The sequence below is a fragment of the Perognathus longimembris genome, chromosome 3 (genome assembly GCF_023159225.1).
Source record: "Perognathus longimembris pacificus isolate PPM17 chromosome 3, ASM2315922v1, whole genome shotgun sequence".
In the NCBI taxonomy this organism is placed as follows: Eukaryota; Metazoa; Chordata; class Mammalia; order Rodentia; family Heteromyidae; genus Perognathus; species Perognathus longimembris.
The window spans coordinates 96777994-97020915 of record NC_063163.1 but is presented as its reverse complement, the minus strand read 5'-3'; the positions used below and the strand labels follow the sequence as shown (position 1 = coordinate 97020915).

General features: G+C 43.7%; 3 protein-coding genes across 5 annotated transcripts; 1 reads left to right on the top strand and 2 right to left on the bottom strand.

The window, feature by feature from the left end:
• Positions 1–26247: 26247 nt before the first annotated feature.
• Positions 26248–26590, top strand: LOC125348005 (small ubiquitin-related modifier 1-like). Its single transcript, XM_048340944.1, has one exon. It carries the CDS (start codon positions 26285–26287, stop codon positions 26588–26590), a length of 306 nt encoding a protein of 101 aa, XP_048196901.1. The 5' UTR covers positions 26248–26284.
• A 44810-nt stretch (positions 26591–71400) lies between these two features.
• Positions 71401–89202, bottom strand: Adora2a (adenosine A2a receptor). 3 transcript variants are annotated; one of them, XM_048343529.1, is made up of 3 exons: positions 89169–89202; positions 80479–81057; positions 71401–73047 (listed from the first exon to the last, which is right to left on the bottom strand). In XM_048343529.1, the coding sequence occupies exons 2-3, from the start codon at positions 80799–80801 to the stop codon at positions 72147–72149; spliced, it is 1224 nt and encodes a 407-aa protein (XP_048199486.1). In that variant the 5' UTR covers positions 80802–81057; positions 89169–89202; the 3' UTR covers positions 71401–72146. The 3 variants fall into 3 exon arrangements, with proteins under 3 accessions (XP_048199486.1, XP_048199485.1, XP_048199487.1); XM_048343528.1 differs by lacking the exon at positions 89169–89202 and adding an exon at positions 88852–88961; XM_048343530.1 differs by lacking the exon at positions 89169–89202 and adding an exon at positions 86108–86192.
• A 5315-nt stretch (positions 89203–94517) lies between these two features.
• On the bottom strand, positions 94518–237817 carry Specc1l (sperm antigen with calponin homology and coiled-coil domains 1 like). The gene is made up of 16 exons (XM_048343526.1): positions 237670–237817; positions 198461–198650; positions 189692–189845; positions 183345–184978; positions 180180–180387; positions 162269–162342; positions 160340–160515; positions 152510–152673; positions 148763–148854; positions 142618–142708; positions 138251–138334; positions 134214–134370; positions 131772–131874; positions 98870–98986; positions 97865–97924; positions 94518–96884 (listed from the first exon to the last, which is right to left on the bottom strand). Exons 2-16 carry the CDS (start codon positions 198611–198613, stop codon positions 96795–96797), a joined length of 3357 nt encoding a protein of 1118 aa, XP_048199483.1. The 5' UTR covers positions 198614–198650; positions 237670–237817; the 3' UTR covers positions 94518–96794.
• Positions 237818–242922: the final 5105 nt, after the last annotated feature.

The following is a 242922-nucleotide window of genomic DNA, read 5'->3' as shown; positions in this document are numbered from 1 at the left end:
GCGCAGCGCTCAGTTAAATAGTCCCACAGTGGAGGCGGCCTGGGGCGCCCTTGGTCCAAAGGGCAGCAAGCCAAGTGGGTCCGCCCCACCTACCAGGACCTCTGAGGGAGGCACGGAGTTGAGTTTCTGTATCTCTTGGGCAGGAAGAAGCACCTGCCTTCGGGAAGCGCTATATGTCTGAGATTTTCTAACCCCCTGAATCCAAGAAGCCTGGAGTCCCAGGTCCCTCTGGCCAGAGCCTGGGCATGGAGACTTCCGGCCGGAGGTCAGAGCTGCAGTGCCATGCTCCTTGGAATGGAGGAGCACCGGGGCAGAGGTGCCGGCTGCGCTCCATACCCTCCTCAGCCCTGCTTTTAATAGTGAGTGCGCCCACAGGGGCACTTCGGTATCGGGCAGGCCTGCTTTATAGACTTCACAGACAGCAGCGGTGAGAGCATCCAAGGGGGTGTCACTCGCTGGGAAGCCAGTAAGGGGATGTCTTTTCAACCCTGACAATCAGAATCGCAAGACCAGCCCCTCTCAAGCAAGCATAGGAGGACTGAACCGTTGTCCAAACAAACCCTTGTTTGGCCTCTTGCAAACTTGCCACCTCCAGCGCTCTACTTGTTTTTGTTTTAGCAGTGCTGGGGTGTTAACTCAGGACAGTACATTTCCCAGACAGGCACTCTACCACTTGAGCCATGTCCCAGTTCTTTTGGCTTTAGTGATTTTTTTTTTTTTTTGGCAGTCCTGGGCCTTGGACTCAGGGCCTGAGCACTGTCCCTGGCTTCTTTTTGCTCAAGGCTAGAACTCTGCCACTTGAGCCACAGCACCACTTCTGGCCTTTTCTATATATGTGGTGCTGAGGAATTGAACCCAGGACTTCATGTATACAAGGCAAGCACTCTACCACTAGGCCATATTCCCAGCCCACAGTGATTTTTTAAAATAGGGTTTCATGTTTATGTTCAGGCCAGCCTGGATCATAATTCTCCTATTTATGCTTTCTGTGTAGCTGGGTAACAGCTTTTTTATTGGCTGAGATAGGGTCTTGTAAACATTTGTCCAAGCTGGCCTCAACAACAGTCTTCCCCATCTCTGCTCCCAAGTAGCTAGGATCACAGGTATGAGCCACCACTCTTGCCTCTGAAAGCACTTTTTGTTTTGTTTTGTTCTTTGCCAGTCCTGGGGCTTGAACTCAGGGCCTGAGCACTGTCCCTGGCTTCTTTTTGCTAAAGGCTAGCACTCTACCACTTGAGCCACAGCACTACTTCTGGCCTTTTCTATATATGTGGTGCTGAGGAATCAAACCCAGAGCTTCGTGTATACTAGGAGAGCACTTTACCACTAGGCCATATTCCCAGCCTGAAAGCACTTTTTTTTTTTTGGTTGGTCATGGGACTTGAACTCTGGGCTTGAGTTCATTGAACTCTTCAGCTCAATGCCAGCACTCTACCACTTGATCCATAGCGCCACTTCTGGATTTTTCTGTTTATGTGGTACTGAGGAATGGAGCCCAGGGCTTCATACATGCTAGGCAAGCACTCTACCACTAAGCCACATCCCCAGCCCCAAACAACTTTTGTGCAGTGGTCGATGTAACTGGTTATTATGCTGTGGATTGTGACTGGTTTTGCATCTGGTTAACATTCTACTGTTTCTCTTGCTAATGCGTTTTATGGTTATGTAATGACAGGTTCTTTAAGCACATTCTAAGTGGCTGGATGTACTGGCCTGAATTCCAGTGCTCAGCTCAGAAGGTGGAGGCAGGAAGATTACAACCTGGGCTACATAACAGCGAGAGAGAGAGAGAGAGAGAGAGAGAGAGAGAGAGAGAGAGAGAGAGAGAGGAGGGGAGGGAGGAGATGGGACAGGGAAGAGGAAGAAGAGAAAGGAGAGAGAGAGAGAGAGAGCTCTGAAACAAAAATGACATTGGAAAGCTCAAGAAGTCTTTTTTAGGTTGGATGAACATAGAAAGTTTTGCTTTTCTTACTCATTGAAGGGCTGCACCTGGTCAGAAAACAAGTTAGAAGGATTTAGCAAGTAGATAAATTTTATTTGCAAGTCATTTTGCTGATTAGTCCTTTTGACTTTTCACTTTTTTGCTTCCACTGAGCCCTACAATGGTGGTTAGGTTAACTTCTGGGTCCTTGACATAATAAAAATCTACTTTATTTCAACCTTTGGAAGTGCAAAAGATTAAGGGTTATTTTGGGCTATGAAAGAAACTATCAGCCAGGCACCGGTGGTGGTTCATGCCTGTAATCCTAGCTTCTCAGGAGGCTGAGATCTGAGGATCATGGTTCAAAGCCAACCAGGGCAGGAAAGGCTGGGAGACTCTTCTCTCCACTGAACCACCAGAAAACCAAAATTGGCCCTGTGGCTCAAGTGGTAGAGCACTAACCTTAAGCTGAAGAACTCAAGGACAGTGCCCAGGTCCAGAGTTCAAGCCCCTTGACCACCAAAATGATTATAATCTAAAGAAAGAAAACTTGGGAAATGATGCAATCTATAGCATATTTGAATTCTGTGTAGGTGTGCATTATATGTTATCTCTCTATTGGTGTGCATATGTTTGCTTGTTGTTTACATGGTATCAAAATAAATTTAGAAATAAATGAGCACTGATGAGCTAAAAGCTATTTTTTTTTTTTTTTGGTTTTGAGACAGGTATCACTAGCGCAATCTGCCGCCAAAGTGGTCTTCCTGCCTCTGGAGTGCTGGGATATAGGTAAGCACCACCATGCCCAGTCCCAGGTGCTTTTCAAGATTTACTTGACTTGGGGAAATCTTCCGTAGATAAGATTTGCTTAATATTAGTTTCATAAAAAGAAGCCACATCTTCTCAACAACAAAATAGTTATGCTCTTCATTTAAAGAACTCTTGCTTAAACACTGCCTGACATACACATGGTTGTAAAATATGATTATCTGAAAAATATCTTTCATCAATGCCTCCAAATCTATATTGCAGCTTAGAAAAGTGGGTAAATTGTCTAAATAAAATGAGACAGATATTTGTAGTAAGGGTTTACAACTTAAAATACTGAAATAGCAGTTGATAAACACACATTCTGAGTAGGTAGGATTATAGGCATGAGACATCAGCTCCTAACAAGTATTGCCATTTGAGTCTTTAATTTCATTTTCTGCATGAGGTTCAGGAAATCTTTCTCCCTACTTTAGTCCAGTTAAACTAAAATAAATCTTTGCTATGCTAAAACTTTCCCCAAGAACCCAAAAGTAGTGTTGAGAACATAAAGTAGATGACTGGCTCATTCTGTTTTACCCTGAAACACACCTAAAGTTTGTCTAACTCTAGGTTATTGTCTTTTTTTTTTCTAGGTTATCTTGAATGCTTACCAAAGCAAGAGAGATGATGTTGGAGAGCAAAATGATTTGGAAGACTGAGAACATTTGTTAAGATAAAGTAAACTTGGAAACGAGAAAGTGACATATAAAAGGTTTCTATTTATTTCATATGTCCATAAGGAAAGTTGGAATTAAAAAAGGAGGTGTCAGGGTAAAAAAAGACAAACAACTACAAAAGCAATACTTGCAAAACTGTTTGGTGTAAGTGAACTGAACACCTCCGTGGAGGGGGGGGGGAGGGAAAGGGGGAGGAGGGTGGGGGGTATGAAGGACAAGGTAACAAACTGTACAAGAAATGTATCCAGTGCCTAACATATGAAACTGTAACCTTTCTGTACATCAGTTTGATAATAAAAATTTGAAAAAACAAAAGGAGGTGTCTACCAGCCCAACAGTTATTCCCAACTGTTGATGTCAAAGATAAGCTAGAAAGACTACAGTAGATGAGTTCTCATCACTCAGGGCATTCAAATATAGTCCAAGATGACCACTTGGTGGGAGTATTGTAGAAGAAAAATCAATCATCTGCTAAGTCATTGAACTGTGGAAACTGATTTGTACAGTAACATGAAGTACAGTACATGAAGCCAAAACAAACAAAGGACAAAAAGAAAATACCGAAGATCAAGTCCAAATGACCATCAACAAGCCATAGAAAAAAAAAAAGACAGTTGGAATCTGAAGATGTGAAAGTCACAATGTCTTACTGAAGGACATATAATGGGAAGATGTTTTTATTAAAATCTTTATTTTTCAGTTCTGGGAATTGAACTCAGGCCTCAAGCTTGTTAGGCAAGCAGTCTTCCACTTGAGTCATACCTTCGATTCCTTTTTGCTTTGGTTATTTTTAAGATGGGGAGGAGCTCTTGCCTGGGCTGCAGTCCTACTTGTGCTTCCAGAGATTGCTGGTGATAAGACACACACCACCATGGCCAGCCATTGTGCTTCTCCTGCAGCTGTGCTAACAGGTGTATAGTCTTGTGAACTTTTTGCACAACTTGGTTTTGCACCATGATCCCCAGAAATCCACCTCCGGAGTAGCTAGGATTACAAGCTTGAGCCATTGCACCCATCTTATTTTTTTAATTAAACTTTTGGTGTGTTTGGTTGGTTTCAGTTTAAAAGGAAAGATTACCTTATTACTAAAGCCTATAAACTTTGTTAGATTCTGGAACCTATTGGAGAAAGGTCTATTCCCAGAGTCAGAGCGTGAAACAGTTTCATCATTGTAAAGAACAATTTTGAGGTGAAAGTGGCCGTATCAGGAGCTCAATTAGGAGAAAGAAAAAAAACCAACAGCTGTATGGGGGTTAGAGAGCAAGTAGATACCTAGACTTAAGAGTAAAATAAGTATTTAGAAATAATTAGATATTTGTTAAGTCAGATCAGACAGACTTACACTGAGTACCAGTGCTTTACCATCTGTAGGTAACTGGAATTCTTAAACCATAGAGGCTGTATTGTATACGAATGACATTGTAGAAGACTTGCAGTATCAATAATTTACCAGATTCTATGCTCCACCAACAGTCTTACCACTAATAAGGTCAGCCCCAACTTAAACACTGTATCAGTCCTTCCCTTAGTTCCAGAATCTGAGTACTATTTCAGATCCTCAACCTTGATGCTATCTCTGCCTGATTTCATAGCCCAAATCTAGTAACTAGTCTCCCACATTTAGAACACCAAACCACGTTGTACACCAGTTAAGTATTTGGTTCTGTTGTGTTTCCTTAAATGTAAGTCTCACTCTTGTTTCACAGTTCATAGCCTCCTTTTAAACTTAGTTTTGCCTTTTAAATTTGGCTTTGCTAAGATGACTCTAAATTTGTGTGGTAAGTTGTATATCAGTTCTATAAACTTGGCTTTGCCAAATACTACAGGATCTGGATTTTGAGTCTCATCCTAGTCATTGAGTCCCCTATTTTTTGGTTAGGTTCCTTTTCCCCTTCCCTTTTCTCTCCCCCTTCCCCTATCCTCCCCCGCCCCCTCTCTTTCTCTCTTCCTCTCTTTATATGTGAGTATGAGGGCTTGAACTCCAGGTCTTCCACTCTCGCTTGGCTTTCTTATTTAAGGCTGTCATTGTACCACTTTAGCCATACTGTCAGCCCTGCCTTCTGCTGGTTATTTTAGAGCTAGATTCCCAAAGACTATTTGCGCCCAGGCTGGCTTTGAACCATGATTTTCCAGTTTCAATCTCTTAAATTAACTAGGAATATAGGCATGAGCCATAGGCATCTGGATCTTGTACTTTCTAACAAACTGTTATTGCTAAATCCCGGGGCCTCAAAGCCTCCGTTTTGGGATCATGTGACTGCTAGAGTAGCAGGCTTTAATCCTAAGAATCAGGATCCCTATGTCCTCAGTAGTCTCTTTTAAAATGATTTCTCTCTGATCTAGGCCAAGTTGGCCTTGTTTATCTCACCTAAGGAACCAAACTGATTTTGACCAGAGTCCAGAGCAATCCATCAAAATTCCTCTTCAAACTAGGCCTCTACAATCTCCAGAGAAAAAGCGCTTCCCCAGCCTCCTGTGTATCCTGCTGGGCTTCTTGGCTATGCTTCTGGGCAACACAGCTCCAACTCTGTTAACTATGTGCTTTTCTTATCCAGAGTCTATGGAATTAGCTTTGTCACTCCACAACAAGCTTCACAGTTTGCTCACAAGGGTCTTTTAGCAATCAATGTTTGTTAATTACTGGCTAGTTACATACACATACATCAAATGAAATAGATGGGATTTTATTCAGGGACTAGAGTCAACCATGAATGTAATAATTATTCTCATAACATAATAGTTTTATTTCTTGAGCAATTGCTATGTGCCAGGCGCTGTGCTAGACAGTGTGAAAGGAACAGGTGACAGACATTATAGGAGAGGGAAGTGAGAGACACAGACCATAGCTAGTGCTTAATAAACAATAGCAATGTTTATAGTTAGACAATAACATTACCAAAAGTGCCATGCAAGCCAGAGGTAGGAAAACAAACATCTGAGCCACAAGGATGTGTGGAAAACACAGGAAGGTCAATCCAAAAAGGAGGAAAAGCAAGCCTGTAAGCAGAAAAAGAAGAAAAAAAAGAAGCCAATCCTTACAGAGTAGCCAGTGGGTCTGGAGCAGGAGTAGAGGAAAGGTCACACTGGAACAATGTATGGGAAACGGATCTAGACAGGCTTAGAGACAGGGAGAAGGAAGGACTCTTGCTGTGAAACCCTTTACTGCATTCACAGGAGAAAATGAATGGATTTGTAAGACCCAGAAGGATGAGACACAAGCCTGAGAAGTATCCAGTGAAAGGAAGGAAGATGGCAGACTGCTTAGTCACCTGCAGGGAGAGAAGAGCTTACAAAATGAGAGGATTGCATCACGAAGGGAGCATTGATCAGTGCACTTGGCAGCCAAGTGGAATATTTTTCTTTTAAATAATTGAAGCCTGTGGGCTTCCAACTCAGTTTAAGATCATCAGAGTCTGCTGTATATAAACATATATTGTGTTCCAGTGGTGAATGAGTGAAAATTAGAGAAGGAAGATGTAAAATGTACTTTGTCCAATTAACACTGAATGAATAAAGGGCAAAGCAGCCTTCATTTTACCACATTATATAAGAGGAAGGAAACACTATTGCTTGACAACCTGTATTATAACATAAATTCTGTTGTGCTGTTACAATCACAGGGGGTCAAGCCTACTGAACCAAAGGCATTTTTATTTCAGATGTTCTATATTTATCAGATAGGCTTAACTCAAAATCTATAACACATTTTTATGACTGATTGCTTATATTTCTCTTATTTTCCTGAGTTAATCGATACACAAAGTGGTAGGCCAACAAATGAAATTAGGAGTATTAAATTTAAAGGCATAAAATTACACAGTAATCATGCTGTTTAACTAATAGCTTTTCCATCCATGTTGGAAAGTAGTGTTTTTATTTCATTAGAAGCAGCATGGTACAGTAGCAAAATTGCAAGTATATTTTTGTTTCATTTGTTTTGCAGTATTAGGATTTGAACTCAGGACCCTGCACCTGCCAGATGAATACTTTATTATTTACTTGATCCACATCTCCAGACATTTTTGTGCTCCCTCCCTCCCTCCCTCTCTCTCTCTCTCTCTCTCTCTCTCTCTCTCTCTCTCTCTCTCTCTCTCTCTATCTCTCTCTCTCTCGGCCAGAAATGGCGGCACCGTGGCTAAAGTGGCAGAGTGCTAGCCTTGAGCAAAAAGAAGCCAGGGACAGTGCTCAGGCCCTGAGTTCAAGCCCCAGGACTGGCAAAAAAAAAAAAAGTCAAAGAAAATTCTAAGAAGAAGCATAATTTCATAAAGATACTTAATTCTAGCTCAAAGTGCTGTGTTATTCTTGAGTTGTTATTCTCCTGCTTCTATTTACAAACCTTGTGTTAAAGAAAAATAAAAATATTAAAAAAGAAATTACATTATGATCTTTGTGTAATATATATATATATATATATATATATATATATATTCCTGGCTTTGACTGGGCCAGACTAAATTATGATCCTCCTATTATATTTCCTATGTAGTTGAAATGACAGATGCATGTCACCACACCCAGTTTTTTGTTAATTGAGGGAGGGGGCTTGTAAACTTTTGTCCAGTCTGTTGCCTAAAACCACAATCCTCCCATCTCAGCTTCCTAACTAGCTAGGAATATAGACTTGAAACACTGCATCTGGTAATATTTTTTGCTTGTTTGGTTTGGGTTTGGGATTTATTTATTTGAAACAGGGTCTTGCTATATAGCTCAGGTTAACCTAGTACTTGATATATAGCCCATGATCTTCTCAAACTCACAATCAGGCATCTACCACCTCCCAGCTCAAAATCTTAAGCTTATTTGTTTTCCTCTTTGGTTATGTTTTGTGTTTTGAAAAAGTATTTTTCTATGTAACCCAGATTGACCTAGAACTCTAGATTTTCCTGCCCCAGCCTCCCAAAGCTACAATTAAAGACATGGCCTCTTATTGTTTTTGAGATGGTGTCTTATTAAGTTGCCTAAGCCGGCCCTGAATTCCTGGGGTTTTAATGATGTTTCTGCCTCAGGTTCCCCAGGAGCAGAGAGTATGGGCACACACCATGGTGCCTGGCTCCTTCATTCTTCTTTAGCATAAGATGATGTTTCTTGTATGGTTGCTTCAAATATTAAATGAAAAGCAAATCTGAGATAATTAGGAGTAAGATAGTCAGTTCTCAGCAGGAGTTAATCTGTGTTGATTCCACTTTCTTCCCTACCACTCAGAATGTTTGGACAACCACTCTTGAAGTTGCCTGAGTCTGGTTCTCTCTGTGTCTTTTCAGACAGTAATTAATTTTGGCATACTGGAGAAGGAAGCTAAGGCCTAGAGCTTGCTAGGCAAGTGCTCTACCACTTAAGATACACACCTTAGCCCTTTGGTTGGATTTTGCCTCTGGGATAGGGTCTTTTGCTCAGTTTACCTGAGCTGATCTCAAACTCTCTTCTCCTTAGTAGTTGGGATTATAGGCATGTATCACCATGCTCAGCTTCTCTTGTTACTTGGTGTGTGTGTGTGTGTGTGTGTGTGTGTGTGTGTGTGTGTGTGTGTGTGTGTGTGTGTGTGTGTGTGTGAACTCGGGGCTTCATGTTCTTTAGCTTTTTCCAATCAAGGCTGGCACTCTACCTCTTGAGCCACAGCTCTTCTTCTGGCTTTTTGCTGGTTAATTGGAGATAAGAATCTCATGAAATTTTCTGCCTCAGTTGGCTTTGAGCCAAGATCCTCAGTTCTCAACTTCCTGAGTAGCTAGATGTGAGCCACCAGCGCCCAGCTTTAAATTTTGAAGGGGAAATGGAGTGGGAATGTAGTCAAGAATTCATTGCATATATCATGATACTAAGAAAAGTAAGAGAGGGTAGGTCGTGGGTGGGGGGGGTAAGACTATTAATGGGAATGACACTGATGAAGAGGCATTGTAAACTGCTTTGTTAAAAGACACCTTTGTGTAACTAAAGATAATTTTAAAAATTAAACAAAATTAACTCAGAATTAAGTGAATAGATGAGCAGGTTGACTTATTTACCACATAAATTAGTCTGTAAAGTACTATTATTTTGCTAAGCTGTGGTATTTTGACATAATGACTTATAGCTGCAATGGGTTTATCTGTTGTAGTCTCTAGGCAAATCATATAACATTTCTAATTGAACTATTGATCAACTCTGAAAGCAACTCCAACACAGCTCCAGAATAGTGATAGCCAAAAAACAGCATTTTCGGAAACCTTTCTAGATACTTTCTTTTTAATTAAGTATTTTTTATTAAGTAATTAAAGAGGTTTCAGTTCCAGAAGTCAGATTATCAGTACAGTGCATCTTAATCAATGTCATACCTTCCAGATAAATTCTGGTGTGTTTAAGTTTGACATGGTTACTTTATGATATCCCATTTCCATGGAAAGGATGATGCCAATCAAAATTGATAATAGAGACTAGTGGGTAAGGAGGAGAAAAGAAAAGTATAAAAATAGATAGTGCTAGAGATATGGCAGGATATTGAGGTATTGGGTAAACGACTGTGACTTGAAAGGAGTTTACTTCTGTGCAGAAGGGCACACAAGGGCATAGAGCTAACACATAGATGTTCTGTGGGTACTGCACCTCTCCCTTTTATCCTACACAATGAGCCTTGCCCCCTTACCTACATTGGTCAGGCTCCATTTCATAATTGTCTAACACCCAACATTTTACCAAAGGGTAAGGAGTCTTATTAGTGAGCTTTAAATGAGCAAAGGGTGAGGCAGAAAGAGTCTGGGCAAGTCTAAAGGGCTTTATATCTTGGGGGACAATTTAACAAACAAAGGGAGGAGAGACTTAGCATAACAATAATCCAGAAAAAGAATCCTGAACAGGACAAATCAAAATGGAGTCTTACAAAATAATATACTTTGACCAACCACTGGTGGCTCACACCTGTAATCCTAGCTACTCAGGAGGCTGAGATCTGAGGATCACAGCTCAAAGTCAGCCTGAGCAGGAAAGTCCATGAGACTTATCTCCACTGAAAAAACCACCCAAAAAAGCCAGAAGTGAAGCTGTGGCTCTAGTGATAGAGCACTAGCCTTGAGCAAAATAAGCTCAAGGACGGTGTCCAGGCCCTGAGTTTAAGCCCAAGGACTGACACAAAAACCTAAAAATATTTTGGTAGAAAAGACTATCTCTTACAAAAGAGACCATCCAACTGCCATAGAGACTTATTTAAGCACTTAAGTTTTAATTGGCTTATATTAATTACACCAGAGGAGGATTCATTGTTACATCTTCATATAATGTTTATACTGTATTTCAGTCATTCTCACCTTGTGTATCACACTTTGTCCCCCTACCTCCAAAATAAACAAGTAATTTTTTTCTTTGTGCTGAAACTGAGGCTTAAACTCAGGACCTGGACATTGTCACTGAGCTTTCATGCTCAAGGCTAGCACTCTACCACTTGGGCCATAGCTTTACTTAAGCTTTTTGGTGGTTAATTGGAGAGGAGGGTCTTAATGGTGTTTCCTGCCCAGGCTGGCTTTGAACCATGATCCTCAGGGCTCAGCCTCCTGAGAGTAGCTAGGATTACAGGCATGAGCCACCAATGCTCAGCTAAACTTTTTTTTTTTTTTTTTTTTTTTTTTTGGCCAGTCCTGGGGCTTAGACTCAGGGCCTGAGCACTGTCCCTGGCTTCTTTTTGCTCAAGGCTAGCACTCTGCCACTTGAGCCACAGCGCCATTTCTGGCCGTTTTCTGTATATGTGGTGCTGGGGAATTGAACCCAGGGCCTCATGTATACAAGGCAAGCACTCTTGCCACTAGGCCATATCCCCAGCCCCTAAACTTTTTTTAATATACAACTCAACCCTGATTGCTAACAATCCTAGAAGCATTATTTTTGAATCTTACTATATGAAGGACTGTTGTATTCTCCCAAAATAAAATTGTTTGTCTTTGACTTGGTATGCTTTAAGGTGAATTAATCTTCCTATAATATTATTCTTTGCATCAGACTTAAGAACAAAATTTATTTTTCCTTACATTAAACTGAGTAATATCACTCCTGCTTGTGAAATGTCTTGTAACCTGCTTCTCTTTTCAGGACGCACCTTTCCCAGCTGGATCCTGTCTATATCAGGAGGCTGTATCAGCTAACACTACTGGGTTGTATTTATTTTTCAATAGAGCCTTTTCAAATTACTTTTCCTTCTGCAACACTCTCATCTTCTGCATCTTTTTCCAATACTGGACACATTAGTTAATAGATTATTTATAAGATATCAATCTGTATTCCTGACTCTTTGGTTAAATGTGAACAGTTTGAAAGCAGGATCTTTAAATTTGAAAATGGGAGCTTCTAGATTTCCTGTCTATTTCAGTAGTGCTTACTGTAGGGCTTTTTTTGTAGCTGTTGTGACTTGGCTCTGTGCAAAATGTCCTCATCTGTAAAATGGGGGAAATAGTACAGGCTGCATATCCCTACTTTAAAAATTGACAACCCAAAATGCTTCAAAATGATGTAGCAATGATGCTCAAAAGTTGTTTACGAGGGAAGATGGCACTGTCACAATAGGGAGGCACTCCAACTCACTCCAACTGAATAGTGAGCTGGGAACTCCAGCACCCAACACCCCATCAAGAATCCAGCAAACCCAACAACCAGAAGCAATAGAGAAACACAGGAAATGAAAAAGAACAAAAAAAGAAGAGCCTATAACCTGCATGGAGCCAGAAGATTTCTGGGGTACCCCCCCCTCCCACCCGCCGACCCTGGCCCAAACAGGGCCAGGCTGGGAAAGGGGACACGGCACTGGCAAACCAACAGCCGAAAAGTCACGCCAGGAGCACAGAGTCCAGACTGAATGCAGACTGACAGAGACAGATGGTGGCGGCGAGGGACCGGAGGTGCGGGACCAAGCGGCTGGGATCAGATGTAAGCAGCAGGGGAACCTGGCAATGCAGATGGGGAGAGCCAGGACCACCACCACCAAACGACCAATCGCCACACCCCAGCACCACAGCTCCAAAAAGCCCACAGCAGCGCGGGACGCTCACACACAATCCAGGACCAGTAAGTTCCCCATTACCCCCCCCCCATGGGAGACCAGCTCTAACAGAGACCCAAAACCTACAAAGAAGCTAGAGCACCCTCCCTACCCCTCCCTACCCCGAGGGAACAAAGGAGCCCCATATCTGGCGGCTCTAGGACCCTACAGCCTCTGGGAGGACACGGGAACTAGCAGAGGCGGAGCAGCGCCCAACAAGGGGACCAGGAAACACCCTAGTCAGGCATCCCCCCCAAAGCCCCAGCAGAAGAGCCTGAACCTGGCCGCACCAGCCCCGCCCCCTCCCCAGCAGGGGCCCAGGGAGTGGTAGGCATTGGAAGCCCCACCTGAGGCGCCTGGTCCTCGTGGACTTTTTGAACAACAGTCACAGGCTCGCTAGTGTGCAATACCAGCACAACAGGGACACATGGGCCCGAACACACGCCCCTCTCACAGCGGAGGCGCAGAGTCTGTGGGCACCAACTCGCACCTGGACACTTGATCCTGCTGGGGCCCACGCATACCGCTCCCCCACAGCAAACTCATGAGAAGGCACAACACCCTCCAACAATTTGGGGCAGCACGTACCCAAAGGAAGCACTAGAGTGCATATGCATGCGCCCCCCCAGAGGGCCAGCGTCCTAGCCCTCCAGCAGGAGGATCTCTTGCCCCAAACCCCACGGGAGTGCACAAGCAGGCAAGCTGCCCCTCAGCAACACCCGCTCTGATAGGCGCACTCCATACAGGTGGGCAGGGCACCCCAGCAGCAGCACCCACTCTGATAGGCGCACCCAGCACAGGTGGGCAGAGCCCCCCCCAGTGACAGCACCCGCTCTGATAGGCACACTCCACAGAGGTGGGCAGGGCCCCCCCCAGCAGCAGCACCCGCTCTGATAGGTGCACTCCACACAGGTGGGCAGGGCCCCCCTCAGCAGCAGCACCCGTTCTGATAGGTGCACTCCACACAGATGGGCAGGGCCCCCCAGCGGCAGTGCCCGCTCTGATAGACGCACCCAGCACAGGTGGGCAGAGCCCCCCAGCGACAGCACCCGCTCTGACAGGCGCATTCCGCACAGGTGGGCAGGCCACCCCTCAACAGCAACACCTGCTCTGACAGGAGCAAGCCACAGAGGTGGGTGAGCCGCCTCTCAGAGGCAAATCTCAATCTGAGAGGTGAGCTCCTCTAACCATGGTACCAAGTGGAAAAAAGAACCAAAGAAAAGAAAAGCCTCCATGCCACGCTGAATCACCGACCCGCAAACCCCCACCAGGGGCACACTAGGGTCAGCACAACACAGCAGCAGGACACTATCCTGCAGAGAAAGACACAGAACCTACCCACCCCCAAGTGCAGTGAGGGTGACCACCCCGGCAACAACCAGGACGGTCATGCTCACCCATTGGGCAGTAAAGTTCAAGAGCCAAACTCAAACCCAGAGGCAGGACACAAACAAGTCTCCAAGATGGACCAGCAGGAACCAGCACAAAGCCAAGCCAAGGAAGCCACCTACAGATCTCCAGATGCGCAAATCACAAAGAAATATTACAAACTTCATGAAAGGGCAAGCCAACTCGCCAGCTCCAAAAAGCAGTACGACCTTCAGGAAGTCAAGAAAGAAATGGGGGCTGGGAATATGGCCTAGTGGCAAGAGTGCTTGCCTCCTACACATGAAGCTCTCGGTTCGATTCCCGAGCACCACATATATGGAAAACGGCCAGAAGGGGCACTGTGGCTCAGGTGGCAGAGTGCCAGCCTTGAGCGGGAAGAAGCCAGGGAAGGTGCTCAGGCCCTGAGTCCAAGGCCCAGGACTGGCCAAAAAAAAAAAAAAAAGAAAGAAAGAAATGGAAGCAAAAATGGATACAGTGCAAACCTTCGTTAAAGAAGACCTTAACATCCTGAGAAGCGGAGTGCATAAAAAAATAGATTTAAAATACAACTCTTTAAAGGAAGAAATTTCCACGATTAGAGCTTATCTGGCAACCATAAATAGCTCCCTGACATCCATAAACTCCACACTTGAATCCACAGCACAAAGAATTGACCATATTGAATCCTGAATCTCTCTCTTGGATGATGATGCAGCCAATAAGGACCAGAAAATTACCACACTCCAAGAAACAGTAAAGCTCCAAGGCAGACTAATCCAGGAGCTAGTGGACAAAGACAAGAGATATAATCTGTGCATAATTGGAATAGAAGAAGGAGCCGAATAACAGAGCAGAGGGCTTCAACATATTTTCAATAAAGTGATTGCAGAAAACTTCCCCAATCTCACAAGGGACCTCACCCAGGTAACCGAAGCCTATAGGACGCCTGGCAGACCAGACCCTAGAAAATCCTCACCCAGGCACATAATAATCAAGACTTCAGATCTCAAGAGTAAATAGCAAATTTTGAATGCAGCCAAAGTGAAGAAAGAGATTTATTACAATGGGAAAGGGATCCGAATAACAGCAGACCTCTCCACACAAACCTACCACACACGAAGAGAGTGGAAGAACACCATCCAAGTCCTACAGGGCAACAATTATCAACCCAGAATTAGATATCCAGCGAAACTAGAATTAATATTCGAGGGAAAAAACAGATCATTCCATAGCAAAGAGGATCTAAAGGAGTATGTGAATAAAAAACCAGCCCTACAGCGAATTCTAAGAGGGGAACCCCACCCAACAGAAACTGTACAGGACACACAGACAGAAACAGAAAGAAACTACAATAGCTAGAGCCCAACAGAAAGAGCAGCTCACTAAACACAAGGAAAAAAAAGAGAGGAAAAACAGCCTAGCCTAACAGGAAAATGGAAGGGGAAAAAACACTCTTATCCTTGATCTCTTTGAATATAAACAATATAAACAGTATAAAGGAGCAGACTGGCAGAGTGGATCTGCAAACAAAAAATTGCCATCTGTTTTCTACAAGAGACTCATCTTACAGCAAGGTATAAAAACAGGCTCTGAATGAAAGGATGGAGCAAGATCTACCAAGCAAACGCACCTACCAAAACAGCAGGAGTAGCCATCCTGATCTCAGACAAGCTGGACTTCTCATTAAAATCAACTCAAAAAGACAAAGAAGGACACTACATTTTAATACAAGGAAAAATCCAGAATCAAGACATCACGGTGATAAATGTATACTCACCAAACAAAAGAGGCCCTACATATGTCAAGCAAATTCTCACAGAACTACAGAACAAGATAGACCCAAATACAATCATAGTGGGTGACTTTAATACCCCACTCTCTCCAAGAGATAGATCCAACACCCAGAGGATTAGCAAGGGAGCTGAGGATCTAAGTAACACCATATCCCAAATGGATCTGACAGATCTATACAGAATCTTTCACCCTACAGAGACCCAATACACCTTCTTCTCAGCAGCCCATGGATCATACTCCAAAATAGACCATGTCATAGCCCACACAAAGAACCTCAGCAAATACAAAAGTATTGACGTCATCCCATGTATTATATCTGACCACAGTGGATTAAAGGTAACCCTCAATAACAACGGTTACCACAGAGGCTATACACATTCTTGGAGGCTAAACCCCTCATTGTTATCTAACACTTGGGCCACAGACCAAATTAAGGATGAAATTAACAAATTCATAAGCCACAATGACAATGAAAATACATCACAAAGAAACCTATGGGACACAGCTAAGGCAGTACTGAGGGGCAAGATCATTGCCCTCAGCACTCACATTAAAAGAATGGAAGCAGAGCAGGTGAATAACCTCACAATGAAACTAAAACAACTGGAGAAACAAGAAATGACCGAATCTAAAATGACTAGGAGGAGAGAGATCACAAAGATTAAAGAAGAGATAAATCTGATTGAAAATAGAAAGACCATTCAACAAATAAATAAGACTAAAAGCTGGATTGTTGGGGATTCATTTGGCCTTAAGGGGGGGAAGGGCGAGGAGAGCGCTCCCAAGACGCTGCCCTTCCCCCAGCCCTGGGGCAGTGTGGAAGTGAGCCACACCTATCTCCTTCTGGGTCTGGATCCAGAAGGGGTAGCTTTGAGACCATCCACCACCTTGCGCCAGCGAGCACACAGGGCGGTACTATGGGAAGTGACGCTAGCCCATGAGGGAGGTCCTTAGGAGCTGCTCTTGGATGGACAAGCTCGCCAGCCTATCGCAGCTCATGCTCAATCCTCGTCATCACTACTATATTACTGTGAGCCCCTCCCAAATAAACCAGATTGCTATCCGAAGCGTTTCCGAGATCTGTCTGTGCCTGGCTTCCTTGGTGGGTAAGGAGGGAGAAAAAGGGGATCTCGTTCGGCCGCATGCACTTTAGGCTAGCCCGTGTCCCTCGCTCCACCTTGGCCACCTGTTGGTCGGGTGCCCAGGGGAGAGGGTGGAAAGGGGAGCACTGATAAGGGAGTAAGCTTAGCATCCCCATACCAGGGGAGGTAAATCTAGCCCAGCAATTGGCGGCCCAAGCGTGGGGCTCGAGCCCGCGGGAGGGAGTCCGGCAGCTACCGGCAAGCCCTAAGGGAATTGGAGCAGAGTCTCCGGGACACGTGGTTCTCCCATCAGGTCAGCAAAGATGATGGGGCAGGTTCAGATTAGGTGGAATAATTCTCCTCTTAAAATCCTGAGGTTCACCCTCCAAAATGCGGGGATGAGTATTTCAGAACCCTGTGCTATACGAATTTGGGAGGAGTTGACCCATAGGGTCCCGTGGTTCGCTGGGGCCAACCCACTCTCGTGGGAAACTTGGGATTGAGTAGGGTGAGAGTTGGAAGGCAAGGAAGCAGAGTTGGGAGAGGAACTCCCCCTTGTGACCTTCCAAGCTATCAAGACCCTTAAGGCCTGCTTTTCCTCTGACCCAGGGGAGAGTCCCTGGACTCAGGAGAGGGCAGCAGGGGGGAATTTTGATCTGGAGAGGGCGATGCCCTGCTCTGAGGGGCCCAGGGACGAGTGGGAGCCTGATCTCCAGGACCCTGGACTAGCTGCCATGGCCCCGAGGCACGTGGCGGGAGAACAATGTGCTCAGGAGCCACTGCCAGCTCGCTACCCCTCCCCTACCAGAGGCAGGGCTCGGCTCCATACATATGCAGATTTAAGGAGCCCAGCTAAGCGGCAGCAACAGCCCAGTGGCTGCAGTAGCACGCATTCACCGAGCTCAGGCGACTCAGCAAATCTCAACCTGATAGCCATCTCAGCCTCGTGGCAGCCCCAGGAGATACAAGATTTCAGAAAATTCAGGAAAATAGTCCTCGAGGGAGGGGGACCAAACACCCGCTGGGGGGGGAGAGCCTACTTGAGGGCGTGGCCCACCGGTGTTCTACCGCTCAGGAGTGGAGAAGCCTGGCCCAGTCACTGCTTAATAGAACAATGTATGAGGAGTGGTGTTACCTTTTCAGATATGAGTGCTATGCTCAGGCAGAGAAAAATCAGGCCACCGATCCGCCAATCCCCATAACCTTGTTATAACCCATAACCAACCCCATAACCATGCTGTTTGGATCCACCCGCCCCCAACGGGATGCCTTCCCTGCCCCCTACTCAGAGCAGATACAGGCTGTGGGACTGGCCACATGGCGTTGCTTGGGAGAGGGATCCCTAGAGACTCCAGCAGTAAAAGCTACCCAAGGGACCAATGAGAGTCTTGCTGCCTTTGTTGGCCGAGTGAGGGACAATCTCCACCGACAGTTTCCTGGGTCCCAGGTAAATCAATTTCTAAGGACCCTGGTGTGGGAAGGGATGACATCAGAATGCAGATTGGCTTGTACAGGAGTAAAGGAGAGATCTGCGGACAGCTGGATTTACGCTTGTCAGGGCATCAGTGCACGAGCCCGCCAGGTGCAGCCGCTGACCACTCTGCTTACTAAGGAGCCTGCCCCTGCCCCCACCGGTGAGGTGAACAGGGAGCGCTGTTTCCAATGTGGTGGCCGGGGCCACTTCAAGAGGGAGTGTCTTTCTGGTCTTGTGAATCTGGTGCTTCGAGAGGACAGCCCTCTGGATGGGCCAAGGAGCTACCCACAAAACCTTGCCCCCACTGCAAAAAGGGATTTCATTGGCGAAAAGATTGTAAGTCCAGATTTGATGCTAAGGAAAGGCCTTTAAACTATTAATGGGGTGCCCTCCAGCCCCGTCACCCAAAGGAGGTAATCAATCCCGGGACAGGCCCAATAAACAGCCTGAGGCCAAGGCCCTCTGGGCAGTCCCAATAGTCCCAGAGATGAGGCCAAAGACAGAAATTATCATAGCTGGAAAGAAGTTCCGAGTCTTAGTTGATACCGGAGCAGATTGGACCATATTAAAGAAGGAACTAGTGCCTCCATGGTGGGACCTAATCCCCGGACCCCAGACATTGGGGGTGGGAGGCACAGCTGAGAGTAAAACAACCAGGGACTGGCTTCCCTGGGATGACATAAATGGTGGCAAGGGGGTAGTGCGCCCCTTAATAATGACAGACTCACCAGATAACCTGCTAGGACGGGATATCTTGGGAAAGATTAAGGCTGCGGTCATCACAGGCCAGGACCTGTCAGGCGGCCCTAGTGGCTGCCAAAAAGCGCCTCCCTCTGAGGCCTCGGGGCAGAAGACTCCTGTTTCTTCTACAGGGCCTCACCCCCAATTCTAAGGCCCACTGTTCCTACCGTCCCTGCCATTTGATGGCTTCCGGGTCCCCCGGTGTGGGTGGAACAGTGGCCACTTCCCTCAAACAAGCTAGAAAGATTAAAGGAAATAATATCAGAACAACTGTCCCTCGGGCATATTCGACCTTCACTGAGCCCTTGGAACAGCCCTGTATTTGTTGTACAAAAGGCCTCAGGTAAATGGAGGATGGTACAGGACCTAAGAAAGATTAATGAGCGGATAATCCCCGCTGGCACTCCTTTACAGGGGCTGCCATGGACCCCTCTATTCCTCGGGATCTTAATTTCATTATAATTGACATCAAGGACTGTTTCTTTTCCATTCCCCTTGACCCCCAGGACTGTAAAAAGTTTGCTTTCTCTGTGCCCTCAGTTAACTACCAGGGGTCAGACCAGAGGTATGAGTGGGTAGTCTTACCTCAGGGCATGGTTAATAGTCCTGCCTTCTGCCAACATTATGTGTCACAAGTTCTTCAACCTCTTAGGAGCCAGTCAGATATTATTATTATATGGATGACATAATTATTGGAGCAGCAGATATCCAAGTGCTGGACTCTGCCTATCGCAAGCTACAAACACTCCTACAAAGAGGAGGACTGCTTATAGCCAGTGACAAGGTTCAAAAAATATACCCCTTTAAGATCTTGGGGGCAAAACTTAAACTAGACTCTGTGTGCCCCCTTAAGCCCCAGTTATCCTTCCAGTCATCTTATACTCTGGTGGAGATACAAATACTGTTGGGGGAGATTAACTGGTTAAGACCCTGGCTTCACCTGCCTACAGAGGAGCTGCTTCCGCTCCATGACTCTTTAAAGGGAAAAGCACCCACTGATGTTATTACAATAACTCCATCACTTCAAACAGCCTTCCAAAAAATCCAAATGGCCCTAAATATGGCACGGTTGGCCCGCTACAAGCCTGAGTGCCCACTTTGCCTTTGGATCCTCCCTGGGTCTGAGCTTTCCTCAGCCGCTATTACTCAGTCAGGCAAGCCTCTTCAATGGGTGCACACATCAGTGGGAGGAGCTCCCAGAGTTTATTCCCAGCTAGACCAGCTAGCTGACTTGGTAATTAAGGACAGGGATACTTCCCTGAGACATTATGGGAGAGCTCCTGATGTGCTAACTATTCCCTACCAGTTGTCAGATTTTAAATGGGTCAAAAGGAATAACGCACGGGTGTCCAGTGCCCTGGAGGGTTTTATGAAAAAGGTAGATTGCCATTATGGCACCTCGAGGTGGGTGACCTCATTTTCCGGGCTACAATGGACCCCTCCTGTACTTTTCTCTACCAAGCCTCTTGTCAAGGCTGCCAATGTGTTTACAGATGGGGGAAGAGCAGGGGCTGCCGTAGTGGTACACTCTGCCTCCCCTCCTGCCGGTGGGAAAAAAAACACCCATTACTTTAAAACAGTTACTGGATCTGCACAATTTAAGGAATTGTACGCAGTCGCCCTGGCACTGACCCATGTCAAGCAGCCGATAAACCTGTTTTCTGACAGTTTGTATGTGGTTAATTTGCTACCCAACCTGATATTTTCATACATTAAATTAGATAAAAACCCAATCACCCCTCTGATAATCCAAGTCAGGTCTCTGTTAAAAGAGCGGGGTAAGCCTATATTCTTACAGCACCTTCGTGGACACCAAGGATTGCCTGGGGACCTGGCACAAGGTAATTGTATGGCAGACCAGATAATGGACCTTGTTTCATCAGCAAGCCTTTACAGGCCTTTTTCCAAATGTAAAATATTAAACATACCACTGAAATACCATACAACCAAAGGGTCAGGCCATAATTGAGAGGCATAATAAGACCCTAAAGGATCAATTATTAAAACAAAAAGGGGGGGAAGCCCCCATGACCAGCTGAAGACAGCAATGTTTACATTGAATATTTTAAACTTCTCTAAGGACCAACTTCTGTCGGCTTTCCAGAGACACTGGTCAAGCCAAACACCCTACTTAAAGGTGGAAGTCCGTTGAAAGGACCCCCTTACAGGGGCATGGCGAGGCCTGGACCCACTTATCAGTGCGGGAAGGGGCTTCGCATGCATTTTCCCAACTTGGGAACCAAATGCAATCTGGATACCAGCTAGAGACTTAAAGTATTGTTCATCAGAATGACCGCCCAAGGGCACTCACCCTTGAGGGATGTCTCCCCTTGCTTTCTCTTCAGGAAAACAAAGACCGTGGTGGATTTTTCCATGGAGAAACGGGAAAGCCTGCCTGTACCAGCGATGGACCCAGTGTCGGCCCTGTTTCTTCCCCGGACCTTGCCTGGTGCCTTTTGGTGCAATGTTTGCTGTGGCAGCGTGGCCCACAGCGTTGCACAAGAACTAAAGGAAAATTTTGCACACTGTTGTTCCTTTCTTTGCTCCCCCCTTTGCTGCTTATCTTAGGGGCCCCCATTGGGGGGAAATAGGAGCCAAAGGATTTGGACACCTTAATGTTTTATGACAAATGTTTACAATAAGCAAGGGATTGGAACCTTGCTACAATGTTTTCTATAAAGTGTTTACTAACCTCAATTGTTAAGTTACCAGCACCCTGGCTGCCAAATCGCCAGGACCTGAACCCGCCTCTACCTCACCATCGAGGGAAGGGAGAGCCATCTGCACTACCTTGAGTGACACCGAAATGGACCAGGACTCCTCTATCTCCTATGGACTGAGCCAGATAAGAGACCCTCCATTGCATTGTGCCTGTGTTGTAATTGCTCATGTGTTACAGTTGCTCATGTTGCATTTGCCTTGTGTTATGATTGCTTATGCTCATGTCTGCTTGATGCTTCCATTTGCATTATGTTTGCATTACTCTGTACTAGACAAATTGGTCTCTTATATTGTGAGCAAAAAGCCAGAGCTTTCCAGACAACAAGTGGCCTTTGGCCTTTAGCCATTTAGGAACCCCATGAGGTTGGTCACATGCCCATTAGGACCCGCTGCTCACCGAGGTCTGCTGGCATAAAAAAAATTAACAGGGCTTTCTTTCAAGTGCCAATCTCACTCTCCACAAGTCTCCTCATCGGGCTGGCCGGCCCGGCAGGCAGGTTGGCCTGAAGTGCTAGTGTGTTAGCCAAAGACGGGTACGATCCCCCATGGGGGGGGGGGGCAACCTAAGACATGGCACACCCTCAAGTAAGGCGCCTCCTGCTGTTCAAAAGAAAAAAAAATAAAAGGGGCAGATGTTGGGGATTCATCTTGGCCTTAAGGGGGGAAGGGCAAGGAGAGCGCTCCCAAGACGCCGCCCTTCCCTCAGCCCTGGGGCAGTGTGGAAGTGAGCCACACCTATCTCCTTCTGGGTCCGGAACCAGAAGGGGTAGCTTTGAGACCATCCACCACCTTGCGCCAGCGAGCACACAGGGCGGTACTATGGGAAGTGACGTTAGCCCATGAGGGAGGTCCTTAGGAGCTGCTCTTGGACGGACAAGCTCGCCAGCCTATCACAGCTCATGCTCAATCCTCGTCATCACTACTATATTACTGTGAGCCCCTCCTGAATAAACTGGATTGCTCTCCGAAGCGTTTCCAAGATCCGTCTGCACCTGGTTTCCTTGGTGGGTAAGGAGGGAGAAAAAGGGGATCTCGTTTGGCCACGTGCACCTTAGGCTAGCCCGTGTCCCTTGCTCCACCTTGGCCACCTGCTGGTCGGGTGCCCAGGGGAGAGGGTGGAAAGGGGAGCACTGATAAGGGAGTAAGCTTAGCATCCCCGCACCAGGGGAGGTAAATCTAGCCCGGCACTGGTTCTTTGAGAAAATAAATAAAATTGACAGACCCCTCACAAGACTTACAAAAAAAAAGAAGAGACTCATATACGTAAAATCAGGGACTCCACCAGAAAAATTACAAGTACACACGATATTCAAACAATCATAAGGAACTACTTCCAGAACCTCTACTCACTAAAAAACAATAATTTTACAGAAATGGATCAATTCTTAGAGAAGTATAAACTGCCCAAACTGAACCAAGAAGAAATAAATTAACTAAATAAACCAAAACTTACAGCGAGATACAGGGGGTAATCAAGAACCTCCCAACAAAGAAAAGCCCAGGCCCAGATGGATTCACCAACGAATTCTGTAAAACCTTTAGTGCGGAGCTAATACCAATACTCCTCAAGCTCTTCCATGAAATAGAAACAGAGGGAGAAATCCCAAACTCATTCTATGAAGCTAATATTATACTCATCCCCAAACCAGGCAAAGACCCAACAAAAAAAGAGAACTACAGACCAATATCACTAATGAACACAGATGCAAAGCTCCTCAATAAAATATTAGCTAACAGGATCCAGAAACTAATCAAGAAAATTATACATCATGACCAAGTAGGCTTCATCCCACAGTCACAAGGATGGTTCAACATCCGTAAATCAATCAATGTAATTCACCACATCAGCAGAACTAAAATCAAGAATCACATTGTGATCTCAGTTGATGCCCAAAAAGCCTTTGACAAAATACAACATCCATACTTATTAAAAGCTCTGGAGAGAACAGGAATAGATGGAACATTCCTCAAAACAATAAAAGCCATATACAACAGACCAACTGCTAACATCGTATTAAATGGAGAGAAACTAAAATCATTCCCCCTAAACTCAGGAACAAGACAAGGATGCCCACTCTCCCCACTTCTGTTCAACATAGTGTTTGAATTCCTAGCCATAGCAATAAGACAAGAGGAGGACATCAAAGGGATCCACATCGGCAAGGAAGAAATCAAGCTATCCCTATTCGCAGATGACATGATCTTATATCTGAAGGACCCAAAAAACTCAGTCCCCAAACTCCTACCCCTAATAAACCATTTTGGCAAAGTAGCAAGATACAAAATCAATCCACAAAAGTCAGCAGCTTTTCTGTACACCAGCAATATACAAACAGAAAAGGAAATTATGGAAATAATTCCATTTACAGTAGCCAAAAAAAGAATAAAGTACCTACGGATCAACCTAACCAAAGACGTGACGGACCTATTTAATGAGAACTATAAAAATCTAATAAGGGAAATCAAAGAAGACACAAGGAGATGGAAAGACCTCCCATGCTCATGGGTAGGCAGAATCAATATAGTGAAAATGGCCATATTGCCCAAATTGTTATACAAATTCAATGCAATCCCCATCAAAATCCCAACTACATTCTTCACTGAAATAGAGAAAGCAACCCATAAATTCATATGGAACAGCAAAAGACCTAGAATAGCCAAAGCAATTCTAGGCAAAAAAAGCAGTGCAGGAGGTATCACAATACCAGACTTCAAGCTCTACTATAGAGCCATCATAACAAAAACAGCCTGGTATTGGTATAAAAACAGACCTGAAGACCAATGGATTAGAATTGAAGATCCAGAAATAAAGCCACACTCTTACAGTCGGCTGATATTCGACAAAGGAGCTAAAGACATACAATGGAATAAACAGAGCCTCTTCAACTACTGGTGCCGGGAGAACTGGGCAGCTTTATGCAGAAAACTCAAAGTAGACCCAAGCCGATCACCATGCACCAAGCTCAACTCAGAATGGATCAAGGACCTCAACATCAGACCTGAATCCTTGAAACTACTGAAGGACAGAGTAGGAAAGACGCTAGAACTTATAGGCACAGGAAGGAACTTCCTGAATAGAGTTCCAGGGGCACAACAGTTAGGGGAGAGACTCAACAAATGGGACTACTACAAAATAAAGTTTCTTTTTTTTTTTTTGGCCAGTCCTGGGGCTTGGACTCAGGGCCTGAGCACTGTCCCTGGCTTCTTTTTGCTCAAAGCTAGCACTCTGCCACTTAAGCCACAGTGCCACTTCTGGCCGTTTTCTGTATATGTGGTGCTGGGGAATCGAACCCAAGGCCTTGTGTAGACTAGGCAAGCACTCTTGCCACTAGGCCATATCCCCAGCTCCCAAAATAAAAAGTTTCTGCACAGCTAAGGACATAGCCACCAAACTAGAAAGACAGCCAACCATATGGGAAAGGATCTTTACCAGCACAGCAACAGACAAAGGCCTAATATCTGTCATCTACAGAGAACTAAAAAAACTAAGTCCTTCCAAACCCAGTAAACCAATTAGGAAATGGGCAAAGGAGCTAAAGAGAGCCTTCACAAGAGAAGAGATAAAAATGGCAAAGAAACATATGAGGAAATGTTCAACATCCCTGGTAGTAAAGGAAATGCAAATACAAACAACCCTGAGATACTACCTCACTCCAGTTAGAATGGCCTATACTCTGAATTCAGGAAACAACAAATGCTGGAGGGGGTGCAGGGAAAGAGGAACCCTTCTCCATTGTTGGTGGGAGTGCAAATTAGTACAACCACTTTGGAGAACAGTATGGAGGTTTCTCAAAAAGCTCAACATAGACCTATCCTATGACCCAGCCATACCACTCCTAGGCATCTATCCTGAACAGCAGGTCCCAAGATATCAAAAAGACATTTGCACTTCCATGTTTATCGCGGCACAATTCACAATAGCCAAAATATGGAAACAACCCAGATGCCCCTCCACAGATGAATGGATCCAAAAAATATGGTACCTATACACAATGGAATACTACATGGTAATTAGGAATGGTGAAATATTGTTATTCACAGGGAAATGGTCAGAACTTGAACAAATAATGTTGAGCGAGACAAGCCTAGAACACAGAAAACGAAGGGGCATGATCTCCCTGATATATGACTGTTAAGGAGGGGGGAGGGGGAGACAGTAGAGACCAGGTCTACAAAACCAAAAACTTCTTGTCAAATGGTATATTCCACAGGATTGGGTCAGTGACCCTACATTATGTAACTAAAACCAAACAACTACTCAATATATAAAGGTCAAAAATAGACCTCTCAGTGGATCACAATAGCTCAAAAGCTATGTATGTACGTTCATATAAGACTATTGTCGACATACTGTCTAATGTCGACATTACATTTAAAGCCCTAGGCAAGTTTTCTTTGGCGTAGGCCACGTGGCTACCGTATAAGTTCTTGCTACACTGTGTATTGTATATATGTCTACCTGACCTAGGGAATGGAAAGAAAAACAGGGTGTAAGGTATCATAAGAAATGTACACCCTACCCTTCTATGTAACTGTACCCCTTGTGCACAACACCTTGTCAAAAAATTTTTGTTTAATTAATAAATACATTATTTAAAAAAAGTTGTTGGTGGGGAAAAGAGATGGATTTGTAAACCCTGGAGCAAGATCTGTCCGCCCAATGCCGCCACTGTGCAGAGACCTCCGGGTGAAGCCACAGTCACCATGTCTGACCAGGAGGCAAAACCTTCAACCGAGGACTTAGAGGATAAGAAGGAGGGAGAATACATTAAACTCAAAGTCATTGGACAGGATAGCAGTGAGATTCACTTCAAAGTGAAAATGACAACACATCTCAAGAAACTCAAAGAATCATACTGTCAAAGACAGGGAGTTCCAATGAATTCACTCAGGTTTCTCTTTGAAGGTCAGAGAATTGCTGATAATTATACTCCAAAAGAACTGGGAATGGAGGAAGAAGATGTGATTGAAGTTCATCAGAAACAAACGGGGGGTCATTCAATGGTTTAGATATTCTTTTTTTTTTTTTTTTTTTGCCAGTCCTGGGCCTTGGACTCAGGGCCTGAGCACTGTCCCTGACTTCTTTTTGCTCAAGGCTAGCACTCTGCCACTTGAGCCACAGTGCCACTTCTAGCCGTTTTCTGTGCTGGGGAATCGAACCCAGGGCTTCAGGTATACAAAGCAAGCACTGTTGCCACTAGGCCATATTCCCAGCCCCGGTTTAGATATTCTTTTTATTTTCTTTTTCTTTTGCCTCAATCCTTTTTTATTTTTAAAAATAGTTCTTTTGTAATGTGGTGTTCAAAATGGAACTAAATACTGGCACTCCATCTCTTTAAAACATCTGTTAAATGGCTGGGAATATGGCCTAGTGGCAACAGTGCTTGCCTCCTACATATGAAGCTCTCCGTTCGATTCCCCAGCACCATGTATATGGAAAACAGCCAGAAGGGGCGCTGTGGCTCAGGTGCCAGAGTGCCTAGCCTTGAGCAGGAAGAAGCTAGGGATGGTGCTCAGGCCCTGAGTCCAAGACCCAGGACTGGCAAAAAAAAAAAAAAAAAAAAAAAAAAAAAAAAAAAAAAAATCTGTTAATTTGAATTCTAGTGCTCATTATTCATTATCATTTGTTTTCATTGTGCTGAATTTTGGTGATCAAACCTCAGCCCCCTTCACATTGCCCTCTCATTTAAAAAAATGACGCATGTGCACAGAGAGGCGACTTTTCAGGACTGCAATTTTAGGTAAGATCAACCAATGCGAGTGTTCACAAAGACTTTCCAATTGGCCCTCAAGTTCTAGCATGTGATTGCCTCACTCCTGGACTATGACTTTCAGTGGTAGATGGAAGTTTTTCATAGAACTGAACTGTAGGAAAATGACCTTTCCTTAACTTGAAGCTACTTTTTAAAGTCTGAGGGTTTGGACCAAAAGAAGAGGAATATATCAGGATTAGAATCAAGCTGGCAGACATGGTAAGAGTGATGCTTAACTCCAAAGATGGCTTCACTGAAGAGAAAGTGTTTTAAGATTAAAAAAAAAATCTTGTCAGAAGAACCCAGAAAAGTTCTAATTTTCACTAGAAGTTAATAAAGTTGTGGGTGAAGAAGTGTATACAACAGAACACTGCTCCTTTTGATTTTATTTGTACTTTTTGGTCTGGGACATGGGTTTTAAATGGACACTGTCTGTACCAGCTTCATTAAAATAAACAATATTTGTAAAAAAATTGTTTACATCTTGAAGCATTTTTCTCATTTGTTTGCCCTTAGGTATGCTCCAAAAGTAGTCTATAACAAAGATTCAAAAACATTTCTAGTATTTGAAATCTGAAATACTTCTAGCATTTTGGATAAGACATACTCAACCTGTATCCATATTAAACAGCTACTGTAGTAATATGTGTGTGTGTGTTTGTACATTCCTAAGGTCTTGAATTATTAAAATTTGTATATTAGAGTTTTGTAATTATAGTGCATATGAATTAGATTTTGTATTATAATACAGAAAAAGTTTCTGCTTCTTTTAATTGAGGCAACCACCTTATCTCCTGATGTGTGTGTGTGTATGTGTGCGTGCATGTGTGTGTGTGTGTGTATGCCAGTCCTGGAACTTGAACCCGGGGCCTGCTTGCTATCCTTGAGCTTTTTTTGCTTAAGGCTAGCACTCTAGCACTTGAGCCACAGCTCCACTTTCAATGTGTGTGTGTGTGTGTGTGTGTGTGTGTGTGTGTGTGTGTGTGTGTGTGTGTGTGTGAATTATTGGAGATAAGAGTCTCACAGACTTTCCTGCCCACACTGGCTTTGATTCGTGATCTCGGATCTCAGCCTCCTGAATATCTTAGATTACAGATGTGAGTCACTGGCACCAGGCTCCTGTGCTATTTTTATTCTGGTGCATCTTGCCTCTTACGTCCTGCTCTCTCAAATCCTCTCCATGCTGTTGGAGCTGGATGGAATCTTTTTTCCCCTGCGATATCTTCTTCAATAGTTCCATCTTATACTCACCTCTGTCTTTTCTGAGCTCCCCCAGCGTTTTAGAGGTATGTCTCAGTGTAGGCCTATAAAAATTTTGATGTGTCTATTTTATCTCTCCATCAAAGAATCTGAGCTCCCAGAGGACAAGGCCCATGTTGTATTTCATTCATAGTTTTATTTCTTTCATATTTCCTATTATACATGGCATAGTTCTGGGTTTTTATTCATTTATTAAGCACTTACTAGTGTGTATTTAATATGATAGTAATAATATTTAATAGTAAGCAGTGAGACAATTAATGAGACAATGTCACCTAATTTTGAGATACTTTCATTCTAATGAGAAGCCAGAAATTTCAATATTCAGAATTCAGCTCTGTGGAAGACTTTCTAGCAGATATTTAATACATATATATATATATGCATACATATATCCATTAGATAAATCTTGGTTCTGAGCAGAAAATGAGCAGGGTAAGAGACTACATGTAAAGGTCTGCAGCAATAGCTAAGATAAGATGTGACGGAAACCTGAACTAATACACCAGAAACAGAAGGGGTGGACTCAAGAGCCACTATGGAAATCAAATTTTAAAGATCAAAGAGATTGTAATCACAGAATATGGAGTATACAAAACAGAAACCTTCCAGATGACTCCAGCTTCTTGCTTGTGGCAAGCTTAATGATAAATGACAATTAGAAAACAAAGCAAATCAGAAGATGCAAATGTCCACAGGACTTCTGAAGGAAGAATGCTGTGAGCACCAGAAAAATCTGGTCTGGGCCAAAGAATTAGAATTTGGAGTAGAAAAATTTAGAAATTTAACCAGTAACCCTTGAGGCCATGGGGATAGAAATGATCACCCAGAACAGAGATGCTGAAAAACAAGAGGTGAAAAGAGCCAGGGACAGAAATGCTCAGGTAAGTGAGAGCAGATAAGAGGATAACAAGGTCAGAGTGCCGGTCCCTAACAAATGCCAAGCTAAGACTGATCTGCTGCAATTATGTATTGAATACAGCATTTGGGAGAGTATTGAAATGATCTAAAGGGGTCTCTGGTAGGAGTGCAATAAATGGTAGTCATAGTTAATTAAATAGGAATGAGGAAGGAAAAAGTGGTAATAAGCTTGGAAAGACAGGAAGGAGAAGGACCAGATCATTGTTTGAGGATTTGATTGAGCTTTTAAAAAATGGACACCCATGGCTCACAACTCTAGTCCAACTCACAACTGTAATCCTAGCTACTCAGGAGGCAGATCTGTGGATCGAGGTTTGTAGCCAGCCTGCTTGGTACAGAAGCCTGTAGGACTCTCATCTCCAATTAACCAGCAAAAAGCCAGAAGTGGAGCTGTGGCTCAAGTGGTAGAATGACCAGGCTTGAGCAAAAAAGCCCAGAGCCTTGAGCATCCAGGCGCTGAGTTCATGCCCTAGTACCAGCACAGAAAGGGAACTGGAGGAAAAATGGTAGAACAGAGCAGTGTCTATTGTGTAACAGATGATGGAGTGATTCCTAGGCACGTTTTATACTTAATTTTTTTTAAATTTCTTTCCTAATTGTTCTCGGGTTTTGCTGTGATCCTTTTGCTTTTTGTTCTTCTTTCTTTTTTTTTCTTGGCCAGTCCTGGGCCTTAGACTCAGGGCCTGAGCACTGTCCCTGGCTTCTTTTTGCTCAAAGCTAGCACTCTGCCACTTGAGCCACAGCACCACTTCTGGCCATTTTCTATATATGTGGTGCTGGGGAATCGAACCCAGGGCTTCATGTATATGAGGCAAGCACTCTCGCCACTAGGCCATATTCTCAGCCCCTATACTTAATTTTTATAGTTATCAGGGGTCTCTTTTCTACTTGACACGAACCTGGTAAGGTTAACTTCCCCAAGAACTCAAGATTTGTGGATTGTAAAGACCAAACTCTTCACCACTTGTGACTTTCCAGCATAAGGAAAGTGGTGAAACAGGCTTTTGAGACTCTGGGAGCCCCATGCCAGGTCTAGCCAATCACCCCCATATGCCAAATGAAGAGACATGGTAAAGGGCAGTAAAAGGAGATTTATTACATGGCAGCCATGGCAAGACAGCACTTCAGTATATGTTCAGCTATCTTCAGGAGTGCAGACATTGGCTTCAGCTTAAATAGAGATAAGTAGGGGCAGGAGGCAGGAAAAGTATGCATAGTTAAAAACAATCTCAAGTCACTGGTATGACCCAGGTGACCATTTCCTCAGTCTTTGACTCTGACAGAGTTCTGGAGGAGATTTGTTGTTGTTGTTGTTTTAAAATCACTTTACTACTGAAACAGAATAGGAACAAGTTATCTGGTCGGTGGTCTGAGCTTTTGACTGTTTAAAATGATAAGGTGGCACTGCCTGTTGGAGAAGCAGCTTGCCTTCTACCACAAGATATTTGTCACAGATACTAATAATTGAAACCTATTCTTCCTGGAGCCCCGGATGATTATAAAGTGACTACAGTTGAAAACATCTCAGATCAAAGGCACAGATGCAAAGTGGAGGGCCTGATGCAGTGTCCAGCTTTCAGTTAATTCACAAGGGCAAGCAAAAGTATCTTTTAAGTTGCCTCTTACAGAGACAGTGGTTCATGCCTGTAATCCTAGCTACTCAGGAGGCTAAAACCTGAGGATGAAGGTTGAATGACAACCAGGGAAGAAAAGTCCACAAGACACTATCTCCCAATAACCAGCAAAAAACTGTACTGTACTAGAAATAAGATAGCTCTCCTTTTTTTGTTTTTTAAATTTTTTGATTATCCCGTTTTCTTTATGTATGCTGTATTCAAGTGTATATCTTTGGGAGGGTTGGGGGAGGGCAAAGGACTTGAGGGGAAAATGGTGAAAAGTGCAGCAGTGGAGCTCACTGGACACTGATGAATGTGAGCTATCCAGCTCAGGGGTGGAGATGGGAAGGAGGGACTGGGAGAGAGGGAGGGAACATAAGACACTGTATGAAAAGAAATGTACTCATCACCTGACTCGTGTAATTGCAATCCCTCTGTAGATCACCTTTGTAATAAAAAGTAAATTCGTTTAAGAAAACTGGACTAGGGATATGGCTCAAGTGGTAAAGCACCAGCCTTGAGTGGAAAAAAACTAAGGGATAGTGCCTAGTGCCCTGAGTTCAAGCTTCAATACAGGTATGTACAATTTTTTTTTTTGTAAAGGCTATAGTAAGGAGCCAGAAGGAACCAATGTCGCCTCAGGGAGACTATCTGAGAATAATAGGGACATTGCTTCAGTGGTTTTACCAGTAAACCTGTACTTGAGCACAAAACCCAAGACATCTTGAAAATCTCTGTTTTCTATTCTCTATCTTCTGTGGTTCCAATCCCCTTGATTTTTAAAAAATTTCCACAGTGACCCTTGCTTCCAAGCCCTATATTTCTAGTACTTTAATTCTTGTCCATGACAGCAAGCAAAAGGAAGAGCCCTCACAGAGTAGGGCTTAAAAACGAAAGCACAAGGGCTCAAGGGGTACAAAAGTGCTTTAGCCAGGGCTGGGAATGTGGCTTAGTGGTAGAGCGCTTGCCTAGCATGCATGAAGCCCTGGGTTCGATTCCTCAGTACCACATAAACAGAAAAAGCCGGAAGTGGCACTGTGGCTCAAGTGGTCACAAAGAGGCTCAGGGACAGTGCCCAGGCCCTGAGTTCAAGCCCCAGGACTGGCCAAAAAAAATTTAAATTAAGAGATTTCTTATCCTACTTGAAGTGACTTTGTCTTCCTGAGGATTAAAAAAACAACAACAAGGGTTGGGGATATGGCCTAGTGGCAAGAGCGCTTGCCTCGTATACTTGAAGCCCTGGGTTCGATTCCCCAGCACCACATATACAAAAAATGGCCAGAAGTGGCGCTGTGACTCAAGTGGTAGAGTGGTAGCCTTGAGCAAAAAGAAGCCAGTTACAGTGCTCAGGCCCTGAGTCCAAGGCCCAGGACTGGCAAAAAAAAAAAAAACAAAGGTAGTGGTAAGGATGGGCCAAGTATTTATTAAAACCTCTACACAGGGGTTGAGAACAATAATGAAAAAAGCCAGGTGATGGCTACCTATAGTCCCCGCTATTCTGGAGGCTGAAGCAGAAGATTATAGGAGTTCAAAACTAACCTGATACCAGGTACCAACAGTGCATGACTATAATCTTAGCTACTCAGGAGGCTGAGATCTGAGGATTGTGGTTCAAAGCCAGCTCAGGCAGGAAATTCCATTAGACTCTTTTTTTTATTTAGAGAATACTTTATTAGTTTCTGTAATCAAACCCACGTAGATAAGGCCTTACATATTTAATACAGTGCATTTACCCCTGTACAAATGGAAAAAAATTAAGTTTAACGTTTCTAGACCAATATGGCTATTAATTTCTGTACAATGCCAACTCAACACGCTAAACTGGGATACTTTTTCTAAAGTTGACAGCACAGCTAAAGTTTCCAAAAATTCAAATTATATATATGTATATATATATTTATATTTATATAAAAAGACCAATAATAGCAGTATGTTATGCATCAATATCCATTAGACTCTTATCTCCAATTAACCACCAAAAAGCTAGAAGTAGAGCTGTGTCACCAAGTGATAGAGTGCTAGCCTTGAGCAAAAGAGCTCATGGACAGTACCCAGGCCCTGAGTTCCAGCCCCAGCATGGACACAAAAAAGGAAGGAAAGGAAAAGAAAGGGAAGGGAAAAGAGAAGAGAGAGAGAGAGAAAGGCAACATAGTGTGTAACTCCTACTGTATGTTTCTGGAAAACACAAAACTATGAACTATGGAGACAGTAAAAAGTCAGTGGTTGACACAGGCTTTGGGGGGAGGGAGGGAATGGGGTCACTAGGTGGAATAGTCAGGATTTCGGGGGGGGGGGTAGTGAAACTATTCCATATGACACTACAATGACAGAAACACATCATTATGTTTGTCAAACTTCATATAATGCATGGCACCAAGAAACCCTAAGGTGGATTGTGGATATTGAGTGGTAATGATGTGTCCACGTTGGTTTATGGACTGTAACAAATGCTCCTCTCTGTCGCTGGATGTTGGTATCTGGGGAGTGCATGCATGCATGTGTGGAGGGAGGGAATTTATGGAAGAACCTCTGTGCGCTCTATATTCAATTTCACTGTATACCCTAAGTGCTCTGAACAATATAAAGAAAGGAGAATCAGGAAATCAGTATGTTCTGTGAAAACTATGGAAACATTTTTTTTGCATAGATGGAAATTCTATTCCAAAAAGAATATGGGACAAAGTAGGTGTCAAAGAACTCATAATTTTCAAGCTAACACAGAAAGCTGGGGCATGAACTTGAAGAGAAAGAAGTGCTTCAAATCCTGCCTCTGTTACTAGGCAATTCTCATCTCCTCACTGAGTCTGTTTTCTCAGCTGCAAAAACTAGGAGTGATCTGAAATATCGATGTACCTTTGGGTCTGGAATAGCTGTGTCTGTATTTACATATAGTAAAGAGAGTGGCTAGAGAACAGACTCTGAAGTTCAAATGCTCAGATTAAATCTCAGCACCTCATACCCAAGTTCTGCGATCTTTAGCCCATGATTAGTCTCTCTGGGCCTTGCTTTCCTTATCTGCAAACTCAGGATAGTAATAGTAAATACCCCCAGTGTGTAGTTGTGAAGATTCAATAAGAAGAATTTATTGAAAGTGACTGGCAAGTAAGTAAACACTAGATAAATACTATTATAACTACAGATTGTTGGTCCTGCTGTTCTGGTTCCCTTTTACCACCACTCTGCACCTAAATGTACATGTGAGACACAGAGGTAAATGGAATTAACCAGCTAGATTTTGCCAGGTTCCCCCTTTGGGACAAGAATGAGAGGAATCTTGAGAGATCTCAGTGGTCAGGACCTCTGGGCAATGATTCAGCCACAGTCAGCTGTCAAATTTTCCCACAGCTCAATGGAAAGTCACAGTGCTGCTCGCTAGACCCGCTGCTGACTAAGAGGTCTGTCCCCCTGGGGTACCCGCAAGGACAGGAATGCAAGCAGGTTAAGTAGGCTTTTCAACTAAAGCACTAAGCATCTGCAGTTTTTGCTATATTAATGCTGCTGAAAGACTCAAGCCCATGAGAGTTCCTCATCAACCCAACTGCAAGGCATCAAGTTTAGAGTTCAGACTGTTTTTCAGGCAAGACCAATAATGCAGTAATGATCACAGGGTATTTCGGAATCCAATGTTTCAAGTTCTCATCCCTTACCTTACTGTCTATCAGTGTCTGTGGGTCAAGTTAAAAAATTAAAAAAAAAAAAAGATACTCTATTCCAGAGGATAGGATCAAGGTTTGAGGTCACCGTGGGAAAAAAATGTTAGAGAGACCTCATCTCAGTGAACAAGCTGGGCAATGGTGATGTGCTTCCATAAACACAGCTATGGGAAACAGATGTAGGAGAATTGCAATATAAGCCAGCTCAGCTGAGAAAGAGCAAAAAGAAAAGAAAATAAAGAAGGAAGGAAGGAAGGAAGGAAGGAAGGAAGGAAGGAAGGAAGGAAGGAAGGAAGGAAGGAAGGAAAAGAGAAAGAGAGCAAGAGAGGGAGAGAGGGAAGGAGAAAGGGAAGGAGGGGAGAGAGAATGGAAGGAAAGAAGAAAGGAAGGAAGGAGAGAGAGAAAGAGAAAGAAGGAAAGGAAGAAAAGGAGAAAGAATGAGACAGAGAGGGAGAAAGAGAGAGAAGAAAGAAAGAGGACATGAAACTCTATTAAAAAAATAACTACTTTACAAAAGTGCTAAGGGCACTTGAGTGTGGCTCAAGTAGTAGGGCACTTGCCTAGCAAATGGAGGTCCTGAGTCAAACTCCAGTAGCACTACCACCACCACCACCCTTCCCTCCCCCCCAAAAAAAATATCATAAAAGATTTCAGGTTCAGGACAATCTGAGCTATATATCAAATTCTTGTTTCCAAGTAAAGGATCTGGATACCAGGCTGAGGCATAGCTCAGTTGAAGAGCACTTGCCTCGTATGCTCAAAGCATTGACTTCCATTCCCAACATTAGAAAAAATAGGGCTGGGAATATGGCCTAGTGGCAAGAGTGCTTGCCTCATATACATGAAGCCCTGGGTTTGATTCCCCAGCACCATATATATAGAAAATGGCCAGAAGTGACGCTGTGGCTCAAGTAGCAGAGTGCTAGCCTTGAGCAAAAAGAAGCCAGGGACAGTGCTCAGGCCCTGAGTCCAAGCCCCAGGACTGGCCAAAAAAACAAACAAACAAACAAACAAAAAATAATAATAACATGGATGCCACCTTGAAAGACACCCATATGCATTAGCACTGAGATTTTTAGGTTTTTCTCAAGTTTACCCAACAGAAGTTTCATTTGTTAGGTAATTGTCCACAGAAACAGTTTAAACAGAAGCAGAAATATCCACATATAGCTCAAACTTCTTCTACTTCCCCAAATCTGAAATCAAGATCCCTTCTTATCAATCTGAATGTTTCTGGGCTTTCTTCCTCCTAGTCATAGAAAGGAAAATGGGAGTTTGCCTGTGATGTTCAGTAAGTGAGTGGTTTGTGATCTAAACCGAAAACTCTTTACTTCTATGTTTCTTTTTCACAAATAGAGATGGCATACTCCAAAGATGGCCTGGAATTTCCGCAGTACCAACATCTGCTCAAGAGACTTCAAAACCTAAGCCTCCACCAGATAGGTCATAACACACATCTTTTTCCTTTCTAAAAATCGCATGTGTGTATGTATAAGTCTGTATGTATTGTGTGTATTTTTATTTATTTTGTGCCAGTCCTGGGATTTGAATTCAGACTGAGCATTGTCCCTTTTCTGAGCATTTTTGCTCAAGGATAGTGCTTTACCACTTGAGCTACATCTCTACTTGCTGCTTTTTTTTTTTTTTTTTTTGGTGATTAATTGAAGATAAGAGTATCATAGGGGCTGGGGATATGGCCTAGTGGCAAGAGTGCTTGCCTCGTATAAATGAGGCCCAGGGTTCGATTCCCCAGCACCACATATACAGAAAATGGCCAGAAGTGGCGCCGTGGCTCAAGTGGCAGAGTGCTAGCCTTGAGCAAGAAGAAGCCAGGGACAGTGCTCAGGCCCTGAGTCCAAGCCCCAGGACTGGCCAAAAAAAAAAAAAGAGTATCATAGACGTTCCTATTATTGTTGTTGTTATTGTTATTTTGCTGGTTGTGGGGCTTGAACTCAGGGCCTGGGCACTGTCCTTGAGCCTCTTTATGCTCAAGGATAGCTCTACCACTTGAGCCACAGCACTTGAGACACTTCCTGGTTTTGTTTTGTTTTGTTTTTTTCATTTTTTTTTATTGTCAGGATGATGTACAAAGGGGTTACAGTTACATGCTTAAGGTAAGTGAATACATATGCATTTCTTGTCATACCTGTTTTCCCCTTCCTCATTTTTCTCCCTCTTTCCCTCCCCCCACCCAGCCCCTCACCCCACCCCCTTTGCTTTCTTAATTATTTTTTCAAAAGTCAAAATTTTAAATAAAATAAATAGAGAGCTTATCTTCAATGTCAATTGTCGCTCTAGTCTACAATGCTTATATCCTCTATGATTAGCAACTGTAAAACAATTCCTTCCAGCTCAGGTGATATATACATATACATCTATTCTTTTGCTTCGTGTAATCTGTTCCTTCTTTTTCTCTAATTTTCCCCCCCTCCCTGCTGCCCTTGAGTTGCTTAGTTTGTTCTCCTCAGTGCCTGTTGCAGCTGTTGGGCCCTTTCTACTGCACTTCCCCCTAGTTTCCATTCATTCTGTGTCTGTCTTCCAGCTTCTTTCAGGTGTGTACCTGTGTACATCTTATGTGAAGTAAAGGGTATAGGGTCCTCTAGTTTCGCTAAGATTGATTACGAAAAAGTCTTTTGCTTCTTTATCTTTGGTGTTCTTTACAGCCTGGATATTAAATTATGTACATATGAATTTATGTACATATAATTTAGAGTTTGTGTTTCACTTTTGGGCACCTTTCTCCCAAGGCACCCCTCCCCGCCTTTTTTTGGTCTCCCTGTGAATTGGTACGTTGGGTCCTGCCACTTCTTGTTTTTGAGTGGTTAATTGGAGGTAAGAGTCTCACCAGAACTTTTCTGCCCAAACTGGCTTTGAACCACGATCTTCAGATCTCAGCCTCCTGAATAGCTAGGATTACAGGCATGAACCACTGGTGCCTAGCTATTTTTATTATTTTTTTTAATGATAGTAAAGTTGTTACCAGACCCCAATGACAACTGTAATCCTAGCTACTCAGGAAGCTGAGATCTAAAGATCTTGGTTCAAAGCCAGCCTAGGCAGGAAAAGTCTGTGAAACTCAATCTCCAATTAGCCTGCAAAAAAAAAAAAATACTAGAAGTAAAACTATGGCTCAAGTGATAGAGCACCAGCCTTGAGCAAAAAAGTTAACTTAGCACCCAGGCCCTGAGTTAAGCCCTGGTATTGACATGTATACACACAAAAAATTGTACATATTACATAACTGTACATTATATATAGTTTATGATGTTTTGATACATGTATATGTCATATAATCTTGGTAATGATACCTATCTCCTCAAATATTTATCACTTTTTGCAGCAAGATTTTCCTAATTCTTCTAGCTTCTTTAAAATAGATAATACATTAGTATTATCTGTAGTCATCCTATTGTGCAACAGAATACCAGGAATTATTTCATCTATCTAGCTACAACTTACAACTTAGTATCCATTGCCCAATCTTGGCCCATTCTAATCTCCCCTGTTATTTCCCTAGCCTCTGATAACCACTATTTTCACTTTCAATTTTTATATTTCTTTTCTTTTCTTTTTCCCTTCCTTTTTTGCTTTGTGGTGGTACTAGGGGTTGAAATCACCCTCATGATTACTGCTTCAGTTTCACTTAAACCACACCCTCAGTCTGGGAATGTGGCTTAGTGGTAGTGCTTGCTTGCCTAGCATGAATGAAGCCCTAGGTTTGATTCCTCAGCACCACATAAACAGAAAAATACAGAAGTGGTGCTGTGGCTCAAGTGGCAGAGTGTTGGGGTCCATCTTCCCCCTGGATGGAAGGGGCTTGATGCACCTCCCCCAGCCCTGGGGAATGCGGCCCTTCTACCCCCTCTGGATTGGAATCCAGAGGAACCAGTTGGGCAAACAGCCCCCCAACCTCCTAGCCAGCCCGGCGCCTACCAACCCGCCCTGGTTTGGCGCGCTCGAGTGACGTAAGCCCTTGGGGGTCAGGTGATACCTTTCAGCCTATCGACATCCTGGCCAAACCCCTCCCTTGGAATCATCTCCCCTTGTCCTTCTCTTAATAAAGTCAGTTCGCTCTAAGGAGCCGCCCCGTTTCATATGTTCGCCAGACTTCTAGCGTAAGGAGGCAATCACATATCTGCGGCAGATCCCGTGCACGTCAGGTCGGAGCTGACCCCCGTTCCACTCTAACTTACCTGCAGGTCAGGTGATTATGGGAGAGGGCGAGAAAGGAGGGTGGAAAGAAAGAAGGAAGAGTCCAAGCTGGGAGGGGCAAAAAAAAAAACCAACATTGTGGCGCCCAACCGTCTTGGGCTAATGCCCTAGCGCAGAGTGCTAGCCTTGAGCAAAAAGAAGCTCAGGGACAGTGCCCTGAGTTCAAGCCCCAGGGCTGGAAGAAGGAAGGAAGGGAGAAAGGAAGGAAGGAAAGAAGGAAGGAAGGAAGGAAGGAAGGAAGGAAGGAAGGAAGGAAGGAAGGAAGGAAGGAAAGAAAGAAGGGAGGGAGGGAGGGAGGGAGGGAGGGAGGGAGGGAGGGAGGGAGGGAGGGAGGAGGGAGGGAAACCACACCCTTATCTTTTTTGCCTTAGTTATTTTGTGTATAAATTCTTCCATTTTTGTCCAGGCCAGCTTGGACTCTATCTTCCTGTTCATGCTTCCAGCATAGCTAAGAATACAGGATGAACCACCACACCCAATTATTAGTTGAGTTGGGAAATGTCTTGTGAACTTTCTTAGGGTTGGCCTTAAACTTGATCCTGCCAATTTTTACCTCTAGAATAGCTGGAATTAAAGGCATGAACAATCATATTTAGCCTTGATTTCACATTTGCTCATGTGATAATTGCCTATCCATACCTGGTTCTTTCTTTCTTTTTTTCCTTCCTTTCTTCCTTCTATTGATCAAAACTAGCACTCTACCATTTGAGTCACAGCACCACTTCTGGCTTTTTCTGTTTTTGTGGTACTGAGGAATCAAACCCAAGCACTCTATCACCAAGTCACACTAGTACCATGGTTTGAACTCAGGGCCTGGTACTTGCTAGGCCAGTGTTTTACCACTGAGACAGGCCCCCAGCTCTTTTTTGCACTGGTTATTTTGTGATAGAGTATTACTTTTTGCCCTGTGCCTGGATCCTGACCCATCTATATACATACTTCTTCCTGTTGTAGCTAGGGTAACAGGCATGTATCACACAGCTATTGGTTGGGAAGCTGTTGTTTTGTTTTTTTTTTTTGGCCAGTCCTGGGGCTTGGACTCAGGGCCTGAGCACTGCCCCTGGCTTCTTTTTGCTCAAGGCTAGCACTCTGACACTTGAGCCACAGCGCCACTTCTGGCCATTTTCTGTATATGTGGTGCTGGGGAATTGAACCCAGGGCCTCATGTATACCAGGCAAGCACTCTTGCCACTAGGCCATATCCCCAGCTCCAAGTTGTTGTTTTTTAATGTATGCTCCTATGTACCTTCTCCTAATTTCAGCCTCCTAAGTAGCTAAGATTATAGGTGTGAGTTACTAGCACCCAACTTGGGTCTGGTGCTTTGGGGTCCAATTAGCCTTAGAACTGAGATCTTCCTACCTGCTCCTCTGGGATTACAGATGTGAGCCAATATATCTGATTTTTCTACAAGATAATCTTGCTAATCTTATTTTTAGGATTGTGGAGGCTGACCTGAAATCACAATCCTCCTATCTCCTGCCTCCCAAGCAGCTGTGATTGTAGACATGAATTACTATGCTCAGCCCGAATTCATCCTTCTCATAATAGTCATTCTGACTAGAGTGAAGTGATCATCTCATTCTAGCTTTGATTTGAATTTTGCTCATAACTAGTAATATTGAGCATTTGGGTATTTGGGGTGGCACTTGTAAGGTCCACCCCTGGGAGGGCTCCATGCAGATGCCCCCCCACACCTGTGCCCCCCCACACCTGTTTAAGTCTGCACCCAGGACCTGTGTTAACTAGGTAACTGGCACACCTGGAGGCAGTTACTTCCCCCTTCTCTGAGGTCACATCCAATCCACCTGGCCATACCTCCCGCCCCTGCCCTAGATAGAGCATGGTCCTTTAGTGGTTCAGCCTTTCTCTCCAGCCAAGCATCATCTCTGCCAGCATTTCAAGAACAAACTTTTCTCTCCTGCCTGGATACTAAATGGTGTTCTTTATCGGCTACCTACTTTAATAAACCTTACACTACTGAGACTTTAACTCCAGACCTTACACTTTCTATACCTACTGTCCCTTATGTTTTCACCTGGTGGTTTGACTTTCAAGGCTTAGATTTTAGTCTTTAAATCCTTTTTGAGTTGGTTTCGATGTGGTGAGAAATAGGGGTTTAGTTTCACTGATTTGTATGTGGATACCCAATTTTCCAGGTCCATTTATTAAAGAATCTGTCCTTTCCCCAGTGCTTGTTCTTAGCACCTTTATGGAAGATAAGTTGGCAATAGATGTGCATATCACATCTATTAATTATAGTTTTATTGGTCCTGGTGCCTATACTCTGAAAATTTCTACTCTCAGTTCACTGACTTCTTTGTATACATTTTTTTTAGTTTAGTTTTGTTTTCTTTTGCCAGTTCTGGGGCTTGAACTCAGAGCCTGAGCACTGTCCCTGCCTTTTTGCTCAAGGTGAGCACTCTAGCACTTGAGCCACAGTGCCCTTTCTGGCTTTTTCTATATATGTGGTGCTGAGGAATTGAACCCAGGGTTTCATGTATATGAGGCAAGCACTCTACCACTAGGCCATATTCCCAACCCCTTTGTATACATTTTTTGTCTTAAGGTTCCATCTCCTTTTTGCAGAACTATGTGGTACTTGAAATACCATATAACATACATTACTTTTATATAAAAAAAATTGAGACCCAGAAAGTGTCATTGACTTCCTCCAATTCATAAAACCAGAATCCTTCCATGAATTATATTGGAAACTGACCTTGTTAAACCAATAAAGATCTTTTTAAAAAAAATTAAATCTGTTTCCAAAGAAGGAGTTAGGTGAAATGAGGGAAATTGGATTCTCATTGAAGGGAGGTTAGAACTCGTGGAAAGGGCTCTGGATAGGCAGAAGGCCCAGAAAACCCGTAGGTATCTCATAGACAGGAACACAAGGTTCTATGAGGTGAGAAAAAGAAATAGAGTTGAAAGACCACCATCACCACCACCACCACACACTTGCCCTATTTGAAAATCTACTCCGCCAAACAGATACACGCAAATGTCCCTCTAGATCCTATTATTTCTACAGCTGTGACTTAAGTGCTGCTTATCTTTCCTCCAGGAGATTCCTTGGAATGAAACCAATGGGAGTCCAGGCTTTGGGAGAGTCTCATCAGAGCAGATGGGCCGGCAGCAGCCAGAAAGCTTGTTGCCTTTGGCTGAGAGCAGCATCCTGGAAGTGAACATCTTGTGAGCAAACTCCAGCAGGCTCAGCCACAGGCTGAGTACTGTGGCCTGTGTCTCCTTGAGGAAGGACCTCGTGTACTCCCCATCTTCCCCATCTTCCCTCCCTTCTCGTGCATGTCACAACTCACATTCCCAGAGCGCTCCTCAACTGAAGGCTGTGCGCATGAGCACCCCTGGGAAGATGGCTTCTTACACTCTTGGGCCCTTGGTAGATTTGGAACTGCACGGCATGGAGGGTCAGGAGGCCTGATTGCTACAGGGCCACAGGTTTTCCCTGAGACCCTATTTCCTTGGGGCCAAAGTGTTCCTCCTTGGCTCCAATTTCTTCCTCAGCAAGGTGGTTTAGTATAAGAATAGCTTCCATTTGTGGCATGTTTACTATTTCTTATCTCATTGAATTCTTTCAAACAATCCTATGAGATGCATACAGTTATTGTCCTGTACAGATAAGGAAACTACATCTTGGAACTTTCATACACTAACCACTTTATTTAAGTTGATACACGGGGATCAATGTAGAGTGGTACACATTTGCATTCCCAGCTACTCAGCAACTGAAGCAGAGGATCACTTGAGTCTAGGACAATATAGCCAGACTATGTCTCATAAATAATGATCCCTTATCCCCTGATTAACATTCCTTTGCCTGCTTTATCTTAGCCATCGCATTTAGGACCGCCTGAAGTGCTACATATTTTACTTCTTTGTTTGCCCTCAACCCTACAAGACTGTTAGCTCCATTAGGAAATGGGTTTGTCTGTTATTGCTATTGTTATTGTTCATTTGCTGTCCCAGGGGCCTATAATTATGCCTAGTACAGGGTGAGTACTTAAATAGTAGTTGGATGGGAAAGAAATGAGTGAATGAATTCTTGATAGGAATATAAATTAATATATACTGGAGGAAAATCAGTTTAGCAGTGGTAACACTTAATACACAATAACCTTTTAATCCTGCAACAGCAGAGGAATTTATCCTTTCTATGGTATATTCATGCCTGTGCCAAAAATCTTAAATGCCAAATAAATACTAAAATACTATTTTTCTAGAGAAAGATAGCAATCAATGTATGTATCAGTTAGAGGAACTCATTAAATAAATTATGAGCTAATTACCTGGATTCTATGTAGAAGTGGGAATAAATGAAATTAACCTGCATGCTCTGGTACATGATACCTAAGAGATTTTTTTAGTTCCTGTACTGGGACTTGAACTCAGGGCCTGGCACTATCCATTAGCTTTTTCTCTCAAGTCTGCCATTCTACCATTTTTTTTTTTTTTTGCCAGTCCTGGGCCTTGGACTCAGGGCCTGAGCACTGTCCCTGGCTTCTTCCCGCTCAAGGCTAGCACTCTGTCACCTGAGCCACAGCGCCCCTTCTGGCCGTTTTCCGTATACGTGGTGCTGGGGAATCGAACCTAGGGCTTCATGTATGGGAGGCAAGCTCTCTTGCCACTAGGCCATATCCCCAGCCCCTCATTCTACCATTTGAACCATACTCCACTTCTGACTTTTTGCCAGTTAATTGAAGATAAGAGTTTCACATACTTTCCTGCCTGGGCTGGCTTCAAAATGCAATCCTCAAATCTCACCTTTCCAAGTAGCCAGGGTCACAGGTGTGAGCTAGTAGTGTGTGGTTCAAGAGATAAATTTTAATTAAATAAAAGTACAACAACATATCATTATATTCTTATATGGATCCTGAGTAAAGGTAGAAGAGCGTGTGTATGTATGTGCTGATACATGGAACCTTAGATGGGTTAGTTACTAAGTAACAAAAAGGCAAAATAATTTGTTACTTCCTTCCATTCAAATTAAAGTAAAAATATATCAGAGATTTAAAGTCATGTTTGTTTATGCCTGGACTATTTTAGAAGACAAGAAATAAATAGTGTCTCTGAAGGGGAAGCCATAGTGGTAGGTTGAAAGAAAATATGCTCTTATTAAGATGTATCCAATTCACAGCTAGGAGGAAAGGCCCACATATGTCAGAACAGCACTTGGAAGGTGACAGAAGTAAAGGAGAAGAAAGTGAGTTCAAGGATAGCCTGAGATTTATAATAAGATTTTGTTTCAAAAAGAAAAAAAGATACAATTTACAAACTATGTAACTGACCCACATAAAGTATGTAAGTCAATATGTCTTTGTATGTTACATTAATTCATTAACATTGTAGTAAGAAGCCAGGCTCCCTTGGCTCACTCCTCTAATCCTAGCTACTCAGAAGGCTGAGATTTGAGGGTTGCAATTCAAAATCAACTGGGGAAGGAAAGTCCTTGAGGCTCTTATCTCCAATTAATCACCAAGAACCTGGAAGTAGAGCTGTGGCTCAAGTGGTAGAGTGCTAGCCTTGAGTGTCAGTAACAGTGTCCAGATTTTGAGTTCAAGCCCCAAGACTAACACAAAAAATGTGTGTATGTATTTACCATTATATCTATATCCGTATCTATATATGCTTTACCATTATATATACTATAGAAATGTTAAATTAATGTATTATGTATTGATATATTCCTTGTATTTATATTGTTTTTTATTATATGTATGTGTAAATATACATTTTACCATAATTATATATTTGTTTATATAAAGCAAAAATTTTCACTGTAACCTTTTTAAAATGTATAGGGCTGGAACGGTAACTTAGTGGTAGAGTGCTTGCCTAGCATGTGTAAAGCCCTGGGTTCAATTCCTCAGTACCACAGAAAGAGCCAGAAATGGCACTGTGGCTCAAGTGGTAGAGTGCTAGCCTTGAGAAAAAGAAGCTCAGGGACAGTGCCCATGCCCTGAGTTCAAGTCCCAGGACTGGCAAAAAAATGTATAACTGAGTATCATTATATAGTCACAATATTGTACAACAATGACCACAATTTTCAAAATGTTTTTATCACCTCAAACATCAACTCTTAGTAATTGCAGAATAACCTTCAGTAGTATTTGTTTCTTTAAAAAAATAAAAATAAAAATTTTTGTGTGTTCTTTTATTTTAAAATTTTGACTTTAAATAGAAAAGTATATCAGATTTAGAAAACTTAGCAACTTGCCTAAGATCTAATGGCTCATGTTCCATAGTAACAACCAACAGTTTTATCCTAAAGTACTAAAACTGTTCCAGCCAGGTGCCCTGTTGTTCACATCTATAATCCTTGCTACTTAGGAGGCTGAGATCTGAGGATTGTGGTTCAAAGCCAGCACGGGAAGGAAAGTCCTTGAGACTCATATGTCCAATTAACCACCAGAAAACCAGAAGTGACACTGTGGCTCAAGTGGTAGAGTGCTAGCCTTGTGCTAAAGAACTCAGGGAGAGTGCCTGGGCCCAGAGTTCAAGCCATATGAACCCCCCCAACCCAAACAACAACAACAAAAACTGTCACAGAGAATCCAGTTTGGACCCTCGTGGGTACTATGTGGGACTTTGTGTAGGATCTCACCCCTTCCTTTTGCCAGTGAGACGCGGGCTCACAAATGTGAGGGGACTGTTCCAGGTCATCTGTGGCAGGCCTCCCAATCCAAACCCCAGTATTCAGAATCAGTCACACAAGAGATGTTCTGCTTGACAAGAGTGTGGCTTAAATCTCCTCCTGTCCCTGAGGAGATTTAGGAGCCTCCCTTTTGGACATTTCTTGTATATCCCATGTGTCTGTGCTGTCTAGTAGTAGGGAATGGGGCCATTACACCCTGATGGCCTTATTTGTGTTTATCTCAGACTATGCAGTACCTTTCAAGGCCTGTATCAATTTCTATTTCTTAGAAAATTTCTCTGCTTGCCCTACCACATTGAAAACCTCACTTAATTCTCAAATGAACTCTTGCACGTTGTTTGGAACACAGTCACAGAATGGTGTGAGACATTTTATAGCTATGTCAATACCTGAGTCCATTCTGCCCACTAGTGTCGGCTCCAGGAAGATAGGAGTTGGGTGGTTGATTCCCTGCAGTATGTCTCCAATAGATGGTTGAGCTGTGATTGTGTTGACTATGCCATTCTGGGGGAGAAAAAAAGAAAAAAAGATTATTTTTATATGTGAGTTCTTTGAAGGGTTTCTCTGCGCCTCCCAGTAGCACTGTCAATTGATTGGATCATAGAACACAAGAACCAGTCCCGATTATGGCCATCCCTTCTGAGCTGAGTATGATCTTTGCTCATAGAACTTCTCTTGACAACATTCACACCTTCACGGATGATTGTTGCATTAGGGTTCATCTTTCCAGCCTCCTTTCCACCCTGATAAACTGGAAAGTCCATGAAAACATGGAGCACACCAAGCTTGATTCATTGTTGTTCCTCTAACACCAAGCCTGGCCTATGGTAGGTACTCCGGATCCATGTGTTAAAGGGCTGGGTGAGGGAGACAGCTTCTCATCCCTGGCCAGCCAGCATTCTGTCTGCTTCTCAGGGTCTTCTCAGGGTAGCAGATGGAACATCTCAGAGGATATTACGTGTGTGTGTGTGTGTGTGTGTGTGTGTGTGTGTGTGTGTGTGTGTCCCAGTTCTGAAACTTGAATTCAGGGCCTTGTGCAAGGCTGGCCCTCTACAACTTGAGCTACACCTCCACTTGCAACTTTTTCACTGGTTCATTGGAGATAAGATTTGTCTGTCTCAGCCTGTTCCTGCCTGAAACCTGGCTCCTCAGACCTGTCCTGAGTAGCTAGGGTAATGGGCATGAGCTACTGGAGCCCCATGTTTGCCTTTTAAAATAGGAATGTGAAGCCCTGACAAAATGACTTGCCCAAGAATGCAGACAGAGCCACTGCCAGAGCCATGCCAGGGACAGAGCTCTTCAGACTCCCAAGCCAGTGCTCTTTCTAAAAGCCTAGACAAACACAAGGCTCCATTGGGCTTCTTGCCAAGCCCCTGCAGGAGGTCACATAGCCCAGCTGCTCTCAGAGCTCCTCGGCTATTCTTAGCCTGAACTTTGAGTGACTTTGGTCTTCAGAAGCCTTTTCTTCCCCTTTGCATTTGGTTTGTTATGTATATGTGGTATGTGTTTTAAATAAATGGTGCTACGTGTAGGAAACCGGCCTCAGCGCAGTCATTCTACCGAGGCCCTTGCAAAGAATAAACGTGAGGGAGACGGGCCCTGAGAAAACAATTGGCTTCCCTTCCTCTGATGTGACTGACCCCAGTGTCCCGGAGCTGCCCTCTTTGCTGCCTGTCACAACTGCCAACACAAGACTGAACCCCTCACACAGTTGGGAGGAAATCTCCAGAAGGAATTTGCAGGGTTGATTGACTGTTAGCCTCAGTTTGATGCAGATCAAAACATCCCTCCCTGAGCTGTAGCTTCTCCTTAGCATCACCACAACCTCTCACTTCTACCTCATGCACGAATCAGCCACCAACCTCAAATGCAAAGACCTTTCTGTCACTATACTAGCCTCTCTAAGCCTACCCATGTCTCCGCTTGGCCAAACACCTGTCCTAAATGAGGGTGCAAGATTCTCATGCTGCTACAAACCTCCAGGTCCTGAGTAAGGAAACACAATAGCTAGCAGGTGACTTATGTTCTACATCCAGTTCAAATGAGGCTCTGGGTCAGGAACAGTCAAAGAAATTCCCAGAAGCAATGTGACCCATTTGAGTTAGGGCTTGTGTGTTACTTATTGTTGTGTCACATATGACCACCACCCTGGGCATTAGGTATCTAGTTCTGTGTCCCAACTTACATTAATATTTAATGGCTTAAAACAACGAACATCCTTTATCAGATAGTTTCTCAGGTCAAGGATCCAGGTGCAGCTTATCTGGGTACCTCAGGCTTAAAGTCCCCCAAGAGGTTGCACTCAAACTCACAGTTGGGTGGAAGGGATTGTGATTTCAAGCTCAGAAATGATCCTTGACAAGCAAGCCTTGGTCCCTCCTGACAGAGGCCTCTCTACAAGGGTGACTAAGACTTGTGGGAAAGCTGGCTTTCCCAGGATGAGATTTAAGAAAGACAAGAGTGACCAAGATAACAGGGTTCCAGGCCCATGTCTAATTCTAACTACACAGGAGACTCAGATCTGGAGCTTCACCATTCAAGGACAGACAGACAGAAAAATTATTGAGACTCCAGCTCCAAAAAAACTAGCAAAAAGTAGGGCTGTAGTTGTAGCTCTTGAGCGCCTCAAGGGAGGAGCCCAATGGAGTAACTCCTCTGAACAGTGAACATACTGTTTAACAAAATGAATACCAGGGCGGCTGGGGATATAGCCTAGTGGCAAGAGTGCCTGCCTCGGATACACGAGGCCCTAGGTTCGATTCCCCAGCACCACATATACAGAAAAAACGGCCAGAAGCGGCGCTGTGGCTCACGTGGCAGAGTGCTAGCCTTGAGCAAGAAGAAGCCAGGGACAGTGCTCAGGCCCTGAGTCCAAGGCCCAGGACTGGCCAAAAAAAAAAAAAAAAAAAATGAATACCAGGAAGCTGAAACATGTTTTGTCCAGAGAGGAGGGTAAGGAGAGGGAGGGAACATGAACAGAGGGAGGAAAAGGTAAAAAAAAAAAATGCAGTCAGTATAGGCAGTGTACATTATGTTAAAGTTGAACTACATAACTGGAGGGTATGGATGGGGGCAGGGAAAGACTGGGGAGAATGATGGAAGGGTTAACTTTGATCAAGATCTATTGTAGTGGGGTGCTGGTGGCTCATGCCTGTAATCCTAGCTACTTAGAAGGCTGAGATCTGAGGATCGCAGTTCAAAGCCAGCACGGGCAAGAAAGTCTGTGAGACTCTTATCTCCAATTAACCACCAGAAAACCAGAAGTGGTACTGTGGCTCAAGTGGTAGAGTACTAGCCTTGAGTTGAAAAGCTCAGGGACAGCACCCAGGCCCAGAGTTCAAGCCCCAGGATATAAAAAGAAAAACCTATTGTACTCATAATCTGACATGTAGTATTGAAACCCCTTTTTTTCAACTATTTAAAATATATCTTTCTTTAAAAAAAAAATAGAGCTCAAGACAAACACAATCAGCAAACTCAAGAACCTGAGTTCAGACCCCTGTCTGTTCCAGTGAGGGGGAAAAAAAGGGTGACTCAACATAGGAGCTATACTCCTCTTACAATGTCTTCTCAGAAGTGACATCCTATCACTTCTCAGTACAGACACTCTCCAACTTGCAGTTTTTAGAATTGTCAGCTTTATGATGTTGTGAAAGCATACCAATAAGAGCATTCTGTCTTTCCCCTTCAGTACAGTACTCAATAAATTGCATGAAATATTCAGTGCTTTCTTTTAAAACAGGCCTTGCACTAGGTGATCTTTACCCTGCTGTAGGCTACTGTTAAGTAGTATGAACATGCTAAAATAGACTAAGCTAAGTTATGGTGTTTGGGAGTTAGGTGTTTTAAGTGCATATTAACTTCATTATGTTTTCAACTTACAGTAAATTTTGGGAGACATAGCTGATTGTAAGCCTCATCTGTATGCTTTTCATCAGCTGCAAGTCACTAGGTTCACTCCACATACAAGGATAAGAAAACCAAGATTCATGAATACTCATTGTGGGGCAAACATAAGATTGCTGAATGCTGGTAGGACTGGAATTAAATACAGCACAGGAAGCATTGTAGGTAGGGAATAAATGGTGAAAAGACTTGGCTGCTGTTGATTTGGTTGCAGTCAGGCTTCTAAGCAGGAGGGTGAAGATAACTGTTTTTTTTTTTTCATTTTATTATTTATTTATTTTTTTGCCAATCCTGTGCCTTGGACTCAGGGCCTGAGCACTGTCCCTGGCTCCTTTTTGCTCAAGGCTAGCACTCTGCCACTTTGAGCCACAGCACCACTTCTGGCCATTTTCTATACATGTGGTGCTGGGGAATCGAACACAGGGTTTCATGTATACGAGGCAAGCACTCTTGCCACTAGGCCATATTCTCAGCCCTTTTTTTAGGTTTTTAATGCCTGACTGAACAATTCACTTCTTGTTCTCAAGTTCTTTTCTATATTCTCTCACTCACATGTAAGCTCTAGATGGACAGGAGTTATGTCTATTTTATCCTCCTATTCCTGTGGTTTCTCATAGAGGATAGCATGTAACAGGTAATAGAGAAAAGCTGCTGAGCAGAACATAATCTTAGCACTTAGGAGAGTGCTGCAGAAGGTTTATGATCCAGAGGACAGCCTGGGATTCACAGTAAGATCCCATCAGCCAAATGAAAAAGTAAAAGAAGAAAAAGAAAAAGAACATAAAATGTATGGATATCATAAACTCATGGAGTTATTTTGTAAGAAATAGCACAATTACCAGTTAAATTTTTTTTAACTAGAATTTACCCTCAAGAAGTCCACATAATCAATTTTGGAGCTTCTGACCAATATAGAAATGTTCTTTATGGAATATAATTCGAAGTTAATATCATATAACAATGTAAAAAAAAAAAACACCCATCATTCTGTTGAGCCTCAGGATCTTGGCACACAGGTAAAGGAAGACAAACTCCATGTCTAAAAGCAGACAGAGCTGACTTCCACTCACCCAGCAGCCCAGGAGCAGAGCCTGCCTCTGGACTGGGCAAGCTCCCACCCTGTGGCCTTTACCAGCAGCCACGCTGCTGGCTGGCCAGGATGCCTCCGGAAGTCCTGTGTGTAGCACCTCTCATTAGGAAGACAGGACCTGTCCTGGGGAAGAGAGTAAAGGAAGGAAAACTGTGAGGGGAGTGTTACTGTGTCAGGACCACCAGAGTGAAATACCACAATGATGTGGTTGAAACAATGGAAATTTATTTCTACAGTTCTAAAGGTTAGATTCCAAGACCAAGATGGTGGCTGGTTTGTTTGCTCCTGAGTTCTCTTTTGAACTAATAATGGCTGTTGTTTCACAGTGTCCTCACGTGGCCTTTTCTCTGCCCCTGTACATCCCTGGTGTCGCGTCCCCTTCTTCTTAGAACCCAAGCCCTGTTAGATCTGGACCACACCTTATGCCCTCATTCACTTTAGTTGCTGCCTTGAAAGCTCTCTCTCTACATAGTCACATAGGCCTCTAGGTCTTCCACATGAGCTTTTGAAGGCAGACACAATTCAATTCATAACAATAAATGTGGTTTATTGTAAGTGTACTTCGTATCTTCCCATCCATACTTTTTTTTTTTTGCCAGTCCTGGGGCTTGAACTCAGGGCCTGAGTACTGGCCCTGAGCTTCCTGGGTAGCTAGGATTACAGGTGTGAGACACCAGTGCCCAGGCCATTCATACTTTTACTAAGGAATGACAATCCCCTATTTGTGGAGATGGTGATTTGTGATTCCTAAAATTCATGAGATGAAAAAAAAAATGTGGGGCTGGGGATATGGCCTAGTGGCAAGAGTGCTTGCCTCGTATACATGAAGCCCTGGGTTCGATTCCCCAGCACCACATATATAGAAAATGGCCAGAAGTGGTGCTGTGGCTCAAGTGGCAGAGTGCTAGCCTTGAGGAAAGGGAAGCCAGGGACAGTGCTCAGGCCCTGAGTCCAAGGCCCAGGACTGGCCAAAAAAAAAAAAAAAAAAAAAAAAAAAAGTAATCTGTTCTCTACAGATGAGGAATGAGGTCAGGACAGCTCCCAGGTCCCAGGTCTGTCCAGACAGAGTGTGGAATGTGGCTTCTGGCCACATGCTCAGTCTTGGTGTCACCTGCTCTTGGCCACTGGGATTATTCCCAGCAGTGTGTCCAGTTAGGTTCTACCTGTCTACGTCTTCCATCCAAACTTATCCTTCAAGTTCCTTCCACTTCATGTTCAAAGTGACAACTAGCTGGCTAGCCCAACTATTATCAACAAGCTATGTGAGTTTCTTAGTGAGTGGTATTACTCAAGAGGGATTTTGGTTAAAATGCTTAACAATCTATGATGTTTTTTAGCTTAAAATTTATTTTCTTCATCTGCTGTATCTAATTTATTTTAATTCTAGCATATATATATATATATATATATATATATATATATATAATTGTTATCTCTGTACCTACAAAAGTCTCCCAGCAAGAAGACCTCATTCTCCTTTACCTCTGCCTGGGGGCAGGGTCAGTGTATGTGTTCCTGTGCCTTACTCTGTGTTTCTACCCCTCACTCTCCTCCAAATTAGAACCCGAAGCAGTCCCGCTTATGTTTTCTACTGACACTTCACTGGACCTTGAACCTGGTTGCTGGAGGTCAGATAACTAAGACAAAGTGACTTCCTGAAGCAGCAGTCAGCACAGTGTGGAGTCAGCCCCATGCTGCCCCCCATTTAGAAAGCCTTCATGCACGTGCAGAGCCCTTCAAACCAGGCAGTAGAAGGCTCCTATGGTGGGCACCTCTTCAGACCACTGGCATTCCGTGTATTCATTCACTCCACCACTCCACCACACCCGTGCTTTTCATTTTACATTTAATCAAATTTATATAGCCACCTAATTTTAAAAAGTGAACTGGTTCTAGAAGGTTTGTTAAGACAAAGATTGGCCTCCACTGCAACCAAGTTTCCCTTTCCCTAGAAGAGCCACTTCCAACTTGTTTAATTCTTTTGGAATTTCCTTATCTCTGAATGACATGTTTATAATGCTACTTCCTGGTGGACTTTTTTTTTTTTAGCGCAGCATTATCTGTTGATTTCCCATTGTGAGAGATGAGGATTTTGCTCTTTTTGTTTTCCCTCTATGTACACATCCCCTCCCCACATCCCCTCACCCCCAATATAGTTGGAGTTTACTTTCTGGTAGATCACTGGTTAGCATGTTTGTTATTATGACAACATAAACACCAGTTACAGCTGAGTTGCTAGTCAGCTGTGATTTCTATTCCTTTCAAGTGTATTTCTATTTTTAAAGTTTTATCACCAATCTCTCTTATGGCCTAAACTCTTCCAGCTCTCTAGATCTCTCCGGGTGTTGTTCTTGAGGAGGTCTATGGGGGAGGGGAGCTGCTGAATTGCTGTCCTCCCAGAACCAGTCACCACGGTCAGGGGAATTCCCTTGCCTTTTTCCTGTGTCCCATTGTCTGTCTCCTGAAATCCGCGTGGTTTCCTCATTTTGCACTTTCTCCTCTACCTTCTTCTTGCTGACATACATCTCTAGGAGTTGTCTAGGTGGGACTAGGTGGGAGGTCAATTTTTTTTCAAAATAATCTGTTTCTGAAACTTCGTAATACTTGATGGAGAATAGAATTCTAGGTAAGAAGTCATCTTGCCTCAAAACTTGGACAGCACAACTCATTGTTTTCTGGTCCACAGGACTCCTGTGGAGGAAGCCACGGCTGCTCTCATTTCTAACTCTGCAGCCTGCCAGGATTTCTTTGTCCCCAGCATTAGGAAACTTCACTATGTAATACCTATTGTACTGGCCTCCTATGGTCCTTTCATTGTAAAAAAAAAAAAGAAAAAAAGAAAAGAAAAGAAGGAGGGAAAGAGAGAAGGAGAGAGAGGAAGGAAGGAAGGAAGGAAGAGAAAAAAAAGACATAGGAAAAATATGCCATGTGGTTCTGGGATGCTTTTATGAATTATTTCATCTCCTTTGTTGTGTTTCTAAAATTCCTTTTATTCAGACAGTGACGTGAATCTTGCTCTGTTTCCCCCCTAGTTTTATTTATGTCTTTTTACTTTACTTTCTGGGAAATTTCCTCAATCTGACTTCTAGTCAGTCCATTAAGTATTTCATTTCTGATGTCATATTTCTTCTTTCTAAGAGCTTCTCCATTATAGAAATATACAATTTATATATAATCTGAGAAAAATCCTTTTTAGTGGGCTCTTAAAGCTTGTGAAACTAGATGCATGAGTTTAGTTCACGATGTTTCCTCTTGTCTCTCTATGCACGAGTTACTTAATAATTCTGTCAGCTGTAGTTTGGGTTTGGAATATCCATGGTGTTATAAGAAAGTGGTGAACCTTAGAGGTGAGGATCAAGGTTCAAAACCAGCCTACACTAACAAATTCTCATGATTCTTATCTCCATTTAACGAGCAATAAACCTGAAGTGAAGGTGTTGCTCAAGTGATTGAGCACTAGCCATGCGCAAGAAAGTGCACCAAGAATGCAAAGCCCTGAGTTCAAGCCCCAGTACCGGCGCACGCGCACGCACGCGCACACACACACGATTAAAAGAAAGAAAACAGATAACACTCTAATAATGGATTTTTTTCTTTATTTATTTACTTCATTGTTATTATAGAGATGAGGTACAAAGGGATTGCAATTACATGAGTCAGGTAATGAGTACATTTCCCTTTGTACATTGTCTTCGGTTCCCTCATTCTCTCCCAGTAAGGATGGATCTTAAAGCACAGCAGATGTGCTTGGAAGGGTGTTTTAGGCAAGGGCCTTCCTGAATCTTTCCAATCAGAACTCTAGAATTACACCTCATGGAAGGACTAGCCCTGTCTCTAGAAAGTTAGAATAAATTGAAATCCCCTCTGGTTATTCAGAATTTTGATTTCCTGAAATGCCCACCACTTCAGAGCTAAGAAAAGAATTTGCTGGCCTTCCTTCCTTTTGGTCTATTTGGCAGAAAAACAATCCTGTGTAGATCAAAGGTCACTCAGGAGCGGAGGGCCTCCTGTGCTTAGTCCTTACATCGTTGGTTTGGGTTACATGAAGGCCCTTAAAGGTACCTGTAGGGTGCTGAACTGAAGCCCAAGCTGGTAGGAAGCCAAGGACTACAGGCAGCGAAGCCAGAAGACCATGAAGGGTCAGGAGGTATTTTATCACCCTTCTCTTCCTACTTGTTTTTATATTTAATCTCTTTTGGCAGGACTAGGATTTTAACTCAGGGCCTCATGCTTGCTAAGTAGGTTCTATACCACTCAGTCTTCAGTCCTTTGACTATTTTTGAGATATTCTTACCCAATTGTGCATTTAGATCTTGATCCACCTATTTTAGGCTTCCCTCTGTTGAAATGGAGTCTTGCAAATTTTTCTTCCTGGGCTGGCCTATAATCCTTCCTATCACAACCTCCTATTCAGTTAGGATGACTCTTTCTCAACCAATGAATAGTCATAGTGGCTTGTTCATTGGTTGAGAAGGAGTCATATGTATGCTTGGGCTGGCTTAAAACTGTGATTCTCTTGATTTACGCTTCCCAGCTATGTAGGATTACAGGCATGAGCCACTGGCACCTAACTACATTTAATCATTTGTGTTCTCTCTCTCTCTCTCTCTCTCTCTCTGTGTGTGTGTGTGTGTGTGTGTGTGTGTGTGTGTGTGTGTATCTGTCCCTCTGTGTATGTAGATGCTCATACACACATACTTGCCCACCCTGAGGCTTGCACTCTGGGTCTTGTGTTCTCAAGCAGCTTTTTTTACTTATGGCTGATGATCTATCCCACACCTCCAGTCTGGCATTTTACCGGTTAATTGGAAATAATCTCCAGGATTCTTCTGTCTGCACTGGCTTTGAACTCAGATATCAACTTTATTAGCAGCTAAGATTTATGGGTGTGACCCATGGCAGCTGGCTGCATTTGAATCTTCTTTATAGTGTGAAGCAGAACAGGAGCTAGTTATCACCCTCATAAATGAAAGGAGAGAAGTCAAAGGTGTGGCTCAAATGGTAGAATACTTCTCTAGTAAAGGAGAGGCCATGAATTCAAACCTCAGTACTACAAACAAACAAACACCTACCAACAAAAGAACAAAAATCGGGCTGGGAATGTGGCTTCCTGGTAGAGTGCTCGAGGAGCATGCATGAAGCCCTGGGTTCAATTCCTCGGTACCACATAAACAGTAAAAGCTGGAAGTGACACTGTAGCTCAAGGTAGAGCGCTACCTTTGAGCACCAAGAGGCATTTCTACATCCTGAAAAGAATTTTAAGAAGTCATCATTGCTCATGTATTTGACACATTGCTAGTTTATTATTATTCTTTACGTCATCTAATTCATTAGTGATGTCATGCACTAGCAAGGCATTTCATAAATAAGGCAACTGAGACACTAAAAGAAAGGTTGGCTTACTCAGAATCACCCAGAGACTGAGTGGTAAAGCTGGATCGAAGCGTGTCACAAGCTAAAAGGGGATGTTGAAACTGAGATCAGAGCTGTCTAACAGTGTTTGAGGGAGAACGTCCCAGGCTGGGAGTTGGGAGCCATTCGCTTTGCCATACTCTGGGATTGTCTGTGGCCTTGCATGCTACCAAGTGACCCAGAGATGTTTTAGGATGAAGAAGCATTTAAACTATATGATTAAAATTTTGGAGGCTACGGGGCTGGGGATATGGCCTAGTGGCAAGAGTGCCTGCCTCATATACATGAGGCCCTGGGTTCGATTCCCCAGCACCACATATGCAGAAAATGGCCAGAAGTGGCGCTGTGGCTCAAGTGGCAGAGTGCTAGCCTTGAGCAAAAAGAAGCCAGGGACAGTGCTCAGGCCCTGAGTCCAAGCCCCAGGACTGGCCAAAAAAAAAAAAAAAAAAAAATTTTTGGAGGCTAAGGATGATAAGCATAAACACTAACACACAAGATAGAAATTCAAGACATAAGTGGGGTACTGGTGGCTCATACCTGTAATCCTAGCTACCCAGGAGGCTGAGATCTGAGAAGAGCGGTTCAAAGCCAGCTTCTGCAGAAAAGTCCATGAGATTCTTATCTTCAATCAACCACCAGAACACTGGAAGTGGCACCATGGCTCAAAGTAGTAGAGCCACTAGCCTTGGGCAAAAGAGCTCAGGGACAGCACCTAGCTTTAAGCTCATCAAGACATAATCTGAAATAGATACATTTAAATTGGACTATACAACAGATGTTGATATATCAAGTTTATGTTGTTTCTGTATGATAGATGACTCTACAATTTATTTATGTCCATCCTGCCTCTAAAAATGCTAAATACAAAAAAAAATTCTCCCATTCTTTTTTTCCCATTACAGTAACATGATAAACTTTCATGTGCCTACTTTTTAAATATGTGTGTGACTTGACTGAAGATTGAAACCTAGAGATTTACTAGGTACTGTATGTTCCTGTTTCCCTATAAACCACCTATACACTTAAAAATTTTTTATTGTTATTATAAAGGTGATGGGGTTAGAGGTAAAGAGTAAATTTCTTTTTGGACAATGTCACCCTTCCTCTTGCTCTCTTCGTGTTTCCTTCCTGTCCCCATCTACAAGTTGTATAGTTCATTTTCAACATAGTGTCTAGTGAGTGCCACTGCTACATTTGTTCACCCTTTGTCCCTCCATTTCTGTGCCTCTCTTACCCTCCCAAAGACAGATACATGAACAAATAAGACAAAAACAAAACAACAACAACAAAAGTACGAAAACAAAACCTCATTTCCTTTTCCTGGAGTTCATTTTGATAAATATTATTTTATATGATCAGAGGCACATATGCATTGTGTCTTTGTGTTTCTCCTCTAAGACTGCCTGTTATGCCAAGTCGCGAAACGACCACCAAGAAGGCCACCAAGACTCAGACATTCCGAAATGCAAAAGCAAGGCAAGGCCTTATTCAGGTGAGTTGCAACTCAGGCCTCGTCCTATCCACCGACACAGCGGAGGTTAGGAGGAAGCCCCGAGCTGCAATTGCACAGGGCTTATAAAGGCAAAAACAAAGTTACAGCAATCAGGTGTTCAAGCAAGCAAGATTAGGACACAGGTACAAATCTGATTGGCTCAGGGCTCGAGGCATTCTGGGTGCGGTTAGAGTTAAGCATTCCCAGGTGGTTAGAGTTCTTGACCAGCTGGGCCCTAATTAGCTTGCCCTGGGTTTGCTCATAGTTTAAACAGACAACAAAATGGGGGCTGCCTGAAAATGGGGTTCACCCTAACTCTTCCTTCCCCCCTTCACTGCCCTCTTTGGGTCTCACTGTGTGTGAATGTCTACAGTCCTGTATAATTTATCATGTCCCGGTGTAGGTGTATTTTAGATCTGGTTTCTGTGTTCCTCAACTATATACGCTTGGTCTCACTGTGTGTCTTACCAACACTTTCTAAATTGTTGCCAATTAACTAGTTGTGAATATTTTGATTTGCATTTCCTTAGTTACTAGTGACATCGTATTTACTTTCCTATGTTTTATTCATCATTTAAGTTTTCTTCTAATACATGTGGCCATATCTTCATGTATGTATTAAATGTTTATTTTTTTTCATGGAAGTCCATATACTCTATGGACATTCATCCTGTTTTGGTTACAGGCCTTACCTACCTTATCCTTGCTTACCACGCTCATTCTGAGTCTGATCTTTGCATATCCTCTCTATTGCTTTTTGTTCCAAAAAGTTTAAAAGTCATATTGTTGTGCCAAGACGCAAGACCACCCCCAAGAAGACCACCGAGATTCAGACACTCCGAAATGCAAAAGCAAGGCAAGGCTTTATTTAACGAGCTGCCAACTCGGGCCTCGTCCTACCCACCGACACAGCGGAGGTTAGGAGGGAGCCCCGAGCTGTGATTACACAGGGCTTATAAAGGCAAAGAACAAGGTTACAACAATCAGCTGTGCAAGCAAGATTAGCACACAGGTACAAATCTGATTGGCTCAGGGTTCGATTCTAAAATGGGGTTCACGTGGTGGGGCCTGACTTCAAAGTCTGGCACCTCATTTCCCCCTTTTTCTTTTTGGTACCTTGGGAGCCAATCATGGCTCCATTCTGTCCATTTCAATGGCTTGCATGTCTAGGGGATGATATAGAGGTAAGGCATGGGCCAGTAGGACCCAATGTAGTAACCAAAGGGCCTGTCACCATTTCTTACAAGAATATTCTCTGTACCTCTGTTCTGCATGTCTCTAGTTTATCCTGCCTCATCTTCCCAAAAACAACTCTGGTCCCTTGATTTTAAAGGGGGGCTGATGGGTGAAGATCATCCATCTTCTGTAATTTCTTCAGGCTGACTCAGGGGCGTTGACCTTACCTAGCCAGGAACCTATAACCTTAGTCTACTTTTCCAAGGGACTGCAGGATTGCTGCAAACTGAAAATTAACTTTCAGCTATACAGACTTACCATTAGCTCTATAGTGTTTAGTATCCAAATGTAAGCAACAAAATAATACATAAACTTCTCAACTGTGCTCTAAGGGTCGGGTGGCTATACCCGTATTCCTGAGCAAGCTCAAAACTACCTAAAATAAGGGGGTCACCTCACTTTGGAGTGAGCTGCCAAAATAACATTAACACCAGCCAGGGTAGTAAGGAAAGAAGGCAAAAAGAAAATTATAACAATATTCAGTCTAACTTTCTTTTCTTGAGGCGAAGGCAAAGCGGCCCAGCTGGGTGCTTGGAGACCTCCCATGTTCCATCACGGTAGTTGTCATCCAGGGCAAAGGGGTCAGCTGGCCTGGCGTGGAAGCAATGAACCCAAGTGGCGATGCCGTCCAGGGTCCCCTCCACCGTGGTTAATCTGTTGATTGGGGGCATTGGCAAGCTGACAGGCCTTTAACAGATCTCAATAAGGACACAACACAATCTCAGGTCTACAAGCTTTCTTTCCTAAACAGATGTATCAACTTAAAATTCTTACTGCCAGTCAGGGCTTTGAGTAAATGCGGGGGGTGAGATTTTAATCTATCCTCTCATTTGACAAACTTACCCTTACCAACCACTATCACATATGACTGGCAAATTCCTGCCCAGTAGACAGACATGGGCATTGGAAAGGCATGCTTATGAACTATTCTTCTAGGACTTCCCGGCTTTAACTTTTGAAAGGCCAACAGTAGTGACTCTAGGATCTGACACCATCTCTGCCATCCAAGCAGTGGCTTACTGCCTCTGGATGCTCCATCACTTTTGTCCCAGGAGGAGTGACTTTCGACTTGGACTCAGGGCCTGAGTGCTGTCCCTCAGCTCTCCAGCTCAAGACTAGCACCGTACCACTTTTGAGCTCCACACTACTCCATTCCCAGCACTCTGCTGGCTGATTAGAGACAAGCCTCTCACAGGGACCTTTCTTTGCCCGGGCTGGCTTCGAACCGCAGATTCAGATCAATGAGTCTTATAAGGGGCCACTTTACTCCAATTATAAGCAACAAGGTGGTCCACACAGAAGTAGTTTTTAAGCATGCTCTCTTACCTGGAACTTATTAAGGGTCAGTATTAGATCTTGACAAACTTGTAGGAATCACCTGTGCTTCTCTGTGGGCCTGCTGGAAACTGTTACAAAAAAACCTACAAAGAAGCTGGAATGGCAATTAAACATTTTGGTAGCCATAATTCTCCTTTTCTCACTTTGCAATAATTATTTAGGACAATTTTACTTCCAAATTTCTTCCAAAAGGCTACAAAAACAAAACAATTAATATAAAAGGAGGAAAACACACAGGCCTAAGAAAAGCTATGAGTTGGAGATCTCCCAAGCTGGCCCACAACCTCCTACAAGGGTGCAGAAGGAATGGACCCGAGTTGGCCCACAACCTCCTGCAAGAAGGAGTGGACCCGAGTTGGCCCACAACCTCCTGCAAGGGTGCAGAAGGAGTGGACCCGAGTTGGCCCACAGCCTCCTACAAGGGTTCAGAAGGAATGGACCCGAGTTGGCCCACAACCTCCTACAAGGGTGCAGAAGGAATGGACCCGAGTTGGCCCACAACCTCCTGCAAGAAGGAGTGGACCCGAGTTGGCCCACAACCTCCTGCCAGATAAGCAGAAGGAGCAGACCCAAGTACAAGGTGGGCGGGTTGAGTCTCGTTTAGGAGGCCCTCCTGGTCAGTTCCGGCCAAAAACCAAACTGACTCGCGCCCTACAAGTATAAGCAAAAGCAAAACAGACAGACAAATTACAGGACAAGACAAATGAACAGCGCTGTTTTCTTACCTTCGGAGTCTGGGATCTCGGGGTCTCTGGGGCTATCCCGGACGAAACCCCAAATGTTGTGCCAAGACGCAAGACCACCCCCAAGAAGACCACCGAGATTCAGACACTCCGAAATGCAAAAGCAAGGCAAGGCTTTATTTAACGAGCTGCCAACTCGGGCCTCGTCCTACCCACCGACACAGCGGAGGTTAGGAGGGAGCCCCGAGCTGTGATTACACAGGGCTTATAAAGGCAAAGAACAAGGTTACAACAATCAGCTGTGCAAGCAAGATTAGCACACAGGTACAAATCTGATTGGCTCAGGGTTCGATTCTAAAATGGGGTTCACGTGGTGGGGCCTGACTTCAAAGTCTGGCACCTCAATATTTTTGTTTCATAGTATTGGAAATTGAACCAAGTGCCTCATGCTTGCTAGGCAAGAACTCTGCCACTTGAGCTACATCTCTAGTACTAACATGCCTATCTTTCCGTTTCTTTTCCTTCTTTTTTTTTTTTAAATTGATCAACCATAGAGCTTGAACTCGGCCTGGTTGCTGTCCCTGAGCTTTTTCCCACTCTACCACTTTGAACCACAGAGCCATTTTGGTTTTCTAGTAGTTAATCGGAGATAAGAATCTCATGAAGTTTCCTGCCTGGGCTGTCTTTGAACCTCAATCCTCAAATCTCAGCCTTCCCAGTAGGTAGGCTTACAGGAATGAGCCAACAACTCCTAGCTCTTTTTTAAAATGTCGGTTTGCCTATTCCTAAACCATACTGTTGTAATGACTTTGACTTTATACTTTAGATATCCATTAAGTTCTAACTTGATTTTCTCTTCAAATGATTTATTTTCTTAAGTTTTAGCAAGGATTTGTTTCAGTGTAACAGGGTTAAAGTACAGATAAATGGAGAAGAAAGATTTTCTGCTTTCCATGTAAGAATTGGGAGTTGGAAACTTACTTGTCAAGGTTCAGAAAAAAAACTCCATTACTTATAGTTTGAAGAGATTGTACTTCATTTCCAGGTTGATTTAATGATCGTCAGCTTTGTAATTTACCCCCTTCCATCTATGAATATGGTATATCTCTCCATTTATTTGAGGTGTGTGTGTGTGTGTGTGTGTGTGTGTGTACTCAAAGTCTTGTAAACAGTAAGCACACTCTCTACCACAAAGCCATACAACCTGTCCCAAGTCATTTTTGTGTGCATTTGTTTGATTGAGACTTAAGATACCTTCTAGTTTTTATTGTTCTTATAAATTATAAAGTTTTTGATGTAGGGACAGCTTTTTAAAAATGTTGCTCTTATACATATATCTAATGACTGTGAACTTTCATTAGTTTTAATAATACTCCAGATTGGGGGGGGGGCAGTGTGGGGGCTTGAACTCAGGGCCTGGGCACTGTCCCTGAGCTTCTTTTGCTCAAGGCTAGCACTTTACCATTTGAGCCACAGCGACACTTCTGGCTTTTTCTGTTTACATGGTACTGAGGAATCAAACCCAGGGCTCCATTCATGCTAGGCAAGCATCACTAAGCTACATTCCCAGCCCTCCAGAAATTTTTTGAGGGCTTTTTCTGCAGACTGTTAATTCAACTGCAGAGAATGGCACTTTGTTTCCATTCCCAGCCTTGCATCTTTGGGTTTTTCTGACTTTTCTGCCATCATGAGGATCTTTAGTATTCTATTGAACAGAATAGTAGGCTTGACTAGAAAAAGAAGACTTCTGATTTCAACAATGAACATAATACTTGTTTGTGGAGTTTGAGGTGGTATTGTTGGGTTTGATCTCAGGGCTTCACTCTACCACTGAACCAAGCCTCCAGCCCTGCTTGTGGGCTTTTGAAAACTATCCTTTATTAGATTAGGAAAATGTGTGAAGCCAGGAGCCTGTAGCTTATGCCTGTAATCCTAGCTACTCAGGATGCTGATATCTGAGGATTGTGGTTCAAAGCCAGCCCAGGCAGGGAAATCCATGAGACTCTTATCTCCAATAAACTACTCAAAAAAGCCAGAAGTGGCACTGTGGCTCAAGTGGTAGAGTGCTAGCCTTGAGCAAAAGAAGCTCAGGGACAGCACCCAGGCCCCAGGACAGGCAAAAAGAAAAGAAAGAGAGAGAGAGAGAGAGAGAGAGAGAGAGAGAGAGCCATTCCTGGGGCTTGGCTTACACTAAGGGCCTGGGTGCTATTGCACTATCACTGATTCTTTCTGCTCAAGACTGATTGATGCTCTACCACTTGAGCCACAGCTCCACTTTGTCTTTTTGCTAGTTAATTGGATATAAGAGTCTCACAGCCTTTCCTGCCCTAGGTGGCTTTGAACTGCAATTTTCAGATCTCAGCCTCCTAAGTAGCTAGGGTTTACAGGCATGAGCATCTGTTTCCTATCTGCTAAAAGTTATTTTTTTATGTTGGTCCTGGGGCTTGAACTGAGGGCCTAAGGTGCTGTCACTGAGCTTTTTGAGCCACAGCTCCACTTCAGGCCTTTTTGATTATTAATTGGAGATAGGAATCTCATAGAGACTTTTCTACCTGGGCTGACTTCAAATTGTGATTCTCAGATCTCAGCATCCTGAGGCTAGGGTTATAGATGTGAGCCACTAGCACTTGGCTTGGTTGAAAAATTTTTTTTCCAATTGGATTTTTCTACATCTAGAGATATTTCTTCAGTGTTGTTTATTACCATGGATGACATTAATTATCTAATGTTAACTCATCCTTACATTCTTGGAATAAACATAATGTATCATAGTTTATATTCAGTTTTTATTTTTTGTTTTTTGCCAGTCTTGGGGCTTGAACTCAGGGACTGAGCACTGTTCCTGGCTTCTTTTTGCTCAAGGCTAGCACTCTGCCACTTGAGCCACAGAGCCTCTTTTGGCTTTTTCTATACATGTGGTGCTGAGGAATCGAACCCAGGGCTTCATGTATATGAGGTGAGTACTTTACCACTAGGCCATATTCCAGTTTTTTTTTTAAGCACTGGAATTGAACTCAGGACTTCACACTTACTAAGCAAGTACTCTATTACTTTGAGCTATGACTTTAGCTGTGTCCCTTTGAACCAAGATCCTCTGACCTCCATCTCACAAGTAGCTGGGATCACTGATGTGTTCTGCTTCTCTGGTTGTACTAATTTGTCTCCATTGTTAGTTGTGACTGGTTAATATCTAGTATTTTATATCTATGCTCGTGGATAAAATTATCTTCTGATTTTCTTTTCTCCTTTCCTTTATAGAAATATAAGCATGTTTTGATAGGAGAGTCATTACAGTTTGAAGGGAAATTAAAGAGCATCCAAGCCAGGTATAGTTGCTCTTGCCCATAGTCCCAACAATTGAGAGGGTAAGGAAGTAAGATCAGGAGTATGAAGCCAGTTTGGGACTACCTAGCATGACAATAGATAGATAGATGATAGATAGATAGATGATAGATAGATAGATAGATGATAGATAGATAGATAGATAGATAGATAGATAGATAGATAGATAGATAGATGATAGGAAGAAAGGACACGCCGACAGCCAGGCACAGCTCCTGTCTGATCTCATTGGAAGAAACCAGGGCCCCGTGCTGTTTCTCATTCCTGTAATCCTATCTACTCCAGAAAGATCAAGGCTAGAGGCCAGCTTGGGCCCAAAGTGCATAACATCCCATCTCATTTAATTAAAAGCTGGTGCAGTAGCATGAACTAGGAGAGAAGTGTAAATAGGATGACCAAGGCTAGCCCAGGAAAAAGCAAGACCGTACTAAAAAAATAACATAAGTAACAAGGGCATACATGATAGAGTGCCTACTTAACAATTGCTAGACACTGAATTCAAACTTCAATATGTCAGGAAGGGGAAAAGAAACTCATTTTTATAAAAATGTATGAAGTTAAGACACAGAGTTGGGACTCAAGCACTTGGCAGAACATTTTTAAATTTCAAAGGAAGGGTAATGATAATTGCCTCCCTTTATGGATAGAATAATTGAGGCTCAGGGAGATCCCATCATGAATTATGGAACCCAGCACAGCTGAGACTAAAAACCAAGCTTTGACTCCTAGACTAGGCCTCCACCAAAGTTTATTTTCTTTTCGTCCAATCCCACCAACTGTTCCACCTATTAGTATGAAATAATAGGAACCCGCTCTGCCATGTCAAAATTATTGTACGAGTCTATTCATATTTTCAAAGGTATGTCAAACAGATGCCCCATCTACAGTCACCCCCAGTGGGAAGGCATGAGTACTTCACGGTCCCTAAGTTCTCAATGGTGATGACACTCCTGAGCCAGGGTAAGTCCATGGTCTCTGGTACAAAAGTGGGCCTGGGGTCCCTAACTGTAATTTTAGTAGAACAGAGGTCCCTCAGGAATCTAGTCTCAACATCCTCATGGAAAAGGACTTCAGGTTAAGTCGCCCCTCCCCGACCTCTGTCACCTCCCAGGCCTCCCCCATCTCTCTCAGCAAGCTGCTTCCTGCACCAGCGGCCCTTATTTTGCTTGTGCTATTTGTGTCTGCTTCTAACAGCTGGCCCCAGCCTGGCAGCCCCTAGCTCTGAGGATTATCCAATTATCCCATTAGCCCAGCATGTCCTTCCTTCCTCCCAAGCCATTAGCTCCCCCATCTCCCTCTCCCTCTCTCAGGGCTGGTCCATAGCCTCGCTTGTATCTTCCCTAGCCAGCCCTAAAGCCGAGTCAGTCCACTCATAGACATTGAGAACAGTTGTACTGGAAAGGACAGACATGTCCATCCACTTCCTCACTTAGCAAGGAAGGAAACTCATCGCCCCCTACCCCCCCATCCCTATAATCCTAGCTACTCAGGAGGCTGAGATCTGAGGATGGCAGTTTGAAGCCAGCCCAGGTAGGAAAGTCCATGAGACTCTCATCTCCTGTTAACCACCAGAAAAAACAAACAAACAACAACAAAAACAAACAGAAGTGGAGCTGTGGCTCAAGTGGTACAGTGCTAGCCTTGAGCAAAACAGCTTAGACAGCACCCAGGCCCTGAGCTCAGCCACATGACCAACAAAATATTTTAAAAGAAAGAAAGAAAGAAAGAAAGAAAGAAAGAAAGAAAGAAAGAAAGAAAGAAAGAAAGAAAGAAAGAAAGAAAGAAAGAAAGAAAGAGGGAGGGAGGGAGGGAGGGAAGGAGGAAGGAAGGAAGGAAGGAAGGAAGGAAGGAAGGAAGGAAGGAAGGAAGGAAGGAAGGAAGGAAGGAAGGAAGGAAGGAAACGAAAAGGAAAGAGAATGGCAGGCACTTAAGTTTGGCTCAACCAGACATGGGATAGGGAAAAAGTAGGTGGTCAGAGACAAGGCAGAAAGCAAAGCTTAAACGCTGTATTCGTTTCTTTTCTGGTTGCTGCTACAAAATATCCTACATACAACAGCTCTAGGGAGGAAATTTTTATTTTGGCTCATGGTTTCAAGGAATTTAGTCCACATATGATTGGGCAGAAGCTCCTTATGTGGGGGAGGGGTGGCCAAGGCAGTTCATCACCTCATAGAGCACAAGAAGCAGAGGAAAAGGTAGGGGCTGCCAGCCAGGTATGGACCTCAAAGCCTCCAACGTCCTACTTCCTCCAGCGAGGCTCCCCCTCTCAAAGTTTATACAATCTCTCCAATCACTGCCACCAGCTGGTGATATTTCATATTCAAACCATAAAAAACGGCCATGGCAAAAACATGATGCTCAAGCTTACAGTCACAGCTATTTGACAGGTGGATGGAAGAGAAAGGAACAAAGTGGAAGGAATAAAGTTTGAGGCCAGCCTGCACAAAAGCTCTAGAGACTCAGCCAGTGGCTGATACCATGGCATGTGCCTGTTATCCCAGTGGTGGGAGGCATGATGGCTGGGCATAGTGGTGAGTGCCTGTCATCTCTAGGATGTGGGGAAATGTAAGGTGGAAAATGGTAGCTGAGGCTAGTCCCAGCAAGACCCTATCTCAAAAATAACCACCCAACCAGGCAAAAAGGAGCTGAAACCATGGTGCAAATGAAAGAGCATCTGACCAGCAAGCATGAGGCCCTGAGTTCAATCGCTAGTACTGACATAAGACTTGATCAGATATACATTCAGGGTCTACTCCATGTTCTAGTGCAAGGGAGGAACACTACAGAAGCTCTGCTTTGGGAAGAGTCATCTATCATCTGGTAAGATGGTAAAAACTAAGCACAGAGAAAGATTGGTTTGGATCTTATCCACATGAGTAGAGGTGATGAGACTTCAGCTAGGTGGGGGTTGCCCAAGGTTACAGTAGATGGAACAGATTCCAGAGAGATTTGGAGAAAAGAATTAGCAGAATACAGTAGACTGGATTAGGGATAATAAAGGGGAAGAGACCAAACCAGTGGGCCTGGGAAAATGAGGAGTGACCACAGGGTAGGACAGAGGAGGTACTGAGGACCTTCTGCTAGTCACTGGTGACAGCACTTTGTCACATTGGCAAAGGCTGCTTAATGCTGCGCTGAGGTGACCTTCTCCATCCTGTGTCCCAGGCCCTCTGCTTCTTTGCCAGATGTTCACATGCTGATGCCACACATCTCCGTGCTATCACACCAGACAGCAGATACGTGTCACTTGAAGTGACACTGATGTCTCCAAGAGTGAATCTCAAGCCCTCGAGTGAATTCTATTGATACAAGTCTCATGGTCTTTTTTATTCCTTTCTATTCACACCAGGTAATGCTACATTTTCTCTTTAGTTTACATATATATGTATGTATATGTACATATATAGACAGAGTGTGTGTGTGTGTGTGCGCATGTGTACCAGGATTGAACTCAAGGACTCTTACTGGGTATTTTTGGTCATAGTTAGTAATCTAGCACTTGAGCCATGTCTCTAGTTGCGGGTTTTTTGCTAGTTAGTTGGAGACAAGAGAAGCTCAGATGTATCTGCCCAGGCTGGCTTCGAACCAGACCTCAGACTCAGGAGTGCAGAGGATAATGGGTATGAGCCACTCCTCCACTGCTCACTTTTACATTTTAACACTTTGTCGTTCTCTCCTCTTAATTTTCTGTCTATTCCATGTCTGTTTGGGGCTTCTAGGAAATGAAAACTGATATACATACATACATACATACATACATACATACATATTATTTATTTTTTTTACCAATTGGGGATTGAACTCAGGGCTTTGTGCTTGTTAGGAAACTGCTCTGCTACTTGCACCTTGCCCCCAGAACTTTTGCTTTTAGTTTCTGTTTAAGACATGGTCTCTTGCCTGGTGCTGGTGGACCACACTTGTAATCCTAGCCACTCAGGAGGCTGAGATCTAAGGATCATGGCTTGAAGCCAGCCCAGATAGGAAAGTCCCCGAGAGACACTTATCTCTGATTAACCACTCCTAAACCAGGAGTGGAGCTGTGGCTCAAGTGATAGAGTGCTAACCTTGGGCAAAATAGCTCAGGGACAGCACCCATGCCCTGAGTTCAAGCTCCGTAACTGACAAAAACAAACACAAACCAACAACAATATTAATCTCCTTTATGGAGTTATGACCTTTTTGTATAACTATTTAATAATAAAAACTTACAGAAAGATATGACCTCCTGTTTTCTCCCAACATGGCCTCAGATTGCTATCCTCCTACATATACCTCCCTTGGATTACTGAGGGGCACCACCCACTTGACCTTGGAAAATGGACATTTCTGGCCCAAAATTTGATCCATCTTTACTGATTGTGTGCCAACTGCCTTTGTGCCCAGGTACATAGGGGGTTCAAGTTCCCACCAAGGAATCAAGTACCTCTTCTAGTGCAGCAAGCACCTGAATCTCCTTGGAACACACTAAGGACTCAGCCTGGATCTCAAATGACTGCATCCTGGTGGCCTACCAACAGGAACTGTTGTTCCACTGGAGCTTCTGGGAGCCCTGGAACTCTGGCCCATCAGCCATCACCTAGCCAAGTTGTGCCTTTGGGCCAGCTCATGGCAAGCTGGGTCTTCCTGCTGGTCTGTTCACCTGCTGTCATAGATCTCCCTGAGTCTTCACTTACCTCACACTTTCTGACTTTCCAGACTCTCCCTGTCCTGATCCCCTCCTTTAGCCACTTGCTGATTCTGTTGGGCGTGAGAGCATCATCTCGCCCGGCAGGCTTGTCCTCTGCCTTAGTCCACTTTGTGTTACATTTTATATTTTGTGTATTAAAATACCGGAATCCAAGTATGTTATGTGTAAATATGTATATTTGACCCATAATTCTGATACCTGGAAGAACCAGATAGCATGGCATTGGTGTTCCAGAAAGACCTGTCCTTGCTGTGTTACAAAATGGCAGAGGCAGGCGAGCCAAGCGTGGGGAGTAGCCTTGCTCTATGAGTCCCTCACAAGAGTTCATCCAGGGGGCTGGGGATATGGCCTAGTGGCAAGAGTTCATCCAGTTCCATGACAGATGCACGCATCTCTCCCAAAGGTGACCTGACCATCTCTCTCTAGTCTTCCCACACTGGGGAACCAACTTCCAGCACACAGACTTTTGGGGGACACACACAAACTGGTGATGGGCCTGCTCTCTCTCCTCCACTTCTCCCTCCACATTTGCCTTTCAAAGTTGTGCAGGTTTGGTTCTTGCTGTCCAGCCCGCTGAGGGTGAGCACCTTATTTTGCTGAGTCTGGAGGTGGAACATGCAGAAGAAGCCAACAATTAACATAAGAGAATAAGCCAGATCCAATTTGGTGGGAATCAGGAATGGGATGTACCTCGGAGATGGAAAGGGGCCAGAAGAGAAAAGGTCACATCCCCTGGGCACTCCAAGGTTGGCCTTTCCAAGGCTGGCGGTGGTCACTTGGCTTATCAATGTGTTGGTTAGAAAATAAAAACAAGAAAGATCCGGCTCATTCTGTGCCTGATTTACATCTGCCTACGCAGAATTATGCCATCAATTTGGAGGCAATTTTCAAGTTAAGTTGTTGTCAGAGGGTTGTCAGAGTTTTGATCTATCTTTTCTGTTCTTTTTCAACCCACCCACATTTTCTAGTTGGGTTGCGAAGGGGAGTGAGGTGACTAGAGAACCTAGTTGAGATTCAGAGATTTTTGGAATTGTTAAAGGTAGGTTAGATGTTTAGAAACCAAGTCTTCCCTTGGGAAAATTTAACTGTAGAACCCAATGTCCCAGCTCTTCTGTTGTTTTTAGAATTGAATTCAGAGACAGGAAAGACCAGGCTAACTGATGGGGTTCCGGCTTCCTTCTCCCTACTGCCTAGTCCAGAAATGCCACAAATCTTACAGATTACTCCTTCCAACTACCACCTTGCTTTGTGGGAATCTAAATGGAGAGTCAAAATGCCAGGTTCAAAACCTCACCTTAGCTGGGTCCTGGTTGGTCACATCTGAAATACTAGCTTCTCAGGAGGCTTAGACCTGGAAGATCAACATTCAATACCACACCAGGCAGAACAATCTGCAAGATTCTACCTCGCCAACATCCTGGACTGGAGGTGTGACTCAGGTGATTGCATACCAATCATAAGCAAGCAACCTGGGTGAGAATAGAAGGCCATGAGTTCAAGCCCTACCACACACACACACACACACACACACACACACACACACACACACACACACACACACAATCAAAACTCTGCCCTTGGCATGACTTCTTGACTGTGGGCAAGTCCCTTTCTTAGCTGCATGCCTACTTTAGATAAAACCTGATAAAGATGCAAGAGTGCTTTTTGAAAGGCAATGTGTAATATAAATGCCCACAATGTTATTATTATTAAATTATTATTATTGCAATAACCAATGATGTGCAATAGAGAGCTAAAGATGTGGCTTAGTGCTGGCCTAGTATACACAAGGCCCTGAGATCGACCCCCAACATGACGAAACAAAACCAGATGTGCAATAGCATGAAAGGACATTCAGTGAAGTAGGATTTCCCCCCAGATGCAGGCAGTGGAGAATTAATATGAGGAAGGGTCAGATGTATTTCCTGGAGTTGTAATGCTTCGTTTCTTGGGTGTTGGGACACAACATACCTCACAGGGTTAGGCGTTGGGATGAAGGGAAGAAGACTTCAGAGAAGGCAGTTTAGCCCCAGCCCAGAGCTGTCTCCAGATACTCTGTGGCTTCTTAGCTATGGGTGGAGGAGGGGCAGGGGCAGTGGACAGATTTCAGAGAAGATCGCCTACAGAAAGCATCCTCTCCGCAGGCCAGGAAAGTGCTGAGGGGAGAGGGAGGCCAGGTTCTCTTCACTATGAACACCCAGGGCTGAAGGGCCAGGTTCCCGAGAAGGGAAGCCAGGTACAGAACCTCTCCTCCGTGGTGCTTCTATGGCTGGGATTTCTCAAAGGAGGGCAGGTGTGGGGCTCTCTGCCCTTGAGCTCTGGTGTCATGGAGAACCCTGACTCCAAAAAAGTTGCTGGGGAGGCCTCCAGGGCAGGCAATGTGTTTCTGTCTATCTGTCTGTCTGTCTGCACATCTGCATATGCCCATACACAGTCCACCCCACCCCCCACCCCCCCCCCACCCCCGTGCACACTACCTCTGGCTCTGGAGCAGGGAAAGGAACTCAGACACACTATTCTCATTGGACAGCTTAAAACACAGTGTGGCTCATTTTTATTTTATCTCAGAAAACAAAACAAAACAAAAAACATTCCCTTTAGGAGGAAAGGCCAGTTCGTTGGGGCCTCTGCGGAGGCCGTTCTGAGCAGCCCAGGCTTTGCTCCCGGGACCTGAGCCCCTGCGCTGGCACTGTCCTTGTTACAACATGTCCTCCATCCTGGCTTCGTCACCTCCAGAGAGCTGGCCCTGGGAGCCCAGTGCACAGCCATGGTTGACAACAGGAGAGGGCTGCCCGAGACTCCCTGGCAGACTCCCAATGCCAAGATAGCAGCAGGACAGGCAACAGATCCAGAAGCCAGGGGAAGGAAGATAATAAAATAGAAAGGATTTCCTCACACTTATATCTTCGTAGTCAAGTGCCACCTCCAGGCCAGCAGCTTCTCGAGCCCTAGAAAGTCCGGGAGGGGAGGCGAGCGTGTGACAGGAGGCTTCCTGAGGCCAGTCTGCTAAGCCATGGCCACTCTGCAGAGACAGGGGTCCTCCAGGGGCATTGGGAGTGGGAGACTGGGCCCTGACCACTGAAGATGCCTAGTGCAGGGCCTCATTGCATGAAACATTGACTTTCTCAGGCCTCAGGCCCTACTTGCTGGGCCGCATGCTGCACCAGCTTGGGGCTCCTTCCTCTCCATCCGCGGTGATTACCAGGCCCTCACTCACCTCCTAACATGACTGGTCCAGCCAACCAGAAAGACGGTGACTTCCTTCCTTCAGGAAGGGACCAATGCCATGGACCATCAGGACACTCCTGCCCGGCCCTGGGCTCGGGGGTCCTCTTTGCCAGACGACTCTGGGCAAGGTCTTTGGTGTTCATGGCTAAGGAGCTCCACGCCCGCGAGGCTCACGTCCTGGTGGGATTCCTGGACACTCGCTCCACTCACCAGCCCTAGAGCATAGCCATTGGGCCGTCGTTCGGGATGGGGGCCGCTGCCATTGGCCCACACCCCAGGGGGATGGCCATTGAGACGGAGGCTGGCCTGCTCACCTTCGGCGCTGTGAGCTGCCAAAGCCCGGGCACTGGTGCCCCCCGCCTTGAAGGGTTCCTGCCTCCTCAGGACATGACTTCGAATGATCTTGCGAAAGGTGTGGCGAAACTCACGGATCCGGTAGGCGTAGATGAAGGGATTGACCACAGAATTGCTGTGCGAGAGGACAATGGCCAGGTACATGAGCCAGAGAGGGGCGTGGCTGCACGTGGGGCAGAAGAAGGTGAAGCAGTTTATGATGTGCAGGGGCAGCCAGCAGAGGGCGAAGAGTCCCACAATGATGGCCAGCGACTTGGCTGCGTGGACCTCCTTCTGCAGTGTGGACCGAGTCCGCTCCCCTGGCAGGGGCTGGCTCTCCATCTGTTTCAGCTGTCGCCGGGCTGCCAGAAAGATCCTCAAGTAGATGCCCAGCATGAGCAGCAGGGGCACTAAGACGAAAGCGAAGAAGTTGTAGTACACCATGTAGTTCATGGGCACCACATCCTCAAAGAGACACGTCACCTGGCCCTCGCCGCAAGAGTCGTTCCTGCCCTCCTTCAGCAGGCTGCAGTTGTTCCAGCCCAGCATGGGTGTCAGGCCGATGGCAAAGGAGAGCACCCAGCAGATGGCGATGATGCCCTTGGCCCTTGTGCAGGTCACCAGGCTGTTGTACCTAGAAAGAGACCAGCATGAGAAGCCTGAGAATCCAGGACTGGGCAGAGCCAACAGTCAAGAAACCCAGAAAAGAGCGAGGGGCTAGCGGCTCACATCTATAATCCTAGCTACTCAGGAGGCGGAGACACAGCCACAATTGTGGCTGAAAGCCTGCCCGGGCAGGAAAGCCCATGAGACTCTTATCTCCAATAACCACCAGAAAACTCAAAGTGGCCCAAAGTGGTAGAATACTAGCCTTGACCGGAAAAAGCTCAGGGATAGTGCCTAGGCCCCGAGTTCAAGCCCCACAACCACCACCACCAACAAAACCAAACCAAACCCAAAACCAAAACACCAAAAGAAAGAAATCCAGAGAAGACGCCAGGTGGGTTCTTCATTTATTGGCTAAAAGGTTTTCCTTGCAGCACCTAGACTAGGAACTTCCTGAGGACGCCTCAGTATCCTCTTCTAAGTAAAGTAGTGGTTCTTGCCTTTGTTCACAGGCTGATGGGGTCCAGTAGTAGATAACAAGAGAGCAGGCACCCTGGAAATGGAAACCACTGTACAGATGTTCAGATGATCCAATAGTCCTGAGACTTAATTTGAGTTTGATTTGAGGGAAATAAGTGATTTGGGGGAAGGAGAAGTATTGCACCCATTCCTGCTTCCCTTACAAAGGTATATATATATATATATATATACATATATATATATATATATGTATATATATATATATCCCTTTTCTATAAAGGGACATTTGGATATTTATATCATTTACAGTCCATACAAAAATTATAACGCAGGCAGACTGGCCTCTGGCAACTGACAAAAAGCATACATGTCTGTCTTGTCAGGTGCCAATTACTCCAAGTGCCTTATAAGGGCCAGACCCCTTCATGTTGGGTCTGACGGAGGGCTCATTGCCTGGGGCGTGACCAGCCACAGGAGACTTGGAGCTAATCTGAGCTTCTTGCAGGCCATGCTCTTTCTTCCTCATTTGACTTGGGTGTCCTGAGGGGAGAGGGGGAATGGTAGCTCCAAGTTGAATGAGATACCATCTCTCCAGCAGATCTCTCACAGACCTGGGTAGAGAAGTAGGATAATTATGTCTTGACATTTATCTGGCAATCTTAATAGTCTTAGAGAAAATAATTGGATGAGAGCTTAAGGTCCAGACAATGACAATAATCTTCTTGAAATCACTCCATTTTCCTAAGAGCCAGATGAAAATCCAAGCCTGCTAATTCAAAATCCCAGACTCACAGAATGGGGTGATCTAACCAATATGCAGCCTCAGCCCTTGTAAAGGCAGCAGGAGGTTTTCCTTTTTTTCCATTTTGTTTTTGTTTTGTTGTTGTTTTTCTTTGTTGGTCATGGGGTTTGAACTCAGGGCCTGGGTGCTGTTCCTGAGCTTTGTCGCTCAAGGCTAGTGTTCTGCCACTGTAAGCCACTGCTCCACTTCGGTTTTCTGGTGGTTAATTGGAGGTAAGAGTCTCACAGGTTCTCCTTCAGGGACTGGCTTTGAACTCAGCCTCCTGAGTCGCTAGGATTACAGGTGTGAGCCACAGTTTATAAGAGTGGGTGCCCTAAAAATTCTCCCTGATGGAAAAAGGCACCCTCAGTGTTTTCTGAGGAATGACTTGCTGCCTATAATTTTCACTCTGGAAAAACAAGAGTAGCCTCCCCCCTACCTGGTGAAAACCTCGCCCAGCCTTCAAGCTCAGGCTGGATATCTCCTCAGAGAAGTTTTCTGCCTCTTCTAGGCCCAAGATGGGGAGCTCCTTGGAAGTGGGCTCTCTTGCTTCCATCTGCATTGCCAGGTTTTAGACAGGACCATGCAGGGGGTGTCAAGAAAAAAATGCATCCTATTTAATCCAGAGTTCAAAGTCCTATAGAAAGGATCGAGTGAGTCTATTGGTGGCAAATACAGGTGCCTACAGGTAATAAGTGTGAGGTGGTATGGTGTGCATTTACCCTTTGTTGCCATGTAAAATGCGTGCCAATGGTACCACATTTGCTTAGCTCGCATGAGGTCCTGGGTTCCATTCTTAGGACACAAGGGGGGAAAAAGCTGAGCATGTTGGCTCACATTTATAATCCTAGCTACCCAGGAGGCTGATATCTAGAGGACTGCTGTTCAAGACCAACCTGTAGGACTTGATAATCTAAAATAACCAGCACAAAGCAGGGCTGGAGGTGTGTCACAAGTGGTAGAATGCCAGCCTACCAAGTGCAAGGCCCTGAATTCAAACCTCAGCATTGGAAAAAAAAAAAAAGTGCCTCCATTTTGTCAGATCCCAAGAGCATCTGAGCAGCTTATTTATTTTTTATTTTTTTTGCCAGTCCTGGGCCTTGGACTCAGGGCCTGAGCACTGTCCCTGGCTTCTTCCCGCTCAAGGCCAGCACTCTGCCACCTGAGCCACAGCGCCCCTTCTGGCCGTTTTCCATATATGTGGTGCTGGGGAATCGAACCGAGAGCTTCATGTGTAGAAGGCAAGCACTCTTGCCACTAGGCCATATTCCCAGCCCCCTGAGCAGCTTATTTTCTGGGCAAAAATCTCCCAAATGTTGTTTGGTAATTGGAAGATAAAATGAAAAATTTAAAAACAACCTAGTAACATCTGATATCTAGTCTACAGTCCACCCCTTATTTTACAGGTGGGGAAACAAAGGCACAAAGTGAAGAATAGGCTTGTTGTGAACATTTAGGCACCCAGTTGCATGAGTTGTGTGAGGCAACCTAGGCCAAGGTAAACTCATTAGTTCTGAGTCTTATATGTCAGTTCTGTTGTTCTTTTTTTTTTTTTTTCCTGCCATTCCTGGGGCTTGAACTCAGGGCCTGGGCACTGCCCCTGAGCTTCTTTTGTTCAAGGCTAGTACTCTACCACTTGAGCCACAGCACCCCTTCTGGATTTTTTGTTTATATGGTACTGAGGAATAGAACCCAGGGCTTCGTGTATGATAGGCAAGCACTCTACCACTAAGCCACATTCCCAGGACTGTTCTCATTTTTCTTTTTCTTTCTTTATTTTTTTTTGCCAGTCCTGGGGCTTGGACTCAGTAACTCAGCACTGTCCTGGCTTCTTTTTGCTCAAGGCTAGCACTCTGCCACTTGAGCCACAGTGCCACTTCTGGCCTTTTTGTATACATGTGGTACTGAGGATTCGAACCCAGAGCTTCATGTATATGGAGGTAAGCACTCTTGCCACTAGGCCATATTCCTAGCCCCTGTTCTCATTTTTCTTGAGGTGCTACTACAGCTTAAACCCAGCGTCTTGTGCAAGGTAGGCAAGCACTCTAGCACTGAGCTGTAACTCCAGCCCTGTCAATTCAAAACAGTTACTAGGCAGATTTATTCTACAAGCTCCCCAGGCCCACAAAGCAAAGGCTTAGCCACCAGCAGCAAGGCCTTGACACGGGGAGGGCTATGGACCTGACCTTTCCTGCCAAGCAACATAGACCCTGCAATGTTGTCTCCTGTTCTGGAGACGTAAACATGAGCCTCACACTTACACAGCACACATCCCTGTGTCAGCACTTGGCACTGTTCTCAATACTCTACAACAGTACTTAGTCCTCAATGAAGAGGAAGTTATGCTAATGTTAACATCTTTCCTGAGAAACGCATAGCCCTCCCTGGATTCTGGTCCTTGTCTATCCCTATACATGAGGAACATCATGTCATTTCAACCTCTCTGGGCCTCCGTTTCCCTGTGTGTAATGTGCAACTCAGAATCCGGGACCCATCAGCACTGCCCGTAAGGGTAGGCAAAAACTTTTCATCTGAGCTGCTCACAGGGAAATGGGGGTACCACGGGCAGTGTGACCTTTTTGCCATCTGAGGCTGTCAAGCGGAAGCGAGCATTGGCCCTGATGGCGAAGGACCACCTGCTGGAGAGAGGGAGGTGAGGACGGTGGATGGGTTGCGAGTCGGTGGGGAAGCCAGGGCTGGCCACAGATGGGCATCCCTGCATCCATTTGTCTGCTTTTTCAGAGGGGAGACTCCACCAGAGACAGTCTCCCACGGCACGACGGAAGTCTCTCGATGGCATACTAACAAAACATGAATAGTGTTTGCCTGTACCTGCAAAAACCTGGGGGTAGGAGAGATTGGGGATAGAGAGGCAACTTTTCACTATATACTTTTTCCTTGATAATGTTTGTATACATGTTATTTACTTTGCCTTGCACATGCTAGGCAGTCTCCACATACATATTTGTACATGTGTACACACGTACAGGTGTGTGGGGGAAATGGATGCATTTTGTTTTTGCCAAAAGAAAGCCCCTTCGTGGCTCAAGTGATAGGACATCAACCCTGAGCCAGAAAGCTGAGTGAGAGTGTGGAGCCCTGAGCTTAAGCCCCAATATTAGCAAAAAAAAAAAAAAAAAAGTTACTTAAGAAAAACGACAAGAAGAAAAAGCCCCTTCAGCTGAGAGTTTAGACCCAAATGGGTACCTGGAACAGCATCAGGGCCCAAATGGGACCATGGCCAAACCATGCATGGCCCAGTAGCATCTCCCAGGCTGGGGCTGACATGGACCTCACACACAGACTGCCCAGCTAGAAGAGATATCAAGACTATCTCACACTCTGGGGGACTAGGAGGCATCACAGGGTGTGGCTGCCAGCCCCGTTACCAGTTCCCATTTTCAGGTGTTGTCCAGCTGGACCCCAACTGCCCTTCCTGGGGATCCCGGTTACCCACCCCAGGGGCTCACCCTATCATCCAGAAACATACCCCACAACTTAAAGTTTCACATGCATCTGCACCACGTTGAGATGGTGGAATTTCCCTAAGTGACCCTGAGGGGCCAGTGATCCAAGAACTGAAGAACTTCTGACCCACAGGGGGAAACTTTTGATTTCTTCCCTGGGCAAAGACAAGCCTAAGTCAGCCCTCCACCTCTCTGCCCACTCATCTCCTGTCACTCATTAGCCAGGCCACCTCTCCCTGGCCCTGCCTACATACTCATTCTTTCCTCGGGAGGCTTTGCCATCCTTCTGACACTCCAGCCCCACACATCTGAATGCCACACAGCTGACACGTCTTCCTCTGTGGTTACACAAAGGTCGCCTGAGAAAGAAAACCCTTGTCTCTCGCCCAGGGCTTTTCATCAAGAGATGCATCTCTGTCTCTAGCCCTGATCTTCTTACCCTGCCCTAGCTCAACAGTGTCTTTACATTTGGCAGAGAGGTAACAGATTGTTCTAAAACTGAGTTCTTAAAAAGAAGTTACCATGGTGTAGGTCCCTGGCCAGTGCCCAGAGGGAACTGGCTTCCTAGCTGTGAAGGGGATGGAGGAGGAAGGGGGAGCCTGAGCCAGACTATAACCAGCCTAGAGCTACTGGTTCTCACGGGCCTCCCTCCAGTTCTTCCTTATGCCCAACTTGCTCTCTCTCAGGGGCCCCCACATGGATACCTCCTCATGTTCAGCAACCAGGGGCTTCAAGGCTAAGAAAGTGAGTGACCCCAAGGCCAGTAACAGTACGAGGGACTCTAGAATCCATCTACGTTAGGAGCTACGTGTATGTCCTTTCCTGGTTCTAGCCATGAAAGTCCTAACATCTGCTCTGGCTAAAGTACTGAGCTGAGAGGATCTAAGAAGATGCTGTGCCGATACCCTTCTGCAGCTCTATTACTCTCTGCCCGGGGAAGGAGGCCCACCTTCATCCCTGCCGGCTCCCTGCAAAGACCAGCTTGAACTTTCCAAATCCTCCCTCAGCAGAACTTCAGTGGCTGACAAGTCCAGGTGGAGCTCAGGTCCAGCTCTGGAAGATTCTAGGGTAAGGAAGGCAGATCGGAGCCCAGAAGGCGAGGGCTCCAGATTTCTAGCAGCTCAAGAGTTGAGCCTCCCCCTGCCTGTCCTACCAGCCATGCCACTCACTCTAGACCCTCACAACTTCTGTGAGCTTAGGAGGACAGATAGAAGCACTCCCATTATAGAGGAGAAAACCGGCTTAGAGTAGGGCAGCTGATTTCTCATAGCCACACAGCAGGCCCCATCTTACTAGTTCAAGGATTCATTCTCTTGACTCTCAGAGAACACAAAGGGACAAGCTGAGGTCTTTCAATTGAGAACAGCTGTCCCCACCTCTCCCTAGAAGGCTGCTGCCCTTTAAATCAAAGAAAGTGAAAGCCAGGCTGCCGCTTCCCCTGCGAGCTCAGCTGTGTGGGCTCAGCCCCGCTCCTCTGTTCAGAGCAGTCACTGGATAAACCTGGACTTCGCTCAGCCTCTTCGCTCAGAATTACAGTTACATGCTACCAAAAAAAAAAAAAAAAAAAAAAAAAAAAACACTCACGGTTTTACTTAACAAGGTTCAGCTACTGAGCAGTATTGGAGTTTCAGCTCAGGACCTGCTCCTTTTCGGCAACTTAATACAGGTGCCTGCTCTTTTCTTGGGGACAGGTGGCAGCAATGACTGTAGGATGCAGCTTCTGAGAGACTCCCCCAAAGAGAGAGGTTATAGGGGTGGCAGCCCCTGTTTCTTCCTAGGCCTAGTCCCCACTCAACTACCAACTCCTATGGCCCAGACAGGGTAGGCTCCCTCCACAGAACCTCATTTTTCCGTCTAGAAAATGAGAGGAAGGAAATGGCTTCTAAGGGCCTTGTTGGGTTTGACATTCTGAGTTTCCATTTGCTCACTGAGCCTGGTCTTTAGCCTGCAGTGGGTTGTAGGGCTTCCTCTGCCGGAGGAGACTCCACCTGTTTGGGGAGTTCACTGGGGGGCAGTGTACTCCAATCTGGAATCGTGGAGACCTTCCTCAGCACCTGCAGCACCCCCTGGCTGTGAGACCCAGGTGGTGGCGGGGTAGAGGGAGCAAGGAGATAAAGCACTCCTGGCACCCTAAGGGAAGGTTGTACTTCCTAGTTTATCTATGGCCTGGGTAGGTGGAGGCTACACCCAGGAAATGCAGCCACTGGGAAGGTCTTTATTTACACAATATTAGGCTGAGGTCACTTTCACAAAAGATTCACCATAAAAAACCCCAGTCCTCCCTCCTCCGTGACCTGAGGAGCAACATAATTTGCATACGAAGTCCAAGTGACTCACTGCGGCCTTCAGCCAAGTCACTTCCCCTCTCTGGGTTTCTCTCCTAACATGCACAAGACAAGGCCTACCCACTGAAGCTAGGGAAAGGCAGAGGGCAAGAGGGTTCCTCACCGGGGGTGTTGTGGTTGTTGGTGGCTCCTCGCCCACTCCGGGTTCCCTGAAGGAGTTTTGCTCTGCCGTATGAACGATAACCTAGACACAGAGTGTCAGCACTATGTCTGATGTGGCCTAGGGCAGCCCAGGTTGCTCAGTGCCATAAGGACCAGCCAGATCGGCATAAGAGCCACCCACCTGCCAGCCCTGTGTAGCCCTGGACGGAGCACTGGGGCCGTGTCCTCAGAGGCACACAGACCAGGCACAGCTGGCCCTGTCCCCAAGTGAGCCCCTCACTCACCGGAGTGGGATGCGGATGGCGATGTAGCGGTCGATGGCAATGGCCAAGAGACTGAAGATGGAGCTCTGAGTGAGGACCAGGACAAAGCAGGCGAAGAAGAGGCAGCCGTGGCAGGCGGCGCAGAAGCCGGTGCTGATGGTGATGGCGAACGGGATGGCGAGCACGCCCACCGCAATGTCGGCTGCCGCCAGTGACACCACAAAGTAGTTGGTGACGTTCTGCAGGTTGCTGTTGATCCACACTGCCCAGCACACCAACACGTTGCCCAGGATGGCCAGCACGGCGATGGCCAGCTCCACCGCGATGTACGCCAAGGAGCCCATGGCGGCAGAGGCCACAGACAGGCAGGTTCGGCAAGGACGCGGGCCTGGGCCAGCTCACGGTCCATAGCTGCAGCCCCGCCGTCCACCTGCCCAGGCCCCAGAGCCCTTTCCTCACAGGAGCCAAGAAGGTGCCCACACAGGGCGCTCCAGGGGCTTTGTCACAGGCACCGCCACGTCTCCTGACATCAGGCCCTCTCCTGGGGGACCTCTGGTGATGGCCTCATGGCTAGGCTCAGCTTCAGGGTTCCCAAGGCACCTGCAAAGAGAGAAAGAACCTGGTGAGCTACTGAACCACCTGAGCCTCGAAGGTTCTACGGCGTTCCATTCTCCTCCCCCTGCAGCCTGGGTGTCCGCTTGGAGATGCTCCCAGGCCCAGAAGTGGGATTCTGGCCCCCAGGGCTAAAGTCACCAAGTGAAGTTGCTACCTCCCAGTCCTCCTAGAATTCCTACTAAGACCACCCAAACCCTTCCTGTAGGCTCTGCACAGCACACGAGAGGGACTGCAGGTAGAGCCAGGCTGTACCTCTGTCTGGACTCTGTCTGCCCCCCACCCCTGGTCTTGAGGTCATCCCCTCTTAGCATAGCCAGAGATCCACCAGTCTTACTCCTCCTCACCCGAGGCCAAGAATCTGTCAGAGTTACTTCTGTCATGTTGGCGCCCCAAACTCAGCATCCCAAACTTTCAGTGGCAGCCTGACTACTCAGTTGCCTGGGTCTTTCCACTTGCTGCCAGGTCCATGACTCCATTCCTTTCCGAAAGACAGACAGACACAGACACACAGACACAGACACACACACACACACACACACACACACACACACACACACACGGGCTTGTCCAATCCTACCCACCTGTCTCACTGCCCCAGCCTCTCAGCCTACTTGTGCCACTCTGTCCCCACTAAGCTCTCCAGGAACTACCAGTGTCCAACTAAGGAACAAGCCAGCAACTCCTGGAGCTTAGTTCTAGAGGGATCTGGGGATCCATTTAGTCTGGCTAGCGGCAATGGATAAGCTTTCTTACCCTCATGGGCAGCAGAGCAGGCACAAGCCTGAACCAGCTGACTCCCATTGTCCCCAGCAACCAGCAGGCTGCACATCTGGTGGGGCAGGAGCTTGGGTGCTTCTCCTCTCTGACAGAGCCTCCTCCCCTTCCTCCTCCCCTTCCTCCTCCCACGCCCTCTCTCCCACCTGTTCCTCTGCCTGGAGAATGTGGGAATGATTGACTTAAGTCAGAGAAGCAGGTGCTCTGAATTCACTTGCTGGGGAATTGTGGCCAAGCATCTTTCTTTTCTGGGTCTCCGTTTCCCTATTCATACAGTGAGGAAGTTGGGTCCTGGCTGTCCTCTAGGGGCCATTTCAACTCTCCTTGTTGTTTTGTCCATGAAAAGGAACTAAACAACATATTGGAAAGGGAACCCCAGAGTCAAAGTATCATAGAAACATAGGAATGACTGACACCCTAAGAAGCATAAGCTCCCCTCCAGGCCAGAGCTCAGCCTGAACTCCAGCTGTCCCCCTGTGCTCATGAAACCACCTCAGTCCAAGCAGACCTCTCTCACCAAGTGCCTCCCTCAGAAGCAAGAGGCCCCCAAATCCACCTTTCATTCCTCAAGGAGCCCCAGAGGTTCAGAGCAGCAGTCGCTGCCTGTCTGGGGACAAGAGGCTAGAGGCCTCCTGGCTACCTGCATGTGTCCGTGTCTTCCCCCATCTCCTCTACTTCATGAGGATGGGAGTCCTGAGAGAAGGCCATTCCTCAGTCCTAGTTAAAGGCCCAGGCTCTGTCTCCTCCATCCCACTCGAAACGGGCTGGAGCTGGGGCAGGCACATGCTACAGCCACATGGGTTGGGGGTTCCTGCACCCACTTAGGAAGTTCAGAATACACTGCTTGACACAAAAGGGCCAGGGAACAGGGAGGGAAAGCCAAAGCCCCCGCAGAAACTGAGGAGTTAGCAGCCTGCAGCAGGTGGAGCGGCCTAAGCCCTACTGAATCTGGCTTTGCGTGGGACACTGGGCAACTACCTGCTCACCAAGCATGTCCCTGGCAGGCAGAAAAGACCATAACTCCAGATGCTATCCCTGACTACGGTCCGTGTTCTCCTGTGTCCTGGTCTGCAGTCCAGATGTGCACTCAGGAGCTGAGGCTAGCCTTGGACCTGCTTCCATGCCGTGGCCTCCCAGGCCTGGTACCACCAACAGCAGGCTACTGTCCAATCAGACGCTGACAGGCCTAATGAGCCACGGCCATCCAGGGATCCTGCCTCCCCATCAGGGCCTGCTGGGAGACGAGCTCAACTGCTGGACCTCTGTCAGCCCCCAAAGAATCTACATTAAGGAACACCACAGCCTTTTGCCACCCTAACTAGGCAGGTTAGGATGCTCATGTGGCCCCTACCATCCCACAGATCCAGGACAGGATTTCTCCTCAGCCCCATCAGAGCCACCACCATCAGCCCCAGGGACCACACTGGCTCCCAGCAGCTAGGATGTCTGGCTTGGAAGGGGCCTGACCCAGCCGCTCAGCAGTCTTAGGTACCTGCCCTCCCTGAGTACCACTGGTTCTCAGTGTCTCCTCACCACACTGAACGGCACTGGGTACCCACAGGCTTCCTGACCATACTGAGGCCACAATTTTTCATCTCATTGAATGTACCTGTGTCGCCTCCCCAGCCAGCCTTGCATGGGCTGCGCACACACACACACACACACACACACACACACACACACACACACGCTCCTTTCAGCAAGCATGTCCATCTCCACCCATTCCTTCCGACATTCCCATAGGGTGCCTCCGTTGCTGCCAGCACATCACAGGTAAAGCTCTGATCCCACAGGCCACCTGGACATCTGCCAAACCCGAATCCACTCTTGGCTGTGCCTTGCCCAGCTGAGCCCAGGAGCTCAGCAGAGGCAGCCTTGGGCCAGGAGTCCAGTGCTACTCGGGGTAGCGCTGCAGAAGGGAAAAGGCTGGGGCTGCCCGGATCTGCGGGTACCCTGACCCTGGGGGCCAATTTCAACATGTCACTGACTAGAGCTGGGGAGCAGTACACACAGCTGGCCACCAGGTGCCACGCCACCCTGAGCCACCAACCCTTAGGCTCTACAGGGGGCCACCTGCCTAAATGCCTGGACCCTTTGTGGTAGGCCCTCTAAAAGAGCTTGCTCCATTTCCTCGGAAGCTGGGGAAATGATGGACAGCAATTCTCATGGGTTCCATGAGCCCCACCTTGCAGAGGAGGAAGCTAAGGCCTAGAGGTGACCTCTCAGCCTTACCTGGAACACAACACTAACGTGTGCCCCAGCACTGGGAGAGAACGCCACAGGATTCCATAGAAGACTTCTGGAACCTCCTACCCACTCTGAGCTTCCCAGAGACACAGAAAAGCTGAGGCCCAGGGGGCCAGGGTGGGGTCAGGATCTGGCAATTTCCCTCTCCTGTTGGCGCTATTTAATTAATCCTTAAGTCATCTGTTGCTAAGAGGGGAAATTAAATACTAATAATGTCCTGTTTCCTCATAATTGCCCTTTGTTAGGGATGGGGCAGAGGGCAGCTAGTGTCCCATGTAAACTATAGATATGTTGCAGAACACCCACAATATGCCTTGAAAGAATAACCCCAGAGGATCCCCAGCAGTTAAGACTCAAATCTGCACCTTTCTAGCCTTCCTCCACTACCCCCCAACCTTGCTACCACACTGACTTAACCACTTTCATTAAATCATCATTTAACCCAAACCCGTCTGGCTCCTCATACATCAGATCAGTAAGTCTCTCTGTACACATGCCCAGATGGCAGCTGCACCCCTTTAGAGCCTGCACCCACTAGCTTCCAGGCAGGCCCTGCACACCTATGCTTCCCTGCGGCAAGCAATGGAGTAGTATAGAGACTCCACCCATTGCAGCCATGCTGGGCTCTGAAATCCCAGCCTTAGAATCCTCCTGCCTCTTCCTTGTAGTCAGTGTTCCCTACTCCACTGTGCCACAGAACAGCGCAACCTTTGAGCCACAGGGAGCTCTGTGCTGTCTGCTACTGACCTGCAGGCCCTAAGCCTGCACCGAGGGCCTGGAAGCAGGAGGAAGCCCAGGAAAGTCTGAGTGGCAGCTGCTACTCTGGGGATTCACGTACCCACAGGCCATATCCTGTTACCAGGACCTCAGCTCCCACTTTAGATGGACTGAAAACCCCAATTTCAAAACAAAATTAAGGCCAGGAAAGACAAGCAATAGCATCAAAACCATGGAGATTAGTATCTTCAAAGAGGAAGGTCACGCAGTAGTACCATAATGTGTGTGTGTGTGTGTGTGTGTTTGTGTGTGTGTGTATTTGTTTGTGCCAGTCCTGGAGCTTGAACTCAGGGCCCAGGCATGGTCTGTGATCTGCTTTTGCTCAAGGTTAGCGCTCTACCACTTGAGCTAAAGCACCACATCTGGGTAAGACTCACAGACTTTCCTGCCACAGGTTGGCTTTGAACTGTGATTCTCAGCTCTCAGCCTCTTGAGAGTTAGGATTATAGGCATGAGCCACCAGCATCAAGCGCCATGATGATTTTTAAAAGACATTTCAGATCCTCAAAGAAAGCAGCCATAAACAAGGAGAACTTAACAACCCATGGCAGAAACAGGCGTAGGTAAATATGAACAAGAAAGATGAACAAGAAATTGTGGGCATGAAAAACAGGGACTGAAATAAAGAACACATCAGATGTGATGAATTCCAGGCTCACAGGCAGCTGAGGAGGACAATTGGGGATCCAGAGACAGCACAGGGGGATTCTCACACACACCTTGCCAAGTCTGTGTGAGGAAGCAACAGGCATGCAGGGAAGGAAATACAGAAGCACCGGCACTGGTGTCTCAGGAGCTCAGCAGGCACACACAGAATAATTCCTAGGTAGTCTGGTGGTCCTTGCACCGGCCCTGCAGTGGCACTACCATGACCAGGCTGGAGCTTCTGGAAAATCCTGGAATCCACAGAGCCCCTCCCAAACACATCAGCTAGCAGGACAGGTGCTTTCCTCAGTTGCCTGGAACCACAAAACCCCAGAGTTCCCTTCTCTCCCCCCTTCCAGTGCGTGAAGCAGGCTGGCCCCAGGTATGGGCAGGCAGCTGGGTGTGTCTCCTCCCCCACCGCCTGTGGCTGCACTGCTACTGTTCTGCTCCTGGGGGCAGGATGTGGGCAGGATCGGAGAAGCAGCTGCAGGTGGGGGATAGGACACCACACTGTCTCTGCTTCTGCTTCACTCCCTGGGCCACCAGGCCTGCCAGCAGTCCCTGGACATCCTCTCCTGAGGTGGCCACTCACCTATCACATGCTACTCTTCCAGACAAACCGCCTTGAGGTGCTGAGAGATCAATCCGTGGTGGGAGTAAAGCAAGGTCCGCCCCAGCTCCATCGCCAGGCTTCCCCTCTGCACGTGGCTCCTTGCGAGTGCCAGCACCACGTGAGAGGCTTGGCACCTGTACCTCCCACAAACAGCCGATCACAGGTACTGCGGGGACTGTGCTGCCTTGAATAGGGGCCAGCGAGGGAGGTCCTTGGCACCCAGGCCCCAGCCGACACTACGTGCACTAAGGATGGAGGGACAAGGACTCATGGCCGGGGTCCCCTGGACATGGGTGTGATCAAGAAACCCTGGGGGCTGAAGGGAAAGGGCAAGGGAGTTGCACCAACTTGAGCATAATCTACCTGATCCCTGTGCCACCCCTACTGCCCATCGGTGCCTCCCTAGCTTGGCTCATGGCCATGAGGAGGCCAGAGGTGAAATCTGTGGAGCCTCTGGGCGGCCTATGCACTAGAGGAGACACCCTAGCACCATGGCCGGCCTCTCCTCGCCCCACTCCCCACTTCCCTAGGCAGCCTCTCATCCAGACCACAGCTGCTGCCAAAACATCAGCACCACAGAACCACGAAAGGGTCCAGCCTCTGCCCAGCAGCCTCCAAACAGGCCTGTCACTCAGGACTCTAGGAAGGCATGGAGGCTCGGAGGGAGTCTGCAGGGCTTCTCAGAGGAGGGGGTCTTTGGGTTGGACTTAGGAGAAAAAGAGGACAGAGTCCAGCAAAGAAATCAGACTGCACCGCTCAGTGCTGCATCAGGGAAGGCACAACAACCCTGGAATGCTACAGCCCTGCCTTCCCGGACATGCAGGGGTGAGGGGCAGACACTCTTCCTCTCCATCTGGACCCTCCTTACACCCCTAGCAGGTTCTCATGACTTCCAGGATGTAGAAACTAGGGCCACCACACGGCTTCTTCCCACACCCAGGACCTGAACCCTGCCCGGAAGGTGAGCAGTCTCGAAGGGGCTCCTCTGAATCGCTGCTCATCTGGACCCAGCAAGGAGCAGAGACCCAGCTTCCTACATTGTGCCCTTTCCATCAGTGTCAGTCTGTGGAGCCGTCCTTCCCATGCACACACAATCCTGGGGGCCAGGTTTGAGTTAGATGAAACAGGACAGATCTCATAATGATGCTGAGGTGACAGCTCTAGTGCCTCCGGATGAAGTAGCTTAGGACCAGGCAGGTTAGAGGGTAGCAAGAGCCACTGTGGGATTTTGGGTCACACCAGAGGTCTCGCAGATCCTGATGCTCTGAAGTTTCATGCTTGTTCTGGAGCCAACACCTCCCTCTGCCACAGCAATCTTTGTGGCTCCCTCTGACCCATCCTCCAGGGCTCCCCAATTGGAATACAGAACCCCCTCGACCCCAAATCCTCCAGTCAGTGCTATCTCATTTCTTCTCCACTACAGCCCTAATGCGCTTTGGGCATTGCTAGGCACACTACCACCCTTGCTTGGCAGATGAGAAAATGGGTTCCCAGGATAGTGACCCGTGTTGCAGCACTGAAATCTCTGATCAGGGGGTCCCCTGATGGATCTGGCCCCAAATCTGACACCTTCTGGATGCATGGGCTTCCCTCAGGACATGAACTGGGAGGCAGCCCAGACCTGAGCAGACACACATGGCCTGAGGTTTGCCTAAAGGACACTAGAACTGGCAGAGTGTGCAAGCCTCCTAAAGGCAATGGTTGAGCTATGAAGGTGTAACCACCATAAGTAGGGGGACAACTCTGTAAGGACCCCTTGCCACAAATGTGCTAGGACTCAGGATGGAGGGGAGACAATCCACCAGGCTCAGCCTTCCCAGCCCCACCAAAGCCGCTTGGGCTAAGGAAGCAGACCCTGATTCCACCACATCATTAAAGACGGAAGTACTCGCAAGAGCTCTTCGCCATGATCACCAGGGCTGGGAGGCCAGGAGCAGCCTGGGGTGGACGTGGAGGTGGTACGAAGAATCTTCTAGAAGGGGCAGTCTGGGAGTTCGGTGAGAACTGTGTTGCAAGGCTACAGGGCAGCAGACGCCAGAAGAGCCTGTGCAGCTTGGGGTGGGGTGGGGGAAGAGCAGGCAGGCAAAGGGGGATGTACCCCCCGTCCACGGGTTAGGACAATGCCTGAGGGGGGGGGGGAGCTGATGGACACTTGGCCACTGTGTGCTTCGGTTGTTCTGGCACACTTGGGTTTCCTCCATCCTCCCACGGAGGGAAATTAAAGTGCAAATGGCGGGACGGAGACGGGCCCCACCGAGGCCCCTCCGTCCCATGCCCTGGACCACCATTCCCGCCATTCCTACCTCCACTGGGGCAGCCTGGCAGGCGGCCAGGGCCAGTCCGAGGCTCCCCGCCCTCCAGCCCCGCAGCCCCGGCCTCTCCGGGGGTCCCCGGCACTGCCGTCCGCAGGATGCGCGCGCGCGCCCCGCCGCGCGGCCCCGACTGCCGGTTCCCGCCGCGCCCAGGTGTCCGCGATGCGCTCTCCGCGCCCGGCCCTCGGGGCACCTGTGCCCCTCGGCTCCACCTGTGCCGGCCTCTCGTCCCGGAGGGTCGGCCTCGCAGGGCCCCCAGCCTGTTCCTGGACGGGACACCCCGAAAAGACCAAGGCGAGCACGCGCGGCAGACGGACCCCGGCCGACGGCCATTCCCCGCTCATTGCCGACGGCGCGCGCCCCGCCGCCCCGCTCCCGGGCCGCTTCCCCTCCCCGCCGGTCCCTGCCCACCTTCCGGTCGTCTGGGGGCAGCCCGGAGGATCCGCACACCGTCTCCCGACCCCGGCTTACGACGTGACCCGGCCAGGCTCGGTCCCCGGCGCGGGCCGTTCCCGTGACCGCCGCGGGGCCGGGCTCGGACCCGGGCGCCCCAGAACTCGCTCTCCGGGGTGCGGAGGGAGCGGCCGGTACCCCGAGGGGCGGGGCCCGATGCCCAGCTCTCCCGGCCCGGCACCCCTCCAAAGGCCTCGCGCCTCCAGGCGGCCCCCCACCCGGCCCTCCTCATCCCCACCCCACCCCCCGACCCAGGACCCGGTACCCCGGCTGACCTGCGGCTCGCGCGCCGGCTCCCGCTGTCTCCGCGGCCGCCCGGGCTCGGGCTGCAGCCGCGCCGCTCACGGGCGCCCCCTGCAGGCGGTATCGAGACCCGCGCTGCCCCCGCCCCGCCCCGCCGCCCCGGGAAACCGAGGCCCGCGGGGCGGCTGGGAACCCAAAGAGGCGCCTCTGAGCCAGGCGGTCCCGCGGTGGATCCGGGCAGCGCCATATCCCCGCCCGTCGGTCCCCAGTGCGGCCTTGGAGATCCCATGGCCCCGGCCTCCTCTTCCGGCGCTGCACCCCTCCCCTCCCCACCCGGGGGACTCCTCCAGCCCTGCGGAGCCCGGGCGCAACCTCACACCCTACTCCAAGAAGGCCACCGGCAGCCTCACCTGCCCTGGCCCTCTCTGGCTCTGCTACCCTTGTCCTGCGCAAGTGCACCGGGGGCGCCCCCTCTTTCTCTCTGCAACCTGCTTTGGGCTAGCGTCGCTCTCCTGTTCTCACGGCCCGGCGTCCATAGGAGCCTTGACTAACCGCCCCCCCCCCCCCGCCACACCTCTTCTCTGAAACACAGAGGGGGGTGAGGGTGGCCTCTGGGAACCTCAGACCCTTGGGCTAGTAGTAGTCCTTGCTCCGCTCCTCGTCCTTGTTCTGGAAGTTTCCAACTGGTAACACCCTCATGTACAGCCCCAACCCGGCTCTGCGGAGGGGTCGGTCTTGGACTGCCTTGGACTGCCTTGGACTGGCTTCAATCTGCTCACAGAAGGCCAAGCCTCGCAGAGGGTCAGGGCATGGTGATCAAGGGCTTCCAAACCCTTGGCTAGTAGAATCTCCAGGAACCAGAGGGGCTCCAGGTAGAGTCAGATTGCAAAATTCGCTCAGGGCCAGTCTAGCCTCTAGGGCTAAGGGCTGCACGAAGGAAGGGCTTCTAAGCAGTCCTCAGCCCCCAGGGCAGGAAGGGGAGAGAAGGTGGAAGGCCTGTGTGCAGGTGCCTGGCTCCTAATCAAAGGGAGCCAAGAACCTGAGACAGACTGTCACTAGAAGGGACGCAGTCTTGATCACCTGACAGCTTGCCTGGCTCATCCTTGGGGCCAAAGCCTGGTCTCTTGTTCCAGCCCAGCCATCGAGTTAACCTGAGGACCCAACATGGGTGTCACATGAAACCCTGGGGATACTACCACTCCCCCAGCCTCCTTCCCCAGATGCCTTTCCAGCCTCTCTCTCTCTCTCTCTCTCTCTCTTTCTCTCTGTCTGTCTGTCTGTCTCTCTCTCTCCCCTCAGCCCAGGCCCCTTCTGTGCCTGCCCCCTCCCTCAGGGCCCTAGCTTTCCTTAGTGGAAAGGAAACCTGGCCATCAAAGAGGGATGCTGCCCCTGGGACCAGAGGCTGGAATGGCTCTGGCATTCCCAAAAGCCTTCTAGGAACCCATTTGTTTCTGCTCTGCCATCTCCTGGAACTTGGGGAGCTGCCTGGCTAGGGACCCCTTTCCCCAGGCCTTTGACTCCCAATTTTCATTCTGACCTTCTCCTGAGGAAGATCACTTTGGGAGGGGGTCCATCCTTAACTACTTCTGTTGGATCCACGCTCATTCAAAGTCCTCAACTACCCTGTTGTCTTGAAGGGGGCTTGGGCACTCATGAGGAAGAAAATACTTAGCCCATTCCATGGGACCCTCTTGCTCCCTAGCCCGTGGTGTGGGGCTGGGTGATTCTTTTCTTTGTCACTTCCATCCTGGGGCCCAACACCCTTCCACCAGATTCCCCACATGCATCCTGGACTCATGTACCTCATCCAGAGAATGAAAATTCATTCTGACACAGGCCCCAGGGTCTGGGCAGAGCCCCATCTCTCAGTGTGGGGAAAAGCTGTGTCCTGAGGCCAGACTGGTCAGGCAGGGGTTCATGTAATTCTAGCTCTACTGGCCCCAGAATGGCCATAGGAGCCAGTGCTAAGGAGCTGGTGAGGAACCTGCCCCACACAGCCCCAGCCCCAGCCTGTTACTGGGAGGTACAGCCCTGACTCTGTTGGTCCTGTGTCATCAGTCAGGCACTCTGGCTCCGACCTCCAGTGGAAGTTGTTGTCCACAGATGGGGCACACTGGTTTTTACACTTGAGTATGGAAGGGAATGGCCTCAGGAGGCCTATTCCCACTCTGCCTGCGGGTGGGTGCCTGTGCTTGTCCCTGGACAGGCCACACCCCTTAGGCAAAGCCTCTGTGTTTGCCTGGATGACCCCCTTACCCGCCACAGGAGCCATTCATGTGCCTGGGCTGCCCCATGAAAACGTCAAGAGTGAAGGGCATGGGCCACACAGAGCGTGGCCGCTTAACCCTTCATGGACATGGGATCCCTGGCAGCGTCTAGCTTCTAGGTCTGGGCCTTGGATTCCCTGTCTCAGCCCCCGTCAGGCTTTGAAGGCTGCAGGGGTCCGCCCTTCCTTCCGTCCAGGCCCTGGCTCCTCAGGACACACAGTGGGGCCAGCTGGGCCTTCTCCTGCTCCACAATTCCGTTCTCAGATGACCCACCCCCACCCCACCTCTCAGCCCTTTGTTCCTGCCCAGGATGCACCTGGGCGGCCTCTGGCCCTCATTGTTTGCTCTGGGGCCAGCTGAGCCTCATCAGGGAGCAAGACCTGCCAGGACCAAGACCATGCACCAGCTGGCCCCTGAGAACGGACCAAATCTCAGGTGCTCACCATGTCATCCTGTGATCCAGGGACTTCACAAAGCTCCAGTTTATCCTCAGTTTACATGAAGCCCCAAAAAGGCCAGAATCACGTCAGAGGAAGCAACAACTCCACAGTGAACCAAGGAGTGACCCTCACCATACCGCAGGCCCCAACTCAGCCCTGTGGGAAGATGCTCTGTTCCACAACTGCTTCTGGCCACGTAGGGACCAACAGCGACCCCAGCCAGCAAGGGTGCTGATCTGAGGTCTCCCTGTAGGTGGGAGACAAGGCCTGGGGGCAGTGGGGCTGTGGCTTGATCTCATGGTGGGCAAAGGCAGCCCTCTGCTGCCCTTCAGGCCAGAGGTCATCCTTCCTCCCCAGAGAGGACCATCCCAGCAGCCTCCCCACTCCCCCACATCAGGGTGCTTGAGGGTCCCCACTTCACAGATGTGGGGTCAGTTCCAGCAAATTCAAGTGTTGGTGGTCCTCCAGGGGAAGACTCTGGGGTCATGACTCCTGCTCAGCTCAGTGCCTCCTGCAGAAGCCCTGTGGGACATGGGCTCCAGCTCCCAAGGTGGCATAGTCCCTTCGGGCCCTCTTCCCACACTGGGCCCTGCAGATACTTTTCAGGAACAAGGATGGGCCCTTCCACACCTTGATCTGGACAGGGTAGTTGGGGCTGTCAGCTAGCTCTCCTCAGGCCCCACCCTGTGCGCCCAGAAAGCAGGGCCTCCTCCTCTCCCTGACCTGTTGCTGTTTGAGCTCCGGCCAGCAATCAGACAAGCCCTTGCCCACCTGACCCAAATCATGCATGACCCATCACACCTATCAGCCCCGTTAGAGGAACAATCTGAAACATCCCGGGGCCAGATGTCATCAGGATGGGGTCAGAGTTGGCCATTGGATGCTGTCAGGGCCTCTGGCACAGCTGCTCAGAGCTCAATCCTTGAGGTGGTCCTCTCTGGCTTGCTCTTGTCCTAGGAACATGTTTATTCTTTTCATTCATCAAACTCTCTGTGAGGTTCTGGAACCTTCCATAAGTAAAGTTTGAATGGATTCCTCCTCAGAAGTGCTGCTCCAGGGTAGGCAGTGTTAGCTCTAAGCTGAGGGCCACAAAGCCCTTGGGCCAATCCCATTGAGCCCTGCAATCACCAGGCAGGTGAACTGGGCTACTACAGGGCTCCTCAGAGATTGTCCTCTGACAGTGCAGGGGGCAGCACCGCAGGGAGCTGCAGCTGTAGAGACCCAGGTCCACTGGTAGGATGGGACCAGCTCTACCCCTGCCATGCTAACCATCTTAGCACAGACACATGGCTGTTGATGAATCCAACTCAGGCCAGGTGGAGTATCAGCCTTCCCGTGACTCTGGGGACTCTCAGACCCAAGCAGGGTGCTCGTCAGTGTGAAGGCAGTGCCCCCACAGACCTCCCCTGCATGTGGCACATATAAGGCAACAAGATGGTGGTGTTGGAACTCAGGGACAGAGTGCCCAGGCCCTGAGTTCAAGCCCCACGACTGGCGCAGAAAGCCAAAAAAAGAAATAAAATGTACTAGGAATGCAGAGTGGGCTGGAGCTTTTGTTCAGGAGGGAACAGAAGCTTACCAGTACAGGGCTTGGGTTCTACCCCCAGCAATAAAGGGAAAAAGTTGAGAATCAAAAGCTTACTGGTTGGGGCTGGGGATATAGCCTAGTGGCAAGAGTGCCTGCCTCGGATACACGAGGCCCTAGGTTCGATTCCCCAGCACCACATATACAGAAAACGGCCAGAAGCGGCGCTGTGGCTCAAGTGGCAGAGTGCTAGCCTTGAGCGGGAAGAAGCCAGGGACAGTGCTCAGGCCCTGAGTCCAAGGCCCAGGACTGTCCAAAAAAAAAAAAAAAAAAAAAAAAAAAAAAAAAAGCTTACTGGTTGCCTCTGGGTGGCGGTGGCAGGGGTAGTGGTAGTAGTAGTAACAGTAGTAGTAGTCTAGCACTCAAGCCACAGCTCCACTTCTGGTTTTTTGCTGGTTGTTTTTTTTTTTTTTTTTTTTTTTTTTTTTTTTGGCCAGTCCTGGGCCTTGGACTCAGGGCCTGAGCACTGTCCCTGGCTTCTTCCCGCTCAAGGCTAGCACTCTGCCACTTGAGCCATAGCGCCGCTTCTGGCCGTTTTCTGTATATGTGGTGCTGGGGAATCGAACCTAGGGCCTCATGTATCCGAGGCAGGCACTCTTGCCACTAGGCTATATCCCCAGCCCCTTTTGCTGGTTAATTGGAGAAGAGAGTCTCATCTGCAAATCATGATCCTCAGATCTCAGCCTCCTGAGTAGCATGAGCCAATGGCACACAGCTTGGGGAGTGTATGTGTGTATGTATGCTTTCCCCCTCTGTAATTTCATAAGTCCTGAAAACTATTTAAGATTTCTAGAAGCTCTTGGACATCCCAATGGCATATGTCTGGGCTCTGTTGGTTTCTGGGTCACAGGACCTGCACAGAATCCGGAACCTCTGGTGTACCTGCCACTCCCAGACCCAAGTCCTGCCTGGCCCGCAGGGCAGCGCAGCATGGCAGTCCACGCGTATATCACACCTCGGCTACATCTTCCTTGAGAGGACTTGGCTGGCTGGCTGCCTGGATTGCCAGTGCCTTCTCAGGAGCCAGTTTTGGGGGCCCTGAATTGTCAGGGGGCTGAAGGGCACAAGGACAAACTAGGAAGTCCAGACTTGATGTGTTTCAACAGTTTTAATACATTCAAGAGTAGTTACTGAACAAAATAACAAATTATCAGTCAGCAGAAATCTGTGATAGAAATAGAAATATAACTGGCCCTTTTTCATTAAAGCTTGTGCTTGAAGGGAAAAGAGGCAAAAATGACTCCTAGAGGCTTCATTAGCAGGTGTCCCTTAATGGGGGACACCTCCAAACATCACTTTTATGACCCCTGGTAGCCAGGTCCACAGAGCAGATAGTGTTGGAAGGGCCCATGAGAAAAGGCCAGAAGCAACGCTCTGGAATCTTTGCCTCTGTGGACTCATTGCAAGGGTGGGCAGCGGATCCATACCGCAGAGGGTCCTCCAGACACAGGGGTCAGGGCAGTCCTCGCAAGCCCACTCTCTGCCCTTCCGGAAATGCCATCTACATGGACATAGCCTGTTGTAGTGCCTTCCTCAAAAACCTCCCAGAAGACACTGCACAACCCACACGCCTGCTCACTACCTCACCCAGATGTGAACGCATGCCCAGAAAAAAGACGTCTTCCTACTCATAGGACAAACATCCCACTCATGACACAATAAATAAACAAAAACATGACCTGGGGCAGGCAGCGGACCGGCTTCCTTGACGGTAAATAAGAACAGAGGCAAAACAGCCTAAGATCGAGGGGAGCAACGTTCAGAGATGATGGCGCTCCCACAAATGGTCACTCGTGCCGACTGCCAACCGCCAGCAGAGCAAGAGGACAGAAAAGAACTTGACCAGCAAGGGCTGGCCCTCCACCAGGGGTCTTCCGGAATTATCTATGGCTTGAGGCTGCCTACCTGGTCATTCCCTTAGGTGAAAATGGGCATTCACAAAGGAGCCCCTGCCCGCGGGGGCTGCAGCCTCAGCAGACGCATGAGGGCATTTAGGCAGGGTACATGGCAGCTACCACTCACCTTGTGGTGAAGTCCCACAGGTCTCACACACAGATACACAGCCCACCCCCTAATAACCACACACGTGTCAAAATCCTAGTCTAAAACATTATGCTTGAGTGGCTTAGCCCTGGCCTGCATTTGGATTGGGTGGGTGTCCTGGGCGCCCCCTCCTTGTGTCCACCTAGCTAACAGAGCTGTGACAGGTCCGCAGGAGGTCCGTCTTCCTCGTGGTGCTTTACAGGTGCCAAATACAGTTGTGTTCTAGAAGTTAGAGATGTCAAACAACAGCCACTGTGTCAGGAGCATGCGTGACATGGGCTCGGCTTCCAAGACAGCTGCTGAGTCACAGCCTGAAAGTCACCAACAGATCACCCGTGAGTAAGGCTTGTGCTCGCGTGGTGCAGGCGGGCACAGGGCTCGGCCATCCTGACAAGGAACTAAGGCACTGTCTTCACGTCTGCCCAGGAGGAGTGAGTCTCGATGCGCCAGCACGGGCCGATCCGCTGGCTTCCTAGAACATGTCCTTGCCTCCTGCTACTACTTATTCCACAAAACCTCGCTGGCCACGCCGACATCCAAACTGGGTTTTATTCCTATGCTTATTAAAAAACAATTTAACTTTGGTACTAACAGAATAAGGAGCTATTTTCCCCAATATTGCTTATAGGAAAACAAACAAACTTTTGAACTAAGGGAGCGCCTTGCGACTCATCCTCTCTGGGACTGAGACAGGGGCTGAGGAGGCGAGGCCCTGCCTGCTTCCGGAAGACCAAAGCTGCCAGCAGTATGGACTCGTCCCGCTGTGGGTGTGGGAGCCAGGAACTGGATATTCTCTTCACTCAGGCTGAGAACCCTGAAGCCACAGCAACCCAGAAAGAGCAGTGACAGTGCCACTTCTGGTGAAGGGTGGAGGCTGGAACACAGATGCCTGTCGTCAGGCCTTCATTTTCCTCCTGGTTCCCATTCACCTCTGAGGGGACCCACTTGATGTCAGGTGAGAAGCTGTGGCTTAAAAGCTTTCGCTGGTCCTCGCCTCCCCCAATTTAATCCCACTCCCCAAGTTTAGCTGGGTACCAGCCTTGCTGTTTACTCCCCAGGGCGCCAATGCAGTCAGTACTCTCTTCAGAAGGAAGCAGCTGGGTGCTGCACCCGCACCCCGGGTGAGCCAGCCTCATGGGGGAGCACGCGCTGTGCTGAGGGCCACACAGCCCAAGTTCTCCCGACTCAGAGGCCTTGGGCTGAGGCACCCGCACGGCAGAGCAGCCCAGAGTTGCGGAAAGCTTTAGGGGTGCATAGCTAATGGCATTGGTGTCGCCTGGTAACCGCAGAGGTCCCAGCTGGTAGCGGATCTTCCTGGGGTGCTCAGGTTTCAAAGTACTTGTAGATGGCAGTCACATACAGCATCACATTTTGCCAATCTGGCCGCTCGGTCCGTACCATCTCATTAATGTCCTGGCAGACAGAAGAGCTCAGTTAGGACTGCAGGTTACCGCCTGGCCCATCCCAACAATAATGGATTTTTAGTCTAAGCCTGAGTGTCCCTTTCACACAGTGGCCCTAGGCAGTGCCTCCGGCCCTTACCAACCTACGTGAGGCAGCAGAGAAAGACTCATGGGCTGTTTTCAGTGCAATAATCTTGACTATAAGGTTTCTTAGTGGGGAGACTGCCCACTGAACTCATGGTGTGGGCACTGTCTCTGAGTTTCTATGCTCAAAGCTAGCACTCTGCCACTTGAACCACAGCTCTCTCCTAGCTTTTTGTGGTAAGCTGGAGATTAAGAGTCTCGTGAACTTTTCTTCCTGAGGTAGCTTTGAACCACAATTCTCAGATCTCAGCCTCCAGAGTAGCTAGGATTACAGGCATGAGCCACCAGTGCCCAAAGACTGCCCACTTTTTATGTGAGAACTTTCCACATGTGCCGTGAAATGTCCAGCCAGTAAGGGGACACCCTACAGTAATGATGGCTTCTCTCTAGATAGCCCAAAAGGGGGCACCTGAGCAAGCATACCTCCAGGAATTGAGAACACTCTTGTCGCGTGAGATGAACACTCTTAGAGCATAATTATGACTGCAAACACTGCCTCAGGCCCACCCAGATGTTCCAAGTTGGGTGAGTGGCACCCAGGGATGTGGAGGTAGCCCTAGATGGTAGGGGGACCCTGGGAACAGTCCGTGGCTTAACCTGATCACACGGGGGTCCTTTTCTGAGCTGAGCTCTGGGCCGCAGCACTGAAGATGGCCCTGCCCTCTCCCTCCAGGTGCCTTTGATACTGACTAAATGAATGACTTTGTTTTTTCTGAGGGTGCATGGGGACAGCTGCTGAGCTCCCTGGGAGCACCCCACACAACAGGATACTCCCCACCCCCTGGTGCTAGTCCACAAAGAACATCCAATGACCACCCTCCTAACCAGGGAGCCCCACAGACTCACCAGGGTAGATTTGATCCCGACACTTTCAGCCGCCTGGAAGGCTAGGGTGAAGTTCCTTTTCTGTAAAACAAATCACACTGTTGCAATATATGGCCAATGTAAGGAAGGTTACATAAAACACAGACCTCCCTGAGCCTTGGGACCAAAATAAACCTATGTCAGGGCTTAGCACTTGTCAAGTACCCCAGGAACAGCCTCTGCTCCAGCCAGCTGTGGGACCATCCCTGCGTTCTTACTCCACTCAGAAAGACTCAGTTCTGGGGCTGGGGATATGGCCTAGTGGCGAGAGAGCTTGCCTCGTATACATGAGGCCCTGGGTTCGATTCCCCAGCACCACATATACAGAAAACGGCCAGAAGTCGCGCTGTGGCTCAAGTGGCAGAGTGCTGGCCTTGAGCAAAAAGGAAGCCAAGGACAGTGCTCAGGCCCTGAGTCCAAGGCCCAGGACTGGCAAAAAAAAAAAAAAAAAAAGAAAGACTCAGTTCTGACATGCCATGCCTGAGCTGCCTGGATCCATATGGAAAAAGCTAGAAACATACATCTCCCAAGTCTCTAGTCCCAATGGTTATCTTCTAGGGCTATACGCAGGGCTGAAGCTGTGATGGGAAACTCGGGGATACTCGGTCAGGGGGTCTGGTTCTGTGGCCTGACCAGCACCATAAATAGCATGTCCCAGTGCCATATGGGCCATCAACAACGGTCCTGGTCTTGAGGCCACAGGAGACTGCCTGGCATCTCACCCCATCAACTCCCGTAGCCATTTCTCGAAGCTCTGGACACCCAGGAAGGACTAAGATCCACTGAAGAATTGTGAACCTGCCACATATTCCACAGGGAGAGTTAGGGTTTGGCTGGCTGAGAACACAGGACCAATCCCAGAATGAGATAAATTTAAGATAGGGCTATCATGAGACAGGGCCATGGCTCCTGGACTGATGGAGGGCATCACTTCTTGTGCGGCCTCCCCCCAGCCCCAGTGAGCCGGCCCTCTGGGGGCTGCCTTACCTTATCCTGGCTGTTCAGTTCTTGATATGGAATGTGGGCAGGAAGATAGGTGTGCAAGAGTGCGCAGAAGGCCAGCCCATCGTTCCAGCTGCTGCTGAAGTTTGTGATGTCGATATTCTGAGGGAAAAGAAAATGACATAAGCTATACACTCTGTGATTCTCAAGCATGTACAAAAGGGTCAGACCAGCCTGCAAATGGCATGGCCTCCAAAACACATAAACCAAACCCCAGAGAGAGTGAGAGATGGAGGAGAAACCTCAACATGTTGTAGCCATGTCTCAAGACCTACTTGGTGTCTATGATTGGGCCTTTTATGGATTCCTCATCCCACCCACCAGCTGCTGCCCCTGCGTGGTCACGTCTGTGCTCCATACCCTGAGAGGCTTCTGCTAGGTCTGGCTGTAGTGACAGTAGATTGCTAGAGGTGGGTAACAATTAATGAGGTTTATAAACACTGTTTATTGAAATGCAATCCATTCCTCACTGTTTGTCAAAGCATTTGCAAAAGATCCTCAAGCTGGGCATAGTGACACACCCTTGTAATCCCAGCAGGTAGGAGGCCAGAGTAGGAAGATCATCAGTTCCAGGCCAGCCTGGACTACATGCAAGTGAAGTCCTGTCTCAAACAACAACAACATTGCCTTAGACGGTGTGCATCTCAGTATGTCCAGAATGCCTTCTGTCCACCGACAGAATGCTGACACAGGAGCCCAGTCAAGACCCAATGCCACGTATTGGCAGTTAAAAAATAATTTCAGTGCTGGGCTGCGTAACCCCCATGCTACACCAAGAAACACTGTGACAGACTCAGCATGCTCTTATTCCACTGAAACTCAGCTGGTGTGCAGTCTTTACTCTTATTTGCGAAAGTCTGTTTGGAGATGAAACTACACATATTCATTTTGGGAACTCACACACTTTATGTAAATGATACAAGTGGAAAAAGCACAGTGTCCGCCCCCAATACCTCACTGTTTATTTCACACTACTGTCAACTGCACTGGGAGTCAGCTGCTGGCTGACTGAGAAAGCCCAGATCTCATTTCTTAAGTCTGAGCTGTGCTTACTCCTCCCAGAAATGAGTAATCTGACAAATAAAACCATCATTATTCACAGTCCCACGGAGTTTTACAAAGTTTACAAAGCACTTCGCCAATCTCAGCCTTTCTTTACAAGTTGATCGCACCTAATGCCTAGTAGGGGAGCAAGCCCAGCGGTGAGGGTCAGGCAGGGATGGAGGGATGGAAAGGGGGAGGCAAGCCGGCCAGTCAGCCCTCGGGGCTTCGCCTAGCATCGTGGCTCTGGGAACTCCCTTCAGAGAGCGGCACAGGCTGACTCCTCACCAGTATCATCTCCCAATCAATGTGTCGCTGCAGCTGCTGCATGCACAGCTCTCCCCTCTGGAAGCAGCTCTTCTGGGCATGAGCCTACCAAAGCGCAGCGGCTCCAGCAGCAATGATTACTTAGGTCATTTCCTCTTGTGAACCAGCTTCTCCAATCTGGCTATGGAGGAAAGCGGCCACATGAAAGTACAGTGAATGGACGCCTACCAGGAGGTATAGGAAAAGGGGGTGTAAGCTGGCAGTGGGCAGGGTACTGCACCTCTGTTGGGAATGATGGGTCTACCTGCACGAGGTGCATCAGTCCCCCCCCCCCCCCAAACTATTCCCCTGCTATCTCAGGGGCTCAAGATGTCACCAAGGCACCTTGAAATAAATGGTATTTGACAGCTGCTGCCCACTGAAGCACCCCAAGAACTGCCATGCAGGGACACAATCTATGTGGGCATGGCTGCCCCTCTTAGCTTGTCTGATTCTCAGGACTTAGCCAACTAGGGCAGCAGGCTGCATCTGGGAGAAGCCAGGCCCTGGGAGATGGGGTGAGGCAGCAGGGAAGGCAGGGTCGGGGGCCCTGTGAGCCACGTCTGTAATGTTTGCCATCACCAGTTTTTCCCATCATTATCCACAGTCCTTGGGGCGAAACCAAGGGCTCTAGATGGAAGGCCAGGCCCCGGCCATGGCAGGGCAGTCTTACAGGAGGCATCAGGTTGCTCCTCATGCCCTATGCAAAGCACTGCATTTCTCAAATAGCCTACACATGGGTAGAGAGGAGGCAGGAAGAAAGTATGTGAGGGAAATGAAGAACAGGCCAGGCCTGACTAGCTATGCGGTCTCTAGGGCTCAGGGTAAAATTAAAACACAGGGCCCTGCGTTCAGAATGCAGAGGAAAATAATTAATGGTATTACTACTTAAGAAAGGATCCCCCCTCCCAAAAAGCCCACTCTGAAGTCCAACACCAGCCCCAGCCTCTGGCAAGTCCTCCTGATAAGAGCAGCTGACGAAGGAGCCACAGCAGTGGTCTTGGAGGGGCAGGGCGCTTTCCATGAGGCCTGTGGCAGCACCTCACTTGAGGTCACACTGGCTTCTGGAGCAAGACAAAGCTCCTCTTCCTGCCACGGGGCCCCTCTGCTCTCTGGACCGGAGGCAGCTCCCCCAGGGTCGCGGACGTGCCTGGCCTCACTGCCTCGCAGCAGAGGCAGAGGCTCCGGTGCCCCAGCTGAGGCCCCACTTCCTCCACACAAGCCGGGCCCTCGCCGAGTAGCTGCCTTCTCAACCTCCAGGAAGAGACTCCACCAGGTCACGGGCCATGGCCCTAGCCCCCGGAACCCAGAGGACATTCACATGGCACTCAATGACAACATCATTTCAGATCAAAACAAAGCCCGATGTCAGGCTGGCTGCATCACTTCCTCCCTTCCCCGCAGGCTGGGAGGAGCAGGGCAGACCCACAGGTAACATGGGGACCAGGCTCTCCAAGGCCATTTAGCATCAAAGCCTAGTGCTCACTTGTGCATAGGCCTCCTACCCCTACCTAAAGGCTCTGAAGAGGCCCGAAGAGCTGGGAGGGGGGAAAGGGAGGCTGTTCTTCAGGAAGAGGACGACACCTGAAGCCTGAGGGAGCAGCCCCCTGCTCCCAACCCAATGGTCACCTCACCTCTCCCATTTAAGTCTAGCTACTAATGAGATGATACCCACTAGATCACAAAGGTCAGTGGTCTGAGGTGAGAAGCCCAGACTCAGCGGTAGAAAAGGCAGCAAGGAAGCCAGGCACCCCTCCCCTCTCAGAGTAGAAATCCACGAAGGCATAGACCCACCCTGAGCTACCAGGGAGGCAGCTTCATTTGCCCCACCCTCTCGAGGCCACCCCTGCCCCATCTGCCACCAGCTCTTCAACCTGGACTAGGCGTGGACTCCTGGCCCCCAGGTGGAGGGCCCTAGACCTCACCCTGCCATTGCAGGTGGCCACCACAAGTGGCCTCTTGGCATTTTCTCACTGCTTGGACCGTACAGGTTAGCCTGGTGTCCTGTCCCTGCTGCCCTTGAGATCAAAGCCAAATGTTGTCATTGTATAAGCAAGGGGCAAAAGTACAAGTAGATGGGCCTTCCTGGGGATAGATAAAGTGTTCATATCCGGTCTTCTGGGCAACTGAGGAAAAGGAAACTTTTTGTTCCACGGGGGGAAAAAAAACCTAACTATATATCACCAACATAACACTTGTGGGCAGGGTGTGGGGCAGACCTGATGCTTCCTGGGCATGTGGCCCTGGCTTGGTCTCGGGCTTCTTCTGTGAAGTGATCATATAGACACCACCTATACATGGTGAGGCATGAAGCTATGACTTTCCAGGGTCCCCTGCTGCAGACAGCGCCTACCACATCCAATACAAGCTGCACATGCCCTAGACGCCCCCACCTGCCCTCAGATGAAAGAGGGGACACAGCCACTTGCCACTGCATGGGCCTCCCTTCTTCCTCTCTTCCCTTAAAATCCCCAAGTGTTCCACAGGGGCCTGCAGCAGGACCAGCAGGACCTCCTTGTGTGGACCTAGTTTCTGCAGGTCTGAAGAGGCTCTACAGAATCCATGTAAGCACAGCCCACAGCTGAATCCCTGCACGATGGCATGCCTTCGCTCAGACTGACCCGCTCAGACCTGCGGCCTAAGCATAGGCTCTGGCTGAATGTGGCCCCAGCCATGCATTGAAGCCTGCTGGGTGAGGGCTGGGACCAACCGCTTGTTCTGAAAATGCACTGGCCCGTTCTGTGGATCCCCACCAAGGGCCACCAGGCCTTCAATTGGGGCCAGGCTCAAGGGGTGCTGCTTTGTAGTACTTGTGGACCTGACATAGTCGGGGCTTCAAAGAGAAATGTCATTGGCTTGGGATCAGAAAAGGGGCTGGAGGTGGCTGGGGGTGGGAATGGGGACTCACGGGCAATGGCAGAGGTCTGAGGCAGTATGTGCTGAAGGGCAGGCTGGGGTACAATGAAGATACTTGGGAGCTGAAGTACACCCATCTGGTGACAGACTGGACATATGAGAGGCTCTGCTTCTGGAAGCAGAGCTCACTGGAGGGGTTCAAACAGACAGGGGGTGCATTTTAGGCAGTTTGAGGTACTCTTGAGACACCCTGCAGGGATCCAGTGGCACTGACACGTGAGTACAGAGCTTGTGAGACAAGATGGAGAGGAAGAAAAGCTGATGCCCCAGTCCCACTGAGGGTGGGATAGCAGGTAGTGAAATGGAAGTTCACAGCCACACTCGGGAGAAAAGCCTTTACCATGGCAATGGGGTGGCGGGGTGGCAGGCTGAGAGGAGGGACGAGAACTAGAAGGCAAAGCAAGAATGTGCTTATAAGAGATGGGCTGGATGTGGCCCAGTAGTAGAGCACTTGCCTAGCATGTGGGATGATAACCAGAACTGGGGTGGGTGGGGTGGAAATAAGAAAAGAAAAAGCAGAGAAAAGAGAAGACCAGTAGATGCAGTAGTGCTGCTGAGAGTGCAATGGGACTTCAAAAAATTCTCCTGAAATTAATAACAGTTGGGTCGCATTAACCACAGCCAAATAACGGCCAGTGAAAGGGAGAACAGCCACAAATCAGGCTTAAGAAACACAAAGCAGATGACTTCCTAACAGTGTTAGGCCGGCTGAAGTGTGGCACAGGAGCCTATCTAGCATGTACAGAACAATCCCCAGTACAATCAATACATACACAGACCAGCCAGCCCACCTGCCTGTCTGACTGCTGAAAACCTAGCTTCCTAGGTAGAGGTAGGCAAACAACCTAGGCCAAATGTTCATAAGATCCGCGCCCCCCCCCAACACACACACACACCACTCAAACCAATAAAATCTCAGTATATCTGTCATCCCTGCCACACAAGATAATGTTAAATAGGAGGATCACAATCCAAGCTGGCCTGGGCACAAATGAGACTCTATCCAAAAAGCAACTAAAGCAAGCCAGGGGCTTGCTGACATGAAATGTGTCTAGCAAGCATGAGGCCCTGAGTTTGTAGAACCCTAGTACTATGATAATAATATTATTATTCTACACTTTTCACATTTTTATACCATTTATTTACTTCATGAAGGTCTAGTGCACAGGCAAATCCTTAGCTTCTGGGGTTTCTTCCCAGAAAGGTGGCTCCCCAGTTGCAGGCAGGGGCTGCAGGTCTGGCTGCCACATGGACAGCACAGCAGCTGGGGAAGCCAGCATACCCCAGAAACACAAGCTCTTTTTCCAGCCAAAGTTGAACTGTGCTTACCACTTGAGCCACATCTCTAGTTCTTTTAGCATCTGTTAGGTTGTGCATAGTGCCTCCTGTTTGTGACCAGGCTGGCCTAGATTGTGATCCTCCTATTTGTGCCTGCCACACAACTTGTAGAAGAGACACATACTATCATGTCCAGATTTGGTTGCCATGGGTCTTGTTAATATTTTGGTTTGGGTAGCCTTGAACTGTGGTCCTTCCAATCTCCATTTTCAAAGTAATGCAGATTATACATGTGAGACATCACACCAGGCTCCAAACTTGGATTACAGGCATGAGCCACCAGCACCTGGCTGACAGGACTTCCATTGTTCAATATTCATAGACAACAGTGCCTATCTAAGAAGGAAAACAATTTTGTTTTTAGAGTAGACCATGCTATTCTAAACTATGCCAGTAATTGTAATTCAAGATCCTAACTGATGAATCCACATTGTACAAGAAGTTTTCAGGCCCACTGAGGGCTTTTTCTCTTCTATAAGCTAATTCTCTATCTGATTCAGGGTAGACAAAAACAAAAGCCCAAGAAGCTCCTGCTCCATTGTGTCCTGCCATCTGGGCAACAGCTACTACGGAGTACGAGGACAGAGCAGTAAGGTCACCAGAGCCCCTGTGAGGAGATGCCCACTGCTCCTCTGCCCTATGAGGGTGTGACCTGCCTGTGGCTGTCAGGTGGGCCTCTCTGGATGTTCCCTTGTATGCACAAAATATCTAGAAATGTTCAAATTTGTCTGAAGCTTAATTAAGGGCCATAAAACACACCCCTAAATACCACATGCTCTTTAAATAGCTATTAAGGCTCTGATCTATTTAAGGAAATGCCATTTTTATGAGCATAGGGCAAGAAGCCAAAGGGCATGACTCATCTCTCATCACCCACTTCCTCATACCCATGGGGCTGTGCAGAGTGTAGTCCACAGGACCACACGCAGCAGCACTGTCCGCTGTCTGACTGAGAACCAGCTTTGAGACAGAATTCACAAAGGAAACCTGCGGGGCAGTCACAGCCTGGCTTTTGGGAGCAGGGGTGAGTTACCCACCCTGCCCAGGCACCCACCCCACACTGTGAGGCAGGGTGGAGGGGATCTGAGAGCCTGGGTGAGGCAGGAAGGGGCACCTTTTGTGTGTGTGGTAGGTTCACAGGATGTAATGTCTGCAAGAGAGGAAATCATGGCCAAGATGTGATTCTGACCCCATCACAGCTATTCAACACAGATGGCCCAGAGGCCCTAGAGGTGTGCATGGAACATGTTCTGTATGGCCCGGGGCACTGCCCTCTCCTTCCTGAAGCTCAGCCAATCTCTGCTCTATGTTGGGGAGAGAACCATGGTGCTAATCTCACAGTGTAGGAGGAATAAGCCAGGGGAGGTAGCCAAGGAAGTTTCGTGCCCCTGCCCCTGGCAGGAGGTTCTCTAACAAGGACCCCAGTCTTCACTCTGCACCACAATTTTGAGTCAAGTTTCTCAAGTTTTCCTATACTTGGCTTGACCCCAAGGCTGCAGCCAATTCAACCAGCTGGCATAAGTTTATGTATCATCTTCCTTTTTTTTTTTTCCCCCTTTTGGTTGGTCGTGGGTCTTTGAACTCAGGGCCTGGGCGCTGTTCCTGAGCATTTTTGCTTCAGGCTAGTGCTGTACCATTTTAAGCCCCAGCACCTCTGGTGTTCTGGTGGTTAATTGGAGTTAAAAAGTCTCACAGACTTTCCTGTCAGGGCTGGCTTTGAACCGTGATCCTCAGATCTCAGCCTCCTGAGTAGCTAGGATTATGAGCCACCACCAGAGTGCCTGGTATAGGTATTATTTTCTTTAAAGATATCTCTCCAGCTGACCTTCAAGTACAGGCCTTGAGGGAGGAGCACCTATCCAAACTGAGACTGAGTGCCATGCTCGGTGGGTGGTGAGAGCATGTGAAATGTGAACGTCATGCAGTCCAGCCTGGACGCCGCATGCTCCGACGTCAAGGGAGAGCACCAAGCAGGAACCAAAGATCCGTCAAGGAGTTTCTTTGTAAAGAGTGACTGACAGAGGAGCACCCACCACTGGTGGAAATAGCTGGCAGCCACTCTGAGCAAACCGTGATGAGAATCAGTGCTAGTGCACACAACTCCATAGGGTAGGGGCTTCTGCCAAAATATGACCTGGAATCACAATCAGCCTTGGCTCTACTTACCAGTTTTACAACAGGGACAACGCTGTGGGAATATAGTCCACAGAATCCAAAATGGGTGATGTTCTCCTACAGGACATTCAATCCAGGTCCTTCAAAAAGAAACTGTAAAAGCCAAGAACCAGTGGCTCACATCTGTAATCCTTATTACTTAGGAAGTTGAGATTTGAGGATGGCAGTTTGAAGTCAGTCTGTGAGACTCTTATCTGCAATTAACCAATTAAAAAGAAAAAGCTGGAAGTGAAGCTGTGGCTCAAGTGGTGGTAGAGTGCTTGAGCACAAAAGCTCAGGGACAGTGGCCAGGCTCTGAGTTTAAGTCCCAGGGGAGAAAGGGGGGGGGTAGACAGAGGGGGGGAGGGAGAAAGAGCAAGAGAGGGAGGGAGGGAGGGGGGAAGGGAGAGGGGAAAGGGAAAGAAAGAGAAACCATAAGGAAAATGAAAAAGTAGGGAAATTATGGGCTGAGAGAGACCTACAAAGGACACATTAGCTAGGTGCAGTGGCTTATGCCTCAGAATCCAAGGCCAGTCTGGGCAAAGAGTAAGACCTTATCTCAAAAAATCAGCTGAGAATGGTGTTCCACAAATGTCGTCCCAGCTACAAAGAAGGCATGGATAGGAGGATTACCATCTCAGGCTAGCCTAGGCAAAAAGCAGCCTTATTTAAAAGAATAACCTAAAGCAGTAAGGGCTGAAAGTATGGCTCAACACGGGCAGACTGTTTGTCCGGCAAGTACAAGACACTGAGTTCAAACAAAAAGCCACATTACTCAAACACAATGTGGGAACCTTATTTGAATCTCAGTTCAAGCAAACCAACAGTAACTGGGAAGTGTCAGCTCTGATGAGGCCCCAGGTAGTGGGGGTGGGAGGACATTGTGCTGGGGAGTGCTAGCTTGGGATTATACATGAGGGTTATTTTACTATGCCCATGACAAACAAGCTTACAAACTCAACAACAGTAAGATGAATGACCTTGCCCAAATGTTAAATGCAGAAAGACTTGAACAGATATTTCCAAAGGTGATCTCTACAAATGGCCAATGCGCACATAGAAAGATGCTGAACACCATTTATCACCAGAAAAATGTAAGTTGAAAAAAACAAAATGCCACTTCACATTCACTAGGATGGTTATTAATTAAAAATTTAAAAAAAGAAGAAAAGAAAAGGAAGAAAGAAAGAAAGAAAGAAAGAAAGAAAGAAAGAAAGAAAGAAAGAAAGAAAGAAAGAAAGAAAGAAGCTGGGGCTATAGTTCTCAAATGCAGAAAGCATGCACGAGTCCCTGAGTTCAATCCCCAACACCAAAAAGAAAGGAAAATACGAGAGTGGCTGAGGATGCAGAGGAAACTAAAATCCTCATCCACAGCTGGTTAAACAATCTCCATGACCTGTTACACTCCTAGGAAGGGACCTACAATGACTGAACACAGATGTTCAGACAGCTGGACAGTAATGTTCACACGGCAGCATCACATGAGCCACAAGAGGGAAAACAACCCAAATGTCCACCAACAGATAAATGAAATGTGGTATATATCTATACAGTGGAATATCTGGTAGCCATAGAAAGGAATGGAACACTGGCGTGTGCTACAGGATGAATAAATCCTAAAAGTAAATGGAAGTTAGACACTAAAGGCCACAGAGTATGTGAATCCATTTATATGAGATATCTAGAAAGGTCAGGGACAAATAGTAGATTACTGGTTGTCAGGGGCTGGAGGAGGGGAACAGGAATGGCGGCTTGCTGTATAGATGGTTCCCTTGGGAGGGTTGATGGAAAGTTCTAGAATTAGATGGTAGTAATGGATGCAACACATTTTGACTGTCCTTAAAACCACTGAATTGTACATTTAAAGATGGATAAATGGTAAATTTTGGTCAAACTCAGTTTGCTTACGTGCGCGCGCACACACATACACAAACACACTAGCCTATACCAGTAACTAGCTACAAAGTAGAGTTCATAAACAACTAAGTTATTCTGGAGGATTTACCAAGAAGTATACTGCTTAAATTCAGAAGGGAGCCAGCTCCTGTGGCTCATGCCTGTAATCCCAACTACTCAGAAGGCTGAGATCTAAGGACAGTGATTTCAAGCCAGCCCAGGCAGAAAAGTCTGTGAGATTCTTATCTCCAATTAACCATTAGCAAACTGGGCACTGTGGCTCAAAGTAGTAGAGTGATAGCCTTGAATGAAAAAGCTCAGTGTAGTGCCCAGACCGAGTTCAAGCCCCACAACTGACCAAAAAAAAAAATTCAAAAGGGGTTTATTATGGCCCAGCGGTCAAAAATATGTTTCAGTGAGGTTGGAGGTATGGTTCAGTTGGTATAGCACCAGCCAATGAAGAGCAGCATCAGGTACTGAGTTTAAGCTCTGGTCCCAGACAAAAGAGAAAAAGAAAAAATGTTTCATAAAAGCAAGCAAAGACTACTCTTAGGAGAGGAACACAAAAGCACAATGCCTATGTGCATCAGAACATATAAAATAATATTTATCAAAATGAACTCCAGGAAATGGAAACAAGGGAAAAAAAGCACAAAGAAACAAACAGGTGAGAGCAGGAGGCAAGGTGTCCCACAGCTTCCCCCACCAGGAGTAACTCTGACACCTTCAAAGGAACCTGAAAATTATCCCCTTGACTGGCTGCTCCAAAAGCCCAAGAAAGCCAGGTTGTCCCTGCTTGAGAAGCAGCTGTGTTCAAGCCCAATGCTCAGAGCTGCAAGAAAGCTCCAGGAAGGCAACTTCAAATGCACACAAAATAAAATCACAAAAATAAAATCTAGGGTACAGCTTATGTTTGGGGTGTAACATGTTACAACTGTTTTTTAAAGTCAAATTTACCTACTTATAAAGAGACAGCTCAGGATAGATCACAAATATCTACAGTGCTCTCCCCAAATTGAAATGGAGACTGCGCTCTCAGAGAAGAGCAGACATGATCCCTGAGATATGCTTTCTGGAAACTCAGGAAACCCCCAGGAAGAGAGAAGTGTTGGCCTAGTCAACGTCTTGCCATAGCTAATGTATGAACTCAAGGCACGTCATAAGGGTTCTTACTAGCAGTTTAAGAATTGGTTCTGTGGGCTTGTGGATCAGCAGGAGGGTGCCTGGCTAGCAAGTGCAAGGCCCTGAGTTCAAACCTCTCCCCTCCCCAATCTTTTTGATTCTTTTTGCTTATCAGCAATCTCTATCACCTAGGACACTCACAATGCCCCTGAAATAACACTTACCTTGGGTATACACTGAGGAAGAGCTTGGCAGTGGGAAAGGAAGGCTGAGCATGTGAAAGTTGTAGCCCATTTTTCCCCCAACAACTTTCCCAGTCTTTTTAAGAGAACAGTCATGTTTAACGGGAATTCCAAAGCATCTTTGGAGGCCTTCAGTTTATCCTCGGGGGAAAGGTCACCCATTTTGTGTTCAGGCTGACTGAACTGGATATGAAATCTTGTAATGAAGGCTCTGCAGATCATTTGAGGTGACCAGGTACTACTCCACACAAGAAAACCTTGTTCAGGAGCTGGGAATATGGCCTAGTGGCAAGAGTGCTTGCCTCATATACATGAAGCCCTGGGTTCGATTCCCAAGCACCACATACATAGAAAATGGCCAGAAGTGGCGCTGTGGCTCAAGTGGCAGAGTGCTAGCCTTGAGCAAAAAGAAGCCAGTGACAGTGCTCAGGCCCTGAGTCCAAGGCCCAGGACTGGCAAAAAAAAAAAAAAGAAAACTTTGTTCAGACCCCTTCTCTGAGAAGGTCTTCAGTTCATGGAGGACCTTCTGGTTCAAAGAAGCAGCTTCACCTCAAAGGCTTATTGCTCTCCATCTCCACAAGTCTTAGGGAACAGTTGATAATTCATTGATCTGAAGGCAACCACTCTGCAGATGATCACTGAGAAGCGAGGATGAGACAGGAGCCCATGGGCTCCGGTCCATGGACTACACCATGAATGCTAAGGTCACTTCTGGCCAGCTAGAGGACCTCGGGCGCACTTTCCCACACACAGATGGAAAAAGCAACCAATTCCAAGAGTCTATTAGGGAATGGCACACAGAGACCTCTTACCAGAGGTGGATATTTCCTGCCCTCTTCTCATGTCTTCCCACCTTCCCCCCAAGATAGTGTTCACTCCACAAAGCACAAGACTGCTCCCTACACACCAGGAAAGGCCCATGAGTACCTAAAAAAGTTGTGCTGGATCTCCAAACATATGGAGACCCTGCCACTGGCCAGAAATGAAGACTGAGTGGCTTTAGAAACAGCCACAAAAGCCTTTGCCATGTGGTATCCTCAGGGCTCACTGAGATGCACCCCATTTGCACGACTCTGCTTCCCTTCCACACTCACCAAGGCCTGGGCAGAAAGCCTGGCACTGTCTTCAGGCACTCAGCAAGAGTTTGCTGGGTAACATATTGGGCTAAGAAAAATATGAGGGAGCTGGGAATATGGCTTAGTGGCAGAGTACTTGCTTATTAGCATGCATAAAAGCCTGGGTTCGATTCCTCAGTACCTTATAAGCAGAGTAAAAGAAAAAGAAAAATCTGAGGGAACAAGAAAGACATCCAGGAGCAAAGTTCAGAGAATCTGAATGTTTTAGAGTAGAGAGAGGCCAAATACACTCCAAAGACAAGAACATTAACAGATGACAGCAAGCAGACTGAGGCTACTGCATTGACAGGGAAATGTCACACACGTTTTGGAGGCACCACTGCTCCCTTGGTACTCACATTTCAGGAGGCTACCTGCTCACCTCACCATTCTAAGCACCAGATGCATATTGAGACAGTATAGGAGACTGGAATGACCACTGGTCTTTCCTCTCATGCAACTTTTTTATTTCAAAAATCATACGCAGGGGCTGGGAATATGGCCTAGTGGCAAGAGTGCTTGCCTTGTATACATGAAGCCCTGGGCTCAATTCCTCAGCACCACATATACAGAAAAGGACAGAAGTGGCACTGTGGCTCAAGCGGCAGAGTGCTAGCTTTGAGCAAAAACAAGCCAGGAACAGTGCTCGGGCCCTGAGTTCAAGCCCAGGACTGGAAAAAAAAATCATATGCAATGCATTTAAAATGATCCAGGCCATCCAAGTGCAGGCAGCCTGGATGTGAAATGCTCATGGGACTTGCAGAAGCACAGGAGGAAATAATCTCAGAAAGGGATACTCAATACAGCATGCTCACCTCATAATGAACCTATGGATTGCTGCAGGGACTGAATCTGTCAGTGGACTGGTTTCTATACCTAGCAGGTACACTTTTGGCAGAAAGAAAACAGCAAAGACTCTAAAAAGATAATATGCCCGCACCTGAGAGCCACCTTCTCATCTTCTCTCCAGAGCCCCAAACCCCAGAGTCTGCCTTTCCTTTCATGTAAGAGACTATCACAAGAAACTGAAACACTTTGCTTTGGATCAATGTTCTTGAGGAGTATGACCAATGAAGCTGTCACCAGTGACGGGAGGGGCCAGTGCTCAGTCGCAGTGCCCCTGTGGGTGGCACTTTACTCCAGACTCCGTAATACTGTTTCTGCTTTTACGTCCTGGCTGGCTACCAGGTTTCCTTGGTATAAATCACAGGATACAAGGGCTGAGGACTGTAATGCAGAAATGAATGGAAGTCTAAAGACCACACAAAACTAGATGTGTATGTGAGACAGAAAATGAGCAGTTGTAATGATAAATGTGAATCAGGAAAAGGTTAAATTATGCCCAGTAAAAAACATAATTTCAAAAGGCCTGGAAATATGATGCTTCAGAAATAACGTGAAAGTTCCTGAGGACAAAGGTCATACTCTGGATTGCATGCTATTCTTCCTTGCAACTAATTATCTCTATGGAAATTAAAAACAGTAAGTGTTAAGGATATATACTTTATGAATGACTTAGAACAACAACAACAAAACTGTTCACAAGCTGAGCTGCTCAGAGGAGAGGCAGGATTAAAAGCAATGTACCCACCAAGAGCCTGCTCTGCCCCAGCACCAAGGCCAAAAGCAGCATTTGTCCTCCTTAGCAGCTGAACTCTTAACAACACAACAAGACCATAGCCTTTGTTTCCTCTACACTCCATTTTCTGAAGAGAGATAGACAAGCATGGTAATAATAAAAAAATCATTTGCTAGCTGGGCACCAGTGCTCTCACCTGTAATCCTAGTTACTCAGGAGGCTGAGGTCTGAAGATTTCGGTTCAAAGCTGGCCCACGCCAGAAAGTCCATGAAACTCTTATCTCTAATAAACTACTCAGATAAAGCCAGAAGTGGTGCTATGGCTCAAGTGGTAGAGCACTAGCCTCGAGCACAAAGAAACTCAGGGATAACACGGGGACCCTGAGTTCAAGCCCCAGGACCAGGAAAAAGAAATCATTTGCTAGGTGCCAGTGACTCATGCCTATAATCCTCGTCATTCAGGAGGCTAAAATCTGAGGATCTCGATTCAAAGACATCCATGTAGGAAAATCTGTGAAACTTTTATACCCAATTAACTACCAAAACAAAAGCCAAAATGGAGCTGTGGCTCAAGTGGTAGAGCACTAACTTGGAGCAAAAAAAGCTCAGGGACAGTGCCTAGACCCTGAGTTACATATAAACTCCAGGACTGGCACAATTTTTAAAAAAGGAAGAAGAAAGGGAAAAGATAAACTTTTGTTTGCCAGCCACCTATTCTATGATGCTTTGTCATGGCTCAAGCATCACATATACACACAAAGGTACATAGCTGTGTTTTACTTACAGTAAGCAATAACAGAAACTGCTCAGAAGCTGAACAGATAACTAATTGTGCTCTATCTACACCATTGTCTGGGTCTTTATCCAGAAGAAAAAAGAAAGTACACTATGATACGCACAACAGGACTGAATTTCCAAGTGAAAGAAACTAGTATTTTCCCAAATTTTACATGATTTCCACTTAAAATTATAAACAACACAAATAATATACAATGACAATAGATCTATGATTATCTGAAGAGGGAAGAGGGAGAAGCAAAGGAGTAACTTCCATGATGATATATTCATCATCTGTGGTGATAGTCTCACATGCATATACGTATCAGAAGTTGTTAAATTATAAAATTTAAATAAATACAGTCTGCTAAATGCTGATGACTCACAACTGTAATACTAGCTACTTGAATTAATTAGCAAAAACCTGGAACTGGAGGTGTGGCTCGAACGGTAGAGCTCCAGCCCTGAGCAAAAAAATCCCATTAAGAGCACACAGCCCAAGTTTAAGTCCCAGTACCAGAATACACAAAAAAGGTCAATTATATTTTAATACATCTACGTTTAAAGGTATTTAACAACTAAAAACACATTTTTGCCATGACATAACTCTAAGTTTTCAAGCTTTTTACTTAATTCCAGAGTTTATGCTATGCATGGTATAAGGTTTATTAAAGGAGGTAGCCGATAAAGGAGAACCTCAGGTGGTATTCAGGAAGGAGAGAAAAGTTTATTCTGGAACTGCTGGCCTGTGCCAAGAGATGATACATGGCCGGAGAGAAGGGCTGAACCACCAAAGGACCATGCCTTGTCTAGGGCAGGGGAGGGAGGTATGGCCAGGTGACCTCAGAGAAGGGGGGAGGTAACTGCCTCCAGGTGTGCCAGTTACCTAGGTAACGCGGGTACAGGGTGAAGACTTAAAAGGGGGGGGGGGGTAATCTGCATGGAGCCCTCCCAAGGGGATGGATTTTACACATGGTAATCTCCTATAATCTCACCACTAAAGAGACTGAAGTTGGAAGGTTGTTTGAGACTTTGTCTCAAAAAGGAAAATAGAGGGGCTGGGAATATGGCCTAGTGGTAAAGTGCTCGCCTCATATACATGAAGCCCTGGGTTCAATTCCTCAGCACCACATATTTAGAAAAAAGCCAGAAGTAGCGCTGTGGCTCAAGTGGTAGAGTACTAGCCTTGAGCAAAAAGAAGCCAGGGGCAGTGCTCAGGCCCTGAGTTCAAGCTCCAGGAGTGGGGGAAAAAAAAGGAAAATAGGGGCCTAAATACCTTTGCTGAAAACTTATTTTAAAAAGGGGGGGGGGGGGCTGGGAATATGGCCTAGTGGCAAGAATGCGTGCCTTGTATACATGAAGCCCTGGGGTTCGATTCCTCAGCACCACGTATATAGAAAAGGCCAGAGGTGGCACTGTGGTTCAAGTGGTAGAATGCTAGCCTTGAGCAAAAAGAAGCCAGCAACAGTGCTCAGACTCTAAGTCCAAGCCCCCAGCACTGGCCAAAAAAAAAGGGGGGGGGAGAGGCAGGGGGAGACAACAATTGTGTCTGCTGGAAGACACCATGGGTGGAATGAATTTCAAATCCATACACTTTGAACAATGTAGAATGCTTCCCCATTCTCACCTTCAGACTACTAAATTTCTCCAAATTCCCTCCTTGGGACAAAAAAGTATAACATTAGCTTCTGTAACACTATATAAAAGACAAAAGGTCAGCCAGCTGCTGGTGGCTCATGCCTATAATCCTAACTACTAGGTAGTATATAGTAGTGGAGGTATGGCTCAAGACCGGTAGAATACCAGTCTTGAGCGAAAGGTTTAAGGACAGTGCCCAGGCCCTGAGTTCAAGTCCTGGTACTGGCAAAAAAAAAAAGGAAAGGAAAAGGAAAAATTCGCTGAACTTTCTAAAAATTCTGCAGCAATCATCTGCAGAACCCTGCTCCCCCCCACCTCCATCAAGAGATGGTGTCTATTTTCCTTCCCCTTGTAGGCAGACAGGCCTTGGTGACAGCATGAAAAAGTGATGCAGAAAAGCCAGAAGTCGTCCAACTTTGCCTATATATTCCAGGACACATTAGGATTAATTTGGGTCAAATAATCTCTTATATATTATCATAAATGTCTGTTAGGACCCTTAATCATATGTAAAGCTACATATGAGAGAAAGGGGGTTAGAGGAGGCAAGGGCTGGAGAGAGGCAGGAGAGGGAAAGGGGGGAGAGAGTGCTGGAAAGCGAAAGGGAGAAGCAAGCAGGCTACGTGTAAGTGTTCCAGTCATAGTCTCAGAGAGAGTCAAGTCAGTAACCACCAGATGTGACAGGAGCCAGCAGATGATCCGGGCCCTCGGGCAGCACAGAGCCACCTCTGAGCAAGCTAAGTGGAGATGAGATATCCCACTATACCTGGACCAAACCTATAGCTTCTCCAGCTAAATAGATGAGGTCACTATTTGAAGCCATTAAGTTCTGGGTGGTGCTTGCAGATAAGTAGACCAGAATCCTTTCTCTTGGCCTTAAAGAGCCCATTCAGAAAGGAAACTAGCTTCTCTTTGCCCCTCCTGACACTGTCTGATGGCTAATTGGCTTTTCCATAATTATTTATCAGGCGGTAGCAATAGAGCAGCTTTATAAATAACCTGCTTCTACAAATGGAGAGGTCACCCTAAATTGCCAGTATGACCTCAGGCTAAACTCCTTTCCAAATCAGAGCAATCATATATATATAATGAAATCAACTTGCCAAACTTCACCTTCTTTACAGCTGCTGCCTGGTTACGTTGGCATCCTATCCAAAGAGGATGAAGCCCCATAAGAAAACAACACTTTCCCATGATATAAGCAAGAAAGAGACTGCACAATGCGCTTTCCCCCCAGCCCCCCCACCCCAACATCTATCTTAGTGATGGGGTTTGAACTTAGGGCCTGTTGCTTACTAGGCAAGCACGCTACCATTTGAGTTACTCTCTCATCCCCAATCCAGACAATTTAATGATTCTTCTTTTAGCAAAATAAATAAGTTGCTCTTCAAAATGTTACTTATCTGATTTGTCTTCTATTTTGAAGCATTACTCATAATAAATACCTTCTCCTGGAAACTTACTGAAGAGCTGGAACACTGCTGGTAGGCAAGCTAGCTGAATACAAGAGCATGGAGCTAGGCAAGCCAGTTGTATGGTCTTGGACACCTCCACCCTGGCCGTTGTACCTGCTAGCAGATGCCTCAAGTCTGACCTCCTCCAACTTGAGAATCGAATTTGGGGTGTTCATCAATCCTTCACATTTTATCAAAGGAAATATGTCCCCAAAACAATTATTTTAAAGCCAACCAAGAGAACTGGCAACCAAACCATTCTATGACACTCAGCAGGTGTTTCTCTGTCACAGGTGGCAGAGACAGAATGCAGGGAATAGAAACAAAGTCTCATGCCCAGGGGGAAAAAAGCAAGCATTCGGAATGCCATTCCAGCTCCAGTCCTGCTGTCCCTGGTTCCCAGCAACTTCCTGCAGCCATCCTATTGGTTTGGGTAACACTATGTCTAGGTAACAACCCTTGCCATGTGCCAGAAGTACGCTATTATTAAACAGCTTTCCAAATTTATGAGCTCTGAATGGAGCTCTGAAAGATGCTCACAATAAGGAAAGTGCAAGTCAGCATTTAAGAGTTGATATGTTTAATTCCCCTGCTCCACCTGTGAAGAAAACTCTAACCTGTGTTAGCAAGGGAGGAGGAGGAGGGGAGACTTGACCCAGCAGTCTTATCCCTTGCATGCTACACACACACACACACACACACACACACACACACACACACACACACACACACACACACTCCACTGATCAACAAATGGTAATGGTACTATGCAATTAATTTAAAAAATTACAGCTCTGACATTTCTGGAAATAGACATTAACAGTTGCTGTCAAAATCATGTTTAAAAAGAATGCAGTAAGTACACTTGCTTCTGGGAAAACTTTGTTTCCCAGCTGCTATGTTTGGCATTAAAAGGAATCCCCTGAAAACAGGAAACAGCTCTTTCACTCCACTGTGACCGAGAAGCCATCATCTAACCTCTGCTGTCTAAAGAACACAGGCTGGGAAGAACACTGACACTGAATCTCTTTCTATTCCCTGGTGGCATCTGGCAGAAATGGGAAGCTCTTGCCTGGCCATTGTGGGCTTTCTGGCTGAGGACCACTGTTATCAAGGACAGAGGATTACACTCCTGTAGTTATTATCACTTCATTGTGCAAACCATTTGAGCATTCAACAAGCCACAGAAAGAATGGGTGGAGCTACAAAGTAGGCCATTCTTTCCTCCCCTTGTTCAAGTATTTTTAACCCCTGGAACATGGTGGTAATTACAAACAATAAGACCTTTCTGTATATTCAGTTTCCACGCAAAGAGACAATGTCAAATGAAAAGACCTAAGACTTCCAACCTAGATTTGTTTCAGATCAAAACCCTTATCTACTGCCTGTACCTTTTAATTTCTCAATTCTGGAAATAAGTAATTCCTGTGACCAAATATTCCAGTTATAGAAGATGAAACTAAACCAAATAAGCCTTGCTACGACTATCAGGAATTCCTAATGCATTATTTTAATGGCATTCTGTCTACTGGCTGAATTCCCAGCCCTCCCTAATCTTTCTCATTCTACCCTCCCCGACCCAAGTCCAAACTCTAATCACGAAGAGAAGATGGTGGAGAGGTGGAAAGGAGACAAGAGAGAAGAATGAGGAGTGGCATGCTGCTTTGTTCCTGAGAGCCAATGAAAGCCTCTTGCAAAGAGCTGGGAGTGGGTAGAAATAACAACACTGGGCATGTCAGGGAAGAGGGATCCCACATGAAAAGAAGCTTTCTTCAGTCCCTGTCTCTTCCAGCACACAGCAACCAGGAGGGATCACAAGACTGAGCTTTGAGGACAGTATCTGCATTAGGAGAACCCTGTATACATGGAGCTCCCAAGCTTCTGAATGCTGGGAGTAAGCAGTGATCTGAGGGAGCGTGGCTAACACCACGCTTGCTGGGATGAGGCAGGTGAAGTAACACGCAAAACACATACAGTTTATGAGGAGTACTTCCTCTTCTAATTGTCTACAGTCCATTATCACAAAGGAAGCTGTGAAGAACTGTGCTATTTTTATCTGTCTACTCTTCAAACTATGGGGTCACTCACTTCTGGGAGAGTAAGAAGCATCTGTCTGTCTTTGTTTTTGCTTAATCAAGGGGAGGGGTATCAAACTGAAGCATGCCAGGAAACTGTGCCTAAAAAGTAACTATGAAACTAGATACAACTGCCAAAAATACTATAACCATTGTATAAATGGACCAAAGGCAAACAACAAGTTAACAAGTATTATTCATAAAAACTGGCAATTTTTCAGGCAAGACCAGTAGAAGTGTATGGTCCTCTTGTCTGAAACTATTCTTTTTCTTTTTTAAACTGTAGCATTGTATACAGCATAATTATGATACAACACTCAGGTTTGTAACAAAGATACATATAGATACAATATACATGATGTTAATAACCAAAAGATGAAGGAAGAAATGAAGGTATACTAGGACAAAATTGCTATATTTCACCAAAAAAGTCAGAAAACCTTTAAGTGAATTGCAATGAGATTCACATTGTAGTCTTCAGAGTAATCACTAATAACTTGAAATCAGTAATAATCAACTTTCTGCTTCTTAAAAGAAACAAGAGAAATTTTTATCATGCTAAATGCAAAAGAAAGCTAAGACCGTTATATTATCAAAGTAGATTTCTGAGCAAAAATAGTCAAGTATAAAGAAAGTCATTTCATAATGACAGAGTTAAATTTCTCAAGAAAGATAATCCTAAACATTTTGTAACAGTTTTAAAATATACAAAGCAAAAACTGTTAGAACTTCAAGTAGAAACCAAAATGATAGTCAAAAGAACTTAATATCCCTAGCTCAATAAATGACAGAATAAGTGGACAAAAATAGTTAAATATATGATGTGAAGATCACTCTCAAACAATGGAATCCATACTTATAGAACATTTCTCCATCAACAGCAGAATAGCATTGTATCAAATTGCACACTGAACATAATGAGATTAAATTAGAAATCACTGTGAAAAATCTTTAGGTATTTGAAAACTAACATTCTTCTAAATTACCCAGGAGTAGAAGAAAAGGGGGAAGAAGAAAAGAGAGAGACAGAGACAGAAACTGAGGAAAAATGAAAAAAGATAGAAAAGAAGAGAAAAAAGAGATGAGAAATGAATATAAACAGCTTCTTGGGGGATGAGGCAAGATTGGTTGAGCCCAGAAGTTCGAGGCCTGCCAGGGCAACATTAACAAGACTGGCTTAAAAGAAAAGGGGGTGGGGGAGTAATTAAAATAAAATACCACACATCAAAACTTAGGGAATGTCAATAAGGCTTTATGTAGGGGGATTTATAGCAATACAGGCCAACAGCAAAAGAAGAAAAAAGCTTTAAATCAAGGCAACTTTAATCTTAAGAAACTAAAAGATGAGCAAATGAAATTTAAAGCAAGCAGAAGGAGATAAGGAGCATAGAAGAAAGCAATGAGATAGAAAGCAAAATAACGAACATGAAAAGTTAAAACTGATTACTAGAGAATTAATTGGGTTTACATATTTGATAAACCTCCAGACACATGAATCTGTAGGAAAGAGAACACAAAAATTCTAATTTGAAAAACACCAACACTACAGATCCTACAGATATTATGAAAAACTTTATTCCATACATTCAACAACTCAGATGAAATGACTGATTCCCTGTCAATTACAACCAAAGATCACTCATGAAAAAGACTACCAAAGATCCCTACATCTATTAAAGAAATTAAACACATACTTAAAAAACTTGCCCTCAAAAAGAACTCCACACTAGAGGCTTCTATGGGAAATTCTATCTAACATTTAAGGAAGAAATTGTGCTGACTCTATATAAACTTCCAGAAAATAAAGAGGAAATTCCCAACAATTCATTCTAAGAGCTCAGCATTACCTTGATAGCAAATACTGATATACTACAAAGAAACAAAGCTGCAGACCATTATTCTCCAGAGAGGAACAAATTAAAAAACAAAATTTTCAGAGGATCTTTATTAAGTATATCAGAAACAATTCGCAAGCATTGATTTAGCATTAAAAATGAGGTAATGTAATTTATCACATTAACAAACAAAAAAAGAAAAACCATAAGATTGATTCAATAGAAGCAGAAAAACATCTGACAAAATACAAGACCCATTCCTGATTTTAAAAAACTCCTGCAAAGCAGAAATACAAGTGAACTTTCTCTACTGATCAAAACAACATCAATTAGTTAACATTGTTCTTGGGACTCAAAGAATGAATTTTTTCCTCTTAAGCGAAGGGTCAGAAAATTAGACTACTTTAAATGAAACAAAGCTGGGCCTACTTACGCATTATCTCTAGATAATTCTGAGGAATTGAATAGGTTTAACAGAGACCACATGATCCACAAGTTATCAAATAGCTCTTAGAATAAGTTTGTTGACCTTTGAGTAAGGTAAGATTATCTGTTCTCATTTCTACTGAACACTATAGTGGAGTTTCTAATCAGAAGGTACTAAATTGTAATGGAAGTCTTAAACCATGTAGAAAATGTGATGATAATGGCATTAAAAATACCACTTAGTACTTAGATTAGATTAAAAAGGTCATATAATTTGAGCTCAACACAAAAAAACCCAACTAACAAGTTAATTCAAAAATCAAAGAAACTGGTATAAATGAACTGAACAACTCATGGGGGGGGGGGGAGGAAAAGAGGGAGGGGAGAGGGGGGAATGAGGGAGGAGGTAACAAACAGTACAAGAAATGTATCCAATGCCTAACGTATGAAAGTGTAACCTCTCTGTACCTCAGTTTGACAATAAAAATTTAACAAAAAAAAGAGAAAGCAATCCTACTTAAAGTAGCATCGAAAAGAATAAAATACTTAACAAATTTAAAGAATGAGGTACAAAACATGTACACTAAAGAAATTTAAAAACACTGCTGAGAAAGCATTTTGATGAGAACAGTTTTTTAGAGATTTATTTATTGCTAAATTCTCATTACTTAAGACAAACTCCAACACACAGAGAGCACTTAATAAATATGTGCTAAAAGAACAAATCACAACTGCAGTTTCTACTAAAGCAGCTGTTCTTAGGCTAGGACCCAGAAATTTCTCCAAGGGCCCAGACCCCAATATGAACAATAAACCACTTTTCTAATGAGTCAAATTTTAAAGATGTATTTTGTACATGAGACATTATTTATGTTTATGCATTAATGTATCACCAAAAACAAAATTAAACAAAAGCAGCCAGGTAGGTGTAGTAGCTTATGGCCACGAGCCTAGCTACACAGAAGCCAGAGATTGGGAGGATTTCAGTTTGAGACCAGTCCCAGCAAAAAATATGGGAGACCCCATCTCAACCAAGTCAAAAAAAAAAAAAAGTGGGCTGAGTGCCAGTGGCTCACGCATGTAATCCTAACTACTCAGGAGGCTGATATCTGAAGACCGTGGTTTGAATCCAGCCCAGGCAGTAAAGTCCATGAGACTCTTATCTCCAAGTAACCACAAGTAAACTGGAAGTGGCTCAAAGTGGTAGCCACTAGCCTTGAGCACATAGAGCTCAAGTACAGTGCCCAACCCCTGAGTCCAAGCCCCACAACTGACCCCCCCCCCCCCGACAAAAAAAGCTGTGCATGTTGGCACATATTAGCGATGTGTAGCAAGTATAAGTCTAGGCTGGCTATTGCATAACTGTATCTATTTTTTTTTTAAAAAAAGAAGCTGAAAGCAAAAAGAGCTAGCAACATGGCTCAATCAGACCACAATCCTCTTACCTGTGGCATCTTGGGTAATAGGAGCCATTGCACTCAGCTTTATGGTCAATTGATTTTTGACAAATGTGCTGAGATAATTCAAGGAGAAAGAACAGTTTCTTTCAACAAATGATGCCAGGAAAACTGGATAGTCATATGCAAAAAAATTAAAATGAAGTCACATACCATATGCAAAAGCGAACTCAAAACAGATCCTAAGTCTAAATGGTTTTTTTTTAACTTTTTAACTCCCATAAAAGCTATAAAACTCAGAGAAAAGCATAGGAGAAAATTTCTGTGGCTTCAGGCAAAGCAAAGCCTTCTCATACATTAAATCAAAAGAAAACAAAAAACTGGACTTTACCAAAATTAAATTTTCTGTCATACAAAGTAGTTCACATCTGTCATCCAAAATACTTGGAAAGTAGAGCCGAAGAGGATCAAAATGTGAGGCAAGCCTGAGCACAACTTATTGAGATTCTGAAACAGGGTAGAGAGATGAGAAGATAAGAAGACAGTAAGAATAATGTTTAAAGATATTATATTATTTGTACCCATACTTGGGCTTGAACTTGGGTCCCTGAGCTCGCTCTCAGCTTTTTCATTCATGTCTGGCCTCAGCAGACCCACACCTTCACTACCAGCTTTTAATTGGAGCTAAGAGTCTCATAGATTTATCTGCCTGAGCTGATTTCAAATTTCCATTCTTGGATCTCAGACTCCTTAGCAGCTAAGATTACATGTGTGAACCACCAGCACCTACACAGATTAGATAAAGAGAGACAGAGACAGAGAGAGAGAGATGACGAGATTCCTAGAGAACACACACAGTGGTAAATAAGCACAGGAAAAGATGGTCAACATTATTAGTCAGAGGAAAATGCAAGTCAAAACCAGTAAGTTACAAGAGCTAGGGGAGCTGGAATCAAAGACAGAGAGTGATGCTGAAGACCAGAACAGTTAGAACCATTATGCACTGTTGGCATGAACATATATTGGTTCAGCTAAACAGCTAACCACAATTATAAGACCCAAAAATTCTACTTCTAGGAATATACCCAAGGCAAAGGAAAACATATCCACATACAAACACAATGTTCATAGTAACCTTTACTCTTAGTATCTCAAAGTAGACAGTCCCAATGTTTGTCAACTGACCAAAAACTGTGGCAAAACATTCATCTAGTGAACTATTCAGTGGTAAGATATACAAACAGTGAATTATTTGGCCATAAAAGGAATGAAGTAAAGTACCTGGAGGATACTTGAAATATTCTAAGTGAGGGCTGGGAATATGGCCTAGTGGTAGAGTGCTTGCCTCGTATACATGAAGCCCAGGGTTCGATTCCTCAGCACCACATATATAGGAAAAAGCCAGAAGTGGCGCTGTGGCTTAAGTGGTAGAGTGCTAGCCTTGAGCAAAAGAAGCCAGGGACAGTGCTCAGGCCCTGAGCCCAAGCCCCAGCACTGACAGAAAAAAAAAAAAGAAAAAAGAAAGAAAGAAATATAAAGTGAAAGAAGACAGTCACCAACTATCACAAAACTTTCATTGGATGAAAGTTTTCATCCAATGCTTCAGCTTCAGCAGCTGCCAAGGGTAGGGAGTGCCATGGGAAATGGAGTGTGTCACAATGGGTCATAGGGCTTGTGAGGTAATGAAAACAATATAAAATGGATTGTGATGAGTACACCATTCTACGCATATAGTAAAAAAAAAAACAAACACCCACTGAAATGTCCAATTTAATTTGCTAAACTATAATAGGTGAATTATACCTCAATCGAGTTGTTAAAAACAAAAATAACAAGTAGGCTGAAGATGTAGTTCAGTGATAGGTAGAGTGCTTGCCTAGCATGTGTAAAGCCCTGGGGTGGATGCCCAGCACCACCAAATGAAACAGAACAAACCTCTTCCATCCCACCTCTATCTCCTCCACAAAACTAAGTCCTAGCAATGCAAGTCTCAGAAGATTATACTTATCTTTATATAGGTATCTGGCAGGCCCACAAAGATGTCAATTTCTTAATACTGGAGCCTGGGAATATATTTATCTCACAGCAAGAGAATTGAAAGTCCTATTCTGATAAATATTCTGCAGCGGATGGGAAATGTGCAATTTCCAACTGTCTGCTGCAGTTGTAACTGTTGGCCGTACCAACTATTAGACAGCATTATTTAACTCTTCCATAGCTTGACTAAATTTCTCTTTGCTTCTAAATAGTGACTGAGCGAGGTGTGTTCAAATTTCCCAACATTTGTATTTCTGTCAGCTTTGCTTTTTTTTTTTTTTGCCAGTCCTGGGCCTTGAACTCAGGGCCTGAGCACTGTCCCTGGCTTCTTTTTGCTCAAGGCTAGCACTCTGCCACTTGAGCCACAGCGCCACTTCTGGCCGTTTTCTGTATATGTGGTGCTGGGGAATTGAACCTAGGGCCTCATGTATACAAGGCAAGCACTCTTGCCACTAGGCCATATCCCCAGCCCCTCAGCTTTGCTTTTTGTCCTTTAGATGCATATCAATTTATGACACAAATTCACCTATAAAGTCTTCATATTGGGTAGGTTAAGTCTTCTAACTTTGTTTGTTTACAAGACTGCTCTTTACTCTTTCAGGAAATTTGTTTTCCTGCAAGACTGTTTTCTTTCTGCTAAACTTCCTTTAATTTTCTTTCAGAATGGGCCTGCTTGTAACAAATGTTTTTGTTGAGAAATCAATGGCCAATCTTATCACTATTCTTCTGAAACTGTATCTGTTTTTGTTCGTTTTCTTTTTAATTTTTTTTTTCTTTTGCCAGTCCTGGAGCTTGGACTCAGGGCCAGAGCACTGTCCCTGGCTTCTTTTTGCTCAAGGCTAGCTAGCACTCTATCTCTTGAGCCACAGCACCACTTCCAGCTTTTTCTGTTTATGTGGTGCTGAGGAACTGAACCCAGGGCTTCATGCATACTAGGCAAGCAGTCTACCTCTAAGCCACATTCCCAGCCCCCAACATCTTTTTTTCTCTAGCACTTTTAAGATTTTCTCATTGTTCATCATTTTCAGCACTTTTACTAGGACACTCCTCTCCCTCTCTCTTCTCTCCATCAAGTACTTCAGTTACACACATTCAGCCTTACATCATTCCTCATACACCCACTGTACTCTCTGGTGCATGTTATTGATCAGTCCTCTAAATCACAAATTTTCTGAGTTTGGTATGCTACTAAAGACATGTATTAGAGTTTCTAATTTGAGCTACTGAATTCTTTAATGTTCAATTTTGTAGAGTTTCTAATTCTGGTAAATTCCCTACCTTCTTCATTCACTTCCTTCAACACAGTTTAAGACTGTGTCTTACTAGGGCTTGAACTCAGGGCCTGGGCACTGTCCCTTATCTTTTTTTCTCAAGGCTGGCACGCTATACTTGAGACACAGCTCCACTTCCAGCTTTTGGCTGGTTAAAGGTAGAAGTCTCTCAAATTTGTCCAGGCTGGCATTTGCTCTTCTGCCAATAATGATGGAATCTGAGACTATGTATCAAAGGATGTCTGGATTGGGCTGAATGATGTCATTCCTCTACAGAGAGATTTTAAGCTTCTTCTAGCATGTAATTAAGAGCTGATCATCTTCATTCAACTGGTGGAGTTCTGAACCTGTATTCCAAACTGAGTACTTCCAGTCAACCCTTATTTGTAGAGCATAACTCATTCAAGATCTCAGGTGAAAATCTAGTGTTTGCCAGTCACTCCTCTTTGACCATTCTTGAACTCTACTGGCTCTTCAGCACTGTGAGAACAGCTGTAATTAAGCTTTCAGCCTTTTGGCAACAGTTTTCTACTGAATGTCTCTTTTTGTTCTGTATACCTCAGGACTTGAACATTTGACAGCAAAAGCCAAGTCAAATGTTGAGGTTTCTTTTTCCTAGGGTTACATCTTGGCTGCTCTGAGATCAAGTTTTAGTCTTCCTACCTAAAAATTCTAACATGAGTACTGAACCACTGCTTTCTGAGTGGCCACTACGTGAGGCCAGATGCTGGAGAGTGCCTCCGGGGAGATAACATGGGTAAAAAGGAGGTTCAATGCAATGGTTTTCCTTTTCTCTGCAATTCTGGTTCCTGCCAAACTTTTCCTGGAAGCTAATTCCCAATGCCTTTGAAGATATTTATTTGAAATTTAAATAGTTCTTTAACTGTAGTCTCAGCAGAGGTCTGGTCTCATAATTGTATCATAACTGTAAACAGAAGTCCATATTGACTTTTAATTATTGGTGAATATTTTAATGCCTAGACCATAAGCTTCCTGACAATGGGATTATTTTTATTCCCTGATTTCTATTTCTACACCCAGCACACTGTCTGGCACAGAGCTTAAAAACTGACAAACCAATTTTTATGTTAGGGAGAATATGCTAGAATTTGAGTCAAGCATAGCACACTGAAAACACGGCTTCTGAGCCATTCAAGCCCATCAATTCATCTAATTGCACTAATCTCCACTAAGAAATGTCTAATTTTCTTTGGCCCAAGGACTAATGGAGCACATCCCTCAGCGAAATTGCATTCTCAATGCTTATCTGAGACTAAATTGCCTCAGGAAGTATATAATCCATTGTTTATTTATTAAAACTGTTTTACACTAGATTAAGTGATTTCATCAATATCTTTTAGATTTAACTAATCCATTTATAAGTCTGGCATTTTATCAGAAAATAAGGAGATTTTTCATCCAAACTGAAGCTCTGTCAAATTAACCTTTCGAGGTTTGGGTGACTGTATTTAGTTAGGCTTTTCCACAACAAGGAAACAATGGTAGAACAAAAGCTCTTACATCTGAAATTGAAAAGTAAAGTTTATTGAGTGTATGAATTATTTTCTCTCTATTCCCTCAGTGGACAGTCTTATACTTCCTCAATCTTGTACCACCATTCCCTAAAGGAATAGGTAAGAGTTAGCAATGGTTGCCTCTAGAGAAAAGAAATTTCAGAGGTAAGGAGGACAGTGGATTACCATTTCTCACTATTAGCACTTAAGAATTATTAGAGGGCTGGGAATATGGCCTAGTGGCAAGAGTGCTTGCCTCGTATACATGAAGCCCTCGGTTCAATTCCCCAGCACCACATATATAGAAAATGGCCAGAGGTGGCGCTGTGGCTCAAATGACAGAGTGCTAGCTTTGGCCCTGAGTCCAAGGTGCAGGACTGGCCAAAAAAAAAGAATTATTAGAGTATAATTGGGGGCTGGGAGTGCAGCTTAGTGACAGCTGAGTGCTCGTCTAGTATGTATGAGGCTCTTGTTTCCACTCCAGTAACACAGGAAGAAAAAAAATCATAATATATGAACTGATTTTTTTAAGGACACTTAGCCTTTAAAGCAGTAGTTCTAGAAATTGTTTACATAATGCCATATGTCTTTATTTTTTCTTAGACCTGTGGGGGATCTGATTTCAGTCCATATCTGTAAAACCTTACAATAATCAAAATATCAAGGCCTTTTCAACACTAATATTCTAGTATTCTGAAACTTCAGTGCTTAATAAATGGCAGGGTACAATTTAAAAGAGAAAAATGTATTTGTTAGATAAAAGGCAAACTCACAAGGGCTTATCTTATAATGGATGGTTAATGAAATTACAGTGATCAGCACAGTAATTTGAGGATGACTCTTAAAAGAGTTAGTGAAAGAAGATATGGGTATTAGGGAATCTATCTCCGTTGATTAGACAGCTTCTTCGACATAAAGCATTCATGGTCCAAACATTAATGATACATTTGGAGCTTGTAAGAGCAGAGCATGCTAAGTGTCACGTAACAGTTCCTGCTCCACTGAGCAATAAGTGTCACAGCCTACTCTTTCCCGCAGACTTGTGAGTGGACAGAGACCAAAGGCCTGAACCCAAACTGCTGGTGCCAAGGGATGGATCTACTGGTCCACATCTATAGCTAGATAGGACAAGGGCTCTGACATTGCTTACATGGCTCTTGACAGATTAGGAACTCCAGCATATCTGTCAGCTTAAAACAACTATGCCTTCAGACTAATTTACCGACCCTGAAATTTAAAATTAAAACAAAACTACAGCAACAGCAAAACTCAGGATTAAATCTTTTAAAGAACAAAGCCAGGAGTCACAAGAAACAAGTCATCTCTTTCTCAAAAGAAGCTATACATATATGCAATTTTAGAAATGTCCCTAAGAGTTGGACAAGTGAGCCAGGCACAGAAGCTCACTCACATAATCCTAGCTACTAGGGAGACTGAGATAGGGAGAGGGCAATTTAAGGATAGCCCAAGCAAAAGTCTGAAAGACTCCCATCTCAACTAATAAAAACCTGGGTGTGATGGTAAATACGCCCGTAATCCCAGCCACAAGGGAAGTGGGGGGATCTCGGTACAGGCTTGCCCAATCTCTTCTGCTGTTATTTGTTGATCCAGATTTTTTTTGGGGGGGGGGGCTAACTTGGATGTGTCTAGGAATTAGTCGATATCATCCTATTTGTTATCTTCTTTGTGGGACCACAACTAAGTACTTCTTTTTAATCCCCTTTATTTCTGGGAGGTGATTAGTAATGGCCCGTCTTTTATTCCTGATATTAGTTTTTATTTTAGCCTTCTCTCTCTGGTCAATCCAAATAAAAGTCTGTCAAGGATTTGGAACCCAGAGCTTGGAAGTGTGGTTTCAGAGGTGGAGATGTGACTTAAGTGGTATAGTACTTGCTTAGCAACCACAATGATCTGAGTTCAAACCCCAGTACTGCCAAAAAAGGCTTGTTTTGCTATTTATTTCTGTTCAGACCTTTATTATTTCCTTACTTCTGTTTGCTGTCAATTTTCTTTCTTTTCTAGTTTAAGGTGAAAAGTTAGGTTACTCTTTGGGGATCTTTCTTATTAAAGTTAAGAGTTTATAGCTACTAACTTTCCTCTGAGAATTGCTTCTAGTAACTGAGTGCTAAAATTTTACTAATATTAGATTGGATATGTTATGTTTTCAGTTTCATTCTCCTTAAAGTATTATCTGGCTGGGAATGTGGCTTAGTGGTAGAGTGATTGCCTCGCATGCATGAAGTCCTGGGTTTGACTCCTCAGCACCATATAAACAAAAAAGGCCAAAAATGGCTCTGTGGCTCAAGTGGTAGAGTGCTAGCCTTGAGCAAAAGAAGCTCAGGGACAGTGTCCAGGCCCTGAGTTCAAGCCCAGAACTGGCAAAAAAAAAAAAAAAAAAAGAAAAGAAAAGTATTGTCTAATTTCTCTTGTCATCTAATTCTTTGACTCACTAGCTATTGAAGTATGTGGCTTCATTTCAATATATTTGCAAATTTTCCTTGTGTTATTAATTTTTAATATTTCCAAGTAATCAGAAAATATTAGAAGAAACCTTTATGAATTTAATTTTTATTTAGTGACTAGTCTAATCTATGACTTCACATATGCTGGCATGACCCATCTGCACCTGTGAAGATGTATTCTGCTACAATTATTGGGAGGAGTGCCACATAAAGTGTCTTTCAGGTCTAGTGAGTTTGTAGTATTATACTACTCACAAGTCTACTGAGGATATAATGTGACTCAAGTCTTCTTTCTGTTTCATTTGAGACAAAGTCTTGCTATATAGTGTAGGCTGGCCTCAACTCTTGCTGGGATTATAGGTGTGTACTGCTGTGTTCTATCTTTCTCTGATGTTCTATCTAAATCATTTGTTTATTGTTTAGTGAGCAATTTTCTTATTGTGATAAAATACACATAACTGAAAATTTACCATTTTAGCTATTAGTGGCATCAAGTATATGGTCTTTACTGGGCTACCACCACACTACCCAATCACCAGAGCATTTTGCATCTTGCAACAATTAAACAGTAATTCCTCTTCATCTCCAAGTTCCTGGTAACTATCATTCTGCCATCTGTTTGTATGAAAATCACTACTATAGATACTTCACATGAGTGGAATCACACAGCATTTGTCATCCCTTTGTGTTCTGCATATGGCTTGTTCACTTAGCACAATGTCATTAGCTGTGTTGTAGAGCACATGTCAAAAATGTCTTCATTTTAAAGAGGATGATACTCTGTTATACATAATATTCCACAGAACTGGTTTATACATTCTGCAGTCAACACTTGATATGCTTCGATCTTGGAATTAATTATATTGCTATGTGCATCATACTGCTATAGATGTAAGTGTATATAAAAATATAATTTCAAGTCTTTCAATTCTTTTGTGTATATATGTGTGCGGGTGTGTGTATGTATGTATGTGTGTGTGTGTGTGTGTATGTATGTGTGTGTATTTGGAGATGTAATTGCCTCATCACATGGCAATTCTGTTTAACATTTTTTTGGGGGGGGGAGGGAAAAGGGGGGGCCAGTCCTGGGCCTTGGACTCAGGGCCTGAACACCTTCCCTGGCTTCTTCCCGCTCAAGGCTAGCACTCTGCCACCTGAGCCACAGCGCCCCTTCTGGCCGTTTTCCATATATGTGGTGCTGGGGAATCGAACCAAGAGCTTCATGTGTAGGAGGCAAGCGCTCTTGTCACTAGACCATATTCCCAGCCCCTCTGTTTAACATTTTTAGCTTTTTTTTTTTTTTTTTTTGGTACTGGGGATCAACCCAAGAGGTTGTATTTGCTAGGCAAGTGCTTTGCCACTGAGCTACATCCCAGTCTCGTTTAATATTTTTAGCACTGCTGTTTTATCTAGTGCAGTTATACCAATTTAACAATAACAAGGTTACTCATTTCTTCACATCCTCAGTGAAAATACTAATACTGTAATAATACTGAGACATAGGCTTTTTTAGGTCTGAGAATGGGACTCAAACTTGATACCTGATGCTTTTGTTCACTGGCTGGCATTCTATCAACTGAGCCACACCTCCAACCCCAAGGGGTGATTTTTTTTTTTTTTATATAGCTTCTTAAGTATTATGACTTCTTTTTTTTGTTTGTTGGTTGGTTGGTTGGTCATGGGGCTTGAACTCAGGGCCTGCAAACACACAGTCCCCATTTCCGACTTTCTGGAGATAAGAGTCTCGTGGACTTTCCTGCCCAGGCTGACTTTGAATCATGATCCTCAGCTCTCAACCTCCTGAGTAGCTAGGATTACAAGCACTCAGCCACGGGCTTCTGGCTATTCTGACTTTCTCAATGTCCACTGCAATACACTTGGTTCTTTGATCCTAAATGAGTAGAGGATTATTGCTAACATCATGTACAAATAAATGCATTTGTCCAAAAAGGGGCTTGTTTATGATGGTAGATCTTCTTTATCTGTTCTTTGAGTACTTTCTTATCTCTTTTGATGCAAATGTTCTAGTTAGTTCCTTTCTGCTTTTTGTTGCAGTGAGAACTAATGTGATGACACCAAGAATACAGGACTCTCATCACCTTTGCGTGTTGTGCTTCTGTACACTAATATGAGGAAAAGCAGCTGCCATTTGGAACAAGCTTAGGGTGAACTTGGAGACTGTCTCTGAAATTCACTGTATGACTTACTTTAAATGTGTGTTACAAGTGAGTTATGATACTCTAGTACTTGGTTTAGCAACAGTTCATGTGAGAGGAAAGAACACATGACTACCTGGTAGCCTTCTGTTTTCTTCTGGCACCACTTCAATAAGGCATTCCTCTTTGATCCTCCATATTCTCTTGCTAGTGCTGAGAGAGGGTCCTTCCTTTCCTCCCTGGTAAGTGAACACAAGAAACACAAAGTTGAAGTCATTTTTGAGCACCAGAATAAGAACATAGAAGAATATAATATAGTATTAGTTTATACATAGTGCTGACATCTTTTCTGCTGAGCACCTATAGTCTATACCTATAATCTATAGTCCTAGCTACTCAGAAGGATTGACACTCTTTTCCAACTGAAAAGTGCATTGAAATACTGTCAATTTTAATTTATGTTGAGCCAAATGCAACACTTAAGATTGCTGCCTCAAAGAAATATATGTTTATGTATATGTGTCAGCCTTCCAGATTCCTGATTTGGCTTAAAGGGTTGAAAGAAGTTTGGAATAGTATCACTGTGCATAGGAAAATAAAAATAAAGTGAGGAGATGGAAATAAATGCAAAAGGCAAGCCAAAAAACAAACATAAAATAGAAAAGGAAATTGTCGTGCTCAGGACAGAAGTAACTATTCTGATAAATGGAAAAATTGACTCTAGCTCACACACGATCTGTATGTTAAAATGCATCAGAGTGACTCCATGAGCACAATGAGAAGCTGTGGAAGAGAGTTCTTTGGAGCCACAGAGTCATCTCTTGTCATTTCATCACTCTGAAATGGGGAAACTAAAGCTAGGTGTTTCCCTGTTGACGATGGCAGCTCTGAAGCAAGGGAGCCAGGTCATGTCTCGCAAGCAGGGAGCCCATCACCTAGGACCCAAAGAGGAACACTGACAGCCCTTGCCTGCAAATCCACGGTGGCCCAAGCAACTCTGTCACCCGCTGTACTGTCTACTTGCTGCAAGGGGCACTGCCTACCAACCCACTGTTCTCAGAGGTTGGTGTCCTTAGAGGTAGGACTTAAAATGCAAGTGCTTAATTTGAGAAGCTAAAATATTCCACTTTATCCTCAAACCTATAAATTAATATGCAACTACATTTCTGGAACTCTTTTCTACCCCTCCTTCCCTCATTCATAATACTTTCCTCATCCTATAAACAAATATGTGGCTTTTATCTTAATAGTATGGATTAAGCTAAAGTATGTAGGTACTATCTTAGTATTATCTGTCACCATATCTTAATACCTTAGTCCAAAGTGGCTTATGACATAAGAGAACTATGAATAAAACATAAACTTACATTTTATGTATTGTTTATCAATTATTAACACAGCATCACACTCCCCACCATCTAGTCCAAACAATCAGAGCCACCCTGGCATCTCCCATTCTTTTGATAAAGATCTCTTGCTGAAGTCATCTTTCCTTTTCAAAATCCTCCCAGGCCAACCCTTTCTCCAGCCCTTTTCACTGTTCTCACCAGACCAACCTTGAAGAGTTTGTCCCACACTATTATGGCATCCTTTTGTAGCTGGTGGCCCTTACTTTTGTCCAGAACAGAACAGTCCTCTAATCATCCTGTCATGCAAATTTATCTACTCCATTTTACAGGTCTACAACATCAAATTTGACTTTAGAGATTCTATAACCTAGCCACACCCTAGCTATTCCATTTGTCTTTCACTATCCCAGATATGACCAACAAATTCCTCTGGTCTTCTAGCCACCTCCTCTGAATCTGCAGTACCCTGGCCTCCTCCGGTCAGCCCTGACTGCTCACCATACACTCATTTTTTATTTACCTTGCCAAAAATACCCTCAAAGCTTTACCCAAGTTCCATCTTTCTAACATTCCAGCTCACATCCCAGGGTCCAGACTTCCTAATGCAAGTATTCCTTACCTGAAATGTTTGTTTTTGCCAATCCTGGGGCTTGAACTCAGGGCCTGAGCACTGTCCCTGGCTTCTTTTTTGCTCAAGGTTAGCACTTTACTACTTGAGCCACAGTGCCACGTCTGGCTTTTTCTATATATGTGGTGCTGAGGAATCGAACCCAAAGCTTCATGTATGTAAGGCAAGCACTCTACCAATAGGCCACATTCCCAGCCCTATTTATCTGAAATGTTTGGGACCAGAAGTGTTTCAGATTCTGATGTTTTTGAGATTTTAGAATATAAGCATAGACTTTACAAGTAGAGCATCTCTAATTCAAAGTTATTTTGAACATCAATTGGTTCATCTGAGATTTCCAGATCAAGGATACTTAACTTATACTTACTTTTGTACTTAACTACTTTCTAGTTACATACAACACAAAGGAAAACACTTAGCTGTTTAAAGAAAGGAATTCTCTTACTTTTGTCAGTGTCTTCTATACCACTTAACCAATTCTGCACAGAGCCAAAAAAGTGGGGGGGGGGGCGGGGAAGCCACAGAGTTTAGATGCCATTAACTGATTTACTCTGAAAGGTCAGGAAAGGTAGCTGTGAACTATAGCAACATTCTTCCTTACCGTATCCGGCTCCGGGTGGTGGGGGTCACAGACGCTGTGGGAGAGGAAGACATGGAGAGCTGTGGCGATGTGGTTCCCATAGCCATGAGAGAGGCTGGCGATGCACCCTCCGATGCAGACATGTCCCGTTTCATTTCTTCACTACTTCGTCGAGACACTGATGGTGAAAAGTACCCATTACGTGTTTTGTAGCAAAAACATCTTAGATTGAGTTCTTAGCTATTTTTTCCAAAAGAACAAATAGTACCTTAGAAGAGAGAAAACTAATACTTTATCTTACTAATGACTAGAAAGGACCTATTTTTTCCCATTAAAAACATCTGTGAGGGGCTGGGGATATGGCCTAGTGGCAAGAGTGCTTGTCTCGTATACATGAGGCCCTGGGTTCAATTCCCCAGCACCACATATATAGAAAATGGCCAGAAGTGGCGCTGTGGCTCAAGTGGCAGAGTGCTAGCCTTGAGCAAAAAAATAGAAGCCAGGGACAGTGCTCAGGCCCTGAGTCCAAGCCCCAGGACTGGCCAAAAAAAAACAAACAAAAAAACACATCTGTGAGGCCGGGCAGTGGTGCTCATGCCTGTAACCCTAACTACTCAAGAGGCTGATCTGTGGAATGTGTGCTTTGAAGCCAGCATGGGCAGGAAAGTCCATGAGACTCTTCTTTTCCAATTAACCAGCCCTCAAAAAAAATGCCAAAAGTGGAGCTGTGGCTTACGTGGCTGAGTGCTAGCCATGAGTAAAAAAAAGTTCAGGGACATACTCAGTCCCTTAGTTCAAGCCCCAGGATTGCCCATCCCCAAAAAAATCTGTGAAAAGGTATAGAAGTTGAAATATGCAGTGAACTCCTCACCCACTCAGCACATACAGCGCCTACTAAGTACAAAGAGAATACTATATAAGCTTCTATTTAATTATAATACCATGAAAAAACAGTCTACATAACTTCCCAGAACACACCATTAAAATCCCTCCTGAATTTAGGTGAGAATACCATTTGTAGGGCTTTGTGCCATTCTGATTACTCAAAATGTATTCTTTTTTGCCAGTCCTGGGTATTGAACTCAGGGCCTGGGCATTGTCCCTGAGCTTTTGCTCAAGGCTAGCACTCTACCACTTAGGCCACTTTTGGCTTTTTCTATTTATGTGGTACCGAGGAATCGAACCCAGATCTTCATGCATGCTAGGTGAACACTCAGTCCTCGTTTTCTTTTTTTTCCAATGAGACAAAAAATTCTACATACTGGGGAATGATCACAATTGTTCAGAAAAGTTCTATTTTGTAAGCCTAACAAAGTAAGATACTATACCTTATTAGAATTACAGAAACTCCAAGAACTGTTAAGTGGAAGAAACCACTTAGAACCTTATAAATGAGCCACACCCAAAGCGGCTTTGAGCAGGGCAATGCTGGGTAAAACCAGACTGCTGGGTGCGCTGAGGATGCTGGGCACAGCAGAATGAGAAGTGAGACACCAGACCAAGTATCTTCTCACCTCAGAAAAGGGCAGAGCTAGCCAGTCACTGGTGGCTCATGCCTGTAATCCTATCTACTCAGGAGGCTGAGATCAGAGGATCACTGTTCAAAGCCAGCAAAGGCAGTAAAGTCCATGAGTCTGTCATCTCCAATTAACTACCAGAGAACCCCAAGTGGCACTGTGGCTCAAGTGGAAGAGCACTAGCCTTGAGCTGAAGAGCTCAGGGACCACACCCACGGCCAGAGCTCAATCCCCACAACCCACAAAAAAATAAAATAAAATATTTTAAAAAGGAGGTGAAGGCTGGGGATATGGCCTAGTGGCAAGAGTGCTTGCTTCCTATACATGAAGCCCAGGGTTCAATTCCCCAGCACCACATATACAGAAAATGGCCAGAAGTGGCGCTGTGGCCAGGGACAGTGCTCAGGCCCAGAGTCCAAGCCCCAGGATGGGCAAAATAATAATAATAATAATAATTTAAAAAATTAAAAATAAAAAGGAGGTGGGGGAGCAGCTTGGTGCTCAAAGCTCATGCCTATAATCTAGCTACTCAAAGAGGCTGAGATCAGAAGATCCTGTTTTAAAGCCAGCCCCAGCAGATAAGTCTAAGAGACTCTTATCTCCAAATAACTCCTCCACTTCTAGTGCTAGAAGTGAAGGAGTAGCTTAAGCTAGCACTGAGAGAAAAAGCCAAGTGAAAGCCCTGAGTTCAAGCCCCAGTACTGAAACACGAAAAAAGAGAAGAGGATAGAACACAGGAGCCATTGAATGCACTACTCCTGGGACTGTTTGTTAGTTTGTCAGCACGTGGGGGAAGAGGGGGCGGGGGCACCTGGAGGAGAAGAGGAAGGGAAGGAAGCAGTCTTCAACTCATGGCTCTACATTTCCTAGTCAACCCCTAGTCCTTTTTTAGCTTTATTTTTCAGAGAGGGCCCTTTGTTTTTGCCTGGGCCCAGTCTTTGAACTGCATCCTTTTACCTATGTCTTCCACATAGCTGGGATTACAGGTATGCATCACCAAGCCCAGTCCTCAATTTTAATATAATCAATGTTACATAATAGTAGTTTCTCTGAATTATTAAAAAAAAAACCTGTGCCTTTTTATTGTGTAAAACTTTCTTGATGAACTTAGAATAACCACAGCTTCATATAGCCCTGCACTAGTAAAGTACTAATTTAAAATTTCCAAGGAGACATATGCTGTCTCCTGTCCAAGATGGGAAACCTCCTGCTCTTGAGCCATGTAAGGCCTAGCAAAATAATTTGGTACCTAGCAAGGCAGATGTCTATACTTCCACCAACTGTCCTCAGCCATATACCTGAATTGGCCATCTTGTATGGCCCAAGAATGATGTTTATAAATATCTAATGGCCCTTGGTAAAAAAGTGCCTATCCCTATATGATCTTAGAATGATATAAGTTCCAGGCATATTTTTTTTTTTTTTGTGCCAGTCAGTCCTGGGCCTTGGACTCAGGGCCTGAGCACTGTCCCTGGCTTCTTTTTGCTCAAAGCTAGCACTCTGCCAATTGAGCCACAGCGCCACTTCTGGCTTTTTCTATATATGTGGTGCTGAAGAATCGAACCCAGGGCTTCATGTATGCAAGGCAAGCACTCTACCACTAGGCCATTGTCCCAGCCCCAGGCATAATTTTATAATTATTTTTCTTCTCAGTCTTTTTTAGGCCCAGAGGTCAAGCCCTATGAACAAGAACAAAAAGAAATAGACTGAGGGAGAATCTGAGAAGTTCTACTGTAAGAAAAGCACAAAGGAAGTAAAAGAGAGAGTGGTGTGGTGTACTCACAGAACTTACATGTTGAGAAGGAGGGAATGTGAGATCCTGAAAAGCCTAGCCTACACAGTGGGACTCTGTCTCCAAACACCCAAAGGGAAAAAAAGGATGAAGGAAAAGGCTCTAGGACAGTATATAAACTTAATTCAAACTGAAAGACTCAGCTGATTCAAAGACCATCTATAACATAAAGAAAACTAAATCCTGACCCTCAAAATACGAAATAATAATCATATGAAGTTGGAAAGTAAGGAAGAGGAAAGAAGGAAAGGCCATGTACAAGGGAGACATTAACTATTCTGAGGCAATTATAGGGATTTTTTTTTCCTTTCTTGGTCCAGTTTCTAGTTTAGCTATATAGTGTAAGAAAAAAACCACAAGGAAAAACAGAATAGTTAAATATTATATAATTATTTTAAAATTATAAAATTAAATAGAATAAATTTATACAGTTAAAATTATTTTAAAATTACAAAATGAAATAGAATAAACAGTTATAAATTAAAGAGTTCTAGAAGACAAAGTAATAAGATCATCAAATTCATTTTTTAACTTTATTACTATAGAATGGCTTTGTCCCACTGGAAAGTTTAGATTCCAGAAATTTATGAATGTGCTTTGAAATGCTTCTTCAAAATCAGTCATGAAACATTTGGGGACAAATATTCTTTCCTAACCCTATTAATTTTACACAAAGCTATATTTATGGCATATTGTCTCTATACTGTAAGTCCTTTGAAACTTGTGGAGTATCAGGTAAGGATCATTACCTGAGATGGTTTTGGCACTTTCCATGGCAGGAACTCTTGGTAGAGAAGCAGGTCGGCTGGTGGAAGATGTTCTCAGTAGATGCTCTGCACAAAGTGAAAATGTCATGCACAACAAATAAATTTGATGAATGGTGAAGCAACAAAGGTATAAGGAAGTTGAGCTTAAGTCTTCTCAACACTGACGCTTATCCTTCTTCCCAAGAAAAGGCACTTCAACAGTGTCCCACAGTGAAAATATATCCCACAGACAAGGAACACAGCTAAATATTCCTTCTCAATGTCGTATTTCTAGGGATGAGATGCTCTACCCAGAAGAATGCTTCTAAGCCATTAACTGCCACTTACCTCTTCAATACAATTTAACTAAAATAAAGAGATTCCTTAGGTCTAAGGCACAAACTAAATAAAATATTGCCCTTGGCGCCCATCTTTGTGAGAAGATAAAAAAAACAGGAAAGATTAGAGCCACGGGAAAGTTTGGATGGGATAATTACAGTACCAGGATGAAAAGGTAGGGGAGAAGCATTCATTTCCATTTCAGGCAACAGAGAAGGCTTCAAAAACATAATGAGCAGAGAAGAAGGGTAGTGAACTATATATTTCAGCCAAACAATAATCAGAGTAAAGGTGTGAGTAAGAGGAAAAAACAAAAGCCTAGTACAACTGTACTATGGGATATATGAACAACAGGCAGCAGGAGAGTGGCTTTTCAGGGAAGACAAGCTGCCTGGAGAACCTTCTCTGCAGCCATGTGGACTGCAGTCTGAGGGCAACAAGGCAGCACCACTTTTGAGCATTTGGAGGTCACAATCAGAGATACTGCCTTCTACTATCTACTTACTGTTTGCACTTCTCCCTGATTCTTTGAATGCAAGCTTCCTTGGAAGCTTTTTCAGTTCCTTAAATACATGGACAAGCAGTTCCCTATTGATTCTCTCTTCCTTTTCTAGGGCTACAAGCCTGATAGGAGGCTGTCTTCAGGCCATAACATACAAAGACAGACAAAAGGACAGACAAGAAGTATTCTGCCTGGCCACGGTCTAGTGTGTTAAGGATATATGGCTAGGGTGACACCAAACACCAACCTTTGCATTTAATAGGTTATTATTAGCCCTGCTCTCCAAGAATGCTCACCTTTTAATAATTTTTGTTTTGTTTTTGCCAATCCTGGTGCTTGAATACAGAGCCTGAGCACTGTCCCTGGCTTCTTTTTGCTCAAGGGTAGCACTCTACCACTTGAGCCACAGTGCTACTTCTGGCCTTTTCTATATATGTGGTGCTGAGGAATCGAACCCAGGGCTTCATGTATACGAGGAGAGCACTTTGCCACTAGGCCATATTCCCAGACCTTAAAAAAAAAGTTTGCTGCTGTTGTTGTTGGTCATTGGGCTAGAACTCAGTGCCTAGGCACTGTCTGAGCTTTATTCACTCTACCACTTCAAGTCACAGTGCTAATTCTGGTTTTCCAGTGATTAATTGGAGATCAAGAGTCTCATGGACTTTCCTGCCCAGGCTGGCTTCAAACCAACTGTGATCCTAGGATCTCACCTTCCTGAGTAGCTAGGATTACAAGTACGAGCCACCAGCACCTGGCATCACCATTTCTTTATAAGAATTAATAATTTAGGGGCTGAGAAAGTAGCTCAGATGGCTCTGGGTCAATGCCCAGTACCAATACCAACAGATAGATTAGATTAGATACATTACATACATACACTTAAAAGAATTAACAAAATTCAATACCTTTCTCAAAATATCATAATGTCAAAACTATGGCTTATAAAAACTGTGTCTTAGGGACAAAGCATCTTTCACTTCAAATTACATTTTTTAAGACACTGATGAACAACTGGTTATTGTCATTTCCCACTTAGGATGACTACAGGGTAAGAAGGATGAATTTACTTTCCAAATGAAGATAGGACATGTAAAGCTCAGAGTGATTACAACATGTTTACCTTGAACAAACATCGCTTTTGTACAAAGAACTTACGAGCAAACATCAATCAGAATCTTGAACCCTGACTGCAGCTGGCATTTATCTTTACTTCAAGAATAAACTATGCACAAAGTCTGGCAGACAAAACAAAGCAGAACATGGAAATAGTAGGAGGCAGAAATGAACATTTTAAATTTAATCAAAATGTCCATTCTACAATTAGGAAATTAAAGGATCATTTCTCTAAAAATCTTTGTCTCCCAAAGAACATAGCAAAATCAAGAATCTGAAAACAAAGGCTATAGACAACAGCCAAAACTTGTTCATTCCCCAACTGGAAAGTGTTTGTAAGGTGCCTTATTCAAACTTTTCTCTTTTACTATGTAAAATTATTGGGAAAGTGTCAATGAAATTTACCACTGATATATGTGTCCAACATCAGGCTTGTGTTACTGCTCACTTAAAGCTTCATATCTGTCTCAGTTTTACAGATAGTCCCTGAAATAGCTTAACAAGCTAAACTTTTTGACAGCATACAAAAATGCACTCAATGTTATTTGGTTATTCATTTTAAAATTATTTTTGGTAGAAGTGTAGCCCAATAATGGAGGGCATGCTCAGCATATATGACATGCTGGGTCCTATCCCAAATAACATCTGGCCCGCAAAGAATTGTGGCAACTTTCAAGAGCTAAAACACAGTTGCCATTTCATGAAGTATTTTTATATTGTGAAAATCAAGGAACTTGTCACAGTAAGAATGCAGGCCTGCTTACTGGTTTCATCTTCATGTCAAATGGTAGTTTAGCCCTCTTCAGGAAATAAGATTAGTATATTATATTTTGTGGTAATAGATTCTATTTAATTGTCATATGGAGCTATTCGCATCTTTAATTCATTCAGCAGACAAAAATCGCTTGGCTGTTCACTACTGGCCAAGCACCAAGCTAGGTGCAAAGGTCAGAGAAAGGAGACAAGAAACTTGCTCTCATGGAACTCAGAGTCAAGAGAGGAAGCCAGATATTAAACAATTCATGAGTGAATGATGCTAGGAAAGAACAAGCCAGGGGCCCTGGGAACCCATAGTGTGACATGCCTGGTCTTGCTCGTGGGTCCGGAAAGGCCTTCTCAGGAAATGACAGTGAAGTGGAAACTAAAACGATAATTAATAGTTTTTATACAGGCAAGGAAAGCTTGGAAGGAAAAGTGTCTCTAGCTTAGTGTTCAGAAGGACGATGATGTTCAGATGGCAAGGGGGAAGAACGGAGTAAGGTAAACCTGCAAAGGCAAGGAAAAGCCATACAGGCAAACTACAAGTTAAGGAATTTGTGGACTGATCCTGTTGGCAGTAGGAACCAATGAAGGCTTTCTCAGGTTTGTATTGCTCTGGCTGCAGTGGGTTGGAGAGGTTAGTACAGGATAACGAGTTGACAATACAGACAAGAGATGATGCTGACTTGACTTAGGTATCAGTGATGAAGATGGTGGACACACTGAAGAGATCGTTAACAGGGTATAATAAACAGTTGTTAATAGATAGAAGAGGAAGTGAGGACACGACACACAGAGATTAAAAAAAAAAAGGGTGAAGGAAGAAAGGTTAACCCACTGAATCAGAGACAGCCAAGAGAAGATGTGGCACAGGCGATCACAGTGAGTTCAGGAGGAAAAGTGGGGAGTAAATGTGTAGTCTGGGGATATGTTTGAGTATGTGTTGACACAGATTCCTCTGGTCGCCTTGGTCAGACCAATTTAGTATACTGGTAGAGACAAAAGATTAAAATGTGTTGATTAGTAAAGAGTGATAGGCAAGCTGTAGAGATCAACTGTACAAGGGCACAGAACACGGGACAAGGTGTAATAGGTAGTAATGTTTTCTTTCCTTTTTTTTTTTTTTTCCTTCCTTGAGACTCAGCCTTGCTATCTACCTTGAACTGGTCTTGAATTCATGATCCTTCCTGCCTCAATTTCCTAAATGCTGAGATTTCAGATAAGCACCACACCGTTGTTTTTTTTCTTAACATAGTAAAGATACAAGCTTTTTTTTTTTTTGTGCCAGGGCACTGTCCTGAGCTTTTTTGCTCAAGGCCAGCACTTCACCAGTTGAGCAATAGCATCACTTCTGGATTTGATTATATTTTGATGTCTAATTAGAGATAAGAGTCTCAGAGACTTTCTTGCCAGGGCTGGCTTTGAACCATGACCCTCACATCTCAGACTCCTAAGTAAGCTAGGATTACAGGCATGAGCCACCAATACCCAGCAAAATAATATGAGCTTTTTTTTTTTGCCAGCCCTGGGGCTTGAACTCAGACTGCCTGACATGATGTCAATAGCAAAGAAAGTAGCAAATAATTAGCCAAAGCAGCCAGAAAGATCTGAAAACTAACAAAACAAAGTGAAAGAGTTTGACTTTTTTTGGATGTACCTTGAACAGGGATTTCCCCATAGTTTGGTCTCTTATCCGACAAGGCTGTTAGGGGCTTGGATGTTGAGATTGGTCCACTTATGGAATGTCTCTGAAATCATAAAATACATAGTACAAAGTCAGGTAAAATCTAGTGCTGAGACTCACACACACAAAAGTGTTGCAAAGATGAAACATAAATTTGTGTAATTCCTGTAGTGCTATAGTAATAACATTCATATGCAATAGGCATACAAGGGGACTAATGAACTTTAAAAAATTTCAATATTATGAGATGAATGTAGATTCAGGTATAGTTGTAAGATACAATACAGAAATCCATGTTCTCTTCACTTAGTTTTTCCCAATAATAACATCTTGGAAGTCTGTAGTTAAACACTCCAGGGAACCTGGCTTAGTGGTAGAGTGCTTGCCTAGCATACATGAAGTCCTGGGTTCGATTCCTCAGTACCACATAAACAGAAAAAGCCAGAAGTGGCATGGTGACTCAAATGGTAGAGTACCAGCCTTGAGCAAAAGAAGCTCAGAGACAGTGCCCAAGCCCCGAGTTCAAGCCCAGGACTTGCCAAAAAACATGAAAACATTGCACCCAGGATATTGACAGTCAAGATACAGAACTTTTCTGTTACCATAGGAGTTTTTTCCTATGGTACTTTTACAGTTACAGCCATGCTTCCCCTCCAGATCCCTAACTACTGGTATCCTGATAATGACTGCATTATTTGTTTAAAGAGAATTATTAAAATATTTATCTAATGGCAATTCACTAAATTAAAAAAAAAAAACACTTCCATAAGAAATGCAAACATGGGCTGGGGATATAGCCTAGCGGCAAGAGTGCCTGCCTCGGATACACGAGGCCCTAGGTTCGATTCCCCAGCACCACATATACAGAAAACGGCCAGAAGCGGCGCTGTGGCTCAAGTGGCAGAGTGCTAGCCTTGAGCGGGAAGAAGCCAGGGACAGTGCTCAGGCCCTGAGTCCAAGGCCCAGGACTGGCAAAAACAAACAAACAAACAAACAAACAAACAAACAAACAAAAAACAAAACAAAACAAAAAAAATGGGCTGGGGATATGGCCTAGTGGCAAGAGTGCTTGCCTCGTATACATGAGGCCCTGGGTTCAATTCCCCAGCACCACATATACAGAAAACGGCCAGAAGTGGCGCTGTGGCTCAAGTGGCAGAGTGCTAGCCTTGAGCAAAAAGAAGCCAGGGACAGTGCTCAGGCCCTGAGTCCAAGCCCCAGGACTGGCCAAAAAAAAAAAAAAAAAAGAAATGCAAACATGGGCTGGGAATATGGCCTAGTGGCAAGAGTGCTTGCCTCATATACATGAGGCCCTGGGTTCGATTCCTCAGCACCACATATACAGAAAATGGCCAGAAGTGGTGCTGTGGCTCAAGTGGCAGAGTGCTAGGCTTGAGCAAAAAGAAGCCAGGGACAGTGCTCAGGCCCTGAGTTCATGGCCCAGGACTGGCCAAAAAAAAAAAAAAAAAAAAAAAAAGAAATGCAAACATGTTTCTATTATACTTTTATTGGTCATTCATGCTCTTATTTCAAACAGACCCCAATTCTGCCACCAACTGACCAACTCCAAATTGCCCCAGTATAATAGTCTCTTCATTTCTAGAACTATGCTGAAATATTCACCAGTGATACTTACACCAATACCATACTTAATATTTTGTTGGGGTTTTCTTTGTTTTGTTTTGTTTTTGGTCAGTCATGAGGCTTGAATTCTGGGCCTGGGCACTGTCCCTGAGCTCTCCAGCTCAAGGCTAGCACTCTATCACTTGAGCCACAGCACCACTTTCTGTTTTCTGGTGGTTAATTAGAGATAAGAGTCTCACTGACTTTCCTGCCCGGGTTGGCTTTGAACCCTGATCCTCAGATCTCAGTCTCCTGAGTAGCTAGGATTACAGGCATGAGCCACGGGTGCCCAGCTTAGTTTGTGCTTTTTCTCAAGTATCATTCCCTCAGCTTTTAGAGACCTTTTTAAAATGATGTATGTCTGTAATTCCAGCTACTCAAGAGGTAGAGGTATAAGGATCATAGTCCAAGGATCATGAGGAAAAGTTCAAGACCCTATCTGAAAAAGAAAAAAAAAAAAAACTAAAAAGGAATGGGACATGGCTCAAGTGAGGCCCTGAGTTCAAGTCTCACTATGAAAGGAATAAAGAAAGAGGGGGAGGGAAGGAAAGGGAAAAGGTAAAGGAGAGGAGGGGAGGGGGGGAAGGGAAGAAGACAGAAAGGAAAGGAAGGGAAGAAAATACATATAAGTCCAATTTCTCTTTTTGTAACCTCCTCTTAGAAGTTAAAATTCCACTACTTCTGCCATCCTACATCTATTAGAAACAAATCAAGTCCAGTCAACACTTAATAAGAGCAGACTATACAAAGAGAGTCACTGGAAGTACTTGATCCTTGATCTCCTTGACCCTTTTGAAGTTGTTTGGTTTGGTTTGGTGCTGGTATCAGAACTTGAACCTAAGGCCTGATGCTCTCACTGGCTTTTATTGGCTCATCTAGTCAAAAACGTTTCTCTATTGTTGCTGGTAGGAACTCACATACTGCTCTACCCTACGTAAACTATGAAAATATTTGTCTGATAGGTCTCTATGTTAAATTATTCTTGTCTGGCCTTGTAGGGATGCATGTATATATAGTGGCACTCAGGTTGGAGGAATGGCTCAAATGGAGACTACATACCTAGCCTTGCATTTAGGCAAAGACTCAAAGAGATGTCTTTGCAGATTTCTTGATAATCTCTTTATGAAGCTCCTTCCCCACAAGGACTCTGCCCTGAAATTTCTTTTTATTTTAATTAAATTTTATTGACAAGGTGATGTGCAGAAGGGGTACAGTTATATAGTAAGGTAGTGAGTGCATTTCTTGTCATATTTATTATTCCCTCCCTCATTTTTCTGCCTTGAAATTTCTAGTAGCCTCATTCTTCTTAAATGTTGATTCTCCCAGCTACTGGGAAGCCAGAGATAAGAGAATTGTAGTTTGAGGCCATCCTGAGCAAGTTAGTGAGACCCTATCTCAAAAAACAAACCAGGGAGCTGGGGATATGGCCTAGTGGCAAGAGTGCTTGCCCTGTATACATGAAGCCCTGGGTTCGAATCCCCAGCACCATGTATACAGAAAACAGCCAGAAGTGGCGCTGTGGCTCAAATGGCAGAGTGCTAGCCTTGAGCAAAAAGAAGCCAGGGACAGTGCTCAGGCCCTGAGTCCAAGGCCTAGGACTGGCAAAACAAAACAAAACACCAGGAATGGTGGTTCACACCTATAACCCAACTACTCAAGAGGCAAAGGCAGTAGGAATTTGGTCCAAGGACTGCCTGAGGAAAAGTGCAAACATCCTTAGGGGGTGGGATTGGGGGTGGGGGGGAGTGGAGGTAGAGACCTATTACAAAAAGAGCTAGGAAGTGGTTCACATACTAGAGGCACTTGCCTAGTAAGCACTTCCCTCCATAGATCTGACTGGCTCCTCTGTTCACCTCAGCTCTGTGTACCATCATCTGGAAATTGCCTTCAGGAAAAAGAACATGGGCCACAGCAGTGTTTTCCTATCTCCTAACCTTTCTCTAGGTTTCTCTACAGTTTTGTATTGCTTGTTGTACAATGTTTGAAAATAATTGGTTCTTACATTTTGTCCCATTTTCTATTTGTTTGTGATAGCAACTCCTGCAACTCCCTCATGGTCAGAAGAGAATTCCCACCCAGGAAGTTTTTTAAAAAACTAACAATCCCAACCTTAGGCTCTGCTCTAGTCCCCAGAGATCCTGGTTTACTAAAATGAAGCCTGGGAATCTATGCATTTAAAAATTCTCATGCTGATAATCAACAAGGTGAAGAAGAAGAGGCAGAAGGATCATGAGTTTTAAGAAGGCTTGGGCTATCCTTTAAAAACTGAGGGCATGACTCAAGTGGTAAAGCACCTAGTTAGCAAGTATGAGGTCCTGAGTTCAAACCCCAGTACCACCACAACCAACAACAAAAACATGGTGGTTCATGCCTATAATCCTAGCTACCCAGGAGTGGAGACCAAGAGGACAACAGTTCAAGGCCAGTAGCAGGAAAAAGAGTGACTCCATTTCAACCAATAAAAAGCTGAACACAGTGTCATGCCAGCTACCTGAGAAACACAGAAAGCATTGCTGTGCAGACTGGCCTGGGCACAAATCAAGGCCGTATCTCAAAACCAATCAAGGTAATGGGCTAGGGTGTGTGGCTCAAGTGGTAGAACACCTGCCTGGCAAGTGTAAGGTCCTGAGTTCAAATCTCAACACCTCCCCTCCCCCCAAATAATTGATTCTTACATAGATTTGAATAATATGTAGTAACTGATGGCATATTAAAAAGCTAGTGAGGAGGGCTGGGAATATGGCCTAGTGGCAAGAGAGCTCGCCTCGTATACATGAAAAGCCCTGGGTTCGATTCTCCAGCACCACATATATAGAAAACGGCCAGAAGTGGTGCTGTGGCTCAAGTGGCAGAGTGCTAGCCTTGAGCAAAAAGAAGCCAGGGACAGTGCTCAGGCCCTGAGTCCAAGCCCCAGGACTGGCCAAAATAAATAAATAAATAAATAAATAAATAAATAAAATAAAAAGCTAGTGAGGGTCTGGGAATATGGCCTAGTGGTAGAGTGCTTGCCTTGCATACACAAAGCCCTGGGTTCAATTCCTCAGCAACACATATATAGAGAGAGAGAAAAAGCCAGAAGTGGCACTGTGGCTCAAGTGGTAGAATGCTAGCCTTGAGCAAAAAGAAGCTAGGGACAGTGCTCAGATCCTGAGTTCAAGTCCCAGGACTGGCAAAAAAACAAAAAGCTACTAAAAATAACTTGTAGTTAACTGGGTGTTTTTCAAACTGTAGAAATAATATTTTCACCACCTGTTTTTACAAAAGTTTACAAAATTATGCCTTGGACTTAAACATTTTTCAAATAAACACTACTAAGAGAAACTTCACTTTATTTGAAGTTTCTTTTATTTGGTACCTTTTATTTGTATTTTCAAGTTCTTAGATAAATTTGACTAACAGAACATACAAAAAAAAGCATTAAAACTACAGATAGTATATAGAATTTCCCTTGCTTTCCTTGTAAATTAAGACATGGCATCATAACTGGGCACTGGCAGCTCAAGCCCATAATCCTACCTACTCAGGAGGCAGAAATCTAAGAGTCTTGGTTCAAAGCCAACCTGGACAGAAAAGCCCATGAGATTCTTATCTCTAATTAACCACCAAAAATCTGTAAGTAGGGGCTGGGAATATGGCTTAGTGGCAAGAGTGCTTCCCTCCTACACATGAAGCTCTTGGTTCGATTCCCCAGCACCACATATATAGAAAAGGCCAGAAGGGGCGCTGTGGCTCAAGTGGCAGAGTGCTCGCCTTGAGCAAAAAGAAGCCAGGGCCGTGCTCAGGCCCTGAGTCCAAGGCCCAGGACTGGCCAAAAAAAAAAAAAATCTGTAAGTAGGGGTGTGGCTCAAGGGAAGGGGGTCAGATGAATACAGACAGAAAGGGTGGGCAAATACAGTCATTATATTCAATATGGGAAAGATGGGGGACAATGACAGAAGGGATGACAATAATAAGATGCATGGTATTCATAACCTGATTTGGTGAACTGAAACCCCTTTGTACAACTACTTAGAATTTTAAAACAACTTTTAATAAGATATTTGCATTTTAAGTCATTAAATTGTGTTGTTGTTGTTGTTTTGCCAGTCCTGGGCCTTGGACTCAGGGCCTGAGCACTGTCCCTGACTTCTTTTTGCTCAAGGCTAGCATTCTGCCACTTGAGCCACAGCGCTACTTCTGGCCGTTTTCTATATATGTGGTGCTGGGGAATCGAACCCATGTATACGAGGCAAGCACTCTTGCCACTAGGCCATATTCCCAGCCCAGTCACTAAATTTTGAAGTGACTCACTACGCAGAAAAGATGAAACAAAACAATTACATTCGTAGAGAGGTTTTCTAGACAAATAATACATACTATTTACATTTATGATTTACTTCTTAGGCAGCAAATCCTAAATGCACCTCTCTGAGGTAACTAGTGCCCACCTGAGCCATGCATGCATGACTGCAAAAAAGAGGATTTAATCTTAAGTTTTGAGGCCCCCAGCCCTTACCTGCATGGGGGAGACAGCAGCTGCAGGAGGAGTTTTCATAGGACTTGGACTCAGAGGCGTGCGAGGAATTGCAGCTGCAGCAGGGTTTGGTACTACAAAGTAACAAGTCAAAAATAAACACATTACAGTCAAACAGAAGCTTTCTTAACTAGTCTCCATCTAAAGATTCACTAGGTAAGCCAACCCTCTTAAATCTTTCCATCCACATACACTGCCTTAGCTATTGTCTAACCTATGCTCTGTTTTGGTGCTCCTCCCACCAGGTAAACTCTTTGCTCCCCAAAGCCAGTATCATTTTTGCTGTTAATTACCTTATAAAAGTACTCCATAAACCAATGTAATCTACATATTTAAAAAAGAGAGCTGAGGGGTTTAACCCAAAGGTACAGTATACACACACACACACACACACACACACACACACACACACACACACACACACACACACTTAAAAAAAAATACAGAGATGGAGCTGGGCACACCAGTGGCTCCTGCCTGTAATCCTAGCTACTCAGGAGGCTGAGATCTGAGGAATGCAGTTCAAAGCCAGCCCCAGCAGGAAAGTTTGTGAGACTCTTATCTCCAATTAACCACCAAAAAGCCAGAGTAGAGCTGTGGCTCAAGTCATAGAGTACCAGCCTCAAGCTGAAAAGCTCAGGTACAGTGCATAGGCCTTGAATTCAAGCCCCAGGACTGGCACAAAATAAAAAAAAATTTTTTTAATTAAATTAAAAAAGAGATGGATAGAGATGCCTAGCAAGTACAAAGTCCTGAATTCAAGCCTCAGTACCATGGAAGAAAGGGAGGAAGAGAGGGAGGGAAGGAAAGAGGAACACATACACATAAAAGTGCTTTAGATAAGAGGCCAGATATTGGGCTGGGGATATGGCCTAGTGGCAAGAGTGCTTGCCTCGTATATATGAGGCCCTGGGTTCAATTCCTCAGCACCACATATACAGAAAATGGCCAGAAGGGGCGCTGTGGCTCAAGTGGCAGAGTGCTAGCCTTGAGCAAAAAAGAAGCCAGGGACAGTGCTCAGGCCCTGAGTTCACGGCCTAGGACTGGCCAAAACAAAACAAAAAACAAAAAAAAAAAAAAGAGGCCAGATATTTTTTAGATACTCAGCAATTGTGTATTATATCAAGAATGGTATGTTCCTGCTCATCTTACCTTACTTCCTCCTGCAAAATTGACTTTACCTGGGGCTGGGGATATGGCCTAGTGGCAAGAGTGCCTGCCTCATATACATGAGGCCCTGGGTTCGATTCCCCAGCACCACATATACAGAAAATGGCCAGAAGTGGCGCTGTGGCTCAAGTGGCATAGTGCTAGCCTTGAGCAAAAAGAAGCCAGGGACAGTGCTCAGGCCCTTAGTCTAAGCCCCAGGACTGGCCAAAAAAAAAAAAAAAAAAGAAATTGACTTTACCTGACATGTATTTAATGATATATGTCGATCTTCCTCTAATAGTTGCAACTATCCAACTATATACCTCTTATTTCTATGTACCTGGGTTCTAGTAATGGCTACAAAATTCATGGTTATTTTTTAAAACTAAAGTGATCATTCATTTGAAGATAAGCTACATAAGTGCTACATACAAAAAAAAAAAAAAAAGAGGGCTGGGAATATGGCCTAGTGGTAAAGTGCTCGCCTCGTATACATGAAGCCCTGGCTCAATTCCTCAGCGCCACATACATAAAAAAGCTGGAAGTAGCACTGTGGCTCAAGTGGTAGAGTGCTAGCCTTGAGGAAAAAGAAGCCAGGGACAGTGCTCAGGCCCTGAGTTCAAGCCCCAGTAATGGCAGAAAAACAAAACAACAAAAAGAGCTACATACAAAATGAGCTATATAAGTGAACTCAAGCCCATCACAGAGTATGGCAAGAGGAAGCAGTGACCGCTGAGGACCTTTTGGTGCAGCAAACTATTCTTAGAATTGATAGCTTTGGAGGCATTCTTCTACACAAAGATAAAATTCACACAAGATGAAGTTAGCTATTTTCAAATGTACAGTTCAGTGGCATTTAGCACATTCACGTTATACAACCATCACTTTTACCTAGCTCCAAAGTTATTTCATCAGCCCAAACAGAAATCCCATACCTTTTAAGTAATCACTTCCCATCTCCCCTCCCAGCCCATCACAATCTGTTTTCTATCTCCATGAACAATGTGGTCTATTACGCCTGGTTTCTTTCACTGAGTATAATACAGCAAAGGCAGCACGTAGCAATATTTTACTCCTTAAGGCTGAGGAGATATTTATTCCACTGTCTATTTTGTTTGTCCTTTCACCTAATGCATGAACACTTAGACTGTTTTATTTATTCATGTATATTAATTATACAAAGGGTCTTCAGTGTGGTATTTCCATACATGTATATACTTGTAGCAAATTCACCTTTTCTATTATTCTTATTCTCCCTTTCTTTACTGAACAATCTTTAACGTTTCATTTTTCCATTCATAGTCACTAGACAGCCTACTGTGAACAGTGCTGTCACAAACACTTAGGTACAATCCTTTGTCTAAATACTTCCAATTCTTTTGTAATTCTTTAGAACGAGATGTACTTTATTATATCATGTTTGCACTAAAGGTGTTTTGTATTTTGAATAGTTGCACAATTATAAATTAACTGTAAATGCCATTATATTTTATTTTAGAAGTCTATATGTGATATATATACCTGTTTACACCTGGGTGAAGAAAGCTGGGGAACAAGGGTTTGTTTTGGACTTAAGATATCTAGGAAAGTGCTGGACACTAGTAGCACACACCTATAATCCTAGTTACTCGGGAGGTTGAGATCCAGAGAACAACAATTCAAGCAAGTGCAGGCAGAGAAGTCTGAAAGGCCAAAATAACCAGTAAAAAAGCTGAGCTGGTAGGCTAGAGGCATGGCTCAAGTGGTAAGAGTACCAGCCCTGAACAAGAAAGTCAAGAAAATACAAGGCCCTGAGTTCAAGTGTTAGTATAAGTATGCACATGCGTGTGTGTGCGCCCGTGCACACACACACACACAGAGCCAAATTGGAGGCATGGTGATAGAGCATTAGCCACAAGCAAGTCAAACAAGTATTAGACCCTCAATTCAAACTCTGATAAAAAAAATTTTTTTTAAGTCTAGAAAACATGAGTGTCAATCTCAAGGATGCACTAAGATATAAAGAAATGAAGAAGCTGAGAGAAAGGGAAGGGATCTTTTCTTTGGCAGAGAACTAAAGTTGTATATCTGAAAGTTTCAGACATAAAGAAATTCAGTCATAAGAAGCTGGGTGTGGTGGCTCACACCTGTAATCCTAGCTTAAGAGGCTGAGATCTGAGGATCACAGTTTGAGGCCAGACCAGGCAAGAAAGTCCATGAGACGCTTATCTCCAATAAACTACTCAGAAAAAGCCAGAAGTGGATGTGGCTCAAGTGGTAGAGCGTGTGCCTTGAACCAAGGAGGCTCCGGGCCAGCACCCAGGCCCTGAGTTCAAGCCTCAGGACCAGAAAAAAAAGGAAATCCTAAGAATGTGTGTGATCCAGCTGAGGAGAGGATACATAGTAAAGTCTGAGATCAAGGTTTCTGAAGCAGAACAGATTCTAACTCCTCCATTAAAATTTATCTAGCATTTAACTCATTGATACTACATCAAAGTTTGACATCATATAAAAGACTGTGAAACTAAGATAAAGACCAGGAAATACATGGCAAGTGGTATTACCACATGCCATGGGCCCAGGAGACAAGGAAGTAATTACCTTGAGATGCACTGTCGAAGGACTTGATGAGGGTTTTTACTGTAGGAGTTGGCTCTGAGGAAGTCGAGGACCTTCTGCTCAGTCCCATCCCTTGCCTTAAAGCTGCCAAATCTCTCTCAACCGCATTCATGTAGTTATACACTCGGCCTCGCTCCTCCTCTTGCCTAAAGACAATATTAAACTTTGGGCATTTTGTGTGCATGTGTATAAGAGATCACATACATTTCCCCTCCCAACTGAAAAGCGGTAAAAGGTATTAATTTTTGTTTTCTGTTGCTGTTATTTCAATGTGTACAAGTAAGTAGAATAGACTACCAGTCTAATAGTCTCATTTTCGTGGTAAATACCAGGAAATGATATAAAAATTTTCCTATCAGGTTATCTTAAGTAAGTTAAATAACCATCAAATTCCATTTTCACCTAAGTAAGTGCAGTGAGGACATCAGTAAGTCATCAGCAGTGACACAGGAGGAAGACTGGCCCAGAGCCACACTCAGAACTGGAACCTCTGCTTCTTTGCTGTTGGGAAGGCCCGGTCCCCGGGAGTCTTGGGAATTTACCATCATATGTAGATAATCTTTGCTGGCTATAGCTAAAGTGTTGTGTTTTGACATGAAACTAATGAAGAAAGGAAACCAAAGCCCATGTTCTTAAAGAATAAAACAAAACTGCTATCATCTCCCAACAGAATTTCTATGGAGAAACAGAGGGCCACACTTACAACATGAATCCCCTAGCAGCTCATGGTAATTTTTCCTGAGTCATCAGAAAAATCAATTACCATTCATTTCTGGCCCTCTTTAGTTCACTGAGCTAATAAGAAAAAATTATTTTATCTGAAATGAGATTACAATCGCAGAGTTTGCATGTCATAAAACTATCAAATATACTTAGGGACAAAAATTAAGCCAGTCTTTAGGAAAATTTGTTGTTAGTAGCCATTTGGCTCTGCTGTCAGGTTTCTTGCCTCAGGATCCATATCCAGCTAGTTGTCATGACTAGAAGGCTTAATAATCCAATAATAGCAATCAAACTTTTGGCTCTTGGAATCCCATTCCACTCCTAAAAATTACTGAGGACTCCAGAAAGTTTTTACTTATGTAGGTTGTTATCCATTAAATTAATTAAACTAAGAACTACATAAAATATTTATCTCGCCTAAAAATAAAGGTAAACCCAGGATTTACATGATGAAAATATCTTTTTTTTTTTTTTTGGCCAGTCCTGGGGCTTGGACTCAGGGCTTGAGCACTGTCCCTGGCTTCTTTTTGCTCAAGGCTAGCACTATGCCACTTGAGCCACAGCGCCACTTCTGGCCATTTTCTGTATATGTGGTGCTGGGGAATCGAACCCAGGGCCTCATGTATATGAGGCAAGCACTCTTGCCACTAGGCCATATCCCCAGCCCTGAAAATATCTTTTTGAAAAATGACTAATAAAAAGTAATTGTATATTCAAAAGCCAAAAAAAAGCAGGAAGAATAGTAATGTTTTATGTTTCTTAATATCTGACTTGAAAGACAGCTATATTCCCATTTCTTCTATTGAAATACAAAAAATGCAGATTACAAATATATTTGTGGTTGGAAAGAATAGTTTAGTAGCTTTTTAAGATAACTATGGCTACTTGTTTTTTGCTACTATACTAAAATATAACAATTGGTAGTTACTTAAAAGTTAGCTGTTGGGCTAGCTACACAGAAGACAGAGATCTGAGGATCATAATTCGAAGCCCGCCAGGGCAAAAAAAGCCTATAAGATTCTTTACTCCAATTAGCCAAAAATAGAACAGGGGCTCAAGTGGTAGAGTGCCAGCTCTGAGCAAAAAAGCTAAAGGCTAATACCCAGGCCCTGAATTCAAGCCCCAGTCATGGTACCAAAAAAAAAAAAAAAAAGACTGGGGTGGGTCAGAGTAGCTCCATTGTAAACTTTTGCCCTAACACGCAGAAAGTCCTAGGTCTAATTCCCAAAGACAAACAGCTAGTTGTAGACTTGAACATATAGCTCAGTGGTAAATCTCTTGCCTAGCAGGCACAAGGCACTGAGGTTAAATCCAAGATGAGGAAGAAGAGCAGTGGGAAAGATCATTGCAATGTAGAATCTGAAATCATATAAATAATCTGTTCTCATTCTGTCCATTAAAATCCACAGGTCTATCCCACACTCTGAAAGGATCTTTCACTCACCTATGATCCTATAACTACTCACCTTATCACACAGGTTTTCCAAATGCCTTTTATTAAACAATGTATTTAAGTAATTCTTCCTACTATCACCAATAATCTTATCAAAAAACTTTAAATACACAGCAACATTAAGTTTTGTTTTTCTCTAGATCCACTGTGCTTGCAGCTCTTCTTTATTACCTATGCAGTTGACTCGCTGGGATGGATGCGCTCTGGGTACCTTCACTCTTAAATTAGCAGTGTAGATTGAAGTTGGTCAAGCAAAGGTGCCCACTGAGGTCTTACAAAACACATGACATGGGGCTGGGTATATGCCCTAGTGGTAAAGTGCTCGCCTCGTATGAAGCCCTGGGTTTGATTCCTCAGTACCACATATATAGAAAAAGCCAGAAGTGGCGCTGTGGCTCAAGTGGTAGAGTGCTAGCCTTGAGCAAAAAGAGGTCAGGGATAGTGCTCAGAGCCCTGAGTTCAAGCCCCAGGACTGGCAACAAAAACAAAACAAATAAACAAAACACATGACATAGTGCTATGTGTACCTCATTGCCTCCCACTGTATAGCTTTAGGATTACCACCTCATGGAAGGTGTTAAAATCCCAGGCTTTCTTTTCTTTCTCATCTCCCAGGCTGGGTATGGCCCTGTATTCTCTTAACTTATGACAAGCTCTAGACTTTATTTCTCCTAGACACAACTTTCCCCCACTATGCTTCTCTCTCATTTGTTTTACCTCCCCGCTTTCTATTTCCACTTTCTTCTACTCACTTTGTTTGCCAGTCTACCTGTGTACAGCCCAGGTGGAGATTCTTGTGATTCCTTAGTGTCATGTCTTAAAATGGTTTTAATGAAAATCCTCAACCTTAAGGGAAATCTGATGGTGCCAAATCTCTCTCTCTCTCTCTCTCTCTCTTCTCTCTTCTCTCCTCCTCTCTCTCTCTCTCTCTCTCTCTCTGTCTCTCTCTCTGTCTCTCTCTCTGTCTCTCTCTCTGTCTCTTTCTCCTTTAACTGCTTCTAAAGTATCTGTGTTGGCCTTTCTTAGTCTCCTCTTCCACTCAGTACTCCAAGCACATTCTTGTCTTAATTGACTGCTTGGGGTTAGCAATTAGTGTAATATAGTTGGAGTGAATACAATGAAAAGTTTGTAAGTGGCTGGAGACTTTTGAGAAGATTATAATGCTTTGTGTAAATAGAGAACAGTCTTGTTTTCTAAAAAAATAAACTTCACAGTTAAGCCTACAGCAGCTGATAAAAGTTTTCTAGAGCTGGGCACCAGTGGCTCATGCCTGTAATCCTAGCTACTCAAGAAGCTAAGATCTGAGGATCATATTTCAAAACCAGCCAGGGCAGAAAAGTCTCTGTAAGATTCTTATCTCCAATTAGCCACTCAAAAACTGGAAGTGGTGCTGTGGCTCAAGTGGTAGAGAATTAGTCTTGAGCACAAAGAGGCTCAGGGGCAGCACCCAGGCCCTGTGTTCAAGCTCCATAACCGACAAAGAAAAAAAAAAGTTTTTTAGAATCTTCATTAAATCCCCTTGAAATGTTCATATTTTATCATTGGCAACAAGTTGTGTTCCTTGAAAGGATGGGCACTCTGTCTCTCTCTTTTTTTGCCAGTCCCGGGGCTTGAACTCATGGCCTGGGATCTGTCCCTGAGCCATTCTGTGCTCAAGGCTAACGCTCTAACACTTGAGCCACGGTGCCACTATCCAGCTTTTTCTGAGTAGTTCACTGGAGAGAAGAGTCTGATGGACTTTCTCGCCCAGGCTGGCTTTGAACAGCATCCTCAGATCTCAGCCTCCTGAGTAGCTAGGATTACAGGCGTGAGTGACCAGGCTTAGCTAAAATGGGCTCTCTTATTAATCATTTTTGAGAAATTTCACACCAAAAGTAAGTCTTAATATCTAGATTTGTCTCCCAGTCATTTAAAGTAAAAAAGAAAAGGAAGTAGCTTACACAAAAATTATCACAGAATGCTCCCCTCAAGGCAACTCATACTTGAATATACAGCAGATAAAGCAGAAGTATCTTTTTATACTTCCCATTTTGTCACACGGAACATTAAAAATAGGGTACCTTCAAGGGCTGAGATTTGGTAAAATTAATCATTTACCCTCTCAGGGAAGACATCGTTAGGTGAAATCTGCATTATGTTTGGTTTGGGGTTTTGGCACTTAAAAAAAAATCTCAGTATATGGTTTATCAATGATTATGAGTACAATCTGGCACTAAGGCCTTGACTCCTAAGGCTTACATTTTGTTATTATCAGTGCAAGAGTAAGCATAGTGGCTGGGAATGGTGAGCCATACCTATAATCCCAGCTGCTTGGGAGGCAGAGAGCAGGAGGATCTTGATTCAAGGCTTAGGTAAAAAGTTATTAAGACCCCTATCTCAATCAATAAGCTGGAAACAGTAAAGTACAACTACCTTATCAGTTATGTGGGAGGCATAAATAGAAGACTCAATTCAGGCTGGTCATGGCAAAAATGGGAGACCTTAGAGCTAGAAGCTTGGCTCTGTTGTCATAGTGACTGCATGATAAGCACAAAGCCCTGAGTACAAACCTCAGTACAAAAAAATTTTTAACTAAAAAAAAAAAAAAAAAGAATACATTGTACACAGACTCATGCCTATAATCCTAGTTACTTAGGAGGCTGACATTTAAGGATCACAGTTCAAAGCCAGCCCCAGGCATAAATGTCTGTGAGACTCTTGTCTCCAATAAACTACAAAAAAAAAAAAAAATTCAGAAGTGGGCTGTGGCTCCACTGGTAGAGAGCTAACCTTGAGCAAAAAAGCTCCGGGAGAGGGCTGGGAATATGGCCTAGTGGCAAGGCCCTGGGTTCGATTCCTCAGCACCACATATACAGAAAATGGCCAGAAGGGGCGCTGTGGCTCAAGTGGCAGAGTGCTAGCCTTGAGCAAAAAAGAAGCCAGGGACAGTGCTCAGGCCCTGAGTTCACGGCCCAGGACTGGCAAAAAAACAAAAAGCTCCGGGAGAGCACCCAAGCCCCAAGTTCAAGCCCCAGGATAGGAATAGAACAGAGAATATAGAATAGAAATAGAGTGAAAGACAAAATACAGTAAGATTTTGTCCTAAAAATAACTAAAATAACAAGGACTGGGGCATGACTCAAGTGGTAGAATGCCTGCCTAGCAAGCTCAAGATCCTAAGTTCAAACCCAAGTACCCCAGAAAAAGCCCAGGGAAAAAGGATAACAACCTGTTAGTATTATTATGAAAACAATGCTAACTGAATGGATCTTGTGAAATTACAGGAGCCTGCCAAATTACTCTGACAACTACTGTTGTACAAGATGCTGCTTCTTTTGGAAGGCAAGTTGTTTTAAACACATACCTCAAAGACAGATAAGGCTTTAGGAACCAATGGAATGGAATGATCCTTTAAGTGAAGAATTTCAGAGCCAGAAGTATTCACCTAGTATATATAAAGCCCTGAGTTTGATCCTCTGCGGTGCCCCAAATTGCAAAAATAAACAAAAAGAATTCAGTCACTCATCCTAACTCCCAAAAAGGCTTCTTTTTTTTTTTTTGCCAGTCCTGGGGCTTGTCAGGGCCTGAGCACTGTCCCTGGCTTCATTTTGCTCAAGGCTAGTACTCTACCACTTGAGCCACAGCACCATTTCTGGTTTTTTCTAGATGTGTGGTGTTGAGGAATCGAACCCAGGCCTTCATGTATACAAGGCAAACACTTTACCACTAGGCCATATTCCCAGCCCCCAAAAAGGCATTTTTGATAATATATGGCGATACAAAAGTAATGAAGTGTTAAATCAATGGATAGTCTCATTCAAGTTCTACTTAAGGAAGCCAGTGAAAAATGTTTAGTAATACTTTTCTCTGGGACATACACTAAGACTAGGGAATAATAAAAGGCAGTCAAAGGTACACTACTTAAAAAAAAAAACTTTTTCCTATATCTAATTAAGAATTACTCAAGGAATAATCCCATTTGTAACAATCTCAAATGCAAAATGACTCTCCCACACTCATAGATGGTATCTCATTGTGGATGGCTTCTCATCTAGTAAATTTTATACATTTCCAATGGTATCTGTTTGATGAAAGAAGAAATGTTCTACTGACAAGTGACTGAAACAAATGAAAATTCTTCAAGTATGAAGCAGAGCGAAATTCACTTTGCATTCTTTACTTAGATTTCTCAAATTACTAGCTAAAGTGTGCAGGCCATTGCTCTGAACATTTTGTAGGCACTATCTCGTGTACTCCTTACAATACTGTAAATAAAGTAGTATTGTCTCCACTTTAAAGATGAGAAAACTGGGCTGGGAATATGGCCTAGTGGCAAGAGCGCTTGCCTTGTATACATGAAGCCCTGGGTTCAATTCCCCAGCACCACATATATAGAAAATGGCCAGAAGTGGCGCTGTGGCTCAAGTGGCAGAGTGCTAGCCTTGAGCAAAAAAAAAGAAGCCAGGGACAGTGCTCAGGCTCTGAGTCCAAGGCCCAGGACTGGCAAAAAAAATAATAAATAAATAAAATTAATTAAATTAAAAAATAAATAAATAGGGGCTGGGGATATAGCCTAGTGGCAAGAGTGCCTGCCTCGGTATACCCGAGGCCCTAGGTTCAATTCCCCAGCACCACATATACAGAAAACGGCCAGAAGCGGCGCTGTGGCTCAAGTGGCAGAGTGCTAGCCTTGAGCAAAAAAGAAGCCAGGGACAGTGCTCAGGCCCTGAGTCCAAGGCCCAGGACTGGCCAAAAATAAAAAATAAAAAAAATAAAAAAAATAATAATAAATAAATAAATAAATAAAGATGAGCAAACTGAGGCTGCTCAGGGAAATTAAGGTTACTGACCAAGACTGGATCTAGCTAATAAGAAGCAAGGAGCACCTCAGACTAGGACACAAGTGAAGTTTGCCATAATTTAAAGAAAAAATTGCCAGGAACCAGTAGCTCAAATGTGTAATCCTAACTACTCAGGAGGCTGAAATCTAATGATCTACCCAGCCTGGGTAGAAAAGTTCATGAGACTCTTATCTCCAACTAACTAACAAACGGCTACAAGTAAAACCTAGAGCACCAGCCTTGAGTATACTTAAGGGAGTATGCAAGACTCTTGAGTCCAAGCCCCAGTATTAGCACAAAAATTAAAAAAAGAAGTCAGGTACTAGTAGCTTACACCTATAATCCTAGCTACTCAGGAGGCTGACATCTGAAGATCGTGTTTCAAAGCCAGCTTGGGTAGGAAAGTCCATAAGACTCTTATCTCCAATTAACCACCAGAAAAAAGGAAGTGGCATTGTGGCTCAAGTAGTAGAGCGCTAGCCTTGAGGCGAAGAGCTCAGGGTTAGCGCCCAAGCCCAGAGTTCAAGCCTCACTGACAAAAAAATAAAATTAAAGAGAGAGAGAGAGAAAGAGAGAAAGAAAGAGGGGGGGGGAACAACAGGACTGGATCAATGGAAATAAGAACCATAAGGTACAGTTTAAATCATCTGCCTCCAAAGTTGTTGGCCAGTAACACAGAAAACAATTCAGAAAGATTCATACAGATTACAATATTTTACACATCTTATAAAACAAAATACAAAAAATTATCACTAAAATTGGTGTTTAAGTGTTTTCTATTGAAATATAGTGCATAACTGGTTTCTCAGAACATACTTGCGTGACTTTATTTCCTCCAATTCTTTTGTGAGTTTCTCATTTTTCTCTTGGGCTTCATGCAGTCGGCGCTTCAGATCACCAATCTCTTCTTGGGCTTCAGATTTAATGTCATTTGCAATGACTACTGCTGTTTGTAAATCGGCTTGAAACTGCCGCCATTCTGCAGATTCTTCCTATAGTAAAAAACTAAATGTTAGCTGGGCCATGTTGGGTCATATCTGTAACCCTAGCTACACTGGAGGCTGAGATCTGAGGATCAAGGTTCAAAGCCAGCCTGAGCAGCAAAGTCCAAGAGCTAGAAGTGGAGCTGTGGTTCAAGTAGTAGAGTGCTAGCCTTGAATAGTGCCAAGGCTCTGACTTCAAGCCCCAGGACTGTTCCCCACCCCAAATCTAAATGTTAGCCATGTGCTGGTAGCCATGCCTACAATCCTAACTACTCAGGAGACTGAGATCTGAGTGAGGATTGATATTCGAAGCCAGTCAGAGCAGGAAAGTCTGAAACTCTTATCTCCAATTAACTACCAAAAAGCCAGAGATGGAGCTATATTCAAGTGGTAGAGTGCTAGCCTTGAGCAAAAAAGCTCAGGGACAGTACCCAGTCCCTGAATTCAAGCTCCAGGACTGGCATAAAAAGAAAAAGAAAGTTTATTTCCAAAAGAAAATGCCAAAAGTTTTAAAGCAATAAAACTGTGTGATTATGCTGCTATAATGCTCTGTGGTGACTTTTTTTAAATCTTAGAGAACTGCTATGATTTGTTCCTAACCAGTAATACAACTATTATTAATAAACCTGCTCTTAATAAAGGGAAGATTAGATGGTTTTCTTACTAAGGCATCAAGCAGAGTGTTCAATAAATATTAGGGAAAATAACAAGCTTTCAAAGCAAGTCTTACAAAAATAAATTTTGAAACTCTAGAGCTTTACCTCTAGAAGGCTCAAGCAGGTATATAAATGGTATTAGAACCATACAGTGAAAAACTATAAATATCCTGACATCAAAAACTAGTAGGGAAAAAAATCCAAAGTAAAGGAAAAGGAAGAGGAAGCCAGAAGAAAAACACTGAACTCAATATAGGCAGACAAAACCATACAAAGAGGCAGTGAGGAACTGCATGGCATGCTGCTTCCCACAGTCACGGAGGATGCCGTACAACTGGGCAGGGACGTCTCCCCACAGCCTCCCCTCCAACACAGCCACAGCTGGGCCACCCCAGAGCCCTCTCACCCGCAAAGCAATTTTCTGACATTGTGAAGGCAGCCTGAGCAACTGCAGCAAGACTTAAACTCTAAAATTAGTACATAAGCTGACCAAATCCACATATAACATAATACTACAACATATGTAACAAGAAGGATGAAAGAGGATGAATGTGATCAAAATAGATTGCTTGCATGTATGAAAATGTAACAACAAAAAATTGCTGAAGTTATTTTAGGGAGGGGGATGAGGAGAAGGGAGAGTGATAGAAGGGTGAGACTGATGGGAATATGAAGTAAATGTCTGGGACTGGAAAAGATTTTTTAAAATACAGTTTAAAAAACCGAAATGTTGTAACTGTGTGGAAATGTCACTGTGAAATGCTCCCTCTCATAACTACATGTATGTAATTAAAAAAAGAAAGCACATGTAAAAAAAAAAGGCTCAGTCTTGGGACACTTTATAATTAAAAGGTAATACTTTTTTTCTTTCCAAATATACAAGGATCCTAAATCTATCATCTTACAGCTTTCACCTATAAATTACTAGTACTTTCTTCTAGCACCAGTACCAACTTGAAATGATAGCATTTACCTACTACTCAAGCCCAATGGGTCCCATATCACACTGTATTTTACAGGTTAAGGTAAAAGGTAGGTCAATGACCACATCTCAAATTGCAGAAAACTGTTTCCTAACAAAGTAACACACGAAAGGTTTATCTTACCCGAAGTCTCCTGTGGAGTGTCTTGATCTCTCTTTCCATATCATGCTTTTGGTCCTGGAGCTTTTTAACTGTGTCTGCAAAGACCACAGAAGTTTTAATATTCTTAGAACTATATTAAATATATGTATAAATATATATATGCGCACACATATTGAAGAGGTACATATATATTCAAATAAATTGTCCTGCCTGAAGACTTTTTTACTCTTAATTCAGAACTTTAAAAGTAAAAAGACATGTTCAAGTATTCAGCAATATTACTTCCAAGAAAAATACCAAGTTATAATTTCTAGATTACTTCGTAGGTATATTAATTCTGCAACAAAAAGTTAACTAACATTAGTTGTTAGAAACATATACATTGTTGGTATAAAAGGAGTCAGAACATCATTACCTGTCATTAAAATGTAAAGTTTTAATTATAAAGGTCAACCTATTTATACAAACATGATTTCCTTTATTGGAATAAATTCCAGTGTGACAAGTAAATTACTAAAATTGTTCAATTAATTATTCAATACTCAGCAAGTTGACATATAAATTAAGTCTGTATAATGGAGCAGTAAATATAAAGCTAAATCACATTCTATTTGGGGAGAGTTTCTGCTCTAAAATACACACAGAAGTGGAAGGACAAAGGATGAACAAATGCAGCTGTGGCACTCACTGTACACTATGTTGAAAAATGAACTACACAACTTGTGGGTGAGGATGGGAGGGAAAAACTGGGAGAGAGAGAGGGAAGAGGTGACATTATCCAAATGTACTTTTTACCTGACTTACATAACTGTAACCTCTTGATATACCACTTTTATAATAACACCTTTTAAATGCCGAAAAATATTAAAATACACACATATAGAGAAACACTTTAGGAGGGCAACATTGTCTTTTGTAGAGCTGTCACAGCTGGCTACTTGGACAGCTCTAGATCCAAGTCTTTCTTGGTTAACTATCAGAAAAGACATTTACATATGGCGACTAACACATCCTTTACTTGCTGATTTTACCTACTCCTACAGCTTGCTATTATTATTTGTCTGTGTTCCAACTCTGCCTTACAAAGATTGGTGACATGTTGTTAATGCCATTACCTTTCTTTACATATCTGCCTCTATCATGAGACCAAAAATATGTCATGCAACACATGACAAGCATTTAAATAAAATTAAGACCTGAGCATGGCGGTACACACTTGTAATGACTGCACTCAGGAAGCTGAAAACAGGAGGAATTCCAAGTTCAAGGCCAGCTTCTGCTAGTGATAATAGTGAGGCAAAATCCATATACACTCACACAGAATAAGTGTTTAAACATGCAATGTGGGAGCCCTAAGAAAAAGCAATAGTGATATCATTACCAATGATTTTTTAAATTAGTATTCTTCAGCTAGAACTTAAGTGTGGATTGTCAGAGTCATCTTAACTATAGACAGGCATGGTGCTTACTGAATAAGCAACTTTCTACCTCATTCCTTACACTTAGTATGCATAATGAATATCTACTGCAACAATACATAGTGAAAAAGCAATCTTCCTCTAGCTAACAAATTAGCAGTTTTTACTCAAGACTTTTAAGTGCGCTGATGCTTTTTCTTAAATGGCTTCTCATCTTCCTCGGCCAATTTTATCAAAAACAGGTCCTTCTGGGGAAGACATTATGCCTTTTATTTAATGTTGGCACACTGATATTCTGATTTTTTTTTTCCCAGTGGTGTTGAGGACTGAACCAAACCTTGCTCATGCCAGCTACCCCTGAGCTATCCCCCATCTGATATCTTCTAATAGTATGAATTTACTTCAGCAACAACCAAAGATTAGAATATTTGCAGAGCTAGGCACTGGAGGTTCACTCCCATAATCCTGGCTACTAAAGAGGCTGAGATATGAGGATCCCCATTCAAAGTCAGTCTGGGCAGAAAGTCCAGGAGACTCTTATCATCAATTAACCAGCAAAAGGCCAAAGTAGAGTTGTGGCTTAAGTGGTAGAGCACCAGCCTTATGAGAAGTCAGCATCCAGGCCCTGAGTTCAAGCCCTAGTACCAGCACATGCATGTACATACACATGCACACACACAAGCATACACTCTAATATTTATAATCTTTACATGTGTCATTATTACTATAAACAATAAGTAAACACCTTCTAAATCTAGAAAAAATAAAATGGGTAAGTAGGAGAAAATAGATCAATTTTGGTAGCCAATAGTTAACATTCCCCCCTTCTTTGCCCCCCCAAATTTTAACAAAGTCAGGATCCAAGAAATAAAAAGTATTAACAAAATATTAACGAAAGTATTCAACAAAAAAGCTCTTTGGTACCAATTGTGTTCCAGGTATTTTTTTCTAGGTGCTGAAAACATTTTTAAAAATTCATGTGCAAAGGATTAAACTTTCAGTATGTCTCAGCTGGGTGCCATACTTTTCATCTATAATCCCAGCTACTTGGGGGACTAGTATCAGGAGGATCACTATCTGAAGCCAATACAGGTTAAAAATCATCTCAACAGTGTGGTAGTCACAAGTATCATCTCAGTTTATGTCAGGAAGGGTAAAACAAAAAGCAAAATCCCTTTCTCAAAAATATCCACAGTTTAAAAAAGGACTGGAGGCATGGCTCAAGTATTAGAGTGCTCCCTAGCACAAAAACCATGTACTCAAACATGAGAACCACCAAAAAAAAAAAAAAAAAAAAGTATGTCTGAAGTATAAGCCACTTCAAAGGTCATTTAAACTGGAAACCGAGGGTCAGATTGGGCCATCAATCTAGTTAAGGGCACAATAGGCAAGATGATGGACAAGTCTACTACGCTGTGCTTCCTCATTACAGGTAAAGAATGGCTCTGAAACCATCAAGGGAGGTTGGCTCCTTAAACCTAACCATGAAATGAACTCAGGGCTTGGACGATAATATCAGACATAGAGAAAGAATAAAGACAGAAGCCAAAACTAAAAATTACACCTTTCATTTATGTATAAATGACCTTTTATAACTAAGATAGGTACTTAAAATATATTAGGGTGTAATTTCTCTTGAAATTTGTTAAAAAGTGTTTTTCTTTTCTTCTGGTCACAAAGGATATGTCTATCTTTAGACATAATTCACGTAAGACAAACAACAGGCAATCAAAGTATAGCTCACATTTATCTCAATTCTTAATTCTCTGTGGCATTTTAAGCCGACATTACTATTTAGACTGATCATAAATTTCCAAATTCCATTCATTTCTTTTGTTCTTATCTTTTTCTCTTTACCAACTTCTACCTTCATGGGCACAGGATTCACAAATCTCACTATTCTTTTTTTTTTTTTTTTGCCAGTCCTGGGCCTTGGACTCAGGGTCTGAGCACGGTCCCTGGCTTCTTTTTGCTCAAGGCTAGCACTCTGCCACTTGAGTCACAGCGCCACTTCTGGCCATTTTCTGTATATGTGGTGCTGGGGAATCGAACCCAGGGCTTCAAGTATACGAGGCAAGCGCTCTTGCCACTAGGCCATATCCCAAGCCCAATCTCACTATTCTTATAAGCACATTTTTCAGTGCTAGTGTTATATATTTGTTATTGCATTCCTTTCAAATAGAAGGAAAGCTGGCAGCCAGTGGACATACTTAAGACAGAAATGAAGGATACTAAAAGTGTCTTTTTATTTTCCCTATAACATATGCATTCTTAAAAATGACAAGAAGTCTGGATGCAGGTGGCTGATACCTATAATCCTAACTATTCAGAAGGTTGAAATCTGAGGACTGTGGTTCAAAGCCAACTTGGGCAGGAAATTCTGTGAGACTCTGATCTCCAATTAACGACCAAAAAGCCAGAAGTGGAGCTGAGGCTCAAGGACAGAGCACTAGACTTGAGCAAACAAACAAACAAACAAAAAAGCTCAGGGACAACACACAAGCCTTAATATAAGCCCCAAGACCAACATACACATACACATACACACACACACACACACACACACACATACACACACGCATACACACGATTTCTGTAAACAAAGGAGTTTATATTACATTCTTGTTTTGAAGATTACTTAACAAAACCACCATCTAATCTAGTACCATTAGTAGTCTCAAAAGGTCTCACTCTTGTCTCGGGAACTTCTAAATGTAATTCCCTGCCGCTCCAGTTTCCCTAGTGTGAGGGACACTGCCACCTACTGTCTTCAGTTCAAATTCTAGCAAAGAGCAGAACTACTATAACTTCTTTTTCAATTATAAATTATACTTCTATTTTACAGTATTGTTTTTATTCTAAAAATCAGATAAAATACTATTGTCATTATTAATCTTGGTTGTAAACAATTCTGAGCCTGTTTAATAATAAAGCTCATAACAATTTAAATAATAATGGGAGGGGGTACGAGGGACGCGGTAACAAACAATACAAGTAATGTACCCAATGCCTAACATATGAAACTGTAACCTCTCTGTATATCAGTTTGATAATAAAAATTTGAAAAAAATATTAAAATAATAAATAATAAATAATATTGGGACTCATAATCTTTTCATAGCAAATCAAGAGTAACCCACCTTGGCTCCCACTATCCACCAATCTTGGGGTTTTTTCTGTTTTTTTGTTTTTGTTTTTTGCCAGTCCTGGGGCTTAAGCTCAAGGCCTGAGCACTGTCCCTGGCTTATTTTTGCTCAAGGCTAGCACTCTACCGCTTGATCCACAGCACCACTTCCAGCTTTTTCTATATATGTGGTGCTGAGGAATCACACCCAGGGCTTCACATATAACAGGAGAGCACTTTACCATTAGGCCATATTCCCAGACCCACTATCCACCCATCAACCATGCAGATGTTCCCAATCAGTTACCATGGACACAGGCTCAACCTGTGACTCTTGGGCACATAAAGTAAAATCATAACAACCTTTCCTGGCATTTGAATGCCCAGAAAACCCTTAGGAGGACTGGCCCATGCTTAGAGAGGCTTGCAATTCCCACTGAACTCCACATGTGATTTGTAGAGGAAGGGAAAGAACAAGAGTAAACAATGTTAATAAATTTAGGGGCAGGGTAGGTAGTGTGTCAAGACACTTGGACACAGTTTTATCTCCAACCCAAGATTCTTGACACATGGGGCTGGGAATATGGCCTAGTGGCAAGAGCACTTGTCTCATATACATGAAGCCCTGGGTTCAATTCCTCAGCACCACATATATAGAAAAGGCCAGAAGTGGCACTGTGGTTCAAGTGGCTGGGTGCTAGCCTTGAGCAAAAAGAAGCCAGGGACAGTGCTCAGGCCCTGAATTCAAGTCCCAGGACTGGCAAAAAGAAAGGAAGGAAGGAAGGAAGGAAGGAAGGAAGGAAGGAAGGAAGGAAGGAAGGAAGGAAGGAAGGAAGGAAGGAAGGAAGGAAGGAAGGAAGGAAGGAAGGAAGGAAGGTCAATCACAGTGAACCTAATATAAAACTGAGAGAGGAAAAAAACAGGTCCTGTCAACAGATAAGGAATTTCTGAAATATAAAAAATATGGACTTGGAGAAAAATCAAACAGAATAGCATCTAAGAAAAAAATGAAGCACTGAATAATGATATTCCCATCAAACTTTGGAGAGAGGGGAGAGTCAGTTTGGCAAGCATGGGGTCTAAAAAAACCACAGAGAGCCAGGCACTCACTGGTGGCTCATGCTATAATCCTAGCTTCTCAAGAGGCTGAGATTTAAGGATTGATTCAAAGCCAGCCTGGGCAAGAAAGGCTGTGAACCTCTTATCTCCAGTTAATCATCAGAAAACTGGAAATGGTACTGTGGCTCAAAAAGAAACACAAATACTTTAACACTGACCAATTTCTTTACAAGCCGGCATGGGTGGCTCACACCTGTAACCCTACTCAGGAGGCTGAGATCTGAGGGTTGTGGCTTGAAGTCAGTCCAAAGAGGAAAGGCTGTGAGACTCTTATCTCCAATTAACCACTAAAAAAGCTACAAGTAGAGCTATGGCTCAAGTAGTAGAGTGGTAACCTTGAACAAAAATGCTCAGGGAGAGCATCCAGGCCTTAAATTCAAGCTCCAGGGCCACACACCAGTGTGTGCATGTACACATACATGCAAGTGCATGCACACACGGGCGTGCACACACACACACACAGAGTAAAAGGCCATGGTGCTAAAGGAATACCAGAAGCCAGAACCTTCTTCCTACCCAGTTGTAGAGTGCTGACTCATTTGCCCCCAGCCTCTTGCTGAGCTCAAACTCGTCCCTAAATAGTGAAACAAAGCACCAGGACTTCTGGAATGACTTTGATGTCAGAAAGAAGAGTGAGCTAATACCTAAAGTGACTGCAGGCTGACATGTGGTCTTGAAGAGAAAACACACATACACACATACACACACACACACACACACACACACACACACACACACACACACACACACGAAGGCAATCTGGGCCCAACCACAAAACAGATCCATCTACCTCCCACCCCCATGTTTGTTGTGGGGTGGCAACCCTGAGTGTGTCAGCAGCAGAGCCTCTGGCCAGTTGCTCTATTAGGGTGGCTGGCAGGGGCAGGCTGGGACTATGCGGTGTGGTGCCCACATGATCTGACACCTCCTGGGTCTCTAAGTACATAAGTCAGTCATTCAACAGGTCATTAACCCTCTATTCGTTTCCTTCAACCTTTTTTCTCCCTATTTATCAAACTTGAAATTATGTATTGATTTGTCAGGTTCAACTGGCTCCTCTCTTTAATTTGGTGTGTAAATGATTTGGTATAAATTTATATGTCAGATGTTAAATTTTTCAGTTCTAGTATTTTTACTTGGTTCTTTTTTGCACAGTTTTTATTTCCCTGCTAAGACTTGCCATTTGTTCATTTATTACAAGCATATTTTCCTCCACATTCAGTAAACAGCTGCTTTAAAATCCTATCCACTAATTCCATAGTCAAGAATTTGTCTGGGGAAGCTAAGCAGTTACTGCCAATGAATACAAGATTTCTTTTGGGATGATGACTTGTAAATTCTAAAGGTGATTTATAGTGACAGTTGTTAAAAACATCCCAAAGAAGAAAATTCTGATTTTTCAAGTAACAGTATTTCCTGTCATCAAGTTCTTATAGCATGAAGACTTAATATCTAACCAAAATTCAAGAGCTCTCAAGGGGAAAAAGTAAACCCCAAACCACAATGATTCAACGTATAAACACAATATGCAAAAATCATTTGGAGCCCATCTTTTTCATTTTTCCCAGTCCTGGGGCTTGAACTCTGGGCCAGGTGCTGTCCCTGAGCTTTTTTTGCTCAAGGCAAGCTCTGTATCACTTGAGTCACAGCATCATTTCCAGCTTTTTTTTCAGTACCTCATTGGAGATAAGAGTCTCACAGAGTTTTCTACCCAGGCTGGCTTTGAACCATGATCTCAGCCTCCTGAGTAGTCAGCCAGAAGTACAGGTGTGAGCCACCAGTGCCCAGCTCCCATTTATTTTAGAAAAATAAGGGAGTATAGATTAGTGGTAGATTGCTTTGTTAGCGAGCAAAAGGTGCAAGATTTGATCTCTAGCACCAAATAAAAAAATTAAAAAGTAAAGCTATGAGGCTGAGGATAGTACTGTGTACCTACAGTCCCAGCTACCACAGAGGTGAAGCTCAGGGAGGGGCAGTTTGAAGTCAGCCTTGGAAAAACTAGTGAGATTCTATCTCAACAACAAGCCAGGTATGGTGGCACACACCTACAATTCCAACGAAGGTGTACATTGAAAAAGAGAGAGAGAGCGAGAGAAAAGGAAGAGGAGAAAGGGGAGAGAGGGAGGGGAAAGGAGATGAGAAAGGAGAGAGGGAAGAGGAGAAGAGGAGAGCGGGAAGCTAACTATAAAAAGACATTGTAAGGTAAGAACTACTGAAAAAAACTAAATATGGGCCAATTTTATTAGACATGATAATAGTGTTGTAGTTACAAGGAAAAAAAATTTATTTGCATGTTGAAATATGTAAGGTTTAAGTATCACAAGGTCTAAACATATTGTCATTCAATACACCAAAGAGAAGCAACGAAAAATGTTAACAACTGTCAAATATAGACAGTAGGTAATGACCATATATTTCTTCCATACATGACCTTTTTATATCAAAATTTTGAAAAAATAAGCTATGTGGCTAAAAAAAAAAAAGGAAGATATGAAGTTTGATTCAGAATCCCATGCTTTTGAGACAGAAATTCTATTTCTGAGTGTTACTTTCTCTAGCTTTTTGTGCAATACTTTTTTCATGATGGTACCAAGTCTTGAACTCAAGGTCTTATATTTTGGCTCAGCTTTCATGCTCATGGCAAGCACTCTACCACTTCAGCCATGCCTCTAACTCAGTGGTTTGCTGGCAATTAGACATGGGAATCACTGATTTTTCTACCTGTAAAAGCTCAATCTTCTGATCTCAGCCTCTTGAGTAGCAAGGATTACTGGCATGAGCCACCAGTGCCTGGCTGTGCTGTTTACTTTTGAGATAAAGGCTCACATCCTGTCCAAAGTGCATGCTTCGCCCATGAACTCCCTGTGTTAGGCTCCTTGTTAGAGCTGGCATGACAGGCGTGCTGCATAATCCCTAGCTACTTCCACTGAGGTGGGAGTCTCACAGACTCTTCTGCCCAGGCCGTCCCAGAACTGTGATCCTCCCAATTTCAGCCTTTCACATAGTTAGGATGACAGCTTTGTGTCACCCTATTAAGTTTGTGGCTAAAAACTTCAGGGTTTTCAGGTACTTCCCAATTAAAATCTGAATAACAGAGTACTATGTAGCTCAGTGGCAAAGCACTTGCCTAGTAAGTACAACACACTGGGTTCAGACCCACGCTCTAAAAAATCAAAGACCAAAAAAAAAAAACAGCTAAAATAATCATAATATTAACACCATGATTTGTAGGTTCAGCCCAGGAATCTTGATCACTCAATACTTTTCTAGCTATTGCTCAAACTACCACAAGATGTCACTCTTCCCCCATTCAAGTAAAACATTTAGCATGCTACTAAATTCACAGCATAACAATCTTACAAGTTTATTGGAAAAAGTTTAGAACTGCTTTGTTATATGAAATAGAATTAAATAAATCTCAATTCAAATACAAAATTAAATATAAGTGCTACTGAAGTTTTTTTAAGGTGTACATGAGACAAAGTGCATCTTAAGGACTACATCCTTTCAGAGTCATGGTTCAAGTTGGCTACATTAGTTACAAAAGCTTCATCTGTAGGTTGAACCTACAGATCTTAGGTCAGCTAGCCAGACCTTAGAATGGCCACAGGATACAGTGGGGGCTTCAAACAAATGACCCACTCTGCAACAATTCAAATTCCCATGCATCCATAGAACACGGGATGTGGCTCCGTGATCTATTTGTCTCTGTCAAGAAACAATGTGGTCAAGCCTAGAACACAGAAAACAAAGGGGCATGATCTCCCTGATATATGACTGTTAACAAAGGGAGACTGAGAGACAGTAGAGACCAAGTCTGTGGAACCAAAAACTGCTTGTCAAATAGTATTCCCCACAGGATTGGGGCAGCGACCCAACAGTATGTAACTAAAACCAAACAATTACTCAACTATAAAGGTCAAAAATTGACCTCTCAGGGGAATACAATAGCTCAAAAGCTATGTATGTACGTTCATATAAGACTACTGTCGACATATTGTCTAATATCGACATTACATTTAAAGCCCTAGGCGAACTTTCTTGGGCATGGCCACATGGCAACTGTATATGTTCTTGATACACTGTATATTGTATATATGTCTACCTGACCTAGAGAAGGGAAAGAAAAACAGGGCGTAAAATATCACAAGAAATGTATACACTGCCCTACTATGTAATTGTAGCCTTTCTGCACAACACCTTGTCAAAAAAATTGTGTTCAATTAATAAATAAATTTTTAAAAAAAGAAACAATGTAGTGGAGGAGGAAGATGGCGCTGCTACAGAAGGGAGGCACCCCAACTCGCTCCAACTGAATAGCAAGCTGGGAACTCCAGCACCCAACACCCCATCAAGAATCCAGCAAACCCAGCAGCCAGAAGCAACAGAGAAACATAGGAAACGAAAAAAAAAAAAAGAAGAAGAAGAGCCTATAACCTGCACAGAGCTGGAAAATCTCCGGGGTACCCTCCCCCCACCCGCCAACCCTGGCCCAAACAGGGCCAGGCTAGGAAAGGGGACCCGGTGCCAACAAACCGACTGCTGAAAAGTCACGCCAGGAGCAGAGTCCAGACAGCAGGATGCCACAGATGGCAGCAGATGGGAGGTCTGGGATTGGACGTGAGCGGCAGGGGAACCGGGCGGTGCAGAAGGGGAGAGCCAGAGCCACCACCACCAAACGACCGATCGCCGTATCCCAGCACCACAGCCCCGAAGGGCAAACAACAGCGCGGGACAAACACACAATCCAGGACCAGTAAGTTCCCCATTACCCCCTCCCCCAATGGGAGACCAGCTATCAGAGACCCAAACCCTAAGAAGCTAGAGCTCCCTCCCTCTCCCTCCCCACCCCGAGGGAACAAAGAACCCAAATCAGGCAGCAAAAGGTCCCTTCAGACTCTGGGAGGACACAGGAGCTAGCAGGGGTGGAGCAGCGCCAAGGCAGCAGAGGAGCCTGAACCCGCTGCACCGGCCCCGCCCACTCCCCAACAGGGGTCCTGGGTCTGGCAGGCATTGGAAGCCCCACCTGAGGCACCTGGTCCTCGCGGACTTTTTGAACAAAAGTCACAGGCTAGCTGGTGGGCAATACCAGGCCAGCAGGGACACCTGGGCCTGAACACACGTCCCCCCCTCGCAGCGGAGGTGCAGAGTCTGGGGGCACCAACCCGCACCCAGACACTTGATCCTACTGGGGCCCGCACATACCGCCCCCACAGCAAACTCGCGGGAGGGCACAAGCACACCCCAACAACCGAGGGCCCGCTCCGATAGGCATACCCCGCACAGGTGGGCAGGGCCCCCCAGCAGCAGCGCCCACTCTGATAGGCGCACCCACACAGGAGGGCAGAGCCCCCAGCACCAGCGCCCACACAGATTGGCACATTTCGCACAAGTGGGTGGGCCGCCCCTCAACAACACCGGCCCCGGAGCAATCCACACAGGTGGGCGAACCGCCTGAGAGGTGAGCTTCTCTGACCAAGATACAGAGTCGAAAAAAGAACCAAAGAAGAGAAAAGCCTCCATGCCATGCTGAATCAGCGACCAGCAAACCCCCAACAGGGGCATGCTAGGGTCAGCACAACACAGCGGCAGGACACTATCCCACAGAGAAAGACACAGAACCTACCCACCCCCAAGTGCAGTGAGGGTGACCACCTCAGCAACAACCGAGATGGTCATGCTCACCCATTGGGCAGTAAGGTTCAACAGCCAAACTCAAACCCAGAGCCAGGACACAAACAAGTCTCCCACTGACAGACCAGCGGGAACCAGCACAACGCCAAACCAGGGAAGCCACCCACAGATCTCCAGATGCGCAAATCACAAAGAAATATAACAAATTTCATCAAACGGCAAGCCAACTCGCCAGCTCCAAAAAGCAGCACTGAAGAGGAGATGGAGAATAAAAAAACTGAGACTACGATAGAAGAAATGATGGGAAGCCTCAGAAACAAAATCAGAAAACAATTCCAGGAGTTTAGAGTGGAAGTCTCGAAGGACATCAAGGAAGCCAAGAAAGAAATGGAAGCAAAAATGGATATAGTGCAAACCTCCGTTAAAGAAGACCTTAACATCCTGAGAAGTGAAATGCATGAAAAAATAGATTTAAAATACAACTCTTTAAAGGAAGAAATTTCTACCATCAGAGCTGATCTGGCAACCATAAATAGCTCCCTGACATCCATAAACTCCGCACTTGAACCCACAGCACAAAGAATTGACCATATTGAAGCCAGAATCTCTCCTTGGACGATGATGCAGCCGATAAGGACCAGAAAATTACCACAATCCAAGAAAAGGTAAAGCTCCAGGGCAGACTAATCCAGGAGCTAGTGGACAAAGACAAGAGATATAATCTGTGCATAATTGGAATACAAGGAGCCGAATAACAGAGCAGAGGGCTTCAACATATTTTCAATAAAGTGATTGCAGAAAACTTCCCCAATCTCACAAGGGACCTCATCCAGGTAACCGAAGCCTGTAGAACACCTGGCAGACCAGACCCTAGAAAAGCCATGCCCAGGCACATAATAATCAAGATTTCAGATCTCAAGAATAAAGAGCAAATTCTGAATGCAGCCAAAGCGAAGAAAGAAATTTATTACAATGGGAAGAGGATTCGAATAACAGCAGACCTCTCCACACAAACCTACCACGTGCAAAGAGGATGGAAGAACACCATCCAAGTCCTACAGGCCAACAGGTGCCAACCTAGAAAAAAATATCCAGCAGAGCTGGAGTTCATATTTGAGGGGAAAACCAGATCTTTCCATAGCAAAGAGGATCTAAAGGAGTATGTGAATAAAAAACCAGCCCTACAGCGAATTCTAAGAGGGGAACCCCACCCAACAGAAATCGTACAGGACACACAGACAGAAACAGAAAGAAACTGCAACAACCAGAGCCCAACAGAAAGAGCAGCTCACTAAAGACAAGAAAAAAAAAAAAGAGGAAATACAGCCTAACAAGAAAATGAAAGGAGAAAAAACACTCTTATCCTTGATCTCTTTGAATATAAACGGTATAAACTCTCCGATAAAGAGGAGCAGACTGGCAAAATGGATCCGCAAACAAAAAGTTGCCATCTGTTGTCTACAAGAGACCCACCTTACAGCAAGGGATAAAAACAGGCTCCGAATGAAAGGATGGAGCAAGATCTTCCAAGCAAACGCACCTACCAAAACGGCAGGAGTAGCCATCCTGATCTCAGACAAACTGGACTTCTCATTAAAATCAACTCAAAAAGACAAAGAAGGTCACATTTTAATACAAGGAAAAATCCAGAATCAAGACATCACGGTAATAAATGTATACTCACCGAACAAAAGAGGCCCTACATATGTCAAGCAAATTCTCACAGAACTACAGAACAAGATAGACCCAAACATAATCATAGTGGGTGACTTCAATACCCCACTCTCTCCAAGAGACAGATCCAATACCCAGAGGATTAGCAAGGGAGCTGAGGACCTAAGTAACACCATATCCCAAATGGATCTGACAGATCTATACAGAATCTTTCACCCTACAGAGACCCCAATACACCTTCTTCTCAGCAGCCCAAGGATCATACTCCAAAATAGACCATGTCATAGCCCACACAAAGAACCTCAGCAAATACAAAAGTATTGACGTCATCCCATGTATTATATCTGACCATAGTGGATTAAAGTTAACCCTCAATAACAACGGTTACCACAGAGGCTATACAAATTCTTGGAGGCTAAACCCCACACTGTTATCCAACACTTGGGCCACAGACCAAATTAAAGATGAAATCAACGAATTCATAAGCCACAATGAAAATGAAAATACATCACAAAGAAACCTATGAGACACAGCTAAGGCAGTACTGAGGGGCAAGATCATTGCCCTCAGCACTCACATTAAAAGAATGGAAACAGGCTGGGGATATAGCCTAGTGGCAAGAGTGCCTGCCTCGGATACACGAGGCCCTAGGTTCGATTCCCCAGCACCACATATACAGAAAACGGCCAGAAGCGGCGCTGTGGCTCAAGTGGCGGAGTGCTAGCCTTGAACGGGAAGAAGCCAGGGACAGTGCTCAGGCCCTGAGTCGAAGGCCCAGGACTGGCCCAAAAAAAAAGAATGGAAACAGAGCAGGTGAATAACCTCACGATGAAACTAAAACAACTGGAGAAACAAGAAATGACCAAATCTAAAATGACTAGGAGGAGAGAGATCACAAAGATTAAAGAAGAGATTAATCTGATTGAAAATAGAAAGACCATTCAACAAATAAATAAGACTAAAAGCTGGTTCTTTGAAAAAATAAATAAAATTGACAGACCCCTCGCAAGACTTACAAAAAAAAGAAGAGAAGAGACTCATATACGTAAAATCAGGGACTCCACCGGAAAAATTACAACAAGTACACACGATATTCAAACAATCATAAGGAACTATTTCCAGAACCTCTACTCACTAAAAAACAATAATTTTACAGAAATGGATCAATTTTTAGAAAAGTATAAACTGCCCAAACTGAACCAAGAAGAAATAAATTAACTAAATAAACCAAAACTTACAGCGAGATACAGGGGGTAATCAAGAACCTCCCAACGAAGAAAAGGCCAGGCCCAGATGGATTCACCAACGAATTCTATAAAACATTTAGTGAGGAGCTAATTCCAATACTCCTCAAACTCTTCCGCAAAATAGAAACAGAGGGAGAAATCCCAAACTCATTCTATGAAGCTAATATCATACTCATTCCCAAACCAGGCAACGACCCAACAAAAAAAGAGAACTACAGACCAATATCACTAATGAACACAGACGCAAAGCTCCTCAATAAAATATTAGCTAACAGGATCCAGAAACTGATCAAGAAAATTATACATCATGACTAAGTAGGCTTCATCCCTCAGTCACAAGGATGGTTCAACATCCGTAAATAAATCAATGTAATTCACCACATAAACAGAACTAAAATCAAGAATCACATTGTTATCTCAGTCGATGCCCAGAAAGCCTTTGACAAAATATAACATCCACACTTATTAAAAGCTCTGGAGAGAACAGGAATAGATGGAACATTCCTCAAAACAATAAAAGCCATATACAACAGACCAACTGCTAACATCGTATTAAATGGAGAGAAACTAAAATCATTCTCCCTAAACTCAGGAACAAGACAAGGATGCCCACTCTCCCCACTTCTTTTCAACATAGTGCTGGAATTCCTAGCCATAGCAATAAGACAAGAGGATCAAAGGGATCCACATCGGCAAGGAAGAAATCAAGCTATCCCTATTCGCAGACAACATGATCTTATATCTGAAGGACCCAAAAAACTCAGTCCCCAAACTCCTACACCTAATAAACCATTTTGGCAAAGTAGCAGGATACAAAAATCAATCCACAAAAGTCAGCAGCTTTTCTATACACCAGCAATGTACAAGCAGAAAAGGAAATTATGGAAATAATTCCATTTACAGTAGCCAAAATAAATAAATAAATAAAGTACCTAGGGATCAACCTAACCAAAGACGTGACGGACCTATTTATTGAGAACTATAAAAATCTAATAAGGGAAATCAAAGAAGATACAAGGAGATGGAAAGACCTCCCATGCTCATGGGTAGGCAGAATCAATATAGTGAAAATGGCCATATTGCCCAAATTGTTATACAAATTCAATGCAATCCCTATCAAAATCCCAGTCACATTCTTCACTGAAATAGAGAAAGCAATCCATAAATTCATATGGAACAGCGAAAGACAAAGACCTAGAAATAGCCAAAGCAATTCTAGGCAAAAAAAGCAGTGCAGGAGGTATCACAACACCAGACTTCAAGCTCTACTATAGAGCCATCATAACAAAAACAGCCTGGTATTGGTATAAAAACAGACCTGAAGACCAATGGATTAGAACTGAAGATCCAGAAATAAAACCGCACTCTTACAGTCAGCTGATATTCGACAAAGGAGCTAAAGACATACAATGGAATAAACATAGCCTCTTCAACTACTGGTGCTGGGAGAACTGGGCAGCCATATGCAGAAAACTCAAAGTGGACCCCAGCCTATCACCATGCACCAAGATCAACTCAAAATGGATCAAGGACCTCAATATCAGACCTGAATCCTTGAAACTACTGAAGGACAGAGTAGGAAAGACGCTAGAACTTATAGGCATAGGAAGGAACTTCCTGAATAGAGTCCCAGAGGTACAACAAACAGGGGAGAGACTCGACAAATGGGACTACTACAAATTAAAAAGTTTCTGCACAGCTAAGGACATAGCCACCAAACTAGAAAGACAGCCAACCATATGGGAAAGGATCTTTACGAGCACAGCAACAGACAAAGGCCTAGTATCTGTCATCTACAGAGAACTCAAAAAACTAAGCCCCTCCAAACCCAGTAAATCAATTAGGAAATGGGCAAAGGAGCTAAAGAGAGACTTTACAAGAGAAGAGATAAAAATGGCAAAGAAGGGGCTGGGAATATGGCCTAGTGGTAAAGTGCTCGTCCCGTATACATGAAGCCCTGGGTTCGATTCCTCAGCACCACATACATTGAAAAAGCCGGAAGTGGTGCTATGGCTCAAGTGGCAGAGTGCTAGCCTTGAGCAAAAAGAAGCCAGGGACAGTGCTCAGGCCCTGAGTTCAAGCCCCAGGACTGGAAAAAAAAAATGGCAAAGAAACATATGAGGAAATGTTCAACATCCATGGTAGTAAAGGAAATGCAAATAAAAACAACCCTGAGATACCACCTCACTCCAGTTAGAATGGCCTATACTCTGAACTCAGGCAACAACAAATGCTGGAGGGGGTGCAGGAAAAGAGGAACCCTTCTCCATTGTTGGTGGGAGTGCAAATTAGTACAACCACTTTGGAGAACAGTATGAAGGTTTCTCAAAAAGCTCAATACAGACCTACCCTATGACCCAGCCATACCACTCCTAGGCATCTATCCTGAACAGCAGGTCCCAAGATATCAAAAAGACATTTGCACTTCCATGTTTATCGCTGCACATTTCACAATAGCCAAAATAAGGAATCAACCCAGATGCCCCTCCACAGATGAATGGATCCAAAAAATATGGTACCTATACACAATGGAATACTACATGGCGATTAGGAATGGTGAAATATTGCTATTCGCAGGGAAATGGTCAGAACTTGAACAAATAATGTTGAGCGAGACAAGCCTAGAACACAGAAAACAAAGGGGCATGATGTCCCTGATATATGACTGTTAAGAAAGGGAGACGGGGGCTGGGGATATGGCCTAGTGGCAAGAGTGCCTGCCTCGGATACACGAGGCCCTAGGTTCGATTCCCCAGCACCACATATACAGAAAACCGCCAGAAGCGGTGCTGTGGCTCAAGCGGCAGAGTGCTAGCCTTGAGCGAGAAGAAGCCAGGGACAGTGCTCAGGCCCTGAGTCCAAGGCCCAGGACTGGCAAAAAAAAAAAAAAAAGAAAGGGAGATGGAGAGACAGTAGAGACCAGGTCTGTGAAACCAAAAACTTCTTGTCAAATGGTATTTCCCACATGATTGGGTCAGCGACCCAACATTATGTAACTAAAACCAAACAACTACTCAACATATAAAGGTCAAAAATTGACCTCAGTGGACTACAATAGCTCAAAAGCTATGTATGTACGTTCATATAAGACTGTTGTCGACATATTGTCTAATGTCGACATTACATTTAAAGCCCTAGGCGAATTTTCTTTGGTGTAGGCCACGTGGCTACTGTATATGTTCTTGGTACATTGTGTATTGTATATATGTCTACCTGACCTAAGGAAGGGAAAGAAAAACAGGGTGCAAGATATCACAAGAAATGTACACACTGCCCTACTATGTAACTGTACCCTTTTTGCACAACACCTTGTCAAAAATTTTTTGTTTAATTAATAAATAAATTACAAAAAAAAAAAAACAACAACAATGTAGTGGCTGGGAATGTGGCTTAGTGGTAGAATGATTGCCTAGCCATTCATGAAGCCCTAGATTTGATTCCTCAGTACCACATACACAGAAAAGGCCAGAAGTGGGCTGGGAATGTGGCTCAGCAGTAGAGTGCTCGTCTAGCATGCATGAAGCCCTGAGTTCAATTCCTCAGCACCACATACACAGAAAAAGCCAGAAGTGGCGCTGTGGCTCAAGTGGTAGGGTGCTAGCCTTGAGCAAAAGAAGCTCAGGGACAGTTCCCAGACGTTTTTTTATCTTATTAGTAAATGTGTATGTATTTTAAAGGTAGGACCATAAGAAATGAAAAGTTCTGTAATCACTTACTCTCTAAATCAGAAATAATGAGGTTATCATGAAGTTTCACAGCTCGATGCTGTTCTACTTCATCTTCAAGTTCAAAGATGGTTTCTTTCATGTCACTTCTTTCTGTTTCTTTTTCCTCCAGCTCTGATCTTAGTTTTTCTAATGTCATATTCAAATCTTCTATTTGTTTCTTAGCTTCTTCTTGGAAGGCTCGGTATTCATCTTCTACCTATAAAAATTAGCAGATATAGGAGAGTCTAAGATGAATTCAGAATTTTGAAACACACAGAAGTTAAGCCATGAGCAGCTACCCATGAATTGAAATTAAGTTCAGGAGTTAGAGGCGTGGTTTAGGTGGTAGAGAGCCAGCCAATGAGAGGAAGCATCAGATACCAAATTTGAGTTCAAGTCGCAGACAAAAAGAAAAAGAAAATGTTTAAGGGATGGGGTCTTAACAACTGTAATCCTAACTACTCAGGAGGCTGAGGTTTGGTGGACTGAAGTAGGAGACCAACACAGCCAGAAAAGTTTGCTCCATTTCCAAAATAATTAGTAGGGCTAGAAGCATGGTTCAAGTACTAAGTATGTCAGCCTAGCAAACTCAAGGCTATGCCACCAAAAATAAAGGAAAAAAATAGAACTAAAAGTATGAAATGGTATTCTACATTAATACAAGATTTTATGTCATGTTTTATATAAATCGTTGCACTATCACTGAAATTATACTGATGTGTCACTGAACTTAGCCAAATTATGAAGGAATTTCAGAAGCTTTCTCTTTTCCAAAGTTTGGACTAATCACTGCATTTGATGAAATTAACAAACATGTTCTTCTACAAAAATGATATATTATGGGGGTGTGTAGCTCAATGGCAGAGCACTTGCATTGCAAAAATGATATATTGGTGACAGTTTCAATATCAAATCAAGCAACAACAAAGAATTTTTTTTTTTTGTTTTCCAGTACTAGAACTTAAACCAGGGGTCTGACTGCTATTTCCTGGTGTTTTTGTTCAAGGCTAACACTCTGCCATGTGAGCCACCTCTACTTCTAGCTTTTTAGTATTTAATTGGAGAGAAGTCTTATAGGTTTTCCTGCCTGAGTTGGCTTCAAATCATGATCTTCAGATCTCAATCTCTTGTGTAGCTAAGATTATAGGCATGAGCACTGGCATTTGGCTTACCAAGAAATTTGTGTATGCTCAACTATTAGCTCACAGCACCATGTCAACATACACACTCCATGAAAGAGCACACTAAGATGTATAGCAGTATAGCCAGGCACTGGTAGTTCACACCTGTAATCCTAGCTAGGAAGCTGAGATCTGAGAAATGTGGTTCAAAGCCAGCCCAGGCAGGAAGGACCATGAGACTTTGTTTTTTTGGGCCAGTCTTGAGGCTTGAACTTAGGGTCTAGGAACTGTCCCTGAGTTTCTTTTGCTCACAGCTAGCACTCTACCACTTGAGCCACAGCACCACTTCTGGCTTTTTCTGCTTATGGGGCACTGAGGAATCAAACTCAGGACTTCATGCATGCTAAGCAAGCACTCTACCACTAAGGCACATTCTCAGCCATCTGTGAGACTCTTATCTCCAATTAACCACCAGAAAACCAGAAGTGGCACTGTGGCTAAAAATTGGTAGAGCACTAGCCTTGAGTAAGAGAGCTCAGGGACAATGCCCCAGCCCTGGAGTTCAAGCCCCACGACTGACAACAACAACAAGAAGCTGAAACTTCAGCTTGGCCTTTATCTTATGCCACAGTGACTACATATAAGGACACGAAATTCCATGGCACACTCACTCCATAGGCATACCCAGAACTAGGCATAAATTCTTCTGTTTTATAAAGTTAGCCCATCCTCTCACAAGAAAACAATGAAGTGAGAGTGGCAGGGACAATATTATAAAAATACTTTTCACTGTATTCTAATAAAAGAAAACCATTGCTGAACTTTTAAAAATATGCTAACTTAGAGGCTGGGCTCTGGTGACCCATGACTGTAATCCTAGCTACTCAGAAAGCTGAGATCTGGGGCTGGGAATGTGGCTTAGTGGGAGTGCTTGCCTAGCATGCATGAAGCCCTGGGCTGAATTCCTTAGCACCACTGGCTCAAGTGGCATTGCTATCCTTTTTTTGTTTTTTTTTTTTGCCAGTCCTGGGCCTTGGACTCAGGGCCTGAGCACTGTCCCTGGCTTTTTTGCTCATGGCTAGCACTCTGCCACTTGAGCCACAGCGCCCCTTGTGGCCGTTTTCTGTATATGTGGTGCTGGGGAATCGAACCTAGGGCTTCATGTATGGGAGGCAAGCTTTCTTGCCACTAGGCCATATCCCCAGCCCTTAGAAATTCCTGTTTTTTTTTTTTGTTTTTTTTTTTTTGGCGAGTCCTGGGGCTTCTGGCCGTTTTCTGTATATGTGGTGCTGGGGAATTGAACCCAGGGCCTCATGTATACGAGGCAAACACTCTTGCCACTAGGCCATATCCCCAGAGCTATCCTTGATCTAAAGAAGCTCAGGGACAGTTCCCAGGCCCTGAGTTCAAGCCCCAGGACTGGCGAAAGAAAGAAAGGAAAGAAGGAAGGAAGGGAAGAAGGAAGGAAGGAAGGAAGGAAGGAAGGAAGGAAGGAAGGAAGGAAGGAAGGAAGGAAGGAAGGAAGGAAGGAGCGAGCTGAGATGATGATTCAAAGCCAGCCCAAACAGAGAATTCTGAGACTCCATTCCCAAATAATTAGCAAAAAAAGCTGTTTTGAATGCCTGGCACAAGTGGTAGATTACCAACTAAGGAAGCTTACAGTGCTAAGATCAAGCCCCAGAACAGGCAAAACAATAAAAATAAAAATACACACACAGCTTGAATAAAAGCTAATGAGGGGGCTGGGAATGTAGCCTAGTGGAAGAGTTCTTGCCTAGCATGCATGAAGCCCTGGGTTCGATACCTCAGCACCACATAAAAAAAAAAGCCAGAAATGGTGCTGTGGCTCAAGTGGTAGAGCGCTAGCCTTGAGCAAAAAAGAAGCCAGGGACAGTGCTTAGGCTCTAAGTTCAAGCCCCAGGACTGGCAAAAAAAAAAAAATAGAATGAAAGCTAATGACACATTAAACAAGGGCTTCTGACTCTCGATAAGCATATGGTGTGTGAGGCAGCTGTATAGTACTCAGCCAGATTTTCATCTCTTTAGACAATACCTTTGCAATGGTGTCCTGCAAACGATTGGCATCATTTCGGGTATGAGCCAGATCTTCCTGCAGGCTACTAGCCAGAGTCTCTGCTTTTTCTTTGTCCAGCCTAACACTTTCCAAGAGATCCTGAATATCAGATTTGTCTCCAGAGTTATGAATAGAATAGAGTTCAGCCACTTTCTGTTTTTCATTCTCCAGCTGAGCTTTCAAGCGATTCATCTCAATCTGGTCGCTAGCCACAGTGGCTTTATATTCCTCCAATGTGGCTGCCAAGGTTGCTTTGCCCTTCTGCTCAGACTCAATAATTCGCTCCATGTGGTGACTGCGTTCTTTGAGCGCACCTATCATTTCTTGAGCTTCCTTATTGTCTTGTTCTGCCATTTTCAAAGTATTGCTTAAATGCTGCTGGACTCCCAGGAGCTGCTCTCGCTCGAAACGAGCATTCTCAGCTAAGTCCATGTAACGCTGTTCTAATTCCATGTAGCGTCCACTTTTCACATCTTCATCTATGACGTAAGAAATGTGATGCTCATCTAGAAGGGAACGGAAATATTCAATCTGTCGACTAAAGTGTTCCAACTTATCACTTTGCTGACATAAGGACTCCATGAGAATGACCTTCTCCTCTCCGAGCCTTTCGTTTTCACTGTTCAATTCTTGAGTGATCTGCTGTAAATCAGCCAGCTCTTGCAGGGTTGCCTGAAGTTCCTCACTCGTGCTGTGCTGGTTCTCTTCCATCTGGTGAATTCGTTCTGTCAAGCAAGCCACAGACACTTCACTGGCATTCCCACTGCTCCCCTTCCGAGAGCGTTCTAGGCTCGGGATGCCCTCGGACTCAGAAGATGACGGGGCGTCCAGGGCATCATCGCTGGAGGTGAGAGGCTGGTACACCTCACTACACTCACTGTCTAGGTTGTCCATGGAGTTACTGTGCTGATGGTCCATGAGTGTATTTTCATCCTGGCTCAGGAGATCTTCGACTGACCCCGGGGCAGAGCCTTCCACGGAGGAAGTCAGAGTTCCCCCTCCATCACTTTGGTTGCCAGGAGTGATTTCTGGGCTCAGCGACTGATAGCCAAACAGTTTTTCAGAATTGTCCAGTCTCTGCTCAAGGGAAAAGCCCAATGCATTTAACCTGTCCTTCAGCATTCGGTTCTCATTTTTCAGCTGGTTGAGTTCCTCGCGGATGGCCGTGTTCTGTTCCTGCAGCTGCAACAAAGTGGACTCCACATCAGTTGGCTGGTGAGTGATGATGGTTTCCTTCTCCTCAGACTTTCCATCACCCTCAGGAGGATCTTCATTAATGCCCAGCTGAGCACGCATATCTCGGAGTTCATTTCTCAAATGTAAAATCTCCACGTCCTTTGTTTTTGCCAGTGTGAGAAGATCTTTCACTTTGGCTTCCAAAGCAGCTTTGTCGCTGATCTGATTGTCCGATTTCGACTTGCTCATTCGAACATCACATTCCGCAGCAGTGCGACTTCGGGAACGCTTTGCCAATGCCACGTCACTAGCCACCTGACCTGCGGAAGGTAGCTTTTTGCTCTGGCTTAGTCGGGTGCGTTCCCGTAATCTTTCTCTAGTAGAACTGGATTCCTTATTACCTGCAGAAGTGCTCCGCTTGGTTGACGAACTTATGCCTACATATGCAAAATAAAGATTGAAGGCAAAAATATTAGCAACAGGTTTAGAGTTCATGGGCAGGTCTAATGAGATAAAAGCTATGTACATACAATGTACATACATATGTACATGATTTAGACCTGCATCAATCTTGGCTTATAGATTCATTATTACTTTAACATTTGAGTTTCTCAAAAATACATCATTCATCTTTTAATGTGCAATTAAGAAATTGTTACACACCTAATTTTAGACTTAGAAAGGTTAAATTTCATGGAATATGAAATGTATCAACAGAGCTGTTAAAAAGATAACACATATGAAGCCAGGCTCTGGTGGCTCATATCCCAGCTACTCAGGAGGCTGAGATCTGAGGACTGCGGTTTGAAGCCAGCCCAGGCAGAAAAGTCTGTGATACTCTTTACCTTCAATAAACTACTCAGAAAAAGCCAGAAGTGGTACTGTGGCTCAAGTGGTAGAACACTAACTGTGAGCCAAAGGAAGACAGAGACACTGAGTTCCCAGGCCCTGAATTCAAGCCCCAGAACTGGCACCAAAAAACAAAACAAAACAAAACAAAAAAACCTAAGGGATACTCCTTTTTTAAAATTATTATTTTGGATGAACATTTTATTTATTTTTTTTCTTTCTCAAAAATTTCTTATTTATTGTCAAAGTGATGTACAGAGAGGTTACAGTTTCATATGTTAGGCTTTGGGTACAATTCTTTTTTTTTTGCCAGTCCTGGGCCTTGGACTCAGGGCCTGAGCACTGTCCCTGGCTTCTTTTTGCTCAAGGCTAGCACTCTGCCACTTGAGCCACAGCGCCCCTTCTTGTCATTTTCTGTATATGTGGTGCTGGGGAATCGAACCTAGGGCTTCATGTATGGGAGGCAAGCTCTCTTGCCACTAGGCCATATCCCCAGCCCCTGGGTACATTTCTTGTACTGTTTGTTACCTTCTCCCTCGTTCCCCCTTCCCCCCTACCTCTTTCCCTCTCCCCCCATGAGTTGTTCAATTGGTTTATACCAAATGGTTTTGCAAGTATTGCTTTTGGAGTCGTCTGTCTTTTTATCCTTTGTCTCTCAGTTTTTATATTCCCTTTCACTTCCCTAATTCTAATACCAGTATATACAGTATCCAGTGTACTCAGAAGAGATAAAGTGATAGTGCGGGTACAACCACAGGAAGGGGATACAAAAGGGATACTCTTAAGGAAGGAACACAAAGTCACAATGACTATGTGCCTTTGATCATATAAAATAATATTTATTAAAATGAACTCCAGGAAATGGAAACAATAGGTGTTTTCTTGGTTGTTTTTGTTTTCTTTCCTTTTTGTCTTGTTTGTTCATTTACCTGTCTTTGGGAGGATGAGGGAGGCACAGAAATGGAGGGACAAAGGGTAAACAAATGCAGTAGTAATACTAGACACTGCATTGTAAATGAACTATACAGCAGAGACAAGAGGGGAAAACTGAGAGAGAGCAAGGGAAGGGGTGACACTGTCCAAAAAGAAATTTACTCACTACCTGACTTATGTAACTGTAACCCCTTTGTTCATCACCTTTATAACAACAATAAAAAGTTAATTTTTTAAAAATGAAAGAAAAAGCTAAGAGATAGTGTACAGGTCCTGTGTTTAGCCCTAGTAGCAGCATTAAAATAAAAGAAATATAAATACACACACAATTAACGCAAATCTGAAAACAGAGCCTAAAAGAATTGGCCAGGGAAAATTTATAGAGCAAACCAAGTGAAGATGATTCAAAGATCAGCCATGTGGCAAGCTAAGTACAGAAGGAAGATCACAGGTGAGCAAAAAAGACAGCCTCCTCAGAACAAATAAAAAATCTAGGTTACCTACACAAAACCCAAAAATGATGACCATGAATGCAAGGAAGTTTCACTTCACAGAATACACACAAATAGTAAAGGGCCAACACTCAAGTAACAGTAAGAATGAAAAAAGGGCAGTAAGTCTGTGACAGATTTCAAAGGCAGAGAAATCAGATTAGAAGAAAACCAATGCACATGATGATCCAAACCAGAAAAGGCTAGTATAACTTTCACATTTATCCTCTAAAATTTATTCCTCATATCTAAATCAAAAACCTTTTCCAAAAAAAATCTATCAATGACTGAAAAACAATTAAGGTCCAGAGAAGTGAGAATGAACATGGCTGAAGTGAAAAAGAAAGGTAAAGAAACAAAAGGAGAGATGAGCCAGAAAGCCAGGAGCTGGTGGATCACACCTATAATTCTAGCTACTCAGGAGGCTGAGATCTGAGGATAGCAGTTCGAAGACAGCACGGGCAGGAAAATTAATTTTCTTACAATTTTGGAGTCTGTAAGTCTAGGATCAAGTATGGCAGATCTGGTTTTCCTGCAGCTTCTCTGCCTGGCTTCCAGATGGCTGGCTGCATTCTCAGTATGTCTTCACATGGCAGTCCTGAGTTCTCATCTCCTTCATACGAGATTACGGCTACCCTAACCCCATCCTAATTTAATCACCCCTTTAACTACAGTGCCCTGTCTGAAAATACATGTCATTCTGAGATTGTGGATAGACATCAGGGCTTCAACATAGGTATTCAAGTTCAGCCTGTCCACAGCCTTATTCTTCAGTTTCTTTGCTGTACCTTTGCTCACTCCTGATGGCTTTCCTAAGGCTGCTTGACTCCAGTGTGTGAGCTAGTGGTTTCTGCCTCAGTGTATTCTGCCTTACTCATCCTACAATATTACCTCCCTTTCTTTTCTTTTTTTTTTAAATTGGTTGTGGGGCTTAGCTCAGGGTCTGGACACTGAGTTCTGTGGTATTTATCTGAAGATCACAGTTCAAAACCAGCCTGGGCAAGAAAGTCCATGAAACTATTACCTCCAATTAACTATCAGAAGTGGTGCTATGGCTCAAAATAGTAGTGTGCTAGCCTTAAGTGAAAAAGCTTAGGGACAGTACCTAGGCCCTGAGTTCAGCCCCACAATTGCAAAAAAAAAAAAAAAAATGGATCATGATCTGGGGGGAAAAAAGCAGACACGGTAGTAAGTTCTGGCTAAGAAAGCCTTAACACACATGACAGAGGCTGACAGCCTTGAGGATGATGACAAAGCAGGGTCTGCTATTCTGTTGGTCAACTAGCATTCCTAGGCTTTAGCACAATTTACATGCCCCTTTTTCATTTATTATAATTTTCAGTACAACTGTACAAATTAATGGGTTTCATCATGTGATTTTATGTTTCCTGGAAGTTTTGGAGTTTTTCCCTGTAAATATAACAAGTAAAATAGAGTAGCATTCCTCTTTAGACTAAGTAGAATGAATTAATTGATCAACCAAACACACTAAATCTAAAATAAAACATCTACTACTGAACAAACAGAGGGTGGGATAATTGGAATGAATGATCCTAGGCACTGAGCAAAGGCTAAAACAGGAAGAGAACAACCATAAGAAATGTGCCTCCGGATGCTTGATCAAATCACCACGTATGAACAGGCTTGTTGAAGTGTAGGGGGATGGAGGCCAAGCACCTAAGTATACACCTGTAATTCAATTATTTAGGAGGCAGAGACTAAGAGGATCACAGGTTGAGGTCACTCAAGGTAAAAAGTTAGTGTCCAGGGGCTGGGAATATGGCCTAGTGGCAAGAGTGCTTGCCTCATATACTTGAAGGCCTGGGTTCAATTCCTCAGCGCCACATATATAGAAAATGGCCAGAAGTGGCGCTGTGGCTCAAGTGGCAGAGTGCTAGCCTTGAGCAAAAAGAAGCCAGGGACAGAGCTCAAGCCCTGAGTTTAAGGCCCAGGACTGGCAAAAAAAAAAAAAAGTTAGTGTCCAAAGATAGCGAGCACCCATGGTCCCAGCTTTGTGCAAAGCATTAGGCAAGATCTTGGACAGGCTGGTTCTGATTAAGGATTTTTTTTTTTTTTTTTGCCAGTCCTGGGCCTTGGACTCAGGGCCTGAGCACTGTCCCTGGCTTCTTCCCACTCAAGGCTAGCACTCTGCCACTTGAGCCACAGCGCCGCTTCTGGCCGTTTTCTGTATATGTGGTGCTGGGGAATCGAACCTAGGGCCTCGTGTATCCGAGGCAGGCACTCTTGCCACTAGGCCATATCCCCAGCCCCGATTAAGGATTATTTTTAAGAACTCAAATAGTATTGCAATTATGCTTTAGAAGAATTTTGATCTTTCAAACATCATATTTGTAATTAAAATTATATACCCTATGGAACTTACATCAAAATAGCAAGTAGGTTAAGGAGTATTATTCAGTAGTAGAGCACTCACCTACAACTTACTAGATCCTAGATTTGACCACTCAGCATATCAAAAATACATAAATAGGCCAGGCATGGTGGCATATACCTTTAATCCTAGCACTCAGGAGAATGAGGCACAGGATCATGAGTTCAAGGCCAGCCTGAGCCACACAGTAAAGATCCTGATTCAAAAATCCGAAACAAACAACAACAACAAAAAAAACCCTTACAATCAAGCAATAAAAATAAGAGAAGAGAAAGATGGATATCAGGAGCTAGGACTGGCTATGAATTGATAATGGTAATGAAAATAACATGTCAATTTTTATATGCATTTGAATATTTTTCTTAGCTTTAAGATGTTATAATTAGATGGAACATGTTATAATTAGATGGAACACTTTAAACATGAATGCACTGTACCTATACAAACAAAAGGCAGCTGACATCTCCAGAGTGCACACCCCTTACCAGAGCTGATCTTGGATTTGCTCTCCACAGTGGTCATGACAGGGGCAGATGCTGAAGGAGAAGCAGATGAGCCAGTGCTTTTCTTTCCTTTAACACCATTAGTGACTGTTACTCCTCCAGCCATCCCAGCTAAAAGGTCATCATTGCTCTTGGTCTAGAAGCAACAGAAAATAAAAATAAATTTGATGGTATTTCTACACGTTTTGGTCAGTAACTTTACATCATGTCTCTAAAACCAATTACTAAATAAACTTAAAATGTTTATAATAAACAAAAAATAAACATAAAAATGTAGGATAGTCCTAGAAGAGGACCATAATAGCTCAACAGCTATGTACATATTTTCATATAAGATGATGCTAAGCAAAATGAACTCCAAGATAAGAAAACAAGAGGATTTTACTGTTGTTGTTATTTTTAATGTACTATGTGAATTTCCTATGGCTTATCCCCTGTTGTTACTGTATATGATTTTGGTACACTGGGTATTGTATATATGTTTATCTGAATTAATATATGTTTATCTGGATTAGGGAAGGGAATGAGAACATCAGAATGGTGAGACAAAGAATAAAGGGCGAACCAATGCAATAGCGATACTCATAAGACAGTATGTCGGAAAGGAACTGTACAACTAGCAGGCTGGGAAGGAAGGAAGTTGAAAGAAAAATGAGAGAGGGTATAACAAGTATGACAAGAAATGTACTCACTGCCTTATTATGTAATGTAACCCCTCTGTACATCACCTTGACAATAAAATAAAATTTAAAAATAAATAGGGGCTGAGAATATGGCCTACTGGCAAAGTGCTCGCCTCGTATACATGAAACCCTGGGTTTGATTCCTTAGCACCACATATATAGAAAAAGTCAGAAGTGGCGCTATGGCTCAAGTGATAGAGTGGTAGTCTTTAGCAAAAAGAAGCCAGGGACAGTGTTCAGGCCCTAAGTTCAAGCCCCAGGACTGGCAAAAAAATGAAAGAAAACAAAACAAAAAATAAATAAATTTGAGTGGTCAAAGCAAGAATAAGCATTTTAATAATGAGCAAAGCTCTTGACTTTTAGACTACGTTTAATAGTAATACAAAGACTTTCTGATTTTCAGTAAGCAGCAAACCACACTAGACTAGACATTCAGAAAGAAAATCTCCTTATGGTTTATAAGAAATCACATATTTCTTACTAAGATGCTAATATGTAATCAAAGATCTCAACATCTATGTGCCCGCATATGTCTGATTTGGAAAGGGATGGGAAAAAGTGAAGACATAATCATCCTTGTCATTCTTTCATCTAGCACTGCCTTGGACCAAGAATCAACTAGCAAAACCACATGGGCTATTTCAGGACAGTTTCATACTTCCACACAAAATGCCAACTTGAAATTTCAAAAGAAAAACATCATTAATAGTTAAATAATCTTCATTGCTCCAAAGTGACTTAATGACGAACTAAAATCAAAATGAAATTCCTATGAAATGTACCTTTCTTAGCTTAACTAATTATCTAGTAGTCAAGTTTACATTTTTTAAAAAATCTAAAGAGGGCTGGGAATATGGCCTAGTGGCAAGAGTGCTTGCCTCGTATACATGAAGTCCTGGGTTCGATTCCCCAGTACCACATATATATAAAACGGCCAGAAGTTGTGCTGTGGCTCAAGTGGCAGAGTGCTAGCCTTGAGCAAGAAGAAGCCAGGGGCAGTGCTCAGGCCCTGAGTCCAAGGCCCAGGACTGGCCAAAAAAAAAAAATCTAAAGAGTTTTATTTATTTATTTATTTATTTTTTGGCCAGTCCTAGGCCTTGGATCTTAAGATTTTTAAAAGGCCAAGGCAACATATTAATTTAAAAAACTTCAGAGCCAGGTACCAGTGGCTCAGGTACCAGTGGTACCTAGGCCCTGAGTTCAAGCCCCACAACAAACAAAACAAAACATCTACAGAACTGAGGATAGAAGGGAAAGAAAATGGAACAGAGCAAGAGGTGTGATATTGTCCAAAAAGAAATGTACTCTTAGCCAGCGCTGGTGGCTCATGCAGTGGCTCAAGCCTGTAATCCCAGCTACTCAGGAGGCTGAGATCTGAGGGTCGTGGCTCAAAGCCAAGGGCAGGAAAGTCTATGAGACTCGTATGTCCAACTAACTTCCAGAAAACCAGAAATGGCACTGTGGCTCAAAGTGGTAGAGCACTAGCCTTGATCTGAAGAGCTCAGGGACAGTACCCAGCCCAGGCCCAGAGTTCAAGCCCCACAACTGACACAAAAGAAAAAAAGAAATACTCTTTTTTAGTTGTTGTTTTGGTCAGGGCCTTTGTACTTGTTACTGTCACTTGTTATTGTCACTTGAGCCATGCCCCCATGCATTTTTGCTTTAGTTATTTTTTAGATAGTGTCTTGTGCTTTTTCTCCTGAGCTTCGAACCACAATCATCCTACCTATTTTTCCCACGTATTTGGGGTGAGCGGCATTAACCAGCATGACTAACTTTTTCTTTGCTGAAATGGAGTCTTGCTCATTTTTTGCAAGTTGTCCACAAACCAAAATCCTCCCTTTCTCTGTGACTCATAAGAAGCTGAGATTACAAGTGTGAGCTGCCATACATAGGGCACGTGTGTGCGCACGCATGTGTGTCCAAAAAATAATGAACATATCTAATTTCTAGATCTTTGTTTTAAAATTCTGTCCTGTAGTAAAAGGTTAACAAGGCCTCATTGAAATTTGGAAAAGTACAAAACGTAAGCAATTAAGGAAGTACTCAAAGAACAACAGATAGATGCTCAAGGGAAGAGGAGCCAGCAGGGAAAGACTCCTGGCCCTCGTTCCTGGCCAAATCAGGGGCAAGTAAGCATGAAATCAAATGATGCTGGTAATTTACACAACACTGGAGAGGAATCCATGAATTCAAGCTAACAAAATGAATAGATGAGGGAGAAGGTAAAAACTCTTTCTTAAAGTAGAAGGTCAACTACTATATGTAAAAAGAATGATGGTATTACAAAATTACCATTTTGGCAAAAATCATTGTAATAACTGATTCTGAAAATAATTATCAAAAACCACTAACATATAAAAAATGCAAAGTTTGGTGAAAAAGATGTTATCTCCAACCAAATTATTCATTCATCACAAAAGGAAACATAATAACCTAACAGCAAAGAAACCTAGCCAACTTCACCTTAACCAAGCAAATATACATACCCAGTACCAGAACAAAGAAAAGCCACATGTTTTCAGAAAGGCTGTGCCAAAGACACATGTGTCCGCTGTATCCCCACCAAAAACATAACCCAGACTTGATCCCAAGGGAACACTGACAAACTCAATTTGTTAAGTCAGTCTACCAAATAACTAGCCTGTACTCTATGAATTCCTAAATTAAGGAATATGCCAAATTTAATAAGAACCAAGACCACTATAAATAATATGTTCCTGGACCAAAAAAGAATGATGTTTTTCTCTTTTATCATTGTGAATGTTAGTGGAACTGGAGAAATTTAATCGAAGTCTTACTTTAGATACTAGCATTATATTCATGTTAATTTCCTGATTTTGCAATTAAGGAAGCCTTAAGTTCAAACATTTATACTACCAAAAGTAAAAAAATATATATTTTGCTTTAAAGTTTACCTTTTAAGTTTCAGAGATAAGACTTTTTATACCATTAACTGCTTTTGTCTGTTATGGGGGAGAGGGTGGTGGTGCTGAGAATCTAAATCTGGGACCTTGTTCATGCTAGGCAAATACATTACTACTAGCTACCTCCTCCACCCTGGTAACCAACAAGGTTAGGATCACACACAAAAAAAGATATGATCATAAGTACTCACTGAGCTATCAGCTATTCATTCAGATTTTGATTCAAGGTCATTAGTTTCCATCTATCAATTTTTAGGGAAAAAATTGCCAGCACAATGAAAAAGCACATTGTGCAATAGCGATACTCATAAGACACTATGTTGGAAAGGATGGGAGGAAGGGAAGGTGAGAGAAAAATGAGGGAGGGTGTAACAAGTATGACAAGAAATGTGCTCACTACCTTATTATGTAACTGTAACCCCTCTGTACATCACCTTGACAATAAAATAAAACTTAATAAAAGAAAAAAACAAAAAAAAATACGGATTACTTGATATATGTTAGTAAGTGCTTAGTATATGTGATCTGTGATTTTTACACCAAAGCCATTCCTTTTATTTTATTTTTTGCCAGTCCTGGGCCTTGGACTCAGGGTCTGAGCACTGTCCCTGGCTTCTTTTTGCTCAAAGCTAGCACTCTGCCACTTGAGCCACAGCGCCACTTCTGGCCGTTTTCTGTATATGTGGTGCTGGGGAATCGAACCCAGGGTCTCATGTATACGAGGCAAGCACTCTTGCCACTAGGCCATATCCCCAGCCCACCAAAGCCATTCTTAACCCCATCTTCCTTGCCTTACTTAATTATAGTTAAAATATATACCCATTTCCAAGCCTCATTTACAGCTAGAGACCGTTTTGTGACACACTTTTGCCAGAGGAAAACTACCAAATGGCTGATTTCAGAAATACTGTCTTTCTTTGAAAGAAAGAAAAGCAAGAAGAAATCTCTGACCACTAGTGTGTCCTGTCTGCTGCCTTTTAAACAGCTTGGAGGTTTTGTGTCCATCTTGTGAAAATGAAGAGGTACAAAGAGAATCAGAGATATCTGTCGAGAGCCTTGACATTAGATTGATAAAAGAATGCCACCAAGTCCCTAATCTTTGTCATGTTTGACAAATAAACCCCTCTTGGTTAAAAAAAAAAGAAAAGAAAAAGTACATTGTTCCTACAAGCACAAACTAGGAATACCTGATCAGTATGAGGACTTTGGCAGGAACAGGCATTTAGGAATTTATCTCTACCAAGAAAAGAATTCTAGTTGTGACAAAGAACATGCAAAATCTCCATACAAGATGTCACAGTTCCTGAAAAGAGTGGAAATACCTCTTCCAAAATTACTGCACAATAATAGTGCCTTGTTTTATGATTACCACAGCTCCAGTCAGCAGTGAGATACTCAGATACACAGGTTCTTCTTCCTAGCTCTGACAAGATCTAACCTCAAGCATTATTTGAAATGAGGTAAGTGAAAAAATGTATTGTCCTATACTTTGCCACTGAATAAAAGGGGCATAAGAATATTGTCCAATGCTGATACCCAGATGTTAGTGTCCACACACAAATGAGTATGTGTAGGAATCTAAATAATTAAAAGACAAATGCTTCCTTCTTCTCACTAATCATCCATGCTCCATCATAGTTACTGGAATTCAAGTTGTGAAAGGTATCATGAGCCAGAGAAACAATTATGATAACTTAGAAAAACACTTGAAATGGAAGGGTCTCACTCCCCTCCCCTCTTTTGTAGGCTGCAAATGGAACCTGGGGCATAAACTATCCTAAATGAGTGTTCTACCACTGAGCGACACCCTGGTCCCTCAAAAGCCACTTAATGTTTTCAATTTTTCTGTTCTTTTTCACTATTTTCTTTCATTCACTTCTTCAATTTCTAATCAGTGACTTCTCTCTTAGGTGAAACGTAGTACTCCATACATTACAAAAGAGCTTTATCTCTTCCCACTCCACTCTTCCCATCTCCACTACCTACATACCTACCTACCTACACACATATCAATTTAAATAAGCCTGTCAATACAGTAAAGCCAAAGGTACAGACAGCTGGCACATGCTGGCAAGAGGAAATATTCAGTTTTGCTTTACAATGGAAAAATACTCACTCTTCAAGACCAAACTACCAGTGAGTCAAGATCCACGCCTCAGAAGATCTGACATGCCTGCTCCGTGCACGCGCCATAGTCAGTCTTCAAAGACACACACTGACTGCCACTGATGAGGAAGTGACAGAAGGAAGGCAGTAGTGCACATCCAGTGCCAATGTATCAACCTGTTCTTCCAGTCATAACAACAGATCACCCAATCACGCAGGTCCTCCACTCTGAGGACAACCCCAGAAATGGAGTAACCAGTTAGGTTAGAAAATGCTGCCTGACTTCATAGCACTACCACCATAAAAATAGTTCAGGGTGTTGATTCAGAGTAACGGAAGTAAGGAAAAGCCCTATCCTGGTACTATCCACAGGATGATACCTATCAACTCATCAGATCAGGGAGCCTTTCCAAGGCCATGGAGTAAGCCTAGGTTCATTTTCAACAACCTCAGAATAGAAAAACCAGCATTTCCTGCTGTATCTTTCAACACAGATAAGAAAGTCTCCAATCAACTGCTCCTCTGAGGTGTTTCTTAAAATAATTAAGCCACACTCCATCTGCCTGGACAAAAGTCTTTTGAACGACTCATGTTTCAGATCATACTTTGTTTCTCCTTATGAGAGTTGTGGAAACCCTTTTCTAGACTTCTGCATAGTCAAAGTTTCTACCAAACCACCACAACCTAAAATAAATAAGTGGAGAACAAAAAGAATTTTGAACTGAAATTCAAAAAGATTGGATTCTGTGCAATGATATCAAAGGCTAGAGACCAGCAGAAAAATGGCACCAAGCAATCTTTTCCCTTGGATGGCCCAAACCAACAGACGCTGAGGACATACCATGAGAAAATGGGTACATTCAGAAATCAATCCTGGGTTAAAGAAAAGTTTGTAGATCTAACCAACAAAAATGCTACTATGTGGAGCTAGGCAACAATGGCTCACACCTGTAATCCTAGCTAATCAGGAGGCCAAAATCTTGAGGATCATTGTTGGAGGCCAACCTGGACATAAACCTGAGACTTTATATCAATAGCTGAACAAGATGGTACATGCCTTTCATTCCAGCTATACAGGAGGTTGAGATCAGAAGGATCACAGCTCCAGGCCAGTTAATACACAAACCCAAAAATCCAATCTCAGTTAATTAACAGCTGAATGTATGCATCTCTCATTCTAGCTATGTAGGAAGGGTAAATAAGCATATAGTATACTCAAGACTCTATTCAAAAAATAAGCCAGGGAAGGGGGGAATGAAAGAGACTGATCAAGGTATACATATATGAACATGTCAAAATGAGATGCCCTTGTACAACTAATTGATGCTAACAAAACATATAAAAAAGAAAAAGAAAGCAAAAAAAATGCTAGAGGCATGGCTCAAGTAGTACGTACCACAAAACAGAAGGAAGAGACAGGGAGGGAGGGGGGAAGGGATAACTACTTGGTTCAAGTGGCCAAGCAGTAGAGTACCTGCTTGCAAAGCACAAGTCCCTGAGTTCAAACCCCAGTACCAACACAACAAAAAGAATGCTACCACTTGTCACTTTATTAAACACTTGATCTGTGCCTGGCTCTGTGCTATCCACTTTCATATATTCCCTCATTTAATCTTGACTACAGACTTTTGAAGCAAGAACTAAGCCCAGATCTGTTTCCAAAGATTGTGGTCTAATTAATTACTCTTCTACTCTATCAAGAATTTAGCTAGCTGAGCCACTGGTGGTTCATGCCTGTAACCCTAGCTACTCGGGAGGCTGAAATCTCAGGATGGTTTGAAGCCAACCGAGCAGGAAAGTCTAGGAGACTCTTATCTCTAGTTAATCACCAAAAAAAGCTAGAAGTGGAAGAGAGTTAGTCTTGAGCAAAAAAGCTCAGGACCAGGAACCAGGCCCTGAGTTCAATTTAGAAAAAAAAAAAAAAAAAAGGCCAGGTGCTGGTAGTTCATGCCTATAATCCTAGCTACTTAGGAAGCTGAGATGTGAGGATTATGGTTCAAAACCAGCCTGGGTAGAGAAGTCTGTGAGACTCTTATCTCTTATAAACTACTCAGAAAAGGCCAGAAGTGGTGCTATGGCTTATGTGGCAGAGTGCTTAGCCTTGAGCAAAAGCTCAGGGACAGAGCCCTGGATCTGAGTTTAAGCCCCCCAACAGGCACAAAATAAATGACTGAATGAATGAATTAAGGAGTATAAAGAAAACCAAATGTTTTATTACTAAACTAAAATCTCCAATTTTATCTAGGATTGCTACTGGATCAATTAGCTGTCCAAAAATGAGCAGCAGCTTATGGTATGTAAGGGTATGTAGTAGGACTAGACACTGAATCTCGGGAACACTACAGCTGCTCAGTCTTGAAAAGTGGCTTCCATGCTCCTTTCATAAAACCTTCTTAGGCTACAAGAAGTATCTTCCTGGGGCTGGGAATATGACCTAGTGGTAGAGTGCTTGCCTCCTATACATGAAGCTCTGAGTTCGATTCCTCAGCACCACATACAAAGAAAAGGCCAGTGGCGCTGTGGCTCAAGTGGTAGAGTGCTAGCCTTGAGCAAAAAGAAGCCAGGGACAGTGCTGAGTCCCTGAGTTCAAGCCCCAAGACTGGCAAAAAAAAGAAACCTATTTTTTAAAAAAGTATCTTCCTACTGAAAACTGTCCATGCTGCTCTACTACTCCCCCAGGACACCTGACATTTTCTCTGTGTGTTTCAGTTATTTGTGTTTGTGCCTCACCTTACTTCCTTTTACTCCACAAGTTCCCTGAAGGCAGACTCTACCTCTAGTCACAAGCACAACGCCTTATAAAAGGTAGGCCCTCAATTATTTGTTTCATACATCACTTATTATGAGTTTCATTCATAAATATAGACTAAAACAACAATTAAGGTCACCCTATTACAAGAGATCTACAAAAAGCCATGTGTTTCCAGTACCTGCAGAGGGTGACACCCTAAGTAATATTCATTTAATAAACTCAACATCAAACTAAAATGCAATCTTCCTAAACTCTATCACATATTCAAATGTCACGTTAATACCTTTGACAGTGGTGCTGCTGTTCCAGGTTTTACAAGTTTGCTTCCGGTAGAAACTGAAGAGCTGTTTTCAGGCTTAATTTTTTCTGTTGTTTGTGATTTACTTGTCCCAGATACCTTAGGCACTGAGCCAACACTCCTGCTTGCTTTCTTCATTCTGTGCTGCCTCTTGGTGATGCATTTACAATCCAATCTGTGGAAAGAAACAACATTGACATTGAGACAAATCTGGAAGAAAGCTCTTTAGAAATCTGTCTGGGAAGAACTTTACCATTTGATAAACATGTTTGAAAGATACATGCCACAATAGAACATAAATTATGAGAGAATAAAAGAGATGTGATGGAAAAACTCTTAGACTTGCTTATCAGAATGTACTCTAGTTTAAAGTGTCCTCCTTGAATATTACTAACTAGAGACTTTTGTACCTTCTACTTCACTTAGTAAGAAGAGTGCCTTGCATATATCACTAACCGAAATGACAGTGAACATTACCTTCAACATTTTATGAAGCAATAATGATCTTGGCATTTGGGAACAATCTGTAGGAATTATTCCTAGATATGTCATATTTTCCAAATTATCCCACAAAGCCCTAACTTTAAATTGTTTGAGGTGATATCCCCACATCAGACTGAATATTCCAGAAATCCCAACACAGAGAATCTAAACATTTCCCAAAATACTTCCTTTATCAGGAGGCAACACAAATTCTTCATCAAAACATTAACCCCAATTGTTGGTTCAGAAAATAAGGCCATTCTGGCCAAGCGCTGGTGGTTCACTCCTGTAATCCCAACTACTCAAAAGACTGAGATCTGAGGTTTGAAGCCAGCCCAGGCAGGAAAGTCCATGAGACTCCTATCTCCACTTAACCACCAGAAAACTGGAAGTGGTGTTGTGACTCCGAGTGGTAGAACACTTGCTCAGGGACAGCACCTAAGTCCTGAGTTCAAGCTTCATAACTGACAAAACAAATAACAACAACAAAAAAGGCCATTCTATTAAACTTTAGGAAATATGATAACTCTTACCTAAGTGATAGATGAAGAGCCAGACTTTGAAGTCAGGCCCCACTTTACCACACGAACCTGAGATAAGCAGGCCCTGTGAGCAAACCCAGGACAAGCTTATTAGGGCCCAGCCGGTCAAGAACACTAACCGCTGGGAATGCTTAACTCTAACTGCCCCCAGAATGCCTCGAGCCCTGTGCCTCGAGCCCTGAGCCAATCGGATTTGTACCCGTGTCCTAATCTTGCTTGCTTGAACACCTGATTGCTGTAACTTTGTTTTTTGTCTTGCTTGAACACCTGATTGCTGTAACTTTGTTTTTTGCCTTTATAAGCCCTGTGCAATTGCAGCTCGGGGCTTCCTCCTAACCTCCGCTGTGTCGGTGGGTAGGACAAGGCCCGAGTTGCAGCTCCCCTGAATAAAGTCTTGCCTTGCTTTTGCATTTTGGAACGTCTGAGTCTCGGTGGCCTTCTTGGTGGTCGTTTCGCGACTTGGCATAACATTTGGGGTTTCATCCGGGATAGCCCCAGAGACCCCCGAGACCCCAGACTCCGAAGGTAAGAAAACAGCGCTGTTAATTTGTCTTGTCCTGTAATTTGTCTGTCTGTTTTGCTTATTTCTTGAAGGGGTTGTCGAAACGGACGCGCTTACTCGGCAATCCTGGGGAGACTGGGGGACGCCCCAGACTCTCCACCCTTGAAGGGGGACCCCTGGAACCCTGCCTTGATACTTGTAGGGCGCGAGTTAGTTTGGTTTTTGGCAGGAACTGACCGGGAGGGCCTCCTAACCGAGACAACCCGCCCACCTTGTACTTGGGTCTGCTCCTTCTGCTTAGCTTGCAGGAGGTTGTGGGACAGCTTGGGAGATCTCCAACTCTGTAGCTTTTCTTGTTCTCAGGCCTGTGTGTTGTATTGTTATAATTGTTTGGTTTTTTGTAGCCTTTTGAACTAAACATCTGATCAGAGCTATGGGTAACGTTCTATCTTGGGGACCTCCATCTAGCCCCCTAGATTGACCCTAGCTCACTGGAGGGAGGTCAAGGAGATAGCTCAGAACCAAGGTGTGGCCCTTGAGGAAAAAATGGATCACCCTGTACAAGTCAGAATGGCCCACCCTTGGGAGAGCTAATTGGCCACCTGAGGGGAGCTTTGACATAATTAAGATCAGGACTTTACAAAGCCTAATCAATGACCCTCGTTCAGGCTATCTAGACCAGATTCCGTATGTAGACACCTGGAGGGAACTAGTTGACAGGGACACTCCAGCTTGGGTTCGGCCTTTCTTACCAACTCCCTCCTCCATTCTTTCCCCTCCCCAATATTCACTCAAAAGACACGGGGTGACAAGAGAGAAACCAAGAGGGAAGAGAAGAAATTGTGCCCACCTGTCCTCCAGGGAGGAAGCGTGGAGGAGGAAATGTTTCCCCCTCCATAGTCCCTACTCCAGTTACAAGAGGAGGACTCTGAGGAAAATGTTTCAGCTGTGCCCTCCGCTCTGGAGGGTCCCGCCCAGTCCTGGCGCCGGCAGCCCAGGGCACAGAGGCGTCAGCCCCGAGTCCTGACCTGCAGCCTCGACAGGGGCAGACATGGGGCCAGCCCAAGCCACCCGCAGGCGGCAGGGAGTGACCCCACTGCGCAGCACGGTCGTCTGTGTTGTTTGTGATTCTGACAGGCTCTTCTGTGTCAAACCTGTACAAGCGACAGCTCACAATCAGTGTGAGTGTCCGCAAAAAGAACTCTGGGGGGACTCCCACCCAGCCTTCTTTTATTTTTTTTTTTTTTGGCCAGTCCTGGGGCTTAGACTCAGGGCCTGAGCACTGTCCCTGGCTTCTTCTTGCTCAAGGCTAGCACTCTGCCACTTGAGCCACAGCGCCACTTCTGGCCATTTTCTGTATATGTGGTGCTGGGGAATCGAACCCAGGGCCTCATGTATACGAGGCAAGCACTCTTGCCACTAGGCCATATCCCCAGTCCCCCACCCAGCCTTCTTAAGCAGAAAATTATTTGGTGTGCTAAAATGTCTAAGACTAAAAATGTTTTACTAAGACTATCAAGCCCTGGAAAATGAGGCTGGAGAATGCTAAAATCATTTGTTAAAGGTTTTTTCTTAAAATTTGGGTGTTGCAGGAGTAAGATTGACAAAAATACCTCTTGCCACTGGAAAATGTATGGCCGATACGAATTTTGCGCGCTTTAAGATCTTTTGAATATGTATGTGTGAGTGTGAACATGTTCAAGACTGTTAGTATGATGTAAAATTGAGTGAGTTTAAGTTTAAATTCAAATGGTCATCAAGTTTGGGCATTACCAAATGCTTTAAAGGATTATTGCATTGTTTTAAAGAGGAACTATAGTTAAAAAATGTTTAATTAAAAAAATCACAGCTAAGTGTCAGAAATTTGGATGTAAAGGTTTATCACTGGTAAAAAAAAAAAAAAAAAAAAAAAAAAAAAAAAAAACTGCTTGGGTTTCTCAGTTCAAAGACCAATAGGAAAGGACAGGAAAAGCCTGGGATGGGCCTGTGCGCCTATCCACAGGAGTGAGGGGTGATCTGGCAAAGGTGCAGCTTAGCCAGCCCACATGGTGGCACAGGCCCTGGAGGGAATCCATGTGGTGGGACAGCCTTAAGGGGGCTTCCATTCATGGTGGAAGAGGACAAGCCAGCACCAAGACACTTCATCAAGATCTGAGGAGTAAGATGAAGATAGGCCGTTCGGTAGGACAGGCCAATGGAGGCCTTTCTTTCATCTTTATTTTCAGGTGAACATTGGAAACCTTGTGGTAAAAATGAATGATTTGACTGGAATTTCTAAAACTGCCCCTTGAGAGAATTGGAAAAGTTTTTTAAAATGGTTGAAAAGTTTATCTGATGTGATTCGATTCCTGTGCTATTTTTGTAATTTGGATTTTAAAGTATATATATTAAACTAATGGGAATAGGAGTAAACTCTCATTTACTCTATGTATGTAGGAAGAAATGGCAAAATGGGCCAGCGTTTCTCACTAATTTATTGGAAAGTTGAATGGATAAGTATTTCTAATTCTGTAATTGTAATTCTTGCATTAAGAAAAAATTGTCATTTGAGTTCAAAGGTCTTCATGCCATTCGGTAACTGGAACTAAAGGGAAAAAAAAAAAAAAAAAAGAGGTTCTTTTAAAACAAGCAGCCCGGAGGCAAAGGGTGGCACCTGGTTTCAGAATGCCTGTAAGCTTCAGAGTTTTTCCAATGCAGATAAAAGCTAAAGTGTTGTGTAAGTGTTAAAGCAGAGGTTAGTAAAAAGGCTTTGGAAATCAAGAATACATTTCTAGATAAGAAATCTAGGTGGTAGTTTCGCGACTTGGCATAACAATAGACACTTGGTTTCATAGCTAGAAAGACTTGAAATAACACTCTTGCATACAAAGCCAAAGCCTGATAAGCCCTTAAATGCACATTTGCTAGCTGAGCTAGCAAAGCAATCTCAAGAGTAATACCAGTTTGGATCATGAGGCTGGTAGGATTGTAGAATGGCATAACTGCTCTGGAAAATAGCCTGGTGGTTCCTCAGTTGTTACACATGTTAACATGTGAACTCAGCAATATCACTCCAATATACATATCCAAAAGGAATGAAAGTGTTCATTCACTTCAAATTTATACACAAATGATCACAAGAACATTATTTTTAATAGCCCTAATATAGAATTAACTTAAACAACCTCCCCCAAATTCTTTTCCTTATACTACAGTAAAATTGCTAGTATTTAAATTTTTAAAAAAATTATTGGCATAGGGGCTGGGAATGTGGCTTAGTGGTAGAGTGCTTGCCTAGCATTCATGAGCCTCTGGGTTTGATTCCTCAGTACCACATAAACAGAAAATTAATTGTAAATTTTTTTAATTACTGGCATATATTATGTATAAGTTGTGGATTTTACAGATTCCAACACTGAAAAACTTACTGCAGAGGAGATAGGCAGTACAAGTGAAGCACTGAATATGCTGAGAGGCGGAACAGTCCCAGAAGCTGAGAGCTTGAGATCTCTTAACCTAATGATTGATTCTTAGCACATCAGGCCCCAAACTATCCTTCTTGAAAATGTTAAACATACCTGCCCTATCCTGAAATGAAATACAGACTTTCCAACAGTCTGTAACAATTTTACAGACTTTCCAAAGTCTGTAAATTTTATAACAAAGCATGAATTTCAATTTGTAAATTTTTAGACAGAACTACAACCTGTAATTCCTACACTCAGAAGGCTGCTTAAACTATCTAGTGAAACCCTGTCTCAAAAATTAAATGAAAATAAATTATGAATTATTACATAAATCAACTTAATTTGAGCATTTACTATTAGCTTCATGATGATAGTGTGGTATCTGAATTTCTATCAGTAATTTCCTAGGGCTAAGTGTGTATAGCTCAGTGTGAAAGTACTTGCCATACATGCACAAGGTCCTGATTCAATCCCCAGCACCACAAAAATAAAGTAACAGAGGGGACAGGTGGGATTGGGAGAGATGAGAGAGAATGATGAATGGGAATGACATTGATCAAGAGATGAGAGAGAGGGCTGGGAATGCTGCTTAGAGGTAGACTGCTTGTCTAGCATGCAGGAAGCCCTGAGTTCAATTCCTCAGCACCACATAAACAAAAAAGGCCAGAAGTGGTGCTATAGTTCAAGTGACAGTGCTAGCCTTGAGCAAAAGAAACCAGGGACAGTACTTAGGCCCTGAGTTCAAGCTCCAGGACTGGAGAGAGAGAGGAGAATGCTGAATGGGGTAACACTGATCTATGGTGAGTTGAAATGCTTTTATACAACTACTTAGACAGGAGAAAGAGGAAGAGAAACAGAAATCTTTTTATCTTTAGTACTGGTCTTGGGTCATGAACTTAATACCTGGACACAATCCCTGAGCTTTTTGCTCTAAGCTAGCACTCTACTGCTTGAGCCACAGCTCCACTTCTGGCTTTTTTGGTAACTGACTGGCTTCGAGCCACCAGAAATACTAATCTTGAAAAGGAAAAAAAAATCACCTTAACTATAAATGAACAAAGATACAATTATAGCTAACTTCCTCAGAAACCACGCAGTATGAGTCTGGCAACAATAAAGTACTCACAAAAACTATGATGGGGCCTCTATATGGTAAATTAATCTCTCACTACAATAATCCATGAAGAATGTCACATGTATTTGTCACAAAGCATTTCTTTAAAAATACAAAATGGATGTACTGTTCCCAAAATTGAAGGGAGAGTCACTCAAGCCTTCCCTCCACCTCTCCCAGACAGCAAACACCACATGTCCTGTGCGGAACCTAGCACAGGTCACTGAGCCCTCCTAGGAGTCCACCAAGAGGACATTTATGGTAGAAGCTGCTGAGGATCAAACTCTCATTGGTCAGTCTTTCTCAAGTGACAATATTCTGAATACAAACCCTACTCCTAACCCAATGCTCCACAGGAGCAATGCACTCATACACAAAGAATTCCTTAGGAATCTGCAGCTCTGAACAACTATCTCACTGTGACAACACTATACTGTCCAACCTGCCCTTTCTAGATTTACCTACTTGTTCCATGGGTCAGTGGAGAAAAGGGAGAATCTGGGGATACAACACAGAGCCTAGCATATGCCAAGCATGCAATTCTATCACCAAGCTACACTCTCCAGCCTATTGCTGGTATTTGTAAACAAAAATTTTCATTCTGAGGTACTAATTATGTTATTTAATGGAAAATACATAGTTCTGTAAAATAGGAAATATTTTTCCAGGTCTAGATCTCCATGTATTAATTTAGAGCTATAAAAGTAAAATTCTTAGGTATAACCATATTTAATTTGTAGATATGTATTACTTTTTACTTCATGATTTCTTAGACATGGGTGGAGTCATAAACTGCTCTCATTATAGAAATAAGCCGTGCATTTTCAAAGGCTGCAGTCTGGGTGGCCAGAACTCTAACCAGATGTCTGGTTAGGACAGCCTCTTAAGGACAGGATTTCAAGCTCTAGGAGCCCTGCCTAAACCTAATTATACATCCAAAGCCACACAGGAAGTTCCAGAGTTTCCTGTGCATCTACAAGGAGATGGTATGATTAAAACATACTAGAAAAATAAACACAGGGGCCATCTTTTACCTCCTACATATAGTAGCTAAAATACCATTTTAAAATCAAACCACAGACTACTAGTAAAAAGTGTCTTGGAGCCCACTTACAAGATATCCCGCATGCAATATCACAAGCCAAAAACAAACAAACAAAAAACTGTAAGTTATACAAGCATTTACTGTTAGAGGATCCTAACTGCTAAATGCCAAGAACCAAATCATTTTTGCAAGCACATACGAAGGCAAGTCAAGTACCACTTGACATTGTTGTTGTTTGCCAAGTATTTATTTCTTTCAAGAAATGAAATATATGGAAAAATAGATAAATACACACAAAGATGACCAGGACAATGTAATTGTCCCTCATTACCTGTGAAGGATTGGTTTCAGAACCATATGGATACCAAAATCTGAAAATGTTCAAGTACAGAATGGATACACATTTTCAGCTCTGTACTTTAAAGGTCATGTGTATCTTACTCATAATACCTAATCCAATGCAAGCCGTATGCAAACAGTTATTATACTGTATTGTTTCTGAGTCTAATGACAAGATGAAAATCCATACATGCTGAGTACAGCTTTTGGAGGGAAGAAAATATTTTCAATCTGAGGTTCAGAACTGCAGATTCATGGCAGCAGAAGTAGGGATGACTGTATCCCCTGTCAAGGAGCTCACAGGTTGGAAGAGGAAATGAGATTTGCAAACCAATAGCAGATGGCCCCCATCATTTTCTCTTTTTTTCCTTTCGGGCTAGTATTGGTGATTGAACTCAGGGGCTCACACTCTAACTTGGCTTTTTTCCCTCAGGGGTGTTTCTCTATCACTTGAGCCACACCTCCATTTCCTATAATTCTATTAAAAGCAAACCAAAAACAAAAAAGCAAGTACCAGGCTCTGGTGGCCTGCACCTGTAATCAGCAAGCTAAGATCTGAGTTCAGGTCTAGCCAAGAAGGATAACCTGTGAAACTTTTTTTTTTTGCCAGTCCTGGGCCTTGGATTCAGGTCCTGAGCACTGTCCCTGGCTTCTCTTTGCTCAAGGCTAGCACTCTGCCACTTGAGCCACAGCGCCACTTCTGGCCATTTTCTATATATGTGATGCTGGGGAATCGAACCCAGGGCTTCATGTATACGAATCAAGCACTCTTGCCACTAGGCCATATTCCCAGCCCAACCTGTGAAACTTTTATCTCCAATTAACCACCAAAGAGCTAGAAGGTGAGATGTGACTCAAGGGGTGGAGTGCTAGCTTTAAGCATAAAAGTTCAGGGACAGCACCCAGGACCTGAGTAAGTCCCAGTACTGACTGACACACACACACACACACACACACACACACACACACACACACACCCCACACACACACATACACACACACACACACACACACCCCAAGTAAGCCAACTGCTTGTGGCTCAGGTCTGTAATGCTAACTACACAGAAGACTGAGACCTAGAGGATCATGGTTTGAAGCTACCCTGGGCAGAAAAAAATCTCTGAAACTCCATCTCCAATTAACCAGCTAAATGCATGAGCAAGAAAGCCAAGCAAGAGATGAGGCCTGTGTTCAAGCCTCCATACCAGCACACACAAAACAATGAATATACATAATATATATACACACATATGCATACACATATACTTTATTATAATTTTAGCAGACTCTCTAGTCCCAGCTGTGGCATAACCCTGTCTCAATAATAGGAGGAGGAGGAGAGACAGGAGGAAGAGGAGGGTAATGATAACCGTATCTAGTCCTCAATTCTGCTGGGGAACAGTACACGCCTCACAAGTGAGAAAGCAAAGGCTCAACTGAAAAACCTAGGTGCCTAGGTATGGCTAAAATACAGACATGCCCACATGAAAGAAAGTAGGCAATTACTCTGAGAGTTGATCAAACCCTGGACACAGGACAATGATCCAGAGAGACTGGTTATGATAGTGCTATTATCAGATTAGCAGCCCTTAAAAATTACCCTGGGGTTGTTGTGCAAAGCAAACTCAAGGGCCACAGAACGGGCACATCAGATGAGAGGAAATGGGACTGGCCATCTTCCCCTAGACTACTCTTTTCTCTGCCTTAAATCCAAGCTCTACACCCAACAGTAGCTCTCCTGCCAGCAGCTCTCCTAGTATCTGAAGATTGCATGTACTTCCTTAAAGTGGACCCTCCCAGGCCAGATCCTCTTAATTCCCGTACCAGCTGTATCCACTGGCATCAACCTGGGGACACCCTGGAGCTGACACAGACACCAGAAAAATGTGGCCTGGCAAGCTCAGAGAACAGTATGTCAATCACCCCCTCATATCAACATGCTGGGCAACTCTCGGTCTAAGAAGGAGAAAAGAAAGAAAAAACAAACCTGCTCTTTTAGGAGGTATCAAAGGCACATATTGAATTCATGGTTACCTAATACTTTCTAGTCTGTCACAGAAACTGCTGCTAAAGTGTTCTTCTCCTTTCATCAAACTTTTCAAACATGCACAAATGTTAAAAAAAAAACTGCATAGTAAACAGCCCATTTTTCTCCTTTTTATGGATGTGTAATTTATATTGTGAAAAATGTGTGCTACTATACTTTAAATTTTTCAGTTGGTCAGCTTTAGATGAAGGTTCCAATCTTTGAAATACTTTTGGTGTTTTTGAGACAGAGACTCACTGTGTTGTCCAGACAGTGCTGGAACTTGGACTCCTCCTGTCTCACTCTCCTGAGTGCTACAATGGCCAGCCTGTATCACCACACTATGCTTGGGATAGCTTGGGAGATTTTTAAATTCTGACTTTTACATGACACCCTAAAATTACCCTCCCTGCTAACAAGTGCTGTCTTTAAGTCCATTTAACTTCTTCTACAATAAAACAGAAGCTGAAGCTGAGTGCTGGTGGATCACCACTGAAATCCTACTCAGGAGGCTGAGATCTGAGGATCATAGTTTGAAGCCAGCCTGGGCAGGCAGGAAAGTCTGTGTGACTCTTATCTCCAATTAACCACCAAAAAAAAAGTCTTAAGCAAAAAAGCTGGGGACAGTACCCAGGCCCTGAGTTCAAGACCCAGGACAGGCATTAAAAAAAAGAAGAAGAAGAAGAAGAAACTGAACTCAAGGGAATCTAAGGTACCTCCCAACTCCAAAACCTTATAATTCACACATCAACCATTTTACACAGGACAAAGCAATGATACGACTATGACATACCATAAGAAGCTCTTTCCGGGCCTCATCCGAATACAGAGTATTGAACTTAGAGTCAAAGAGACCTGGATCCGAGGTCCAGCTTTGTCATATGATTTGTGTGACTAAGGGAAAAACCATTTAATCACTTTGTCTCTTGCAAATGTCCTCTCCTACAAATAGGAATTGATAAAATCTAACTTACAGAGTTACTGTACAAAACAGCACGTGTAAGCCAATGAGAGCTAAAGTCCTTACATACAAGTACAGGAGTTATTTCACCAGGACTCAAAGGTCAGGGATGGCAATTTATTTCAGTGATTCAGAAACTCCACCCTCTCCAACCATCTACCTATGGAGGACACACCAACCAGGTTTCATCAGTAATGTCAAAAGGAACTTATAAACTTATTTTCACTGTCAGACTGCATCAGGAAGGATTCATCTTGACTTGAAAACACAAACTGTAATGGAAACCACATGGAAGCCCTGAGGCCACTCCCTGGCTGAAAGGCAGTTTTACCCAGGCACATTTTGGGACAGGAACCTTTGTAGGCAATTACAGGAGTGGTTCCAAACTCTCCCATCATAGTCCCACCATGATTCTGACTGCTATCACTAATTTTTCCCTTTAAATTCCTCCATTAGAATCTTTTCTCCCAGTTGTAGGAAATGTATAACTACTTTAAACCATTTGGTTTAAATTCTCTGTACTGACTTTTTAAAACTACTATCCATGAGACTCACCTAACCACTTCCAATCAAATCTGTATCCTGGGGCAAGTTATTTAACCTCTCTGAAATCTGTTTCCTCATACATAAAACAGGACTGGTAATTCTACGTACCATATAAGGTGCATGCAATTATGTGAGAGGATTAAATGAAATAATGAACTAAAGAACTTACTAGGGTGGCAGCTCACAGTAAAGACCAGATAAATAGTGAGCTATCATAATTTCCAAAACACACTGCATGCCCTGAGTATGACTAATGCGTTATTAAAATAAAGGCAGAAACTCAAAAGACACTTTGTAAGAGAAACTCTTTAAAAAGAATGACGAAAGACTGTTTTACTTACTACTTACATTAAATTATACACTATAGCACATAAGATGTCAACAAACAACAGTGGCTTCTAGTTCTTTCTCACTGAAAATTACATATCAAGAAGTACTGAAAATATATGGTAGAGAGTCCACAGGAATGATCATCAAGACTAGCTCTGAAGCTCCACATCTGGCACCATCTACACAGCCTGGAGCAACTCATCCTTGTTTGTAAAGAAAGGTGAATTAGGATCTTTGTTTTGGCTTTTCAAAAACTCCATTCACGGTTTATCCCTTTAGAACTAGGAACCAAAACTTTTTTCAAAGGAGTTATCACTTATTAGCTCTGTGTGTGTGTGTGTGTGTGTGTGTGTGTAACTCAGGTTTGAACTCACAGCCCCCCATTTGTTAGGCAGAAGCTCTACCACCAGAACCACACCTCAAGCCCTAATAATGATCTTTTATGCCTATCAATATTCTACTAAAAACCCACAGAGCTTTTGACACAAAAAATTTAAATACATTTATCATAAAATTCTATACTCAAGGTGTAAGAATCATAATCAAATTGATAAATTAAAAACCGACTTAAACAGTGGATTTACAGTCAAAAGAACTTTTAACTCATGAAAAAAGCTATAGAAGTCAGTAAGTTAGCATCAGATGAATCAAAATCAACAATAGAACTACAATTAACATGGGTATGCAAGTTCTCTTTTTGTAAATTGGTTTACTCTCCTTTGGATATACATACAATAGTGGTATCATGAGGTCATAAAATAGGTCAGTTTTTAGCTTTTTGAGGACTCTCTACTACTGATTTCCATAGTGGTTAGACTAGTTTACATTCCTACCAACACTGTATAAGGGTTCCTTCCCCCCACCTACAATGTCTGGAGCATTTACTGTTGTCTTCTTGATGACTGCCATTCTAACTGTAATGAGATGGAATCTTATAGTTTTGATATGAATTTCTTTTATGTCTAGCATGTAACATTTCATGTATTTAGTAGCCATTCTTCTTTTGAGAACTGTTTGTTCAATTCAATTGCCCAGTTATTAATTGGGCTGTTTGTTCTTTTGCTTAATTTAAGCTTTTCGTATATTCTGGATAATAATCCTTTATCCACCGAACAGCTGACTAAGATATTTTTTCCTTCTCTGTGAGTCTGTAGAGTCTAGCAATGGTTTCTTTTGATGTGCAGAAACTTTTTCATTTGATGCACTCTCATCCATCATTGCTCTTGTTTGCTGAGTTAGGTTTTTAATCTTTCTTATAAATTAAAGAAAAGAAAGCATTAACCATTTTTTTCTCCCCTTCCCTCTCTTCTCTCTTTTTGTCAGTACTGGGAATTGAATTTAGTGTTCTATATATTTGGGCCACACCTTAAGCCCCCACTCCTACCTATTTCTAGGAGAGTCTCACTGACTTTTGCCAGTCAAGTAAAAACTCTTTTCACTAAGCTACATCCACTTGTAGGATACTGGGGGGGGAGGGGGGGCTAATTATCAGTATCCCCAACTCAAAAGGTCACAACATAAAAACATAAAAACACTTTTTTCAATTGTCCTAGTCAGAGAAAAGGCCACTCATGCTAACACATGATTTTTTATTATTATTCTGTAAGATTTAACACAGTAAGTATTTAGAAAGAATTAGAACCTCCCTGGATTTTTTTTTTCCAAACTTAGAATCATATAACTCTTATCCTTCTAATAGCTTTTCAAAGAGTAACAGTAAAAAAAAAAATTTTTTTAAACACCTTTACTTTACATCAAGCCCTCTCAGATCCAATTCTGGAAGACCTCTTTTTTTTTAATCCAAGTTGCTGGAAAAGCCTATTGATAATACTTAGCATTCCAGACAAGGGACAAGGCTGGAAAAGGACAAGCTAGAAGAATTTCTGGCTAAAATACAAATGATTTTTCCAGATTTAGTCCAAAACAAATTTATTCCCAAAATTCAGAATGCAAAAAAAACTTTGAGTCTCCTGGCCACCCCTTCTCAGCCAAAGTTTCTTAATATTTAGAAAAATAGTATGTTTATTCAGGACCTCTTCAAATCATGGCTATATGCTTAGACGTCTGATAGGCAGTCACAGCTTATACAATACTGTATTCATAAAACAAACTTCTGGCTATGTTTAATACCAATTTATTTGCTTCTACATTTGTAGCAAACTAATAAAAATTTTTTACTTTATAATTTACTAGTAATTCAATATAACAATGTAAAAATACTTTTTAAAAAGCGTAAGTGTTTAAATGTTTAGATTTTCAATTTTTTTTGACAATGTCAAAAAGAAAGTCTTTCTAAATAAAAAGTTAAAACCGATTAGAATTCAAATTAAGTTTGGTAAAAATGACATCTATTTTCAACAACGTTTTACTAGTTACTAGTTAGATATGAGGATCAAGGTTTAAAGCCAGCCCAGGCAGGAAAGTCTGTGAAACTGTTATCTCCAATTAACCACCAGAAAACTGGAAGTGGTGCTGTGGTTCAAGTAGTAGAGCGCTAGCCTTGACATGAAGAGCTCAGTGACATCACCCTAGGCCTTAAGTTCAAGCCCCATGACCAATACAAAAAAAAAAAAAAAAAGGAAAATGAATAAAAAGCGCTATGGAGTTACGCACTAATGGCTTATACCTGTAATACCGTGGCTGAGGAGACTAAATCTGAGGATCAAGGTTTGAAGCTAGCCCAGGCAAGAAAGTCTGTGAGTCTCTTTTATCCAATTAACCACCACCACCACACACACCCCCCGCGAAAAAAAAAGTGTCAAGCTCAGAGAGACAAACGTCACGTTTTCTCTCATATGAAGAAGCTAGACCTAAAATACATGGGGACATGATAAATTATACAGATCTAGGCATTCACATGCAGTGAGACCAAAGGAGGATCTTCTTAGGAGAGGATCACAAAGGTGCAACACCCATGTGAATCCAATCAAATAAAATAATATTTATCAAAATGAACCCCAGGAAATGGAAGCAACTTTTTTTTTCCTTTGTTGTTATTTTGTTTCCTTTTTATTTTGTATTGTTTATTCATTTTTCGGTCTCCAGGAAGGTAAGGAGAGGAACAGAAATGGAGGGATAATGGGTGAACAAATGCAGCACTGGTACTCACTAGACACTATGTTGGAAATGAACTATAGAACTTGGCGGCGGCGGGGGGGAGGGGGGGAACACTGGGAGAAAGAGAAGGAAAGACACTATCCAAAAAGAAATGTACTCTTTACCTACCTGACTTATGTGACTGTAACAGCTCTGTACATCATCTTTATAAATAATGAAAAAAATAAATTTTAAGCCAAAAGTAGAGGTAGGGTGCCAGCCTTGAGTGAAAAAGCCAAATGACAGTGTGAGACCCTGAATTTAAACCCCAGTGCCAACACACACACACACACACACACACCAATCTCACGAAAAGCTCTTACCCCATATCCCATCCCATCCCACCCTCATTCTCCCATGAAATATGGCTGAAAGGACTATATCTCACAAACTAGCAATCATATCTGGTTTAACTCTTAGAGCACTTACCAACAGACCCTCAGGGAGCATATAGATTTCTCCCACAGGTCTCTCCTAGAAAGCATAGGCCCTGTGTCTAGGGCAAACAGGGCAAGTACCTTAAAGATAATTTTCCACTCAAAAACTATATGGACACCTTAACAAACACTTGAAAAGCAGACAGAATCAAAGCTATGATTTCAAGAATCCAATGATGAAAAGTACATGCATATCAAAGACAAAATAGGTCAGTTCATCACAGCCTATCATGAGACATCCTATAACTCAAGTTTAAACTTACCTCTTAGTGGCAGGATGAGGCTGTAAGAGGGAAAATAAGAAAGCATTTCCAAGTTCAAAGTGTCATAGTCCAGGGCTGGGGAAGTGGCCTAGTGGCAAGACTGCTTGCCTCGTATACATGAGGCCCTGGGTTCAATTCCCCAGCACCACATATACAGAAAATGGCCAGAAGTGGCGCTGTGGCTCAAGTGGTAGAGTGCTAGCCTTGAGCAAAGAGAAGCCAGGGACAGTGCTCAGGCCCTGAGTCGAAGCCCCAGGACTGGCCAAAAAAAAAAAAAAAAAAAAGTGTCATAGTCCACCTTCCTTCCTAAAATGCTGAAACATAACTCCATATAGATTGTACTTTCACCAATTCAAGGTAAGCTTTGTTGTGTGCCTTTACTGCAAGTTCAAGAAATACAGCTCAATTTCTTGTTAGTTTCAAAATAACCAATACAATATTAGAAAACAGAGCATGTTTAAAAAAATGTGGGAGAGGAGAGAGGAAGAAATACAAATACAGCATGTAAACCAGGTGTAAGACTAGTCCAGGCAAAATGGTGGACATCCTGGCATGGTAGTGTATTCCTACAATCCCAGCTCTTTGGGAGACACAGGTAGGAGGATTCAGGGCAGAGGCCAAACCTTGGCAAAAACCCAAGACTTATGTGAAAAGATAACTAAAAAGCAAAACACAAGGGGGGGGGAGGGAACTAGTGGTGTGACTCAAGGGGTAGAGTACCTGCCTAGTGTGAGATCTCAGATTTAAACCAAGAAGAAGAAAGGGAAAGAAAGCTATTCATAATAAAAGGGAAATATTACATAGGATGCTACAAGAACCATGTACAAATAACAAGGAAAAGCTCAGCACAATGCTACAATGGCATAAATTCCTTTTCCACCACAACTACGAAGAGCAAGGAAAAGTTTACCTTATCCTGAACTTATTTCTTACTACCTTTTTCTATTTCACTTTATCCTGAACCTAATTCTTACTACCTCTTCCTATTTCCTTATGATACTAGCAGAACCATAATTCTTCTACTCCCTAACTTACACAAGGAAGCTTAGAGATTTCTTTCAGGCCACTTTCACTGCTCTGTTCCAAGTAGCACCTTCTCCTAATCCTCACCCCCATGGCTTTGATGCCAGCTTTGGTCCAATACAATACAATCTTCCCTCATCATCCAGCCTCTCCCTTCCTCAACCGGGATCTAAACTGAGCTTTTCTTTCCTTTGACTATCCTGGCATCTATCTTAGTCTGTCCCTTTCTCTTCTTGTCCATTCCCTCACGCTGCCTGACTCACCGACTCAATGCTGTCACTGGACTTCGATCACACATAATCGTTTTGTGGTTGCATTTTCTTTAATAAGGTTCCTTATTTAATTAGAAAGAAATGAATGGGCTGGGAATATGGCCTAGTGGCAAGAGAGCCTGCCTCCTATACATGAAGCCCTGGGTTCAATTCCCCAGTACCACATATATGGAAAACGGCCAGAAGTGGCGCTGTGGCTCAAGTGGCAGAGTGCTAGCCTTGAGCAAAAAGAAGCCAGGGACAGTGCTCAGGCCTGAGTCTAAGGCCCCAGGACTGGCAAAAAAAAAAGAAAGAAATGGAAAAGGGCTGGGTATATGGCCTAGTGGCAAGAGTGCTTGCCTTGTAGACATGAAGCCCTAGGTTCGATTCCTCAGCACCACGTATATAGAAAACGGCCAGAAGTAGTGCTGTGGCTCAAGTGGCAGAGTGCTAGCCTTGAGCAAAAAAGAAGCCAAGGACAGTGCTCAGGCCCTGAGTTCAAGGCCCATGACTGGCAAAAAAAAACAGAAATGGAAACATGTCCACAAAACTCTCATATAAATAGAAAGTAACATAAATATTTAAGTTTTAGCACTGTCCCTAGCTTCTTTTTGCTCAAGGCTAGCACTCTACCACTTGAGCCACAGCGCCACTTCTGACCGTTTTCTATATATGTGGTGCTGGGGAATCAAACCCAGGGCTTCATGTATACGAGGCAAGCACTATTGCCACTAGGCCATATTCCCAGCCCCAGAAACTAACGTACATTTAAATGGTCTGAGTGAAAGATAAAATCAAATGGATGACTAGCCAGGTCCAATGGTACACATCTATAGTCCCAGCTACTGGGGAGGCTGCAGAAAGATGGCTTGAGCCCATTCAAGATCAGGCTAGAGAACAAAGCAAGAAACCTAGGTCTAAAAAGGGAACTAGAGAATGGAAACTTAGAATCTGTTATCAACAGAATGAAATAAAAACATAACATATCAAAACTCATGATAGTACAAGCCTGGTACTTATGGGGGAATTTTCACACATCAGAAAAACAAAGATCAAAGCAATACTTTAGCTTCTACTCCAAGAAATAAAAAAGAAAAACAATAAAATTCAAAATAAGCAAAGGAGGGCTGGGAATATGGCCTAGCAGTAAAGTGCTCGCCTCCTATACATGAAGCCCTGGGTTCAATTCCTCAGCACCACATATATAGAAAAGGCCAGAGTGGCGCTGTCGCTCAAGTGGCAGAGTGCTAGCCCTGAGCCAAAAGAAGCCAAGGACAGTGCTCAGGCCCCGAGTTCAAGCCCCAGGACTGAAAAAAAAAACAGTAGACAAAATAAGCAAAAGGACTGGTATGATAAACAGGCACTCATCAATGAAACAGAAAAGGAGGAAAATGGAGATCAATGAAATAGTTTCTTTAAAATTAACTGATAAATGGCTACCCATGCTCGAAAAGAGAGAAAAGAGAAGGAAGAGAAGAGGAAGAAGAGATGGAAGAAGGAAAGGAGGGAAAAAAAGTAAAATAAACAAATGATGGGGAAAGGGGAATGGAAGGAGGGATAAGAGGAGGAGGGGAGGGGAAGGGACAGGAGGAGGGAGGATGAGGGAGGTGCCAGCACTGGATATGAGAGCTATAACACTATGGATTCTATTGCTTATTAAGGGGTAAGAAAGGACTATCCTGAACAAACGTATATCAATAAATTAAAAAATGAAATAATCAGATTTCTTGACGTAGACTACAAAAGCACACAGAGAAAGAGATAACCTCACCCAGGTGCTGTTGACTCATGCCAAAAATCCTAGCTACTCAGGAGGCTGAGACCTGAGGATCACAGTTCAAAGCCAGCTGTGAGACTCTTATTGACTGACAATCACCAAACAAACCAAAACAAAACCCTAGAAGTGAGCTGTGGCTCAAAGTGTTAGAGGACTAGCCTTGAGCACAAAAATTCAGGAACAGCACCCAGGCCCTGAGTTCAAGTACCATGACCAACAGAAGAAAAGAGAAATAACCTCAGTGTTGGAGGTGTAGTTCAAGTGGCTCTCTGGGTTTAATCCCCAGGAACATACACATGCACACACAAAGATAACCTGAATAGCCTAATACTTAAGAAAAAAAAAACTTTTTTTTTTGGCCAGTCCTGGGCCTTGAACTCAGGGCCTGACCAATGTCCCTGGCTTCTTTTTTGCTCAAGGCTAGCACTCTGCCACTTGAGCCACAGTGCCACTTCTGGCCATTTTCTGTATATGTGGTGCTGAGGAATCGAACCCAGGACCTCATGTATACGAGGCAAGCACTCTTGCCACTAGGTCATATTCCCAGCCCAAGAAAAATTTTAATTTACAGTTAACCTCCCCAAATGGCAACCTTACACATTTTGCATTTTGTGAAATAAACCTTTGTCCGATTCTAAGTGCAAAATAAAGCCAACTAAGATCAAGCAGAGGGAAAGGCCCTCAATGGACTGGTATAGTGGTACACACTGTAATCCTGACTTATAATTCTGGCACTTGAAGAGTTAATGTAGGCAAATCATACATTTTTGGCCAGCCTGATCAAGACCCTATTTCAAAAAAAATAACAATAGTCAGTCACTGTTGGCTCATGTCTATAATCCTAACTACTGAGATATTAGAATCAAGGTTTGAAGTCAGCCTGGGCAGGAAAAGCCAATGAGACTCTTATCTCCAAATAACCACCACCACCAAAAAAAAAAAAAGCAAAGTTGTGTCTCAAATGGTAGAGCACCAACTTCGAGTGAAAAAGCCAAGGCCAAGGGGCAGTGTCCAAGCCCCAGTACTGGCACAAAACAAAAATAGCCACCAAACTTATTCACAAAGAAAATTCCAGAGCCAGATAAACTAGGAAATTCTACCAAGAATAAAATAAATTTTATACAAACTCTGTCCATTTAGGGCTACTTTAACAGAATATCACATATCAGATAATTTATAAACAATAGAATTTTATTTGGGGGGCTAGGAACATGGCTTAGTGGTAGAGTGCTTGCCTAATATGCATGATGCCCTGAGTTCGATTCCTCAGTACCACATAATCAGGAAGAAAAAAAAAAGGCAGAACTGTGGCTCAAGTGGCTCACTCCCAGCTACTCAGGAGGCAAAGAGCTGAGGATTGTGGTTCAAGGTCAACCCCGGGCAGAAAAGTCCCCATGAGACTCTTATCTCCAATAAACTACTCAAAAAAAAAAAAAAAAAGCCAGAAGTAGAGCTGTGGCTCAAGTAGTAGAGCACTTGTCTCGAGCAAAAGAAGCTCAGGGATAGCACCTAGGCCCAGAGTTCAAGCCCCAGGACCTGCAAAAAAAAAAAAAGACCCCACTAAAAAGCAAAAAGGGCTAGAAGCTTAGCTCTCAAGTGAAATACCAAGTAGTCACCAGCCTTAAGGGACAGTGTCTGCCTAGGAAGCCCAAGACATAGTTCAAGTCCCAATACCACCAAAACAAAGAGAAACTGACTCAAACAAACCAAAAGACATACTATTTTCCCCTAGGATCAGGAATAAGACAACAAAATATAGTCCTACTATTTCTATTTATTATTCACTAGAGGTTCTAGCAATAAGGCAAGCATAATAAAATAAAACATCCAGATTGGGAAGAAATAAAATTGCCTTTACTAATGAGCACTAACAGAACTAATCAAGATCTCAGATTAGTATACAAAATGAATAATATGATATTAGTACATAAAATTCAATATATATGTATGTATATATACATATATAATACACATTATACATATATACATATATTCCTTATATCAGTATAATATATAAATAAATAAATTTTATAATGTATATATACTTACATATACACTATATATTTTATATATTATAAATATATAGTATATATTAATCATATAATTATACATGATAAAAATGTATTTTACATGTTCATGTATATAAAATTCTATATTTCTATATATTTCTTACTATTGTCTCTCAATTGTTGAAGGTCCAGCTACTCCTAAAAGCCTACACTTTCGTCTCCCTTTCCAAACCCCACCAAGAATCAACAGTTTATGTAGAAGTATGTACACAAAACATTATTTCTACATAGACTGAGGTCTTTGGGGGTTTTTGTTGCTGTTGTTTTATCTTTTTGCCAGGCCTGGGGCTTGAGACTCAGGGCCTGAGCACTGTCCCTGGCTTCTTTTTGCTCAAGGCTAACACTCTGCCAACTTGAGCCACAGCGCCACTTCTGGCCTTTTCTATATATGTGGTGCTGAGGAATCAAACCTAGGGCTTCATGTATAGGAGGCAAGCACTCTTGCCACTAGGCCATATTCCCAGCCCTAGACTAAGGTCTTTGAAATCCTCTTCCTTAGTACAAGTGGAGGCTGAATCACACACACACACACACACACACACACACGCAGACTAGGGTTTTGAACTCAGTGCCTCCTAGTTGCTAGGCAGATGGTCTAATGGCAACCCTTCAGGCCTATTTTTCACTAGTTACTTTTAAGGTAAGGTCTCACTTTCTGTCAAGCCCCTGACTAGACTGTGATCATCTACCTCTGCCTTCCTGTCACTTCTGGGATGACAAGCAGATACCACCAGTCCACCCTCCCTCTACTGAGATGGAATCTCACAGATTTCTACCTTTGCTGGCCTGCAACCACAATTCTCCCAATCTAAGTCTCAAAAATAGTTTAGATTCCAGCACAATTTCTATATATTAGACATTGAGATTGTTTTTAAAAGGTCAGTGGCAGTGGCTCAGATCTGTAATCCTAGCTATTCAGAAGGCTGAGATCTAAGGATCACAGTTCAAAGTCAGCCTTAGCAGGACAGTCCATGAGACTCTTATCGCCAATTAACCACCAAAAAGGCAAAGTGGAGCTGTGGTTCAAGTGGTAAAGTACTAGCCCGGAGTCCAAAAGCTCAGGAACAGTACCCAGGTCCTCAGTTCAAGCCTCAGAACTGGAACAAAACAAAAAAAGAAAGAAATATGCACATAAGCATCAAAGTGCATGAAATATTTCAAGGTAAGTCTGGTTTAAAAAAATTGTACATTGAAAACTACAAAATATTTACAGAGAACAATTAAAGAACTAAATTGAAAAACATACATGTTCATGTGTCAAATGATAAAATAATATCAAGAAGTTAATTCTTCCCAATAGGCAAGCATTTTAGATATAAGCAATACCCCAGTCTCCAAATTCATCTGTAGAGTCAACACAATCTCAATCAAACTTCCAAAGATTTTTTTTTCTGTAGAATTTAACAAGTTTGTTCTAAAATTCATATGAGGCTGAGGAAGCTATTAATAATAAAACACTAGTATGAGGGCTGGGAATGTGCCTTAGAGTGCTTGCCTAGCATGTATGAAGCCTTGGGTTTGACTCCTCAGTACCACATAAACAGAAAAAGCCAGAACGGGTGCTGTGGCTCAAGTGCTAGATGAGTAAAAGAAGTTCCGGGACAGTGCCCAGCCTCTGAATTCAAACCCCAGGACTGGCAAAAAAAAAAAAAAAAAAGTAAAAGAAAAACCCACAAGTACAAGACCCTGGGTTCAATTATTCCTTAAATAAATAAATAATAATAAAATAGAAGTAGGCAGGTGCCAGTGGTGCATGCCTATAATCTGAGCTACTCAGGAAGCTGAGATCTGAAGATTATGGCTTGAAGCCAGACTGGAGAGACAAGTCCTTGAGACTTCCATCTCCAACTAATCAGCAAAATGCCAGGCTTGAGGTATGGCTCAGTTGGTAGTGTGCAAGCCAAGTACTAAGAACAAAGGGCCTAGAACTGATGATTGCTGAAGCTCAGTGATAACTACCATCACTACTGGTGTTTTATTATAATATTCTCTACTTTTGATCTGCGTAACACTTTCCAAGTAAAAATGTTTCATTGTTATAAGTACCAAAAAGTGCTCAGGCACACACTCATACAAAGTACCTTTCCTTTAAATTTTTCATCACATCACAAAAATGGTCTTTTTTTAAACCACCTTAGTTAATAACCCTTTGGCTTGTGTTTCCAGGCCTTCATGCCAGTCCTTTCTGTTCCTCTATGATTTGTGACAAGAGTAAGCAAGCCAAATCTGGACCATCACTTGTTTTGTGCTGCTAAGTAGTTGTTTGTGAGAGTTTTTTAAGGGGGGGAATCAAAATTCCATGACATGAAAAACTGTAAAAGATCAGAAAATTTTACTGAAATCCAGTCACATTCATTTTATATATTTTCTGTAGCTATCTTTGAGCTACATTAACAGAGCTGATTAGCTGAATAAAATGTTTAAAAAGACCTTAAGACCTACAATGTCTAAAACCATGCCTTCTCCTCCTTCAGCTAACTCCCTCCCTCAACTCATCAACATTCATTATTTCACCATTGTTGAAGGTCCAGCTACTTCTGAATGCCCAAACTCTTCCTCTCCTTTTCCAAACCCCGGCTATTATCAGCAGCTTATGTGGAAGTATGTACACAAAATGTTATTTATTACTATATGAGGTCTTTGAAATCCTCTTCCTTGGTACAAGTGGAGACTGATGACTCGCCTTCGTTTCTAATTTTTCAAAGCAAACTATCATTAGCATCTAGGAAGGAGAGAATATACGATAGAGAAAGATGACTGAGAAAATTCCTTAAGAAACCCATCAAAGAATGTCAGTGTCCCTCTCTATAATGTCATCAGTTACAAAAGCCCCCCATACCATGAAAATCACAAGAATGCCTTCCCAGATGTGAATTCAAAAAAGAAATAAAGAAAAAGGTTATGGGAATAGAAGAAGAGATGAAAACCTGCCACTGCAGTAATCCAGAGACAGTCAAAACAGTGTCCCCAGCATGGCAGGGCTGCTCCAAGAGTACTAATACAGCCTTGAGATAAGTCACTTGAATTACTCTTGTCTGGATCAAGGCAGACAGGGGTCCCAGCCAAACTAGGCTCCTCAGAGGACCAGAGGTGTATTGTACACAATTCTAAAATAAGACTATAAGCAGAGACTCTAACAAAACAGCCTGCCTCCGGTCCAGAAGGCTCTGGGGGCAGTACAAAGACATGATTCAACTCTGTAAGTGGAAAAAGCTGTTTTCAACTTTGGAAAGTTCCACAGGACCAGAATAGGACTATTGAGTGAACGTTAGTAAGAGACATTTTCAAAGACAGCTAATAATCAGAAATGTCCCTACATCAAATAAGCCTGTCCTTAAAAGTAGCTGTGTCCATGCCTCCTTGCTCAAGAAGAGTTTTGTAGAATGAAAAGGGCTGCAAATCATTATGTATCAACTGAAATGTAAAGCACTTGTGCTATTCTTATTTAGCTGGAATGCTAAACATTCACAAGGATTCAGCTCTCCAAACAATAGTATATAACTCCATTTATCTTTTTTGTTTTGTTTTGTCGGCCCTGGGGCTTGAACTCAGGGCCTGGTTGCTGTCCCTCAGCTTCTTTTGCTCAAGCCTAGCATTCTATTACTTGAACCACACAGCTCCACTTCTGGCTTTTTGGTAGTTTATTGGAGCTAAGAGTCTCACACTTTCCTGGCCAGGCTAGCTTTGAACTGCAATCCTTGGATCTCAGCCTCCTGAGTAGCTAGGATTACAGGCATGAGCCACCAGTGCCCAGCTTCCATTTACCTTTTGCTGTTGTTCTGTTTTTGGTGGTATTGGAGTTTAAGATTAGGGCCTTCAAATATTCTCCAACTCGATCCATTCCCTCCCTCAGTCCACCATTCACTTTGTGTGTGCGTGTACACACACACACACACACACACACACACACACACACACACATCCTTGGGTGCTATCCTTGAGGGTTTTGTTTTTTGTCTGTTTTTATTCAAGGCTTTTGTTCCACCATTTGAGCTACAATCCCACGTTCACCTTTGGGGTGGTTAACTGGAGATAAGAGTCTCATGCCCAGGCTAGCCTCAAACCACAATCCTCAGGTCTCAGTCTTCTCAGTAGCTAGGATTACAGGCATGAACTACCAGCGCTCAGATCCACTATTCACTTTTTAAAGCACCATTAAAAATGAGATGAGGGGATCCTAGCACTCATGCCTGTAATCCTAACTGCTAAGAAGGCTGAGATCTGAGAATCTCTGTTCAAAGCATGCCAGGGCAGAAAATTCAGCAAGACTCATCTACAAAATAACCAGCAAAACAACTGGACTGGAGGTCTAGCTCAAGTGGTACAACACCAGCTGTGAGTGAGAGAGTACAAGACCCTAAGTTCAAGACCCCAGGCTAGAACTTGGTAGTAGAGTGCTTACCTGGCAGGGCCAAGTCCTGGGTTTAATTCCCACCACTGCAAAAAAATTAAAAAAGAAACACACACACACACGCACACACACACCACTGTACCTAACTGAAGAGAATCTGCTTGCTTTTTCACCTGTTTTCCCACCTTGAGGCAACTGATTTCTCAACTCCACTTCTCCCATAATCTCAACTCTCCCAACTTCACCTCTGACCTAGCACTGTACAGACACTTAGATCAGTCAATCTAGCCTAAGGCATAGTTCACTGGTATGTACTTGCTTAACATGTGCAATGCACTGAATTTGACTGTGCAGCACCAAAAAAGAAAAAGAATGTATGGGGTTGGAGGCATTGGCTCAGTTGGCAGAGCACTAGCCAATGAGCGAAAGCATCAGGTCTGAGTTCAAGTCCATGTCTCAAATCTAAAATAATAATAACAATAATAATTTAAACTCCTACCTCCTGGGAATTAGCCTTTTAAAAAAAAGCACCTGGACAAAAGACAAAACAATCACTGCAATACGAAAGTCATCAACTGTCTAAGAAAGGGCAGGTTTTTTTCTTCTGGATGTGTCCTTCTAAAAATCCACCAGTAAGCAGGTTCAGTGACAGGCAATTCTCAGAACTCACTTGCCATTCAACTCAACACTGCTGACTAGTTCCCCTTTTGCAGTTGGTATCTTTGTTGACAAGGCAAATGTGCTATCTGTGGTTTTCTCTATACAATATCTTGTATAGTCATATGCAACAAGAACAAAAGTCCTTGAGGGAGAATAAATCTTGGGTGAGAAAGACATTATGTTAGCCTTTCAGCACAAAAGCTCATGCTTATTTCACAGAAATCCTCTTCTTCACCCTACCATCATAGCCACCTCACAGTATATATTCTTTCTATCTGCTGCTCTACTAGGGTTTGGCATATGCTAAGCATGTGCTCTTCTACTAAGCTACACTCCGATTTTTATTTGATTTTTGGAAAAAAAAATCCCCAGAGGAAGTTAATATTGGAAAAAATTACACATTCTATATTTATCTTTTACTGTGACATTATTTTAATGGCATAAATGAGGACATTCCATGTGTGAGAAAATGACTAGTTAAACCAAAGTATCAAAAAACAATTTAATGTAGTAAAAAATGCCTCTCGGTGGCTTAAGGGAAAAAAGGCATAAAACTAGGTAAGAGAAGAAAGGAAGTCAAACCAGGAAGAGTGTAAAGGGAAAGGGCAAAGGAAGAGAAGCCAAAGAGGTGAGCAGATTCTGGTGAAACGAGGCAGGACCAAGTTTAATGTGCCATCTACCCTACCAAATCCAAGACGGGAGAAATGGAGGACGGCCCTTTAATTCCTGAATAGGGAGCTCAATGTAACTGTAACTAGACTTACCAGAATCCTCCCAAAGCAACACAAAGTAAACCCACCCTTTTTCCATTAGAAACTCTTCAAATGTTTGAAGAGAACCCAAGTCTTCTGATCTCTAGGATAAATCCCACTGTGTTTCCTTCAACCATATAAACACATTTAGCTTGAAAGGCAGTGCCTACTAGTGAAAAGAATATAATGGGTCTAATTGAAAACCTGGGCTCAAATCCAAGCTCAGCCCACTAGTTAGCTCTATATTCTTAACCTTGTTTTCTCATTTTAAATAAGGAAAATATAATTGAACTATGTATTGAAAGAAGAATTCAACAAGGGATTTGCACAAAATGAATACTTGTTTTCTAACATGTTACACATGCATACTAGATTCTATTGTACTACCAAAATATACTTCACAAATTTTATGAATTGGTTTCATAACTAGTTTTGGGAACATAACCCACTTAAATTCAACACATGACAGACAAGGGAAAAGATGAGTAAACAGGTGTTAATACAGAAAAATTGGGCACTGGTCGCTCACGCCTATAATCCTAGCTACTCAGGAGGCTGAGATCTGGAGATCACAGTTCAAAGACAGCCAGGGCAAGAAAGTCTATGAGACTCTTATCTCCAATAATCCACCAAAAAGCAAAAAGTAGAGCTGTGGCTCAAGTGGCAAACATTAGCTTTGAACAAAGAAGCTCAAGGAAAGCACCCAGGCCCTGAGTTAAGCCCCAGGACTGGTGCACACACGTACGTGCGCGCGCGCACACACACACACACACCAAAAAAAGCATATAGGCATACATATACTTAGTACTTCCCTAGGTATGGAAATATGTGTGTGTTTACATACAATACACACACATACATATATGAAAGAAAGATTTTATTGTATTCAGGGCCTCATCTAAGCAAGCAACTGTCCCACTTGAGCCAAACAGCTAAAACATGCATGTCTAACTTCTTTTACTTTTTTTGAGACATGGTCTCCTAACGTAGCCCTGGATAGTCTCAAACTTTAGATCTCCGGAATCTAGGATCTAGACTCTTTTTTAATGTTTAACTTTACCATATCTAGTTCCAAAAGAGAATGGATTTTGTGGCTGGGGATATGGCCTAGTGGCAAGAGTGCTTGCCTCAAGTACATGAGGCCCTGGGTTCAATTCCCCAGTACCACATATACAGAAAATGGCCAGAAGCGGCGCTGTGGTTCAAGTGGCAGAGTGCTAGCCTTGAGCAAAAAGAAGCCAGGGACAGTGCTCAGGCCCTGAGTCCAAGCCCCAAGACTGGCCAAAAAAAAAAAGAAAAAAAGAGAATGGATTTAGCACAGACCCAGCTAGGCTACATATCAATATAAACCTACCATTTCAGAGAGAGCACTTTTCTTCCTCTAATACTTTTAAGGTAGGTTTTCCTACAGATAAAATCTCAGTAACTAATCAAGCAATATAAAAATCACTTAGGCCAGACACCAGTGGCTCATGCCTGTAATTCTAGCTACTAAAGAGGCTAAGATCTGAGGATCGTGGTTCAAAGCCAACCCAGGCAGGAAAGCCCATGAGACTCATCTCCAGTTAACCACCAGCAAACTGGAAGTGGCACTGTGGCTCAAAGTGGTAGAGTGCTAGCCTTGAGTGAAAAAGCTCAAGTTCAAGCCCCAAGACATTAAATTTAAAAAAAGAAAAAGTCACTTAGAAGTTTAGGAAGCAAATAAGACTCATGAATGGACCTAGAAGTTTAGCCATGTCCCCAAAAAAGTACCCTCAGCAGCATCCATAAAAAAAGACTTTTAAAATATATATGCTGGTATCTAGTATTTATCACCTAAATTAGAGCATTTAGTGATTAGTTAGGATTATTCAGATTTTGTTATCAAGGCCTTAGTCTTCAAGCTCATCAGTTTCTCTCCCCCAAATACTTCACATTTACAGTTTCTTGGGTTTTTTTTTTCATTTTATGAAAGTGTTTCCACTTTTATCTGCAAGGTGATTAACCTAATCATACTGACTGCAGTAACTCAAGTAATCCTGTCTCCAGTACTTCTTGTACACTACACGGACAGCTAGCAAAGACTTAAATGCTCTAGCAGAACCCTATACTATGTAGTTCCTGACTGACCACCACTCCCAGCCCTGGCATTACAAAGTAAACACTAGCAAGCAGGTGCAGTGGTACAATCATCTAGTCCCACCAACTACTAGGAAGGCAGATGCAGAAAGATCAGTTAAGCCCAGAGGGTTTAGAGCAAGCCTGAACTACAAGTAACATTCTTTTACCTCAAAAAATGTGTGTGTATGTACACATATATATTTCAAATTTAACTAGTACCTAGAACATTACATAGCACCTAACAGTCATTTCATAAACATCTATTGAATATAATGAATACTATTATAAAACCATTTAATTCAGGAAATTAAAAGTGACACTAGATAATTTAATGAAAAAGCTGTTAAGTGAAGAAAACAAGAAATGCCGGGGGGGGGGCGGAATGAGGGAGGAAGTAACAAGTAGAACAAGAAATGTACTGACAGCCTTTCATATGAATCTGTAACCTCTCTATATCACACTTTGACAATAAAGAAAAAAATGCTAATGAAAAAAAACAAAAAAAGTCCAAGTAGTAAAGCATATATTTAATTGGCAGAATATCCTGAGCTTAATCCCCTATCACAGGAAGAATAATTCCATTTTTAAATTTTTCCCAAAATCTCAAACACTGATGAAGAGGAATTTCCCCCAAGGACATAGGAAGGAAGAAGAGACAGCTTTAATTTTTAATAAGTATTCCTTGACAAATCTTACAAGTGCTGCCAACAGGAAGGCATTGACTCCTAAGTTTAACCATAGACTTTTTTTTCCTTTTGTGTAAATTCAATTATTCAGAAAAAAAGTATAATAATGGACCTTTTTCAAAGAACAATATTTTCCTCTTTAATTTTCCCTAGGCATATGCACAATAGGGAGAAAACACTGAAATCTTAATCTCTTAAACCTCTACTGTCCAAACACATCAAACTTAGAGGAGAAAAATAAGTTTAAGATGTGCAAAAGGGGGCTGGGAATATGGCCTAGGGGTAAAGTGCTCGCCTCATATACATGAAGCCCTGGGTTCGATTCCTCAGCACCACATATATAGCAAAAGCCAGAAGTGGCACTGTGGCTCAAGTGGCAGAGTGCTAGCCTTGAGCAAAAAGAAGCCAGGGCAGTGCTCAGGCCCTAAGTTCAAGCCACCGGACTGGCAAAAAACAAACAAACAAACAAAGAGATGTGCAGGAGGAAAGGGGAAGTAATCTGTACCAAATGTACATTGTTCCCAGAGCTTGGGGAAAAAAAGATGAATGTGACTTGGCCTGTGGATGATAAAACAGACATTAGAGGAACATTCTCCTTCATCAAAAATACAAATTTAGGGCTGGGGATATAGCCTAGTGGCAAGAGTGCCTGCCTCGGATACACGAGGCCCTAGGTTCGATTCCCCAGCACCACATATACAGAAAATGGCCAGAAGCGGCGCTGTGGCTCAAGTGGCAGAGTGCTAGCCTTGAGTGGGAAGAAGCCAGGGACAGTGCTCAGGCCCTGAGTCCAAGGCCCAGGACTGGCCAAAAAAAAAAAAAAAAAATTTAAATTAGATAATCAAATGGACTTTGAAAGCTGGGGTAACCTACTGGGAGTTGTCTCATGGCAAGTACATGGGCAAGTGTAAGTGGAATGAGAAGTTCCCTGAGGGGAGGGACTAAGGGGGTCCTCTTCCTCTGGGACAACAACCTCATAAACACCGAACTAACACCCAGCAGATTCAACAAGTTCCCACTAAGCCACAGCTTTAAACTGCCACCATGTCACCATCCAGTAAAGGCAGTAGACAAAACAGTGAACCAAATCCCAGATGTACAGGGCGCTCAACAAGTCTACAGGCACCTACAGGACTAAAGAATCCTTACAGGCAAGGTAATAATAGCTGCTGAGTTTTAACAGTAAGGATTAGCTGAAGTTAAAAACAAAAACAACATGCTAGGGCTGGGAATGTAGCTTAGTGGCAAAGTGCTTGCTTAGCATGCATTGGATTCCCCAGTACCATGTAAACAGAAAAGGCTAGAAGTGGTGCTGTGGCTCAAGTGGTAGAGTGCTAGCCTTGAGCAAAATTAGCTCATGACAGTGCCCAGGCCCTGAGTTCAAGACCAAGGACTGGCAAAAAAAAAAATGCCAGCAGAGGGAGACAAAGAGACTCAAGTGATTTCAAGAAACTGAAACCAGATTTCAAGACTGGTTCCCACTTCAATGAAATACCTAAACAGAAGTGAAAGTGAAGAAAAGATGGAAATTTAGGCCAGAGGTCAATGAAGGACCATTCCAAATACCAAGCTAAAAGAGGCTTTACTTATGTTAACACAGTGGGAGAAGTATAAAACACACAAGTATAAGAAAACCTCTAGATTTAACTAGAAAAAACTCTAACAAAGATGTGGTTAAAGATCCAGGAAAACATTGCTAAAAGATCAGTCTAGTGCAAATGACTCATGCTTATGATCCTAGTTACTCTGGAGTCTGAAATAGGAGTACTGAGGTTCAAGGACAGCCCAGGAAAAAGTTTGCAAAATTCCTTTTTTTTTTTTTTTTTTTGCCAGTCCTGGGCCTTGGACTCAGGGCCTGAGCACTGTCCCTGGCTTCTTTTTGCTCAAGCCTAGCACTTTGCCATTTGAGCCACAGCGCCACTTCTGGCTGTTTTCTGTATATATGGTGCTGGGGAATCAAACCCAGGGCTTCATGTATGGGAGGCAAGCACTCTTGCCACTAGGCCATATCCCCAGCCCTGGTTTGCAAAATTCCATCTCAACTAATTAAAAAAAAAATCAAGCGCAAGCAGGATGGCAGCGGCTTGTTTCTATAATCCTAGCTACCCAGGAGGCTAAGATCTGAGAATCGCACTTCAAAGGCAACCTGGGCAGATAAATCTGAAACATCTCCAATTAATCAACAAAAAGTAGAGGCATGTCTCAAATGATAAAAGTTATGGGAGAAAAAAAGCTGAGGAGGAGAAAAATGCTGAAAGAAAGCCTGAGGCCCAGTGTCCAAGCCACAGGTTAAAAAAAAAAAATGAGACCCTATCTGAAAAATAACTAAAGCAAAAAGGGCCTGGGGCATGGCTCAAGCAGTAGAGTACTTGCCTACTATATACAAAGCCCCACATTCAAACCCAAGGACCACACACCAAAAAAAGGATCTTCACTTATTCTCTAATGGATCGATTCTTTTGGTGGTTACCAAATTATCCACTAAACAATAAACTCAGTAATAGTATAAAGAATCAAGATTTACATTATTAATTTTTTTTAGTAGTACTGGAGTTGAAACTCAGGGCCTTGAGCTTGAGCTTCCTAGGCTAATGATCTACTAGAGCCAAACCTCTTACCCCAAGATACTTTCAAATGTAAATCTATTTGATCCATTACAAGTTATGCTTCTAAAGTCTTGAGATAAGTGCACAGTAGACCACCATAAATTTTAAAGGCTTCACAGACACAAAGAACACCTGCTATATTCATAGCCATGCCTTCCCCTCAGCACACTCCCCCAAATTCCTTATTTTTCATCTTCTTTTGTGTGTGCATATATTGAAACTTGAACTGAGGGCCTCCGTACAAGCCTGGCTTTCTTATTCTCTTGCTCATCGAGGCTAGCACCCAGCATTCCATCATTTGAACCCAGCATTTTGGTGGTTAATTAAAAATGGAGTCTGGCAGACTTTTCTGTCTGGGCTGGCTTCAAACCTCAATCCTCTAGACCTAGGCCTTCTGAATGGCTAGGATCGCAGACATGAGCCACCAGCTCCTAGCTTCTTGGGGTTTTTTTTGTGTTTTTTTTAAGAGTCTCACTATGTAGCTCAGATTGGCCTTGAATTTACAATCCTCCTGCCTGAGCCTTAGTGCTGGGATTAAAAGCATGAGCCACAATGACCAGCTAACAACTCCCCCAAATGTTTAAGCCCAAAATTTTTTGTGTGGTGCTGGTAACTGAACCCAGGGCCTTGTACATCTCAAGACTAATTTCTTGATTGTCATGTTTTTTCAGAGCAAAGAATTGAAGCCACAGTGTTAAAAGGATTTCTGAGCTGATGGAGAACCCCACGACAATTCTTTACCTCAAAGCTAGTCTGTCTATTCAGTATTGACAATTCCAACCATTAGGAATTTTCCAGCCTTGATGTATTTTGTTGGCACATGTACTTGCCAAAGAAAGGGGGAAGCCTTGAAATTTTATATCCAATAAGACAAGGTTGACATTGTCCAAAAAGAAACGTACTCTTTACCTGACTTATGTAACTGTAACCTCTCTGTATATCACCTTTATAATAACAAAAAATGTTTTAAATGTAAAACCTGTACAAAAAGAGATTATAATTAAGAATGAGTTGAATAGGAACATCTTTAATACTAGACAAATTTAATACACAGATTACATAGCCTATAAATTATGACCACAAAATAAACTCATATTTAGTCTCAAAAATAATCTAAACTGGATGCCAGTGGCTCATCCCTGTAATCCTAGCTACTCAGGAGGCTGAGATCCACAGGATTTTGGCTACAGGCCAGCTGGGCAGAAGTAGCTTTGCAACTCCATCGCTAATATAATCGGCAAAAAGCAAGACTACAAGTGTGACTCAAGTAGTAGAGTTGCCAGCACAGCAAGCAAGTTGTGACAGTTTGGGGTCCTGGGTTCAAACCCCAGTCCTGCCAACAGTAGCAGTACTGTTGCCAACAACATCACCTATATTTGAGTCTTGGAAAAGTAAGGAGTAAGTACTCAGGCCTGATTTGATGAGGCAGAATAGCCTGGGAGGAAAGCAAGGTTTGAATTTGCGCAGGAAGAACTCCCAGGCTGGTGGGTAGCCCTCTCTCCCAGGACACAGATACTGTATCAATAAGGAGATGAATCATTTGTATTTGGGAGCAGCAGAACTGGGGACCAAATGCCTGCCAAGAGTTTTAGAAATCAATTATTCCTATTCCATTGTGATCTTCCACTTCAACTTCAAATCTATGGCATCCAGGAGGCAAATGAAAAGCATTATGAAAAATTACTCAAAAGTCAGTCAAACAGCTTCTAATGTTCTCTGACATTAATGCTCAATGACTTGACATTCAATATGATTTCACCCTGAAAGATTATAAACAAGTTATGCTAGAGATTCAGTGACCATGGGAAGAATTAGCACCAATGGTGCAAAATCCCTTATCCTAATGAATTATCTCATCAAGATGGGTCAAAGGGGGGCTGGGAATATGGCCTAGTGGCAAGAGTGCTTGCCTCGTATACATGAAGTCCTGGGTTCGAATCCTCAGCACCACATATATAGAAAAGGCCTGAAGTGGTGCTGTGGCTCAAGTGGCAGAGTGACAGCCTTGAGCAAAAAGAAGTCAGTGCTCAGGCCCTGAGTTCAAGCCCCAGGACTGGCAAAAAAAAAAAAAAAAAAAAGATGGGCCAAAGGCCCAGTAATGGTGGCGTAGGCCTGTAGTCCTAGCTACTCAAGGGGCTGAGAGCTGAGGACTTTGGTTCAAAGCCAGCCCAGACAGGAAAGTCCATGAGACTCTTATCTCCAATTAACCACCAGAAAACCAGAAGTGGCACTGTGCCTCAAGTAGTAGGGTTCTAGACTGGAGCTGAAGAGCTCAGGAACAGCATCCAAGGCCCAGAGTTCAAGCCCTACACCAACCCCCCAAAAAAGTGGGGGGGTCAAAGAAAATGATTCAGTATCTCAAAGATAGCTTCTAACATCTTCAAATGCTAAAAGATTTTCAATGCATAGATGAATCTGGAAGTATGGGAGAAGTTTAAGCAAGTGGTCACATTGCTGATAGATGAACTACTGCTGTATAACAAGAGGGAAGTGACTTATCAGACTTCTTGGTGTGCTTCTCAAAGATTACTAAGTTCAGGTAACTCAACTGTGTTCTGTCCCCACACCAGAAATTTCTACCTCAGAGAAAAATAAGTTTCTTAATGCTACAAGGCTACATATTAAAAGTGAGTATAATGATAACATAATGCCTAAAATGCAATAGATAATTAAGAACAATTAAATATAAGATATTAGATTTTAGAACCAAATTATCAGTACCATTTTAGTTTTACTAAACTTCATGCTATGGAGAACAAAGATGAAAAAGAACTTTGTTTTCTAAAAAAAAACAAAGAATTTTCAGAAGAAAACTTTACACTTTATCAATCAATAAAGTAATGAACAGGCTTTGTGCCTGAGAGATGAAAAAAAAAAAAGAAGAAGAAAACTTTATGTAGAAGGGATCGTTTGTTCTTTTTAAAGGGGGTGGCTGAGTTCTTACCTGGCAGGTGCAAAACACTGGGCTCCCTCTCAGCAACAAAAACAGTAATAAAAGAATCTTCCTAGCTGCAACAGCTTCAGAAATATTCTGATAGAAGCAGCAAAATAATAGATTCTAGGCTCTCTTTATTTTTAAATATCACAGTAAGATAACCCATCCTGAATTTGCCACTTATAATTACCATAATCCACCTTTTAATATCATTACCTCTTTCCATAAGAGATGCTTATAACTTTTTTTTAAAAATAAGATCTTGTGCGGACTAGGAATGTGGCTTAGTGGTAGAGTGCTTGCCTAGCATACATGAAGCCATGGATTCAATTCCTTGGTACCACAAACAGAAAAGGCTGGAAGTGGTGCTGTGATTCAAGTGGAAGAGTATTAAGCCTTGAGCAAAAAAGAAGCTCAGCAACAGTGCCCAGGCCCTCACTCAGTTCAAGCCCCAGGACTGGCAAAAAAAAGAAAAAAATCTTGCTATGTTGCTCAGGATGAATACTTAAACATCCAGGCTGCATATTTATTTTAACGCCAAGAAATGTTTTTTTTTTTGTTTTTGTTTTTGTTTTGCCAGTCATGGGGCTTGAACTCAGGGCCTGAGCACTGTCCTTGGCTTCTTTTTGCTCAAGGCTAGCACTCGGCCACTTGAGCCACAGCACCACTTCTGGCCATTTTCTATATATGTGGTGCTGGGGAATCAAACCTAGGGCTTCATGTATACGAGGCAAGCACTCCTGCCACTAGGCCATATTCCCAGCCCCTTTTTTTCTTTTAATAAATGATAGTTCTTTCTCTTTTTTTTCCTTTTTCTATATATGTGGTGCTGGGCTGGGGATATGGCCTAGTGGCAAGAGTGCTTGCCTCCTATACATGAGGCCCTGGGTTCAATTCCCCAGCACCACATATATAGAAAATGGCCAGAAGTGGCGCTGTGGCTCAAGTGGTAGAGTGCTAGCCTTGAGCAAAAAGAAGCCAGGGACGGTGCTCAGGCCCTGAGTCCAAGCCCCAGGACTGGTCAAAAAAAAAAAATCTATATATGTGGTGCTGAGGAATCGAACCCAGGGCTTCATGTATGAAAGGCAGGCACTCTACCACTAGGTCATACCCCCAGCCCCTAAGAAATGACAATTCTTTGATTAACTTTTTTATTTAAAAAAAAAAAAAGACTCTAAACCCCGTCTTTTGTTTTTCTCATTACATTAAGGCTCATTTAACTCTTCATTTGAAAGCCCTGACCCCAGGGTATATGATATTCATTCTTACTTACTTCATAGTGTAGCTTGCCCAAATCCCATCTTTGAGGAGGGACTACAATGTTACGGAACTAATTTGAAGACCCAGTTTGAGTTTGGAAGTGAGGCTCAAGTGTAAAGCAACACGAGCAAGGCTGAATGTCCCATAACTAACAAAAGAATGAGAGAAAAGACCCAGTTCTACCTATATACTATATAGAAAAGATCCTTTAAATATATTTTTTAGAGGTACCCAAGGCTCCTTTGTCACCCTGACAAGGAAATGAAGGTCCAAAAAAGCAAGTTGACTTATCCAAAGCCAAGAAAATCTGTCATCTTTCCTTTACTGAAGATATACTGTTTGCAAAATACTTTCTATGTGATTTCAACATGTAGTGACTATATAGCATGGCTTATGCATTAAGAAAACCCACCCTTGGGCTAGGAAAGTGGCTTAGTGGTGGAGTGCTTGCCTAGCATGCATGAAGCTCTGGGTTCGATTCCTCAGTATCATATAAAGAGAAAAAGGCAGAAATGGCTCTGTGGCTCAAGTGGTAGAGTGCCAGCCTTGAGCAAAAGAAACTCAGAGTGCCCAGGCCCTGAGTTCAAGCCCCAGGACTGACAAAAAAAAAAAGGAAAGAAAAAGAAAAAACTCACCCAATTGTAATTTTGAACCTAGGCAATACTATCACTTGAGTCACCAATGTACAATGTCAAGTCAGTTATAAAGAGAACCTTCTGCTTGAAAGATATCCATGCCCAAATAACACACTGCAGGTACTAAAACTTCAGGTCTGAAATAGAAATTCTGAAAGCAAACTTCACCTTAACCACAGCTACAGTAATTACTCTCCACTCACCAACCTTCTGTACTTGATATTCAAGTTATTTGGACTGTTACCAAGGTACACAGTGATAAAGGCTTTTTTCTATGATACAGTTACAACTTCTTACTGAAAAATGAATGCAAGGAAATCCCAGCATACCTGGGGTATACACAGGCAACCATTACAAAGCAGACTGCATGTATCCAAAATTGTGATCTTAACACTGCTTTGTGGAAAGCCAGCTGAGCAAGCAAGCAAGCTTGAGGTCTTGAGTTCAAGCCCCAATAGTGGCAAAAGGAAAAAGGTTGCTTTGTATCCACTAACTATATCAAAGGGGAAAAGATTTTTATGGGCAACAAATTACTGAATCAGTTACTTCTTTATAGAAAAAAAATTCAGGTCAATACATTTGTCACTACATACTTTTTCTATACTGATGGTGTGTGCACTGTTAGTGTGGTTTGAACTTATAGCCTCTTGCTCTCACTGTGGTTTGCCACCCTACCCTTGAGCCATGCCTCCAGCATTTTGCTAGTCAATTAAAGACAGAATCTCACAGAACTTTTCCTGTCTGGGCTGATTTCAAACCCAGATTCAGCAACTACTGAGTAGCTAGGATTACAGGTGTGTGAACCACTGGCACTGGCACTCAGCTATTTGAGGTGTTAGATTTTGGAGATATGTATGTGTGTGTGTGTATGTGTGTGTGTGTGCGCGCGCGCATACACATGCGCTAGTCCTGGGGCTTGAACTCAAGTCCTTGGCACTGTCCCTGAGCTTTTGTGCTCTACCACTTGAGCCCCAGCTGTTTCTTTTTTGTTTTGTTTTGTTTTTTCATTTTACTTGTTTTTATTTTTTGTTGGTCATGGGGCTTGAACCAGAGGGCCTTGAGCCCCTGGGCACATTTTGCTCAAGGTTAGCACTTTGAGCCATAGTTCCATTTCCAGTTTTCTGGTAGTTAATTGGAATCTTACAGACTTTCCTGCCCAGGCTGGCTTTAAACAGTGATACTCAGATCTCAGCCGGCATAGCTATGATTTACAGGCCACTTCCAGCTTTTTAGTGGTTAATTGGAGAGACGAGTCTCACAGACTCTGCTGCCCAGGCTGGCTTCTAACTGTGAACCTCATATCTGAGCCTCTTAAGTAGCTAGGATTATAGGCACAAGACACCAACAGTCCTGCTTATTTTTGGTCTTTTGGTGATGAGGTTTGAACCAAGGAGCTCACATGTGCTGGGCAAGCACTCTACCACTGAGCTACATCCCCAGAACTACCTTGTTTTAATTATTAAGGGAAAATTACAATCACATAGGATTGGTCCCAGAGTCTACACAGATAAAATTTGAGAATACTCAGGCCTCCTATAGAAAATGATGAAATATTTGATTATATGTTGCATAACATACTGTATATAATTTACAAAAATAAGATACTCCAGTATCTTTCAAACATCTCTAGATTTCTTTTGCTACCTAAAAACAACAAAAATGCTACGTAGACAGTGTTATACTGTATTTAGGGAATAGTGACAATAATAAAAGTCTCTAAATATTCAACCCACCATTTTTTCCCAGTTTTTTTCTTTGTTTAAAGACCAAGTTATCCAGGCTCTGCTGGCTCACACTTGTAATACTAGCTACTATTACAGATCTGAAAACCAAGGATCAAAGCCAGCCGCAGCAGGAAAATGATAGAGCCCCCCCCTCCAATCTTGATTAGACTTTGAAAAAAATGGGAGGGGAAGCTAGAACAGTCTTACTTTATAACCAAGCTAGTCTTTTTGCAATGTTTTTTGAGGGGTAGTCTTGCTTCTCCTTCACTCCCAAGTTTAGTAATTAAAAAAAAACAAACCCTGCTGCTTCCAACATTATTAAAGGTTCTGGAGTCTGTTGCAACTTAAACATTATCAATAGCGTAATTCTTTTCACAACAAAACCTGTAGTCAATTGGGCCAGTGAATTTACAGGAATTTTTCCACGCCCCTCCTTATTTTAAGAGGAATTATCAAGGGCATCAGCAAATGCAGGTTTCCAGCCCTGGCTACATAATGTGGGAATTGTTTTATCTGTCAACAGACAAAACCGATGTGGAAGCTGATTTCTTCCCTTGTCATCCATCCCCAGGGCAAGTGCCCAAGAAGGAACGATAATGTCTCAAAACGTAACCATTAATTTAAGATTTAAACACACACATAGATTCCTGGAAAGACTAGATTTCCTCAGCAATACCCTGGGTTATTCATTTTCAACCTGATGCAATTCGCCAGGTCTCAAGAATAAAGGACACCTCCTGCTTCGAGCCGCCCCAGTCCCCACGGAGAGGCGCGGCCACAGCAGAAGCAGCGGCCGCCGCCGGCTGGGTCCGCCACCCGCAGCCCCAGTTCCCGGGACGGATCTTCGGGACCCCTGAGCAATGCTGTCCCGGCCCGGGGCACGGTACTCGGGCGACGGGGTGACGGCCCCAACCTCTCCCAGGGCCCAAGGAAGAAAAGACCGAGGACTGCACCCCAACCTCTCCGCAAGGAGACAGGGTACCGGAGACGGGCGGGCCCCGACACCCGCCAGGACGCGAGAGGAGTCCAAGCCGGCACGCAGCCGACCGGCCCCGGAGCCTGGGAACCAGACGGCGCAAGCGCGGGACAGCTTCGGCGGGGCCCAATTAGGGGGACGGCGCAGGCGCGGGGCCCGCTAGGGTCTGCGGGGCCTCCCGGGCCTGGCGGCGCGGGCGACGCGGAGGAGATAAAATGACCCTCCGGCGCAGGTGGAAGGGACCCGGCCTAGTTCTTACCGCGCGGCACCGCCTCGCTCTCACGCTGGCTTAGAGTAGGGGCCGGGCGGCGAGCTCGCCCGGTGGCGCGGCCCAGATCCGTTGAGTCCTGCCTCGGGGTAGCAGCCAACCCCGCGGCGCCGCTCGCCAGGCCCGCCCTGCTTCCTTCTGGACCCCGCCCTCCTCCCCGCCCCTCTCGGCCGCCACCGCCTCCTGCGCAGGCGCCGTACGGATCCCGTCCACGTCTCGCCATTGCGCAGGCGTTGACCGCCCCGCCCACGCTCCGTGCCACCACCGCCCCCCACCTCACTGGACTGCGCAGGCGCCAAACTACAAGCGCTTTTTGTAATTGCTTATGCATGCGTCTTGTCTTACAAGTTCTGAGAGTAGGCATGTCTTTGCTAAGTTAAATCTTTGCAAGAAAGGATCTTTGCAAAATTCCCTAACAGTTTTTGTTTTCATTTTTCCAATGTAGCTCCGAGTGTATTTCTAATGAATGAATTCAGAAAGCACTATTTCAACCCAATCCCCATAACCTGCAACTGATCATTCCACTTAATATAATCAGGTATCTAAATAAACAGATGTGCTCTTTTACTTCCTTTTTTAAAAACCAAAATAGCCAGCTCGATGCTGATGGTTCACACCTGTAATCCTAGCTTTCAAGAGGCTGAAATCTGAGGAAACAATAAAAAGCACCAGAGACTCTTATCCCCACATAACCAGCAAAAAGCCAAAGTAGAGCTGTGAGTCAAGTGTTTGGGCAGCGCCATCCCTGAGCCAAAAAAAAAGGCTAAAGGACAGAACCCAGATGCTGAGTTCAATCCTCACAATGGGCACAAAATCAGAACAAAACAGCATGGCCATAATGCTTTAACACTGTTGACTCACATTCTGTTCATATTAGCATAGGACTAAGATCATGGCGCTCAAAGCCACAACCTGGGTTTAAACCCTGGCTCTATTACATTAGCTGACTTTGCATCCCAGTTTTTTGTTCTTATAGGTTGGTTGTAGCCATTAAGTGGAATAACACATGAGGAGACTGTAGCCCAATACCAGCATCCTGAAGATGTTTGGTAATTGCACCTGGGCATTAATTCTCCGTCTATACTGGAATTTCTAATTCAAAAACCACTCAATGTATGCTATATTACTGGAATTTCTAATTCAAAAACCACTCAATGTATGCTACATCGTTTTGATCTTCATACTAACTTTGAAAATGTGAGGTTCAAAGAGATTATTTCACTTTCTAAAGACCACTCAGGCCAGATGCAGGTGACTCACTCCTAGCCACTCAGGAGGCTGAGATCTGAGGACTGCGATTTGAAGCCAGCCAGCTCAGAAAAGTTCATGAAACTCTTTTTTTTTGTTTTATTTTGTTTTTTTGCCAGTCCTGGGGCTTGGACTCAGGACCTGAGCACTGTCACTGGCTTCTTTTTGCTCAAGGCTGGCACTCTACCTCTTGAGCCACAGCGCCATTTCCAGCTTTTTCTGTTTATGTAGTGCTGAGAAATTGAACCCAGGGCTTTGTGCATGCTAGGCAAGCACTCTACTGCTAAGCCACATTCCCAGCCCTGTGAAACTCTTATCTCCAATAAACTACTCAAAAAAGCCAGAAGTGGTGCTGTGGCTCAAGTGGTAGTGTGCTAGCCTTGAGCAAAAGAAGCTTAAGGACACCACCCAGGCCCAGAGTTCAAGCCCCAGGACTGTGAAAAAATAAAATAAAGACCACTCAATTAGCAAATGTCATGTATATATGGGCTGGGCACTGGTGGATCACACCTGTAATCCTAGCTATTCAGGAGGCTGAGATCTGAGGATCATGGTTCAAAGCCAGCCCAGGTAGGAAAATCCATGAGACTCTTACCTCCAATTAACCACCAGAAAACCAGAAGTGGCACTGCACTGTGGTTCAAAGTGGTAGAGTGCTAGCCTTGAGCAAAAATACTTAGGGACAGTGCTCAGGCCCTGAGTTCAAGCCCTATGACCAACAAAGAAAAAATAATAATTCAGGACCTTATGCTGGTAATGCGGGTGTGCTACCACTTGAACTACACCTGCCACCCCTTTTTCTATTGGTTATTTTTGAGCTAAGGTTTCAGGTTATCCCTGGGCTGGCCTGGATCCGGTCCTCCTAGTTATGCTTCACTGTGTCACTGGGGATGACAGGTATGCACCACTGTGCCCAGCTACTTGTTGAAATGTAGTCTCTAGAACTTCTTTGCAGTCTAGCCTCAAACCCCATCCACCCCCCACCCCATCCACCTCCCAAGTAGCTAGCATTTCAGGCTTGACCCACCACACCCATCTTAAAGGATACTTATTATGTTGGAATGTACAAAATAATAGAGTTCATCAAAAATTGAAAGCCAGGAAAATAACTCTAGGGCTGGGGGAGGTATCATTCAGTTATCTATTACTTGCCAAGCATTCTTGATACCCAGGGTTTAAGCACCAGCAACACACACACACACACACACACACAACAGGAACATGCATGCACATTCACACACACAGATGTTTTTAAGGGCTAGGCATGTTGTTTCAAATCTATAATACCCTGCCCTCAGGAGGCAAAGGTTGGATCTCAGTCCAAGACTAGCCTGAGCAAAAAGTACTAGAATTTATCTAAAAATCTAAAACTATGGGCTGTGAAAATGGCCTAGTGGTAGAGTGCTTGCCTTGCATGCACGAAGCCCCGGGTTCAATTCCCTAGCACCACATAAACAGAAAAAGTCAGAAATGGTGCTGTGGCTCAAGTGGTAGAGCTAAAGAAGCCCAGGCCCAGAGTTCTATAACTGTAAAAAAAAAAAAAAAAAAGCAAAAGGACTGGGGTTTGGTTCAAATGGTAGGGTGCTTGCCTAGCAAGAACAAGGCCCTGAGTTCAATCGCCAGTTTTTTAGCAATTTCCCCATACCCTTATCCCACAGCCTCAAATGCAGCATCCTCCTTAAAAGCAATAATCAGGTTAATATTAACTGATTTTAGCATTAAATGGAATCCTATAGCATTGCATTTGTCTCCTAGAACTGTTGTAATAAATCATCACCCTTAGTGTCTTAAAACAAGAATGCCCCATGCAGCAACTCATTGCCTGTAATCTCAGCTACTCAAGAGGCTGAGATCTAGATGGGCACCAGTGGCTCACGCCTGTAATCCTAGCTACTCAGGAGGATGAGATCTGAGGATCAAGGTTTGAAGCCAGCTCAGGCAGAAAAGTCCATGAGACAATATTGTCCAATTTTAGCCAAGTGGGGTTGAGAGGGGTTGGGGGATGGGGGACAGAAATCAAGCTGTGGCTCAAGTGGCACTCAAGAGTGTGAGCCTTGAGCAAAAAGTTAAGGGACAGCATCTAGGCCTTGAGTTCAAGCCTCAACACCAAAAACAAACACAAACAAAAAGGAATGCATTGTCTCACATTTCTAGAGGCCTGAAGTCCAAGACCCAGATGCCCACAGCTCAGGGCTCCTCTGCAGGCTTTGTGGGAGATTCTACTCCTTGCCTCATCTAACAATGGCATCTGCCTGCATCCCTTGTAAATTCCTCCCTTTGTGGCTACTTCCTCCAATTTTTGCTCCTGTCTTCACAAAACCCTACATTGAAGTGTTTGTGTGTGTATGTAATTATGTAATATGATCTTTTTCCAGTCTTTTCTTTAATGAGTCCAAGTCTTGACTATTCAGCCCAAGCTGGTCTTGAATTTCGATTCTTTTTTTCTTAGTCTCTGCAGTATTGGGATTACAGTTGTGCACCACGATGCTCCTCTCCCCTTGATTCTGATACTCAAATGACAGCATTCGAGCTCCCCTAGGATGAGCTACCATCACCGGGTCCTCAATGCATCACATCTGCCAAGACATTTCCCAACTAAGGCGGCATTTACAGATTTCAGGGATTAGGACCTAATATCTTTGGAGCCATTACTCAGCCTGCTAGACATAGATATTGTATTGCTTTGTGTCTGCCTTCTTTCATCCATCTATCTTGTTGCATCTATCTGTGGTGTGTAAAATGAATATCATTTTGGTTACCATGCAACCTTCCTTTATACAAATTTATCAGCCATGGTCTATTCATTTCCCTTTGATGAACAATTGGGTTGTCTCCAATTATGAGATTTTTTTGTAAAGAAAATTAGAGTGAGCAAAAAAGGATCTTGATGTTTTCTGTTTTTTTTGTTTTGTTTTGTTTTATGCCAATATTGAGGCTTGAACTCAGGGCCCTGTGCTCTTAGTTTTTGTTCCCAATCAAGGCTGGCACTCTAAAAACTTGAACCATACCTCCACTTTTTTTTTCTAATTAGTTGGAGATAAGAGTCTCTATGATTTGTCTGCCTAGGCTAGCTTTGAACTTTGATCCTCAGATCTCAGCCTTCTGAGTAGCTAGGATTATAGGTACGAGCCCCAGTACCCAGAGAATCCTAGTATTTTAACAGAAAGCTATGTTAGAACTGGCCCTTCTAGGTTATCTGGTTCTAGATCTGTGAAAGGCGGGCCTTTGAGTTCTTTTAGCCCTCTGAAAATTACAGAAAACAGTTAACAGTGTAAATGATTCTTAACTAAAGACAGCTCTCTCCAACAGTAGAAAAGCCAGTTCTGCCTTAACTACCAAGTTTATTTCAAGATTTCTAGGCTATAAGTGTGTCTGATTATTGGTCTCCTCTAAACCAATAGTACTGTCTTACCAGTCCCCTCATATAATTAACAAGTTAAATGATCTCTCTGACATATGCTTACTTTATATTTGTACAAGAGACATGGTTTTGCTCTCTGAAAATTTCCCTTAAAGCTAAATGTAAATCTATGGTAGAATATTACATGGTTAGCATACCTGAGCCCTTGGGTTCCATTGTCAGGAGAGAGACAGAGACAGAGAGAGAGAGAGAGAGAGAGAGAGAGAGAGAGAGAGAGAGAGAGAGAGAGAATGAAATAAAACATTCACCCTAGTATTAAAAGTAAGTATGGTTCCCACCTGTAATTCCAAGTACTCAGGAGGCTGAGATGGGTAAAATGTTAGTTTAAGGACAACCATGCTAAAAGTTAGAAAAACCCTATGTCTATCAATAACCCAGATGTGGTGGTATGCATCTGAGTACAGAGGAGACCCTAAGTAGGAAGATGGCAGCCTGAGGCTGGGCCCCTGGCAAATCTTAAGACCCTATCCAAAAAATAACTAGGGCAAAAAAGGGCTGGGGCATGGTTCCAGTGTAGAGCTTCTACCTAGCAAGCCTTAGCGCCCTGAGTTCAAGCCCCACAATTAAAAATAAGT

Excerpts from the sequence above, each read along its gene's own strand:
- LOC125348005 (XM_048340944.1), top strand. The coding sequence starts at position 26,285 with ATGTCTGACCAGGAGGCAAAACCTTCAACCGAGGACTTAGAGGATAAG.
- Specc1l (XM_048343526.1), bottom strand. The coding sequence starts at position 198,613 with ATGAAGAAAGCAAGCAGGAGTGTTGGCTCAGTGCCTAAGGTATCTGGG. Across the intron at positions 142,709-148,762 it reads CTGCTGTCTCCCCCATGCAG|AGACATTCCATAAGTGGACC; the intron begins GTAAGGGCTGGG and ends TTATGATTTCAG. Across the intron at positions 131,875-134,213 it reads ACCACCCGGAGCCGGATACG|GGAGGAAAGGAAGGACCCTC; the intron begins GTAAGGAAGAAT and ends TTCACTTACCAG.
- Adora2a (XM_048343529.1), bottom strand. The coding sequence starts at position 80,801 with ATGGGCTCCTTGGCGTACATCGCGGTGGAGCTGGCCATCGCCGTGCTG. Across the intron at positions 73,048-80,478 it reads GCCATCCGCATCCCACTCCG|GTACAACAGCCTGGTGACCT; the intron begins GTGAGTGAGGGG and ends GTCTCTTTCTAG.